This window comes from Lissotriton vulgaris, chromosome 3_1 (assembly GCF_964263255.1).
Source record: "Lissotriton vulgaris chromosome 3_1, aLisVul1.2, whole genome shotgun sequence".
NCBI classification, from domain to species: Eukaryota; Metazoa; Chordata; class Amphibia; order Caudata; family Salamandridae; genus Lissotriton; species Lissotriton vulgaris.
The window spans coordinates 1,094,967,708-1,095,256,065 of record NC_141689.1 but is presented as its reverse complement, the minus strand read 5'-3'; the positions used below and the strand labels follow the sequence as shown (position 1 = coordinate 1,095,256,065).

General features: G+C 43.9%; 1 protein-coding gene across 1 annotated transcript; it reads right to left on the bottom strand.

Annotated features, from left to right (window-relative positions):
• Nucleotides 1-87,290: 87,290 nt before the first annotated feature.
• On the bottom strand, nucleotides 87,291-233,308 carry NPFFR2 (neuropeptide FF receptor 2). Its single transcript, XM_086963635.1, has 3 exons — nucleotides 232,984-233,308; nucleotides 156,229-156,328; nucleotides 87,291-88,146 (listed from the first exon to the last, which is right to left on the bottom strand). Exons 1-3 carry the CDS (start codon nucleotides 233,306-233,308, stop codon nucleotides 87,291-87,293), a joined length of 1,281 nt encoding a protein of 426 aa, XP_086819761.1.
• Nucleotides 233,309-288,358: the final 55,050 nt, after the last annotated feature.

Genomic DNA, 288,358 nt, shown 5'->3' with positions numbered 1-288,358 from the left:
GTAGTACCCAATCATTTCAGGAAACAGAGCAAAGTGGACAGCAGGCACACCCAACAATAGTATATCTCACTGATGTTGGAGCAGAACAGGAGGTCGAGCTTCCTGACGAGCAAGAACCTCCTCTTTTAGAATCATTGCTTCTCAAAACTCCAGAAAGGAAAAGGAAGGGTGCTACTACACCATTTTCTTCAACCACCACTTTTAATGATGATAGGGACATGGCGTGGACACCACCAGGGTCCATGAGATGCCAGGAGAGGCAAGGGAAAAGAAAAGTTCTCGAAAGCCTTAGAATTATGGAAGGAGATGGTGAGTAAGATGATGACGAGGTAGTCATTGTGGACGGTGACACAGAGGAGTCCAGCATTGGTATTCGACCTGCTCCAATGGATGTTGCACAGGTAGCACTGCCATCTCTCACATTTGCAAATCCCCTGCTGAGAACCCTACCTTAATAGAAGTATGCACTGCAGAGAGGCAATCAAGGACATCCCCACCTACTTCCAGTTCTTCTTCAGGCTTGGCAGTAGCCTAGTAAAAAAGTACTTTTCCCTAGTTTGGGATTTTTTTTAAGGTTAGCACACAGGAGGAGCACATTGCAGTATGCAGTATTTGCAACATGAATGTTCTTTGAGGTAAGCCTGGTTCACATTATGGTACTGGAGGCCAAACGACCCATATGAAGACACCATGCAATCCGATGGGAGGAGCACCTTAAAAAAATTGTTTAATGTGGTCATGGTGGTGAAGGTGATGACAGCCAGGAAACATCAGCTACAAGTCCAATTGCAGTGGGAGGTGATGATGAGGAAGAAGAAGATGACATCCTCACCAGTGTAGCCTTGTTCCAAGCAGAGAATCAGCAGAATCACCCGCCTCAGCGACTTCACAATGGCACAAGGCTCTGAATCAGATGGAGCCACCATGGCAAATAGTGTGGATGGAGCACCATGCATACAGTGACTGCTCCACTATGACTCGCTCTGAGTCTACCACCACCTACTTCTCAAAAGTCACCTGCTTCAGTGGCCCCCGAAAAGAAGAATAACATTCAGGCCACTATTACGGGCATAGTTAGGCAGAAGGGGCCCTACGACCACAACCACCCAACATCTCGTTTGTACAATGGGAAGATGGCAAACATGTTCCTCCCTTTTTCATTTGTGGAACAAGTAGAATTCTTGGAATTCATGGCGGCCATCTGCCCAAATTAGGTTCCAAGTCAGACCTATTTTGCCAGATTTGCTTTTCTAGTGCTGCATCACAATGTGCTACAATTGGTTCAACAAACTTTGCAGCAAAGGGTTGTTCACACTATTGACCTAATAACACACATGTGGACCAGTTGTCAGGCGACTGATTGCATGTATTGTATTGTATTGTAATTGCAGTTATATAGCACTTACTACACATCATTGCACACTGGATCTCTTTTGCTGGGGTAAAGTAAAAGTTATCTAGAGGTTTTGACCCTGAAAAAAGTTTTAAGAGCACTTGGTGGCATGCAACAGTGGCCATGTTCGCAATGAAGAAATTACATAAAGCTCCAAGCATCTTGGACAAATGTAAAAGCAAGATGTCTGAATGTCAATGACCCAGAGGTTTCAGAATTAGATTTGTTGCCACAGACAATGGCAGGTACATAGTCCAGAAACTAGTTGGTGCATTGTCATGAACCAAACTCAAGCCGCGACAGCCGTAGAAGCAAGAATTACAATCTCCCAAACAATTTACTCCAGTTCATCCGTTATAGTCCATTGGAAGAGGTAACTACAACTATTACAACAATAAATAAGTGGTTCTGGGTGATGTTGGAACCCCCCCTGTGTTGGAAGATTGACAGAGGGAGCAGCCGCCAGCCCTCACTTCATCTATTCAGGTAAGAGAATTATGAGGTCAAATGAACTACATCACTCTGTATGTGACTAACCTGCACTCCGAATTTGAGATAACTTAATTGTTTATCTTTGTTTCTGTAGGCAATATAGGGAATGGCAACATACCCTCCTAACTGGCATACATTTTAAGAAGTAGTAAAGACAGGCTGCGCGAAAAGTTATCAGTGCAAAGGTAAAGTAAAACACACAAACAAATTTCAGACATGAAGTAGATTATAAAAGATCTCCCTTAAACTAACATATATAAAATAAAACCCACCCACAACAGGCCCATCCTCTCCCACATTCATTCCCTATCCCTACTGAATGTCCAAAATAAAAATAAACTATGTCTGAATTGTCCAAAAATGCCTTCCTCAAATTCCCACCCTCTCTACTCACAACAACTCCCTCAACCCAAAACAAATAAAAAAAAAGAAGGGATTGTCCAAGAGGATCTCTACATGTTGTATTCAGGTGTAGAGTCATAGCAATCGACTGCCCAAGTGTACCAGCTCGCAGTTGAGGAGCAATTCTGAAAGGATTTAAATGAAATACATGTGCTTGGCAGTAAGGGAAGGAAAATTGACTTAGGGCCTGATTTAGACTAAATTTTGGTGAAGGGGTCACTCCGTCACAAACATTACAGATATCCCATCTGCCGTATTATGATTCATAATACGGCGGACAGGATATACGTTACAATTGTAAATGGAGTAACTCCCTTTGCCAAACTCTACAAATCAGCCCTTAGTCTGCTGCAGCAGGCTAAGGTACAATGAAAAGGCCGGGTATGTATGGTAAAGGTTTTGCTATAGAATAGTGGTGGGGGGTTCACTGATGTAGCTTAGACTTAGCCACTAAAGTTGAAACTAAAAGTTGAAAGACATATGAACTACTTGTACCATATTATGTGGTGCAAGCCATAAAAAAAAATCCAATTTTTCTGGTAGGCTGGGACAGAAGAACTTAGGAACAAATAAGGGAGTGCCGTACTAGGAGGTGAGTGACCGAGTAGGCACTGGAAGGGAAGAGAACGACACCTTGTTTTCGTTCTGGCTTCAAATCCATTGAAAGCTTTGTAAATGCTACATTAACAGAAGCAGACAAACATTGCACAGCCAACACTGCAGTGCCGGATTGAACCATACTGCAGTTGGGTGCAAAGTTGCATGGGCAGGGAGGTCATGGATGGTTGAATGAAGATGGATGGGATCTGCCTCACTTAACATATACAGTGGGTGTACTAGCAATTGTCAATAACCAAGCAATGTGACTTACCATTGCCTGTCCCTGCAACGGCAAAGACTCCCCCTTCAGCTGCTGCTGGCGCTGGCACTGGTGCTGACCCTGTCACCGGTGGCCTGTGTGGCTAGAAAAAACATTATGCATTTTAGATGCCAGAGACACCTTTTAGTTTTTGTTTTTTTAAACAAAATACAACAGCAACTCATGATTACATTTCAGTTTGCAATATCTCCCCCCCCATCAAAAATATAAATGTGGGCATGTTGCTGGTTGGCAATGCTAGAAAGGCCAACAGTGAAGCCAACCGTAATGGAGGGGCAGAGATATGACGACTGTGATCCATTTAAAGTGCAATGAAGGGGTAGAATTAATTGGTCATAAAAAAGCATATGTTTTTGGTTGACAAATGCAATGGGACCGTCCTCATACTACTCTCCTGCCATGCTGCACTGTCATTGAAACTGCTGGGATTCTGAATAATACATACAACACAGCATTGGGGACTCACTAATAACCATGGCCATTCTCTCATCATTTGAGCATGAACAAGAAATAGAAATCCATCCCAACAAACAAGCATAGAAGAACTTGCAAGTGTCTGCCAAGTCTTCAAACTTCACAGTAGACTACCTAATCCAGTGTCAAAGGGCCACATGTGTCAACATTAGGAATAGGGATAACCTAATTGTGATTTTCTGTGAAACACAATTAGGTAATCACTATTCCTAATGAAACTCCATGAGTGTCATTTAGCGATTCCTAGAGGGTTGCAAATCGACCTACCTCATGAATATTAATGAGGTAAAATCACGGGGATGATGTCCTGCTGGGCTCAGCAGACCACTACGTCTGTGTTTGCTTTTAATAGGGCAATATGGGCCAGATGTAGGTAAATTAGATTTACTGATTTTTAATTACCGAATTTTACCGAATCGGTAATTAAAAATCGGTAAATCTAAAGTGTGGATATGTAGGTATATCCAGATGTTGAAATACCGAATCTTTAATAATCGGTATTTACAGATTCTGTAAATACAGAATCGGTAATGCCCATTCATTCGTATGGGCTTCAAAGCCCATAGGAATGAATGGGCATTACCGATTCGGTATTTACCGAAACGGTAAATACCGATTCACACAAGGGTGCAGGGGGTGTCACTTTGACACCCTCTGGCACCCCCAAAACAGGCACGGGTGCCATGTGGCAGGCATACCTGCCCTAAGGGCAGGTCTGCCTGTCACATGGCATAGGTGTGCATGCACACATGTGCATGCACACCTGAATCGGTAGTTTACCATCAAATTGGATTTGATGGTAAAATACCGATTCGTTAAGGCTCCTGGGACTCTGAAGAGTCCCACCTACATCGGAGAATTACCGAATCGGTAAAAATACCGATTCGGTATTTTACAGAATCTGTAAATTTACCGATTTTGTAAAATTGAGCCCCTACATACCATTTCAGGTATACCGGTCGGTAACAGCCGAAAATACCGATTTTCGGCCGTTACCGACCGACCTACATCGGGCCCAAGATCCCTAGAGATAGTTAATGGAAGGTTCCTACCTCAAGTATTTCCTCCGGAAAGTATAACACACAAAAAGATACCTGAGGGTATTAGAGAAAGTCTTACAATCAATTGACTTATTCTAGGATTGGGGCATCGAATTGTTTTTGAGAAGTCGTCTCACCCTCAACTTATCGAAGCATGCTTCATCATTTGTCGAGCCCTCACACCCAGGTAAGGATGATCTTGCCCGGGCGGACTCTACAGAGGGAAGCTAGTCTATCCCTGGCAGTTCTTATGAATCTGTATTCAGGACAAATAGACTTTGTCCTGTTTTATTGGGGGGACAGAATAAAAAATTAAATATACCTAGTGGTATACTCAAAAACAATGCTTTATTCAACAAGTACCACTGGTATGTATAAAAACACTTAAAAAGTTTGGTCTCATAGTGAGTCACAATGGATCACTAGACCTAAAAGTCCGAATTATCAGGATCTTAATTACCAACATGTTTCTTCGACCAGTCTATGAGCCTAAAGAAGTCTGAGGTCTTCGTCAGGGTAATGTAATAAACAGCACAAATATGTTGAAAACATGTAAACGAGTAAATATAGTTACTGTACTGATCCCTCTTGTAGATCTGTCAAAGCTAAAGAGATAAGCAAAACAGACAAAAGAGAGGAGTAGCTTTCAATCAATGTGTCCCACTGGTATCTTAGGCTAGCATGGTGGTCGAGATGGATTTCAAGAACATTTTTAAAGTGCTATATAGACATCTTGGGGCACTCACCAGACCTCAACGTGTCATTGTAGTTACTGGAATATTGTGTGACAAGCATCCTTAGACTTGTATTCTTTTGATAATTATTCATGGTGTAACCACCTGATCTTGTACCATCACTACTGGTAGCTTTATTTTGTATATCCATGTAAGTGTATATGTACCATACCACAGTAGCATTTTTTCTACAAAGTAATAGAAAAGGTGGACGGCCTCAATTCAAATATGCATATGGATACATACACAGGCGCATGCAACAGTTCTTTATACAAAGGCACGGGAAATATAGAGGAAATCCTTGTTGTTTATTCTCACGGTAGTTCACTATTCGTGGTTAATTTTTCATTGTGCATGCATCACAGTTATTGACTACAGGCTCCATGGCAATGTGTGGGGGACTCCTCCTCCATTGTCACACACTGGTGATATAACATCTATTTCAAATTCAAGGCAACAAACATAAAACAACCCAAACAATGAACTGTTCATTTTACAAGAGGGAAATGTAGGAGTATTTTTAAGTTTCCTGCTTTCATCTATACCAGATTTCCCTACTCGTTGGAATGGTATGTAGCATGCCTCCAATTGTTAATTTAACTGTTAAATCGATAATGTATTAAGGATATTTCTGTTTTTTCCCTGCTGAGCTACAGATCTCCCCCGTGTGTACCTGACTATTGTCTACTCTAAGTGCAAGCGGTCGGTCATGGCCTACATCGTGGGCAGGAAAGCAGGTTTCTTATGTTAATGCCTCGTGAGGAAATAATCTAGTAATATTCCTCAACATTGAGTCTAATTTCATATTTTTGTCACTACGAAATATTTCAAATGCAATGTTTGTGTTAAACATCATAGGCTCACCCTACAAGTGTTCTAATTCAGGCCCTACAAGTAAGGATATAGAGCGCCTCTTTTGAGTATGGGGGTTTGATCTTATAACATCTCTCCTCTTGCTGATTATTTGAATGTGTACGACTATCAGAGTTGACTTCCTTTTCTGCCAAAAATCAATACTCCCAATGCATTTATTTGCATTGTAGAGGACATATTCGTACTCATGCATTTGTTAACATTATACCGGTGCATATTCCTAATTTTAACTGCACCCAGCGTTTCCAGAGGCCACTTTGGGTCCTGAAAAAATGCTTATGTATTTTGTATCTTACTAAATGGTTATCGAGCTGCTCTATATGGCCCCTCTGGTATGTCAAATATCTACAAATCCACTCATTTTTATATGTTTGTGCTAGACCACTAGATCTCAACTATGAACGGTTCATGGCAGTGATGTTTAGGAAGAGTCAACTTACTTTGTCAGGAGGTCGGCGTAGCATTCGCACCTGCTGAGGCCCCCTCCACTACCGTGATGAAGGAAGGGGGCTCCTTAATTTGGCTTCCATTTCAAGTTGTTTGGCCCATTTTGATGGCTTCATATACTCGACGACGTAATTGGTCAGCCCATAGCTAGATGAACTACAGACCTGCGGGGTAATGTAGTTCAGCCGGCTCTGCCTCACCCATAGCCTTATTTTAACTGCTATCCTTTTGGGAAATGTAGTTGAATTAACGTCGGCTCTGCTACAAGCTGATGTTGTTTCTAATTCCGGGATTACTGGCACTCGCACTTCTGGTCATATTCAGTTTAATTAAAAATGAGGTGCGGGGATGAGGTAGTTTTATGTTTTTTTAAAAAACATAATGGAGATCGCCTAATTTATATGAGTGCAATTAAACCGAGAGCTCTGTTTTTTTGAAAACATTAAAAAGCTTACAGCAAGATTTTAAGCATAAGCTGTTTTCTATATTGTCAAGGTCGCCCCTATCAATGGTATATAAGACTGGGTGTTTCTGCATAGAAATTGGTAATTAGTTAAACATCAAGACATCTATTGGATTGTTGTTAGGGCTTCTGTATACATAGACAATACTCTATACTTTATCGTCCCACTAGACAGATGCCTGATGTTGGGGGATGCAAATAGTGGTTATATTCTACAGTTGTGACTACTATACTAAATCATTCAAACTAATTAGTATATCCATCTTTGTTCCGGTGTGAGTAGTTGCAGAGTATTATTGTTACTAGATGGAAGTTTTTGAATTATAATCCATTTGAAGTCATTTTCTGAGTGATTTTTTTAAATAAAATGTCCTATCAACCCCGTTGTGGTCTTTTTGCACCTAAAGGTGCTCCTGTGTCTGTTCATACATATTTTTGCTTTCCTTGTGGTCATACCAATGTATCTTTTAACACAAGTGCATTGGAGAAGATATATCACGTTTGTAAATGATCGTTGTATCCAGAGATTTCTCAGCCCCAGGTCTAGTTGTTTAGACCTTCTTGTCAAGGAACAAAGGGGCATATTATCAAGGGATTTATCTCCGCTTTTTTGGCTTTAAAAGCCAAGAAAGCGGAGATAAAATTATCTCCCTATTACCTAGCTGTCGCTAACACCAGTTAGCGACAGCTAGTAGGAGATAGCGGCCATCTTGGGCCCCGCTTTGCATGTCAGAGAAATTTATCACTAATGACATGCAAAGTGGGCGTGCCAAGATGTTAGCTACTGGAAACAGTCGCTAACATCGCTATCTCCTATTACCAACTTTTGGAGATATTCGCGCTAAGCGCGAATATCTCCAGAAGCTAACACCTGCCCTGAGCAGTTCTTAGCCATGTTATCCAATGGGAGGTGGATAACATGGCTAAGAGCATTCGCTCGGTAATGCATGAATATCGCTGACTTTACAGCAATATTCATGCATTTCGGCCGATTTTTATCGTGTTAGAGATAAACCTTGCTAATAGCAAGGTTTGCGGTGAGTAGGCGGCTGCCGACCCCACCAACATTCTTTTGAGACAATTAGCTCCTGGTGTCCCACTGTTTAAATCGAGCAGCACAATTTATTAATTCATCAACTGAGCAATGTTTTCTGAATGAAATGCTATTTTGAAAACATGTAACATTGCCGATTTTGCACACTTCGATTCCTTTTTGCTGATATTAATCTTTTAATTGAGTAATGTTTTTAGAATGAAATGCGATTATAAATACAGATCATATTGCCGACTTTGCACATTTATACTTTGTTACCTTGCTCCCGCCTCGGTCCCCGCAGCTGTGTGCTGTTTGAGTGGAGGGCGTGGAGACCGGGCACTAGAACGCGCAGGGCGTCCCCGGCAGCACATGGTGTGGAGTTGATCAGGAGCTTCGCTCATTATTTAAACTGAGTACTTTCACAGCACACTGAGGATTGCGGTGAGTAGGCGGCTGCCGACCCCACAACATTCTTTTGAGACAGTTAGCTTCTGGTGTCCCACTGTTTAAATCGAGCAGCACAATTTATAATTTCATCAACTGAGCAATGTTTTCTGAATGAAATGCTATTTTGAAAACATGTAACATTGCCGATTTTGCACACTTCGATTCCTTTTTGCTGATATTAATCTTTTAATTGAGTAATGTTTTTAGAATGAAATGCGATTTTAAAAACAGATAATATTGCCGACTTTGCACATTTATATACTTTGTTACCTTGCTCCCGCCTCGGTCCCCGCAGCTGTGTGCTGTTTGAGTGGAGGGCGTGGAGACCGGGCACTAGAACACGCAGGGCGTCCCCGACAGCACATGGGGGGAGCTGATCACGAGCTCCGAGTCCGCTCATTATTTAAACTGAGTACTTTCACAGCACACTGAGGATTGCGGGGAGTAGGCGGCTGCCGACCCCACCAACATTCTTTTGAGACAATTAGCTCCTGGTGCCCCACAGTTTAAATCGAGCAGCACAATTTAATAATTCATCAACTGAGCAATGTTAAACAGATAATATTGCCGACTGTGCACATTTATACTTTGTTACCTTGCTCCCGCTTCGGTCCCCGCAGCTGTGTGCTGTTTGAGTGGAGGGCGTGGAGACCGGGCACTAGAACGCGCAGGGCGTCCCCGGCAGCACATGGGGTGGAGCTGATCACGTATCAGCGCTCGCGCAGTGGGCGCGGAGATGGCGCGCCGAAGGCGCCCCTAAGGCAAGCCTGTCTGCGCCCGTCCGCGCCTGTTCCGCACCTGGTGCCGGTCAATCTGCCCCAACTGACTTGATAACCTGTCGCAGTTGGTCTAGAGACAGTCTCCTAGACCTAAGGCCCTCTACAGTTGATAAGCACCCTAGATTTAACCCTGCGCTACCCCTGACAGCTTCACTTGCTCTAACTGTCACTTCTCTCTCCACCTCCATGCGCCCCGCTCCCTTAAGCATACAAGAGAGAGACACCCCCCCGCCCCATTACGTGAACTAAAAGCCTGCTTAGTTAATTGTCGTTCTTTGCCCAAACATCCTAGTGACATCTGGCTCAATATTACTTCAAACGCCTGGGATCTAATGTTCCTGACGGAAACTTGGATGAAAGAAGCCTCCAATCCAGATATCATGATGGCAGTCCCCCCTGACTATGAATTTGTCGGGCTAAATAGACTCGGTAGAAAGACAGGGGGAGGAATAGCTATTATCCTGAGATCCCATAGGAAAGTCTCATACAGAAAACTAGCTAACCTGGGACCGAGTGAGGCTATGTATTTTAGCATCTTTGAGGCCTCTTTCCTAATTTGTGCCGGGGTGCTAATCTATAATCCCCCCAACACCTCTCCCATCCATATTACAGATTTAGTTACAATCTTGGCTGACCTTTCCCTAAAACATCCCCATTTTACGGTCCTCGGAGATTTTAATCTTCATATAGATGACAGCAACTGCGCAAAGGCATGCTCCCTGGTAGAGACTCTGGCGGGCATTAATCTTTTTCAGAAAGTGGTGGGCCACACACACACTGCTGGCCACACTTTGGACCTTATCTTCACGAACCTACCTGCCCTATCTACTCTCGCCCCTCTCCCGGTGACATGGTCGGACCACTTTATGATTCCTTTCAAAATCATCTCTCCTCCTATCGTGACTCCCACCTGTAGGTCAGAGAAGGTTGGAAGAAAATGGTTTAAAGTAACAATGGAAGCCATGGAGCCGGCACTTGCCGAGCTCAATTGGCAACCCTCTGCAAATATAAATGAGGACGTAGTAAACCTGGATCACTGCTTTACCACGGCTATTGACAGTATTGTTCCCCTCACTGTTCTTTCCTCAGCCAGAACCAAACCTTCTGCACCTTGGTTCTCTCAACTGCTAAGGGAAGAAAAAAGCAAATGTAAAAGGCTAGAACGCCTGTGGCGCCGCACCTACGATTTAGCGGCTAAAACAAATTACAGAATGCCGCTAAAAAAATTCAATAGAATCAAACAAAATGTCATGAAAGAATATTTTGCTAGTAAAATCAAATTAGCAGACAATTCAGCTTGGGTGCTCTTTCAAATTGTGAAAGATTTTACTAAACCTGCGGCCCTCTCCCACAAGACGGAGCCCTGTCAAGAACTCTGCGACGGACTGTCGGATTTTTTCCATGAGAAAATTAATCTTATCTATGATTCATTCAATGCAGCTAAAAGACTTAACACGGAGGTCAGACCTGGGCATACTTCCGGCAAAGGCATTAGGTTAAGTGCATTTAAAACTATCACCTTAGACGCAGCACTGAAGAAACTTCAGCTTTGTAAATCAGGTTCACTTTTAGACTCTATGCCAGCCCAAGTCTTTTCTGCAATGGCCCCGGCGGTGGTACAACCCCTTGCAACAATATGGAACTCCTCTCTGCTATCTGGTCAGTTCCCGGAGACTTGGAAACAGGCTATTCTTATTCCCCTCTTGAAAAAAACAGAAGCGGACCCCACAGTACTCGGTAACTATTGCCCGATTTCATTGCTTCCTAAACCAGCAAAAATCTTAGAAAAAATAGTCCAAGAGCAACTTTCTGACTATCTAGAAAGCAATGATCTCCTCCATGTTTCACAATCCAGATTCAGGAAAGGGTATAGTACCGAGACAGCACTTTTAGAGGTCTCAGAGACCGTGCGGGAGAGTGTGGACAGGGGCGAGGTAGCCATGTTGGTGCTCCTCGACCTGTCCGCAGCTTTCGACACGGTCTCCCATGACATCCTTCTTAACCACTTCCCTGCTAATGACAAGGTCAACTCGTCATGGGTTTTACCTGCCCTGTGCTTATGACGAGTTGACCTTGTCATGAACAATGATAAATCTGGGACTGCAGCACCCAGCGGGAAAACCCCTTAGCAGCCAAGGTGTTAATAGACTCCGCGAGCTGGGGATTTGTGACACCCCTCCAGCCTGGATCACATCCTTTTTATCGGGCCGTACACAACAAGTATGGTGCCGGTCTTTCTGGTCCAAAGACAAAAAACCACTAGACTGCGGGGTACCACAAGGTTCTGCTCTCAGTCCCCTCTTTTTTAACGTGTATATCGCACCCCTAGCAAAGGTGATTGAGACAACTGGGGTTAGAGTGATCTCCTATGCTGATGATACTCAGCTCATCTTTTCCATCAGAGATCATTCACCCCTTGGTTTTATAAATCTTAAAACCTGTCTCTCGAACATTGTAGCGTGGATGACTTTGAAAACTCTAAAACTTAACACAGATAAAACAGAGGTACTGTTTTTTAATCAAGCAAACACCTTGCCACCCACCACCTGGTGGCCAGCAGAACTTAATCCACCTCCCTCCCCGGTAAAGACAGCTCGCAACCTTGGAGTTCAATTCGATAATGAACTATCCTTCAAAACTCACATCCAGAAAGTCACCTCTTCCTGCTTTGGTAAATTACACATGCTAAAAAAGATCTCCCCCTTTCTCTCTGCTGAGGCTATGAAGACAGTGACCCACGCCTTGATCACTTCACACCTGGACTACGCGAACAGTCTTTATCTAGGACTCCCTGCCTACCTACTACACAGACTGCAGATGGTGCAGAACGCTGCAGCGAGGTTGATCTGTAGAGTCCCCTACCGCCATTCCATTTCACCTCATCTTAGGAAGTTGCATTGGCTCCCAATCTCTGCTCGCGTTAGATTCAAGGCCCTCACATTAGTCTTTAGAGCCCTGAATGGCAAAGGCCCCCTATATCTGAGACAGCGACTGAAACTGGTCCATTCGTCCCTCAACCTCAGATCGAACCATCTCCGGCTCCTACTCCCCCCCAGATTCCGCCTTGTAAGGAAGGGTGGCAGAGCATTTGCAGTAGTCGTATCAAAAATATGGAACGCCCTACCCATCAGTCTCCGTTTCGCTGACACTGAATCTCAATTCAGGGGCAAACTAAAAACCTTTTTATTCTCTGGTTGCTAACTCCTCCTCCTGTTCACTTGCAATCCTTATCGCCGGGACACCCCCGTCGGGGGTAGCCGTGCGCTCAACAAATGTCAATAATAATAATAAAATATCTGCAATAAAAATCGTTGCAGCTCAGCAATACATTTTTATCTCTAACCAGCAATAGCGATAATTATCGCTATTGCTTGGTAATATGCCCCTCAATGTGCAATGGCCACATGGAGCATGGCCCAATACCACTGGTAAATTCCACAGTGTTAGTTCAGTATTCTTTTCTCTCAGTGGTTTAGAACATGTATGGACTAATTCATCCTTCAGTAATCTTGCTCTTTGAAATGAAAACATTGGTTTCACAAAATTCAAGGCTCCTGATGTCAGTATATTCCAATGTTCTTTTACAATTTTCTGGACTTCCATAGAGTGGTGGCACAATGTTGTAATGCAGATCAACCTGTCTGGTCTATTTCTTTCAGAATTTTCAAGTAGTACTTTTCTCAGGGTATTTAATGCTCTTTTTCGGGCTTGATCACTTGTTTTTGGATATTTTTCTTGCTTTTTGTGACCCATAAGGAATTACTAAAATCATGGTGATGGGGGCCAGCTGGGGACAGCAGACCACCATATCCGTAATTGCTTCAAAATAAAGCAATCATTTTAAAATATGGCCCGTTTTACTTGAAGGAAAATTGGTTGAAAAAAAAAAGTTTTCTTTTAATTTTTTAGGAACAGGCAGTAAAAATATGTTACCATCCGCATAGTGTAAGCGACCCCTTGGTGACCCCATCCCATTTGCGAAGTGTTCCCATCAACTTGAAGTTGGTGGTAAAATGCAAATGTTTGCGCCGCATTTAGGTCGCAAAACATTCTTACATACTGCTGGGATTCGGTATTAGGAAGGGACGCCCTAAACACGCTCCTTCCTAATACCGAATCACAAATCCTATTTGCAATTCAGAAATAGGTTTCCGAATCGCAAATAGGGTTGAGGACATAGGAATGCCTTTTTCCGGACGCATACGGACCAATTCTGCAAATCGGGCCATTTGGGACCTCAAACATGTATGTGGTCAAAGTCTTACAGTAGCAGTCTACAGGGTATAAAGTTAGAGGAGAGGGACAGCATAATCAAACAGAAAGAAGCTTAAGCTACAGATTAGCACAGAAACATGAGGAAGTCAGCTACATAAATAAGAAATATAGAAAAAAAGATAATGCAGTGAGGGATAAGTAACAAGAATAAACATTAAAGAGAATGATGAGCATTTAAAAAAAACCCACAGTATAACAAAAAGGAGGGGAAATGCGTCTAATGGGGAGAGGTAAAAGTTAGAGAGATGAATAATAATAACGAGACCTTACTGGGGCCAGCAGACCATCTGCTGTGGTGCTGGTGGTGGAAATTATACCCGCTGCGGCATTGGTGGTGGTACCCTCCTTGGCTGGATCCTCTAATGCCCTCTTATTGCCCTTGGCTGCTGAAGAAATAAAGAAGATAACAAAAACAAATTAGTGGTACAGTTACTCTCCTAAAAGATATTTTGACAAGCAAAGGCAAACGTAGTAACATATTGGCAATAAACCTTTCTAAAACAGAATCCCTATATTATACAGTTGACCTAATATTAATTTCCCAAACCTTACCTAAGCCCTATTTTGAATTTCCTAAACTACATTTGGAAATACTTGAAAATTGTTTCACAATTCTAGCCCTCTTGATGGGCCAGCTCAGTTAAGTTTCCATTTTCAATGCATAGATGCATATTTTGTATCCTACGTCATTGGAAGATTGCTTGGGACTGCACAAGCTACATAAAAAGAAACACACAGAGTAGGCAACTCGCTGATAATATATTACTACTACTACTACCACAGTACCACTATTTTAGTGACAGGAGAGCAGAGCATTCAGTATAATTTCTTGTATAATCACCTCAAGCTAGTGCCTACAGCAACTAGCACTACTAGGTAGCACCAAGCACCTGGATCACTCAAATTGTAACACCAAGTATTCGTAACATTATGTTTTGTGAACTTAACTTACTTACATCTGAGTGTGAGCAGCATGCTAGGTCGAAAACAAAGTAGCATTATAGGATAGGACACAACAAGTTAGCAATAATTAATTACTAGTACTAACCAAGCCCCACAACCTGGATGCCCAGCACGGCAAGCGGGTCCCTTTCTCAGTCCAAGATGTCAGCCCAAGGGTACATCAGCTGTTGCTGCGTGTTCCAAACCCCAGTGCATTGGCTAACGCAACAATGCACACTCGTCCACAGCAGCTAACGCTCCTGCAGGCTGTACTCACTCCAGGGCCTGCTGCTAGCATGGAGGAAAGGTGGCGCTGCACAAAAAAATTATTGCATCCACCTCCTCCTTGATGAAAATGGCTTGAGGCTGCATCCCCTGGAGGCTTTGGCTCCTACAGGGTGTGCAGTTTGCTGCACTGGCGCCCCCTCTCTCACTCTCTGGCATGGATCTGGGCTAATTAGAAAAAAGGAAAGACAGGAAGAAGAGAAGGAATAGACTAGAGAAGGAGAAATTAGAAAGTTGGAGAAATTAGGGGACAAGCAATAAAACTCACAGAAAAAAGAAGCAAAAATGTACATTACAATCAACACAAATACACAAACTAAGGAAATACATTTAAAACAGGGTAAGATAATTCAAATAAAGTTAGGATGGCATCAGTATAATTAGGATTCAGAAGTAGGCCCAGCACCATTCACAGAATAGGAAAAATAAAACAGGCGCACGCATGGGCGATCGAGTGGTGCATTTCGTGAGCATGTTGCTAGGTGAAGCACGCTAATCGCCCCAATGAGGGCAAATGGGTGACCAAGCACAACTCTGCCTGCTCGCACGGAGTTAGATGGAGTTAGATACGTTTTTATTTCACTCCACTGAATTCCCTGGATTGGAACTCCGCCCACACCTAGTCAGGAGGAATTCTCTGTACTTCTGGGGGACCACCAACGTCTTGGTGGTCCCTTCCTCGAGGTTTCTGACCTCAGTGTAGAGGACTTCATCTTTCCAGTAGAATCTGTGGAATCCACTGTCATCCCCCTCCTCTTGCTTTGAGGCGGTCTGCCTAAAGCTTTGAAGGGTGGGACACTCTCACTGTCTCTGACAAAACTCCTTTCCAGTAGGTCCACCGGCTCCTGCCAATTCTACCTCGTCAGGCAAATCTTGCAGAGGTGGATCCTCCCCCTCAGGGAGAGATTCCTACTGCATCTCTGGAATTCCTGGGACTGGCTCACCAGACCCTTTGCCCATGTCCTTGTAAGATTGGCCTGTTGGTCCAGGGTCCAAACATCCAGCATTTTCCTTCTGGGCAGCCTGTGACCTGTACCATTTTCTCCACCCCTGACCAGTCAAACGCTTCAAGATCATTTTACACTAGACACTCTACTGGAAGTGCAAGAGACACAACTACCTTCTTAGGGCCTATCACACCTCGCCGTTGCCATTGGATGGAGTTAGGCTCTGCTGTCTGCATAGGGTAACTGGTCATACAGACCAGGTATGATCTGCTCTGGAGAAACCTATTTGTCTGCTACCATAGTCAAACTGGCTCCTGTATCTCCCAGAGCCTCAACCTCAGTTCCATTGATTTTAGGCCTCTGCTTCTACCGCTCCATGTTGGGAGGCAAGGTACTAAGGGTTGCAATATCCACCACACCCAAGTATACTAAGGTTACCTCTGTCAAACTCTTCCCCATCCCTGGGACAATCTCTTCCCCCACACCTACATTAGCTATCCCCTTGGACTGCCCACCAGTGGAGGGCTTCTTTGTGCAGACAATAAACAACTGGAACCGCCAATGCTGCCACTTTCTTTAATGTTTTAGGATAGGAAAAAAATTAAACAAGTCCTTCTTAACCACTCTATCAGTTTGAATAAATCTACTTTTTTATCAATTTTAAAGATTTTTCAAAAAATGCAACTCTTTATAAAATCACAATAATCATCACAAACAATGTACTACTCCCCCGCAAAGAACTCTCACCCTTTTCGGAACCTAATTAGTGTTCCATTTTCAACAGACATTCATCAACAATCTCCCTATCATACTCACATACAGTGCCACATTCATACTTGTGTTTAACTCAATAGCACATCCATACACACATCCTTTCTTCATTCACACCAAACCATCCTGGGGCACCTAAACAAAAGCTTTTCAAATACTGATATAAAAATTTCCAAAAGCGAGCACAAAATGTTAAATTTCAAAATAGGACATCCAGAATTCAGAAAACAATAGAAATCTTGAAAAGATGATTTAGCTTGATTGGCCTAAAGTATCATTGTCGACGCATTTCGAATCCCTTTGTTAGAAGGATTCTTCTCAGGACCAAGTGTCTCTGAAAAACATGATAAACAGATTCTTATTAAAAGTCTTTTCAACTTATCGCTCTAAATTCTGTCAAGGACTGCAGCTAGAGACCGTCACCGTCTTATGTCCATCATATCGTACAATACTAATCTCTATATTAATTGTTGCTTACTTGAAGATGCCCCTGAACATGGGCCCCCTTCTCAGTTTTATGTGTTTTGGCCAGTACGATGGTGTTCTGGAAAGCAAAGTGTATCTCTATCAATATCCCGGTTGTCAATTGATGGCAGTGGTACAGAAAAATTATGGCTTGGTCTTAGCACCTGTTTCTATGTAGAAGATTCTCTGTGGGGACTTCTCTCCATATAAAGTAAGGCGGGTCTCTGAAAATGAAAGGACAAATGTTTAGGGAATGCTTATAGTCTTGTGGTTCTATCTTCATAAAATACAAAAGCCTCTCTCATGCCTCTGCGACAGTTGGATTTTTAACTCCAGCACACTGGGGCACTTTTTATGTAGATATGGTGTTCCTCATTTTAAGACAAGCACCTTTATTGACAAAGTTACCGTGCTTTGTTTGAACAACGATTTTTAAAAAAAAAGAAAAAGAGGGTTGGGAGTTTGGGCTTTGTTTATCATTATAGTTCTACCTCCTGTTTGCCCGAGAAGACTAATGTAGGGAAAATATAATACTTTTGCATCTCGTATTGTTGGTCCGAATGTTTTTTAAGTTACAAGGGACCCCATGTTGAATTATGACAACGGGCGTCACTCTTTGAAGCCTAAGTTTGATTGAGCATGAAACTAAACTTTTGTGCAGACAGCATCTCCTCTCTTGTGCCCTGGCTGATTACAGTCAAAATACTTCCACACCTTTGAGGGATCAAAAACCTACTAATTGCAGTTGGTTTGACTCGGGCACCCATGCCTTGCATGGGCATTTGTGGGTCTTGTGAGGACTCTTTCTGTTTTTAAGCTTTTTTTCCCCTGGGCTTTCCCCTTAGGGGGATCCCCCCTTCTTCTGATCACCCCCTGGTGCTGATTAAAAACCCAGGGTATCAAACACTCAGCAGCTAACTCCCCCAGCTTTTGGGGCTAGTCAGCTTACTACTCACTCCGAACTGCCATAACTTCTCTTGTACACAGTGAGTCAGGATGTTCTCTTTAATAATTAAACTATACAACCCCACATAAGTGCCCACGTAGTTATCTTCCATCCAGCACTCTAGTGCATTCACTGTGATGTCCACAAAGTACACCCATGACTGTGTGTTTACCTTCTGGGTGTCCCTGAACTTCACCCTGTACTGTCAGACCAAATTTCTCAACTAGACATTTCCTCGCTTGTGGGTAGGATTCTGCCTCATCCCCCTAAAGGGTCAGCAGTCTATGCCTCCCAGCTACTGGAATCAAATCCCACTGAGTGAACCCCAGTATTTAAAGTGGACCCTTCTTATCCTAAATGTCCTTTCAAATGCTGCCAGCCATCCGTCTATGGCATCCCCCTCCTGGTACTTGGGAACTATTCCCATAGGGAGTCTAGGGTCAAACCCGCCACCCCAGGACATCTACTCATCTTCATCATTCTCACTGCCACCATTCCTTCTTGCTTTCTTGTCCTCCCAGTGCTCTATAATAGCTAGGTCCAACTTTCCCTGTTCTAGAGCTAGCTGTCTCTCTGCAAGGCGCAGCTGTGATTACGTTGTGTACGGACCTCTCCTCCCTCCTCTAACTGGAATACTGACCCTAGTACTGGAAGTAACAGACAAGCTATCATCAGCCTCCTCCTCTTGGAGGTCGTTGGAGGGGTTACTGTCACTTCATTCTTTGGAGCTGTCTGTGCCCAGGTCTTAAGCGATGTAATCATCTCTGCAGTCCTAATCTTATCGGGAGCAGGTATCCACCTAGACCTTCACTGAATCCTAAGCTCTGCCACTGTGTGCTTGATCAGGTTAGCCAGATCCAGCTCCATGGTATCCGTATTTTTAGTGTCACAAAAACTTTACCAATCAGAAAAAGAACAAATTTAGAAAAATCTAAAATATGGATTAAAGTTTAGTTTATTCCAAAATTCAAAAGTTTAAACATAAAAAAGTTTTGCTCTAAATTAACTTAGAGGACTTTAAAGATCTTAATTGAATTTACTGCATAATGTATTTTAAACAAAAGTATGTATCCTCAAATATTGGACAGTTGTTTTTTTAGTGGTCATAACTAGTGGCTTACCACAAGTAATAAGACCACAAACACAATAAAAGGTTCAGTTAGGGTAACAATAAATTAATCCCTTGCTCAACTCTTGGTAGCTGGAAATGAGCAGGCAGGCTTAACTTATGTTAAAAGTGAGTAAAGCATTAAAAAACACTAATACGTTAGATAAGTAAAAATCCAAAAACTATTTATAACAATAGGATGTATTTTTTTGAACAGAAAGACACCAACATGACAAAAATCCAATGTAGGGTACCAGAGAAAATAATTTGTCAAGAATTAACACCTTAGCTGCGTGTAAACATTTCTCCCCAGTGCTGCGCTGTCCATTAGAACTAGTGCTGAATGGACGTTCAATGGTCATGCGCAGCACTGGGGAGGTAGCGCTGCTGACGACCATTGGCCGTCAGCAGCACTTAAGGGGTTAAAGTAAAACTAGAGTTTAGAAGCAAATAGCACTCAAAGGGTTAGAAAAGGTTGTGCTGGACCAGGAGACAGTCAAGGAATCTTTACACTTACTTCCAGAAGTGTTTCTTGACACAGGAAAGTGTTCTACACCATCAGCCAAGGATTCAGATGCTCTGCTTTGCCTCTTGGGGTCTTAGACTCCCACAATGCACATGGTCACCTTATGGAGTTTTTTTTTTACAAAAGGTACTCCAAACTCTTCCAAACATCTGAAGCTTCTTCCTGAAGTTCCTCTGCGGGCTAATAGTGTCCAAGACACGAGTCTTGAAGCTCTGAAAGGGTCATTGGGATGTTGTGACTACAATTTTCGCAATGCACCTGACCAAGGGCCAGGTGCAGGTAAATCCAAAATTTTACCGATTCGCTATTAAGAACTCGGTATTTCACATGTAGATAAAAATTCAGTAAAAATTACCGAATCGGTAAAAATTGGTAATATTTAGTGATTTGGTAAAAATCGGTAAAAAAATTACTGATTCCCCATTACCGAATCGGTATCACCGATTCCTTAATACAGATTCGGTAATTAGCGAATCGGTATTTAAAAAAATCGCAAATTGTTGAATCAGCCAATCCTGTGCTTCATCATGACCTCACAACCAGGAAGCGGCCACACCCATGCAGCTGCACTGATCCTGAAGCTGTTGGAGAGGCAGGGAGCACAGCAAACAACTCAGGAGCAACTTTACCAAGTTTTTGCTGACATATCAGACCAGATATGGACAACTAGGAGAAGGAAAAGGAGGCCGGAGAGCGCAAAAGGAAACAAATTTAGTGAGAGGGAGCTGGAGGTCCTTATTGAGGAGGTTACAAAGGACCACGACAAACTGTTTGAAGAAATTCCCTGCACGTGCCTGAGTCACAGAAGTGGCAGATATGGCTGGTTATCCAGGAAAGGATTAATGCCATTGGAGTAACCCAGCGCTCCATTGAAGAACTTAAAAAACGCTGGTATGACCCCAGGAAGTGTGCAAAGGAGAGGTTGGCAGAGAGAATGAAGCAAGCCAAGCAGACAGATGGAGGGAGAAACACAGCACCTGCACCAACTGCCCTGGATCTCCTGGTGGAGTCCACCCTCCAGCCGGCGAGTGTGAGTGGGATTGGGGATGCAGACAGCTCAGCCAGAGCTGGCAATAGGCAAGGTGAGATGCATGCACAGCATGCTGTGACCCTCACTCCCTAACCCCAATCCCCAATCCTCAATGAGGTAGTATGAATTCCACTCCAGTACATGTTTTACTAGAAACCAGCAATGCATTATGGGAGATGTAGTCAAAAGTAACACATATCATAACAGTTAGTTCACTGAACCCAAAGGCATGTGACTCACATGAGTAATTAGCAAGCAGAGGCAGTCAGTTTGATTGGCAGTCATGAATTTTACCGTATTTTCTGGCGTATAAGACAACTTTTTAACCCATGAAAATCTTCTCAAAAGTCGGGGGTCGTCTTATACGCCGGTGGTCATCTTATAAGCTGGAATACGGCGTGCTGAAACTTCAGGGACAGGCACCCTCTAGCTGGTTTGGTTGACAGATTAGAAAACAAACAGCATGGCAGCTCCCATGTGTTTATTGTCTCATCCTTCCTTTCAGCTTTAGAGTGAATTCGGAAAAGTTTAATCCACTTGCACTGCTTTATGTTTCCATGTTTGATGACAAACAGCCTTATGTTTTTAAGTGACAGTTTTCCTACTAAGTACCTGCATGTCATAAGCATTTGAATTAAAATTACCATATTAAAATCAAATCTAATGTTTTTTATTTTTATTTGGTGTGCGTTGGAAGAGAGGTAGTCTTATACGCCGAGTATAGCCCAAACCCTATATTTTAACAGGAAAAGTAGGGGGTCGTCTTATATGCCCAGTCGTCTTATTTGCCGGACAATACGGTAATTATTACGCAAATGCTGCCAGACAAGTGAGCAAATGTACATTCTGTGTCCACAGGTGAGCCATCACGCAGGGATTCAGAAGGGGACACAGGAAAGGCACCTAGGAGAGAGAGAACATAAGAGGAGGAGGTCTTGTCGCCTGCAGAGCACACCACACCACCACCACCACCACCACCACCACCACCACCATCATCACCACCACCACCACCATCACCATCACCAACACCAGCATCACCACCCCTACCATCACCACCACCACCACCAAGAACCAGGAGGCATACAGTGGCTAGCCTCCAGCAGATGGAGGGGTCCGAGGATGACAGCATGGGAGGCCAACAGTCCACAGTGGCAGAGGATGACAACAGTGCAGGCACACAGTCCCCCACCGAGAACGCCCACACAGGTGTCAGACACCGCAAAACAGAGGCAGCCAGTCCAGTTGCACAGGGCGAAGATCCAAGTGTATTTTCCGGTCTTGAGGGGAATATGCTCAAGGTGCAGCGCCTGCAATGCAAAGCAGTCAGATTAGTGCAACGGCAGATGGTCCACATGAATAGACACATGTTGCAAATCAAGGAGGGCATTAAAAGCATGAAAAATACTGTTGCTGAGGGCTTGAGGGACATGTCCGAGGCAGTGAGGCTGCTGTACAGCAAAATGAATGAGGATCGTTTGCTGAGGCGCAGGGACAGGCAGAAATTGGTCATGCAGGAGGAAATGGCCCACTGCAGCCGTGACGTGGCAAGGGGGCTGGTCACAGTGACCAGTGCACTGGAAGTGCTACAAACAAACCAGATAGCCACTACAGGTGCAGATGATGGGGGATAGTGAAGAAGCAACTAGCCGCAGTAGCACCACGCCCCTGACAACCGTGTCCAGGAGGCGCAGTGAACGGCACAGCGCTGCCACAGGACAGACTGCCAGTGAGGACAGTGTGTCCAGGAAATGCAGCAGTGCTATGAGTGGGCGCAGGAAGTAATGCCAGCAATTACCTGGTATTGCGAAATGGGTGATGTAACCCATTGCGCCTTTGGGATGTCCATTGCATATTGGCCTGGCATGTTGAGACATTCATGTGGTGGCAGTGTGCTATGCTAATAATACACCGTCACTCAATTACAGTAACTGGCTGTGTTTCCTTACTCAGAAATAGTTGTGTGTGATCTCAGCTCATCTGTGTTTCACATCTGGTGCTGCTGCCACACCTGCTGCGCTGTCGTCTGGTTGTGGACAATCCTCACCCTCGTCCTTGGAGTCAGTCAGTTCCACTGCTGTTCCTTGCTTTGTGTCAAGGTTATGCAGCATGGCACATGTTGCTATTATTTTACAGCAGAAGTGTGGTATTCTGCATTTGCTCTGTTTTACTCTCTGCACTTTTTAAAGGTAGGCTACCTTGTACCTTTTTAGAGCCAACTTGGGTTAGAGACTTAGGCAAGAGCTTTGTAGATTCTGAGGTTGATGCTGGTTCTCCTCGTAAGCTAGACTTGAGATGGTAAGAACGGGGGGAGAAAAAATGTTTGGAGAGGAAGGTACAGACCTCCTTCTGAGCTGCGTGGGAATATCATTGATCTTGCTTGTAAGATAATTTCAGGAAACTGTAGTAGATTATGAAGGGTTTTAATGCAGCACGAAATTCCAGTACAGGCAGAGCAGTGGCCAGAAATCAACTGACATAAAAGTACAGTACATAGTCTAGCTAACTCCACTGGAATGTGGAACCTGTTTTGAGTGGAAACATGTCTCATGCCATGGCTCACGCAGGAGCTCATGCAAGAGCATGTGACAGGTTTGACCCTTAAAGAGAAACACACAATAAGATAAACACGAATGTAACACATCTCCCTTTTTTACAAAATGGGAAAGCATGAGATAAAAGTAAAACATGATAAACAGTATATACAAACAACGTAAATGCAAAAAATATCTAGATTAAGTAATCAAAGGTTAAATACTATCTGTGAACCTAGATTAAGCAATCAAAGGTTAAATACTATCTGTGAACCTTGAAGGAACTTTAATGACTCTTTTAGCAATGTTGACTCTATGCGCAACGGAATCATTTGGCACATTTCGTACACATTCTCCTTCTATTTCTTTGTCAACAAAATGAGGTTGATGGCACTTTGCCAATCTACAAAAATTCCATATTCTACCATCTTGCGTCATGGCACTGTTATCAAACACTTTTTGTAATTGTATAGGCTCACTATACTTATCAGAACCTTTTCTCAACAACCCAGGTTTTAAAACCCTAACCCAATCTCCTATGTGGAAAATCTGAGTCTTGACCTTCCATTTATTGTCATACCACATCTTGCTTTTCAGTTGTTTATTTTCAACACACTTGGTCACATCATCCAAACATACTCTATCACCTGTAAAGTGAGATGACTTAACTTTTAACCACCATGGTAAAACCTTAGACGCAGGATTTCTTCCCTTGAACAACTTGAAAGGACTTACTTGGGTAGTTGAATGTGGCGTAATACGATAATTCCATAATCGTTCCCTCAGCGCACTTACCCAATTTCCACCGTATTTAACTGAGTCCACAATGAAATTTTTCAGCACTCGATTGAATCTCGCCACCTGTCCATTCTCGTGAGGTTCATACACAGAGGTAAGCCTGTGAACAATATTCCATTCCTTAAGAAAATCTTTCATCTCTGACGAAGTCAACTGCACACCATTATCAGTTACTAAACACAATGGACAGCCTTCCCTTGAAAAAATGTCCTTGAAAAAATTTACTACAGCCTCAGTAGTAGCTTTAGAAACAAACTTGACTTCAGGCCACTTGGAGTGGTAATCGATGATGACTAAAGCATAGCGTGAAGTTTCAGGCAACATGTGAAAGGGACCTGATATGTCAAATGCTATCTTCTCCCAAGGTTGAGATGCCCATTTCACTACTTTTGAAGGTGGAGTATAAACCTTAAGCATTCTTTCACTCGAACAGCACTCTGTACATTCTCTAACAGTTTTACGATGAACCTGTCAACACCTGGCCACCAAAAATAGTCTCTAACCAATCTTTTCATTGAAGAAATGCCAAGATGAGTTCTGTGGGCAATGTTCAAAATAACTTCATACATGCGCTCAGGAGGAATACATTTTCTAGACTTGAAGATGAAACCACTATCTAACTCCAGTTCTTCTTGAATATTGTAAAATGGTAGCATTTCAGGATTTAATCTATCCTTCCTGGGCCAACCTTTATCAATAAATTATCTCACCATTTTCCAACAATCATCTTTCTGTACACATTCCTCCCAAAACGATTCAGAAATCTCCTGAAATTTTTCACAAACAACATCTCCAATAGTTAAAACAAAATCCAAATCACATACTGTACTGACTTCATTCTGTTTACAAGGTAACCTTGATAAACAATCTGCCGTGACATTTTTCTTACCAGGCACGTACGTTGTAACAAAATTGTACTCTTGTAGTTTAGATGTTAATCGCGCAATCCTGTCTTATGAAAATCATTCATCCCATCCTCGTCTCCAATTTGTAAGATAATTTCAGGAAACTGTAGTAGATTATGAAGGGTTTTAATGCAGCACGAAATTCCAGTACAGGCAGAGCAGTGGCCAGAGATCAACTGACATAAAAGTACAGTACATAGTCTAGCTAACTCCACTGGAATGTGGAACCTGTTTTGAGTGGAAACATGTCTCATGCCATGGCTCACGCAGGAGCTCATGCAAGAGCATGTGACAGGTTTGACCCTTAAAGAGAAACACACAATAAGATAAACAAGAATGTAACATTGCTCATGAATCCCACTCCGGTATGTCAAAAACCAAGGAACGCATTCGTTCCTCATACTGGTGGCCTGGGTTGGACTTGCATGTAGAGAGAATAATCAGGGAATATGGCATTTGAAGTCTGAGTGATAAGTCAAAGATGGTAAGAGTTCAACCTATGTGCATTAGGGATATGGGGTTAGGGGAACTAGGATCCAACATGATGTTGAGATCCCCCTGATGGTTTTTGGTTGAAGGAATACGCAGGACTCAGATTTAGATAGTAAAGGTCTGAGGTTTAATCCAAGACATAAAGAAGCACATCCAGACCTCAGCCTGAACAGGATAAACAGTCACAGTCACAGGTTTCAAAAGATACACTCTAACCCACAAGCTGTGATGTCACACATTGATGTCACAGAATGAGACATAACCAGCAATAGAATGAGGAAGGAAAGTGCACAGAGTAAAACAGAGCAAATGCAGAATACCACAAGACGATGGGGCGGTACTGACGTGCATCTCCACTTTTGTGGAGGCAGTGGAACCTGCTTTTTAAGAGTCCAAATGTGCACTCCACAACATTGTGCGTAGATCTATGTGCCACATTGTATCTTCTCTCACTTGAGGTGGATGGGTTGAGATATGGAATCAGGATAAATGTCCGCACGGCATATGCGCTATCACCTGAGTGGGAAAGGAAGTGCCATTAATAACAGTCTCCAACACATTCATCCAAGGGATACATCAGGGTGTGTCACATTGATTACCTAGCCGGTCTCCTTCTCCAAATTCGCCCCCAGCCAGAAGTGTGTAGATCCCACTGTTCCTGAATATGTACAAGTCATGGGTACTCCCTGGAAATTTGTCTATAATGTCAGTGATGATGTGTTTCGCACCGCATATTACCTGCACGTTCATAGAATGTGTAGATTTGTGTTTCCGATACTTGTACTCTGTAGCTGCAGGTGGGCAGATTGGTATGTGTGTCCCATCAAAGCACCCTTTGAGATGTGGGAACTGTGCCTTTTGATAGAAATCCATCTTGGTTTTCTGCAGTTCCGCCTGTGTGCTGGAGAAGCGTATGTAGTGATGCATTCTTTGCATCATGGCATCCAGGAAAGTGTTGAAAAAACGGGACAGGCAACTCTGTGACACACCACCTGCCACAGCTATCACCCCCTGGTAACTACCTGATGCAAGTAGGTGCAGGCTACAGAGTACCTGAACATGTGATGGTATAGTGTGCGCCCTTGGTGTCTGATGCTCCAGGAGTGGGTGCAGGTTGAGAAGGTACACTCTGCTTTGATAGTCATGGGAAGTCATTTTCCAGCTAGTGAAAGTCTATGAGTCTTTATTATGGGACACAATAAAGCATCAGCTATAGCCACATGTTCAACTGCAGTGTTAGACCTGGCACCTTTGGCATGGGTCTCCTTCCCATTTTTGCTGTTGCCTCATGTGTTTTTGCTGGTGTTCACCAGGAAGCGTCATCTTTATTTCTTTGCACTGGATCTTTGCCGCATTTCCATTGTTGCAACACTTTTGTTACCCTGCATGTCGCATCTTAAGGTAAATTGATGTCAGAAAGTCTTACTTGAAGTATCCAGAAAACTCCACAGGAACAGAATGACAAACTTTCCCCAATGCCCTCTAGAGTTTCCCTCCATGCTCCAAATGTTAACCTAGCAGATTGAAAGAATTCCTGCGGGAGAAAGGGGATGGGGCAGAAAAGAGACTGCTGGTCTTCAATCAGATGTCTTCACAGCTACTCTCTATATTTTCTTGAGCGCTATTCACACTGAAAAGTCACAAGCAGAATGAACTAACACCACTCTAATAATATTGCTCTTCAAACAACTCTCTTTCACTCTCCCTAGGAAGTTATTACCTACCCAATGCTAGACCAGTTTTAGCCACTCCTCTATATATGGATATAGTAGTTAGATGTTGACTTTTTTTTCTAGTTGAACATGATTTATTTTCTATATCCTGTAATTTAATGCAATTGCCATTAGGACTTATCACTGTTCTATTTTTTCTAAACTGCTTCTTTTATTAATACTGATTTTTTTTTACTTATTAACCTTGTTTTTTTCTTCTTGTTTTTTCTACAGGAAATGAATTTTGAACAGACTCACACTATGAGGTAAGTATAAGTCTTAACTAAATCACTTTTCACCAACAAGAATCTTTCAGAGTTGGTAATTAGAACTAATTGCCTTTTTCTTTTTTACAGATTGGAACAGATACGAGTCTTTTCAGCAAGGCTGCAAGGTAATTATTCATTTGCATTCTTCGACATTTTAGAATCACTTAGAGATGAAACAAATATACAGATTTAACCAAACGTCTTTTAAATGACTTCTTTTTCGCTCTCGGTACTTGCGTGACCAGAAAAGGCTGAGAGGATGGAGCGTGGAAGCAGAGGTCAAAAGTGACCTTGAAAATTCTTCAAACAGGAGTCTTTCTTTGAAGTAACCAACGCATAGAGAAAAACTCACTACCGACGGTAAGGAATTCCACGTAGTTTGCCAAACCCTACATGAACGCAGGATGAAATCTTCCGACTTCCATAACGGTCTTGGTGAAGTGCGCAGGACTCAGAGCCAGCGCGAGCCTCAGCTGTGCTCTTGAGTCACGCGCAAGTCACCAGAAGACTGCAGCGCTGACCTAGCGCTCCGCCGCCACCTTGGACAGGTACTTTTTGACCAAGGCGCACCAGCTCTCATGCCCCGGGGACAGGGGGGAAACAGTAGCCCAACGGAATATCTTCGGGGAGAATTAGGTTTCCTGACAAGTGACTCAAAGTGTTGCATTTTAAGAACTAAAGAGAACTAAGCTAATTTTACAATTCTTAAGTGCAGTATTGTGGATTTTTGTTGTTTGTAGTCTTGTGATAAGTCTATATAAAGAATACTTATTTTTGGAATAAAACCTGTGTGGTGTCCATCTGTAGTGTTGTCACTTGATTACTGTATGTGTTCACAATTGCTTTACACACTGCCTCTGAGATAAGCCTGTCTGCTCGTGCTAAGCTAACAAGGGGGTGAGCATGGGTTATTTGAGGAGTGTACCCCCTTACCCTGACTAGAGGAAAGGGTCCCTATTTGTCACAAGTACCTACCTTGCCAACTAGAGACCTCCATATCTAACATGCAGCATCACAGCAAATCCTTCAGTCTTACATTCAGTGCATTGAAAGTCAACCAATCTGCTCCCACAATGGCAGCACTGCTAGCATGACCTGGGCTTTCTTCAGGTCCTGGGCTTATCCTTCTACACGGTCAGCCCTGTGCTGAAAGAATTTGATTGTCTACAATGAGGGCTGGGTGCGTAGTCCGGCCACAGGACACATGCTGCTTATAATAAGCCACTCACTTGAATCCCAGGTGGTTCCAATGAGGTGGAGCTGATTCCCTGGATTCCTCCTAGAGACTGTGCAAGAGGATATGACACAGTTTAGACCACATGACCCTCCGGTAAAGGTGGTTGGGGTTCGAGAGACAAGATGCAGTGGTTCTCCTCCTTGGCAACCGAAGTGAACCTTGCAAGGGCCCACCTCAGATCTTGTGGCACACCGGTTAAGGAGTATCTGTAAGGCACAAGGGAATAGGTGAGCGGCTGAGTGCACAATCTTTAGGTCTTTTATCCCTATTGTACTATGTAGCCCATTATTTGTGACCATACCTTAAACAGCATACTTTCCATGAACGTGTCTTGAATGACTCTTCTGAACACACGTAACTGGATGTTGAAATCTTGCCAAGGTCTGAGCAGGCTGTTAAAACTCCTAAAAAATGAGTTCTGATTCTGCGCTGTATAACCGATCTACGACTCAGTGTTGTAAGGAGCCGATTTCATTAGGCAATATTTAGGGCTGGGCGTAGTTCGCAAAGTAGCGATACGCGTAGCTACGCGAAGTGCACTTCGCACTACGCGAGCTATGCACAACGCGAACTGCGTAGTACCCTGTTCGCACTCTGTGAGATGCTGTTTTCAATGATGCACAGTGCGGACAAGCATCCGTCACTTTGCGAATCATTGAAAACGGCATCTTGCACAGTACGAGCTGTAGTTTTCAGCCGCTCGAGTAGATTTTTACTCGAGCTGCAGCTTTCTCAATGCGGACTGGTAGTTTCTCATCGTGAGCATACTCGACAACTCGCAATCAGAAACCTGACCTCCTCACATTGAGAATCTCAGCAGGAGGTTTGTTTTCCACGCTCGCGATCGGCAACTTGATGTTGCTGATCGCGAACGAGGAAAAAGTCTCGCTGGGATGTCATTTTGCTTGCTCGCGGTCGCCAACTTGACGTTAGGACCACAAGCAAGCAAAAAATGACCGCTGCACTGCGCTACCCGGTTTGCACTGTGCTACGTACAGTTTGCGTAGTGCGAAGCAGCGCAAACTTCGCAAACCACGCAAGCGTAGCGTAGTGCTTTGCCCAGGGTTAATTAAAATCCTTACGGACAGCCCACTATTTATAGTGCAGAAACTTGAGGGTTGTTCAGAAAATAGCTGGGGTCTTACAGAACCCTCAGAGAGGAGATTAAATGTTGAGCTTAAAATATTTCCTTGCAGTGAAATTGTGTAGGAAGGCTACATAGCTCAGAGCATTTAAATATATGCAAATACCGATTGTGAACAAGAATATGTTGAAGCTGGAGTTGTTCTTGTTTTCTCTTTAATCTTTTTCTTCTTCTTCTTCTTCAGAGACCATGGTTCAGCCAGTAGCTGGAGACGGCAGATGATCACTGGGGAAGCTGGAATGAGGTCAGATGAGGATGGAACCGATCACAGGAAAGAGGTGAGTGGTCAGCCGGGAGACCAAGCAATGCTAGTGGGCTAAGGCGGTCTATTTATAGAACTGCCACCCACCTAGAGGGTACGTGTAGGGGGAAATACACTGGGAGTTGTTAGAATCTGAGTCACATGTTTTAACTGGCAGAAAGGCATCTTCCAAGGTCACAGAACCTTCAACACTGCTCCAGGCTAATTTCAGTGATTGAGGCTAATGACAGGAAGGCACCTGTCGGGGTAATGGAACGTTCAACACAGCCTTAGGCAATGTTATGTTGATTGAAGCTAATTAGCAGGAACTTACAGCAGGTGGCTACTGGCAAAAGTAATTTGTTTTGATTGTTAACAGGTGCACCTGCAGGCTTCACAGGAGGTTGGAGCATTCTGGAGGATTCCGATGCTCACTAGTTTTTTCACACAGTTAAGTGTACATTTTTGAAAGGGACACTGGTTGCTACTGCATCACTCAGGTGAACAGAACACACATCATTTTAATGACTATCCAGAGGGTGGGAGAAGAATGGGAACATAGTTGATGTCAAATTGAGGGTTTTGCTGTTGCTGAGACTGTGACTGCTGCCACAAAGCCAAGTCGTGCAGGACACAACATCCATGTGCAGTAGGGGTTGGCACAGTGCTTAGTTTCCAGCTAGGCCCCATGCTTATCATTCCTCACACCCAAACCCAGCTGTACGTAGCTGAAGGCAATGTGCAGTTGGTATTGGCCATGGGCTGCCTGCCCAACACCCATCTGCCTTTTTCTCAGCCTTTCTTAAACAATTGTGCACTGAACCAACTGTTTATGCCTTTGTGCAATCGTGTTGTAGACTCTAAGTGCAGAGATTGGCCAACCTCGAGCAAGTGAATCAGCTTTGCTGCACTTTTGGTCTTGCACAGCCCTCCATTGCTTGTCTGTGAGCCCCTACCAACCCCTGACTGCTCTCTGTGGCAAGCTTACTGCCCCTGCTCATGTTGTTCTCCCCTCAATGGTCAGTTTGCTTCCCTCTCCCTCTCCATCTGCCCTCCGTTTTCTGTGTAAATGTAAATGTAAATGTATAGGCATTTATATAGCGCACTACTTACCCGGAGGGTCCCAAGGCGCTTCGACCGCTGCGAAACCCTTCCTGGCTTCCCTGAGAGATGGTCCCTTAATGGGTATCTCCAGGGTGAGACCAGGCATCCCCGGCGGTCTGGTGGGGCCGTTAGTGAAGATGAGGCAAGCTAATGCCCAGAGTTGCCGAGTGTGATCGCTGATCACAGTGGGCACCGTGGCGAGAGAATTATCGAGTCCGCTGACCCTGGTCCAGAAACCTGCCGCGCCGGGAATTGAACCCTGGTCCCGGGCCGTCCTCTGCTCTCGGGTCTGCCGCCTCTAACCAGTGAGCCACACCCTCACTCCATGGTCCATTGTGCTGCCCCTGCTCATGGCAGCCTGCTCTGAATGGTCAGTCTGCTGCCCCTCCCACCTCCCTACTGCACTCTGTGGTCAACTTGGTGCCCATGCCCATTTTAGCGTGCCCTCTGTGGTCAGCTGTGCATCCCTGCCACCGCCCTGGCCCTCTTTTCTCCATCTGCATGTAAATGCCACCCCACCTTCTCTCAGTGGTCATCTTCCTGCCCATGCCTATGCCAGCCTCCCCTCTGTGGTGAGCATGTTGCCCCTTCCAACCCCCCTTCTGCCTGCTCTGTGTTCTCCATCTGCATGCACCTGCCCACTCCCGTCTGCTTTCCAAAGTCAGCTTGCTGCCTCTGTCATTGCTGGATGGCCAATCGCTGGTAAGTTTGCTGCCCCTGTCCTTAGCTCTTCCTCTCAGTTCTCCATTGGCATGCCTCTACCCCCCTCACATGCCCTCTTTGATATATTCTGCTAACAGTGCACATGCCCGTCTGCCCTCATTGGTCAGCATGCTGCTCATAACCGCCCTCTTTTCATCTACTGTGTATCCCAGTGGTCAACTTGCTGCCTCTGCCAGCCTGCCCTCGATGATCAGCTTGCTGCACAGGTCAGCTCTCTGTGTTTTGTGTATCCCAGCCGTCAGCTTGCTGCCTCTGCCAGCCTGCCCTTCATGATCAGCTCACTGTACAGGACCCTTCCCATTAATCACAGCTCTCTGTGTGCATGCCCCTGCCTCCTATCTTCTGGCCTCCGTGGTGCAGTGTACTGCATCAGCCCATACAGGCTAGCCCACTGCTGCCAGCTTGCTAACCCTGCACCTAACCCCATCCCTGGCCCTCAATTCTGCAAGTGTGTGCTACAGCCCCCTCCTTCCTGCCCTAGGTGATCCACTGTGCTTCTCCTCCCTAAGTCGGCCTGCCCTGCATATTCAGCTTGCTGCCCACTCCTGCCACACCCAGCCCCCCGTTCTCTATATGCATGCCCCTGCGTAAGCGAGCCTGCTCTCTGTGGTCAGCTTGCTTTCCCTGCCGGCCTCCCCTCTATGGTCAGTTTACTGCCTCTGATTCTCTTCCTCAGCAATCCATTCTATCTGTGAGTGCCCCCTTTGGTCAACTTGCAGCCTCAGCCATTATCCCTCCACTGACTGCTGTCTGTTCATCTGCTTGTAACTACTCATTTCTGCCTGCTCTCTGTAGTCAGCTTGCTGCCTCTGTTTCATCCTCCATACCCTCTGTTCTCTGTGTGTCCTAGCGCCTGCCCCTCTCTCCTCTCCTTCTTTGTCCAATGTGCAGCCCCCGCCAGCTGGCCCTCCATGGTTCACTTGCTGCCCCTGCCTCTGTCCCACCCCTGCTGCTCACTGGTCTCTATTCATGTGCCTCTTCCCTCTCCCTCCTGCCTCTGTGGTCCATAGTGCGAACCCTGCTCATGCCGACCTGCCTCTATGGTCAGTATGCTGCTCCAGTCGACGCCCCCTCTTGCCCTCTGTTCACTCTCTGTGTGCCCCTGCCTCCTTCCACCTTCCCTTCATGGTGAGCACTGCTCCTGCCCATGATGGCCTGTCCTCCATGGTCAGCTTGCTGTCCCTGTCGCCCTCACTCCTCTCTCCATTTTCCATATGTCTGCCCTGCCCCCTCCCTTCTGCCCTCCATGGTCCATTGTGCTGCTTTTACCCATCCAGCCTACTGTCCACGGTCAGCTTGCTACCTCTGCCACCTCCCCCTTTCCTCTATTGTCCATTTGTGTGCCCCTACACCAGTGGCGGCTGCCTCGGAGCGGGGTGGTGCAGCAGGGGGGGGATACATTTCTTTTTTTAAACACTTGCCTGATTACGGCAATAGCTTCTCCCCCGTATTCTTCTCTTCCAGGCTCCCAGCAGCACAAGGGTTCCCCTGAGCCAATCACGACGCTACCTGTCACCAGCATTACAACAGCATTGTCCATTGTGGTGCCATTGTGTCACCGGGTAAGTTAACAATGTGGGTTATCAAGCAACACAAAAACTATCTAACTGACTGAGAAAGATGGTAATCAATGACACCCTGGCAGATGGCCAAAGATACCCATCAGTCACCACTCGGAACCGCCCTTCATCATTTGGGATTCCTTTGGACCATCTACCCAGATGTATTATTCTCAGAGAAAAGATGACCAATGTGGTAAATGGTCCCTTTGACTGGGATAAAAGGTAGTATGGTCTTACCACTCCTTTAGACTGGTGAGTGGCCGAGCGTAAGGCAACCAATGACGTGCAGTGCAAAAAATTAAATAAATTACAAAAAAGAATAGAAAAGTGTGTTCAAAATTGGATGAGGGAGTAATGAACAATATTTATTCGGATGATACTCGCTTCTACCAATATTAAAAATGTGTCAAGACAGGTTACAAATTAACTGTCTAGATGTAGTACCAGGTCGACATGTTTCAGCAAATAATGGACAGGATTGTCCTTGCTTTCTTCAGGACCTAACGACAAATATTGCTAGTGTCTTGACAAATTTTTAATATTGGTAGAAGCAAGTATCATCCAAATAAATATTGTTCATTATTCCCTCATCCAATTGCACGTCATTGGTTGCCTTACACTCTGCCACTCACCAGTCTAAAGGAGTGGTAAGACCATACTACCTTTTATCCCAGTCAAAGGGACCATTTACCACCTTGGTCATCTTTTCTCTGAGAATACTACATCTGGGTAGATGGTCCAAAAGGAATCCTAAATGATGAAGGGCGGTTCCGAGTGGTGACTGATGAGTATCTTTGACCATCTGCCAGGGTGTCATTGATTACCATCTTTCTCAGTCAGTTAGATAGTTTTTGTGTTGCTTGATAACCCACATTGTTAACTTACCTTCTGTATAGACCCTCTGGCACTCTTTTGTTGTTGTATACTGTTTGGGAATGTCCCCAGAGCTTGGTCTTTAAATATTCCCTTGGGTCCTCTACCTGATCGGTGTGTTGTTGTTGCCATTGTGTCACCTGCTTGTCCTCATTTTAGCTTCCTAGAACACTGGCCATAATTTCTATCTCAAAAAGGACCCCTTCATTGTGTTCATTTCTATCAGAAATTCTGTATGATTTACAGCTTTGATTCCCACAAGATGGCATCAGGAGTGGCACACTTTTGCTATAAATACAACGGTTAGTGCTCTAGTTGTTTATTTGACCACTGTGGGAAACTGCAGTGTCATACTGGGGAGTTAACAGGCAGTCAACTGGTGGTGTTGAAAATACCATGATTGAGTGTGCATGTCAGAATGTTTTAGTGACATGGATGAAAAATAGATTTGAGAGTTCATAGAAAATGTGCCCTCATTATAATTTGCGATGGCGCTCACCATAATTCCTTTGAGAAAACAAACCCCCTCATTTTGTTTATTTCTTAAGGAAGTGCTTTATATTTTTCAGCTTTGCATCTATCATGATGGTGTCAGATGTGCCACATTTCTGTCATGAATTCTGAATGTTTAAACTCTAGTTTTTCATTAGGACACTAAATTAGACAGCAGTTGAACTCTGAGGAACCTACTGACAGGCTGAAGCTTTCCTTGGAAAAGCATGTTATACACATAATATCAGACATTATTCTGACATGACTGAGGAGGATAGTATGAATGTATAGATAATATGCTTTCATTTTAGCTTGGAGCACTTTTCATAACCTCTAGGAGAAAATCCTTAGAGAGAATAATTTTCTCTCAAACGTGGTTTATCAAATCCCAGCACAGGATCAACATTGAGTACATCATTTTAGTTCTTAAAATTAGTAAGGTATCACCAACAAATGATTCATATTGTGACTAACATCTTTTATCATCCTTCCCTATGTGTGCAGTAAAAGTGGATCAATTGTCCTATGACGCCACCCACACCTTCAGCGGAGTCCCACAGGGCTCCTCATTGAGTCCAACCTTGTTCAACATCTATGTCACCCCTTTAGCCAAGGTTATTCGATTTTTTAGGTTGGAGGCTCTGTCCTATACAGATGACACACAAATTATTGTGCCAATCACCATTAACATTGAGGCGTCTGTAGCAAATTGAAAAGGCTGCATGCAGGCTGTGGCCTCTTGGAAGGTAGACAACTTCCTCTGACTCAATGGTGATAAGACAGAAGACTTGAATTTTCGTAGTCAGCAATCTATATGGTCCCATTCTTGGTGGCCTGAAATGCTCAGCTCATGTCCCTCTCCAGCTCCAATAGCAAAGAATGTTGGTGTCATAGTTGACAGCTCTCTTTCTTTTAGCCCCCAGATCAACAAAATGGTTTCCACTTGTTTTGGCATCATTAGGATCCATAGGAAGATTTTTACATGTCTTTCCTTTTCCTCTTGCAAGCAGGTAGCTGTTGCCCTGATCCTGTCCAGATTGGATAATTGTAATGCCCTCTATCTGGACATCAATAAGGGATCCATCCATTTATTGCAGTTTGCACAGAATGCTGCGGCTAGACTTGTGATAGATCTTCCTAAATTCTACCCTGTTTTGGCATCTATTCGTAAGCTGCATTGGCTTCCTTTAGAAAAGAGAATTTTGTTTAAGGCCCTCCTCCTTGTTCATAAGGCACTTCACAAAGTGGGCTCCGAAGACATTAAAAGGCTCTTTCAACAGAATGTCCCTTCCAAACAACTGGGGTCTGCCAGCAAAAACTGGCTGGTAGTTCCGAGGTTTATGAGAGCCAGGTGGTAGGGGAGATCATTTTCTGTTGCTGCCTCCAAGCTCTGGAATTCTCTCCCGCTATCTGTCTCTGAATAAGACTCACTTTCTGTTCCATAAGGCCCTAAAAACATGGCTCTTCACTCTCTAAATGTTAGGCTACTTTTTGTGCTTCCTATGACTGTCAAATCCATCCGCAGGCCTTTATGCCTTTGGGCAAAGTCTGTGCTTTAAAAGACTAAAATTCATTCATTCTTTCTCAAAACCTGCCATTAACTGTAATGCAATTCGATGCAGACCATAACCTTGAATCCTGCAATAGCTGCAACAACATGTTGTCTATGTTGTGATTTTGACAAGTCAGTCGTGTTGTGGTCCCTTTAAGATCCCCAAACGTCTCTTGGGGTAAGGGTGTACTCATTCTGTCCATTGATATGCATTTTTCCAATGGATTTTAAGGACAAAGCAACGTATTGTTCAGATTGTGGCACTCTACAAAGGATTGACTAGTCCCCTTTAAAGTGGTCAATCAGAGCACAACCAGACACCAAAAGTCCAGATATATCTATTTGTAACTATAACTACCATATATATATATATATACATCAACACATTTTAAAGTTAGGCAGGTATGGTTGTGTTGCAGAATTGCTTTGGAGCACAATGACATCAACATCTTCCAATAGTGAACCTTTCATAGGTGCAGTGAATAATGCCATTGGTGTTTGCTGGTCTCTAAGCCTTCTGAGTATATGAGACTGTTAAACACCAAACAAGTAGTGGTGATTAGCAAAACAATTTGAGATTGTTTCTAAAGGGTGTGGGACAATGTTCTCTCTAATTGAACCAAATTAATGTTGCGAAGAACTTGGCCAAAGAGCTCTTCAAAACAGTAACTAACCTGGCACACCTTCGCCCAGCAAATATCTTAATGAGCCAGGGATTATGCTACAAAATTGCCAAGTTTTTCTTGGAAAAAGTTGAGGCTATCTTTTCAACATTCAAAGGCCCAACATTGGTAAGGTCAGTGGACTCAACAGAGGGTCATAAGTCTAGTTTTGATAAGTTTGCACCACTATCCATTATGGACACTCATAATCTATTAATGTCGACAAAATCAGGATCCCCCTATGATCTGTGTCCTGTCACGGTGCTAAAACTGGCCCCTAAACCGATAGTGAGGTCACTTACCTCACTAATTAACGCAATGTTTCTAGATGGGTATTTTCCTAAATCCTGGAAAATTGAGTCAATATTATCACTGCTTAAAAATCCTAAAATGGACCCTAAGGAGCCAAACAGTTTCCGACCCATCTCACGCCTCCCACTCCTGGCTAAACTGGTCGAGAAAGAATTGAGTACTTATATGAAAGAAGCTCAAGTCCTGGATACTACCCAATATGGTTTTAGGGAGGGGCACAGAATGGAGTCTGCACTCCTAAAATCTACAGAAAAGATCAGGGCAGCTCTGTATCAGAGAGGCAAGGCCACTATGATTATGTTGGACCTTTCCGCAGTCTTTGATGCGGTCCATCATGATCTATTGATGGACCGGTTGCAGAATTGCAGAGTCCTTCCTCTCATACAGATTGCAAACTGTCTCTTTAGGCAAATTTTGCTCCATGCCTTTTTCTCTGCCTTGTAGAGCCCCACAGGGGTCGTCCATGAGCCCCACACTCTTCATTGTGTATGTGTCCTCCTTGGTCCCCCTCATCGACTCCTTTGGCTTTTGCCTAACCTCCTACACTGACGACACACAAATGATGGTGTTGCTGCTTCCAGGGCAGGAAAATGGAATAGGTAAATGATTCCATGACTTTATGGCGGTAGTGGGGAGGTAGATGTTTCAAAATTGTCTGAAACTCAACAGAGTAAAACAGTGGTGATCTTGTTTGGGAATGATCCCAGCTTTTGGAGCCCAAGCTGGTGGTCGGTTTCTATGGGTTCCCTCCCCACACCCACTAGGAAAGAAAAAAACTTGGGAGTCTTTATAGATGACAGACTCAATTTTGGTGACCACGTCAATGCAGTAGCCTCGGCCATGTCAAATGCCCTTAGAACATGCAAAAAAAATCTGCCTTTTTTGCCCAAGGAGAGTCAGCAGACAGTGATTACATCACTAACCATGGCTAGGCTACACTATTGTAATAGCCTTTACCTGAGCACTCAGGAACGGTTTCTGCACAAACTCTAATTACTGCAGAATGCAGCCACAAGGCAATTTTCATTGGTCTCTTGTGAAATCCAGAGACTCTACTGGTTACCCGTCAAGAAACGAGTACAGTTTAAATCCCTCTGTATGGTACACAAAGCACTACAGGGTGTAGGACCAGATAATTTAACCCTTTCCATGCGGCCGCGATTCCCCTGGTGTGCTGTAAACAGCACGAACAGGGGCGGGCCGTGACAAACCCCAGCCATCATCAGCACACGAGCACCGGAGTGCATGACGGCTGGGGTTCGTCATCAGCATGGAAGGGGTTAAAGAGGCAATTCCAGTGGTATGTGCCAAAAAGACCAACTTGCTCCATTGGAGCAAAACTGGTGACTGTACCATGCACAAAAAAACTATTGGGGTGGTAGAAGTTTTTTGCCTGTGCGGTGAAGGCTTTGAATTACCTCCGCTTCCACCTGAGGAGCATCTCTGACTTGCCCGTATTCAGCAAGACCCTCAAAACTTGTCTTTTTTGATTGATTGATAACCCAGTCTGTCAGGATCCTCCGCCAGAACAGGTTGTAGCAATAAATGGTCAACCTCCTGATCTCACAAACACTCTGATATAGTAACACACAGAGTGTGATTAGGAGAGGGACAAAGGGGAGGAAGGGGACAGCCGGGACAAAGGACCTGAAACGACAAAACACAGATTAACACATACACTGAAGGGTAGCCTACTCTCATTTCATTCTCGCTAAGACTGAGATGTACCTTCAGAGATGCCAAGGGATCTTATAACATGAACTCCTTACTTCTTCCTGAAGTCAAGAACCTACACAAGATTAAACAACAGGTCAGAGCGTCGTTCACAGCTACATTTGAGAGAACAGGCAAGGTGATTCTATGACCTGATATACCATTGAGAAGCTTAAACTCAGCCTCGCTGTTAATCACCAACACAGCAATACCTTCCTGTCCTTCCCTTAGTGATAGTTCTTTATATAGTTAAATGTTAATCTAGGCTGTAGTTAGGTTGCTTCACCTTAACCTGTAAACACGGCAACCTACTATTTCATAGGGTTCCTTTAGAAATCAGTACTCCCCTTTTTTAGTCCTCCAAATACGGTAGAACATGGCGTCGCCACTGATCTCCGCTTTGGCATTTATAATCCAATCGAGCACAGAGAACAGTTAGTAAACAAAAATGCACATCTTCAAAGAAACGGCAATGTGTAGCAGCCACTACTGCATTCCGCTACTTCCAACCTCTTTATAATGTATCCTTATAATAGAGTCCTGGAAAGTAAACTCCAATCAAGTACAAAACGGGCCAGAGAAAGGTCCCCTGTTGCTTCCACTCTAATACTCCTCCGTAAAAGAGCCGCAACCACCCGGGAATTAAGTCTGTAAGGAAGTATCACACACAAGCACAGGGCTGCTTACTGACTGGATGCAGGACCCCAGTAACCAGCGTAAGTCTCCCGCCACACAAACTGGTCTTTTCCTCAGATGCTGCTGATCCCAACGGCCAAGACGCTCAGTGCTGCAAACCTGGAAAACACCCACAGGAACACACAGAATTACACACTACGTGACGTGCGTCGCGCACCTACTTAAAGCCCCGCAACGCGCGTAGGGCGTTCTGGGAACTGTAGTTCGTTTCAGCAATGTAGGCGCAACATGTCAATTCCTGACACTGTCATAAATCATGTTCCCTTCTGAGGAATGTAGCTAGCGCCAGGACACCCTAGGGTAACAGTTGTGTTTTACAAGTTTCTCTAACATAACATTGTTTTCCTCTGTGTGCGCAAGAGTAAGCTCTCTGTGCACTGCAGCCAAGGCTATATTTGCCAAGAACCCGACCGTGTGCGTAGACCAGGGCTTTAAGTTGAATAAAAAAACTAGAGGCCTCTCAAAGGGACATGACTGATGCAATTAAGGGCGTGGCTTAAAAGCAATTAACCTAAAAATGTGTTTGTCTCATTATGTGCCACCCGGCTGATATTTTGCTGCTTCTGTCATTGCATCCAGAGATATAATACAAGTAACATACCTACAAGTACCCAGGACTATTGGCTGTTGTCAATGGTTGTTTTTTGCATAAATTTGTACATAGCATTTAAAATGCTGCTGCTCTTGTTGTATAGATTGTGGCTAATGCTCGAGCTGCTGACTTAGGAGATAGGTTTTGAGTCTCGGGTCAGCTTAACATCCCGTGATTCTGTGCAAATCAAATAATCCCCCCATGCATACCCAAAAAAATATTAATAAATAATTAATCATGTAAAGAGCTCCAATACTTTTGGGTTGAGTTCGCACTATATAATACTGCAAAAGAATAAAAGTTACATCAAAAGCAGTGAGGGCTAAAATTAAGAGCCCGATAGGGACCTGACTCTGCACCTACTTGAGCAGGACCCTGCCCACTTAAAGCCCCATCATAGACTCTGCTTCTTGTAACTTAACTCCTGATCACTCTGCCTTTCCTAACTTCACCCCCTCTATTATGGTCTCCTCTGACCCTGATCTAATAGAGGCCGTCCCGGAAGGTTACTGCCTGGCCAGACTCGATAGGCAGAGACGAGTGGGAGGGGGGATAGCGATCCTTTACAAAGATCACCTTCAATGTCACACTGTACCCCTGACTGATTTCCCTGACAGTTTTCAAGCTTTTTACTTTTCAATAAAGGAAGAACAACGCCCCTTCTTCAACAGTATCTTAATTTATCGTCCCCCCGGCTCGAGAACACACTTCACGCACCACCTTCTCCAATCTCTTGAACCCTATTTTGGCCAAGACAATTTTTCCATCATGGGTGATTTCAATTACCACCTAGAACGGCACGACCTCTCTGACACCTCCTGTCTCACCGAGGCCCTAGAATCCTGCGGGCTTACGCAACGTGTCACGGGAGCTACCCACAGTGCAGGACACACCCTGGATGGCATCTTTTCCAATGATCCTCGCTTGACTACCAAGGATCCGATTCATCTTTCCTGGTCTGACCATCTGGCGGTCCCTTTTCTCTTGAAACACCACAGGGTGAATTCCCGTAAACTAGGAAACCATACAATAGAGACTACTAGAAATTTCAGGAATATTAATAGCAATTCCTTCGTGCCCTGGGCTGCAAACCTTGCTATCACTGGCCCACATAGCGTACAGACTGCAGTCGCTCACTTTGAACAGGTCACGACCGAGGCCTTGAATCAATTGGCCCCAGAACAATCCCGACGCCGCGCTAGAAAGAGACCTTCTGCCCCCTGGTTCTCCGACTCCCTTAGGCTTCTTAGGCAAGAAGTGAGGAGAATGGAGAGGCTATGGCACGCTAGTTGGGACTTCAAAAATAAGGAAGCTCATCGACTTCTGGTTAAAAAATACAAGGCGGAAATCTTGCAGGCTAAACAAAAATATTTTGTGACCACGACCTCCTCGCTTTCTTCCCCGAAGGAACTCTTTAAAACCGTTGACTCTCTGGTCAGACTGCAAGTCCCTGACCCTGTCATCCCTTCGCAGGACCTCTGTGATAAGATCGCCTCCTTCTTTCACTCTAAAATCCAGGATATTCACCTAGCCCTTGAGGAACAAAGAGCTGTTCTCAGTGCATCCATACCTAGTGTAAAGATGAGTTCGACCATCACTGAAATCTCCCCTCCTTGCACTCTGGACACCTTTCCCTCGCTGGCCTTACAAGATCTTGAGCTTCTGTTAGCCAAGACTAAGTCCGGATCACCTTTGGATACCTGCCCACTGAAGGTCATCAAACAGTGTAGGGAGACCCTCTTACCACCCCTGGTGGAGATAATGAATCTTGCCATTAGAGATGGTACTTTCCCTGCAGAGTGGAAGAAGGCGGTAGTGAAACCCCTGTTGAATAAGGCCTCTTTGGATCCGGGGGTCCTAAAAAACTTCCGGCCTATCTCCCTGCTCCCCGCTCCTGCTAAGATGCTTGAGACACATCTTAACAAACATCTTGCTGCCTTTGTCGAAAGCTCTGGATGCTTAGACTCCTCCCAGCATGGATTCAGGAAAGAATTTAGTACCGAGTCAGCCCTCACCATCGTACTTGACAAGATCCGTACATCAGTAGATGAGGGCCAGACATCTCTCCTGGTCCTGCTAGATCTAACTGCGGCTTTCGACACCCTCTCCCCCTCGGTACTTACATCACGGCTGAGGGAGGTGGGGGTGAAGAACGCAGCTCTGGATCTCCTGACCTCCTTCCTCACGGGGAGGGAACAAAGAGTCAAGCTTGGGGAGTTTCTATCTCCATCCCGTCCTGTGCTATGTGGGGTTCCTCAAGGGTCAGCTCTTAGTCCGACCCTCTTTAATATCTATGTTACCCCACTAGCCAAATTAATAAGATCATTCGGGATGGAGGTAGTCTCGTACGCAGACGACACTCAAATCCTCGTCTCTCTACCCCATTCAGATGAACTAATCGCCTCCAAATTCAGATCTTGCATGGAGGCGGTCGGTAAGTGGATGATCCAGAACTCTCTGAAACTGAATGGGGAGAAAACGGAGGTGATGGTGTTTGGGGGAAAGGAAAACATCTGGTCAGCCAATTGGTGGCCTGACTCCCTTGGTACTTGCCCTTCCCCCACATCCTCTGCTAAAAATCTCGGGGTGATAATAGATCCTGCCCTTGACCTAGGCAGCCAGGTGAGCAGAACTGTTTCCACCTGTTGGGGCCTGATTCACACTCTCCGTAGGGTCAGGAAATATCTTTCCCTCCAGGCAAGAAAACAAATAGCTGTTGCTCTTATCGGCTCGCGTTTGGACTATTGTAACGCGCTGTATGCTGGACTTAATAAAGGACAGCTGCAGCGCCTACAGGTAGTCTAAAACGCCATAGCCAGATTTGTCCTGGACACCCCCAGACGCTCTTCAGCCACTGCAGCCAGGAAAACACTGCACTGGCTCCCGGTAGAACAGCGTATCAGGTTTAAGGTCCTGTGTATGACCTACAGAGCCATTGCCAAAAAGAGCGACATTGGAATTGGATCCATTATCTCCCACTATGTCCCCCGAAGAAACCTGCGTTCCTCAGGGAAACTGCTTCTAGCAGTCCCCCGTGTACGAAGAGCCAAGTGGGGCGGCAGAGCCTTCTCCACCCTTGCTCCTAAGTGGTGGAACGAACTTCCTTTGGATCTGAGATCCCTCCCGTCCCTACAGAATTTTCGCACTGCCTTAAAAACCCTTCTCTTCAAGCAAGCATATGTCTAAGGTCTTAATGTTTCTTTTTCCTGGTCTTTCCTGACCTTTTGCTAGACGCCTTGATACCTGCGGGTTATTGTTCTGCGCAATACAAATTATTTTTCAATTCAATTCAATTCCAAAAGAAACTTCCTTCTATTTCCAGGACTGGTGACAAACACAAGGTGTGCTTTCAGAATGATCTGAAAATGCATTTTTGTGCTTTTAGACTTGTTGCATTTCTTTTCTAAATAGAGCGCAGATGCTGGGCTAATGGTTTACCTTTTGAAAGTATTTATGTTAAATACAGCCCTTGACTGGCGCTGTCAATAGGAATATGAAAAAAAAATTAAAAAGATCAAAAAATGTTTTTTAAATTAAAGGTTCCTTTTGGATCTACATATTCTGGTTTTATTAAGTATAGGCTTATAGTCTGCCATTGCAAGTGAAAGATAATAATAAAAGGCTAGTCTACTGTTATAGGTCAACCTAAAAGCGAACATATATATAACAACAGACTCCAGTTCGAATGACAGCAGTAGTCTGCTACAGGCCGAGATTTTCTGAGAAGTTGTGAAACACAGGGCAGCAAGTAAAGTTGCTGTCCTACATCGCGTGACCTTGGAGAGAGCAAAACAGTGCTATATCTACTAGGAAGTAGCACTGTCCTTCTCTCTCCCAGTGCTATCAGACTTTAGGCATGTACCAATGCAGACACCCTTTTGTCATAGTGCAAAAGTGTATGTGTTGTGTAAAGCATAATTTTTTACTGAAAGATGTGCCTTCCAGTACAAAAACTGTGCTTAAAGGCTTTTCCCACTTTGTGTGTGTGCTGTACTATACAGCACAGATGCAAAATGGAAAAATGAAAAGAAATTAAAACTTTTCTCCTTGCTAACCTGGTTTGGTCACCTAAAGGGGACTTGGTGTCTGAAGGGTGTAGGCAGTCATTGAGGAGTTGTGCACTGATCAGTTATTCTGCACAGCAGGGTCCTGACCATCTGTGTCATGCGACCCTTGACCTTGCTGGTAGGACACTCCCCCACCACACAGCTCCGCCTGTGTGTCTTGACCCTGCCCCAGCTTACGCTGCTGTAGAAGTTGAGGCCCTCCTCCACCTGCAGGCTACCACCTGCGCCTCATCCCTGGTGGCCAGTGGTAGGCCTTAGCTTTGTATCACTGTCGCTGTCTGTCGGTCTTCCCTGTACTGCCCATACTGTTTTCTGGTGCCTTTGACCGCTGTTGCCTGTCTACCCTCTGTGACTGCATTCTTATCTGTGCCCGATCTCTTGCCTTCTGTTCCCTGATTGCACTCGTTTTTCTTGCCTTCTGCTCCACTGATTGTGCTTGTGTTCTTGTCTTCTGCTCCCAAGATTGTACTCGTTTTTCTTGTCTTCTGCTCCCCTGATTGTGCTCGTTTTCTTGCCTTCTGCTCCCCTGATTGCACTCGTTTTTCTTGCCTTCTGCTCCCATGTTTGCACTCATTTTTCTTAACTTCTGCTCCCCTGATTGTGCTTGTTTTCTTGCCTTCTGTATCCCCTGATTGTGCTCATTTTCTTGCCTTCTGCTCCCCTAATTGCACTTGTTTTTCTTGCCTTCAGCTGATTGCACTTGTTTTTCTTGCCTTCTGCTCCCCTGATTGCACTTGTTTTTCTTGCCTTCTGCTCCCCTGATTACACTCGTTTTTCTTGCATCTGCTCCCCTGATTGTGCTTGTTTTTCTTGCCTCTTCCCCCTGATTGTACTCGTTTTTCTTGCCTTCTGCTCCCCTGATTGTGCTCGTTTTCTTGCCTTCTGTTCCCCCTGATTGTGCTTGTTTTCTTGCCTTCTGCTTCCCTGATTGCACTCGTTTTTCTTACCTTCTGCTCACCTGATTGCACTCATTCATTCAAAATCTTTATTTCGGCTTGATGCCATAAAAGAACAATACATGCATTACAGTTCAGTGAATAAAAAATGAACATTCCACTTAAAATATTAAAATAATTAGTTAGAACAGTGCAATTCATGTTGGAAGACAATTGGAGCGCAACAATACAGTCATAAAATCACAGGATGGGCCACCACACTAGTTCCAAAAAACAAATCAGTTCAGGCCCATAAAAGAAAGAAAACTCAATTACAGTTGATGCCCCCTTTTTTTCCTCGGGAAGAAAATAGAAAGTAAAAATCTACTGACACTAAATGTTATCTGTTGCGATGTATTTGTTGTTATGATTCTGAGAGCCTGTGAACATGACCTCAGGCCTAACAATAGACATATTGGTTTAATCCATCTTTTTCTGGCCTGGGCGTACAAGGGGCAGAAAAGGAGGATATGTTGCTCATTTTCTATCTGGTTATGTTCACACATGGAGCAAATTTCGTCCAATACTAAGGACGATGGATCGCAATTCCTAGCCCAGCGTGCCAAGGTTGATTTTATTAAAAGGTTTCCATATCTAAGTTTTAAAAATAATGTTTTGGCAAGTGGGGGCTCTATTTCATCCATAAAGGTCTCATAAAGTGGTTCATCCTTGAAATTTAAGAATTTTGAAACTAAGGTCCCACTGGTTGTGATGCTTGCAGTCGTATTTACTATAAAGGTCCAAAAGGCCCTTTTAAAAATTAATTTGGGGTTGGGGGGTAACAGCTCGGGGTTCTCCCAGAAATGTTTCAGACCTATATTGCTGAACCAAGCCTTAACGTGCCTAAGCATGGGATAGCTTTCTGGCTGTCAAGTGCCATGATTTCTTTTAACCCGTCTCTATAGTCTTGGAGTTCGGGAACATGCCATAATCTAACCCACCTGATTGCACTCGTTTTTCTTGCCTCTCGCTCCCCTGATTGTACTTGTTTTTCTTGCCTTCTGCTCCCCTGATTGTACTCGTTTATCTTGCCTCTGCTCCCCTGATTGTACCCGTTTTTTGTGCCTTCTACTCCCCTGATTGCAATCGTTTTTCTTGCGTTCTGCTCCCCTGATTGTACTCATTTTTCTTGCCTCTACTCCCCTTTGTGCCTCTATGTCACTCATTTCCCCCCATTTTTTGTGACCTTTCTGCCCTTTCTTGGGACTTTTGTGCTTCTGTGCCACTCGTTTCCCCCTGTTTTGTGTGACCTTTCTGCCCTTTCTTGCGACCTTTCTGCCTCTGTGCCACTCGGTTCCCCCCGTTTTCTGTGACCTTTTCTGCCCTTTCTTGTAACCTTTCTGCCTCTGTGCCACTCGTTTCCCCCCATTATTTTGTGAACTTTCTGCCCATTCTTGTGACTTTTGTGCCTCTGTGCCACTCATTTCCCCCCCATTTTTTGTGACCTTTATGCACTTTTTTGTGACTTTTGACCCTGCTTGCAGGCAGGTTGCCCCCACACCGCTGCTCGTCACCTGACTGCCTGGTTCCTGCCTCATTGCTGCCTCCTTTTTTCCTGGGTTTTTCCTCCCCTCTGCCCTGTGCACCAGTTCCCACCTCTGCCCGCCGCTCCCATTCCGACCCTTTCCCGCCGCTGCATCCCTGTGGCCCCACCACCCCTGCACACCCATTTGCCTCCCCACTCCCTCCTCCCAGCTGCTTCTCCCTCCCAAGCCATCTCATATGCAGGCCGAGAAGCAGCCGCGCAGAGGACGCGTGCAGCGGGCGCCGCGCTCATCTGCGCCTGGACTACGCCCAGCGCCAGAACCCCTGGACTCCGCGAACGCCATGACACCAGAATCCACTACGACATCAGCACCCTCCACGCACTCAATGCCGGCCAAAACCACAGCTGCTTGCAGGCCGCCCCGAAATAGACCCACAAACCCTTCTCCTGCCACACCTGCAGCTTCACCTGCAACAGAACCACCAAACCTCCAAGGACTGGGCCCAACCACCTCTGCTGCATACTCCTCAACACCCGCTCTGCACGCAAACACGCCTTCGAGCTCTTGGATATGCTCAACACCTCCGCCCCAGACGTGGCCTTCCCGACTGAGACCTGGTGGAACGACTCCTCGGCGCCCAACATCGCCATAGCCATCCTTGATGGCTACAAGATCCCCCGCAGGGATCCCGTCAACGGAATCAGAGGCGGAATAGCCATTGTCAACAAGTCCACCCACAAGGTCGCCACACATGCAGACAACACCCGCAACACCGCCGAACACCTGCACTTCCGGATCCACACCGACCCCAACACCACCCTCAGAGGAACACTTATCCACAGACCCCCCGGACCCTGGGCTCAGTACAGCGACTCCATCGCTGACTCGCCAGCACCCACGCACTCACCTCCATGGACTACATCCTCCTCAGGGACCTGAACTTTCACCTCGAGAACAACTCCGCCACCCTGATCGACAACCTTGCCAACCTGGGCCTCAGACAACTTGTCACCGCACCCACCAACGCCGCCGGCCACACGCTGGATCCAGCCTTCTCCACAGTCTCCCATGTCGCCTTTGACCACACCACCGAACTCCACTGGATGGACCACCGCTGCTGGAGCAAAGTCACCGAAGACCAGCTGATCACCTTCCTCGCCAAGAACCCTCCCACCGACCCCACCAACCCAGACGCCGAAGCCCAAAACCTCAGACAGTGGATCGACGACTGTGCCAACACCCTCGCCCCGCTCAAGAAACCCTCCAACAGCCATGCCAACAAGAGAGCCACCTGGTTCACCAACGAGCTCCAGACCTCTAAACGTGCGTGCTGGAAACTGGAGAAGACATGGCTCCACGAACGCACAGCGGACAACCACGCAGCCCACAAGAACGCCACCCACAGAAACCACCACCTTATCAAATTAGCCAAGAGATCCTCCTTCAAAGATCGCTTGGATAACAATGCACACAACAGCAAAGAGCTCTTCAGCATCGTAAAGGAACTCTCCAACCCCAGCGCCAATGCCAACGACATCCCGCCCTCACAAGATCTGTGCGACTCACTAGCCATCTTCTTCCACCGCAAGATCGCTGACATCCATGACAGCTTCAACACCATGACCGCCCCCACTACGCCAGACTCCACCTCCCCTGTGAACACCACCAGCACCAACCACGTGACCTCCTGGTCCAACGTCAATGACGATGAGCCATGCAAGGCCATGAACTCCATTCACTCAGGATCTCCATCTGATCCGTGCCCACACAAAGTATTCAACAAAGCAGACACAACCATCGCACCCCAACTTCGGAAGGTCATAAACATCTCCTTCGAAACAACGACATTCCCAGAAAGCTGGAAGCAAGCCGAAATCAACGCCCTCCTCAAGAAGGCCAAAACGGACCCCAAGGACCTCAAGAACTTCTGGCCCATCGCCCTGCTCCCGTTCCCGGCAAAGGTCATCAAGAAAATTGTCAACATCCAACTGGCCCGCCACCTCGAAGACAACAACATCTCGGACCCGTCCCAGTCCGGATTCAGACGAAACCACAGCACCGAGACAGCCCTCATCTCCGCCACAGACGACATCAGGCGCCAACTAGACAACGGCGAAACATCAGCCCTCATTCTCCTGGACCTGTCAGCCACCTTCGACACGGTCTGCCATCTCACTCTAAAGACATGCCTCCTAGAAGCCGGAATCCAAGAGAAGAATCTTGACTGGAGCACCTCCTTCCTCTCCGGCAGAACCCAGAGCGTTCGCCTCCCACCCTTCCGATCCGAAGCCACCGACATCATCTGTGGCATCCTGCAGGGCTCATCCCTCAGCCCAACGCTGTTCAACATCTACATGGCCCCCCTCGCACAAGTGGCCCACCATCACGACCTCACCATCATCTCCTACGCTGACGACACCCAGCTCATCCTCTCCCTCACCAAGGACCTGCACACTGCCAAAACCAACCTCCACAAGGGAATGGAGGCCGTCGCCGATTGGATGAGGAGTAGCCGTCTGAAGCTGAACTCGGACAAGACAGAAGTCCTCATCCTCGGACCCACCCCCTCAGCCTGGGACTACTCCTGGTGGCCGACCACACTGGGAACAGCACCAACACCCACCGGCCATGCACGCAATCTAGGATTCATCCCCAACTCCTCCCTCTCCATGTCTAAGCAGGTCAACACCGTCTCCTCCTCCTGCTACAACACCCTCCACATGCTCTGCAGGATCTACAAGTGGATCCCGACCGAAACGAGAAGAACGGTGACACATGCTCTCGTCAGCAGCAGACTGGACTAAGGCAACACACTCTACGCAGGAATCCCGGCCAAACACCTACGACGACTACAGCGCATCCAAAACGCCTCCACCCGACTGATCGTCAACGTTCCCTGCCGCAGCCACATCACCCCCACCTGAGTGACCTACACTGGCTCCCCATTGACAAGAGGATCACCTTCAAGCTCCTCATCCACGCACACAAAGCACTCCACAACGCCGGACCAGCCTACCTGAATAGCAGACTCAGCTTCCACACCCCCACCAGCCAGATCCGCTCCGTCAGCCTCGCCCTCGCCGCTGTCCCCCGCATCCTTCGAATGACCTCCGGCGGCAGATCCTTCTCATACCTCGCCGCCAAGACCTGGAACACCCTCCCTACCCACATACGGCAGACCCAAGACCTACTCGCCTTCAGACGACTCCTCAAGACCTGGCTCTTCAAACAGTAGCAGCACCCCCCCTCCCCTCAGCGCCTTGGGACCCTCACGGGTAAGTAGCACAATTTACAAGTACTCTGACTGATTTTGCATGGATGGTTCCCTGCTATAGGTTGGCTGTCTGAAAATGCTTTGGCCCAAAGCAAAGACCATATGCATTTGGGGTTTCGCCACCTATGAGCCTCTTGATTTTTGGAGGGAGTGGGCAGTCCATGAAAGTTTGTGCACATGGCAAAGACTGGGGCCAACAGTGGCTTGCCTACCTGTGTGGTTTGTTGCCCAAACGGGGTGGACTGTATGCAAAGGGTTTGGTCCCCTCATGTGACTTTGCGTATCTGGAGGTAGAGTACTATTCATGAGTGATTGTGCAGAGGGGGAAGGCTGTATGCAACAATGCCTTGCCTGCCTGTGTGTAGTTGTCAACTGGGGAGGGGTTTATTGTCCGTGTAGGGGATGGCCCAGGGTGAAGATCATGTGCACTTCGGGTTTGCCCACCTAAGGGATGACAGAATGCCCTTATATGCCATTTTAGCCCACTGCAGCAGGATATACCAGCCATAAAGGGTCCTGAGCCAAACCCCCAATGACAGTATACCCCTGCCGTATACGTTCTTTGGTCTTCAGCCCGCGTGGGGTTGCCTGCGGACATTCTCTGCCCCCAACCCATTGTGGATGGCTAACCCCCAGCTGCACACTGCTTTTGGTAGTGTGTGGCACAGTGTGAATGAAGGGTCTGGCCTGTGGCCGGTCCCTGACCTCAAACCGCTATCGGCACCCAATCCCTATGCTCTCCCTTCCCACATCAGTCATATTCTTTTTGTTCCACATTACTCCTGCAGTACCACCAACAAATTTCAACCAACCCTGTTCTTTGAAACCATGAAAGCATCTTTTTTTGAAGCTTGCATTATGTGTCTCCCATTGTGGTTCTGCAGCATCACTCTGGGGACCGTGCTGAGTTTTGCTGAAGTACAGTAGTACCCATGGAAAAATAGTTTTTTCATTTGGCCTTTTAGGGTCCTTCACGCTCCCTTCCAGATGTTTCTAATCCACAAAAAACCACACTGACAATTGCGAGAGGAGAAAGAGAAAATATTCCATTATGGGGACCATAGAATACTGTCTCCCTACCTATAACCAAACTTACAAGAGGTATCATACAACCATGAACTTAATTATAGAATGATGACCTTTGTCTATCGCTCCTATAGGAATCCTAATTTGGTTTCTTTTGGACCCTCACACGCCTTACTAGTGTCATGCTTCATCGTTTGGTCATATCCAGGTCCCTGCAATCCAGGGTGGGCTCAGCCATCTTCCATGGATCACTTTGGATAATGTTTCTAATCCTGACAGGGAGAGTAAATATTAAAATACATAGTGATCACCCCGGTTTCCATTTTTTAGGGCACCATTGGTATGGTTACAAAAGTAAACTTTGGGTTGGTTAAGGGGAGGGTAACTACTATATACCCTAATGATAAGTGAACATGTTTCAGCCCTCCATCACAGCCCATCTAGGGTCCCAGGCTTTCATTAGGATTAATGGTGAATTTCCTTTTCTGATCTAATATCAAAAATGTATTCTGTGATGTTTGGTCTGTCACTCATCAGTTGTCACAACAAGAAATGAGGCTTCCTGAGCTCCTGGTGCAGAAGCATACTCTGTGCCTTTTTGCAGAATCATAAATTAGCAAAACAACAAGAGAGCATACATATATGAAAAGATAACAGCAAGACAAAAGCAGACTCATTATTTTCAAATAATTCTAAGTGAGTGTGCAATGATTGTTTCAATATGACACATGCTCATAATGCATGCAACGCCATGCATGTTCTTTGTGAACCCAATCGTATTTCAATAGGTTGGAGACATTATCTACAAATCATGTGCACCCATTCTTCTCACATGCATGTTGATGAAATAGGGTGAATATGTTATCCTCTTGCATATTAGATATCTTCATCCACTAATTAAAAACAAAAACAAACATAAATCACAGGAAAGAATAATGTGGCATTCCCCTAGTTACATTAAAAACATAGTACTTGTGGTGTCATTGGAAAATAGTCTTAGACGGTAATCCTGGTTAGATTTTTACTCTCCTAGGGGTGTATGATCACCATATATGATTTATGGGGACACGTCCTTGTAATCGCACTCTGATAGAGTTCAAATGAAGATAGTTAGTGTATCCTTAATCCATCTCCTGTCCTGGAATTGGGGTTAAGGTCCATCTTACCACTCCAAGGGTTGCGTGTCATGAGAAACCTGTAACGTCACTGAAATGCCCATGTCCTCACTATACCTGTGTTTTTATTGCAAGTTTCTGAACCCGGAGGGATGGGGCTACATGATCATGGAGCATTGTGGTGAAAGTGCGCCATGGTGTTAACCGGGGTGTCTAGGAAATGCAGTTTTTAGTAACCCTGGGCAAAGCACAGTGCAAACATGTGTAGCGTAGCATAGCGTAGTGCAGCGGTCAGTTTTTGCTTACTCGCGGTCCTCAACGTCCAGTTGGCAACTGCGAGCAAGCAAAATTACATCCTCGCAAGACTTTTTCCTTGTTCGCGATCAGCAACATCAAGTTGCCGATAGCGAGCATGGAAAATAAACCTCGCGGTGAGATTCTCAACGCAGGGAGGTCAGGTTTCTCATTGCGTGTGATCGCGCATGCTCCCGACCGCTCGCGATGAGAAACTACCAGTCCGCGTTGAGAAAGCTGCAGCTTGAGTAAAAATCTATTTGAGCAGCAGAAAAGTACAACTTGCACTGTGCAAGATGCCGTTTTAAATGATTGCACAGTGCAGATGCTTGTCCGCACTGTGCAATAATTGAAAACGACATCTTGCACAGTGCGAACATGCTACTACGCAGTTCGCGTAGTGCTACATGTAGCTCGCGTAGTGCGAAGTGCACTTTGCGTAGCTACGCGTAGCGCTACTTCGCGAACTATGCATACTCTTAGTTTTTAGTCATTTTCCAGTAGTCTGCGACTGGGGTCAACCGGCCATATAAAAAAACAGCATCAGTGGCAATACACCTAATATCTGGATTTTTATCTGGTGCGCCAGTATGGTGTATTGTTACATTTCCCAAGGTACTAGATGAAACTGCAGTGCTGTGTGCCCTCCAGGGAATCTGTTTGCAGGTCCTGGGGGATGGGATCCTGGGGTCCAAAACTGGCTTGGGGAGAGGTTCCCGACGCATGCCCTCCTCCCCAAAAAGTTATATTTATTGACCCCTGGACCCAGGCCCACCCCAGGGGGGGGTGTTTTAATTTTCTTTTAAATACCATCTGCCATTTTTTATTCCCATGATCCTGCGGAAGTTGGGGCAAAAGAAAATCGGCCCTAATGGGGTCTCAATGGGTTCCCAACAAGGACCATGGGGGAAGGATATCCCTACCCTTCTCCCTTATATCTTTATTTTCATATGTTTTCAGTGCACAGTACTAAGTCCACAGAGTTCTGTAATAGTTGTGGCAACATTTTCTTTCATGTTGCGGCCAGCCAATCAGAACACTCTCACCTGTTGGACTCTCACTCCCATTGGACTGAGATTGCCCATGGGAAGAAAAGCCACCTCTGCCAATCAGAACACTCTTATGTTTAAGTACAGCTCGCAGCACTCCTGTGAGTGTTCCTCAAACCCAACCAATCAGATATTCAGTTATGTTTGTACCATAATTTCTCAAAAACTATTGAACGAATTTACACCAAATCACTAAAAGCGTACTTCCTGGATCAAGATGTAGCTTCTTGACAAATTTGGAGTAATTCCGTTCAGCAGTTTTGGCAGTATTGCGATCCAAGAAAGTCTATTGACAATACATAGATTATTTTGTGTGTTTTTGGATCCCCTTTTTCTGGGCCCCCTTGAATGTTCACCCTGAAACTTTACAAGAAGGAATTACCCAAAAAAGAGCCTGGAATGTTTTGTGAAGATTCATGAAAAATCACCAAATTAATAAGTAAACCAAAAAAGGCGTTTCCGACGGAACATAGATCTAACTATAACTGCCCAGTAGCTTTATGGGTCTACAGCGTGTTTACAGTTAGTGATTTACCATATATATTTGTAGAAAATAGGAATATGGGTTACTCATAGAATAAACAAACAGTAGTGTAGTGTAGTTCCAATATTCCCAATAGGCTCTGCGTTTTAGAATAATATATACTATAGAATTGACGTAGGACTTAGGTCGACTGGATCTCTATCTAATATATTAAACTTAATTGTGAGTGCCAACTAGCTCAGAGGTCACTGGAAACTTTCTCGAATGAACAAGAAGGGATTAGTTTCTGACAACCGCATAAACATGACAACTTTGTTTCCCCAAGATGAAATGTATCTTCAGAGCCGTGGAAACAATAGATAGATATTTTACCCAGTCAATCGTGCATGCTTTGCTTCATCAGAGGTGTAGAGAAATAGAGAGACGCGCATTTTCAATAAAAGGTATTTATTGAACAGTCTTCTTTCTCATGCAGAAGAAATGAACTGCTACAATCGTAATACTGGCTGTAAAGTATAATGCATACAGCAAGAAGAGTATTATAAAATAATACTGTAAAAGCATGGTATGGTTTCTAAGCCTTAAAATACATACATAAATAAATAAAGACTAAAAGTACTCAACTGGTGCTTCTAAAATACGCCTACCCCGATGTTCCTAACGTAAGTCTAGTACGAGGGAAGAAGTAAGTGTGGTGTAGCATAGGTTTAGTTTTCTTTTTGCCAAGAATCTATCCAAGATTTCTCTTAGGGTCTAATCAGCTCCGTACCTTGGTTTTAGAATGAAGGAGGTCTGGTATCTCTCTGTCTCAGGACTCGATTTCCCAACACCCCACAAGGGGAGCTTGGAAACACTGGTGCTGGATTTCTCGGCAAGAGAAAAGACAGCGTGTCTCTCAGTGCGCCCGCTGGGGGGTCGGCTTCCTTCGGCACCTGCTGTAGCGAGCTGCGTCGGGCAAGTAGTCGAACTGCTCCAAACCACTGTGTGTTTGCTATGGCAAGTGTGGGCATAGTTATACCTTGAAGGTGCAGAGTTTGACATAAAGTTGGACATAATAAGGTCATCAAAGAGTCTCAGTTCTTTGAAAACTATGAGTTCTTGGACAAATCAATATTCAAGCCAGGGAAAGTCCCTAACTGCTGAAGCCGAGTTTTCCAAGAAATCGTGGTGGCTTTTCGGATCTAGTGGAAGTGGCCATGCCATATTTGGACAGCATGGGCCATGTCTAAATATGGTTATGATTTCTATGCCTATATAAGGTCAAGGTGATTTATACCTACATAAGGGCATGAATCGGGAAAATTACACTAGGGTACTAAAACACTATACAACAGTAGTTGCATAGGATTCAATTATTAAATAGTTCTAAAATAATTCAGAACTCCAACTTTAAATTGTAAAAAATAATTATTGCTTCTGATGCCAACATAATGGTGGGAATAACTTGAAACAGTAAAATTACTTCAGAGGATTGAATTGACTGGTGTTTGTTATATAATTCATGATGCAGCTCAGAACCTAGTAATTCAATCTGCCGGATTTCTAAATCTATTTGCATATCACAGTGCACTATGGCCATCTGCACTCCGAAAGTTTTTATATTTAGATTATAAGAGATTGTGTAGCTATCTTTTTTTCAGTGTTTCACACACAAGAAATTGCATCCCCTTTGTGACTTTATTGAAATATTATCATTTTCACCTTTACCTTGGCTTGTCTTTGTGTTTAGTCTAAGGACCTCATTTAGAAAAAGTGGAAAATATGTGAGCATCCCACCTCTTAATTCTTCTGCCTCCCTTACATTTCAGTTGAGGGGGATTTTCTGATGGCAGAGCCCCAGACACCTTGGCCACTGTGGCATTTCTTCTTGTCGATTCTGGTGCTGCTGGCATGAATGCCATGCATCAAAGGGCTCTCAAATAAGAGCTGTCTATTCAGTGTATTTCTAATCAACAAAACTTGTGCTAGGAGCTCATGGCCAGACAAACATTTCATCATAATCATCATCAATCAACTTTATTTAGGTTTTATGAACCATAAAAGTGCATAAGACAAGACAGTCAGTATATATGAACACATAATAATACAAATCTCAGCTCATTACAATATAAATATGTGAAACAATCATAGCACATCAACTGTCAGAAATCTACCACAATACTCAGATCTTCATGCAACAAAATCCTCCCAAAAAACTGGCTGAGCTCAGCTGCCTTCACTATTGTGCGCTGGCGTGGAGGGGTGGACTGGTGCACCGCCCAGGAGAGACCTCTGTATCAGACCGAAGAAATTCCATAATCTGTGGGACATATGGGTTGGGGTGCTGGAGGACTAATTCCTTCAATGTATACTCAAAGTTTGGAGTGGGTGCACCACTGTCTTTATTTTTGCTTTGCCTATCAGTTCCTTTATGTAGGTGTAATGTCCTCTTGTATTGGCCTGCATGGCCAAATGTACAAACAGCTGGTATTGTTTTCTTGTTGGCGCTTATAAAATCAATACATTTGGTTATCAAAAAGAAAAACTCCAAAAAATACCTTAGAAGTGGGCTCATTGGGGATCGGCTCTGTCACCTGAATTGTCTGAGTTATTGTGTGGGGAGCTCAAATGCACTCACTGAAATAAATAGGAAAAAATTGTGCACCACGATGATAGATAAAAAATAATTGATGAAACATGAAACCTATCAATTCTTGCCCTATTGTTCATTACTATGCTTTGTTCGCTTATTCATTTGATGCTTAGTTCACTTTTTCAAAATGATAACAATTCATCAGAACATTTAAAGGCATAAGCCAATCATGTACAGATTAAAATCCATATGAAATTTGAAAACATTTGGTGATTAAACTATGGGATCATAAAACGTAAATAATTGTTTTCTTTACCCCCAGAACCTAATGTCAAAATCGAGAGCCATAGCTATATAAAACCTAGCTTTCCATTCCTATTTCCAAAACTCATATAAAATCTCTGTCCCTTATCCTAGGAACCTTTTCCTAACACACCATGTAGAGAAAATAAATCAGGATACTGTGAATACTATTGCACTATTCTAAGGGCCTCGAGATGGTTGGGGGTCCCTGTGTTCCTACAAACCTGTACTATTCATGTTTGTCTTTCTCTTTTATTAGCTGGACAAAAGAAAAAAAATGTGTGCCTCTGTATCTTCTGCTACACCACAGAAGGGACATTTCTGGTCAGTTTCCTTCGACCAGGCTCTAGTAAAGGTGCACAATGGAAGCAAACCATGCCTGAACTGCAAATACAGCTTCCTGGCTAGTACTGACTGAACCTCATCCAGAAAGTTCTCGTATTTATAAATATCTTTGATCTGTGTAAAATGTATAGTTAGGATACATACAGTTGAACTCATTGTAAGGGAGGAAAGTCTAGAGGCCCTGTAGCAATCCACCAGTTTCTCCTTGAGGACACAGAGGAGGCTGCTAAAGGGTCTAAATATTTAGATGTCAACCCTATACTAGTGAGAGTAACCCTGAGGTGAGATAGCTATGGTAAACATTTATCCCCTGGTATCTACAGAAGTTCTTCTGATGCTTGCCTATGTGGGTTCAGCTCAGGGGTCAACCAGATTCTCCTTTAAAAGTGGAGAGGTCTTAGAGCGATAGGCTCCGTAATGGGGCTCAGCCCTAGATCTAATCGGAGTCAGGAGAGTACTAGAGGGCAGATTCACTAAGTCCCTAATAAATGTGTTTGCTACCAATACAATGTCTTTCAAAATCATATGCCCATATAGCTCTGCCCCATAAGTAAAAGCTCCCAGTATTTGCATTTTGTATATTTCCATCAAGGGAATAAAAAGCTTTGAAGAAGATGACCTGTAACTCTTGGCCAGGCCACCTCTATTCTGTGCTAACTTTAACCTCTGTTTCCCTATATGGAAGTCCCAATCTATGTGCTCATTGAGAGTGATCCCCAAGTACTCAAAAATGGCGAACCTCTCCAGTGGAGTTCCATTCAGCAAAGGGTTGGTCTTGGTGGTGTGCAGAGTTAAAAATTATGCATTTTGTCTTAGCAACGTTGACCTTGAGGCCCCGCTCAATGCAAAAAGTATTGGAGCCATTGAGTGTCCTTTGGATCCCCATGGGAGATTTTAAGAGAAGGAGGGTATCTTCAGTGCTGGGATTTTAGTAGAACAAATCTTGGGAGCATTGTTGTCACTAACCCCATTCAAGGTATCAACCAGTCCATTAATGTTTAAACAAAAAAGGGTGGGAGCCAATACACAGCCCTGTCAGACGCCCCTGGTTACTGGAAATGGCTCAGAGAGCTCTCCAAGTTTCCTATATTGAACCTGTCTAAAGTTTTTCTTATGCAAACTCCTAATAATCTTACAGAGATAAGTGGGGACCCCCATATTAGACATAACAGACCAGAGTTTAGACCTAGGAACTAGGTAAAAAGCATATTTTAGATCTACAAACATCAGATACTAACTATCACCCTTGAGCTCCACCATTTTCCAGTAGACAATTTGAAGTCAGGTTACCTGCTCAATGGTAGAAGTTCGGTTTCTGAAGCATGCTGCTAGGGTACTGAGGGCATTCTGGACATCCGATCTAGTATACCCCTTGCGAAGACCTTCTGCATCATGTTTATAAGGCTAATGGGCCTATATTCCCCAGTAAAAGTGTTGACCCTTATTTTGTACACAGGATTATTTCAGCACCGAGCCATGTCTCAGGAATGGACATACCACTCAGTATGACATTAAAGATAACTAGCAAGTCCCAAAATACAAGTCCCTAAAGATATAAATCTCCAGGGACCTTGGGGCACATCCATCATTGTAGGAATTTGCATTTCCTAAATAGCGAAAATTAAGGAATCGCAATTTAGCAATTGCAAAATCCTATGCATCAAGAAATCCTAAATTTTTTTAGGATTTCTTAATTTTCGGAATTTGCGATTCCTTAATTGCGAATCGCAATTAAGGAATGGCATTACATTGATTCCTATGGGCCTAGGCCCATAGGAATCAATGCCGTTTTGCATTTCTATTTTTTGGAAATCGCAATTTGTTGATGCATTGCAAGGCTGCACCCCTGAAATGTATTTTAAAGTGCATGTTTCACACACACATGTCCTAAGGACATGTGTGTCTGTAACATGACACTTTCCAAAATGCATTTTTTTGCTTTTTTAAAGAATTTCGCAAATTAACACGAGGGTCAACCTCGTGTTAATTTGCACTTCCTATTTCAAAATTTTCATTTTTAAAAAAATTGATGCAGTGCATTTAAGGAATTGCACAAATGCGATTCCTTAAATGCATTCGCATTTTTAGGAAATGCAAAAAAAAGCGAATTTTGAAAAATTGTTTCATGCATCCCAAAAACGTATTTAGGAAGCGCAAACGGCCGAATTTACCGATTCGCACTGTTTGCACTTCCTCAATAGGTTGATGCATGTGCCCCCTTATCAATACAGGGCGCCTTGCGGGGGGCTATCTTTGAAATGGCTTTACATACTTCCTTAAGGGAAACAATGGGGTAGTTGTCATTGGCCATTGTACCGTCTACATCCCAGTCAGATGTTTGCAGATATGCATTTTTATTTGCCTCTACCTCTGGGTGATCCTGGACATCATAAAATAAGCGAAAGTGGCCATTCCAAACTTCGGTGACGATATTTGGCTCTAGATTGTTTCTCACTTCCTGGTTACCAAAAGTGACTATATTCCACAATACCCTTAGGGGCATATTTACAAGGAGCTATTGCCGAATTAACTGCACTTTATCGCAGCCAAAGTTGTGATAAATTTACCCCCCATTCACAAGCTGGTGCTAACAGCCCACAGCACCCGTTTTCCCACGATAGCAGACGCAAAAAACATTACCACAGAGGTACCCCGCAACTATCGCTAATGTGATGCAGAGTAGACGTTCCCGTGCAAATAGCCATGACAACACAACACCTCAACATTCACAACGACCAGCCAGATTGGCGATAAGAACACAAAACATACGATACGGTGCGTTAGCAGCAGGAAATTAACACCAGCTCTGACCTGGTGTAAAGTCGGAACACAGCCTGAACCACAAAAGGGTGCCCAGCCCACAGCCACACCTGAAGACAAACAGATGCCATGGAGCAACTGAACATGCAGCACGGACACCCAAGAGGGCCACAACACCCACCAACACCACACCCAGGACCACCCTTCCCTGGCACCCCCAACCAAAGACATGCCACATCAGCTACACCTAAACATGTACGAAATAATCGCCTGATGTCACATAATCCCAACTGGTGACATGCATGTGTCGTCACAGAAATGAGCATCACACATTCACTTTCGAAGCAACCAATGAAACTTTATTGAAATTAACACTGAAATGTAATGAAGACACATGGCGGCTCCCCTGGGGACAATCCGTAGGTCAAAGCCTGCAAGACAAAAAACATGATGAGAAGGTCTGCCCTGCGCACATCAAAGGACAGAGAGAGAGCATAGGAGAGAGAGAGAAGAAGGGCGGGGGAGAGAGAGAGAAGAAGAGAGGGGGAGAGAGAGAGAAGACAGGTGGTGAGAGAGAGCGAGAGAAAAAGAGAGGGGTAGAGATAGCGAGAGAAGAAGAGAGGGGGAGAGAGAGAAAAAGAGAGGGGGAGAGAGGGAGAGAAGAAGAGAGGGGGAGAGAGAGAGGGAAAAAGGGAGGGGAAGAGAGAGAGAGAGAAGAAGAGAGGGGGAGAGAGAGAGAGAGAAGAAGAGAGGGGGAGAGAGAGAGAGAGAGAGAGAGCGAGAGAGAGAGAAAGAAGAAGAGAGGGGGAGAGAGAGAGTGCACCCCTGCGCACCCAGGCCACACTGCTCACCTGCTGCCACCGGTGTGTCTCCAACCACTTGCCGGTATGTATAGCAGTACACCAGGTCACACATCAGAGTCAGAGCCGTCATCTGAAACAGAGTCCAGATACATGACTGGCACAGTACACACACTTGCACAAGACAACATCGCCGGCCCGCCCATGAACACCCAGGTTGAGGCAACCCAGCCCCTCCAGCCGCCCATCGGAGCATGCTCACTCATGCACACCCAGCCCTCACTGCTCACCTTCCACCTCTGGTGTGTAGACAGCAGGTCCCACCACGTGCCGCTGCAAGCCACAAACCCGGGCCTCGTGGACTTGGCACCCTCCACACCATGCAGCCACGCAGCACAGGCCCCAGGTCTTTCGCCTGGTGCTGGGTCTTGATTACACCATGGCATAGAACAGACCAGGGCACCCTGCAACATCGCAGCCTGCATAGCTGCTCAGCCCAATAGGTGCCACTAACTCTGTGATCCCGGAAGTGAGGCCATGTGGCGGTAGGCCTGCGCAGCCCGCTGGCTCGGCCTACACTGCGGTCCAGCAAGGCACACAAATCATGAGCAATTCGGACTGCCTGGACGGGGCATCATCGCACGCTGCACAACTGCTCAGCAGCTTAAGGTGCCAATGACTCAGTGCACCCAAAGTCACTGTCCCATGGTAAGGTGCCTCTGCTGGCCACAATGCAGCATGTGCCGCAAACCGTGATCAACGCCAGTCAGCACCACGTGGTGGTAGACCCGTGCCAGCCTAAAGGCCTCGGGTCCGTCTTCCAGTCACCAACAGCAGAGGGGTATGTGCTGTCGTGGGCACCGAAAATTTGCAGGGTCACATGGCCTTTGAAGCTTGGACCAGATGGGTGTGGTGTGCTTGCAAACCTGCCCCGAGGAAGTGGCTGTGACATGCTGACAACTAGATCAGTGGCCTGCACACCACCAGCGAGTATGCCTGCGACTGGCAGCAATGAGCCCCCCCCTCGGAGCGTAAGTGGAGTGGTCTGGCCTGGCATACGCTGTACCAGCACAGGGCCTGCAACAATGACACAGGGGCTCTGGGCGTGGTTCAGTCAATGTCTGGACAAGAAAATGGACCCGTAACACAAATTGCTATGTAGCACCCTCTGATTGACTCCCACAGGATGAGCATCATTGACGCAAGGAAAATCTCTGTCCCTACATTCATCCACACAAACATACATGAAAGATGAAAGAAATGACAATTGCACATCCAGTGCAGTTCTGCAGCTGGAGCGGTACAGGGCAATGCGGAACATACTACACAATATGGGCCCATGGAGGGCCAGCCAGAGTCCATCCGGGTATGACAAGTACTGAGGAATAGGAGGGGTGCATTCTGCAGTCTGGTCGCTGTGTCACTGGTCATCAAACAGGATGTGGCAGTACAAGTCGTAGTCCATCTGTGTGAATCGGGGGTCAGTGGAAGGTCATGAGGCCATGTGCGGGGCCAAGCAGACACAGGCAAGGTGGCGGAAATGAATGCTACTGAGTCCTTCTGATCACAGGCACATCCACGTCCTCATCCCCGGATGTGTGCTCTGCCTAGCCTGGGGGTGTTGCTGTACCGGTTGCAGCACTGAGTGCCACTGACACATCAGGGGCCAGAGGTGGATTGTCGTCCGCACTGTGTTCCACTAACACATCAGGTTCTGGAGTGGTTAAGCCTGCCGCACTGGGAGGCAGAGACACACCAGGGGGAGGAGATGTGGATGGTGTGGGGGCAGCAGCATTCATCATCGCCACGCCTCGTGGCAGCAATGCCATGATGAGGATTTTAAGGGCATGGTAGATCCCAGCTACATTCCGCTGATGTGCTGCGGTGGCTGCCATCCTTTCCTCCTCCATCCGCACCATGTCCACCATGAGTCTCCGCATGTGTGCCACCTCATGGCTGGTTTCACTGGAGCCACTCTCAGCAGACAGGTGTTCTTCTCTCCGCATTCTGACTCCAGCAATGTCAGTCAGGGCTCGTTGGAGACCATGGAGCCGGCCTACACACCCAAGTATGGCGTCAAGTTTGGTTGCTATGATGCCGAAGCCCAACCGCACCTGCTCTGCGGTCTCCCACTGGCACTCCAGCACATGTCGTTGGAAGGCCATGTGTTGTTCCTGGGGATCTTGGGGAAGCTCTGGGGATGTGGATACCTCCTGCTGGGTGCTTTGGGTAGTGGGTGGAGTCTCCTTGATGCAGCTGGGCTTCCCTGATCTTGGAGGTGAGTGGTGGATGAGGCCAATAATGTCTTGGATGGTTTGGGTGTTGATGTTGGTGTTGTCCACCTCGTCATCAGTGAAGAGTGGCTGGCACTGCTCTGCAGGAGGTGTTGACTGTGCCCCTACGATGTGAAGGGGAGATGGTGTATTACAATGTGTCCACATGTATTTAGCTGCATGATACATGCTGACATTCAGACCGCATGGCATTGTACATTGGACAGTCTGTAGATCTGGGCGAGGACCCAGAGTCATTGTAGGTGTGCACTGTGCTCTGCTTGATTGTGCGTGTGTGCCATTGTGCCCATCTACACCCGTTCCCCCAGTACCTGGTGGTCACTCGCCCAGTTGCAGTTGTGTTGTGTCCTGTCGAACAGTGTCCGATCCCCCTACTCCGGCCACAGTCTCCACACTGATGACTGTCGACACCAGCTCCTCCATGTCATCTAGCTTGAGCTGTTGCGCTGGGCCCCCACCTCCAGTCTGCGTTGCTGCCTTCTGGTTGGCTGAGAGTTTCTCCTTGGTCCTCCACTTGATGTCATTCAATCGCCTCTTGACCTCGTCCATTGTCCTCTTGTGCTCACTGGCGGCATTCACCTTGTCCACAATATCCCACCAGATTCCATTTTTGGTGCCCAATGACCCGTTGGAGGTGACGAACAGTTGTTGATGGTGTTCCATCACCCTGTGACTATGATCCTGTTAGCCTGCGGACTTCGTCATCCTCTTCTTCTTGTCCTTGCCCTTCCCTGTCCCCGAGGTCCCGGGCTGGTCGTCCGGGGTACTTGTGGGGTTGCGCTCGTCCACTGTGCCTGCTCCGGCTGCCTCCATGGTGCTTGGGTGTTGGTCAGTTTGTGTTTGGGTGTTTTTCTACTTTTATGGGGGGTTTTCCCACCTGCCAGGTGTGTGTTGCAGGCCTTGCGCTGCTTATCGCTGATTTCCTCATTTCACTTTGGCCCATCTCAGGTTTTTTGGTGTTGTGGTTTGTGTTTTTGTCTCCATCGAGGTGGTTGTATTGCATACATTTTCCGCGGTTTCGGCAGACTTTTGCATGCTACCGCCAAGTTGTGAATTCCATGTTTCCACAGGGTTATTTTCCCCCGATAGGCTGCAAGGGTGAAAGTTGTGTTACGCTACTCTTGCAGTAGTTATCACACGTTCTTGTAAGTATACCCCTCGGATCTTTGGATTTAAGTGCCTTTAAGAGAGACTTCCATTTGATCATATCCCAGTCTATTTTGGCCTGTATGATAGCATCCTTATACTTAGTTCTAGCACTTGAAATCTGGGCTTTATCCTGACATTTTATTGCTGTATAAAGGTATATTTAGCTTTCTTACAGTTCCCATTATACCACGTTGGGGTGATTTGTTTTTCTCTCAAAACCGTACTTCAAGATAAAAGCGATCCTTCAGTGCAGCTACACAATGTGAATGAATCCCAGCCATTTTCTTATTCCTGGTTTCTAGATTTAATGCCTCCATACAGGCGCTCAAGTTTTACATAGTGGTCCGCATAATTTTATAAATTGTGAAGATAGAATTCAGTGACCCTTTATTTTAGCCCAATGGATATGTCCTCATAATGTTGACAGGCATTATCCAGGGTCAAGAGGATCCCTAAGTCTTCCATGTATATCCTGTACTTGGAATATCAGATATAATGCCAAGAGATTATGATTGCTATCATGGCTTGTTAGAATGACAACATCTAAAACCGAGGCCCACATTTTTGTATCATCGAGAACAGTTTCAAATTGCAGACCCGGACCAAGCACGATTAAACATGAGATGGTCGTGTTTGTCTGATGTTGTACGCCCATTACAGGCTCACATTCATTGGTTTAGTGAGAGAGCATCGATTTGTTGTGCTATAGGCAACCACTTTTTTAGGGGGGTATAGTGATAGCTAGTATAACCCACTGCCTATCTTCTTCTCCCAAGGCATCACTCAAAGTAATTCCCAATGGCTCAACTTGTCAGTTAAAATCGACTCTTATTAACTTAAAGTCGTGCCTAGGAAGGGAGAATACCAGGATTGATAATTGCTCCACTACCGGGGATTTAAGGCTCCTACTGACAGTTCTTATGTATACATTAACCAAAACTAGAGTTCTTAGAGAGATGAATTCCAGAATAACACACAATAAGTCAGGGGACCCAGTCTCGATCTCCCTTGCCAAGCATCCTAGGTAGGTGGCAATCCATATTGTGAACCCCCTGAAGGTTTACCTCTCCCTCCAGTCACAGCAAGTTTGAAGAAGGCTGTGTAACCAGAGTGCCGTAATTCCTCTGTAGACCAGGTTTCCTGGAATGACACTATGTTATAATTGTCTATAAATACCCCCAATCACTGTAGTCTAGCTTGTTCCTAAAGCCTGTCACGTTCCAAGAAGCAACTTTAGTGGTATTTGTCAGGAATTTGACAACTGGCAAAGCCCCATCCACTTTTGGCTTTTGCTTACCCACCCTGGTGAGCAGCCCATATTATTAAGGTTAGAGTTGCAGCTCATGTCTATAGCCCCCTAGTTCACTTCGCACCAGCCCTTGCTGCCACCCTCTGCCCCTTTTCTCTCTCCTCCATACTAAAAAGACCCTCGTTTACAAGACAAGGTAATAAAGGAGTTAGGTTAAGACTTATTTCAAGCCCTTCTCTATCCACGATACAACCCAGCCTTATAGTAGACAAATGTACTAGTGATTCAACCCCACTTTGATGACTCACCCAACCTGTGGCATCAGGATCTACCAACAACCAATTCTGATACAGGTCTTCTTGTGGGTTCATGAGAGTCATAGGCTCCACAGTATCAGGGATTCAATCAACCACATCCAAAACCTCAAATTTATTGTATACAGGTACAGCATAACTACGTGGGTAATATGTATGGGATGGATACAGAGCAGGATTAGGAATAAAGATCAAGGGGCGGGCATTAGAATGATGGAGTCTACCTAAAGTAGTTTTTGTAAAAATAGCCTAGTGGAAGGCTAGACATAACTGAGTTCTGTTGCTGCATGACTAGATCACAAGTAAACAAATCCAATACAGTTCTGAATCCCTAAAATTGTTAACAATGGAGTCCCCAGATTTGTCTTTGTGGCCTTTCCCTATCCAGCAAACCCTGCGAGTTAAAATAATGTCCCCCGCTCTGGAGAGTGGTAAGCATCTATGTCTCATGAGCCAGTATAAATATTTGTTATTAAGTTCTTCATGTGATTCTCTCTGCTTGCTATTTAATTGCAGGACTCCGGTTAATACTACAACATAGGGACATCATGCAGGGGAAAGTTTTTTGACGGTAGCTCCGCTGCCACAGCCCTGGAGACCTCTTTGGGCACCCCATGTACTTTACTGATAGAATTATCTGCAGGCGACCTCAATTCCATGCTCTTTGGTCTCAACTCACTTTGCAGATTTAGTATTCCCCTGTGCTGGAACGACACTGACTCCAGGCTCGGTGGTCGGAATTTGAACAGTCTGCAATCCTACATCCAAATGGTCAATTTTACCCCCGCAGCATGAAGGATCAGCACCCCATGAGCCTGTTTCAATAAATCCAATTGCATCAAAAGAGGACGCACAAATAATGATTTTGAGCTTCCCCAGAATGGCCCTTGTAAAATTATCCAGCCAATGGGATTGCTCAGCTTCTGGTATGTTATTTGGGGCTCTAGGGGATAATTCAGCCTCCCTAGATCCAAGAGCACATGTGGTAGATTTCAGCACACAACGTTGGGCAGGCTTCTTTTTAACTGCACCCCTGGTAGTCCTTCTCTCAATATGGGGACTGATGTAATCCCCCTGAGCACTTGTAGTATGGGTGTGAGTCATTGGATCCTCCTCTAAGAGCCTGTTGGGGCTGGCTGGCAAAATGTGCAAATCAGGGATATCACCAAGAGTCTGATGTCAAAGACAGTCGTCTCTCGGTGAGTTCCATCTCCGCGGCCACAACCCCTATCATTCTATGTAGCATCTTATCGATAGAGGTTATTTTGGGAGGCATGGGTGATGCATACGACTCCCTTGGCAGGTCTTCTTCCCCATTGTTGTACTAAACCAGAGGTTATTATGAAGTCACTAAAGACCACCTCTGTCCACCAGACCTGAAAGCTTACCACAGCTTTAGATTCAAAGCACCCTGCAGATACGACACTTTATGCTGGGGCAGGCCAGATATAGTATATTAAAAAATATATCACAGACCCTTTGTTGTTACTCTCAAACCATGGGTGAAAGAGGGGTGGCCAAGCCCAGCCCAAGCCAGATACGGACAGGTGCAGACACGCCCACTCTTGGCCCAGTCTTTGCCCGGGGACATCCCTCTAGCATCCTGTGCCATGGGGAGAGAAGGAGTGCTTTCTAGCGTGATGTTTTCGGCCCCTTCCAAGATCTCCCAAGCAAATCACATTGAGGGTCACCTTCTGGACCCAATTTTCTCTATCCTGAATGACCTCAAAGCCTAGGCTCCCACACCCTTACCATGCTCTGACCATTTCCTTATTTCCACAAGATGGACCCCATCAACCCACACTCAAATCGTACACTGGTACGACCTTGGTCTAAACTCCAGTAGGAAGACCGCTGTAATGAACTAGCAGAATTCTTTGCCACTAAGGTTCACAACATTCTTAAAAATCTCCCATAAAAAGTCAATGACTCCCCTGAGTCGATGGCCATGGGCCAGCTTGGAAATAAATACAAGTTGGAGAGCTTCACTCCTCTGACTCAGGAGTCACTCTTAGTTGCCTTAACCAAGGTAATATCACGGTCACCATTGGACCCTGCACCTTTTAATGTCTTAAAGTTGGCAGCACCTACGATGGCCCCCAGAATGACCAGTCTGGTCAACTTGTCCCTCACACTAGGGATTGTCCTCCCCATACGGAAGAAAGCTATGGTAAAAGCTCTGCTCAAAAAGCCAAACCTAGGCCCAGCAGATTTGGGCAACTATTGTCCCATTTCACTGCTTCCGGCAATAGGAAAAATTGCAGAAAAAATTGTCAACCACACTCTCTCAACGTTCTTAGAATCTAATCACCTGCTTCACCCCTCACAAATGGGCTTTCGCCCACGCCAAGGCACTAAGACCGCCTTACTGGCGGTTGTGGAGGAAGCAAGGAAGATTCTTGGTTTGGGAGGCACAGCTGCCAAATTAGTCCTTGACCTAAGTGTGGCCTTCGACTAGGTGAACCACCAAACCCTGGCTCACAGTCTCAGGAATTTAGAAGTTTCCGGCAATGGTGCTATCATGGCTCCAATCCTTCCTAGAGGATAGGTGTTTGTCCCACTCAAGTGTGGAGTTCCACAGAGCTCATCACTAAGCCCAAACCTTTTTAATGTCTATATGCAACCACTGGGGGAGACTGTTGCCCCCTTTGGGATCCATGTAATCACTTACGCTGATGACACACAGCTGATGGTGGCCCGGACCCAGACCAATCATACACCCCCGGACCTCCATCACTGCCTTGAGGAAGTCACCAAGTGGATGAGTCTGTCCCACTTAAAACTCAACTGTGACAAAACCGAGCTGATGATACTCGGAAACCAGCTAAACCTTAAAGCCAACACTATGTGGCCAGCCTGGGTATCTGGTTGGACCTAGATCTTTCATTTAAAGTTCAAGCCAGAAAAACTACTGCGCTCTGCTTTGGCCTGCTAAGAATGACTCGTAAAGTCCTGCCGTTACTACCAGATCAGGCAAAAAAAACCTTGGTCCAAGCACTTATCCTATCGAGAATAGATAATGGTAATGCCCTTTATCTGGGTGCTCCCAACCATGTCATCTCAAAACTGCAGACCCTGCAGAAAGCGGTGGCAAGACTGCTCATGGGACCCCAGACACTATGTTCTACTAAACCGGCACTACGCATGCTCCATTGGTTACCTGTGCAGGAAATGATCAACTTTAAGGCCCTGTGCATCACCCACAAGTCACTAGGTGGACATGGCCCTCCTATCATCAAGTCTGTGATCCACCCCTACAAGGCTAACAGAAGCCTTCGCTCAGACGAAATGTATCTTGCAGTGGTTCCAAGGATCAGGAAGGCCAGAAGTGGAGGCCGTTGCTTCACGTATAATGCCTCCAAGCTGTGGAACAGCCTGCCGCTGCAACTGCACAGACAACCAAATCACTTATCTTTTCGTAAACAACCTAAAACCTGGCTCTTTCCATAGAAGGTAGGCCCACTCTAGTGACTGCGCAGCTCTGGGATGCTTCCGGGTAGCCATGCGCTTTACAAAAACCCTTATATTCTATTCTATTCCCTCCCCCAACCAGTAAATAAACAGAAATGCAGAGAGCCCTGGGAAAGGTAGTCCCACCAGTGCATAACAGGCAAGGCGTTCTGCACCATGGGGAGCGGTGGAGTGCATTTTAGCCCACTGTTTTTGGGCACCTCCCTCAGCCAGCAGGTGAGCAGGAATGCAGAGAGCATGTGACAAGCAGTCTCCCCAGGGCTAAACTGGTAAGGCATCCCATTTTGTATAAAGTTGGCCTAATTGCCATTTGGCGGCGGAGGCACGCTTACCTTAACTCACCACCTTAACTGACTCCAATATTGCCAGCTGCTCATCGCCTACTACCAGGAACCACTGAGTCTCTACTGGCCTCAGCTTAAGCCTGCACCGCGTGGATGTATTTATCCGACAGCGGTAATGATGGTGATGGCGTGCTTTTGCCCTGACCGTGAGGGTGGCAGCTGGCACGGTCTTTGGCAGCTACCCGCCAGCTGGGGTCATCAGCAAACCCTCCGATCCTCTTGTCTTTCTGAGCGCCCACTGCCCTGGGCTGCGGTCCAAACACTGTCCAGGGGGCTCCGGGGGACTCCAGACTCACTGCGGACTTGCTGCTCCCAGGATGTCATGCTCGCTTGCATGCCGTGCCACTCCCTCTCACACTTACACACCATGCCACACTCTCAATAGATTCAAACAAGGTATTACAAACATTTCAAATATCTCCCATGTGGTGGAAGGAAACTCCATGGGGGAGGAGGGGATGTGTTGGGCCTAGGGTGATCAACTGTCTGTAAATTTTATGGAACATCCGTTAATTGGAAGTCACGTCCGTTGTCCATGACAATCCCTCTTCGGATGCCTTTTGTCCATAATTTGGGGGGTGACAGCGACCTGCACTGCTCACCTCTGAGAAGCCTCAGTGTTCTGAGAGCTCCCTGCTGGGTTCCCTCACACTCCTCTGTGCTCAAGAGCAGCCCCTCCCCAGCCTCTCACAGACTCTGATGGGCCGATTGTTCTTCTGTCTGACGGCTGATTGTGGCATATAGAATGACAATGGACCAGTTTGGGCAAATAAGGCATGTGGTGGGCCTGAAGGCAAGGAAAAAAATGTAACACATAAGATGGAAATAAAATTGTCCAGTTACTTTTAAAAAACAAGCATATACAATTGGTCACGCATTTGTACAAGTTAGAGCTTTTGGAATTGAAAATAACAATTTTTCCTAATATCTATTATAAATTTATTTTGACTTGCACTTATGTTGGTTTTCTATTGACTTATATATTATTGCGTGATGTCATCGAATATGTCTGTAAAACTTACATTTTGTCGCAAAGATTTGTCCTGAATTTTGACCTTGTGTCCTGAATTTTTACACTCACAGTCCTGAATATGCACAATTGCCAGTTGGTCACCCTAGGTGGGCCATACCTGTCATGAGCAGCGCCAAGACGCCTCCGACCTCCGGGCAAACGTTGCGCCTTAATTTCATAAATAATAAAATAAAATCAATAGGGATTTTAATTATGTGAGATCTGGAGATGTACCTCCAATATGATGGATCTACCTGTTTAATCAGGATAAGACAAGTGACTGAACTTTGGCGAAGGCCCATGGCATAGCTTGTTGCTAGCAGATTTGGTTTCTCCAAAAAGAGAGAAAAGTGTCCTTTGTTTCAGTCATCTCCAGTGTGTGAGAGGGAGCAATTTGGCAACCAAGAAGACAGATTTTACAGCATGCCTTAACGCAAGAGAGTGTATGTTTTAAGGTTTCTATGGGACTATCAGCCACATGCATCATCGGGACATTTTGCGATTCCTTATTTGCGAAAAATAGGGAATCGCAAATAAGGAATCGCAAAATGGGATGCATTAATTTATTCGCATAATTTTTGCGATTCGGTGAAAATCGCAATTTTTACCCAATCGCAAGAATTATGCGAATTCTAAATTGCGATTTCGCAATTCCCATTGATTCCTATGGGCCAAAAGGCCCATAGGAATCAATGGGAAGGCATTGACATTTTGTGAATTTCTATTTGCGATTCGCAAAATGTTAATGCATTACATGGGTGCAGGGGGGGGTCCAAATGACCCCCCCTGCACCCCTGAAATGCATTTTTAAGTGCATGTTTCACACACACATGTCCTAAGGACATGTGTGTCTGTAACATTACAGTGTTTAAAATGCATTTTTGAGCATTTTTAAACTTTTTCGCATATTACCACAAGGTTCAACCTCGTGGTAATTTGCACCCCCTAATTGCGAATTCGCAATTTAAAATGCAATCATGCATTGCTTTTAAGGAATCGCAAATTTGTGATTCCTTAAAAGCAATCGCATTTTTGGAATACGCTAAAAAAAGCGATTTTCCCAAAAATGTTTGATGCATCCAAAAAAGATATTTAGTAATCGCAAACGGCCGAATTTACCGATTCGCACAGTTTACGACTCCTAAATACCTTGATGCATGTGGGCCTTAATGCTTACATTCTTGCTTATGGTGTGTGGCAATAGGGCTTTGGATTGCTTTTACATCTTTAGACTTGGTTTTTTGAGGTCAATACTTAAGTTTGTAGAAATAAGCGGTTTAGTTTAAAACGTAAATGTTATTCAGATAACTTTTATTTAACCTTGAGGGTTGACCGTTTTGCTAAGGGAGTGAGGTTGATTTTATTCATATGAGCATTACGGGGCCATAGGCTTTCATTTCGATTTGCTGCTGGATTTAGGCTTATGTTTAGGAATTTGGTTTAGTCCTTCAAGTTAGAATTAGGCACACATTTAGGACTAGGGGTATAGTTACGATATAGACTTTGTCACTGGAGACAGATTTAGGTTTAGTCTAAGCTTGTAGTTGGGTATGGGTAAAATGGTAAAGTAACCTAAAACAAAAAAAAGAATATGAATCCAAATATATCAGCTCAAATGAATTAGATCAAAATGAAGTTAATGAAAATAAACCAATCTGTTCCAAAATCAGTCAGCGCTTACAAATATATAGCTCCTCATAAAGACGATCATGCCTAATTGTGTAACTAATTTTCATTTTCAAGTGAAAGACAAATGTTTGTCACGATTGCTTAAATGAAGCCAATGTCTGTAATGTATGTGTTTACCAAGAAGAGGATTGTGCAAAACAAGGACCCCCCGCAAAATAGAGTAAACTATACTCCTAGAACAAGGATAAAATGTGTGTAAAAAGTTTCCTAGGCAGTAGCACACTGGAAAACATAAGGCATGAAATGACAGAAAAATAGACTAAAATGAAATGTAAATTTAATAAACACATTTACAAATCATACAGTTTATAGTACAATATAAGCTCTATGATAAGGGAAAATTAAAATCAGAATTCATACATAGAAATAAAAACAATATCATCAACATATACACATTTTAAAAGTTCTTCGTAAAGGTGCTTTTTTTTTTGCTTAAAATAATACTGATATATTTGTAAAACTACGATGGTACGACAAATGTTTCATTCGTTTGTGTATCCAGGCCGAAGACAACCCCGGTGGCCTCTAGGACGTAGTGATTTATTACGCCTTCATTACACACGACTCCTGAATATCAACAGGAAGTTCTATATAACCATCGTAGTTTTACAAATATATCAGTATTGGTTGGATCACGTTTCATTTGAAGCAAGACAGCCCAACCGCTCTAAGCGCTTTTTACCCGAAATGGACCGTTAAAAGATTTTATTATCTTGACACACCAGGCACCAAGCACCTTTACGAATAACTTTTTAAGAATCAGGAGCTTACCGTTTCCTGTTTCCACCCAATCAACAGATTTAGATTGAGGTTATCGTTATATGCAGTGTGTTTGTAACTAAAAATTATTATATTTACAAATTTTGTGGCTCCTGAAGAAGGAGTGTCCCACGCCGAAACGCGCTTTGACTCCATTCGCCACTTACTGTCTGGTTTCTATGGATAGAAACAGTTAAAATGTGTATATGTTGATGATATTGTTTTTATTTCTATGTATGAATTCTGATTTTAATTTTCCCTTATCATAGAGCTTATATTGTACTATAAACTGTATGATTTTTAAATGCGTTTATTAAATTTACATTTCATTTTAGTCTGCTTTTTCTGTCTTTTCATGCCTTATGTTTTCCAGTGTGTTACTGCCTAGGAATCTTTTACACATACTTTACCAAGAAGAGGCCTTCTCCATACCTATGTAAAAATTGATATGATCTAGACTGCGCACAAGTGGAATTCTTCGACGCCGTCCTCAGCGCTTCCTCACCATGTAGGCTAAATGCCTGAAGTCAGAAGGGCCATAGTTGTTGAGTAATATATTAATGTGGAAAGCACAGCAACTTACAAAGTCGGCGATCTGATCATAAGTGCGATAAATTTGGTTCGCAAAGCAGCATTTACAAAACGAGTTAGAAGTGCATTAATCACGAACACATTTGAAGTTGACACTTATGTACGTTACAGGTAAAACTCACAAAATAATTAGGAGACGTTGAATTCATACAAATTTTATTTCCGAAGACCATTAAACATGATGGGGCGCAATGACAACATGCGGAATTAATTGTTAGATACTGTAAACATGACTTCTGTTTATCGTTGTGCCTCAGTAGGCAACCTTGGTGACTCAAACACTTTTAATCAATTCTCTTTTTAGCCTTCAACATGCTTCAGAGTTTTTGTCGTTTGTGCTCACTGACATGTTTTAAATTGCAGTTCTCATTTGAGCTCTAATTTCCATATTGGATTTAGGTACAGTAATATACGTTAAGCAAACCTGATAGCCGTAAAGTGCTTATATATATTTCTAATATGTGATTGCCTTACTTATCTATCCTTAGCAAACCCGTTCAAGATGTCAGCCACCTTTTTCAAATGTATGCCTTTCCACTCAATGCTGTCATGTTGCCTTTTCTACAGCACATATTGCCACTTATGTAGCGGTATTAGCACTGTGATCTCATCTCTCCCTCTCCATCCTAAACCTGCCTGCGACCACTTCCATGTCTCCTCCCTCTCTGTGACCTTCTAATAGAAATGTGCTTCAGAGGGATATAATACACTTAAATGGAACTTGGGTTTATTGTAAGCAACGTATTAGTTAATACATCTCAATGGTTTATGCACAGGTAAAATTACACCATGCGATGCAATCTTATGTATAAGCAAATCTGTTTACAGGGCTTGGGGGAAGTGGGTGTTCTAGGGTACGTTGTTGGTGTCGCCACTTGTGGGTTTAAAAGAAATTCACATAGGTATGTGCATGCACTTTCCTTCCTTGGATCGAGTTGGCGATTTACTGATGACGGGGACAAGTGCAAATCCATAACATCTTCACAATTGGTGGAGTTTGCACGGTTGGAATTTTCCGGAGGGGGAGAGGGAATTTTATCAAGCATAAATTAATATATGTGTTATAGTTACTTATGCGGCATTGTAAACCTTCGTACATTTCTGTAGACTTATATATTTACACCAATAAGCTCTCCGAGAAAGATGCCGCAGCTTCAACGAACTCCTCGTAAAAGTCAGAGGTATGCAAAAATATAGGTGTAGAGTATGTGGGTACGGAGTACACTTCCAACTTGTTAGTAAATCAGGCAAAAAAATCTAAAAAATGATGTCACTCTCCAGTTTCACAGTTCACTTTCTTTCCACCTTGATGAATGTTGGAAATGTTTTTCCCTTAGCAGCTTTAAACCGAGTTCGAACGAAACGACCTGTGTTCCCATTATGAAGATGTTATGCCAAATGTTGCACGGTCGTGTGCTTTGAGTGTCATATACTAAAATAAATGTAAATATTACAGAGGGGTCAAAACGCATGCCCCCCCCATGAAGCGAGCTCACACTTGTCCTGGGAGTTTTTGAAATGATCACCTTGTGACATCAGACAAATGAAGGTTCAAATGTACTAAGGGCTGCCAGGCACTTGCGGGGAGCTGCACAATTTTGCACTGAGCCCGCAAGACTTTTTAATGATAAATACATTGATGCAATTATGTTCATTGCTTTCCACCAAATGAGCACCTGTGCAAAACGTTACAAGCAGATAACTACCCACTATACGTCACTTCAGCCGGGTTTGGTGGCTCAGTGTACTAATGGAAACACTTCAGATACCTGATTTATGCTGCCTGGTGACAGCTTTTCATCCTTCTGAGTACGATAAAATAATTGGCAGTGAGCTGAGAAATAATAACATCCGTTAACAGTCAGTAGCGCCATGAAACCTCCACGGGGATGTGACGCCACAAGGACAGCTGCTATGCTTCCTGCCTTCTAAGCGCTTTAGGTATAAACATCTTTCTAGTGTTGCAGATTGACCCTGGTTACTTTTCCCTTTATCAAAATGCCTCCAAGCCCGTGTGTGTGTTTAGTTCAATCAAAAAGCTCCACAATTTCTCATGGCCAATGCTCTATCAAAAGATGCACGGGTTTATTTATTGTACTCATTTGAAGGGGCGTTGCTATGCAGAGTTTTCTAAAACTTGTAACATTTTTTAACACCTTCGAGAGAAATTTTTACAGAAACCACTATGTTGATATAAATGTGGCCTCTCCCACCTTTCTCGGTGCCTGACACGCGATAACAGCGGCCTAAAGCATACGGTTAAACATATTGTAAATATCACAAACACAAACATACCCTTCCTCAAACGTGTCTATTAGTTTTTTTTATATTAAGAGGGAAATTCCACCAACTGGTAGATACTGTGACAAAAACATAAATAAGAACCGTTCAAATAATATTTGGAAATATTTGTCATTGATACATTCATTTCTGCATTTTGAGGATTTTTTTTAGATTTCCTGTAGGTTGAGGGCGATGTAATGAATCTTACATATTCAAAAACATTCCATGTGATGCAAACATTAAAACTACACAGTCCTTTACAAGGATGTCGTGTGAAACAGTGGAGCTGTGCTGCAGCTGACTCACAATGCACAGGATATCTTCAAGTAACATAAAGACCCTTATTATGAGTGCTCTAATAATTTGGCGGAGCCAGCAGCTACCGGCCCCCCTTGGAATTACGCGTTTTCTCATTTCACCCACAGAGAAAGAAGGAAGAGAAAGGAAGGCAAACAGGCAGCTTTGACATTCGATTACTTCTTATTCAGCAGCACCAGCAGCAGGCTCCAAATAAAGACTAATTAAGCAGATATTGGTCTAGAATTCTGTATCTGTTGCAATGGTGGCTATGTATTATTATCCTCTCTCTTTACCCACACTTCCTCTCCTTCCCTTGTGTTGGTTTGCCTGTGTTTCCCCAGCATGTGCACCTGTTGGACAATTGATCCAGTCAGGGCTTGATGATAGCCATACTATGATTTAATTGAGTGTTGCCATGTTGAGTTTGATGGTACTGATGGGTGTGTTTATTTCATGGAAAAGTCTCCCCTTTATGTGCATGCGCTAAAACAGTGATATTTTACAAAAGTTAGTATGATACAAGTATAAACAACTGAAACGCCATACGTACAATGTAAATCTACCTCCTCCTTGTGTTTCAAAAGTCAATCCAGAATTACCTCAAACCAGCATTGCCAAGCCGTAAGAGAAACAGGATACACCACCAGCGATCAGAACACCCCTTTTCTGGTCTTATTTGTTTGAGAGCTTTTGGGGGTACTCTGACATTGTCAGAGCAAAATGCAACAAAGGGGGTGAGGGAATTGAGGCAGTTTCATTGGAGGAACCCCTTGTGAATACATCTACTTAAAGAAGACATGTCTAACCCGTGATCAAGAAGACAGTGGAGGAAGCGAACAGGCTGTTCAGAAATTATATTCATTGCTTAAAGTGGTATTCAGACAAAGTATCGAAAAATAATATCCCCATAGCAAAATATTGAGTCTAAAATATTGTGATATGGAAATATCGTCAGCAAGAATATCAATGTCAAGAGTACCGATTTTAAGGTAAGTGATATCAATTTTTTAAATATTGAAGTTATTAATAGCGTTAGCAAAAACATAGTTGTTTAAAATATCGTTTTTCAATTATTGTTATGTATTTTTATATATATTTAGATGTATACGATGTACTTTTTTGTATACTTATTGTTTTTTAATATATGTATTACATATTTATTAATTATTACATTTAATTTAATATACATTTTATAGTTCTGTTAGTGGGTTGTGGGTTTATAGGGGTATAGGGAGGTAAGTAATTTAATATTTAATACATTAATGATTAATTTTTATTTAATAACATTTATTCAATATTTATTTTACTGTGTTCTTTGTTCTTAACATTTTTGGGTACATTTTATGAGCTGTTTGGGGTTTATGGGGTAGAGGGTGAGAAGTAATTTATTTTTAATTAATTAATATTTATTTGTTAAGTAATATTAATTAATTGATAATTCATTGTGTTTTTTGTGTAATTATTTTATTTTTCAGGTGCCGTTTGTGGGGTTTATGGGGGTGAAGGGTGGTAAGTAATTTATTTTAATTAATAATTCATTGCTAACTAATATAAATTAATTGACAATTATGTTAATCATGTTAATTGTGTAAAAAGAAATGAGGTGCTGGTTGTGGGGATTATTGGGGTAAAGGGTGGGGAGTAAATTGATTTTAAATACTTTATAATTAGTTGTTAAATACTATTAGTCATTTAATTGAAAAATAATTACTTTAATTGTATAATTATTTTTTGAAGCTTTTTAGGTGTGGGTTGAGTGGTTTATAAGGGTAACGTGTGGGAAGTTCATTAATTTTAATGAATTAATATTTAGTTTTTAATTAATATTTGTTTAATTGATAATTATGTTAATTTTGCAATGTCTTATTTTTTTAGATTTCAGATGTGGAATGTGGGTTTTGTAGGGTATGAGGTGGAAGTACATTAATTGTATGCAAATAATGATATCTTTGTATCAATATTAATTCATAATTTAATAATTAATTATGTCAATTGTGTAAATAATGTTTTGTAAAATTGAAACATTTTATGAGTGTGTTGTGTGTTTTGTGGAGGTGTATTGTGGGAAGTACATTAATAATAACGAATTAATAAGTAAAATTCAATTCATGATAATTAGTTTGTTAATAAATATTTATAGTAATAGTGAAAATATTATTTTTTACAAATTACGGGGCTGATTAGGATGGCATTTTGACTTTCGTCCAACCGAAACCCTTTGGTACATAGGAACGCTTGACAGGCTGTCGGCGGTCATGCTTTAGGAATTAGGTTGCGACCGCCACCACGGAGGTCACAATGTCTATATTTTTATTGCGGCAGATGCTGCTGACTGAAGCTCATGCCGCAGTACAAAATGGGGGCACTACACATATCCCTGCACTATGTGGGAAAGATATGTAGGGGGCACCATAGGTGCCCCCCAAAACATACAGCTGAGGGCCAGGGAGGAAGGGGGCTCACTCCGGACCCCAAATCCCTTTCCATCTGCCTTTTCATTGCTGGTTAACCGCCATGAAACAGCAGGCGGAAAGGGATACTGTAATCCCTCAGGCAGTGCTTGGCAGGCACTGCCACCAGTGTGGGGAATACAACTCCCTCGGACATACCAGCCGGCTCAAGAAGCCCGTTGGATGCACAGTGGCCGGTCTTTATGACCACCAACCATCTGTCAGCCATTGTAATATGGCAGGCAGAAAACATGGGTACAATGGCGGTGGGACCGCCACCGACAGGCTGTCGGTGGCGGTCCCACCATCATCCTAATCAGGTCCTAAGATTTGGGTGCAGGTTGTGAGTTTTGTGGTGTTATAGGGTGTTAAGTAACTACATAAAAGTTATGTTAATAATAATGTTTTTGTTAAATAATTTCTAAATAAAAATATTTATATGTATGAAAATTATTTTTGTATTTTATTGATAATATTTGTAGGTATTTGCGATATGTAGTTAACGTTGTAATTTGGTTTTATTTTTTACATTTTTAATATTAAATATAGTTGTATTTCATTTTCAACATATTTCTATATTTTTTTATTTACTTTGTTTTTTAAATAATTTTATTTTGTTTGTTTTTAATGTTGAACTGACTGGGGAGGGAACAGTAAATTTGACCCATCCGCTATTCAACACTTTCACTACTGTTGCTCTTATTGGAGTGGGAATAGTACATTTTACCCCTCCACTATCTAATCTTTCACTACTGTTGCACAGATTGGAAACGGAATAGTACATTTTACACCTCCACTAGCCAACACTTTCCCTACTTTTGTACTGACTGGAGTGGGATTAGTAAATGTTACCCCTCCGCAATCCAACAGTTTTACCAATGTTACACTCATTGGGGTGGAAATACCCCTCCAGAATCCAACACTTTGCCGACTGTTGTAGTGATAGGAGTGGGAATAGTATATTTTACTCCTCTACACTTGTACTGGGCGGAATGGGTATAATAAATATTATCTATCCAAAATCCAACGATTTTACTACTGTTGCATTTATTGGAGGGAGATTTGTAAATTTCACTCAGTTTTATTATTTTTGCAATGCGTGACGTGGTAGTGCATTTGTATATATTTATTTTAACAGTTTGTGTAGTTTTGAAAAACCTGTAGTGGAAATAATATATGTATTACATTTTATATTTCATACTTTATTTTATATTGTAGTAATATATCTTATTATGTTTTTGTTTTGTAAAATTATAATACTTTTAGGTATTAATATTTTTTAAATTGTAAAATAATGTTTACCAAATTTAAAGAATTATAAGTTATTTCATTTAATTTGAACAGCTTGTTTTTTAAAGATTTTCTGTCATAGCATCTACATATATTTGTTTTTTTATATTATTTTTCAATTATAATATAAATTAAAATTATTAGTTGAATAACTATTTTTTACGTAGATATATGTCAATATATATGGTCATTAATATATACGTGTTTACATTTTTTAAACTAAGTTTATTCGTTATATTTGTTGATATATATTAAAACGTTTTACATTTTCTAAATTAATGTTACTATTTGATATATTTAAAGTGTCTTCGTTTATTTTATATATATATTTAAAAACGATATTTAATACAACTATATTAATGACATCAATATTTCCCCCCAATATTTTTGTACTTACCATTATAGGTATAGGATGATGATATTTTTGACACTGATATTTTGTCACAATGTTTTGGTATGGGGATATTTTGGGAGATCAATATTTTGTCAGTGAGCTGTCTAAAGTATTAGGGGCGTCCACATTCACCTGAACCATTATGGTGCTTATTACGATGTCGGGCGGACATGCGGATTGGGAACTGCCTGACCTTAAGTTGGTGCTCTAGACCTCAGTATTTGAATGAGACCACCCATAGGGCAGTCGGAAACATACATTTTTCAATGGAAGCCTGTGCAGTGGGCTGAAAATGGCCCGCATCACAAGCTTACATTGAAAGATTTATGTTTTCAAGCATCCCTGCACGATGTGGCAGGCACATATGGTGCCTGCCACACAGTGCAGGGATGTTTAGGGTGGCACCACAGGAGCCCCTCCGACCCAAAAGCGCCGGGCCAGGAGACAAGGAGGCCCAGCTAGGGCACCCCAAGTTCACTTTCTGACAGCCTTTCCATGTCGGAAAGGCCGACATGGAATGGCTAATTGGTGCAGCAGGGACTGGATCCTACTTATAATAGAGACAGCACAAGAAATGGTCATTATAGAGAAAGAAGAAATAGAGAAGTTAGGAAAGGCTCTAATGGAAATTTCAGCAGTAGAGGATGCTAAAAAACAATTAGAAGAACTAAATCAGGAAGTGGATGGGTACAAAGATTATCTTATCAATAAAAAACCCATCAAGTTGAAAAAGGATATCAACAAGTTTAGCTTAGAATTGGTATATCCTTATACCAATAAAGATTACTTTCAACAACCAAGATATGAAAGACATTTTGAACAGAGACCTATATATCGGAGAGGGGGAAAGAAAGGGGTGACCTTTTCAGACACCTCTGGGTCTAGTACTGAAGAGGAAGGCCTCTCTAATAATGATATGTGTGGATCCACTAACACTGCAAAATACTATGGGGGACCATCATCTTTTTTAGAACATCGCCCGAGAAGGGGCGCAAGAATGGATCGGATGCCCAACCAAAGCAGGGGTCAATATCAGAGGGACCAAGGACAGGACTATCAGCCAATACAGAGAGAGGAATACCAATGCAATCAACCTCAGGAATACCTCAAGACGAGGAACCAGAGGTATTGGAGATAGTGAGACCCGAGACTAACAAATTTCCTATTATCAATCTCTCATCATATTCTTTGGATAAATTAGAATTAGAAGTATTAGAGAAAGGTTTCACATTTGCTCCCACCGCAAATGTGAACAAATTTAATTTAGAAAAGGACCTTAAAGCCTTTTTTCGTAAAATTAGATTAAATACATATTTTGAAGATAAAGAATATACCCCAGTAGAGAATATCTCAGGCCTTCGGGAAAAGTCCACATTCACATCGGCTATTCCACAGGTGTGTAAGAATGTAGAAATTTTTGAGAAGGTAGTGGAAACCAAAGTAAGACAAATCATGTGTGAAGCACGCCCAGAAGAGAAAAATATGTCTAGAGATCACAGAAATGCCATGATGAAACTTAAGAATAATTTGCAGCTCACAATTAAGCCTGCAGACAAGGGGGGAGGGGTTGCTATTTTTAATACTAAAGACTATGATACAAAAATGTTACTCGAGAGTACAAGCCTCTAAATTGCAGAAACTTAATAACCAGGTAGCCAATATTGTAGATACCACCCTAGAAAATGGATGGATTTGTCAAGCGGAACATACATTTTTAATGAATAAAAATGCCAGGATTCCTGCAATCTATGGTCTTCCAAAAATACACAAAAATATTCATGACCCTCCAATGCGACCAATAGTGAGCTGCATTGGCTCACTACTTGAATCTTTGAGCCAATACATAAACACTTTACTTAAGCCATTGGCCGTCCAACAGAGGTCTTATGTTCGTGACTCAGCCCATATCATCTCTATGATCGAGGGTATTCCTTTCAACTTGAATATTCAGATATTGGTAACCCTCGACATAGAGGCGTTATACACGAACATACCCCAAGATAATACAATTGAGGTAATACGTGAAATTTTGGAGACAGAAGACTTGAGAGGTGCGAGTAAAGAGTTTATCGTGCAATGCATCACTTTAGTATTGAAGAACAATATGTTTTTGTTCAAAGATGAATTGTTTCTACAAGGCAAAGGCACAAGCATGGGAGCCACCTGTGCTCCAAGCTTGGCATGCCTATACGTGGCTAAATTTGAAGAGAGACATGTCTTCAATGAGGCGGCGCTCTTCTTTGAGAATGTCAGGATGTGGCGCCGCTTCATTGACGACATTTTCTTCATTTGGGAAGGTGATGTCCAAACCTTGGATGAGTTTTTGGAATGCCTCAATCTTGGTGATGTGAATTTAGCTTTTACAGCATCCTATGACAATCATGCGGTTAATTTTCTGGATGCATGTGACGATCAAAGAGGTGGAGAGATTCTTGGAGGTGGAGTTCTATACTAAGCCCACTGACAAGAATACTCTGTTACACTACAAGAGTTATCACCCACGTTCCCAGCGTGATAATATACCGTTTGGACAGTTCCTCCGGCTCCGGAGGAATTGTTCGAACACTCAAGACTATTTTAAACATGCTGACTGTTTAAGCAATAAGCTAAGAGATAGGGGTTACCCCAGAAAATTTGTGAAACACTCACTCAAACAAGCACGGTTTTATGACCGGGTTAGCATGTTGAGTCCAGAACCTAAGGATAAGAAAAAGGATAAAATGAGTGACTCGAAATTAGTTTTCGTGAGCCAGTTCTTTAACATTAGCAATAGATTAAAGAATGTTATTAACTCCAACTGGAACATTCTGAATCAAGGAAATGAGACTCAAATTCCCAAACCGATTTTTGCATTTAGACACAATAACAACATTCGGAAAAATTTAGTTCATACCTATAGGGAGGAAACTCAGGAGAATCAAAGTACTATAATTGGCAACAGAGCAATAGGAAACCATAAATGTGGCAACTGCTCTACATGTGACAACTGTATAGTCACAAAATCATTGACCTAGAACAATTATACGATGACAGCCAGAAGCTTAAACAACTGTAGGAGCAGCAATCTCATATATCTATTGCTCTGCCCTTGCGGACTTGGATATGTTGGAGAAACTGGAAGAGAAATAAGACTGAGACTTCTTGAACATAGATCTGCACTGAAGACCAGAAAAGCCAATGCTCCTCTGGTTGATCATTTTGTTAGATCCAACCATGCACATACCGAATTTTCTTGGTATGTGATTGAAAAAAATCCTATGTCCCAAAAGAGGCGGGAATGCTGAAATAAAAAGAAAGAACAGAGAGCAGTGATACATTTCCACTCTAGATACTGTGAATAAGGGGTTAAACACTAAGGAGGACTGGATGAGAATTGTGCCCCAATAATGGGTAAAGTAATCTCCCTGCTAGTGTTGCCTAAACTAAATGAGCCCGTGAGAAATGACCTTTGCTAGTTTTTTATAGTGTGTATGAGGACAAGAGTTATAATTTTTATAATTTTAATCTTTAGGTATAGGTGATATACTATTCCTTTTTATCACATTTATTTACATGAACACCCTGCGTATGGTAGTCAGTACTTTTTCAACATCGAATCATGGATAGGATTTATAAATAAGTCTCTACATTAATACACTGACTGCAGTTGAGGTAGTTTTAAACATCAGGTTTGCTAGTGGCAATAATTGTGGAAAAAAATCTGTTCCCGAGAAAATTAGTTATCTTTTTTCAAAAAGTGATTGTTTGCCTCATTTATAATATTCTTAGAATGTGAACCAGCAACTTTATAAATCTAAATATCATATAATGTGTGTTGTGAAATACTCTTGCAGATTTTACACACACAAACGATCTAGATCGCTTGAAATGTGTTTGTTCGCGTGTTCTGGCGGAACAATAAAGGTATTTTAACATTCTCGTGCAAGTAAAGCCACGTAATTGACGTTGCACATGACATGCTTTTAAAAGGAGACTCCGCGGGCTGGCGCGTTCTCTTTGATTGTGTCGCCTTCATTGTTATGGGGAAGTCGGCATCTGAGGAAGCACGTTGTAGGAATTAAAAGGTGAGCATTAAACTAAAAGTTTAGGTGTTGTTGTGTGAGCAGTATACTTGATATGCCCGTAACCCGACAGCTGACTAGAAGCCACGGAATCTTTCTGTGCGGGTGGGATATGTTGCGAGTTACGTATTAGGTATTTAGTAGAGTGAAACTAAGGCATCTCCATGTGCTGGTGGGGTTTGTTACTTATTAAGTATGCTGCCCGTCAGCAGAGTGATAGCATGCCATTAGACATTCCCCCCTAGAACTAATAGTATAGTTTGAAGTAGATATGCCTCAAAATTAGGCTCAGAACGAGGGGCCCAATACTACTCGGAACCTGGTACTACTATACAGCAAATGCGAACAAGGTTAACTTAAGGTTAAAAAAATTACAACTCTCTAATATAAATAAACAACGAAGAGGGAGGTTTAATAAAAGGCATAGTTTGCCCAGTAACAGCCGAATACAGGAACTCATTATTGTTTCTTGTTTCTTGGTCTTTTTCATTATACTCGTCTTGATGAGCACAGCCACAACTACATCGTACTCCGGGCCCATATTTATACAGATCACTATTTGGCTCGTGTGATTTCAACAAAGTGAGATAGTGCCTATGCCCTTCGATAATAATTGAATTTCAGTAATGATTGTAATAGAACTTAGAAGGATGACACTAATATGAACACAGGTTCCTATATGTTTATCAACACAGGTGAAATCCACGATAAAATTGGAAATATATTCATACCCCGACCGGTGATTAACAATATATTGACACCGTGGATCAAATATGAAGGTAATGAGTAAATTAAGTTACTTTTAGTCACAGTATTAAACTGGCCAAACTTCAGAAAGCAATTGGTGAACCATGATATTACAATCCTGTGTTATTGTGCTTCCATTGACAGAGCTAGCCTTCAGGTGGCACGATTGACTGCAAAAGGGAATCGTTTTAAAGAATAGATATTTATTGAATAAAGGTAATTCAGTAGTGAAAACCTGTTTTAGTGGATTTACTCACTAGATGACCACTGAATATTATTGTTAGAGCAGGAGTACTGACATCGACTTTGCTATACCCCGCAGATTTCATTCTCAACATTGCAGCATCTTTCTTCTTAAAGTAACTCAAGGAGGATTTTGTCATTCAAGTGTGTTTGCACTGGTGAGTGTTTATGGCTTATGAAATATTGATGATTGACTGGCCTGGATAAATGGTTTGAATGTGTGTTTTAAAAAAAAATGAAGCACTTGCATAAACTGATGGATAACTAGGACCAGTAATTATCTTTTGCGTTGTAGCATAAAATATGGTTGTTTTAGGAAACTCTTTCCAACTATGTATTTATCAAGTTTTTGGCAGCAATATATCAGCCTTGTTGTATATGTAGTGACTGTACATGTAATTATTGATGAAACCACACTATATGGCTTGATACATTTTAAATTTGATGCACTTACAGCTATAGTATTGTGTACTTGTGTTAATTTTGTATCAATTTAAGATAAATGAATGCTTTGTTTTGTTTTAAATTAGGTGACACCATGCAAAAGGAGATAATTATTTCATATGTCCTGAAGAAGGTGGTTTTATAGATCTAACACCACCGAAACGCATCGACGCCTTAGTTTATGTTATATTCGGAAAGGCCAACAGTGTCATAGTGATAGGGAATCAAATCTATAGCTTTCTGTTGTCCTAATTACATCTGAAATAACACCTTCAAGACAAAGTTTATTGTCTGTATGTCTCTTGTAGTGCTATGATAATGTTCTCTTTTTAATTTGATGTTGTATAAAATTGTTTCTTTGGAATAGTCTTTTTAATGAATTTTTGTATTAGGGATTGTCGTTGGTTTTTAATGAGCAATAAATATTGTGATACATCTTTTACATAACTGTTACTTTCTTTGCAAGTGCTTTATTGGTCCTGTGTCTTGAACGGTGATTAACGGGGCATGTGAGTTTATTTATGTGGCGTGACTGATTCCTGAGCTAAGCCATCCCAAAGGGAAACCTTTCTTTTTTACTACATGGTATTTGGGCACTCCATTCCCTTTGGTTTGAAAAGAGCCCCTCTCCTTGTTTTTGATTGTTGGAAACCAACACCCTAATCTGATGGTATAGCCGGTGTCAATAAGGGATTATGAAGTGTTTCCGATGCACCAACAGGATCCTTGAGCCCAATCGAAGCACCGCGGACAGTCCCTTCACCTGCTGCCTCTGACCGCACACACTGTAATTTATCAGTCGGCCCACAGCAGCAGATGGCGGTCGAACCGCAACCGACGAGCCGTTGGTTGCGGTCCGACTGCCATCTTAATCGGTCCCTATCTTGCCAGTATGTATCAACTTCTTTAATGGGAACAAGGCAGAATAATACCTGTTCCCAAACCTCTCCTTTTTCTATACTTTATTTCGCCTGTGGGATTTTTTACCACAGTTTTTACATAAGGAATCTGGTGTAGCACTTTCCTCTCTTTGCATTCCTTATTATTTAAGTTTTGGGGAAATTCCTTGTTGGAAACTTTCACCACATAGTACATGTTAACATCTTCTCAATACATGAGACACAGTGAGTAACTGATGTTCACCAATAAAAAAAATTTCAATTTACATAAGCATATATATATATATTTGGATTACAAAACAAATGACTGACTGGTTCATAATGTTTGTTTCTGAATTATTTGTCTTTGTTATGATAGTTTGAAAGTGGAAACTTATCCATGAAAAAAGGTTCATTTTGTGAAATAGTTTGTACATTTCTGTAGAAATTCTTCAAGGCAGATCCTTCTGGGTCCCATTATTAGTGGAAAGCTTTTCTAGATCTTCCATCTTTAAGCTTTGCTCCACCATTCCAGTACTTTTTTGAAGCAGATTCTCTTCATGATTGGAGTTTTGAGGAACTCGATCTGGTGCTACTTGACTATGGTTTCTGGTTGGTAAAATGGCATTACCAGTGGCTCTGTGTGAGTAGGTCTGCCTGTGCCCTAATTCCCCAAAGCAGAGATGAAGCTTGAAAGCTGCTTGAAAGCCACGACGGAAATTCTCATTAAAGAAGCCGTAGATAATTGGGTTGACGCTACTGTTAAAAAAAGCCAACCAGTGCGCGAATGGATAGATGTAAATATTGATGATCTGAGACTGGTCCACTGTTAGATTAGCATAGTCGGACAGCATCATCAAAGTCCACAGTGGAAGCCATGACAGAATGAAGAGCAGAGCGATGATGATCAGCATCTTGATTACTTTCTGCTTCTTTTTGGGCACACCTTGGCGATGATCTTGGCCTCGCATGCTTCCAGATGGCCCAGCACTCTTGAATAGAGCAAATCCAATACGAGCATACATGATAACGATGAGGGAGAGTGGAGCAAGGTAGATGTTGGCAAAAAGCACAGTTGTATAGATTCTTCGCATTTCTGGATTTGGCCAATCTTCCCGGCACCAATATATTGGTCCAGTTTGGTTGTGGTATCCCAGGATTACCCGAAAGTTATTGTCCTCTATCACATGGGACATGACTGCAGAAGGGCACATAATGGCAATCGCAAGAACCCAGATCACTGCAATGATCACGATTGCTGTGGTTATGGTAAGTTTCTGCTTAAATGGGTACACAATACATCGAAACCTGCAATGAGAAACATAATGTTAATATATTGCTTATTTACCTACAACAAAGAACCTGCATTTAACACCAATTGTTAGGTAACATTTTTAGCCAGGTATGAAATATTGCACATAATACATAAAGAGAATTGGGTTATCTTAGGATGAGCTGCAATCATCATCGTGCTGCAGCTTGCTAACTGAGATGTGCTCAACATCCAGATGACACAATCAACATTTTTGTGAAACAGGTCCTTGTGTACCATTGACGAATATGAAAGTTTTAAGCCTTTCTTGTTTGCTCACCAGACTCTATTTTTAAGGGTATTCTGATAAAGCCTCTTTTTATATGAAGGTAGAGAACATGTTTGTTTTTGGGCCTGATGGAAGGTTTGTCAATGACTGTGAGCATGTAATGTCAGCACCTAAAAACACTAAGGGAAAGATTTATAAATATTTCACACAACGTAATACAGCAAGACACCTTGCTGCTCTGCATTGTGCTGCATGAAAGGAAAAGGACAGGAATTACCCATATTTAACATTATATGGCGCGCTCAGGCCCTCTCTTTGCACTGGCACACTTTTGGCTGCCTAGCAAATTGCAGGCACCCTTGTGTCATGGTGCAAGAGGGCTTGTGTTGCAGGCAGGATTGTTTGTTTGCAGGAAGAGGCACCTTCCTGCACTAAAACAATCCTCTTAGGCATTCTCCTCTTTCTATGAATGCTGCAGAATACAGCATAAGTAGAAAGTGGAAAAATTAGGAGAAATAATGATGTCTCTGCGTTACTCTTTCCTTTGAAAGGTGTACCATTTTGATGCATTCCCAGGTCTACCACTCATGCTAAATCTAGGAATGCACCAGAATCCATGAGAGGATACATGGGAGGACCCATGCGCCACCCATGGAACTCCTCCCTTGGGCGGCAGAGTAAAGCAAGGCAGTGACTTGTGCTGCCTTGTGTTACTCCAGTTTTACCAAGCAATCTAATGCCACACCAGGTTGTGGCTTGGTAAATCTGACTTTACAGTTGCTTTGGTCTTGTGGTACCTTGTGTGATGCAAGGGCAATGGATCACTTTGATAAGCCTGGCCCTAATTTTTAAAGTAACTTTACTATTCTATCACTTCAAAAGGTAAAGAACATAGGGGCATATTATCAAGGGGGTTTACCTCCGCTTTTTTGGCTTTAAAAGCCAAGAAAGCGGAGATAAAATTATCTCCCTATTACCTAGCTGTCGCTAACACCAGTTAGCAACAGCTAGTAGGAGATAGCGACCATCTTGGGCCCCACTTTGCATGTCAGTGATATTTATCACGAATGACATGCAAAGTGGGCGTGCCAAGATGTTAGCGACTGGAAACAGTCGCTAACATCGCTATCTCCTATTACCAACCTTTGGAGATATTCGCGCTAAGGAAAATATCTCCAAAAGCTAACAACTGCCCTGAGCAGTTCTTAGCCATGTTATCCAATGGGAGGTGGATAACATGGCTAAGAACATTAGCTCGGTAATGCATGAATATCGCCGACTTTTCAGCGATATTCATGCATTGCGGCCGATTTTTATCGCATTTGCGATAAACCTTGGTAATACCAAGGTTTATCTGCGATAAAAATCGCCGCAGCTCAGCGGTAAATTTTTGTCTCTAGCAAAGCAATAGCGATAATTATCGCTATTGCTTGGTAATATGCCCCATAGACATTTAATATGTACTCTAGCAGAAAATCGTTTTCTAAATACGGTCCTGCAAAAACATAGGAGACAAAATATTGACTACCACAATATTGTAAAGCTATGTCTATAAGTAAGTATAACTTTGAAGTTGTTAAATTCTTAACTCCATATCTATGCACCTTGAAAAAAAAGTGTTGTTATAGTTAAGTCAGAGTTTAAACAGGCAGAGCATTTTTTGTTTTGGTAATAACTTTGAGGCTATTTTACAAATCTGGAAGAAACCTTCCCAAAAACGGTCATCCACTTTGGCTCCCATGTGGAAAGCTTTGCGTTGATCCAACAAGCATGGAGGGGGTCATAAGAAGAAGGGGTGGACCCAAAAATGTTGATTTCCAATTTAAATTCCCTTTGTAAGGTTGATTAACAGGTAAATGGAATAAAACAATATTAGGCAAAACATTGGAGCTTTAGTCAGGTAGGGTGCGTTTTGTGATTTGGTGTAAATGTGTTCAGCCATTTTTGAGAATTTAGCAGTAAAAGAGGTGCTCAGGTTGGGCTTGAAGGTTAGGTATCTTCAGTCAGTTGGTCCCGTGGTAGTCCAGAGGTACTGAAAATTAAAACAATAAAGCATTGTCATTGGTCAAACAACATTTTTCTTCTGTCAGTCATTTCGTTACTGTGGAACAGGTGGCAGTTCATGCTGTACCTAGCAATCTTATGTCTGGACATTACTGATAAAAAAATGTTGTGGCCACAATTACTGGACTCCGTGACTCGGTCCCTATGTCCTTAAAGTGTTTTTGAAAAGCAGCATAATGGTGCAGTGGGACTCCAGGCACCTGTGAGGGATGACCCAGAGGGTCCCTACGACAGAGGCCAACATTAAAAACATAAGGTTTTTGTTGTGGGTACTGAATGACTGCGGTGGGACCCAGCATAGAATTCCTGGGAGGTACCACAGTTTTCCTACAGTACCCACTGCTTAAGTTTCAGCCCCATGTGCAAGCTTCCCCTGGGAAGCTTGGACGGTACCGCTTAATCAAGAGGGTGATTCTTGAGTGGTGAGTACTGCAGAACCCAAGCAAAAAAATGATAATATTAAAACTAAATAAAATGTGAGGGGGGCAACAGTGAAGGGTTGGTCATCTGCAGGGGTATATGTATCTGTGTAAGGTTGCCCACTTGCAGGGGGATGAGTGCAGGGCTGGCCAGAAGCCAGTCCCTGCACCAACCCCTTGCAGCAAATGGCCAAACAAGGTGCACAACAGGGGTTGGCGGCCCACCGTGGAGTGGCCCTTGGCTGCACACGGCCAAAGGTCATGCACATGGCTGCCTGTAGGTGGATGAATTATATTTAGATTTTGAAATTAGATCAAAACTAACACTTTGGAAATGAAAGCCTCAGACCACTTTGAAATATGCCTCTGCAATCCACATCAAATACACTCAGCCTTTACCTTGGTTAACATGGAGTACTGCTTACATCCTAATTGTTAATGATTTAACGATTTATGGAGTAATGAGAATAGCAATATCATGGATGATGGCATTTGAGGTGCCATCACTGATGTCATCAATGATGTGATTTAACAGGTCATGAGTGATGTAATATTTCAGATCATAAGCAGTGAATGACAGGGGCGCAAGGTAAAGTTAGTTCGTGAAAATATAACTGGAGCATTTTAGTGTTTTTTTTTTATTTCTAAAATTTAGCTCTTATCTTATTTAAACGCTTAAATGAAATCTCACTTTAACTCATCACTAAAACCACATTTGAATAGGGAATTGAATTTTTGGCTTGCTAATATCTTTAGTGCCATTTGACAAATCTTCACTAAAAGATTTATTAAAAAAACGCCTCATCCAGCTCAACTCCTTTCTGGAAGTTTTTGGTGTGATTCGTCAAGCGGGGGTCGAGAAAAAAGTGGGGGAGGGGCAAAAAGTGTTTTGATCATGTAATTTTCCATAGGAAAATTGAACAGCAATACAGAAAAAAGGCTAAATGGAATCACCCCAAATTAGGCATGAAGTGGGATCCTTACTCAAAAATCATGCTTTTTGTGATTTATGCCTAGATGCATCAAACTGAATTGCATTCGTAAACGGTGCGAATCGCATTTTTCGGCCGTTTGCGAATGCAATTCACTAATTTGGAATGCATAATGCATTTCGCAATTTTAGGAATCGCAACCATGTTGCGATTTCTAAAATTGCGATTGCATTTAAGAAATCGCAATTTGAGATTTCTTAAATGCTATGCATGATTATTTTAAAATTGCGAATTCGCAATTTGGAATGGGTAAAATAGCATGAAGTTGAACTTCATGCTAAATTACTGAAAACTTTCAAATATGCACAAATTGCATTTTTGAAAGTTTAAATTTACACACACACATGCCCCAAGGGCATGTGTGTGTATCAATGGATCTTAAAGTTAAGTTTGAGGGGTGTAGGGAGGGATTCTTTGAACACCCCCCTGCACACTTGAAATTGCATTCACATTTTGCGATTCGCAAAATGGAATTCGCAAAATGCGATTGCCTTCCCATTCATTCCTATGGGCCTTTTGGCCCATAGGAATCAATGGGAACGGTTTCCTTAATTGCAATTCGTAAATGGTGAATCGCAATTAAGGAAAAGTACCGAATCGCAAAAAAAATTGCGAAATTTTCATGCATTGCCATTTGCGATTTCTAAATTGCGATTCCTTAATTTTCGCAATTTAGAAATCGCAAATGGAAACAATGATGCATCTACCCAATAGAGTGGATCAATTCAGTGGATTTTTAGAAATTAGTGCTCTAAATTGTAGGAAATTGGGTTATTAGTTGTCAGGCTAGCACAAGTAATAGGTCCACAATCACCTTGTTAGGAACAAAACACCCCATTATAACACTTGACTCTTTCAGGGTAGTGAGGCAGAGCAGTCCAAGGCCTACTCAGGGGAGATGGTATAGGCAAGTAATCCCCATTCACTGGCGTGCAATAATAACACTCCATATATGATTGTCCAGTCAGTTCCTTTTCTTTACAGAAAATTACATACACACTACTAAATACAACATACTAATTTCCAAATATGTGTATTGGCAGATGGAAAATACCATATATGACATTGTACAATCAATCAATTTCTTTATTCAACAATTCTGCCCTAAAAGCAAGTAGAAAGTAAAACATAAGTACAATAAAACCATTTAAAATCACCTCAGAGAACCATTTTAAAACAAATCCATGTAATAGCATCATGACTTTTAACATGCAAACATTATCCATGGTGTTAACTAGCTTCTTGAAACACGCAAAATACAGACACTCCTACTAAACATCCAAGCTCAATGTGAATGATAGACATAAAATTCATGCAGTATCAGTCTTAGTTAACAAAGATACCAGGGTTGGCTGCATTATAATCCCCAAATCTAACCTAATGATGATGTTTGGCAGTACTACCCTTGCATACAACCACACAATGTCAACATTCTGAACAGCCACCTCGGCATTCCGGAAACTATTCTTTTCTGCCTGTGTCTGCACATAAACAACAGGAAACTAGAAACAGCAGATGCAATTAGAATGCTGTCTTGTATCTAAGAATCCTAGAAGCTGTCCTAAATTCCATGGACTCCATGTTAGGGCGCAGCAGCAATATCCAGTTCCTCCTACAGGTGTGATAGTGGGGGAAGAAAAACACAAAATGGATGATACATTCTTTTACCTCTGGGCAGAAGGGACAAGTCATGGTGGAGGGACGTTGCAATTTGGCGGCGACTGAACAAAGCAGCAAGTCCAAATCTGAAATTTGATATACAGGACTTTGGTGAGTGAGGGCTCAATCACATCCATGTGCTCTTCCAAGGAGTAGACATCGTTGAACTCAAGGAAGGTCAAAGAGCCCACCACCCACATGCCTCTAGTAGGAATCGCTACCTGGAATCGACCGCACTTTCTCATGAATAATAGTGATTTAGACTGATTTCTTTTATGCAACATACAATACGGCATTTCACGACTTTCAAGCCCTGATGAAGTTCTCGTATGGAGAACGAAATGCAATGGTTGGACTGTAAAAAACTCTCATTATTGAAAATGAAATAAAGGAAACTTTATCAAAATCTATCTAGTGATTTTTGGACTTCTTTCCCTTGCGCACGCCCGAATATTTATAGTTTTGAATTCAGGTTGAAATTGAGAAGTAACAGCCCAGGTCTCCTGGAGCACACAAATATCGAGTTGATCCACAAAACTACACCAAACAGGACAAGCATGTTCATTCATAATGGCCGCAAAAGTCCAGGAGAGAAACTTCGTATGGATTGTGGCATTAGCCAAGGGGTTACCACTAGCAGACATACTAGGGATGGCAATCGCAGGAAATTGAGGGCCATCAACTGGAGCGTGATGTACCATATTACCAATGACAGAAACTTTATGAGCATACAGCATGAGTTTCTACATCCATAGCCCTTACCAAGTCAGTCATCCTGCCCTGGACCAGGGGGAGAGAGACTTAATCGCTGGCACCCAGATCTGATAGTACTGAATATCTATTATTAGCGGAAACAAAACAGTCTCTGGGAGCACTCTATCGATATCATGGAATCCTTCATCCACTCAACTGACTAGGGTGATTGGGTCTATGGAAATAGGCAAGGGGGACAATACTAGCAGCTGCTCCTAGGTTGCCAGGCTATCACCAGATTTAATCAGGGGAAAAGAAATGCCCTGCAATTTATTACCCCACAATCCCCTTCTATAGAATTAGCAGATTGGCCTATCAACCTGATCCTCCTCATCAGTAATATATAATCATACTCGGAAATGGGAAAGTCAATGTTCCGTGCGAGCCAATGGCAAACTTTAATCTTCACTTCCTGGTCTGATTCTCCCTTATCAACGGTTAGTGGCGATATTCCAACAAAGACCACCAAATAGAGACAGCAGTCACGAGGCAGGGTCAAGTACAGCTGGAAGTGATTGGAATGATGCTGTGAGGTTTGCTGTGACCTTTGCTCTGTGGAGGGGTCTATTTTTGCAACTGACCTCAGCTTGCCTTTTTTCTCCTAATCCAACTGAACCATAGTTTATTATGGGCAATGACCCTGCTCCCAGGACTGGAGTGGATGGATTTGCGGTAGGAGTGGGTGTCTCAGTGGGCAACAAGGAGATCTGCTCTGCAGGACAGTTGGTGTTAATGTATCTGACCCCTGTGTTGAAGGATACCTAACCAAGGGGGTACCAGAAGGACATTTAACTTAGAAGATAATCCCTGAGGACCTCTTCCTGGGCACATAACCTGTCCACTAGGGGGGCAATTAAAGAAGTCACCATGGATTTGACTTAAACCATAGCGTTTTCCCAAACCAAATTAAGCGCCCCATCTCTTTCGCTAGATATGGCCTTTGGTGACATCTCAGCTTGCAGTTGAGGATCAGCATCCACAAAAACCAAGGGAGGTAGCCCAGTGCATCCTCTTCCGGATGATGATGGGCAAAGAGGTGCCCAGTCTTGGTCCGGTCTTCGCCCGGGCGAAAACCTGGGCGCGTCCCGTGCTGTGGGAAGTGGTCCATGCTAATGAGACTGTCAGGAAGTCTTCTGCCCAATCTAAGAATTAACGGCAATGAAGTCCCACCCCAGCGCCACCAAATGCCGAAGGGAAGTGTAAGCAGGGAATCACCAACTGAGGAAACTGCGCTGTGGGAAGCAGGCCGCACTAATAAGTGTGTGAGGTAGTCTTCTGCCCTGCCTGGAAATGAGATGCACTCTGAGGAATGAAGCCCCATACCAGGGCAAAGGGTTACACAAACATATCAAGTGAGTCAATTTTTTGGTCAAGATTCAAGATCAACAAACCACATGTTAAGATCATCATCTTGTACTTGAATGCAATTATCAAAAATATTATTCCTGCATGAATGCACTTATTAATACTAATACAACATATATAATTGGAGCAATAATTATTATACAAACCAATACAGCATTTTTAAGAAGTGAAATCTGATTGTGCATTTTTTTATACATTGTTATCCATTAATATTTAATTAGAAAAGCAGCCCCTAGAGAAAATTACATTTTAATGACACTGCATTGCAACCATACACTGAGCCCGTGAGGAACACTTCACAAAATTTATTTCTCGTAACTACCTTCAGGCTTCCAGGCCCTAAGGACTGTAACCATATACATTGCCCCTAAGAAACACTCACACCTTTAGAGCAAAAGCTCTAGACTTGGGAGTGTTTACAAACAGGATGCAAATCCTGGGAAGGTGAATATTTTGGGCTCCTCCCCAACTTAGGGTGGGGACTACTCAAACCTATCCTGGGGAAAGTTGCATCTTTCCTGATATTGTTGGTTGTGACCCCATCGTCTGGGGGCCACCACAAGGGAAGAGACACCCATAATAAAGCAAAAACAACCAGACCTGCAGTGCATTATGAGGTGCTGCCTCAGGAGCAGTGAATATCTTATTATTGGCTCTTCCTCTTAACCTAGGTTGTGGTTTTCTTTGCTCTTGTTTTAAGGGGTGCCCGGTCAAACCTGGGTACCCCGCACATGGTTCATGTTGGGGGTGGCCTAGAGAGTCCAACCCTGGCTGCCCCACCTGCTCCATGATCGGGCTGTACTCTCCGGAAAGGTCTATCTGCCTGCCGCTGGAGTCTGTGGCAGCCTCCTGTTCCCACCTAGACATGGGCACAGGGAGTGGGGTGGGCTGTCCACAGCTGGGGAGAGCAATGATGCTCCCTCCATCATTTTAGCATCCCGGGGTCAGAAATGGAGCCCCAGCACCCTTAACAGAAGTGCACCAGAGGAATGGGCTTCCTGGGCACATGAAAGGGTAAAGGGAGGGGGCACCATGCACAACCCCTCCCTCGGGCATTAAAGTGAAATATTTTTGAACCAACCCATGGGCCCTGGCCCACACAGGAATAAATGAAGAAATGGCAGTGGAGCACCAAGCGCTTTGTTGCCAGGGAAAGCTCGTCAAACTTTAAAATGCCATTGCTTGGACCCGTTGGGCCGATTTGAATGATCTTGGGCTTATTTTACTCCTTGTGGTGAACTCTGTCCACCAGGGGCAGCTGCAGCAACTCTCTACCTCCAAAGTGGTGCAGTCCTCAAGGATCTGGTTTTCAAAGCTCTGTGTGCCAGCTCTGTTCCTGATCTTGGTTTCTGGGTGGAAGAAGTCCAGGACTTTCCATCAACTGGCCTACAGGGGATGTAAGGAGGCCAGCGTCACTGGCCCTTAGGAAGACTTAGTGGTCCTGGGGTCAACTGGGCAGAGTCTTTAGTCCTAGATGGGGGTCATGGGGTTCCTCCTTCCAGTACTCCATGGTGGTCCAAGAATCCAGCAGGGATGTGTAGAAAAATTCACAGGCAAAATACAGTCTCCCCCTTGTGCACACCTTTTTATGGGGGAGAGGAACGTTCCAGAAGTCAGAAAGCCCTGGCTAATCCTAGGGGGCCATGTCACCTCTCTACCCCTGTCCCAACCCTCCTTTACAGCATACTGGGACAATTCATAAGAATGTCATCTAGGAGTCACTGGTCATATCTGCCTGTGGGGTCTCAGCCCTGCCCCTCACTTGACTTTACTGCCAGAGCCGTGCAAACCAATAGTTCAAAGTGAGCCCCCTCCTCCCCAGGTATGCTCCAGTCATCTGGGCACTCTCCTGTTCTCAGTGGACTTTGGCAGGTCCATCCCTGGTACAGTGTGACAGCTGAGAGACTGATCCAGACCCCATTGCGCCCAACTACCTATGTGCAGTTACAGGGCTGTGCACAACAGTAGTCTCCCATGCGCAGCCCGCATACATGTACACAGGCAAGGGCCCCTTACACTTGCTGCGTCACAATGGCCATATCTTAAAAGGCACTGGTGGTAAACAGGCGCAGTCCGTTTGCTATGCCATTTCTATGGGTGAGACACATGTAGTGAGACTCACCCACAGTGAAAAAAAAAAAACTGGGTGATCAAAAAAGCAAAAAATCCTGGTGTACTTAATGGGCTGAACCTAAGTGCAACAAAAATATATGTACTTTTCAGGGCGCAGAGGATCTGCAGACACAACAGATCAAAAGATTAGATCCGATTGGCTACGATTAACATCAACAAAGATGTAGCAGCAGCCATTTTACGACACAGCAACTTAGTCCCTTGTCTTTAAAAAAACCATTAAAAGACATATAGGGCAGCCAGGTAGGGCTTCCTGGACTCTCTAGGTCTGGTCGGGGTGTCCCAGAGAGACAACCATTTAGCCAAATTTAATTTATTTTATAACATGTGGTACCAAGGTTTTGTGGTAAAAATAAAAATAAGGGTAGACTCACGCCCTTTTTAATGAGCATCTCCTTGGGAAGGGCAAGTACCATGGTGGGTTTGGTGCATTGTTAATCTATACTAATATAATAAAGAGAGAGCCCAAACCTTTGAGGCGGGTAATCTCAGGAACCACCGCACCAATCACAACACCCAATACAGCGTTGGAAAGGGCAGTTGCAGCAGAAGGACATAGGCTATGCAGACGCCCACCATATACATTTAAAAGGTAAAAGACCCGTGCCAGCAAAGTAGTCCCTTGTGGGCGGGTCTGCGTTGTGCTGTGGGCGTGTGCTGGGGGCGTGATAAATGCTGGGGGCGTGTGGTACGTTCCGCCCTTCATGCCATGTCACATATTGTGTGATAATCCCACCCTGCTCTCTTTAAATACCCCTGCACCCCATAATCATAACCCACCTTTACTCCTTAAAATACCCCAACACCCTTAAACACTAACTCAACTTAACCCTATAAATATACCCTCTAGCCCAAAACCCAAACCTGTCCCTAAACCCTAAAAATACCACTGTACCCCAAAACTCAAACCTAGCCCTGAACCCTAAAAATACCCCTGTACCCCAAAACCCAAACCTAGCCCTGAACCCTAAAAATACCCCTGTACCCCAAAACCCAAACCTAGCCCTGAACCCTTAAAATACCCCTGTACCACAAAACCCAAACCTAGCCCTGAACCCTAAAAATACCTCTGTTCCCCAAAACCCATACCTATCCCTAAACCCTAAAATTACCTCTGTACCCCATAACCCAAAACTATATCTGAACCCTTAAAATACCCAAACACCCCAAAACATATACCTCAGTACCCAACAACATATACCCCTATACCCATAATTACCTTATCCAAACATTTTAAAAAAACATGCTTTTACCATTCGTGCATTTGCAACGAATTTCGTTGTAAATGTATGCGTGGTAAAAGCATATAAAATGTAATGCCATGCGTTATAATAGCATTGCAGAGTCATGGTACTTTCGTAATGAAAGCGTGCGGAGTGATGGTTTGCGTTAAGAAAGTTGCGGAATAATGGGTGTTTACCCTCCCCTGGTAAGTACATTGGTGGCACGGCAGCCCACATCTCCAGCAACATACTCATATTTTTTCACCACAGATTTGAAAAATGCACAGATCTCTCTCATTGATGGCCAGCACCGACATACACTTTTAGACACACCTCCCGCCACAAGTTCTAGAATTGCGAACTTTAGAGCTGGGGAGCTTCGTTCGAATCTTGGCATCAGCTCAACATCCTGTGATTCCAGGCAAATCGCTTTGTCTCCCCATGCCTACCACAAATGAATGTGTTCTTCTGTATGGTAAATTGTGCTCATGCCATGCTGTCGAGTTTGCGCTATATAATATTGCAAGGAAAAATAAAGTAGGGAAACTCGAGTTCACACACTACTGAACGCGCACTCTTAAGTGCATCAGCAGTGCACTGTGAATCAGAGCGTCACAGATAAGAAATGCTACGAAAACGAAATCCTACAAAACAATATACTACTGGCCGGCAGCAATTCATACCTGGACAACGTCGGGACGGGCTGCAAGTTCATTTTATAAAGGGCCAGGGGCGTGGGTGTGCCCCTCTCCCCAAGTCACCCAATAGTTCTGGGGATCGTCCTGCTGGGGCTCATTGTATTGTTTACTGGGTTTTTGAATTGGAGCATGGGGCCTAGGGCCTGATGGATACAAGTGGCATGCCGACCTCATCCCATAGGACACTATGTTGCTTCTTTACAGGCACCTTGCACCACCAATACGTCGCATTTTGCCATGTTAAAAGTGATGCACCAGCGGTGCAAGGAGCTTCTAAATAGCTTCTATAGTTCCCTGTCTACCAGAGTGCGGGCAGGGAAAATGTCATTGCTCCCATAGGGTGGGAGCAGAAAGGCTCCTGCTGGGTGGAAGCCTAAATATACCTACCTGCCCGCAGTCTGGCAGGAGGGAATAGAAAAATACTACAACTCAGCGGGAGCACTAAGAAAAGCAGCTCCCACTGGGTGGGAGCAAATCAGGGTCATTGCCCCACATGGGAGTTGCCAAAGCCACAGGAGCTATGGGCCTCCACCAGCAACCCCCAGCAAAAACAATTGTAAGAAAACAAAAGTGCAGCAGGCTCACGAGCCGGCGCATCATTAAGGTGCTGGTCATGGGATCCAGGTGTGTATTGGGAGGCTCCTTGTAGCCCCCAAAATTAAAAGAAACAGAGGGGGCTCTGGGGAAGAGAGTGCACCCAATAAATTAAAAGTGTAGAAAAAAATTATTGAGCGGCATGAGATGGACGTTTATTAGTCACTCTTCCCAGCAAGAAGCACCTCATAAATCCATTCAGGGGCTAATTTGCATAATTTTTCTGCTTTGTGGGGCCACAAAATTGTGAGGGGACACCACCAACATGCTAGAAAAGTGTCGTTGTGGGATGCAGATAGTGCAGGAGCCCCCAAGAAATATTTTATTAACAGTAACCATGTGTTTCCTGAACCCTACAGAACATGACCCCAGGAATAGTTATTCATGTTTTTAATCTTTTCTTGAGTTGTAGCTTTTGCTCTTCAGCTGAGGATGGCAGAGATCCCTAGAGGCTGATCTTATGTATGAATGATGTGATCTGAGTAGTGCAAAAGAAACATTCTGACACTGTTTACTGTTGATATGTTGACCTTCCTTTATTAATGTCATGACTCCTTGATAAAGCCAGGAGACTTGCCATGCATATGTATGTGTTCACCCTTTAACAAAACCAATATACTTGTTTGGTAAGATAGTGTGATGATCCCTTGACAAAGCCAATACGTTTGTCTTCATTTAATGAAAGGGTGACCTCTTGTCAAATCCAGTAGACCTTTTTTGGGTACTGTTACCCTTTGACAAAGCTAATAATCTTGTTTTATAGATTGATGTGATGACTACTTGACAAAGACAGTAGGCTTGTCTTTATATAAGGATTTGATGACACCTGTATAAAGCCAATAAGCTTGTCTTCACATAATGATGTGGTGACTCCTGGAGAAAGCGATCAGGCTTGACTTGTGTATTGATGTGGTCACCTCTTGACAAAGTCAATAAACTTGCCATTTATATGCTGGTTTTGTGAATGCTTGAGAAAGCCAGTAGACTTGCATTATTTGAAATGACACTTCTTTATATTGTGACGAGTGCTTTCATTGGCTGGTTGTGCAGAGGGGTTGGACTCTTGTCCAATGGGTGGACACAGGGGTTGACTACTTGTGGTGGGGTGGATGCCTGCCTAGCTGAAGATTAGGCCTTGTGGCTAACCCCCAACTGCGCACAACTAAAGACCATGTATGGCGGTGGTTGGCGGGAGAGGTGAATACAGGGTCGGCCAGTGGCCAACCACCTGACGCGCACAGCCAAAGGATGTGTACAGCGGGAGATCAGCATATTTCAGTGTGGTAATAAAATCTACTTTACGTTAAAAATAATTAGAAATTCACTGAAAAAACAAGGGATAAAGTGACGTTAAAGTTAATTATGGTAATATTATCATACTTTATATATTTTTTTAAACCTCAGAAACTCACTAAGAAAACCAAAGGTTAAAGTGACGTTATAGATAGGTGAAAATATCCGTTAAAAAATAACATGTTAAACATAAAAAAGACTGAAATTCAACGGTTATAATTAACTCAAGCAATTATAACTTGCACCATCGCCATGCACTGCTTATGACGGCACATAGTACATCACTCATGATATATTCTATGACATCATTGATAACACTACTGATGATATCTGAAATTACATTATTGATGACAACACTGTGCATGGTGGGGTGAAGCTAATGTGCGAGGGCTGTACCACTATGACAGGCTCCGCACACACTTTACTCAAGATATGGTGCTGTGTGCAGGTCGGAAAAGGCAGCAAAGGTAAGTGCGAATATGCACAGCCAGTATTCCGAGAACTTCAGGCAGCCATGCTTAGACATCACTGTGTGGTCAGTAAGCAATTTGCTGAGTCTCTTCCATTAGACATGTCATTTTGCTGCAAAAATTATGTTTTGCTATAATTGTTTTCCTTACTTAGCTAGACTGAAAATGTTCATTGATTTTGAGATTTTGAGAAATTGGGCCTTTTCAACAATTGAGCCAATTGCATTATAACTGAAATCGATTTTATTTGTAATCAGTAATGTGCATTATCCTTTAGGTGCAGTGCTTCTAATGGTACACTTTATTATGGATAGAAACATTAGACATTTCTAAGTTGGCAGGAGACCTAAACTTTGACCCTGAAGTGATTTGCACAATTATTGATTTGGGAAATTCATCGAGGGAGAGTGGAGTATATTTTATTCCTTGAGTCATGTCTGACATTTGGAGTGCTACAGGGTTCCTCACTGCATTACTGATAATTATAATCTACTGATTCCTTTTCTTCCAGGTTGTACATTCATTTGGGGTAGTGCGCCACTCTCTTTGTGTAAAACATCCAGGAATGTTTTATGTGTTGCCTGGGCCTGGCTGCTAAGTTGACTTGGAATCTCAATAGTTTAGGTGAAAATCTAGATGATAGAAAGCCTGTTGTACTCAGTGCTGCATATATGTACGTGAATATTTTGGAGAAAACTTTAACCCACTAAAATCCATCAAGGCTCCCAATTAAGAATGGGAGGAAATTGCGTAGGTAGACAAGTGGTTGGGAATTCACGGTTCTGAGAGGTACATCTGCACCAGTTTCTGGGTAATGGACTGGGTAATGTAGACACGTGTACAAATACGTGTGCACCCGTGTAAGGGCTGCGCAGGGAGATTCCTGTTGTGCGCAGCCAAGGAGAAGGTACAGATAGAATGGTGGGCAGGAATTATGCAGAGTTGGGTGGTGAAATAGAATAGGCTTTATAAAGTGGGGAGACACATGTAAGGGAAAATCAGTGTGTTTTACTGATTTCACTGTAGGAACACTTCATTACAGTCCTATGAAGAGAGAGACCACATGGGGTAGTTTCACTTCCGTAAGGCCTACAAATTCCAGACATGCACCAAAGTACACTGTAAGTTATGTAAAAAGAAGTATTCTGCTGAGTCCATAGCCATTTCTGTACTTCTCATGGGTCATCCAGAAATGTTATATTCCTCTGACTCAGCTCATGACCAGAGTTTGCCAGGATGGATTAATTATGTCCCTCCCCAACCTGAAGCATCAGAGGCCTAGCCCTTCACTGCAAGCATTCCAAGGGCGAAGGTCTCCTCTCCAGGAGGGAGAGATGGGGGTGAAGCTGCAGGTTATCCATCAGCAGCTGTCACCCAGTGCCAGGGACCAGGCCGGCTCTGGGCCCGGGCCATTAAGTCAGCAAGGGCGAAGGGGCTTTTAAAAGAACATGTGGCATGAGACCCATGGACAATACCATTTTGAAGTATCCCAGAGGCCTGTGTAGGAAGGAGGGAGCAGGGATAGAGATGTGATGTGTTGCTGCAGGATAGGGCAGAAGTACCTTTCTGCCAGCCCTCCAAATTCTATTAAAAGGTCTTGCACAGGAAGAGGAGCTCTCTCTGAGTTGTGCACTTGCTGAGGAAGACTAGTGCTAGAGCCTGGCACCAAGGGCAGTTGGAAGGAAGAACCCACTGACTGTCCCAGGACTCTGGACTGTACCTTTGAGGGAGTCAAGGGACAGTGAGGAGAAGCCTGGGCCGCTGCGCAATGAGAAGAGAGGCCCAGAAGCAGAGCCAGGTGAAAGGCTGGTGCAGGGAGCCTGTGAAGACAGCTCCTTGCTGAGTCTGCCTCCTTCAGGCCAAAAGGGTGGTGAAGAGTGATCCAGGTGGCTAGGGCTGGCCACCAGGAGCAAGAAGAGGCCAAAATTGTCAAAATCGGCCGCACAGGCCGAGAAATGCCTCCCAGTAGGTAGGCAACCTTTGACCATTTGCTGAGACCGACGACGTAGCTTTCAGAACCTGGCTGTATGCAAATTAGTCTGTTCCTGTCCCAGTGCATGATGGGAACAGGGCAAACCAAACTACAAAAGCCAATTCTTACACTGGGAAGGAAACAAGCTCCCGGGGACCGGTTTCTGGCATTACAGCCGTCTTCGGCCCGGTTTGCTTGAATCCTGATGGATGAAGCAAGCCGGGCCGAAGACGGCTGAAATGCCAGAAACCGGTCCCCGGTAGCTTGTCTCCTTTCTGGTGAAGAATTGGCTTGGTAGTTTAGTCTGCCCTGTTCCCATGATGCACTGGGCCAGGGACAGACTGATTTGCATATAGCCAGGTTCTGAGCTGGGATGGGGCAGTGAGATAAATAACGGTGATGGATCAAGCCCTGATCTTTGGACTCGGTAAGAGTGGTCTGCTCAATTCAGACACTCTGTTCATCACCACTCCCTTTTCTGAATCGTTTTTGGCCACTATAGGTGTGGCAGGGTATACTCAGACATGAGTCCCTTTCTCACTGCTCCATCAGGATTCAAGCAAGCCGGGCCGAAGACGGCTGAAATGCCAGAAACCGGTCCCCGGTAGCTTGTCTCCTTTCTGGTGAAGAATTGGCTTGGTAGTTTAGTCTGCCCTGTTCCCAAGATGCACTGGGCCAGGGACAGACTGATTTGCATATAGCCAGGTTCTGAGCTGGGATGGGGCAGTGAGATAAATAACGGTGATGGATCAAGCCCTGATCTTTGGACTGGGTAAGAGTGGTCTGCTCAATTCAGACACTCTGTTCATCACCACCCCCTTTTCTGAATCGTTTTTGGCCACTATAGGTGTGGCAGGGTATACTCAGACATGAGTCCCTTTCTCACTGCTCCATCAGGATTCAAGCAAGCCAGGCCGAAGACGGCTGAAATGCCAGAAACCGGTCCCCGGTAGCTTGTCTCCTTTCTGGTGAAGAATTGGCTTGGTAGTTTAGTCTGCCCTGTTCCCATGATGCACTGGGCCAGGGACAGACTGATTTGCATATAGCCAGGTTCTGAGCTGGGATGGGGCAGTGAGATAAATAACGGTGATGGATCAAGCCCTGATCTTTGGACTGGGTAAGAGTGGTCTGCTCAATTCAGACACTCTGTTCATCACCACCCCCTTTTCTGAATCGTTTTTGGCCACTATAGGTGTGGCAGGGTATACTCAGACATGAGTCCCTTTCTCACTGCTCCATCAGGATTCAAGCAAGCCGGGCCGAAGACGGCTGAAATGCCAGAAACCGGTCCCCGGTAGCTTGTCTCCTTTCTGGTGAAGAATTGGCTTGGTAGTTTAGTCTGCCCTGTTCCCATGATGCACTGGGCCAGGGACAGACTGATTTGCATATAGCCAGGTTCTGAGCTGGGATGGGGCAGTGAGATAAATAACAGTGATGGATCAAGCCCTGATCTTTGGACTGGGTAAGAGTGGTCTGCTCAATTCAGACACTCTGTTCATCACCACCCCCTTTTCTGAACCCAGAAAATGGAGAGGCAGGGGAGCACCTTCGTGCCCCCGGAAAGGTGCCTACGGGGCCCAGACTTCCCCTGGGCCCCCACGAAGTAAAGTCAGGGAGCGCTGTTGCACTGCCCATGAATCTGCCTCCAGGGGGTGCCAGGAGCCTACCCTGTCACCAATGAACAGGAAGCCGGGGAGCGCCATGGCTCCCCAGAAAAAAACTCGAGGGGCCCTGACGAAAACGAAGTTAGGGAGCGCCGTTGTGCTCCTGTGAAATATTCTGGGACCCAGGACCCCTAAATCCGGACTCCTGTGTCAGCAGGAAGGAGGAGGGAGTGCCATTGCACTCCCCCACAGTCATAGGAAGGATGGGGGACCAGCGGCAGCTTCTGTGCAGTCAGACCAGAATGGTCACTCCAACACTTGTGCCAACAAGGGAGCCGGCAGGAGCAGCCAGGGCTGGGCTCCCCGAGCTGCTTTTCACCTCACCTGTACAAAAGGGTTCCGGTGGGACCGGGCCCCCAACGAAGTGCAGATGTGGCGAGAGGCCACCAGCAAGGGCAGAGCAGCTCTCCCCTGAGCAGTGGGAGAGCAGCTGCTCTATTATTCAAGCGCTGAGCACAAATCACCCCATAATCCCTTGCAAGGCATGGGGAAGGCTATTTGTTTTGGCACATGGTGCCCCCCCCGGAATAGTGGGTCACCCCCATGTGTTGGAAAAGGTGCAGGGGAAGCTGGAGGAGCAATGCAGAATTGACCAGCACGAACATGGAAAGTCCCCACCCTCAGTCTCTTTGGGGCTTGAAGGAAAGAACACCTCAAAAGTTATTCATGTTTTGTAAGCCTACCTAGTGTTTGTAGTTTTGTTCTTTAGCTATAAGCTGATGGTTAGGACTGCACTGATGTATGAAAGGCAGAGCATGGATTTACTTTATCGAGATATTCCCTTGAGCTGGAAAGGTGTAATTACACTAGTGGTGCATGTATATGAAGTTGTTCCTTTTGGTGACTGGAAGTCACATGTGATATGTGAAATAATAAGCAAATTGGGGTTATGCTGATAGGCATTCCTGCTAGAGTGCCGGATTGTAAAGGCTTAATCCTGTTTTTATAACTGTGATGCCTTTTAGGGGCTTTATTTGCATTGCATTATAACTGTAACCAGTGTGAAAAGTACCTGTCATTCTAAGGGATGCTTAGACAGTATTCTTGCTACTGCATTAGTTGAACAACAACCCGGACTGTCCGCCACTGTGATTCAAGGGTGTATACTGTATGGTCAGAATGAGATGCTCAGTCAGGGTTATGTTTCACTATGGCAGGTGTTCCCATTATAAATGCTTGGTGAGATAATGGGATGGGATGCCACTTGGGATGGCGAGAGTGGAAAGGGTCCTCACTCCAGGTTATGGTCAACCAACTGCATTTGGGGGCAAGATGTTGTGCATACATGGGAGTGGTGGTACTAGACCTCCCCGTGGGAGGGGTGGGAATATTATGCAAAGCCACAAAGTAATTCCAACAGCTTATGTATATTTACAAATTGATGTATAGTATTGAGTGGTGTAATAAATATACTCTTTCTTTTTATAAAAAAAATTGTAGCCGGGACAATCAGGTATTGACTGTTATTTCTGCGTACTTTTAAATGACGATTACTAGCCCACACCACATGTCTGCAAACTGTCTGCAAAAATCTCAGTGGTTTGGCCTGGTGCATTTTAGCACCTGGAAATCCAGGCCTGGAGTTTCCAATTGGCAATCCTGGCTGCTGGAAAACTATGGTACTAAGAAACACCCTGCGCCTATTTATGAACTTGTCATGCAGTGCAGATCAGCAAGCCACCTTTAAGCGCTGTACTGCATGACAACTAGAGGGCAGGAATGTCGCCCTAAGTGGGAAGGGTATGCCCAGACGTGGGTCCCGCGTTTACCGCACTTGATGCAAGGTATCATGGCTGATGAAGGGTGATGCTCTAAAACCTGTCCCTGGATGCTTGTTGCCAGTCCCGGGAGGACCTGGCTTGGCAGTTCGGGCTAGACTATTCCCACAAGGAACAGGTTCAAGACTGATTTGCATATGTCTGGGTCCAAACTGAGGTGTTGTGGTGAGCAAAAGCGTGATGGATTTTACCCAGATCCTTGTGCCTGGGAGTGAATGTTTGCATTGTCCAACGTTCCGTCCATAAATAATTTCTTTTGCATTACTGGTGATGATAACATTAAATACTAGTTCTTTTTAATATCATCAACAGATTTTGCATTTGTTTTTTTGTATTCAAGGTATTTTTCTATTTACTCTTTTCAGTAGCTTTCTTGCTCATGCTGTTCTTTCTTTCTCCTCCTTTCCACATTAACTCTTTGTCAAATACAGGGATGGACTGGCCTTGTATTCCACTGGGCATGTCCCCAGTGGGCTGGAGCTCTAGGAGGATGGTTTTGAAAGCCAGGGAAGCTCCTTGAGCCTCTGTCTCTTTCTTCAGCTGCCAAAGGTTAATTACAGCAGGCATGGAAAGGCTTCAAGATAGAGAGAGGGCTGGAGGGGTACGGTAGAGAGAAAGCGTTCAGAGAGGGAAAAAAGGAGAGAGGGGAAGAAGGGAGTGAGAAAATGGATGTAGAAAGAGAGAGATTATATGAGGAGATGATGGGAGTGGGGCTAGTTTCGGTCTTTTTGCCATGGTTGCTTTCAGTTCCCCATTCTGGCAATTATCAAATAAATCATATTTGAGACTTCTAACCCGAGGAGAGAGGTGTATGTAAACACTCTAAGACTCCCATGAGTGAGCATTGGGATTGTAATATGTCTGATTTAAAGTAATGTTTTTATGGTCTACTTTGGAGCCAATCCTTAACTAATGCCTTTTTTTATTTTTACTTATTGATATATCAGCGCCCCTATGATCCATCTACTCCCAGCATGCCTTCCTACAACCTCAGATTTCAGTATCTCAAATAACTGTGTACACCCCAGTCTCCTGACCTGACCTTGGGGTTTCAAGAGAAATGCAGCTCCAGCAAGAGTAACTTTACCAACCTCCATGTGAAAGCCACAGTTTGAGAGAGTTTAAGTGACTTATGAGGTTCATTTAATTAGGTCATCATAGCCCAACTCTATACAAAGATGAAAATGATGTTGGTTGTGACTTAAGGCTTCCTTCAGAATTCTTACTAAGGCCTTATCACTTGCTTCCAGTTTAGGGTTAGAACAAACACATGGGAACAATACTATAAAACATGAGGGCAGAAAATCCTAACTTAAAAAACTTGCTATGGGACACACATAATTTAAATTCTCCAACGGCTCCACTGCATTTTATGACAGCTTGAGCTGTCCAAATATGTGAGCAACTGCTACGGCCATGCCAGCCAGCATGCACAACCTCAGAAATTGCTGACATGAGTGAATGATAACAGTATCTGTGGAAGGAGAATGGGGAAGCATCTGCAGCCAAGGTCTTTCACCCTGCCTTTTGTTTGGTAAGGCGGAGAGAGAGGCCCAGTGGAGGTTCCCCCTTTCTCTAAGTATGTGCTTATATAGGCTTCGGATGAAGGACACCACCATTTTACATGTTCTCATTTAACGTTGACATCTTTCTTAAAAGGGGACTCTTGACACACATTTGCATACATTCGCAATTAGGATAATATTATCTGAAATATCTTGAGGCACAAATATCACAAAATAAATATTGTGAAAATCAAATATCATGAGGCACAGACATTGTTTACAAGAATATTGTTTTTTTCGAGAATCAATTTCATTTTTATTAATATAGATGTTTTTTTATATCATTTTCAATAGTCTTGTGGGTAAAAATATTGTTTCTTAATTATTTGAATGTTTTGTAGTTGACATATTAATTCTATGTGCTACTATTGTTTACCTAAAGGTTACTTTTTTCAGTGTAGCTTGTAAGTTTGTCCTTTAGAATTTTTTATTTAATGTTTTATAGTAATTTATAGTGTTGTAGTGGATTGTTGGGTTTATGGGGGATAGGGTGGGAAGTTAATTAATTTATTATTTAATAACAATAATTTATTAGTTGATAATTGGGCATTTTATATATATATATATATATATATATATATAGTTGACATATTAATTCTATGCGCTACTATTGTTTACCTAAAGGTTACTTTTTTCAGTGTAGCTTGTAAGTTTGTCCTTTAGAATTTTTTATTTAATGTTTTATAGTAATTTATAGTGTTGTAGTGGATTGTTGGGTTTATGGGGGATAGGGTGGGAAGTTAATTAATTTATTATTTAATAACAATAATTTATTAGTTGATAATTGGGCATTTTATATATATATATATATATATATATATATATATATATATATATATATATATATATATATATATATATATATATATATATATGCACTTCACAGTCCTGTTCCGCTGCCTCAAACCAGGACCGAGATCCAATCTGCCACACCGGATACCACAGGTACAGACCACTCCACAGCGCAAGGGTGAAATTAAACAAGGCTTATTCACACGAATTCGCCAGCATGACGCGTTTCGGTCACTCCACGGTGACCTTGATCACATGACGAACAAAACCAATGAAAATGCATATATAGGGTTACCAATCAACAAGTAGGGCGGGAAAAATTATAGAAACTGAAAAATCACTTAATGCATATCATCCAGGAGTTGAAAACAGACCAAAGAAAGGATATAAACATGCTTAGTTATTTACAATCTATACATTGATCACAATATTTATATGTACAATCTATGTACAATGGGTCAATTTACAATGCTAATGTGTATTTATTACTATACATTATATACACGTAAATCCTTCAAAATTGCTGTTTCCTGATATTTACAAATCCCAAACAGATTCTATGTTCCGTTTAATTGCAAAATCAGATGATGATGTGCAATCATATTCATTATTCAATATAAACTCAACCCGCTCATAAACCCAAGTCGATTGGCGTGTAAGACCCCTAACGTGACCACCTAGTGTGCAAAAAAAGGGGGGAAGGGAAAAATCAAGGTGTAATCTGAACCAACCTAAGATTCAGATAATTAATCAAAAAATCGTGATTATTATGTGACTTGATTTATAATATAAATAACACACTGGTCAAAATATAAAAATGGGGAGATACTCCTGCTTCACCATGTTATGCCCTATTAGGAGGTTTACATGTGCAAGAGTTCATATAGCTATTCACCCTAATCCACAACACTAAACGTGACTCAAGTGCTTTGCAAATAGGTACCCCACAAAAATAAATACCATGATATATGAACAATCTCTATCATTAGAGATGACATTAGGACATAGTGCCTTAAGGGTATCAAAACATTTTAGTCTGGAAATTTCCTTTTCAACTGGGACACACAAAGTTATCGATGGAATCTATCAAAAAGTGTCTAAATTGTAATTAATGATGTGTGTGATGGAAGGTATATATACACATAAGAGGAGAGATGATATACCGGTAGGGCATGAGACACTCAGACAGCGATAAAGTGCAAAGATAATAATATTGACCCGTGTACAATGAAAAGAGTGCACAGTGGACTGACCCCGTTATTTACATACACAGTATAACTGAGCTTTTCTTCCCAGAGATAGAAGAAGCTAATAAATGGACATATGAAGGGACCAAATATTACAAAAAATCTAATCAGCGAATTTTTTATTTAATGTTTTATAGTAATTTATAGTGTTGTAGTGGATTGTTGGGTTTATGGGGGATAGGGTGGGAAGTTAATTAATTTATTATTTAATAACAATTATTTATTAGTTGATAATTGGGCATTATATATATATATATATATATATATATATATATATATATATATATATATATATATATATATATATATATATATATATATATATATATATCCCACGATGTCTCCTCCAACAGAAAGAAACAGGCAGCACACGAGGCTTGTGGAGCATCCACCTTTAATCTTTCATCAGACCATGGGCATGACGCGTTTCGGGGGTTTTTCCTTTCTCAAATGCCCCCCTGGTCGAGTTGTGTCTCTTGCTTACAGTCCCAGAGTAAAGTTCAATTGTCCGTCCCACCTTCTAAAGTAGTGTGGTGTGGGTTGCCTGACAAACACGGCATGGAGTCGCCTCTGCCTTGGGTAGTAAACTGCATTTCCCAGCATGCAGTGTTCCATGCATGCCGGCGGCGATACAAATTACCGGCTCAGTTTCTTTGTTGGGTCAACAGCCGGTGTGCCATGTCGTCTAGAAGGAACTGTGGCTGTTGTGGGTTCAGGTGATGACCTCCACACTCCTCTCCCCCTTCCTCGCACTTCAGACTGTCCTGGACAAGGAAACGTCAATGAAGTAGGGGCGTGGCTCCATGCAGGTATGGACTGTTTTCACAGCATTATCCGGTGCAGGCTTGATGCGGGGTAGTCCGAGGGTCTACCTTTTTGCGACCCCCTTTGGACACTTGCGGGGGGTGCACGCCTTGCGTGTGGTTCAGCACGAATGCCAAACGCTTGCGACACGCTAAATGTTACCCACGATGTCTCCTCCAACAGAAAGAAACAGGCAGCACACGAGGCTTGTGGAGCATCCACCTTTAATCTTTCATCAGACCATGGGCATGACGCGTTTCGGGGGGTTTTCCTTTCTCAAATGCTCAATATATATCTATGATCCTCCAATGAGCCCTGGCGCTCTAAAAAGTTTCACAGCGCTTTCCCCACTTCCCGTGTTGCTTGCCTCACTGTCACTCGCAATTTCACATTCCAATCATTGTTTGCCAATAGTCGACGCGTTTCGAGGCTGTTACGCCTCTTCTTCCTGGACTTGGCAGAGGGGTAAGGAAAACACTCACTGCTTGCTTCATTCTTCCTTTATTTCATTGAAGAAGAAGAGGCGTACCATCCTCGAAACGCGTCAACTATTGGGAAACAATGCTTGGAATGTGAAATTGCGAGTGACAGTGAGGCGAGCAACCTTTAATCCATTGTCCATAGATATCTTCATGTAACTGTGGTAAAAAATACAGAAATACATGCATTGTTGCAAATAATTGATTTTCCTTGGTTGTGTTTTCTTTCTTCTTGCATGCTGTTGTTGATCAGATCTATCTTTGACCATGATTTTTTCTCGGTTATTTATGCAACTGATTACCTATAGGAATTTTGTTTCTACCAATCATTCATCAGTAGGCAGTATAAATAATCTCTTTTGGAGGTGGAGAGAGATTGTGCTGCAGGAGGGTGAGTATTGCTCATTGAAGTTGTGGGAGGTGTGATATTGTTGGTGGTGTTAACTGTAGGGAGAGAGAAGGAGAGTTGGTAATGGTTTTCATTGTTTTCTTCCAAAAGGCTGAGGAGACATTTTTTCGGGTCTGGTTGTGTGGGTGGTGGTGAGTGTGTTTAAAATGTGTATTTGAAATGATGCAGAAGTATATTTCGACGGAAATAGAGGGAAAATAACATGAAGTGAATTAAAGTTTAGTGTGGGGAGAATACTGCTTGTTCTATTTAATATTAGTCAATGCGAAAAAGTATGCAAGACGATGGGTCATGCATCCTTGCACCAGAGCCAAGTGCCTGGAAAATAGCCTCTAAATGTAAACTGAAAGGCGGTGAAGAGAAGGGAAGCAGCGCAAAAAATAAAAGATGTGTTGGGCGCACTTAAATAATATAATATAATATAATATAAACAGGCAACTAGTTTGTGGATATGGATATTGCTTTAATGATATGCGGTCTCAGGATAAGGTACATTATCCAATTACACTAGTGATTAATAGGGACTGGGACACTTAAATGAAATAGAGTTATTTCAATTTCAGGGATCCTTAGCAGTTAAGACTCTGTTTTCAAATTGGTTTGAGGGTGTCATCTAAATCAATAAGGACAGCAAATGAGAACGTGCTTTTATATTATGTGGATGCTGAACTGTTTCTATTTAAATATTTGCGAGTAAAGTAGGCTAGAAACTATGGAGCCATATTTAGATGGAAAAAATATTCGATATAGAAAGTGAACACGAAACTAAGCCACAATAATTCATAACAAATCGCAAATTACAGGAGGCATAAAGTAATCAAGTTATTCTCTGTATCCATAAAAATTTTATTGGCCATAAAATTGCTTTTAGTTAGAAAGCAGGAGGAAGATATGTCTGGAATGCTGTTCAATACTAACAGAACTAAAACTGAAAAAAGAGCTGACACGAAAATTAACTTCATGATGGATCTTGCAGAATTAGACAGCTGTCTCAGAAATGAAGCACATTCCCTCTTAGATGATTCAGAAAAAAAACTAAACGTCTGTAGCGTGCATAAGCATTGGAAGCACGAACAAGACTAGCCCAGATTATTCGCATCAGGGAACAATCGGCCTGTTTTAATTTAGAATTATGGCCATTTAATTGCATGAGGATTTGGCTGCAACAGCATTGCCTGACCTGTACCGCCTTCCCCGATTCAGTAGTATGACACAGGAAAGCGTGTCAGATCCTACCAGATCACTTCCTTCACTTTCCCATGCCTCCTTTCCCACCATCCCGATCCTCTCCCTGTAACGATGTGAATAGAAGTGATAATCCATATGGAATAATGGGTGTTATTTGATCCAAAAAACTGGGATGCGCGCATACTGTATCAGTATTTATGGGTGATTATGGTATTTAACCCCACAGTAATGCACACCTCATCATCTCACCAAAAGTAGTTTGAGAGAATCACCATAAGCACTTTGTGTTTGATGATGGCAACTGTTGAAATAATATCCTTGTTATAGTAATGCTTGAAAATGTTGACAAGATAAAATTGCATTGTTTGTGTTATGTATGGAGCAGATCAGTTGGGGTCGTGGCCACTCAAGATGGCGGAGAAGATGTGCTAAAGGACTACTCCTTCACATCACTCTGCCATCCTGTCCCATTCAGGTTCCTTCACAGTCACAACTGTTACTGATCCCGTGGCAGCGATGCGATGCCGGAACTGCACTCGCCCCGCTGCTCTGGGCCTAGCGGCTCGGACCCCACCACTGCTGACAGCTGGCCTGAATGCGAGCTGAGAGGTGAGAGTATCTGGGAACTGCAGGGACACCTGAGACTGAAGGAGTGGTGTCCCTCCCTATGAGGGTGGACCACTTTGTGGCCGAGGCCTGGACCTACCCTCAGTGACCTGCTTTTCCAGACACTGGGGCACTAGGGAAACAGAAGCATCAGGGCCGGCCTTAGGCATGTGCAAGCTGTGCACCTGCACAGGGCCACCAAATCCCAGGGGCCACCACATCAATATATATCCTTAATATAATAATCCTCCGAGGATGGATACATATTTGTGTGGGGGCCCCTGGCAGGGATTTGGTGGCCTCTGGCTCTATACAACTTCCAAACACCATGACCCCCCCTCTTCACTGGCCTCCGCGCTCCACCCCACCCGGACCGCCTCTTCCGGGGCCCCCTACCTACGCTCCCTGCCCAAGGCCACCATGAACCTAGAGCCGCCCTGGAAGCATGTTTGATCCTCCTGGGGATGGATGCAGTCCTGAATTCTTGGCCCATCTAATTGGCAGAGGTCGGCACAGGTGCATATAATGCGCGAGGCACTGTCTGTCTGGGACTTGGGGCACTGGAGTGGGATGTACTAGATCTCGCGAGGGACGATCAACGACAATGCAGGCACATCAATCTCTGGAATTGTTCCTGATTGAGAACCACTGTGGCCCCTACCAGTCGGGAGAGAGGCTGTAAAACAAATGTGCAGGTGATGGCCCTGATGCACAGAGGAGGATGGAGGGCAGGTCAGAGTGCATGCCCAAAGGACACCCTGTAAGTAAAGGGAAGTTGCTGAGGCCCCTTCACATGTACACTGAACCTCCCCTGGGGCTTGTGAACTCTTGGCCGGACCTGGGAGCCCCTATCCTCTCATTTCATTGCTACACAAATACACCTTTATTGATTCCTCCTGTGGGAGCAGGGCCCATGTGGGGGTCTCCTATGAATTGACTGAGCCTTTGTGATGTTGAGAAATCTTTGCTTGCTGTCCCTGCTTGCTGCTGCTGTGTGGGGGTGACTGACTCCCCAGCCATTTAGACATGCTATCATCGGACTTGTACCTCTTGCCTCGTCCCCATGCTCCTGCTGTTTTCTTCATAATGAGTGGCTGCATCTGCCTGCCTGGGCCTTCAGTATATTCTTGGCCCCTTTATACTGCTCTGAAGGTCGTGTCACTGTGGCAGAGAGGGGTGCATTGTTTCCTTTTATTTTCGTTATATTTTAATTTGTGGTCCTAGCGTTGTATATTACCTAATTTGCGCCGTGTATTTGGGGACATTTTAATTACTTGCGCTGCTTAGTTAAGCTCGCAAAACTTTCGAGGGCGAGTGAACGAATATCGCAGCCTCGCGGCGTTTTAGGTCGCCATCTTGGGAGAGAGCATCTGGGTCTGCCGAATCACGGGCGCCATCTTTTGCTGGGGGTCTAGTGCTTCCCTTCCACTTCTCCCACGTCTGGATGTGCTTGCTGGAGTCTATTTAATCTCCAGGACTGCGCCGCTGTCAGGTAGACTTGCTCTGCGCAGCGTGCTGACTTGCTTGATTTTTTAAATCGTTATATTTTAATTTGTGGTCCTAGCGTTGTATATTACCTAATTTGCGCTGTGTATTTGGGGACATTTTAATTACTCGCGCTGCTTAGTTAAGCTCGCAAAACTTTCGGGGGCAACATCAGTGCTTTAGTTTCTTACCTGCACCATAATCATTGGGCTCACCCTGCAGTTTGCAGGACTCAGGGCAACGAGGGAACGAATATCGCAGCCTCGCGGCGTTTTAGGTTGCCATCTTGGGAGAGGGCATCTGGGTCTGCCGAATCATGGGCGCCATCTTTTGCTGGGGGTCTAGTGCTTCCCTTCCACTCCTCCCATGTTTTCGGGTATATAAGATGGATAGGCAGTCAGAGCGCAGCGGGTGCGCGCCAGAGGTGCGCCAGAGGTAAGCCCGTTTGCGCCCATTCGCGCACAGGTTGCGCCGGACGCCGGCGGTTCCTCTTTACAGTGTAGTTCTGTTCCTATCTATTCTCGCGCTGACCTCCTAAAACTTAATACAGATACTGCCCCCTGTCACAAGTCTTCTACCATCAGCCGATTGCCTGACTCCCTGTCATGCGGATTACTCAATGTTAGATCTCTTAGTAAACACGCTGAAGAAATTTCGCTGCTCATTGATTCTCATGAGCTGGATATTCTCTTTATGACTGAGACCTGGACTAATACGACCTGCCTGGTGGAGTTGGGGCTACCTTGCCCTCCTGGTTATAAAATCCGACACATCCCTAGGGTAGGGTCCAGAGGAGGAGGAGTGGGGATGATCTTTAGAGAGACCATATATCTTTCCCAGCTAGATACTAAAACAATCTTAGGCTGTGAACTTATGGGCTTTCCTATTAAGGGTCAAGGAGGGGCACTTTACTCTAGTCTATTGTGCTATAGACCTCTGTCTAGCGCCTTACCTGTTGTAACGGAGCTTATTGATATCATCTATGAGCTCTCCAACACGCACACAAGGCTAATAGTGCTGGGTGATTTCAATTTATGGCCAGATGGCCCGACTGATTCGGCCTTAAAAGAGCTGGTCCAGGCTAACGGCAACATCCAATTACAGCAGTTAGTACTCTCCCAGACACATATAAAGGGTCATGCGCTTGATCTTATTTTTGCTGACGCTGACCAAGTGTCCATACAAAGTATCCTTCCCCAGTGCTGGACGGACCATGCACTCGTCCACTTTCTTCTTTTATCCCCCACTCCACTTATGAAGAAGCGCAATCTAGGAGCCACTAAGGTGGGTAGACAATGGTCAAAGTTCTTGAAGCAATTCTCTAATCCCACTCTGCTATCAGATGGTTTTATGTTGGGGGATAGTGTGGCCGCCAGTTATGAGTCTCTTAGTCAACGAATACTAACGTCTTTGGACTCAGTGGCTCCCTTGCGAAAAATTAGAAGTAGGACAAAACAGGCAATGCCATGGTTCTCAGATGAACTCCACCAGCTCAAGCACTACTGTAAACGGGCTGAGCGGAATTGGAGGAAGTTATATCTTGAGTCGGACAGAGTGCTTTTTAAACAGGCTCTGGCGACCTACAAAGCCAAGATTAAACAGGCCAAGGCAAGTTTCCTAGAGGAATCTCTTCTGGCAGCAGAGAATAAGTCCCAAACTTTATTTAGAATTGTGAAAGATCTGGCATCTCCTGCTAGTACGGGTAAGAATACTCTTGCCAATCAAGCCTTATGTGACACACTGGCTTCGGCCTTCGAGGACAAGATTACTATGATACTGAATAATCTAGCCTCGTCGCCAGGTGCCACTGTACATACTTTGGACCTCTCTACCCTTATACCTGCTCCTATGGCAGAGGTTAGCTCCGCGCAATTGAATAGCTTCCCCTTACCATCATTTGAAGATTTCTGTGCATTGGCAGAGGGGGTATCCTCTGGTTCGCCTCTAGATCCCCTTCCACCTAAATTTTGGAAATTCTTTAGGGCAGAGCTCTTCCCGCCGCTTTTCTCCATCTGCTGTCAGTCCCTTGGGTTGGCACGGGTTCCGGACTGTTGGAAGCTGACAGTGGTATCCCCTCTCCTGAAAAAGGACACTCTGGATCCCACTTGTCCAGCAAACTATAGACCCATCTCGTTGCTCCCATTCCCAATCAAAATCTTGGAGAAACTGGTAACTAAACATCTTTCCAGATTTATGGAGAGCAACGCATGTCTGGACGCGGCCCAGTTTGGTTTTAGACCTGCTCATGGGACGGAGTCTGCATTGGTGACTGTGCTAGATGACCTACGAACGCGTGCCGACCAAGGTCGAGCTGCCTTTCTAGTATTACTCTACATGTCGGCCGCGTTCGATACGGTCAGCCATACGATCCTGATCAGGAGACTGGAGGAAATAGGTGTTTCGAGACTGGCTCGGGTTAGGCTGGTGTCCTATCTTGACAACCGACACCAAATGGTCGCACTGCCGCCCTTCAAATCTAACATCAGAAAGGTGGGGCAGGGTGTACCTCAGGGTTCGGCCATTAGCCCGATCCTGTTCAATCTCTACCTCCGCCCCCTGATTCAGTTGATTAAATCTTTTGGCATAGCAGTCACCAACTATGCTGATGACACCCAACTTGTCTTCGCTTTTGAGGGCAAGGAGGCAGTGTCGCAGGAGACTTTTCATCAGTGCATGTCCATGACGGCGGAATGGCTGAGACAGAATTCTTTGCAATTCAATGGCTCTAAAACGGAGGTGTTGCATTGCTCTATGGACCGTCTCCCTAGGTCTCTGCCATCGAACTTTTGGCCTCCAACCTTCCAGGACACTAGTATGCCGGCCCAATTAGTCCGAAATTTGGGAGTGTTGTTTGACTCCAGCCTGCAGCTAGATGTGTCGGTAAATAAAACAGTGGCCACTTGTATGGCACTCCTGCGAATGTTGAGGAAGATACTACTGATGCTTCCGATACAATCTAGGCCAGAAGTAGTGAGAAGTATCATCTTAAGTAGACTTGACTACTGTAACTCACTACTTCTAGGGACACCAAAGACCCTGGTGGCAAAATGGCAACGTGTGCAAAATCTTGCCACCAAGCTGGCTCTCTCCCGCAGTCGTTTCGACTCTTCGACAAAAGCACTTAGGGAGCTCCATTGGCTTCCAATCCCTCAGAGGATTGAGTTTAAAGCCCTTTGCTTGGTACAGGGCCCTTCTTCCTTGCAAAATCTGTTCACCTGGTATGTATCCTCTAGACCCCTTCATTCGGCCTCAGCATGTACGGTGACAGTTCCCAAGATTCAGAGGATTTGGCTGGGAGGCATATCCTTTAGATTCACAGCGGCAAAACTGTGGAACTCTATACCTCTTGGTTTACGTCGCACCGATGATTTTATGTCTTTTAAGAAGACCTTGAAAACATACTTGTTTCCTAAATCTTGTTAAAACTCTTTCTGCAAGCCGTGTAACTGTCTAAATACTGTGTATGTATCATCTAAGTCTAAGCGCCAGGATACCCGATGGGTGACAGTCATTGCGCTATATAAAAGCATCTATACATACATACATACATTTTCACTGGTGGGCAATCCTAGGGCCAAAAAAGGCTGACCAGCTACGAGGCCTCCTGCTGGGGCTAGCTGCAGACTACAGACATATACTAGAACCCCTGGGCAAAAAGTGTTATGAGTGGAAAATCCAGGAGCAATGAGGTGGGCGCTTACCTCAATCCACAGGGGACATCCATGCCGTACTGTGCACCTTTAGGAAATTATCCTAACACCGCACCCCAATCTCTTCAACAGATGCTAAGTAAAATCCTGCCGGCGATTGGGGATTTGAAGGCCTCTCTAGTGTTACAGATTGTTTCTGTTGTGGAGAAAGTGAGCCTTTTTAGACCTGACCATCACAATCTCACAGACAGAGTTAAGGAAATGGAAGTAGCAGTTGTAGAACTTGAACCATTTCAATGATTCTTGCAGACTCATCTGACAGACCTCACTGCTCACTGGAAGATACCAAAACATAGAGCGGAAGATGCTGAAGACTCCAACAGAAGGAATAATGTATGCATTGTGGGACTACCCTAAGGCCCTGAGGGTGCCAATATGGTCGCTAATGGTCGCTTTTTTGGAAGAATGGTTGTAAGTTCAAGTGGCTCCTACAGAACTCTCTCCCTTCCTTGCACTAGATCATGCATACCAGGTCCCAGCATGGCCTCCTGTCCCTGGACGCCTCCCTCGGCCGATGGTGGCACGGTTGTTGCATTATGAGACAGTGACATCCTGTTGCAGATGGCCCACACAGCTGGCCCCTTACACATAGACAATACGGCAGTGATGTTGTTTCCGGACTTCGCTGCGGCTGTCCAGGTCAAATGAATGTCCTTCCTTGAAATTGAACGCAGCCAAAATGTGGATAATGTTGGACGCGGTGACTCTTATCTTTCTGACCCCTACTGAGGCATGGGAATTATTCAACAAGTACAAAATGGGGGGGTTCTGGCTTACATGGTTTATCTGCGTGCTTATGGTGGTGCTTGCTTTTGCTCTCACCCCACACGGGCCCATGGCCATTGATTGGTGTGTGATGCACTTCTGGTATTTGTTTCTCCACTTTGTTATGTCCAAATTTGGACAACTGACCATTATCAGTCTGCCCTAGGGTCAGGGAGCTTTGGGTTTTCCTTATTGTTCTGTGGGTCCTGAGGTTGGGTTTGATATCTACCTTGAAAGGGGAGGGACTAGATCTTGGGAGGGCTGTTTTCAGATTGCCCACACTACATGCCAGACCCATGATTCATACAGAGCTAAAATAACTCACCTGGAGCACATGAGGCATGGGTACAGCTGCATAGCGGCACAAAATATACATGTTTGTTAAACTTCGGTCTGTGCACATAGCTTTCTTACATGAGGCACATCACTATTGAAGAAGCGCATCGCCTACGGCAGTGCAAGAGGTGTCAGGTGTTTGTCACTGGTTATTCAGCCTATTCCAGGTGTGCATTGATTTGGTTTAGTGCCGGTGTACCCTTTGAGGCTCTGCAGTCAGATGTTGATAGAGATGATAGATATGTTCTGGTGGAGAAATGGATGGATGGGAGACTGCTGACTCTGGGTGGCATCTCTACCCCAAATCAGGACGAATTTGCATTTTTCATCTGCTTACCTGGTCAGCTGGGCTCTCTGTCCAATCAAGAACTGATTATTGTGGGGTATAGCAACTGTGTCGCTGAAACTTGTTTGGATCATTCAGCCCCTCCTTTACTGGGGGTTTTAGATCATAGTGTGGTGGGGAATTCTGGGCTTGGATTATGGCTTAGGATCAAAAAGATGTATGGAGGTTACAGCATTTTGGAGACATGGATTACTCCTTCAGCTTGAGTCTCTATGCTCTGACTACCACACCAAGTACTTGGGTCACACCATTTCGGTCCATAATCTGCTTCTCTCATGCATCCATTTGGGCACCCTCGGCCAGTGATTCCCATGTGGAGGCTTTTCCCTGTTGCTCCAGAAGGTAACACATATCAGGATGGCATTCAGTAGACCATCTCAGACTATTTTGAGTGTAATGTGGGTAGTGCCTTGTTGAGTGGGAATCATTTAAAGTGGCTGTCCTGGGGCACTGAGTGGGGTCATTTGTGGGGATTTGAATGGAGCTGGATCACGAGCTGGAGTTGTTAGATGGGACTATACATGACCTAGGTAATAAAATTGACACTGGCCCAGATGTGAGAGCACAGTTGGCTGATGCCTGAGAACTTTACAAAGTCCTTTTTTTTTTTAAACAATCTTTATTGCCATTTACGGAATATTCCAAAATTATGTCACACATAGGGGTGAAAATTGCAAAAAACACAGTTGATGGACAGAATGTAGAACAATGTCATACATTCACCCCCGTACAAGGATCTGGGCCTAAATCCATCGTTTTTTTGCACTCCACACCACCCTGGGTTAGACACTGGCTATATGCAAATCAGCTCTGACCCTGTGCCTCATGGGAACAGTCCAGTCCGAACTACCAAGCCATGTCTTTCCCAGACCGGAATCAAGCATCCAAGGACCGGTTTCTGGCTATCAGCCTTCATCAGCCTGGATAGCTTGACTTCAGTGGTGTGGAGAGCCTGGGACTCACGTCTGAGTATACCCAGCACACTCGGGGTGAAAATTGCAAAAAACACAGTTGATGGACAGAATGTAGAACAATGTCATACATTCACCCCAGTACAAGGATCTGGGCCTAAATCCATAGTTTGTTTGCACTCCACACCACCCTGGGTTAGACACTGGCTATATGCAAATCAGCTCTGACCCTGTGCCTCATGGGAACAGTTCAGTCCGAACTACCAAGCCATGTCTTTCCCAGACCGGAATCAAGCATCCAAGGACCGGTTTCTGGCTATCAGCCTTCATCAGCCTGGATAGCTTGACTCCAGTGGTGTGGAGAGCCTGGGACTCACGTCTGAGTATACCCAGCACACTCGGGGTGAAAATTGCAAAAAACACAGTTGATGGACAGAATGTAGAACAATGTCATACATTCACCCCAGTACAAGGATCTGGGCCTAAATCCATCATTTTTTTGCACTCCACACCACCCTGGGTTAGACACTGGCTATATGCAAATCAGCTCTGACTCTATGCCTCATGGGAACAGTCCAGTCCGAACTACCCAGCCATGTCTTTCCCAGACCAGAATCAAGCATCCAAGGACTGGTTTCTGGCTATCCGCCTTCATCAGACTGGATAGCTTGACTCCAGTGGTGTGGAGAGCCTGGGACTCACGTCTGAGTATACCCAGCACACTCGGGGTGAAAATTGCAAAAAAAACAGTTCATGGACAGAATGTAGAACAATGTCATACATTCACCCCAGTACAAGGATCTGGGCCTAAATCCATCGTTTTTTTGCACTCCACACCACCCTGGGTTAGACACTGGCTATATGCAAATCAGCTCTGACCCTGTGCCTCATGGGAACAGTCCAGTCCGAACTACCAAGCCATGTCTTTCCCAGACCGGAATCAAGCATCCAAGGACCGGTTTCTGGCTATCGGCCTTCATCAGCCTGGATAGCTTGACTCCAGTGGTGTGGAGAGCCTAGGACTCACGTGTGAGTATACCCAGCACACTCGGGGTGAAAATTGCAAAAAACACAGTTGATGGACAGAATGTAGAACAATGTCATACATTCACCCCAGTACAAGGATCTGGGCCTAAATCCATAGTTTGTTTGCACTCCACACCACCCTGGGTTAGACACTGGCTATATGCAAATCAGCTCTGACCCTGTGCCTCATGGGAACAGTTCAGTCCGAACTACCAAGCCATGTCTTTCCCAGACCGGAATCAAGCATCCAAGGACCGGTTTCTGGCTATCAGCCTTCATCAGCCTGGATAGCTTGACTCCAGTGGTGTGGAGAGCCTGGGACTCACGTCTGAGTATACCCAGCACACTCGGGGTGAAAATTGCAAAAAACACAGTTGATGGACAGAATGTAGAACAATGTCATACATTCACCCCAGTACAAGGATCTGGGCCTAAATCCATCATTTTTTTGCACTCCACACCACCCTGGGTTAGACACTGGCTATATGCAAATCAGCTCTGACTCTATGCCTCATGGGAACAGTCCAGTCCGAACTACCCAGCCATGTCTTTCCCAGACCAGAATCAAGCATCCAAGGACTGGTTTCTGGCTATCCGCCTTCATCAGACTGGATAGCTTGACTCCAGTGGTGTGGAGAGCCTGGGACTCACGTCTGAGTATACCCAGCACACTCGGGGTGAAAATTGCAAAAAAAACAGTTCATGGACAGAATGTAGAACAATGTCATACATTCACCCCAGTACAAGGATCTGGGCCTAAATCCATCGTTTTTTTGCACTCCACACCACCCTGGGTTAGACACTGGCTATATGCAAATCAGCTCTGACCCTGTGCCTCATGGGAACAGTCCAGTCCGAACTACCAAGCCATGTCTTTCCCAGACCGGAATCAAGCATCCAAGGACCGGTTTCTGGCTATCGGCCTTCATCAGCCTGGATAGCTTGACTCCAGTGGTGTGGAGAGCCTAGGACTCACGTGTGAGTATACCCAGCACACTCGGGGTGAAAATTGCAAAAAACACAGTTGATGGACAGAATGTAGAACAATCTCATACATTCACCCCAGTACAAGGATCTGGGCCTAATAGGGATCAATGAAAGAATATCGATGACACAAATATAGACTTACCAAAATATCGAGTAAAAAATATAGAATGCAAAAATATCAAATCCCTATCGCCAAACAGGTAAGTACAAAAATATTGATTCAAAAATATTGTTGTAAAAAATATAGTTAGTCAAAATATCAATTTTTTTTAAATGTCTTAAAAGTAATTGAAAATTAATGAAATAATAAATATAATTAACTTACACATACTTAAAATATTTAAATAACCTTAAAATTGATAAATAATGAATATAACTTAAAAAAAAAAGAAATTAATACATATATATATATAAACATAATATTAATAACAAATAAACAATATTTTTACCGTAGGATAGCGGGAGGGTTACATTTACTATTACCACTCCAGTGAGTGCAACAGTAGAGAAAACATTGGATAGCGTAGCAGTAAAAATTACTATTCCCACTCCAGTGAGTGCAACAGTAGGGAAAGCGTTGGTTAGCGGGAGGGTAAAAATTACTATTCCCACTCCAGAGAGTGCAAAAGTAGGGAAAGCGTTGGACAGTGTAGGGGTAAAAATTACTATTCCCACTCCAGTGAGTGCAACAGTAGGGAAAGCGTTGGATAGCCTAGGGGTAAAAATTACTATTCCCACTCCAGAGAGTGCAACAGTAGGGAAAGCGTTGGATAGCGGGAGGGTAAAAATTACTATTCCCACTCCAGAGAGTGCAACAGTAGGAAAAGCATTCAGTGCAACAGTAGGGAAAGTGTTGGATAGTGTAGGAGTAAAAATTACTATTCCCTCTCCAGAGAATGCAAGAGTTGGGAAAGTGTTGGATAGCGTAGGAGTAAAAATTACTATTCCCACTCCAGTGAGTGCAACAGTAGGGAAAGCGCTGGATAGCATAGGGGTAAAAATTACTATTCCCACTCCGGAGAGTGCAACAGTAGGGAAAGTAAACTACTTCATATATGAATAAAAATAATTTAAATATTAATACCAATTACAAATTATTAAAAGTAATTAACAATTGTATATAATATAATAATTAATCAATTAAAAAAACAAATACAAATTAATTATTAAAAATAATTACCTATTAATACAAATTAACAATTAAATAATTAACAATTAAATAATAATTAAAAATTAAAAGAAAAAAACCCAATAAATACATTAAAAAACGCAACAGAAAATAAATTAATAAAATTAACATAATTATCAATTAATCAATTAATAAAAATTAATTACCAACGATATTTTAATTATTTACCAATTAAAAATGTAATTAACAAATAATTCAATTTAAATACCAATAAATAAATTAACATATTTAATTGCTTATAATTAAATTACATCCCACCCTATTCCCCTATAAACCCACAACCTGCTACAGAAAATAAATTAATACAATTAACATAATTATCAATTAATCAATTAATGAAAATGTATTACCAATTACATTTTAATTATTTATCAATTAAAAATTAATTCACAATTAATTCAAAATAAATACCAATAAATAAATTAACATATTTAATTAATTATAATTAAATTACTTCCCACCCTATTCCCCTATAAACCCACAACCCACTACAAAATAAATAATTAAAATAAATTATAAAATAAATATACACTATTCACACATATACTAACATAAAAAACACTGGATATTATTGAAAAATTGATAATAACCTACTTACCTCAAATTTGATATTTTTGTTGTCTATATTCTGTCCATTCAATGTTTTTGTTGTCTATATTCTGTCCATTCAATATTTTTGTTGTCTATATTCTGTTCATTCGATATTTTGTCCATTCTATATTTTTAATTCGATATTAATGCAAATCGATATTTTAAACTCGATATTATGACTGTATACCCACACATAGGATACATATTATTAGCAGTACTTCTTTTGATACAGGATCAGATTTCAACTTAAAACAGGTACTGTAATATCTATACCATTTTCCCAAACACATAACACCCCCTTTCCACCCACCCTTTACGTGACTTAATGTCCTTTGTCTATATTCTCGTCTGGAATTCAATGACCATCATCTGAAATGCAGTTCCATTTATCTGTTTTTAGACCCCCTTCCCATTTCTTTTCACGGGTTTATTATGTATTATTCCCCTCTTCTGCCTCCACACCCTGGGAGTCTCTCAGGTCTGCAATCATCGTGGACCACGCCCATACATCCTCCTCAAGTCGATCATCCTTTCTTATATGTCTCATCCGAGTCACTTCAGCCATCGTCCAATCTTTCAGATCCCTCAACCAGTAACTATAAGCAGTGAAGTCGTACTAAGCCATGAGATTCCTATCCTTATTTTTCTGATCTCCAACCCCATGAGTACAAATTCCTACTTAGCTTTTTCTCTTTTGGGCTGGGTAGTAAATCCAATAAGACTGAACATATAGGGGCCTATTAGGATGACGGGCGGACTTTGTCCACCCGTCATCCTAGCGGGGATTGGGACCGCCCGCCATAAGGGCGGGGGTCCCGTGGGAGGTATTAGGATGTGCCCGCCACAGTGACGGCCACATCCTGCATTTTTAGCATTGTGGTGGGCGGTGCTCTCTGCACCCCCCGCCACAATGCTAAAAATGCATTTGCATAGATAAAGCGGCAGGGACCACGCGGTGCCTGCCGCTTTGTCTATGCAAATGCAGGGGGGGGTACCACAGGTACCCCCCGTGTGCACCCCCCACCTTTCCTTCACTCTGGGGGCCCGCAGGGGGCCCCCAGAGTGAAGACTGCATGCCTTTCCATAGCGGCATCGCCGCCGCGGAAAGGCATCTAAAGCAGCCCATCATAATATGGCTGGCGGTGTCTATTAGACAGCGCAACCATATTAAACCTTTTCCGCCCCGGTCGGAAAAGCGGAGGACGGTCTTTCCGTCCGCCTAGGTCCCCCCCGCCATACTAATATGGCGGGGGGAAACCGAGTGTGGATGTCGGGCGGATTGCCCCCGCCAGGCTGGCGGTGGCAATCTGCCCGACATTGTAATGGGCCCCATAGTCTTGGAAATCGACCATCCAGTAGCGTTGTATATTAGCTCCAAAACTCCCTCCCAAAACTCCCTCCCATATCATGTCCACAAAGCAAGCCTCTGCATCCCCGCACCTAGGACAGACATCCAACCATTCTGGATACATTTTACTTAATCTGTAAGATGTTAAATATACTTGGTGTACTATGTTATATTGAATTAACTGAAAATGTGTGTTAGAACTCACTTCACCAACCTCTTCATGTACTCTTGGCCATTCTCATTCGGATAAGCACTGTAGGGCAGTGACTGTATTATCGTCTCGAAGGGCCCTATAAATATGCGAAATTAAGCGGGTCCTCCTGCCATTGATAATAATGTTGTTAGGACAGTACAAGGAGGTTCCTCCAGGCAGGAATTCCATATCTCTATAGCCACTGCTGAGATCTTCCTGTATTGTAGGAATTGTCCAGCTCCCAATTCAAAAGTAGTCGCATTCTCCTCCCGAATCATAAAGCTTCAATTGGTGCACAAATACTTCGTTGTGAGGCATCCCCCGTCCTTCCACCAGTCTTACAACCCATAGTGGCTTGTCAGGGGAATAGGGTGCCTTCCGAATAACTTTTTTAATCATGTCTTCCCACAGTCTCGCCATGTATCTAATTAGATATGGGTATTCGTTTTTGGACCGCAGCTCCTATCATGAGGTAAGGGGGCTTCCACCATAGGTGCCTCCCAGTAGCAAGTTCTCCCAGTTGCTACCTTCCTCCAGCCAATGATTTGCATGTTGCAATTGTGCCGCTACATAATATAAATACATATGAGGGATCTCCACTCCACCGTCCTCCCATTTTCATTGGAGGGTGTCTAGGTTAGCATGTTTATGTTAACTCCCCCACAGCAATTCCACCATTAAGCTATCTAACAACGAAAAATATGACTTAGGAACTTCATGAAAGGAAAGTTTCAAAGTGTAAAGGCATCGGGGTAGGATTATCATTATTTATAATTGCCACCCTTTCTATTAGGGAGAGAGGCAGGGGCTTCCAGAATCCCACTGAGGCGCGCACACCTTCTATTATTATCCCTATGTTATTCTCCAGGAATAGTGAGGATGAGTGCCATATTTGAAATCCGAAGTACCTAATACCCTATATTCTCCATGGCAGACCTACTTCAGGGTGTCTATCTATCGCCTCCCATGCCAGTTTTCCAATTGGGATTAGATTCGATTTACCGGGGTAAAAACAAAGTCCAGAGTACACTCCGAATCTCCTCAGTACATTTAAAAGGGTTAAAACTGCTCAGGATTGGATGGGCGTCTTAGATACACCAACATGTCATCTGCATACAGGGATACATGTATGCTATCCGCAAGGGGATTTCATATCCCTCCATACCGTTCCTGAGTGTTGTCGCTAGGGGCTCCATCGCCACCACAAGCACCAGTGGCGACAGGGGGCATCCCTGTCTTGTACTTCTGGTCAAGGTAAATTTGTCAGATTCTACCCCCCTGAGTCGCACTCGGGCTGTCGGATTCATATATACCAATTGTACCCACTGGAGAAACCCCTGTTGCAGCCCCATCTTTCAAAGGACTGCCAATATGTAAGTCCACTCTACTGAGTCGAAGGCTTGCTCAATATCCAGCATAGCCAAGGAATAGTCTTCAGCCTGATGGAGGAACTTATCTGGGATGAAGGTTGACACAGACTTTCCTTGGACACCCTTCAATGACCTATTTTGGAGGCAGCCTAATAGCCCTTGACTTTGTGCTTCATTATCTGCCTGCCCAACTTCAATGGATTGATTACTGGTTGGCAATTGCAGCGCCTGCAGGTAAGCGTGGTGGGGTGGCGCGAAGGGGAGTTGACAGGCAATGGACTAGTATTTATTTGCCTATTCCGTCTTCTGTGGGCTAGACCCTATGCGCCCACCCTGTCCCACTGCGCTTACTTGCAGGAGCCGTGACTGCTGGTTGGCTGCTGTGTACCTGGCTGAACTGGGCTTCAATAGCAGCTCACCTGATGGGATTGCATTATTGTCCTGATTGCATCGATGCATGACTGGGAGGAGGTTTGATGGAACATTGTGAGACACAGTGCTTTGATGGTGGTGGTATTGTATGACCCGTATTCTAGACTGTCTGCTCTCTGTCTCCACTTTAATCCTGGTGGGACTACCCCATGGTAACACCCTCATGCTTTTCTCTGCTGCTCTCATCTGTTCTCAGAAGTTCAGCAGCGTTGAGCCTGGTTCATTCCTGGTTGGGAACCTGCCAGGGATTGCCAGGTGCTGTAGGCTTAGCTGCCTCCTCTGCTCTCCTGGCCTGTGGTCTGTGTTGTGCAGCTTTCTGTGGTCCGGTTTGGGCTTTGCCCTCTCTGGTTCCATGGTGGGGCAGTGTTCTTTGGCTCCTGCTTCTGCCGTATCTGGGTTGTTGGGGGTTGCCCTGTGGCCCTGTGTTTTCTATTTGGTTCCTCCTTGGCCCCTATAGTTGCCACAGCTTCTTTAGAGCTGTGGGGCACTGCTGGTGGCCTCCTCTTCTGTCCTGGCCTGCTGGCTCCTTTTGTTTCTGGTGGGCAGGTGTGGCTGTCCCATGTTCCTTTTCTTTCCTCGTCCTTGGGGGTGCCTGGATGTTTAGTGGCCGGTTATTTGGTTTCCCTGGTGGTCTGGCTTGGTTGCCTACCTGGTCCTGTTGGTCTTCTCCCGGCAGCTTTTTTCGATTGCCTGCCTCGGTCCCCTGGGTTTTTCCAGCGTGCAATTCCCCATTCTCTTGTTGTATAAGCTTTAGTTCACCAGCTCATGTCATTAAAGCTAGAAAATCACACAGCTTTAAATACAATTAAAAGTATGGAGATATACGGTTCTTACAACACATGTCATTGTAAGCGTGCAGGTACTTCTGTTCACTATCGCTTGGCTTTTGCAACATACTGACTAGAAAGTTACAGCATCCCTGGTCCAATGTACAACAACTGTTTGTGGCGCTCGGTACTGCTACCGACGCCAGATAGAATTGAATGCGATCCTGTTTGTGAACCATAAGAAAATGCCTTGCCCGTCCAACATAGTCCAATTGAAGACAAATCGTCGTACTGCCTCGATCATACGATAAAAATTAAATTCATTTAGTTTAAAATTACACCAATAAAAAGGAGTAATAACGGACAAATAACAGAATGTTTCTATGCATACAATATACTAAAACAATCTCAATAATAGGGGAGAGCTATTGAAGTATTTCAACAGTTTAGAGTATACTACAACAATCTAAGTGCCAGCATTCTGGTTGTTTGCCTTTTATTTATTTATTTTTATTTATTTATTTACAGACTTGTACCGCGCTGGGAATCGACTCCCTGAGGAGTATCTCCGCGCCTTTGGCAGCATCTGAGAACAAAAAGGCCCTGTCTGATGTTAACAATTGCCCAACCAAAACTAGTAATTAAACAGGAAAGTTTTTAGTTTTTTCCTAAAAGGAAAGTGTTCCTTACAGACTCTGATATCATAAGGGAGATCGTTCCAGAGCTTCGGGCCTGCTACAGACAGAGCCCTTCCCCCTTGTCTGGTCTTCCAGAACCTAGGGACACATAACAATGCTTGATCTCCAGATCTCAGAGCTCTCGAGGGGATGTAGGGAATACATTTTTTAGTTAAATATTCAGGACCTTTACCAATGAGGCATTTATGAATAATGCAGCACGTTTTAAACAACACCCTCTGTTTCACTGTGAGCCAATGAAGTTGATTTAGTAACGGTTTTGAGGGTGTGCGGGCCGGGGCATTGAGAACAAGACGTGCCGCCGTGTTCTGCATGACTTGAAGTCTGGCAATGATCCCCTCATTGGCGGCTAACAGCAAACCATTACAATAATCCAGTCTGCTCAGCACGAGCGACTGAACTAGTGTTTTCCTGGTGGTATCAGGTAGCAGGGGGAATACCCTTCGGATAAGACCAATAACGTGGAAACAGGAGCTTACCACTTGATTAGAGTGATGTTTAAGGGCGAGCTCCTGATCCAGTTTAACTCCTAGGTCTTTCACTACCACTTTGGGCACAGGGACTGGGCCTAGGTCTTGAGGCCACCAGTCAGGAGTCCACAGTCGTTTGGCTTCCCCAAAGAGCATCACCTCAGTCTTAGAGACGTTACACTGAAGGAAGTTTGCTGCCATCCAATGTGCCACCTCTTTCATCCCCTGGGCAAAGGAGTTACGTACTTCAGGAGTCATGATTTTAAAAGGGAAGAGGAGTTGAGTATCGTCTGCATACGATACAGGGATAAACCCGTGGGATCTCATGATGTTAGCTAGGGGCGCCACATAGATGTTAAAAAGCGTTGGGCTCAAGCAGGAGCCCTGTGGCACCCCCTTTGAGATCTCCACCTCCTCTGACTGGTAAGGACCCAGTATGACTCTCTGAGTGCGATTGGTGAAAAAACTCCTTAACCAGGCCAGCGCCTTGCCTACCGGTCCGATGTCAATTAGTCTGGAGGTCATGATATCATGTGACACAGTGTCAAACGCCGCTGACAGATCTAAAAGCACCAGGATAACGGAATAACCCTTATCCTGTAGCATATGAAGATCGTCAGCTACGGACAGCAAGGCGGTCTCAGTGCTGTGCCTGGGCCTGAACCCTGATTGGGAAGGATCGAGTCCCCCCGCACTTTCGATGTATTTAGATAAGTGCCGGTTTACAAACTTCTCAGTGAGCTTCCCTAAAAAAGGGAGGAGGGAGATGGGTCTCAAGTTTGTCAGATCGGTCCAGGGAATGGAGTTATTCTTCCCTAGAGGTCTGACCAAAGCATGCTTCCAGCCTAGGGGAACTTCCCCTGTGCTCAGGGAGAGATTGACTATCTGCCGAATCCCAGCACCCAGCTCGTCACTAAGAAGTGACATGACCCGTGCTGGGATAATATCTGAGGGGCACCCACTCTTTGTTTGGGTGATAAGAGTGGTTATCTCCTCCATAGATATTGGCGGGAATGCTTCAAGCTTACTGGTCTTGTTTTCTGCTGAGCTGAGGTGTGGCTGAAGCATGCTATCAACAGTTCCCATGTTATTGGAGGTGGATTTAGAGGCTAAGATCTTAGTGTAGATGCCTTCTATTTTTCTGACAAAGAACTGTGAAACGTTATTGCAAAGTTCCTGGGACTCAATCCCCTCCGTTTCGCAGGCAGAGGGCTTGGTAAAAGTTTGTAGAATTTGATAGAGTACTTTGGAGTTTTTACCGGCTCCTGATAATTGGGCTGCGATATGATGTTTCCACGCAGCCCGAATAGCTTTATGGTAAATTTTTAAAGAGGTCCTATGATTTTCTTTGTCCTCTGCCATACGTGTAGCTCTCCATCGTTTTTCTAACTTCCTCGCAGTTAGCTTTAATTGTTTAAGATCGTCTGTAAACCAAATTTCTTGTTTTGGGGCAGGCCGTGGTTTATATGTCCTCAAAGGAACAACATGGTTAATAGTTAAGGTTAAAGCTTCATTGAATTTGGCTCTATTTACAAAACTAATGGAGTAGTTGTTTTACAGTAAAGTGCTTGTGCACTACGTCTGAGTAAAATAAAAAATAAAAATGTTGTGTATAATAATGCTAGAAAACCCTTATGCAGCCAGATCTAAAGGCCAGCTACTACCTGCTGTACTTCACTCACTGAGGCCCTCCTCCTGCTACCTCACATGCAGCTTAAAAACGTGGCCAATGCACAGGCAAAGGGGGGTCTGGTATCCAATTTTAGGATGCGCAGGGCTTCGCGGTGGTTCCGTGTGCCCAGTTGCTGGCAAATTGGTTTTAGCCACTTGGACCTTAGCTGCACATAGGCAGGACATGCAAACAGCGCATGGGCAACGGACTCTACTGGTGCTTTGCATCCTGGGCAGTTACTTGGGCTTGAGTCATTAGCTAGCCACTTAGCTCGTACCTCGCTAATGGGAAGGGTTACAAGCCTAAATTGTATATATAACAACATATCCTGGGAAACCTGGATTAGATCTAATTAGGGTTCCAATAATCTGACCAGCTTTTGCAAGAGAAATTCGATGGTAAGTTTCCCCTGGTTAGATCGTGTGCAATGTTGTGTGTCAATCCATTCCCAATAAAAGTGCTGACTCTTTTCAAGGGGATCCCTCCTAACATTTGGTTACCTTTGTAAGAATTGTGGGGGTTAAAGGTCAAACACTTGGTTTTTGTGGTGTAAATAAACAATCCCCTAGTGTCGCAAAAGAGATGGAATCTGTTGAGAAAAAACTGGAGCCCCACCATGGTCTTTGACACCAGCAGGGTGTCATCTGCAAACAAAAGGGTTGCTACCTTCCCCCCACCCAAGGTTGGTGCATCGGCAGGTTCTTGTAGCAGGAAACTAACCACTCCATTCATATACAGGGAGAATAGGGTAGGTGCCAAAACCCAATCTTGGCGGACTTCCCTACTAACTGGTATGCGCTCAGTGAGTTGCACCCACGACCCCGTCTAATCTGGGCATAATTGCCTTTGTGTAGTCGAACTACCAAACCGAGGATAAGTGATGGAAAGCCCATACCTTTAAGCACATGCCATAGTTTGTAGGTGGGGCCTAGATCAGAGGCAGTCTTTAAATCAATAAAAGCTAAATAAAGGCTGCCCTGACCAATCACCACCACTTTCTAATAGAGGAGCAAGAGGTGAAATACCTGGTCGATTGTACCAGTCTTTCCCCTAAAGCTGGCTTGAAAATTAGATAAAATTGCATTCTCCTCCGTCCATGTCTGGATCTTCGACAAGAGAGCCCTACAGAAAACCTTTTGAAGGGTGTCAATCAGGCTGATGGGACTGTCGTTGGAATGTTCTTCTCAGTTCCCTTTTTTATAAATTAGGACCACCTCTGCGACCTTCCACGACCCTGGGACTGGTGCAACGCTAGCAATAACATTTGACAAGAATAACATGTAGTGAGCCCAACGTGAGACATCAGATAGAAATAAGTCCCCCGGGATGCCATCGGGCCCTGCGGCTTTGGACTGCACTATTCGGCGAGAGAAACCTTAATCTCACCCCAAGTAAAAAAATCATCATTTGAAGGCTGGCTGGAGAGGATAACTTCTTCCACTGGGAACGTGCCCTAACAAATCTAAATAAAGATTCTTAAAGTGCTCGTGCCCTATCTGCCCTGTGATTTAGTTAGGGGTGATTGAGCCCTTAATTTATTGCCCAAGGTTCGGAGTCTTTCTCAGCACAAGCTTTCTTTAACTGCTGCCATCGAGATTCATCCCATACACTTTTTGTTTGGTACAAAGTTGCCTTATAGTGCTTCCTAGAGGCCTTGATTCAGCAGTTTTCTTTTGCTTTAATGGCTGAGGCTTAGATTAGGCACTCGGATATACAATCCCTTGTGTACCATGTGCGTGGTCTCCCTTTTGGGTTGCTGGTCCTTTGGTCTGTCCTCAAAGCTATGGAATTAAAACTTAATCTGTCAAAAATGCGGGAGTGGGCGGTAACTACTTCAATCGCTCCACCACTACTTCTAACCAAAGACTGGATCTCAAGAGCGCCTACAACCAAATCATGTTGCATGCCCCTGATCTTGTCTTTGTGCAGAACTTTCTTCCACCATTTAACCATTAGCCTATCATTAGATAGGTAGACCTCCATGGTATTACTCAGGGGTAAGCGTCTCATAGAATTAGAAGGAGCATCCCACAAGGGCTTCATACTTAGACAGAGAGGATTATGGTCACTGTCAGTCATAACTCCCACATGCATGTTGACCACTCCTCTCCAGAGCCTCAAGTCAAGAAGGATATAGTCAATGCTGGATGGGCCACTAATTCTGTAAAACGTGTTCGCACCCAATCTGTCGCAGATAGTTCCTCCGTTCAAAGCCCTTAGCCCAAATTGTGTTCCCAGTTGTTTCTTTCATCTTTGGGGGTTGTGGCTTGTATTATGGCCTGCCCACAATGCATCTTTTTGTAATCTCCTGCCAGACACTGACTGGTTAGGAGCGTTCAACTCCAGTGTGATCCAACTGCAGTTTAAAGATTGAAAGGGTGATTGTTACCCCTACTGAAGAACTTCTTAGTGCTTCTTCAATAACTACACCATACATCCACAACACGGATCTGTTCAATTTGGATTGGATTTGGGTTTTGGATAACCCCTCGAGCATTTCATTAGATTGGATGCCTTGTCGATTGTTACACTCCGCATTGTCATGCGAACTACCCATCCCTGGGAGCTGTGATCTGGTTTACCAATAACAGGCACCTGAAATAAGTTGCCTCTTATACTTTCCCCTGTCCTGAAGAAGACCCACAAGTGGAGGTTTAAAGTTGCCCTCTATGCAATAAGTCAGGTCGAAATGTTGACACATACCCCGAACCCTGTGCCTGTACCACACTATACTACCCCGTCCAACCACTAGATGATGCTTCTCTGTGCTTACTAGTAAATGTATAAATAATGATGACAATAAGATACATTGTGGACAGGCCATAATACACATGTGTATGTTTCACTAATAACCAGTGTTGATTGTAAAACTGTTGAAATTGCTTCTGTTTAATTACCTTGACTTTGAAGTCTCTTTTTTTTCTCATCTTCTTCACACACGAGCGTAATTCCTATGGGCCCCTTTCTTTGAGCAACCTTCCGTTTGGTATATATTCGGCAATGCATTTGCCTCCTTTGTCTATTTAAGAAATTATTATGTGCTGATCATTCAAGCAACAAAATGTATTTGAATTCTGAAAGCCCCTGACTTGGTGCTCTGGGACCATTTGTTATTTATATTGTACTATACTCAGGTCCTTATACAGTAGTTGGGTTTATGAATGAAATCTGCTTTCGGGAACGTGAGAATCATAGAATTCTCTTTGCTGGACACTAGCAGGAATCCCAGTAATTGCTGAAGCTGCACTACCGAGGACGTCAACCAGAGCATCCAAACCAGCAGAGACTGCATGCTGAGCCAAGATAACATTAAAGCCGAATGTTCAACGGCAAACCACCAGCTCAGCTTTTGCAAAGATTAAAACATTACACAGCAACGAGACCTTTTCTTCAACCCGACTACAAAGGCCTTTGTACAGGGAGCCAGTTCACCCCTCTCAGCACTTCCTTGTCACAGCAGAAATCAGACTGGACAGGCGTTCTGCTGCGGATGTATTCACATAATAAATAAAAGAGGGCGAGGCAGAGAAAGCAAAGAAAGACTGTTGGGTATTGATGGGTGTCATTTATGGATATCATGCACAAAATCGATGACCTGTAATGTAAGGCGAGTGACTGTTAGTGGGTGGGATTCATACAAGCATTCATTCTTTCCATCACCTTGTTTGTTGCAGACAATTAGGCCTAGCTAGGGGTAGCAATCTCCTCTGGTACCTCCCATGCTGCTGCTCGAGTAACAGTTTAACAAGCATTGGCATAGCCAATAGGTCGCGCCTTTGGGACCTTATAAGTGATTAGCCAAGCAGTACATTTCTTGCCAGCTTCCCCCGTGCTGGCTTTCAAATCCAATGTTGACCTGATAAAAAGGCAATTTATGGAAACTATGTACAAGAGCGGGCGGCAAATGAATGGAATAGTGAATGAATAAACCCAGTGGCGGCTTGCAGAGGGAGTATTGCAGGTCGGTGAGGCGGGGGAGGGGCAGGGTGGGGAGGTAGTAAAGTCGTACATACGAAATAAATAAATAAATAAAACTATTTACCTTGTGCTCACTGCACCGCCGAGATGGAGTAAGGTAAATAGTTGTATTTATTTATATACTTTGTTTACTCCATTCTGTCGTATATCCGAGTCCACTAAAGCCCACTCTTCCCCTCCCACGCCACGCCTCCCCGCAGCACTCCCTCTGCGAGCGCCACTGAATAAACCTGTATTACATAGCTTTGCAAACTGCATCACCCCTAAAGGCATACGTTCTTTGAAAGAGGGAAATTAATGAATTATGTATTGTGTAACTCCGCAAACTGACTCACCTACAGGCATGCACACTATGAAAGAGTGAAATGTTGGGTGAATGAACTTGTCTTGTGTAACGACAAACTGAAAAGTGTGGCGGTGTAATTCTTTGAAAGAGTAATGTGAACGAATAAACCTGTATTGTGTAAATTTGCCTACTGAATGAATCATGTAGAGGCATGCACAGAATGGGTGCACAGACTGCGCTGAAAAAAAATTCGTATTGAGGGGCATATTTACAAGCCCCTTGCGCCTCATTTACGCTGCAGTTGAATCACTTTTGTGATGCAGCGGCGGCGCAAATCCTACGCCATAGTGCGGGGTATTTACAACGTGACGCATCTGGGAGATGCGTCACTTTGTAAAGCCTTGCGCCACATGTAGGCGTGGAGGAGGGGGCTTTCCGGCGCAGGAACGCCTCCTAAAAGATTTCACTCAGTCACTTTTGGGCCCATGCTGCGTCAAAAACCTGTGCCTGCTTGAAGCAGGTGTAAGGATTGACGCAGCATTAACTAGATAGGGCCCCCAGAGCATTGCTGGAGCTGCGTCGCGCTTGCGAGCATCTGACCTCTGGCTCCGAAGCGGGGGCATCCAGTGCTGAGGACTGAACCTTGCACACCTCAGTAGAAGGATGCTGACTCCCGATTGCAGTGCTCTGGTTCCACAGCACACAAGCTGCACACAGGTAGACTCCCTGGGAAGTGAGAGGAAGACCGTTCATTCTGCAGCGGTGCATGAGTTGAACGGGATAGAGAGGATATGTCAAAGTACATTGCATCAGTGCAGCCCTGGCCAGTCAGAGGTGGACAGTTTCAGGGTACTCTGTTGCACTCCAGCAGTAGGCAATGAGAGAGTGTCATGGTGCATGCAGCTCTACAACCCTCAGCGTTCCTGGTGTTAACCCTACTGTGCCAAGTGCATCTGTGCGGCGGGAAATGATTAACTCCAGCTTTTGATGCTCACATCTATGGGAACTGGAAATTGCAAGAATGGAGGTTCAAGCTCATGAATGCCTGCCCTGAAGGAGCTTGAAAATACAGGCAAAGGCAGCACATCGCAACTGGAGCCTGAGCGTCACTGCGTGTCTGTTCTATGTAACTGTATCTTTGTGTAACCGTGTTGTTGTGTGAGTGTGTGGCAGGCTCTCACGCCGCAGTGCAGATCAAGTCTGTTGCTCCAATGCTCCAGTTTGCATGTGTCTTTGATACTGCCTAGAAACTGTTTAGATAAATGGCACATTCTTGGCCTTTGCTGCACAGCCAGGGCGCCAATGGACAACAAGAACGGGACAGTGCCTGTGCGTGTCAGCAGGGGTGGGGCAGCACTGCTCACACTGAGAGCTGACAGGGAGTTAGCGGCTGGCCCTACTGCAACAATGTGTGAGTAGTGTCCAGAACAAAATGCATCAATGGACCGTCGCGGCTGGTCCGTGCCGGAGTACGTTGCAGCAAGAGGCAGTTAAGAGAGTCAGTGTCATTATATATGGCTGTGGGGCATTCAGGGGGCTAGGGTGGTGCAGGATCATATGAAAATGCAAGCAGAAAGTATGGAAATTAAAGGTAGTTCAAGCATACTCTGAATTGGTTCATGCACTCAGCAGTGATACCAAGGCAGCAAAATAGTACACTGCAGCACTGCCTGCACTGGGTAGGGAGAGCATGGTAATGCATAGCACACTGCATATACAAGGCAATGTCAGTCTACACAAGCTCTGTATATACTGGGCAGCCAGCAATGCAGTGCTAGCACACTATGCAATGTAAGGCACAGAGAACCCGCTGTGCCTGTCTATGCTGCAAGAGTGTATTGTGCTGGGCATTCATACCACATAACTGCATATGGTAGGTTGTGAGAGTGAGGCAGTGCAAAGACACTGCAGCAGTAGGTGGTTAGAAAAGCAGTCAGTGCCAGGGCATGTGATAGCACTGGACAGTGACAGCGACGCAGTATCACAATATACTGCTGCCCTGGAGGCTCTTAACGGCAAGATTTGGGCTCCATTCATGCCCAGCGTAGCTTGGCCTTCCGAAGTCCTGCTTCTAAGTATCAGGTCTCTAGTAAAGTGATGGCGGCTGCCAGCATGCTCTTGGCTCAGGCAGTTCATTAGAAAGTGTGCCTTTGATGCTCCCCTCTTTCATTGGTTGAGGAAGAGCAGAGTCCGGTGCTGCTTGTAAAATCCTGCTGCATATGAAACACGTTCTTAAAGGTGCTTCTTGTTAAACTCACCCCTGCAGGTTTGTGCTTTTTTTAAAGGATCCCACCAGAAGCTAACCTTTAAGCGGGGTGTTAGAAATGGGATTTCTGGTTGGCTAGGGCTTGTGCCTAAGCCAGGCTAAAACCACCACTCTAGTCAGTGCAAGGGAGTTACATGCTTAAGATAACCCTGGCTCACCCTCTTGGTAGCTTGGAAGGAGCAGTCAGGCTTATCCCAGAGGCAATGTGTAAAGCGTTTGCGCAACACACACACACACACACACAGCAGCAACACTCTAGGCACACCACAAAAGGAACTCCACACAAGGTTATATAAAACAATAGCCTTTGTATTATCATAAAAATACATTAGAAACATAATCACACATTTACACTGTGCCAACTGGCACTAGGCGATATTCACCGGGGATTATATACAGGACAGGACCAATCAGACTACTGTCAGAACCATCAGAACAGGTAAGAAAATATCAAACATAACCATCAACTACAGGTACAATAATACCCTCAGCATTATCACATTAGCATTAGACGCCATCCTAAAATATCATAGCATGACATTAGGCATAAACACATTAGGCATCAGTCATGGTGCATAAACATATTAGACCCAAACCTCATGAGCATAAACACATTATGCAATTGGCCTCACTAGCATAATCTCATTATGTATAAATCATGGTGCATACTATTAGGCCTCAACACATGGTGCATAAATCATCAACATGAACACATTGTGTAAGGGGCATCACATTAGGGCCTTGTGCCCTACCAATTACAAAACTGACCCCAGGTCAAATGGCCTCTCTGGGGCTCACATGCCCTATGTCCAAAATGACAGGGCTTGGCTGCTAATGCAGCAAAGTCAAAGTGCGCGCAATGTGCTGGGGCAGGGCAGGAGTGTATCTCGCTCCTTTGTCATCAAAGGAAACCAAATGCCCCATAAAGGAAAAATGGCGCTGACACAACTGTGCCTCCGGGTCCCCACTGGGACTCTTCCATGCAATTGGCCCCCACGTTGCAGCTGCCAACTACGTCGGCACAACTGGAAAAAAAACAGGCACTGGCGCTCCTGTACCCTAAGTCCCCCCACTAGGACTCTTTAAAACGAATGTGCCCCCAAACATTGCAGCTGCCCGTAGTCAGGGCGGTGCAGCTGTAGAAAGTGGCAAACAAGTACTGGCACTACAGTGCCTCCTGAGTCCCCACTGGGACTTTCTAACAAATGTGTCCCACAACGTTGCAGCTGCCACTAACTGGCGGTGCAGCTGGAAAAATAAAACAAGCATGGGCACTCACTGTGCCTTGGGAGCAGCACTGAGCTCAACTCAGCTCCACTCACCGGGCTCTCTTGGAACTCCTCACAGAAGGGAATAAGCACCAACAATGCCTCCTTCACGCCCCACTCACCGGTGCTGCTCGGGGAGTCCTCTCCTCTGCTCAAGGACCTGGGGAGGCTCTTTCTCCTTCCTTACCGATAACGGAGAGACGGCTGCACAGGACTCCGGCATTAAGCCCATGAGGCTTCGTTCCCTCTCTGCGGCCTTCTTCCGGTGCTGGGTAGCATGCAGGGCTCTCTCCGGTAATGGGAGTAGAGTTCTGCCCACGATCGGGCTTCACTTGCCTGACTTCTCTCATAGCCGCGCTCTCATTGGCGGCCTCTGCAAATTCCTCTTCCCGGACCGCTTTTACTGGTGTGCTGGGAATTAGCCCTGCCCATAACCAGGCACAGGCCGCCTGGCTTCCGGGTCACATTGGCAGCCGCCCGTCAATGCCTTTAGGTGGGTTCTTTCTTGGTGGCACAATGCTGGGTGGCTACCCATTTTTTAACGCGCATCACATGTGGGGTGGGCCCCCGCTCCTCAAGAACCAAATGCGGGGAGGCTCCCGCCAAGCACGCACACATGCAGGGTGGGCTCCCGCTGGATTAGCTCAAATGCGGGATAGGCTCCCACTACTCAGGGGAAATAATGCGGGGATGGTACACGCTTTCTAACAAACCTTAGATGCGGGGTGGGCACCTGCTTTTAAGATAAACACCAGTGTGGTGTGGGCACCTGTTCCTTTGGCAAAACGCGGGGTGGGCTCCCCCCTATCGCGGGATTCCCTCAGCGCACATGTTGCAGCCCAGCGCAGCAGAGCATGCACGCTCCTCCTCTTGAGCAATCTTGGAGTCCCCTCTTCTGGGGCTCCAATAAACAAAATGCAGCGCTCTCAAGGAGCTAAGCCCCTCAAAGTTCCTGTGGTAAAGCTGGGCAAGGAATCCAGCAGGCAGGAATTAAAAGCCCTTAGGGCTGGGGACACCCCAGCAGGGATCAGCCAGGCAGTCCAGCATGCAGGGACCCCAAGAAGCTGCAGGTGGGTCCCAAGGAGGTTCCTCTTGGCAGAGTGTCCTCCCCCGCCCAAGTATGCACAAGCACAGCTCATGGGGTCACAGCCCCTACATTTATACTACATTTCTCCTTTGTCTGTGCTGGCCCAGGGCTTGGGGGGACCAGTTGCAACTGGTTCTGGGGGATGTGGAGCACTTTGTGTACAGTGCTCACACACTCCTTTGTGAGATGGGGCTCTGCCATCAGACACACCAGAAGGGGCGGGTCCAGCATTGTACAGGCTAGGCACAGACCTATTCAGGTACCAGGGACTTCTCCTCCCACTACTCCAAATGCAGATGTCCCATTCAGCCTAGTGCTGACTCACCCTGCCCCTCCATGACATGAGGGCCTGGACCTCGAGGAAAACAACTGGCAAGCCACCATGGCAGTCCCAAACACCGGATGGAGAACCTACCTCCACCTCAGCTCATACAGCTTACACCAGTCCTGTTCCACCCCAAAGCAGCAAAAAAGTGATGAGTATAATCTGAGAAACATCATCAACTGCAGAGTTTAAGATACAGTTGAAGTCGTCCTGGTATTAATGTGGGTCCAGAGGTCAACTCCAGGTCTAGTCACCCAGCTTAAAGGCCACAAACACACGGCTCTGAAGGAAACAAACAAAGAAAATGAAAGTAAATAATGAATCAAGCAAGGGCATCAGAGGGAATACGTCAACATCTATTTCTACACATTCAAGTCTGGAAGAAGCTGCTGGCTGCCACAGGGCTGTCTTGCTTTCTCATGTTTGAGGAAGACGGCATGACCATGCGGCAAACAAAGTCCAAAAGAGTATATAAAATGTCTGTCAATGGAAAATATAGAATTGAGGGATAAGACTCAAATCCCCTTACCGGCCCTGCTGCTGCTCCCCACTTGGTCCCATAACTGACATTCAGCACCCTCTAACAAGGGAGGTGTCAGGGTGAATGTACCAAGTGCTCTATTGCAGCTGTTTCACAGCCTAACAGATGTAGGTGTGCACAAGGAACTAGGAAGGGATCCCAAAGGGCCGAGATGCTTGTATCTTTTCAGCGCTATATGCAGTCAATTAATTACAAGCGGCTAAGACTGATTTAAGCATCCAACGTTTCACTTTTTTGTCTTCGTTAAGCCCAAAGTGACCTGAGTCCATTGATCACTGTGGCATTGGACTCAAGCTGCATTTCACTGATGTGGCTCAAAAGGCAAACATTGGTGTAGGGTTGCGTGTGTTCCCATCTTGCCTGGCAGTTCTGGCTGGACCTTTTTTCTTGGAGCAAGAAGAAGACTGATTACCATATGACTCTTCTAGGTATAGAGCTTCATATTTGGACAAAATAAAGCACTAGAATGTTTCTCCAAGTAATTGCAGAGATGAAGTCAACCATTCTACCCACCACTGTTTGTTGTTCTAAGTAAGATGAAATAAGTGAGATTTGCATGTCCAGGTAGGGTCCATTGCGCAGTGTCACGGGACTGAAGCTGTACCTCAGTGATCAGGCCCCAAATCCTAAACATGTATAGGGTTGCTTGTGTTGTCATCCGAAGAGATCATGGCTTTGCGTTCTGGCTATATTCTTCCTACAAGGGCAGGAACAATGCTGATTTTTCTTGCGGATGGTCTCAGTAAAAAATGGCACGGTGGACAAAAAAGGTGGACTGGAATGTGGACATCATCGGTATCTCAGAATAATTTGAGCATTCCATTCTTCACTCATCTGTTTCTAACTGCCAGTAGTGCCACAGGGAATTCATACTGTGGTATACATTTGACACAGACAGACAGAGAAGGTAAACACAACCCAAATTGGAACTTGGAGTCAGAGATCAGGCCATATGAATAGTTAATAAAGTAGATGTTCTGGCTTCAAGACTTTCTTGAGGTAAGGCCTCCACATAAAGTAGCTGGCGCTATTCAAGAAACTGGACAGATCTATGGATGATATAACTCAGCTGGTGAGAGGTATTTGGTATAGGAGGCAGTATCAGAGTTCTGCCCACTCTTCTTGCCAATGCAGGTGTACAAAGCTGTAATGTGAGAAAACCATGTAAACAACACCGAAGACACAAGAAAGCTGCTACTGACACGCCGGCTGCCTTTTTAGGTTTTGCCTGGCGAAGGATGCGCTCTGCGCATCTTTTTCGCGCAGGCGAAAACCTAATGATTATAGTAGGGGAGACAGGAACGGCCCCGTCTTCCATTGGCTAGCTCCATAAATGGAGGCTAGCCATTGGAAGACGGGCCTGTCTGTCAATGCCGGACCAGATTCGGGGGCGTTCCCGAGAATTTTTGGCTTTTGGCTACGTCACGCTACGTCAGCCGAAAGCCGATTCTCGGGAACGCCCCCGAATCTGGTCCGGCATTGACGGCACCCGGAAGAAGTCAAGGTGAGTGCTTGCTTTTTTTTTTTTTGCTTGCTTTTTTTTTTTGCCCGTTCCCATCCCCTCTCCCGCTCTCCGTGTCTCCGGACCCATGACGGAATTTGACAGCTAATGTGGCGAGCGCCTGGCCCTCGATCGCCTTCCCTCCCACCAGGACGAGACCCGCACCAGCTCTGGTGCAATATAAATACATCCCCAAGATGCGGAGGAGCTCCTCTGCCTGACAGCCTCCACGTACAATCCCATCAGGTCCGGCACAGCAGTGCACCTCTGCAGCATTCTTCGCACCCTGTCGCGGCCCCTGGCTACTTGCATGAATTATTTGTCTTCCAAAATGGTTTGCGAGACTAAAATAGTGGCTGAAGATCACAATTCCATACCAGGGAGCACACAGAAAGATGCCCAGATCGTGTCCTCCTCCCAGATGTGGCCCTTGATGCCAGCAGCTGCCCCGGTCTCCTCGTCCTTTGTCGCCGCTGAAGAGGAGGATGCCAGGACCAAGAACCGGGTTTACATTCGGGAATTTCAGCCCTCGGACCAGGAGGTGGCACGGCGCATCTTCTACGAGGGGATTCTGGAGCGGATCCCCAGCACTGCCTTTAGGGGGCTGAAACACGAGCCCCTCATTCAGATCCTATATGCCCTGCTCCAGAGGCGCAACTAGAGCCACATTTCGGGGGGGCTAAGAAAAAATTTCAGGGGGGGGCTGAACTTTAATCAGTAGGCAGAGTGGAGCGCAGAGTCGAGCTGCAGGGGCTCTTACAAGGGCTGAAACAATAACAATGCCTAATTAACATTCAAATGGTCTTTAAACGACCTGTGAAACGTTCGGGTGTGGCTGTGTGTGTGCCCGGGATCTGTCTCATCCCGGGCTGCCACACACGACGGAGGGGGGCTGAAGCCCGGTGAGTTCAATGGGTGTTGCGCGCCTGCCCTGCTCATAGGTAAGCGCATACCCATCCGAGAATGTCAGTACTTTCGTTGCATGGACGAGACACAAGAACAAGAACCGGTGATACCCAATATATCAGATGCCAGGCTGTCTCCCTCGGCCTTAGTATGCATGGTTGTGTCTACGTTTTATGTGTCCATGTTTTCAAATGAAGGTCCGTAAAATGCATAATGTGCTCCTGTAAATGTGATCATACCTCATATATGTTAAATTGGAGTGCGTTGAATACAATTAATTAAGCACATTACTTCAGCCCTTGTGTGTGTTTCCAGTATCGGTTTCTCCGATACTTTAGGTGCAAATGTCCCTTTTTGACCCGCTAGTTTATTAGCAAGGAGCATAGCTTGACAACCATCGCCTTCTGTTAAAAAGAGGCCAGTGAAGGGGTGTGAAGTGTCACAAAGGTGTGAAGCGCCTGCCCCGGAGGAGGGATGGATGTGGACAGCGCATCGTGCTGATGCGATGATAACGCATGCTGCCGGGTCCTGTGCTCGCTGCATCCAGCCCTCCTAGCAGAAGCACTAGAATGAATGGGAGGCGTGGCGGGTGTCACTGGCACGCAGGCGCTCACCGGGCTCCTGTCCCTCCCCCTGCGCACCAACCTCAATGAATGATTTCTCTACTCGCCCCCCATCCCCCAGATCAGCTTCCTCGCATCTCCTTGCTTCCTTTATCTTTAATCTTCTCCGGTCGTGGATTCCCATCAACTTGTCTTTCTAGCCTTCAGACACCCTCCATCCGATTTACCTGTGTACCCCTCCACACATACCAACATTTGGGGACAGAGAAGATGATTTAGGGAAAAAACAAAGAAATCGGAGGTTTTCATTTCTCAACTTCCATTGAAGTGGAGTTCTTTGTAAACGAGAGTAAGCTGAACTAAAGCCTTTACAAATTTTTGGGTTTCAAATCTCGAATCTTCCACTTAAGGCATAGATGCCATGTATCCTCCCACTCCCCCACTTTCTCTCGAGGTTCCGATCCACTCCCCCACTTTCTCTCGAGGTTTCCATCAGTGATTTCTTCTCTATTGTTTCCTCAACCCCTTATTCCTCCTCACTAGCATTTAATCATGTCTCAGATCCTGGCTCTCATGTTTGTCCATCTCTCACACATCCCAGTCCTACTCGCGGGCATTTACCCCCTCACACACCTCTTCTTCGCACCATCATTCGTTAACCCGTCAATTTTCACTTGTCTCCATTACGAGCTGGAGACAATGAGGACCGAATTGGCTCTCTGAGCCAAAACAGCAGAGCCGGAAAACATCGGGATGCGAATGAGCTAAATTCACTCTCATTCTAGCTACCCACCGCCTGTTTCTCCGTCTTTCGGTGGCTGGCTTTCCTCTTCTGTTCCCTTTCTCTTCGTCTCCACTTTCACTCTCTTCGCTCCCCCCCACCCTTTTTAGGTTTTGCCTAGCAAATGCGTACGAAGTACGAAGTACGCATGCGCTAGGAAAACCTTTAGGTTTTGCCTAGCAAATGCGTACGAAGTACGAAGTACGCATGCGCTAGGAAAACTGTAGTATTCTGTGTTTGTGCGCTTATGGCACTGATAGTTGGAACCCTGAGTGTTGGGAGTTCCGAGGTTTCGAGTGGAATGTTGACTGCTCTGGCAGTTGGATGCTGTGCTTTGAGGCTGTCGCTGTGCTGCTCTTGAGCTGATTAAACTTACTCACAGCAACCTTCGCCTGCGACTCGTCATTTATACTACAGAAATGTGGCGACGATGCTCAAGAGCATGAAACGGACCTACTGCCTTACCTCGTCAATCAAGGAGAATCCTGAGTGAAGGTCGGTGTGCCCTAGCGCCGGCAAAGAAGAGGAGTTGCGTTGAGGGAGAAGAGCGGAACCCACAGAAGGAGCCTGTCCTGAGCGGAGCGCACGACGAGGGACACTTCCAGATAAGTGCTCCGACTTGTTTTCTTTGCGCGTCCATCTGGGGGCGGAGAGCTGCAGTGCAACGGTCGTGGTTGGCGCTGTGGAGCGTGTGGTTGGCAGCGCAAGGCACGCTGTACACGACCCGGCGGCCATTTTGACGGCGACGCTTGTGGTTGGCAACGCTAGTCCACGCACGCAGCGGCCATTTTATCTCCTGAAATCTACGTGGTTGGCAAACCACGAACAATCCCTAATACTGTTGCGCTACACGTTGTGGGACAGCTGTAATCTGAAAACGCAAAAAGGAATCAACAGAGATTACTGTTGTATGTTACACGCTGTCAAAGTACTTTTAAAACTTTAACAACCCTCTTCTCCATAACGCGCTACTTCTACATTCACAGTCAATTGTTAATAAAATTAATTCAAGGAAAGCCAGCAAAGCGGAATCATTTAATGCGAAACAAGTCTCCTCCTCTGCATCGTGTTTCGTTGCCTTACAAGCCTGCATTCTGAACGTTCTAAGGGAAAATTGTTCTTCAGTTGGCACAGCGACATCAAAAGACTTGTTTTCCTTCTTTTTCTTTTCCATTCCAATTTACTTTGTCAAGCGATGCAATCTGTTTCGCCTCCACCGCCTTTCCTGGAAACACCAGGGAATCCGCCAATTATTTGGAAGAAGTGGTTTGACGCCTTCGAAACATACCTTGGTGCAATAGGCGCGTCTAGATACCGCGCAGAAAGGAAGAAGTGTCTTCTCTTGCACTCTTTGGGTTTCGAGGGTAGGGAAATCTTCAAACACTTACCTCCTATTGCAAGAAACAATGAAGATGACATCGATGACTTTGTTGAGACAAGGATGAAATTGGAGCTGAGGTTTGACGTGAAACCTAGCCTCGTTGTGATCAGGCATAAGTTTTTCAAAAGAGATCAACTCCCAGGCGAAGATGTGGAAACCTATGTATCCACTCTGAGACAATTGAGTGCTGAGTGTGAGTTCGAAGGTTTCAGAGAACAATTGATCAGGGATCAATACATCTGCAAGTGCACAGACAAGTCGATACAACAGAAATTGCTCACGTTAGGGAATCCTACTCTGGAAGAAGTAATCCGCACTGCAAAAAGCATTGAGTTATCGAAGAAAGAAGTTAAAGAACTTGAAAAGAAGAATGAAGAGACAGTCTCCATTGTGAGGTCAAAGGAGAACAGAGAATCCAGAACTGGCCCTGGTCAACAACCTGTTGAGAGGAACTCTTCTTCTTATCCACAACGCTACGATAGGAATCTGTTTTCTAGACGTGACATTTGTTATAGATGTGGGAATCCCTCTCACAATAAGGATAATAAGTTCTGTCCGGCTAGGAGTGCTACTTGCCGCACCTGTGGAAAATTTGGTCATTTTGCCAAAATTTGTCAAAACCCTAGGCAGGGAAATATGAGTTTTGGCAACAAGCCACAGAGTCTGGTCAACACCTCTGGAGTAGGTTGTGTTACAGAATGCAATGATAACTCCAGCAGGGGGGAAGATCACATTAGTACCATCCAAGATGACCTTAGAGATATGGTTGTTGTGGTCCATGAGGGCGAAGTTTCCGTTGATGTGTCTACCAAAGTCGACAAAGACATGGTCATAGCTGTGCGTGATGATGGGGTCATTGTTGGTGACCCTGCGGATTGTGTTGATCCATATGAAAATTTCGGTGTGGGTGACAAAGTAATTTCTTTATTAGTAGACTCAGGAGCAAAGGTCACTATGATCACCCAAGAACTTTTTAATGAGACTTGGCCAGGAAGAAAACTTGAACCTCCCGACAGAGCTCCTTTGTCCTTTGAGGGGCGCAGAATAGCTTTGGATGGGTATTTTGAGGATATCATTCAGTTCAGGGGGAGGAAAATCTTTGGGAAAGTTTATGTGGCTTGCAAGGGTCTTAACATTTTGGGGTGGTTCCATGGTGGTATGTTTCGGTTAATATTAAGACCTGGTGCAAGAGAACAGGTGGGAATGGAAGAGGATGTTTTAATTCCTGAGAGTTTGGCAGTTGTAGAAACTGATGACTATGTAGTGGGTTTGGCAATTAAGTTTCCCTCAGTCTTTAGTAAAGGCATTGGAACCATTAGAGGTTTCGAACACGAAATCAGAGTTAAGGAAGGGGCCATTCCGGTCAAGCATAAGGTAAGGGGTGTCCCTTTTAGTGTCAGGGACAGTCTTGAAAAGGAACTCATGGATTTGTGCAAAAAGGGTATTATTGAACCCATCGAGTCATCGTTGTGGTTGTCTCCCCTTGTTGTTGCAAGGAAAAGGAATGGAGATTTACGCGTCTGTGTCGACTTACGCAGCCTTAACAGAAACATCTGGGTTGACTCGCACCCTTTGCCTAAGATCACGGATTTATTGTCTCTAACTAGGGGCGCTAGGTGGTTCACTAAGTTGGATTTAGCATCTGCTTACCACCAGGTGGTGTTGAGTGAGTCTTCTAGGCACCTAACTGCTTTCGTTTCGCCTTTTGGCAGCTTCCAATACTGTAGAATGCCCTTTGGTCTTGCCTCTGCGGCAGCAGTTTTCCAGAGGTTGATGAGTCAGATGTTCAAGGACACTCCCGGAGTGATCGTTTTCCAAGACGATGTCTTAATTTTTGGGCAAAGCAAAGGGGAACATGACGTTTCTTTGGGTCAGGTGTTAGGCATTATGCAAAGTAAAGGCGTTGTTCTCAAAAGGGAGAAATGTGTTTTCCTTAAAGAGAAAATGGAATTCCTTGGGCATGTAGTCTCTCACAAGGGGGTTGAACCACGTCCAGGGTTAGTTAAAGCCATTGTCGATGCCTCTCCTCCTTTGGATAAACCTGGTTTGAAATCTTTTATAGGGTTGAGTGAATTCTACTCTAGATTCATCAAGGGTTACGCGTCAAAAATTCAACCTTTAACCAACATGCTCAAGAAAAATGTACCCTTTGTGTGGGATGTGAATTGTGATGAAATTTTTCGTTGGATCAAGTCTCAGCTAGTGAGTGACAGTGTTCTCAGAGCTTTTGACCCCAATAAGGAATGTGTGGTGACTGTTGATGCCAGCGGGTTTGGTCTTGGGGCTGTGCTCACCCAGAAGAATGGTCAGGTCGACAACACCATAGCTTATGCGTCAAGAGTTTTGCGTGGTGCAGAAATGAATTTCTCGGTCATCGAGAAAGAGTTATTAGCCTGCTGGTGGGCGGTCAGAAAATTCAATTCCTTTCTCTGGGGCAGTCATTTCACTATACGCACTGATCATAGTCCCTTGGTCTCAATTTTGTCTGGTGAAAAGATTAAAGAGCACACCCCTAGAATTGCAAGGTTGTCAACCAAGCTCCTACAGTACGATTTTGACATTACTTATCTGCCTGGAGCAAAAAATGTCAGGGCAGACTATTTCTCACGTTTTCCTATCTCTGGGACTGACTCCGAGGTTGAGAGAGAAGATGATCAAGAGGATTGTTTTGTAGCGGCATTGGACTTAGAAGGCATGTGTGCTGTGAATGAATCTGAGTGGAAAGGAGAATTGGCAAAGGATGTTATCCTTGCTCGTGTCATTGAATTTTTGAAGTCTGGTTGGCCGAGGGAAAAGTATGTCTCTGGACCATTTCAGACGTATGTTAAGATTGCTGAAGAACTCACCGTAGAGGATGGTATTCTTTTGCGATGTGGTAGGCTGATTCCTCCGGAGAGTTTGAGGGCACGTCTTATGGATGGTGCACATGAGGGTCACTTAGGGAAAACTTTCACTAAACGCAGGTTGCGAGATGTCTTTTGGTGGCCACAAATGGATGCTTGTGTTGATTCGATGATTGATGGTTGTGTCATATGCAACAGTTCCGACAAAAGTCTAAAAGTGTGGACGCCCCCCCTGGAACCAGTTCAACTTCCACAGAGAGCTTGGGAAAAGATTGGAGTTGACTTGGTCGGGCCCTTTAACCTTTTACCTTCCACCTCACGATTTGCCATCGTGGCCATTGATTACTATTCAAAGTGGCCAGAGGTTCGGTTCATCAATGAGCCCTCCTCCGCTAATGTCATTTTGTTCCTGAAGGATATTTTCCTTAGAGAGGGTTTTCCTTCATGTATCATGACCGATAATGGGGTACAGTTTGTTAGTTCTGATTTCGAGTCTTTCCTTACCCAAAGTGGAGTCTCTCACAAGAAGAGTTCTTTGTACCATCCCCAGTCCAATGGCCTTGTCGAGAGAATGAACCGTGTGTTGAATAACTGTGTCCAATGGGCCATTGCCAGTAAGTGTGTGTTGGAGAACGCTGTTCGCTCCATGCTATGGTTTTACTGCACCACCGCACATTCTTCCACTGGTTTTTCCCCTTTTGAGCTTCTAAGAGGGAGGAAACCGTCGACTAAGATTTGTCCAGGTTGGATGTCCAAGTGGGTCAAGATGGATGTCATAGATGGCATTGATGGTCTTGTGAGAGAGAACGTTAACAAAGCCCAGGCTAGACAGAAAAGCCATTTTGATGAGAGAAAAAGGGTGGTGTCTCATGGCTTCTGTGTTGGTGACGTTGTTCGCATTAAGAATCCTGCTCATGTCACCAAAGGCAGGAGTAAATTCTCTGAACCGTTTGTTGTCAACAAGGTTTGTGGGAATGCTGTGCAGGTTAACAACAACCATTGGTGGAATGTCTGTAAGGTTGTCAAAGTTAAAGTTGCCTCCTCTGAATCCGCCATTTCTGGCAGCAAACCTGCTAATGAAGATCTGTCGCCCACACTTCGCAGGAGTGTGAGGGTACCCAGGATTCCTGTCAGGTTCAGATAGTTCTTTTCTTTCCCTGTCCTGCTATGTGGGGTTCTTGGCCTGTCTTGTGCTTGTCAGGGTTTCTTTCTTTTTCTCCTACTTTCCTTTTCTTTCCTTCCTGCCTTTTTTTTCCTTTAGTTTTCCGTTTCTTCTGTCAATTCCTACACTCTTTTCTTTTCTTCCTTTTGTTTGCAGAAATGAGGATAATGTAGTATTCTGTGTTTGTGCCCTTATGGCACTGATAGTTGGAACCCTGAGTGTTGGGAGTTCCGAGGTTTCGAGTGGAATGTTGACTGCTCTGGCAGTTGGATGCTGTGCTTTGAGGCTGTCGCTGTGCTGCTCTTGAGCTGATTAAACTTACTCACAGCAACCTTCGCCTGCGACTCGTCATTTATACTACAAAAACCTTATTTTTTTCTCTGTGGGGTCGGGTATCCGCCCCCTCCTCCCATTGGCTAGCTCCATAAATGGAGGCTAGCCATTGGGAGAGGGCTCTGTCCGTCAATGCCGGACCAGCTTCGGGGGCGTTCCCGAGAATTTTTCTCTTTTGGCGACGTCACACTACGTCAGCCAAAAGCCCTCGGGAACGCCCCCGAATCTGGTCCGGCATTGACGGCACCCGGAAAAAGTCCAGGTGAGTGCTTGCTTTTTTTTTTGCTTACTTTTTTTTTTTGCCCGTTCCCACCCCCTCTCCCGCTCTCCGTGTCTCCGGACCCCGTTCCCGCCCCCCTACCGCTGCCTCGCTCTACGTGTCTCTGGCCCCGTTCCCGCCCCCCTACCACTGCCTCGGTGGTGGAGAGTGCAGGCGGGGCTCCGGAGTTGCAGGAGAGCCCCATGCTGCTTGGAGAGACACACTGGCCGTGTGTCCCGCACCCGCCACCAAAGAAAGAGAGGAGCATCCGCCTGAGAGCCCGGTGAGTGTAAGTGCTAATGTTTTGCTTGCACTAGGGACACGGCCCGTGGTATGCCACTGGATCTTAAGCGGGTGCGGATCTTAAAGTAAACCTGACTTTGCTCCCTCCCCAACCTATCATTTCAAGCCCTTTCATCCATTCATTATAGCGATCCTGGGATTTGCCCCTTCCTCAGCCAATCACAGAATAACTGGCTCTTTCCCAGGACATGTGGGAGCTGCCTGGCAGGTTGTTTAAAATGCATGCGCCGTATGTTCAAAAAGGCTACTGTACATTTAATGTGTAAGTGCAAGTACGAGATAACGGTCACTGCTGCGAGGTCAAAAACTGAATGGGCATAGTCTGTCGTATTTAATATGAAAGGTGGGTTCAAACAATAACTTTCAGTGTCAAAGGATTGCACTACTGTGCAGGACATCAAATTGTGTTGCTTTCAAGGAAGCCCGCTGCATGTCTTTTCCCATGCCTGATACATACGAGTCTGACACTACCCCCTCCCGCTGTCCGTTCCCGCCCCCCCTCCCGCTGCAGCATTTTGTTACCCACTTGTAAATTCTTGTTTGTTTTTCCAGTGGTTATTTGGGTTAGTCTTGTGCTCTTAAAGAAACCACTTGATGCATCTACTTATGTTCCTGTCTGGCAGATTACATTTGTAGACGTTAGGTGTGATCTTTAGTGGGGCTGGTTATGCGGAATCATGTACATGTTTGCAGTTATAATAGATGAGTTACAGGGTATTAGGTACTGTCGAATCGCAGGGATGAGATGTTTAAAGGAGAGATTGTGATTTTCATCCTCCATTAAGTTCCAGCCCAGATTCCACGAGCGACGAGTGAAAACAAATGCAGGCATCGGCTAAAATACGTATGACGCAACGATTTTTTTTTTCAAATGAACAACTTCTATGTGTAATTGTCCTATTTCAGCTATATATTTTTTTCTCTGGGGGTAAATATGTATCCCTGTTGGGCAACCTTTTACTGTACACTGCTATAATTTTGTTGTCGTTCGTATTACTTGTTAGATGTCTCAGTGAGAGAGGCCAAGGAGTGTATGATCATGACATCTCCAATCCATGCTTTATGTTTCTGAGTAAGTATGATGTACCCTGGTAGTTAGTGGAGGAAGATAAGAGAAGTGTTGCCAATTCTAATTTGGGTTGAAATAATTATAACACCAGTGCGTTTAGGTCTAATAGCAATGGTTTTAATGCACATAATCATTACTTTCAGTAAGGGCATACTACCATTTCGCACTGGTCTCTTTATTTTCTCTCTATTTCCGGACTGCAGTGCCCATTATTAGCAATGTTCAAAAAGGCTACTGTACATTTATTGTGAAAGTGCAAGTACGAGAGAACGGTCACTGCTGCGAGGTCAAAAACTGAATGGGCATAGTCTGTCGTATTTAATATGAAAGGTGGGTTCAAACAATAACTTTCCGTGTCAAAGGATTGCACTACTGTGCAGGACATCACATTGTGTTGCTTTCAAGGAAGACCGCTGCATGTCTTTTCCCATGCCTGATACATACGAGTCTGACACTACTTAACCACCAGCTTAGAAGTAATGTCTAATCAGGGAATCTCGAGTTTACTGTATGGTACAGGCCTTTGTTTCTCCGGGAAGTACGTGCTATATTTGTACAGTTACATCCTACAGACCGTCCAATCAATGTTTTTTCTGCAAGAGCCCCTTATCTGGAAGGTCGTAGGCAGCGTCCTCTGTATTCCCACCCTCAGGTCATGCATCTGTGTTCTTCGGTTCATGGTTCAAGGTGTAGCGCTAACATGACCATCACAGATCTGTAATGGGGCTTTCAGCCTGCTAGGAAGGTCTGTCTAATAACACTGGTAAAAACTGTCTGACTACTTGTGTTGCCCTACACCTCAAACCAGAAGGCCACTTAAAGTCATGGCAAGAAGCACGCAGATGTCTAGAAGTTCTGGGACCTCTGTAAATGAGTTACAAACGCGAGAATCTGAAATTGTGTACTTCCTGGCCATTTCTTTAGCACAAGAGGCTGACCTTGTTTGTTCTGGGTGTGTGGGTGTGTGTGGCTCTGGGTGTGTGTGGCTCTGGGTGTGTGGCTCTGGGTGTGTGGGTGTGTGTGGCTCTGGGTGTGTGTGTGTGGCTCTGGGTGTGTGGGTGTGTGTGTGTATCTGGGTGTGTGTGTGTGTATCTGGGTGTGTGTGTGGCTCTGGGTGTGTGTGTGTGGCTCTGGGTGGGTGTGTGTGGGGGGGGGCTCTGTGTGGCTGTGTGTATGGGGGGCTCTGTGTGAGTGTGTGTGTGGGGGGCTCTGTGTGGGTGTGTGTGTGGGGGGCTCTGTGTGTGGGGGGGGGCTCTCTGTGGGTGTTTGTGGGTGTCATTTGCGAGAGAATAAGCTATTGGCATTGTAAATGACAATGCCATTTATTTATGTTTAAAAAAAACATAAATAAAAATAATATCAAGAGCAATGCCAATAGCTCTAACTTTAACAAAGGCAAAACCATTGCATTGTAAATGCTTGTTTTTCCTTTTGGGCAATTACATTGGGACTAGAATTCTGCTCATTTACATCCAGGTCGCTGTTCAGGCAGATTCCTCCTACTTGTATGAAAATGGACCCCCTTACCAAAATTGAATTAGTGCTGTGCCTTTTCTTTCATAGGGACGTATGACCTTTAAGGTTAGCAAGTTCCTCTCTATTTATGAATACTTTGTGTAGCTGGCTATGATATCGAAGACACGCATCTAACCAACAGTCAGGAAGATCAATTGTGAAACATAACCGCACTATGTGAAGCGCAGGCGGTCAGCAGGTGAATGTGAATAGCTGTCAGTTAAAAACTACTGCTAATTGTTAGGCTGGCAATAAAAAAAACACATTTTAAGAAATGAGCAAATAGTTTTTATGCATAGAAGTGAATACGATGCTAATAATCGTTTTTACATGTACGCTACAGACTTGATTTACTCTGCTTACATTGTGGTTGTTGTTTGTGATTCTGTTTGTTTTAGTTTGTCCAGAGATTATATAAAGAATACTTTACACCCTTTGATTGAAATCGCAATTTCTCCGCCCTGTGGAAGGCAGCCCAGTCTATCTGTGCAAGCAGAAACCTGGATCAATGTAACCACTGAACCTATGTAGTAAAGGTAACAGTACTGGCAAACAATAGACCACTTTCTTGCTTTGTTCCCTACTTGTGCATGGTTTTCAGAACTCTTTAAATATCATTATGACAAGCAATAACACAGGACACATGGAACTGTATGTTCCTTATATGCTGCTGTTAGGAAACAATATTTTAATCTAGCTGTTAGGCATTTAAAAATAAAACAAGAGATGGTTTGCCTTGATTGCTTTATCTAAGTTTGCATTCGAAATAACTTGTTTGGGTATAATTAATTGTATCTGAAGAGCACTAAAAATTTGAAAATATTACTATTGAGACTGAGCTAGATATGCTGGGCTGATTTAAATTACTGTCTGAATATTTGATGACATATTTGTGAATTTTGGGCATGATTCATACTTTGCATTGTGGAAATATTTTATTTGTGAAGTTTTAATGGTCATGAACATTCATGGCTATATTTAGCCGAATAAGATTCCTGTTGATTATTTGATTGCCTTACCTATCAACTGCAATGGCCACCAATGTGAAAACTGACGCAGAGACTGATATTCCTTGGACCATCCCACTCAGCGTGCAGACTGTGCTTCCAAAGGGCCATCCTATGACATAAGAACATACATGTTTAAAACATTACGAGTACTTATAAAAGTAAACCTGCTTTTTCTCAACTGACATACTACTATAGGTATGTGCGTGTGTGAAAAAGAAATAGAAAGGGGGAGAAAGAGAGACAGTGTTGCAAGTGTAACAAGCCTAATAGCTGAGGTAAATGACAGCTAGACAGAAATAACAACAAATGGATAGAGACAGATGGATGGATACATTTGCAAACAGGTGGATGGACAGAAGGATGAACCAATAACCAGGCCACTAGAGGGCCAGAGGGGCAGGCTTGGTTTGACAGAGGGGTACAAAAGGGGGTGGTGATGGACGGAGCATCTGAACCAATCAAACACTCACTCCCAGTCAAAAGATCTGGGTTTAATCCATCACTGTTCTTTAGCCCACTCTGCCACCCCAGTTCAGACATGGCCATATGCAAATCAGTCTGACCCTGTGCCTCATGGGAACAGTCCAGCCCGAACTGCCAAGCCATGCCTTCCCTGGACTGGAAACATGCTTCCTGGGACCGGTTTCTGGCATTTCAGCCGTCTTCAGCCAGGCTTGCTTGAATCCAGTGGCAAAGTGAGCAAGGGACTCATAATCATTAATTAATTAATTAAGATAGGGTTGTTCCTCCCTTCAGGTTGTGTCAGCCAGGCAGAAGTCGCTCTGCCCTGACCCTCTGTGTGTGAGTAGAGTTTAAATGTTCAAAGCACATAGCTTTTCCAATACTGCTGCATATGTTTCCCTCTCCTGCAACAATCTGGGGCCATTAACGGATCCTCTGGGAGCTCCTGCTCCAGCTCCTAAATATGGACTTCCAAATTGGACAGCTCCCCTTCCAATGTTATCGTAACTCTCGCTGCCTGACTGATACAGTAGCCCTATACCAGTAGGTTAAAGGCACCCACTTGGTACTGAAATGGATATCCTGTATCTCTGTGCTGAAAGGGTTATCTGCCTACTTGAACCACTGCCTGAACTGCAATCAGCCCACCAAACATCTCTAGTCTGTGTCCCATTCTCTAACGCTCACCCCCCACAACAGACCTAGCAGATGCGGAGGTCATTTCTTCTTCTACATATCAGCAAAGACGTGGATCGACCTACCCTTTCATCTAAGAACCTCCCCAACTATTTCAAAGTTCCAAAAGTCCCTGATAACCTGGCAATTCGGATAACCAACTGAACCCCCAGCACCTCGATCCCGTCATGGGTGAAAAGAACCACTCTCCAAAGTTACTGATTGATTGATTGATATCCAATATGGTACTGGAGAACACCATGAAAATTATGTTTCAGACAGAAAAAGCCATAACAACGTATTTTTCTTTGGGAATTTTTTTATTATGCGTCACTATGAAAATATGATGTTATTTATTTCCAAATGCTCCAACCAAGGTATTTCTTTCGAAATGCTACCGCCAGCACGTGCTTTGTCCCAATGGGCTTTTTCAAGGCTTAGTATACGTTTTGGAGACATATCATAAAGTAGTGGGAATTAGTTACTTAGTTTGATACCTAAATATTGGATTTCCAAAGTATGAAGAATCATTACAAAATGAGTGGCACTCTCTAGTCAACAGTCTCATGATAGTGGTCGGTGTACATTGGCACCCCGGATGGATGTTAGTATTCCTAGTCTTAAAATGTTATATTGAAGGCTTAAATTAGGTAACAGGGAAAGTAAAACTGATATTCCAAAGTAACGGTAGAAGGTGTAGCCCTGCATGTCTAATCCGTCCAAGTCATTCTCATGAGATGGTCAGTTGTTTGATGATTAGTTCAGAAATATTCCCCAATCGTGTCTCCTAGAAGTTCTCAAAATGTTGGTTCCTTTAATTGAGGAATTGAGGGTATCCAGGTTGGTGTAACATTTTCTGATAGGGTGCGGCCTAGTTACACTATATACAAAATATGTTCATTCATGCCAAGAGTGCACATCATGTTGTCCAGGCAGATGTGTAGATCATTTGCTTGGGAGTACAAAAAAATCTTCTCTCTGTTCCCTATTCATCTCCCAACTCCCAATTTCTTATCCAGTCTCTGAATTCATATGCCAGTTTAATTGTTGGGGAACCGGCAAGTGGAGGCACCAACCAATCTAAATTACATTCTCTACACAATTGTAGTTCCCTTTCTGCACCTGCTGAGCCTGCACAGCCTGTGACAGCAGCAAGGCTAAGGACTCAAACTGTGTTTGACCCATATTCAGGGCATAATTGCCTCCCAATGTGATTGAGATGCCTGCATTAATACATATCTGCCTTCTTCGTCAATGTAAATGACTGTGGGCTCTTTCTGGACTCCTAGTTTATTTCAGATAAATGCACCTCTAGAGTATGAGGAGAAGCCAGTAGCATAAATCTAGCCTCTCCAAGTCCTCTTCTGAATAGTCGCCTCTCCCTCTGTCAAGCGCGCTTCTTGCAGGAATGCCACTTCCACAACCTTACATATCAGATGAGCTAACATTTTGTACCTTTTTTTTAGGAACATATGTTTAAACATCATCCTCAGTGATATTGAGCCTGGCTAGAAATTGCAGCATATATCGAAGGCCAGACTCACTCAGAGCTTTTCCAACCTCCAGAAATGATGCACTCAATCGTTGAATTCCTTTTGTGAAGTCAGGAAAAATTACCACAGAGGTGTTCTCATTCGCAATCAGCCCACAGTTTGGGAGCATCTCAATATTAAATCTCAGTCCTGATATTGGAGTAGGCGTGCCACATACTGGTGTGGCTGTGCCCCAGGGGGTATAGGCTTCATGGGGCAGCTATGCATTCTTTCCAATGCATAGAAATGTGGAGCCACCTCCCTGTCAGTCACTGAACCAAGAAATCTAACATGTCTATCCCTTTTCCAGCAAGACCACTGTATGAATATTATTTTTGCAGCTGCATCCATCTGTATCTTCTCTCTCTGATCTAGTTCCACTTTTTTTTTAAATGTTGGTTAATCTGACCATGTAATATCTCCACTGTTGGGTTGACATTGGTGATAAGATTTCGGTGATCAGCACACAGAATGTTTAATCTATAGCTACTTTGTCTATATTATTTTTAAGGACCTCTTAGAACTTGCATTTTTTATTTGTTTGCATTATTTATAGAGTGCACTGTGACCACACTGGTATCCTGGTGCTAATTTTGCTAAAGTCATAGTAACAGGCAGGATGGAAGAGGAAGTAGAGACACCAAAGAGAATACAGCTGTCCGCCTAGTCAATGTTATTTTGGGAATAGCCAAGTTGTAAGGGCTTTCCTAAACTTAAACAAAGCAGCCTGAGAATATAATTGAGGTGGTAACTTATTCCAGATTGGTGCAGCTTTAATAGAAAAGGCACACCCTCCTTGATGCACCCTACTGAATCTATGTTCTTGAACAAGATTAGTTGTAGCTGAGCGTAGCAGCCCTCCTATAGTGCATTTCCTCAGTCTAGTCTGTAGTAGCTTTGAGTCCTTATTCTGAAGTGCTTTGAATACAATACATAGCGATTTAAAGAGGACCCTCTGTTTAATGGGCAACCAGTGAAGATTACTAGGAGCACCAAAGGCAGAGGATTTCCGTGGTCTACTTAATGCCAGCTTGGCTGTACCTACCCGAACTATATCCAGTTTCTTAATCAGTTAATTAGTGGCTCCCAAAAAAAGGGCTTTACAGTAATCCAAACTACTAAGCACTACACACCTGGAAATTAGATTTTTGGTTTGAGCAGATAACTATGGAAAATGTTTTCTGAGGCCCTGAAGAAGAGGATGTATGATGTTACAACGCGTACTTTTAGCACGCATACCATTACCACAGATTTTTTACAACGCAAGTCATGTTACAACGGATACCTTTACAACGCAAAACACTACAACGCAGATACTTTTACAACGCATACCATTACAACGTAAGTATAGGTAAGTATATAATAATAATAATTAATTTTAAAATATAATGTAAATATTTTTTAATATATTATTTTATTTCATTATTTTTAATATATATTTTAAATAAAATTATTTTTTAAATTAATTTTAATTTTAATATTTGTAAAAATAGGTTAAAAATACCCCTCTACCCCAAAACCCAAACCCAACCCTAAAACATAAAAATACCCCTGTACCCCAAAACCCAAACCCAGCCCTAAAACCTAAAAATACCCCTGTACCCCAAAACCCAAACCCAACCCTAAAACCTAAAAATACCCCTCTACCCCAAAACCCAAACCCAACCCTAAAACCTAAAAATAACCCTGTACCCCAAAACCCAAACCCAGCCCTAAAACCTAAAAATACCCCTGTACCCCAAAACCCAAACCCAACCCTAAAACCTAAAAATACCCCTGTACCCCAAAACCCAAACCCAACCCTAAAACCTAAAAATACCCCTGTACCCCAAAACCCAAACCCAGCCCTAAAACCTAAAAATACCCCTGTACCCCAAAACCCAAACCCAACCCTAAAACCTAAAAATACCCCTGTGCCCCAAAACCCAAACCCAACCCTAAAACCTAAAAATACACCTGTACCCCAAAACCCAAACCCAGCCCTAAAACCTAAAAATACCCCTGTACCCCAAAACCCAAACCCAGCCCTAAAACCTAAAAATACCTCTGTACCCCAAAACCCAAACCCAACCCTAAAACCTAACAATACCCCTGTACCCCAAAACCCAAACCCAGCCCTAAAACCTAAAAATACCCCTGTACCTCAAAACCCAATCCCAACCCTAAAACCTAAAAATACCCCTGTACCCCAAAACCCAAACCCAGCCCTAAAACCTAAAAATACCCCTGTACCCCAAAACCCAAACCCAGCCCTAAAACCTAAAAATACCCCTGTGCCCCAAAACCCAAACCCAGCCCTAAAACGTAAAAATACCCCTGTACCCCAAAACCCAAACCCAACCCTAAAACCTAAAAATACCCATGTACCTCAAAACCCAAACCCAGCCCCAAAACCTAAAAATACCCCTGTACCCCAAAACCCAATGTTTATAAAAAAAGATAAACTTACCTATAATTATACTTACGATGTAATGGTATGCGTTGTAATAGTATGTGTGTTGTAGTGTAATGCGATGTAAAGGTATCCGTTGTAAAATGACCTGCGTTGTAATAGTATCCATTGTAATGGTATGCGTTGTAAAAAATCCGTGGTAACAGTTACATACCGAAGAAGAGCAAAGCAGACCCCTACTACTCTCTTAGCATGCTTTTCGAGTGAAAGATGTTCGTCCAGAATTACTCCAAAGTTCTGGACCATCTCCGAGGCGCCAAGAGGAGTCACTGTAGTCTGAGGCCAAAAATTGGAGGGCACAGTTACTGAAACTTTACTGGAGGAACAACAAAGGACCTCTGTTTTACCCCTGTTTAGTTTCAGTGAGTTTACACTCATCCAACTTGAGATTTCCATTATGCAGGCCTGAAAATTACTGATCAAATCAAACTGATTGTTGTTCAGTGATAAAATCAGTTGAGTATCATTTGCATAATTGATAACCTTGATCTTATAGGTTTTAATAAGCAAGATCAATGGCTTAATTTAGATGTTAAACAGAATTCGACTGAGTGAAGAGCCCTGGGGGACTCCATTTTGAGCAGTTCTGAAACTAGAAAAGAAGTGGGGCAGAGCCACCACCTGGCAGTGGTCGTGTAAGTATGATTTGAGCCATTTTGACATGAGACCACCAACATCTACGGATGCTAATATAGAGACTAAGGTGTGGTAATTCAGTATGTCAAAGGCTACTAACAGGTCAAGGAGGACAAGCACCACTAACTGACCACTATAAACCATCCTGCACATTTTATCAGTGGTGCAGAGTAAAGTGGTCTCAGTGCAGTGGATGGGTTTGAAGCAAAATTGCTCACCCTCTAACAGTGAATGGTCCTCCAGATGGTGGGACAAAATTTTGCTGACATGCCGTTCTAGTACATTTATTGATAATGGGAGGAGGGAGATTGATCTGTAATTGTCCAACATTGTAGGGTCCGCTGAGGTTTTTTTTTTAACAATGTTTTGACTATAGCCCTTTTCCAGTGCACTGGCACCACACCAGATTCGAGGGACTGGTTACAGAGTTGTAACAGTAAGAGCGATAATATGTCCTCCCTTTATTTCCATTGAGTAGGAGAGAGACGGTATAGAGGGGTCCCCGACCTAATAGATCTAAACAACATTTTAAAGCATCTGTAGACATTGGGTCAAAGCTATCCAATCTCACTTTTAAGAAGTCAAGGGACATGTCATTCTGAAGACTGAGAAGCTCAGTGGCAAAACTGTTAAAAAGAATAGTAGAAAAGGTAGAATTAATTTTATTAAAAGGGGAAATCTCTAATTCCTGAGAGCACTCAATACCTTTTAAAATCAACCTGATTTAATTTTAAATAAAGGTGAAACATATTCACATAGCTTCTGTGATGCTGTTATATCTTGCTTAAGCCAGGGTGGATTTGTGAGGTCATGAAGTATGTCAAAAATCTTTTTCACTTTATTAGAGGCAGCCTAGACTAGACTGCAATAATAATGGGCTTTCCTTACTTTATTTTTATAATTATTTTAAGCAGTCTTCAGGCAGAGCTTATCTTCATCTAGTTAGTGTCTCCAGCATTTCATTTCAATTTGCCTACAGGCTAATTTAGTCTCCTTTAAAACTGCATTGTACCAGGAGGCAGAAAAGCCTGAATACAGTTTTTGAGTCAAGAGGGGAATCTGCTTATCAAGTAGCCTTAAAATGTCACTCTCAAAGCTTTGACAATTAGTTTCTAAGAGGTTTAAAGGGCTAAGAGCCTTTGAGAAATCAAAGACAGCCTTGAACAGGACCCAAGAAGTTTATGCCAAGCTCTGTTTTTAGTTCTAGACATAGCAACATTATTATGGAGAGTCTCCCTACATACCTATCGGTAAAAGGTGATAAGTTAGTGATCTGTCCAGCACTGAGGAGTAATTTCCTCTACTGATATTAATCCTTCTGGAGAAAATATAAGGTCAAAAGTACGACCACCCAAATGGGCTGACTGCGCCTATTGCTTGGTCCAGTTTAGAGGAGGGGCATAGAGTCAGTGCCTGCAAAGTTTATAATACATAAGGAAGTGTTCTATTTGTTCAGATGGCCCACCTCCATTCACCTCCATTGTAACCCTGGGGTGGCCCATGGTTCTTACTGTCGCCTCCCCTCGGTGCAACAACGAGTCATGTTGGTTCCTACCTCATCCACACCCCCTAACGTTCTCATCCAATAGCTTCTCTTTGGTTTTTCAGCCTCTTACTGGTTGTGCTGCAGTTAGAAAGGAGCATGGGAAATCCCCACTGTTCAATTTAGTGTGGTTACCAGTGTGTGTCCCCATAGTAGCGAATTTTCAAGACTCTTGATAGGGGAACATGAGGGCTCTCTGCCTCTCCCCGCAACACCATCAACATCCCCTTCAAGCTCCCTCTACTCCTCATATTGCCTCCTGGGAATCAGTCTGCATGCTCCTTTTATTGCTCCCCCTTTCACAGTGAATAGTCCTCCAGATGGTGGGACAGAATTTTGCGTTCCTGTGGACCCGTGCCTGAGCCATATTAGTGCCAGGACCCCATCCCCCAGGGTAGAGGATTTAATAAAGGGAGGTGGAGCAAGTCCCCACCTCACTGTGCCTAATATTAGATCCCAGTGACACCATTCATGGGAACAAAATGTAAATAAAGGGAGAGAGGAGTGTGTGGCACCCCTCCCCAAGATTTGTCCGACCTCAGAGTCCCCATCACTTGAGGCCAAATGTAATTAAAAAAGGAAGGGGCATGCTAATCACCACCCTGAACCTTATTAGGGCCCAGGGACTCCATTCCCCGGGCCATAGCTTATTGAAATAATTATTATGATTTATTATGAAATAAAGGTGGGCGCCTCAGTGCCCACCTGGGGCACCCACAACCTACACATAGGGGGCTGTGAGGGGAGCCCCAGGACCTTTAGGGCTCCCACGGCCCTAGCCAGCTACACGCATGGTGAGCGAGCCGGCATTGATCCTGCCCAAAAAGAGCAGTTATTTTTGCTGCTCGCTCCCTGCGGGACCAATCTGTTATTCTATCTCCCCAACTGCATCAGTGCAGGCAGGGAAACAAATCACAAGTCTGCTACCAGTCTGTGGGAGCATTTTTGAAGCTCCCGCGGGCTAGGACCAGACTTAGGGGCCCATTATGATCGCGGACAGACTTGAGTCCGTCCGCGACCATAGAGGATGAGGGAACCTCCGCATGGCCTGCGGAGTTCCCTCCTGTCCAATTAGGATGTGACCGCCACCCTGGCGGTCACATCCTCTATTTTTACCATTGCGGCGGGTGCGGCTTTAAGCTGCACCCGCCGCAATGATAAAAATACATACATTGCATTTGTATGCAGAAAGCGGCAGGCACCGTGCGGTGCCTGCCGATTTCTGCATACAAATGCAGGGGGGTACCATAGGTACCCCCCATGTGCACCCCCCACCCCCCTTCACCCAGGGGGCCCGCAACGGGCCCCGCAGTGAAGTTCCACATGCTTTTCCACAGCGGAAAACCTGCCGGGGAAAAGCATTTTTTAAAGCCCATCCTAATACGGCTGGCGGTGTCTGAGAGACACCACCACCATATTAGAGCTTTTACGCCGCGGTTGTAAGCCAACCGCGGCGGAAAAGCTGCGGACGGAAACCAGGACCCACTAGCCATCCTAATGTGGCGGTGGGTCTTTGGTGGGTCCGCTGCGGTTTTTCCGCATCCTCCGGGCCGGCGGTGGCTTCTGCCGGCCCGGAGGATGCGAAAAAACCGCAATCGTAATAGGCTCCAGTTTGGTGGGAGATTTGAAAATGCTTCCGCAAGATGCGAGAAAACACATATTTCCCTGCCTGCTAAAGTGTGGGCAGGGAAACTACTGTGTCCCGGGGATGGGCTTCCCAGGAAACAGCAGGTAAGCCAGCCCTTGGGGATGGTGTCCCTGGGGCCTTTTTAAGGCTCAAGGAGTGGGGCTGCGTGACCACCCTCCACTTTTTAAATACATTGGGCCTTGGGGATGGGGTCCTCATGGCCGAATAGAGCTTAGGGAGGGGGGTCATGCACCCCCTCCCTTTATTTTAAGGCTCAGTGAAGGGAGACACATGGCCTCACTCGCCATTCTAAATACATTGGGCCTCAGGGGATGGGGTCACCGGGGCCCAATTACAGTTTGGAGAGGAGGGCCACATGCCCTCTCCCCTAAATATTTAAATTGGGCCCCATAGACTGTGTCCCTGAGGCCAAAATGGCACAAAGAGGGGTACCATGTACCCCTCCCATTAAATATACCCAGCCCGGGGGAATAGGGACCCTGGGGTGCTAAGTGGGATGAGGAGGGGGGCCCTCCTGATGTCCTCTACTCATATATATGTTAAATAATGGCAGCTGCCATTTTGTTGTCAACATCCACAGGATTCCTGCAAGAATGCTTCAACATTTGCAATTTTCTTTTTTTTACCCCATTTTTAAATGCCTTACTTTCAAAATGAACAAAGAAGATAACCCACATACCAATAACCCAAGTGGTAAACGCAACATAAAACATTCAACACAGATGAAAAGTTGGTACATGTTTTTATTGTATTAAGTGTATTTATTTTTAGTAAGCAAAAATGGTGTAAGTGAAAGTTTCAACAAACAGAGTGAACTGGTATTACTTGGGTTTTCTCCTACTAATGCGCCTAGGCAATGCTGGTGATAAGAATTTTTGGAACTGTGCTCGTATTCTGGGTGAATGTACAGGTGGTAGAGGTAGTGTAGGTGGTGTAGGAGGTGTAGGTAGTGTAGGTAGGCCAGGTGTCTCTGTGTAATCTCATGCAGGCACTGGCAAGCACAAGAAATACCTGGTTACTTTTGATATGACCCTCCCCCCTGGCTGTCCCTCCTCCTGTTCTCAATCTATAAACTGGCAGGAGCAAAAGTCTGTAGCCTATGAATTTCACCTTGATCAAGCTACATACTGTCATATTGAAGCATTATGGTAGAGTGCATTGTACATAGCACATGGTACATAGTAATTGTTTTATTTTATTTTGCTCCTTTCTTGTTAACAACTTCGGCCCATTCTATACTTCATAACTGTTCCTTGATCTACTGAGTAAGTGTCATCACATCTAAAAAGAATAACTATCCATTGAGCTCCCCTATCAAACATTCCAATTTATATATTTTAAGGAACCAGACATAAAACAGTCCAAGGAGTCTGAGCAACTATCCAGAACCCTGTACGCAGAGAGTTTTAGGTTGAATTTACTGTGAAACAAAGGCATAGCAAACTGAGAAATAAAACCCTTTTAACATTATTGTTTGCCTTCGTAATTTAAATTCTAATCTGACCTGACTTTGAATAGAGGCGTAGCTACCAGTGCTACAGCAGGTGCAAAGCACAATGACCCAGAAGTGAGAGGAGGGTTCATATACAACGCGTATTAAAGATCACTTTCCATTTTGCAGCATATTTATAAAGTGGTTTTGCGTCACCCTTGTATCATGCAAGGGGATCTTGGGCGACTCAAAACCTACAATGAGATTTACCAAGCCACTCAAGGCCACCTTGGATGGCGCTGCGTGGTTTTCTTAATATGGAGTACAGTTGCATGGCATCGCAAGTCGCCGCCTTGCGTTACTCTGCCCCAAAGAGGCGTTCCATGGGTGAAGAAGGAGTTTCCTACGCACCCACCCATGAATTCTGAAACATTCCCATATTTACCAATACTGATAGACCTGGGAATGCATCAGGGAGGTGTAATGAGGAGAAATATCTTTTTTTCTCCTTGTTCTTTCCTCTTTCTACATGCGCTGCTTTCTGCAACACACATAGAAAGAGGGGACGAAGCCGTAGAGGATTGTTTTAGTGCAGGAAGGTTTGTCTTCCTGCACGAAAACAATCCCTATAACACAGGCGCCTTTGCTCCATTAGTACTAGGCAGTAGTTTGTGTACCAGCGCATTCAGAGAGCAGGAATGTACCATGCTCAATATGCTGCATTCCTGCACCTTCTCTTTTGCGCAGGGAAGCAAGGTTTCTTGCTTTGTTATGTCAAATAATGATAAATATGTTCCTTTGTTTTTATCTTGTAACTTTAGCTGTGCATTCAAAGACAAAGGTCAAATAACATTCTAGTAGCTCATTCTTTTAACATGGAGACTGGTGTTTACTTTTCTTTCACTTATTGCAATGGTGAACATTTTGTAAAGTGAACATCTTGCTGGTGTGAAAAAGAAGCAAAAGACACATCATTGATGGATGGAATGCAGAACAAATCAAAACATTCACCCCCAGTCAAGAGATCTGCATTAAATCCATAATTCTTTTGCTCACCATGTCACCCCAGTTTAGACCTGGCCATATGCAAATCAGTCATGACCCTTGCTCACTTTGCCACTGGATTCAAGCTAGCCTGGCTGATGACGGCTGATTAGCCGGAAAACGGTCCCAGGATGCTTGTTTCCAGTCCAGGGAAGGCATGGCTTGGCAGTTCGGGCTCGACTGTTCCCATGAGGCACAGGGTCAGACTGATTTGCCTATGGCCATGTCTGAACTGGGGTGGCGGAGTGAGCTAAAGAATGATGATTGATTAAGCCCAGATCAGTTGACTGAGGGTGAGTGCTTGCAATGTTCAACACTCCGTCCATCATCCCCTTTGGTTTTGCGGTGTGAAAGGAAAGGCTGTTGGATGTTTTTTTCGTCTAACACACAACACCACAAAAATAGCTATAAATGAACAAAAGCAAAATACAGTTAGGAAAGCAAATATTAAGTGATTTTTGTCTCATTCTAAAGTGTGCTGGAAACTAAGGTTTTAATAGGAGCAAAACAAATCAAGCCACTTTACTTGGTGATGCGCAAAAAACAAATAAACACTGAAAACCAATTTCCATACATTATCGTTTGTCCTCTATATAATTTTACCAGTGAAATGGTATGTATGGGCAAACTTAGTGGTAATTTCAATGAAAATGTACTGTCCGTAAATATCAGTGGCTACCACGCTATGGTTTAATAATATATTTGTGACAGTGTACTCTTAAATGTTACATCTGCCACTTACTACACCCTTACCACTCTCTTGCTGAATGGGCGTGGCTCATTTGTGACACTTTGTGTGATGCTTGGATTTTTCAGAATACCTTTGAGTTCACTGATGTTTCATTGGTGGCAGCACCATCAGTCTGAAAATGTTTCCAGCACCACTACCTACTATGGCCACATGAGCTCTAACAGCACTAGGAGCTTGCAGTTAGCTCTGGTCAATTCACACAGCTGCAGAAGTCAGACTCCGTGCAGTAGAATCTAAAGAAGCACATGTGGGGCACCGCAAAGGACTCATCGCCCATAGACTGCATGGCCGAGCAGTATGCATGTTCAATCAATCAATCAATCAATCAATCAATCATCGAATTTATATAGCGCACTACTTACCCAGAGGGTCTCAAGGCCCGGGGGGGGGGGGGGGGGGTCTGTTACTGCTCGAACAGCCAGGTCTTGAGTTGTTTCCTGAAGGCGAGGTGGTCCTGGGTCAGGCGAAGGTGGGTGGGGAGGGAGTTCCAAGTCTTGGCGGCGAGGTAGGAGAAGGACCGTCCCCCTGTGGTGGTTCTACGGATGCGGGGGACGGCGGCGAGGGCGTGGCTGGTCGAGCGAAGCTGGCGTTTGGGAGCGTAGAAGTTGAGGCGGCTGTTGAGGTATCCTGGGCCTTGGCTGTGTAGGGCTTTGTGTGCGTGGGTGAGGAGACGGAAGGTGATTTTCACTTTTGTTCACTTTTGTAAATGTAGAGTGCCTCATTCTGCAAGGGCTGTCGGACGTCAGCAGGGGTCAAAGAAGAAGTGATGTTCATGCTACTGGGTGGCTTTTGAAGACAAGACTGCCACAGTAATCACTAAGTTCAGCCATTACAGGTGGAGGGCAAATGATGGCAGTTAGTAAAAGAACATTCACATACTTAGGGCAGAGTGCTTGCATTGGGAAAATACATATTTTTGCATGTTGTTTGTTTCATGTTATGTCAAAAAATACGCAGGTAACTTTGCAACAACTTCTTGGGGTCAGTAATGCTCAATTCTTCCTTATTAAGACCAGATATAGGAATAGGTATCTTTATGAGACCCATAAGAAACTGGCCAGAATCTCAAAAATCAAGATATTGCTCCGCAGAGTGAGATACTGAGAGAGGGGATACTCGAGTAACTGCTATACACAGCTCTGTTGTATGGGTAGGCGAGCCAAAACACTGACAGAGAGCCAAGTTAATGTTCTGTCTTCACTCTAAAATGCTGCCTTAGCTGGCAGAGCAGAAGGCACAAGATGAGTCCACAAAAACATTTGGAAGGCAAATTGTGCAACAAATATTATGTAAAAATATGATAAAGTGTATTCAAAATTCAACAAAATATATTTCTTTGACAAGCATTTCACCTTAGTATATCAGGCTTTATCACTGCATCGAGAGATGTTTATTAGACGTGATAGTTTTTAAACATGATCTTAAAAACATTCATGCCCCCACATCCCACTCACGCAACCATACCATTAGTGAACCAGGGCCAGATGGACAAAGCCTTTTTGTAGTCACAAATGGCCCTATTTGCAGAATTGGGCTGTTTGCAACTGCAAAAAAGCATTTTACACAATGTACAAAAGGCAAATTGGGATCCAAATGGCAATTTGCGTTTGGTACCAAATACCGATTTGGTATAGGGAAGGAGCTTCCCTTTCAAACACTAAATTAGAATGGTATGCATTTATGTTTTGTGACCAAATTCTGGTCGCAAAACAGAAATACTTTACCACCAGTTTAAAACTCGTGGTATCCCATTTGCAAAGGGGAATGGGTCCCCTGGGGACCCCTTCCCCTTTGAGAATGTTGAAAAAGATTTTTTAACAGCAGGCTGTAGTCTGTGGGGGCACTGCCTACTGTTGAAAAATGAAACTGCAAAGTTTAATGTTATTCTTTTAAAATGCACCTCGTTTTCCTTTGAGGAAACTGGACAGCATTAATAAAGCTTGCTTTATAAAAAGCTATCACAGACCTGGTGGTCTGCTGACCTCAGCAGGCCACCATTCCTGTGATGGCTGCATTTCCAAATGGGTCACAAACTGCGACCTAACCCATTAATATGCATGATGTAGGTCAATTTGCAACCCACTAGGAATCACTAATGAAACTCATAAGAGTTTCCTACATTTGGAATACAGATTTCCTAATTGTTATTCAGAGAGAATCGCAATTAGGACATAGGTATTCCTAATGTTTGTACTTCTGGCCCTAAGAGGCAAGTCAGTTGTCACGTGCACCCTATATGTGCATTATATTCTTATTTTGCATAAAACAACAAAATAGTCCACTAAGTAAAATACAAGAACATTTTTGTACCACACACATCCTTACATATTTCAAGGTTTTCTCCTATATAATAATGTAAAAATAGGAGGCCTGAATAAATACATTTTTTGCCTAGGATCACACAATTTGACCAAGTAATTGACTGTAGGTTTACTGGTTTCACATGTATAATTCAGCCACTAGACTGGTATCCTTTTCTTATTCTTGTTGGGCATCAAAGTGCAATGCTCTGTCTATCATTCTTGTTACATGAGGTTAGAGTGTGGGTAGTAGGGAGAAGCCACAAAAAAGCTCAGCTCATTTTGGTCTCAAGAGATCATTGAGCTGGACCAGAACTTAGAATCTAGCTCGAGCCTTCAGTGGCCCATTCACCTCTATATTTTATTCTGAGAATTCTGTGTCTGAAATAGGTTTAGATGCTGCTGCCAGTGTGATACACATTTTTTATGTGAGGATATTTTAGCTTGCTCTGCTGATGACCATCTGGTACCTCTACTGCATGCGAGGGGTACTTACACTGGTGCCAAATGTTTCTCATTGTGTGTGTATTTACACACAGACTTGGACTGTGGCAGCAGATGCTGTCCATCGTCTGTGCATGTGAAGGATCCTTACATTGTTTTCATGGGTGTGAGGGAAGCATGTACTCCTGGCTGGTGCTATACCTGTTTTGGTGTGGAAATCTTGCTACATCTGTGAGTCAAGTTTGCACTCATACACTTTAGTGCTGTTTTTTAAACTTATACAAAATCTGAAATGCTGCTTATCTGTTGTTTCTAAGGAAGGCGTCAAATGGCACTGTCCAGTGCAACTCATTTCATGTCTTTGAATAAAGCTTGCAGGGGCCCTGCAATGGCATTTTTTTTCATGTCTTTGAAGGATGTTTGAACTGGCTGGCCCTGCAGTACCCCACTTGTTTCATGCCTTTGATGCACGTTTGTGCTGGCCCCAAGTACTTCCCTTGTTTCATGTCTTTGAATGACGATTGCACTGGCCCAGAGATACCTCATCTGTTCCATGTTTTTGAAGGAAGCTCATACTGACTACCACTGCAGATGTGTGGATGGGCTGGGTCTGCAGTATCACACTTGTTCAATGTCTTTTAGGGAACATACAATGGTCCTACACTACCTCACTTGTTTCGTGTCTTTCAGGGAAGATTGTGAGGCTCTTCACCAGTGATGTATGTCCCATGCATGTGAGTCAAGGACCCCTGTGCTGCTGCTTCCTATGCTTTATCTATTTTTGTGTGTTTTTTTACAGTAGCAGCTGCTACCAGACAAGGCTAGTGGGCCGCGGGGGAAGGGAAGAATTGAAATAAAAAGAGAAAAAACATACCTGGAACGACCAGCCGCCACCTCTCCTCTGTCCCCGTCCTTCTCCTCTTCCTGTCTCCAGTGCCGGCTGGCAGGCAGCAGGAAGCACCAGGGCCATCAGGCTCCCCAGAGTGATTCACAACACTGCAATGAAACGTTGTGATTGGTCTGAGCACTGCAGTTCAGTGATCAGATGGGAACAGGGAGCCTGTGCATGTTTCTCACCAGGCTGTGCAATGGAGTCTGGTGGGAAACATGTAAAGTGGCCCAAGATCATGAGCACTTACGGAGTGCAAACCACTCCTTCCCCTAATCTGGCCAGCCACCCCACCCCTGCCACTGACTGCAATAGGATAAATATTATGATAATAGTGTTACATTATTATTATTTTATTTTTCCTTATGAGCAGTGGGGCAACACTCCTCTGCCTTAGTGGAGGAGCCACCACTACTGGGTTTATGTTTGGCCAAAAGACTGTTTTGGCTGTTTTGCCAGCATCTTATTTTCTTGCTAAGATGATATGGACTTTAGGTAAGCCCACTTAATTTATTCGCCAGACAGAGTGTCATTTGCATATTAGTTCAGCCCTTAAGAACAGAATACCTGCAAATGGGCAGTGGATCAGACCTTTTCAACCCGTGGCTTTGTTGCCAATGTTTGGCTCTGCAAGTTGACAACCGCGGAACTTTAGGATGTCAGGTAGTATGAGTAACCGTATTTTGCCTGCTTACTCTGTGTGACTCTGCATCCAGATGAGTAGACCCTGATGAGATATTTCCTTTAGATCATTCCCCTGCAGCTCACCAGCAAATGCAGACAAGTGCTAACTGAATGATTAAAGAAGCACCTCTGCTGTCATTGTTGCTGAACCACAACTTTCTTATACAGAGGGCCAGGCATCATAGCTGCAAGCTTCAAAACCATACCAAAATCTTGAAATGGTATTGTACATGCTCATTTTTTACTATTCCAAGATAGCAGACCAGTGCAAAGCTTAACTTCTTAATTTTTTTATTAAAGCACATGCCCTCCACAATTATACAGATTTTTTTTCTTTTGTTTTTGTTTATGAATCCCTCTATTTAGTTTAGCATAGGCTTGCACTACAAAAAAAGCTGCTGCATTTATCTAGACGGCAAGTGGGACTTTTTGATGTCAAGACTCTTCCCCACAAAAGTATTCAAAAATTAGACTCACATAGTCTGCAATGCTGGTCCACGTGGGGCTGATGAGAGATTAGATAACCTTAGTAGACTTTCAGGCTTCAGTGCAGCTTACTTCAAGAGCTTTGAATTGCACTTCATGACCGAGACACCTAATACTTAACCTGTGCCTCCTATGCCACCATCTGTTCAAACTCTGTTCCCTCCAAGTTCCCTTTTTCCCTTTTTCCCTTTTCTCACTCTGTATTGCACTCCGAATCTGATCCCGAAGGCAGATGTTTATTTGTTAAACTTTCCTCTAAAGGTGTCCCTTTTTCCCTTTTTCCCTTGTGTGAGCAGTGTGCTTGTTTGAGTGCAGCATAGCATTGTGCATTGAGAGGAATGTGCCTGCGTGAAAGCCAGATTTACATTTTTAATTTCTAAGTGCAGGGTAAATGGTCTACAGGTTGAAGGTTGTGCCTGTTTGAGTGCAGACCAGGACATATGCTTGTGTTTGTGCAGCATGAGCAATGTGCCTATGGGAGGGCAGCAGCGTGAGTGTGGGGTCTCTGCATGTTAAGAAGTTTCTTTCACCAGAGCTAGGTAAACCTAGGATATAACGTAATATCACAGAACATCTCCAGAAAAGAAACATACTGTTAAGATTTTACTCCCCACGTAAGCCTATTATATCGAGATGTACCTATTTGTGAGCCAGTTGCATGCAAGGGTTCCTACTGACTGGAAACGCCATGAATTAACTTGAAACTGTTCCAATTATCAACCGTTCGTCATTTGTCGCCCTTCCAGACCCACAGATTCAGTAAATGCAATCACAGTAGGATTTCCATCAGCATTCCAATAGTGGTTCACAGGCATAGGTGACTCACATCTCACGTCTTCATACAAAACTCAATGGGCCCGATTCACAGAATTAACTTACTACTTTTGGCATTCACAGAATGCACTTAATACTTTTGGTATTCACAGAATGAATTTACTCATTTCATTATTCACAGAAGTTAGGACTACTAACTTTAGGACTCCTAAATGCCGGGGGCGTGGCTTAGCGCCCGATACGGATGGAGGTCCCGGGGTAGAGCTCCGTCTAAGCCGGAGTTTCGTGGCGGTTCTACCTTTCGGAGACGACAATGCCCTGCACCGAAGGACGTCGGAACACTCCGTGCTCCTCCTAAGCTGTTTACCGCTTCCAGACTCCCTCAGCCTCGCCCAGCAGCTCCCGTTTTCTTTCGGTCGCGGCTTTGCTTCAGCCGCGACCGCCATTTTGTCCTTTCAGACGGCGCTCGTCTGAGGAGCGAGTCTGCGACGGTTGCAGCCTCCTGACACCGGCGCCTCACCGAAAATGTCGCAATTCACCAGGAAATGAGGACAAATCACCAGAACCCTCACAGGTGACTTTATTCTTTTTTTTTTTTTGGAACCGTTTTTTTTTCTATTTTTACTTGGATTGCTGCCTTCTCATCAGTATCGGCTTGGCAGCCATTTTAGGTTCCCTGATACCTCAGCTGTAAACTGCTTCTACTACAACTTGACTTTCCTCAGTTTTATTGCCAAAATTCACCGATTCCTTCAAGCTTTCGTTGCATTTGGTGTTGGCTCCTCCTCCTATTGACTCTGCTGCGTCTTCCTAACAACTGCAGTGCTCACTGGCTCGTACTTTATTGCTGACTCTTTCTCTCAGTGTTCTCATGGAGGAGGGCCCTGGTAAAACCCCCAAACGGAATTTCATCAAAAATTCAAAGCTTTTTACTGCGTTGGCTAATTTAGACGCTTCTGCAGAGTCCTCCATTGGTGAACCATCTCTTACCATGGAAGTCCCTCCTCAACCAGGGTCGAAAAACACTACCAAGAGGCTGAAACAAAATCCACCGTCTCCCCCAAAGTCAACACCAGCCATTTCTATAGAATTACTCCTCGAGGAAATAAGAGCACTGCGCCCATTCATGGAGGAGACAAATTCCAAGCTGCAAACTTTGACTGACAATTGGTCCTTAATGGACACTAGGGTCTCCAAGGTGGAAAAATCTGTCTCATCCTTCCAGGAAGCTACCACCAAGGTTGTCCACATGGAAACGCAAATCTCGTCACTCCAGAAGCAGGTGGAGGACCTTGAAAATAGAAATAGGCGCAATAACCTACGCCTCTACGGCCTGAAGGAAGGTTGCGAGGGGAATGATGCCATTGCCTTCTTTACATCCTTCCTGCCCAAGCTTTTACACCTTCCTGAAGGCACCTCTCTCAATATTCAACGAGCACATAGGCTAGGTCGAGCTCCTTCTACCATCTCCCCTGCGACAAAGCCTAGAGGTGTACTTATGTATTTTCTTGAATACACAGATTTGCTGAAGGTTCTACTAGCGGCTAAAGCTATACCTCATCTTAAATGGTCGGATTCCACCTTATTCTTCGCCCAAGATTATGCCAAGGCTACTGCTTCGCGTCGCAAAGCATTTCTTGATATGAGAGCGGAACTGCGTTCCATTGGAGCCAGATATGGACTTTTCCATCCATGCTTATTCAAAGTCACCCATAACAACAAGACTATGACTTTTGAGGATCCTCTCCGACTCCGAAGTTTTTTGAATTCCTGTGGTACAGCTGACATGGAGTTTTCTGGCCCTTCCTCTTCATTTCCACCCTGACTCTTGTCACTGATATTTTTGGATTACCTTGATACTCATGGTTCCTAGTTTTTCATATATTGTTATGTTCTTTTTTCCACAGGTTCCTCCGCTATTGCATAACTTTCATGTTCATTGCCTGTGATGGTCGGTTCCTGTTACTCAACTGTTTAATCTGGTTTTTTTCGTTCCCTTTTCCTTATGTACCTGGAAATACGTCGTTCACCTGGTTCTAATAATATTGTTTTCCTTATCTTTCACAGAATACTTCCCTGTGTTCCGTCACGTCTCTCCGGTTGGACGTCTTGTGGCCCCGTTTACCTACCCACCGTTGGTTGGTCTTCCCCCCCTCCTCTCATCTCCATTTTTCCCCTTGTGTCCTGCCCTCTGAACGTATCCACTTCCCATCATCCCTTGTAAGTATTGCCCTGTTTTTTCCTCTTCCATTGTTGACATGCTCCCTATTGTTCTCGTCTTGATTTTTACTTGGTTATTGTTAGATCCTTTGACATCACTCTCTTACAAACTACTCTTCTTCTTCTTTTTGATCTTACTATTTCATTCTCTTACTGCTATTCTGCTCCTTCTCCCTTTTTCTAGTTGTACTCTGCAATTTTCTGCTACATCCTCTTTACTCTTATGTAATATTCTACGGCTCTCTCCAATTTCTCTTGTTTTTCCAAATCTTATGGCTTACTTCTCTTCTTGCCTTATGTTCTCTTTTGCTCAGTTGACTATTATCCTCTTATCACGACTTCCTTCTTATCTCACAACGCTCTTCTTTTTCAACGTCTTCTCTCATTCTCTTCTATCTGTTCTTCTCTTCTTCAAGCATTCTTATTCTTTTTTCTCTTGTCCCTCCTTTCTCGATTTCTATGAGGCTTTCTTCCATTTCTTATTTACATTCTCCCTCTCTAATTGTTCTTGATGTCAGTGCGCATTGTTTCTTGGAACGTTAAAGGTTTAAATTCACCTATCAAGAGGCAAAAGATCCTTTCCCATTTAGCTAAACTGAATGTAGATGTTGCCTTTCTTCAAGAAACCCATTTATCTGATACTGAGGCTGCTAAGCTCCAAAGAGGTTGGGTGGGAAGGGTTTTTTCAGCTCCTGGTGATGGCAAAAGAAATGGTGTTGTTTTGTTAGTTCGAAAGTCCTTTTCTCACTCTGTATTGCACTCCGAATCTGATCCCGAAGGCAGATGTTTATTTGTTAAACTTTCCTCTAAAGGTGTCCCTTTTTCCTTGCTTAATGTCTATGCCCCCTCAGGTGGGAATCCTACTTTCTGGAGTGCGTTTGCCTCTCGTATTACCCAATGCATTGAAGACAACTTTATTCTAGCAGGCGATTGCAACCTGCCACTGGATCCCTTTTTGGACAGGAATTCCAAATCTTTTTTTGTCCCTAATAAATCCCATAAGCTCTTCACGCACGCCATTTCTCAGCATAAACTGATAGACGCCTGGCGATTATGCAACCCAACCAGCAAAGAATTTACATTCTATTCCCCTGTTCACCACTCCCAGTCACGTATTGACTATATTTTTCTTTCTCACCACTTATCCCAATCCCTCACCCAAGCTGAAATAGGCCCCATTGTATTTTCTGATCATGCCCCAGTTCTAATCAACATTGACATCTTACCCAAATCCACTGGTCCCAAACGATGGCGTTTCAATAATGCCCTCCTTCTTGATCCCAAATTTACGGCCTCCTTTATTGAGTTTACTACCGAATTTTTCGTTATAAATGATACCCCCTCCTCAGCTACTCACACTATATGGGACGCTTATAAAGCTGCAGCCAGAGACTTTGGGCCAGATGCATCAAGCATCCATTTTGCGATTCCTTATTAGCGAAAAATAAGGAATCGCTAATAAGGAATAGCAAAATGGAATGCATCAAGCAATCACTATAAAAATAGCGATTCCTTAGAATTCCTTAATTGCGACTCGCAAATTGCGAGTCGCAATTAATGAATACCTCCCCATTAATTCCTATGGGCCTAGAGGCCCATAGGAATGAATGGGAAGACAATCTCAATTTGCGAATCGCAATTAGCGATTCGCAAATTGAGATTGCGAGTTCAAGGGTGCAGGGGTGTCCAAAGGACACCCTGTTACACCCCTGAATGTGATCTGTGCACATATGTTGCGCACACACATGCCCTTAGGGCATGTGTGTGCGCAACATGAAACTTTGAAAAATGCACAAAAGTGCATTTTTCAAAGTTATTGTAAATTACCATGAAGTTGTACTTCGTGGTAATTTGCGTGCCCTATTAGCGAATTCGCTATTTTTGATACTTTCATGCATTGCATTTAAGGAATCTCAATTTGAGATTCCTTAAATGCAAACAATCGCAATTTAGCGAATTCTCTATTTGCGATTTTTGCATTTGGGATGATGCATCCCAAATGCAAAAATTGCACTCGCAAAGGGCCAGATTCTGAGAATCTGGCCCTTTTGCGAGCGCATTTCGCTTGATGCATCTGGCCCTATATCCTCAGACATGTTGCTACAAAGCGTAGCATTGCCCGTAAATGCACCAGTGATCTTTTATCTCAGATCAAAGCTTTGGAACATGCCTTTTATGCCTCTCGCACACAGGAAAGTTTAAAAGCTCTTGTTAATGCGAAAATGAACTATAACAAACAGTCTACTGATGATGCATCATTGTACTTATTGAAATCCAGCTCGAAATTTTATGGTGGGAAGAATAAGGCGGGGAAAGTTCTCGCTAACTATTTGAAGGTTAAACAAAACAAGCTGAATATTGAATCTGTTTTTGATGCTAATTTAGTTCTGCAACATAAAGATGCGGATATTTTGGAGGAATTCTCCCGCTTTTACTCTACACTTTACTCTTCTGGCACTCAACCTTCTGATCACTCCCTTTCCACTTTCTTTACAAGCATTCAACCTCCCTCCAACTTTCCCGTTGACCTAACCTCCCTTGAAACTCCCCTCACCGTTCGGGAATTACACACGGCACTTCAATCCCTTAAGAAAGACAAAGCCCCAGGTCCAGATGGCTTCACTGTCGAATTTTATCAACATTTTGCCACTCTTTTGTTGCCCAAACTATTTCACCTTTTGGAGTCTTTTAAAACTAGTGGGGCCTCTTCAGGCACTTTTTCTGATGCTTATATTTGTATTATACCAAAAGAGGGGAAAGACACTCAACACTGTAAGAATTACAGACCGATATCACTGGTCAACATCGATTACAAGATATATGCCAAATCTTTAGCCATTAGATTGGACTCCTTTCTCCCAGAACTCCTTGGCCCTGAACAATCTGGATTTGTTAAAGGGCGCTTCATTTCAGACACCACTAGACTCCTCTTCAATGTCTTGTCTAAGTCATCACGCTTCAGTAATTCCCTAGCCGCAATTGCTCTTGACGCCGAAAAGGCATTCGATAGAGTAGAATGGTCATTCCTATTCTCCGCATTAAAATGGTTTGGGTTTGGCCCTAATTTTATTTCCCTCATCTCCTTTCTTTACGCAAACCCTAGAGCAGCGGTCTGTGCTAATGGTTTAATTTCCTCCTTTTTCAACCTTGGCAGAGGCGTAAGACAGGGTTGCCCCCTCTCCCCCTTTCTTTTCAACCTTGCTCTAGAACCTTTCCTATCTAAATTACGTCAAAACCCGAACATTCACGGATTCCCTCTATCCCATTCGCAAATCAAATTAGCTGCCTATGCTGACGACATTCTACTTTTCATTTCGAACCCGTCGGTATCCATACCAGCTTTTCTTGCCGAAGTCAATGTATATTCTCATCTTTCCGGTTATAAATTGAACAACGACAAGTGCGAAATTTTACCCCTCACCAAATTCACCTTTAAGCCTGACTTTGCGGCTTCTAACTTCAAATGGAGCCCATCCCATATAAAATACCTTGGTTTGCATATTACCCCTTCTGTCTCGGATACTATCTCCTTATGCCTTACTAAATGTACTCAGAAGTTATCTGACCTCACCTCCAGGTGGCATACCTTATATCTTTCCTGGTGGGGCCGCCTTGATACCATTAAGATGATGCTCTCCCCAATTGTCCTCTACACCATTTCTAATATCCCCGTCTCCATCCCTGCCAAATTTTTTGCCAAAATGAATACCACCTTATCCTCCTTTTTATGGTCTGGAAAGAAACCGCGCATGTCTTTATCAAGATTGCGTCTCCCCAAAGCGGAAGGTGGGGTTAATTTTCCAAACTTTCCCGCTTATCATAAAGCCTTCCTTCTAAAACAGGCCGCTATCTGGCTTAAAGATCCTACTGAACCTCTTCCCCTTTGGGCTAAACTTGAACACCTTTCTCTCTCTCCCTTCTCCTTTGCCGAGTATCTCTCCTTTTCCCGCAAACCCCAATTCGTATCCACTCCAATTCACAAATACACTGCGAAACTACTCTTAGCCCTTGCCCCACCTCCTCCCTCTTCTATCGCTGAATTTCTCACCACCACGATTTGGTATAACAGCAGTATTCTTATCAAACTAAAACCCTTCTACTGGAAATCTTGGAGGGAACGTGGTTTAATCTGGGTCTCCCAACTTTTTACTGGTTCTGTCTTCACACCTTTCCTTGTTCTAAGTCGGAACTTCTCTCTCCCCTCCTCTTTTGCCCATAAATATATCTTACTCAAGACTGCAGTCATGTTCGCATATGACTCCCTTTCTCGTTCTCCTCCACCTACGATTTCTACTTCTCCGATTTCCTCTTTACATTCCCAATTGCGCTCCAACTCTTCAGCGTCTTCCATTTATCATTCCTTTCACAATCCTCCATTACCTCGGCCTAAAACTACGGTGGAGGCGCAGTGGGAATCTGAACTCGCCGTCTCTTGGTCCACCTCTTTATGGGATAAAATTTGGATTAAGCTTCGCAAGTCTTCCAGAGCTGCTTCTCTTACACAAACACTTTTCTTTCTTTACAATCGACTCCTTTACACGCCATCTCTCCTTCACAAAAGATTCCCTACAACTCCGGACCTTTGCTGGTCTTGTTCCGCCCCCAATGCCACGCTTTTTCATATGCTTTTCCTTTGTCCTCTCACGCAAGCATTCTGGATCAAAGTATGGGATCAAATCAATTCTATCTTCCACACTTCTATCCCTTTCTCTATCACTGACATTTTCCTTGGCTCACTATCCTCTTCTTGGACTGAAGTTGAAATGAATATTCATATTATTGATTTGCTATTAGCTGTTGCGTTTCAACAGATTACTGTTAACTGGAAGAATTCTGAAGGTATTACTTTTAAAGCCTGGTGGTTCAATGTATGCTATAATCATAGATTAGATACTGCATTTGTTTATCCCATTACCCTGGCCCCGAAAAGACATGCGTTGTGGCTCCCTGTTACCCTTTACTTGGATGTTTGCGCCAAACGCTCATCTCACCTTCCCCCATTGCAGCAAGAGGTTTCGAAACCCCCATAAATTACCTTTTGTTCCTTCTTTTTCTTTAATATTTAACTTCCCGCATATATTTGCATTGTCTCCCGTAGTACAAAGCCTCATCGAGTGTACACTTTACATTTCAAGCCTCATTTATTTTTCATTTCCCTTTTTCCTCTTTCTCCCCCTACATTCTTTAATTTAATGTAATTTATTATTGGTACCCTAGTTTATTATTCTTATTGCTACTGTTGTTTTCCATGTCACTTTTTGTAATGACAATTTTGTTTACCCTAATAAAATTTTACTTGAACTTAAAAAAAGGACTCCTGAATGCCTTCTGTGAATACCGAAAGTCTTAAAATTACGATTGTTCTCAATTTAGTAGTAGTAAAGTTAGGAGTCCTAACTTTACTACTACTAAATTGAGAAAAATCCTAATTTTAAGACTTTCGGTATTCACAGAAGGCATTTAGGCGTCCTAAAGTTAGTAGTCCTAACTTTACTACTACTAAATTTAGAAAAATCCTAATTTTAAGACTTTCGGTATTCACAGAAGGCATTTAGGCATCCTAAAGTTTGTAGTCCTAACTTTACTACTACTACATTGAGAAAAATCCTAATTTTAAGACTTTCGGTATTCACAGAAGGCATTTAGGAGTCCTAAAGTTAGTAGTCCTAACTTCTGTGAATACCGAAATGAGTAAGTTCATTCTGTGAATACCAAAAGTAGTAAGTGCATTCTGTGAATGCCAAAAGTAGTAAGTTCATTCTGTGAATAGGGCCCAATGAATCGAATGACTATCTTTTTGTCCTCATCATTTGCTACCTAGGTCCCTGTACTGACGATACCTTAAGCTATCACAGGGTTAAAGTGTGTCAACATTTAATGTGAGGAATTAGAGCCTTCATTAGATATGCCTTTGGGACATGATTCACAAACTCTCTACTGACCCCCAAGGGCACCTCTTGGCAAAACCATCATACTATACACTTCAGATCATATGTCCAAGATACATAAAAAATACTCACTTATGGAACTCTCCCCACATGATGCACGACAACTCATGAAACTTTATTATGTGTATCTAGAATCATGTATATTTGGATGAATCATTTTCTGTGCGCTTCTCACTACTGTACACTAAGGGGCTGATCACAATGTCTGGCGGAGTTGTCTCCGCCCCCATCGTCTCGGTTATGGGACCAACCAGTCTGTCTGTCGGTGGTCCCGACCAGCCCATTAGGATACGACCAAACACTGTTTGGTTGCATTCCTATATTTTACAATGGGAGCATGTATTCCAGCCATAAACCGACCGAAATACATGCACCCAATGTAAAATAGGAGGTGAAGTTGCCTGCACCCCGGGCCAGGCACCAAAAAAGCACCTGCCATGGGGTGCAGTGATCACCGGGAGGGGCACTAGCCTCCAAACGGAGGCTGTGCATCCAAGGGGCCTCTGCTGCGGGCCCCCAAAGTCGAGTTACGACAGCCTTTCTGTGTCAGAAAGGCCAGCATGGAAAGGCTGCCAACACCCAACATCGTAATCTCAAGGGCAGAAAGAGCCGCCCTTGGGTTTACTGGCCACATTCAGACTGCCAGACTAGCTCTAAGCGCCCGTCGGAAGCCAGCCAGGATGACCATTTGGATTCCTTTCTGACCGCCTCCATTATAAAAATATTGAACAAAAAGATGCCAGTGCTGTCTCGATTTTTTAATAATAAATCCTGAGGACCATACTGATTATACACTATGGTACCGGGAAATGGTTATGTCTGAGTGAATCTTTTTATTTTATTTTTAGATTGTTCACAAAAAAGACATTTGGGTATTAATTCACCAATTCATTGTACATTACAAGACCTCCTATACACAATATATCATTTTACACAATATTTACAAACAACACCTTTATACAATTACAAAAATATAGATATATATGTTCAACAACCCCATCATGCTCTCATACACGCACAGCCATTCATCATCATCCTGATGAGAACTCCCCCACTCGTGTGAGTTCGAAACGCGTAGACAATTTATGCCATCTAAATAAAAGGAGTAAAACTATAAACTTTTTTCAACTAAACTTTATTGATAGGAATGTATTTTGTATGGCTTACTGTGAATATTTCAATTCCAGTGTGTATGTGTAATGAGTGATGAATGGCTGTGCGTGTATGAGAGCATGATTGGGTTGTTGAATATATATCTATCTATATTTTGTAATTGTATAAAGGTGTTGTTTGTAAATAGTGTGTAAAATGATATATTGTGTATAGGAGGTCTTGTAATGTACAATGAATTGGTGAATTAATAACCAAATGTCTTTTTTGTGAACAATCTAAAAATAAAATAAAAAGATTCACTCAGACATAACCATGTCACGGTACCATAGTGTATAATCCGTATGGTCCTCAGGATTTATTATTAAAAAATCGAGACAGTACTGGCATCTTTTTGTTCAATATTGATTTGTGGCTCAGCCTTGCTGTTGGAAGCCCAGACCCAGTGGTGGTTTTTTGTCCATTATAATAAGGCGGTTGGAAAGGAATCCGACAGGCATACTACATACAGTCAGAAAGGCTCCGGCCATCAGACAGCATCGTAAACGGCCCCTATGTATCATTTTACACTGGTGGATTATTATTTCTTTTTTAATCACAGAATCTATGCACTTATACTTTGCTTCCCATTGTGATTCATGAAATTGATCTAATTTTGATCTGTTCCATGAGAAGATTTTGTTTCTACATAAAAAAAATGTTTATTAAAATTTCTAAATAAACATTAAACATTTTGCGATTGTGTGCATTAGAGAAGAACAAATGCTTTATGTATTTTGTTCTCATGTACAAGATTTTCTTGATGCCGATACTACGGAGGTAATTTATTGTTGACTTACCGTTTACCAATGCTGCAGCTCTGTGAGCTTTAGTTATTATTATTTTTTTGGGGAGAGATAAACCTGAAAAGTTTGAATCTGAGTGAGTTAATGGTCCATGAAATGAAAGATACAGGTCAGTAGTCTCCTGGTTTGAAATAAACACCACAGCACCCACCTGAGTATGCCATAGTAACAGTGGACTGATGTATGCTGTTTTTTTATCATTTTGTGATTTGAAGAAAAAATGGCTTCACTGGTTTCAACTGTGATACATCAAATGCATGGGCCGCGGCTGGCTCTCAACATTATCTGCCAATGTGCCTCTCTATTTTTTAAATAATCAACCACTGGTAGTTGCAATGTGGTCAGGGACGCACATTTATATGCTATTTAGGGCACAGTGAAATGCCTGAATCTTCAGTTTTAACTATTGGAAAACAGAGCAAGGTAAAACTGCTCAGTTTAGTATCAAAATGGCATCAATTTTGTATTTAGGAAACAAACATAGGAGAAACTGCAGTACATATCCTTGAACATTCAACTTATTCAGTTGCCAATTCAAATCTGATATGTTTTGAGTTAGCGAATTTAATAAAGTGTTGGGTTTCAACTATATCAGCAGATAAATTCTTGCTAACACACGCACTATTGGGTCTCCAACCTTCTCTGCAATAAGAGCTACTTATGGTTAGGGCCTGACTGGCTACCGGGCATTTTGGCATTCTGCAGAGCTGGGGGCTGATTTCATTGATGGGGACCTGCGTGTGCAAAACGAATTCGTCTCCATCTGCGAAATTAGCCCCCACCGCAGTGACATCAGCCCCCAGCTCTGCAGAATGCCAAAATGCCCGGTAGCCAGTCCGGCCCTGCTTATGGTAGATGAAAATAATTGCAGAGTATTAATATTATTAGTGTGGTAACAGTGGCCACGTCAAACAAGATTACATTAGCGCCACCCAAGAAAAAATTACCAGCAGTGATCACTTCATTGCATCAGGTATAGTTGCTAGCAGTAATATGAAAAAAGCTTTGTGGACTTGCAATGCTTATCTATTGTTAATACAGGACAGCCATAGCTGCAGCTCCCTGGCATCAATGCAATAATATTAGTAATAAGTTTCCCCTACAATGCATGATTGAGCAATTGAATATCACATTTGCAATTCCGAGATACCTACATTAATTGAGCCAAAAGCTTCTAATTTAGTAGGCCAGGCTGCACACTGAGGATCTACTTAGAAGTAGTTGGAGAGCTTCCCGGTAGCTCGCAAGCTACTTGTTGAAGAAGCCGGCATCAGATAATTTAATCGAAAGCAAATCAAAAGGGGACTGGCAATTTAGAGCTTTTGTGCTCCTGGTTAAATAATTATTTGCACATGAGAGCTTTCAATTTTTCCAAAAAGTGTCCGATGCAGTTTAAAAAAAGTATTTTTGATTGAGGGGGAAGCAACACCTTCACAAGCACAAACCACAATCCTTGTCAGGATAAACCACAAGTGTCACTAAATTAACCTGTGCTTAACCCCTCTGGTGGCTTGGCACAAAAGCAGTCAGGCTTAAATTGCAGGCTTTCTGTTAAGTATTTATGCAGCACACAAACAGTAGTAAAGCAATAAAGTGAAAACACAGTACAAGAGATTACCCACACCAATTCAAAAAAATTAAGTAAAATGTAAATGTTATACCTGTCAGCCTTAGGGTGGTCTTCAACCAAACATGTTGCCTTACTCCTCCATTTTGTTTGCTGATCTTGTTTTTGCTGGTGTTAGGACTCTGCACATTACCACTGCTAACGAGTGCTAAAGTGTATGTGCTTACTGCCAAAAAACATGGTAGCATTGTCTTACACTGAATTGGCACATTTATTCTACTTATAAGTCCACAGTAAAGTTGTAGCACGTGTATCCAGGGCCTGTAAATTAAATGTTACTAGTGGGGCTACAGCACTAATTGTGTCACCCACTTAAGTAGCCTGTTAAAACATTTCAAGCTTGCCTTTACAGTCTGTGGCTGTAGTTTTAAAAAACAATTTCGACTTGGGAAAGAAACCTTTAGCCAGGCCAAAACCTTCATTTTTAATATATATAAATCTACTCTAGAGTAGGGCCTACGAAGCACAGTGGCGAGGGTGCAGTGTAGGCATGTACTTTTGGGTTTTACATGTCCTGCTATTGAAAAACTTCTAATTTCATTTTTTCCTACTTTGAGGCCTATCTCTGCCATAGGATAATATAGTGCTATTATATTACATTTAATAAATGCTAGCTTTTAATTGGGAGCAGGTAGGAATATCGAGTTTGATGGCTAAACAATTGTAATTTAAAACTCTATTTAATGGTAAAGTCTGATTTGAAATCACAAATCTGAGAATGCCATTTTAAGGAAGTTGGCGTTTACTTGCCTTACCCATTATGCACCTGCAGCTTGTTTCCTGGGTCACATGAGTAGGTGTAGCTGACAGTTGGCCTTGAGTATTACTCCTAGACAGTGAGACAAAGAGCAGGGTGGCCATCTCTGACTTGATGAGGGTGAGGAGATGTCACCTACCACACGTGCACATCACAAAGACTCTGCCTCAGCACACTCACAAAGGGTTTCACATGAATATATTGTGCAAAGAAACAAGCTGGGACCAGGACAGGGAGGCAGGAAATTCCGAACACTTCTTGGAGGGCAAACCTCCAGAACCTTTTCCTACTTCAAAGTAGGCAACAGGTATAAATATCTACGGTCAGACCTAACTATTCAATATATCTATGGACCTGTGACAGATTAAGAAGGACTGCTGTTCTGCTCTGCTGTAAGAAGTACTACTACTCAGCTGCCTGAGTAAAAAGGATTGGACCTACATATTGAACCCAGGACCACCAGAGTGACCCCAAGGCCTAGTTGGCCGGGCTCCTGATCAGAGCCTCAGAGACAGAAAATGCACCAACCAACTTGAACCCTAGAAGTTTGCCCGTAGGTGCTCTGTCAGCCCAGCTGTAGTCTCTTGGGCAGAACTGACACAGTGCAAGGCATCTTCCCACAGCTTTGTATCGGAACCGCGGCTGTGCGATGTATCCCTCCCTGATGCAGGACCACTCATTGCATGCTGCAGCCCAGCGGAACTGCAGCTGCATGATGCATTCCTGAAACAGGACTTCACATTGAAAGTCTCCATTGATGGCATCCTAGAAGACCATGCAGGGACTCGCATTGCAAGCCTCGCCAATGGCTCCAGGTGAACCACTGTTATGTGATACAGCCTTGATGCAGGAAGAACTCGCTTCCCCACCGCAGCTCATTGACACCCCTGCTGCACAACACATCCTCAATGAGGCATCTCCCAACACTCTGCAACTAGGATTTTAGGTAGTCCATCAGCAGTACTAACAGTTCCATTGTATTCAGACCATGCTCCATTGTGGTCAGCCTGAGCTTGTGACTTTGTCCCAATTCGGCACAACCAGATAACCGTTGGTACTTTGTGTTTATGACACTATTCTCACTTAAATGTTTAAAATTGCATATCTCTGGTTCTACTGATGAATATTTAAGTTAAGTCTCAAAATAATGTATTGCATTTTACTCTGTTTTTTAAATCTGGTATGATTTTTCTTGTGTTGCATTTTACCTTTTTTAATGTTTGAAGTGCTGCATAAATACTACACACATTGCCTTTAAGTTATGCCTAACTGCTTTTGTGCAAAGTTAACAGAGGGTTGATCACAGGTTAAATTAGGGGTTGCTTGTGACATCACCCTGACAGGAACTGAGTTTTAACTTGAGTAGGGTTAAACCCCCCTTAACTAATAACCAAATTTCAAGAAGAGTAATATAAAAATAAAATAAAAAAGCTAAAATTCCAATCAGGAGAACCAGGAAATGCAATTTTAAAAGCTTATGCAAAAATAGTGCCAAAAATCAGAAAGCGCTAACAGTAGGTATCTGGTAATGCTAGACCAGGATAAAGTCATACATTCAGGCTGACCACGATGGAGTGCAAAAAGATACAAGAACCAGGTTAGTCCAACAGGAAAAGTTACCTTCTCAACATCGGTGTGTAGAGTTAAAATCTTCAGGATTTCACAGGAGGAGCTCAACTGAAGCCAGGCAAAGGTACAGGATCTGGTAAGACACCTCTTTGTGTTCAGGAACAGATTCCAGTTGAGGGAGCAGGGCTCCGGCAGGTACATTTGCAGGTCTAGCAGAGCCACTTGCAGCAGGTCAGCTGGGCGGTTGCAGGGAGGCCTCTGGAGCTTGTTGTGTCCTTCCAACTCGGCAGAGGAAGTCAGCCAACTGACCCTTGGAGTTACTCTTGGCTTGGGATGAAGACAGCAGGTTCAGTCTTCATTCTCAGAGAGCAGGGCAGGCCCCAAGCAGCAAGGGAGTCTTCTGAAGAACAAGGCAGACTTCAAGCAGCAGGGCAGTCCTCTAGAGAAAAAGGTAGGTCTCAAGCTGCAGGGAAATCCTCTGGTAGCAGCAGGGCAGGGCAGTCCTCTGAATAACAAGGCAGGCCCCAAGCAGCTGAGCAGTCCTATCGGGAACAATACAGGCCTCAACCAGCAGGGCTGTATTCCGGAGAGCAAGGCGGAACTTCTTCTGCAATGTTCACAGGTCCAGAAGTGTACTGATTAGTGGTTCAGGAAGTCATAAAGTGTAGAGAGTTCTAAAAGCCAACAAAAATGGGTTGGGAAAAAAGAAGCGGTGAAAGGCAAAATGCTTAGGTGTGACCCTACAGAGAGGACCAAGTCCAACACGCACCATACAAACAAATAGACAAGTGAATAACTTAGACCTAGAAACTGGATGGGCATATGCTGTCAATGTGATTGAACAGGCCAAGGATTTTGAAGCAGTGTCAGTAGCACCTTGGAATTTTTCAGATTAAAAGAATTATGTTATTGGAATTTGATGGCAACTCTGTATAGGCACCAATTGAGTTGCCCTCACCGGGGAAACATCCCCTTTATGCACAGCTTGTTAGTATCCAAAAAGCTGGATTTCTCACATTGATTGAACATCCAAACAACAAGTGATGCAGTTAAGGTTTCATCATTGTAGGATTTATTTTCTTATCCATATATGATTCAGTTGGTTTCTGAAAACAGTTCTATGTATACAATCAATCTAATACATCAATCCGAGTATTGCAATACATCAATCTCATCAATCCCAATGCATTTCGGGCTGAGCATAGGCCTTCATCAGGGGTACTGCTGATCTCTGAAAAATGAAGCGCAAAAATAAACTGTGTTACCTACCCTGGCTTTCGTTAAAAAGACCAGGGTAGATAACCCAGTTTGTTTTTGCACTTCAATCAATGTGAGAAATCCAGCATTTTGGATACTAACAAGCTGTGCATCAAGGGGACGTTTCCCTGGTGAGGGGAACGCATTTGGTACTTAGTTTCATACTCCCGCGGACCAGAGGGCGATACCCTTCATAGCACGCTCAACCTGATTACTATACATAAGAATTTTAGTTTACTCGGTGTGCAAGTACCACTTTCCATACTCTGTATAGGCATCATAGGAGAGGATGGCCAGGGTCGACCTGACATACATTTTCACAACTCTCACACAGACATGAAATGTCTCATTTTATGAAGACCGTAAAAAGAGAAGTATTCTCAATGTTCCAGTTGTGGTCTTCTGTACTCAAGACAGAGATTCCTGCCTTCTATCCTGGATAGTGACTCACTCTACTTACTTCATGCACAAAGCACACACCACCATTATGCCACTCTAGGGCTGCATTCATTTTGATGGTCCGATATTAAATCAGTTTGCAGCATCACAATAAGCTCCACCCCATATGGTCTTTGCCACCATGCTCTATATGTCTCTTAAAGACTGGCTTCTAGTGGGTGTAACACATGCTTGCAGATAGCAGCAATAGCAAGTACATCCTAAACTAAAAGTGTACAGGAAATTTATGAAAAACAAATGATAATTTTGCATATACACAAACACACACACACACATATATATATATATATATATATATATATGAGTGTGGGTGTTTAAAGTTATGTTCAATTAGGTTCAATTCTTTTAATTAGTATTTTCAAAAGTGCCAATTTAAGCAATACCGGCCCCTTGCAAGGTCGCTCATCAAAGCAAACATTTCTATGCAATCAGTATCTTTCTTGGCAAACAAATCCCATCCCCAACCCACCCACTTTGTATCTTCAAACAAGCATAAAATTATCACAACTTTTCATTGCTAATTCAGTCAGGGCTGCGTGTCTATTTCCGGTAGTCGTAGGATGCGGAGGTATTTAGGGAAGGTCAGTTCCTGATAGTCTTGTGAGAGCAAAGACAGATAAGGGCTTCATAAATCCCTAAAGGAAGCGCCCTGGTTGGCAAGTGTAAGCGAGATCTTTTCCATACCTATGATGCACCATAGCCTCTGGAGTCATCCAGTGTGGCAGGTAACCTGCTAAGTACCCGAATGCAAGAGAATATTTTGTATGTCTGGCCCCAGCACTAAGCCGATCGAATTCCCCCCCAGACTTTAGGGGGTAAGTTAAGGGATTAGGCAGGACCAAGATTGTATAAGCTGGAAATCTTGGCAATTGTGTATTAAGATGTAGATCTATATCCTCAAGCACTTGTAACCAGTATGGTAATAGCCGTGGACAATCCCACAGCATATAGGCCAGGGTCCACTGTGCCCCAAAACACCGCCAGCAATCCGCACCCCGAGTCGGGATGATTCTTTGCAGATGTACAGGAGTGTAGTACCAGTACGTGAAATACAGTTATGTCCAATGAAAAATTATTTCTAATTAAATAAATACATATTTACTTTTTTGTTTAATAATATTTACATATAACTTTTAATACAAAATAAAATTAATTAAAGTTAATTGGACAAATATGTTTTACCACTTATTAAATAATACAAAACTGATAGGTTGGGTTTTAAAAAAAATGCTTTTAAGTATTTATTTTGTACATTTAAATTATGAATTTTATGTATTTCATTATTTTTTAAACATTTAATTTTCAGAGTTAATCTACTGTAACTTTTTTGTTTTAGATTATAAATAGGTATTTTAAGTTAACATTTTTATTTGACATAAAACTTTATAATTTTTCTCTGTACTTTATCATATGGAAATCTCTTATCAAGTTACATGTATCTATGCTTAAGCATGGAGTATAGAAAAGAGGAGTGACAAAGAATTATGTATGCTTATATAGCATCTGTATGTAAAAATGTTAGAATGTGGTCTCAAAAGATTATTTGTGTGGCAGTTTGTTTATTGTCATGCATGAACAGTTCTTTTCATGTTGCTATGATCATGTGGCCACACTTAGACATGGAGTGAAGCAAAGAGAAATGACAGGTAACTTTGCATATGCTGAAGCACTACCATGTTTTGTCGGAGCTTGGTTCTGCTTCTTTGTTTATTACAGTCCGAAGTCATATGTTGGTTTAAAAAAAGGTCTTTACTGCTTTTCTTCAGTCCATGTAGTGTTGGGTGTTTCTAGTCTTTGCTGGGAGGGCTTCAAGAGTTGTGATTCTTGGTTGGAAAGAGGTTCCACCAATGCCTGCCTTCTTAGTTGCAGTCTAGGTTTAAGCTAAAGCAATGTTCCCCATGCTTTTAACTCATGCCACCAGCAAAGTGTCATCAGCCTTTGTTCTATATAGGTTTGAAGTTTCATTTGAATGAAATATGTTTAGGGTCATAGATTGCCTTGTGAGCAATGTTGAGTACCTATGAGGATTGCATGGCCCTGGAAAGCCAGTGGAGTGCTTGGAGATCTAAAGAATTGGTGTAAAAAAGGCGGATATATATTAAAAATCTACAGACTAGAGTGGATGTAGTCTAATTGTGGGATGATGTATCTGAGGGTTGTCATGCTATAAAAGGTGCTTGTGGGCATTTCCAAGGTGAAAGGGACTCTAGGACAGCTTTTACTTGGAAGAATATCTTTGAAACCTGAGCTGGGTTACGTTACCAAAGATCGTATGTGGATTATTTTCTTGCTTTTCTTCAATGTCCTGAAACATAATATTGATCTAGTTCAATATTTATAATCTAACTGATAAAAGTCTCTGCCCGTGTCTTAAAAGAAAACCTGCCCTGGAGGTAGGAAATATAGCTGCCCCTGTGGACAGTGGGCCTGGACATTGTCAGTTGATATTGTAAATTGTCTATTGTGAGGATGGAAAAGGCATTCCTTACAAAAGATAGTGGAAAGCCAGTGGATCAGTTGTAACTGGACATTTTTCAGTCTGCATTTGGGAATCTTCTCCTATGCATCTGGGAAATGGAAAAATGGCCTGTGGACAAAGCTATTTCTGCTGCAGCTGAATCTCAAGAAACAGTTGTAACTGGACACTTTGCTGGTGGCATGAGTTAAAAGCATGGGGAACATTGCTTTAGCTTAAACCTATTTAATTCTGTTCCTGGAACTTCTCTGGAATGTTTGGAGACCTTTGGACAACCAGAAACAATGTTTCTGTTCTTCTTCTCAAAGGGGGGCAAATCTATCTGCGGAAGACCCAAACAAGTTGGCATGTTTCTATGAGCTAATGAAACATCAGCAGCCATGTTTGGCCAGTTTGTTGTACACAGAGCGTTTGTCCATGATGTTGGAAGCCACAATACTGTCACAAAAGACCAACTCTAAGCTTTTTATATGGATAAACAACTAACTTTTACTCAACTGCCGTCAGTCTACAAAGGTTGTCTATGTCCTAGACTACCATACCTCCTAGAATAACTTTAATGTTGATTGTTAATGTGGAAGAACCAATCTCCCTCAATAAAATGGTAGTGCTTCAGCATATGCAAAGTTACCTGTCATTCCTCTTTGCTTCATTGCATATCTAAGTAAGGCCACATCATCACAGCAACATGAAAAGAACACCATTCTTGTGCTCATGCATGACAATAAAAAAACTGCCACACAAACAACATTTTAGACCCCATTCTAACAGTTGTGCAGAATAACGCTATATAAACATAAATAATTATTTCTTTCTGTCAGTACTCTCTTTCATTGTGTCTTACGGAGGGTTGCTTTCACGATAACTCCTGATCCCTACAATTGTTTTCCTTAATTCAGTGTAAATGTTTAGTTCTTTGTTACTTAACTATTTTGAAGTGTTGGTGTTCTTGCACAAGTAAAACATGGATTTTCTAAAGAAGGCCTTTCTGCTTGAGCCAAGTTACCAAGAGCCAGATAGGTATCTCTTAAAGAAATCTTTTACCCTTTAAGAGCCAATTATAAGAGCTCAGTCTCAGTCAATACCCAGATTATAGACAAGATGTTTTTTTTTTAAGTTTGTAATTAAAGAGGCCACAAGAAATAAGTTGCTGGGAAAGTCCAAAATATGAGACTGGGTTGCCAAAATTGTGCTGCAAGAAAAGGCAAAATTATGTGGCATAATGGGGCACATTTTCTGAGAATATTGCTTTATTTTAATTTAATTGTGACAATACTACATTATTTTGACATTTCACATATGTTAACACTACCTGGGCAAAGGGTTCACCTCATTAGTACTAGTTTAATAACAACCAAATACAGCAATTATCAACAAAAATGTGACCACCCAACCTTTGTAAAGGGCCTACCACACCATGGCAATACGTTTTGCCACGCTTTGAATGGTCTTTGATCCGTCTGAACTAGAAACATGTTTTTGTTAAATTCTACAGATTATGCAACAGATGATGGACTATATGGTAAAAGCAGCAAATCCATAATTATGCAAAGAATGCTGCGGACAGAAAAATGCATATTTGCATTGGCACTATTAATTATATAGTTTAATTATACTTAACTCCTTCACATTATAGTTTATACATACCCATCTAAGAATATTGCTTTTCATTACCACAAATGGTCCAGACTCCATGTGAATAACTAGTTGTATAGCCAATATGATAAGGGACTTGAGCTTCTGTTTCACAAATTTGTATTGGGTGTTGCTAATAGTCTGACATCGGCAAAATTAAATTATGTATGGAAAAACCTGAGCTTCCTTTCACAAGTCTGTAAAGTGTTAAAAATGAAATATATGTAAAAATGTCAACGAAAAACAAGCTATCATATATCTTACAGAGACAATTCTGTTTGAGACTTGATTCATAAATACATTACGAGTTGTGGACTTAATCATAGGATGTTTGCAAAAAAATTCCTCACCACTCAGACCAATTTCCTGGCCCACACATATATCCTAAAAATCTGAGATTTCCATTTCAGTGCCTAGCAATAAACCAACAGAATGTCCAACAACGCAGAAATCTAATGGTGTACGGTTATGTTTAAAATGTAAATACACCATAACCTGTTTTTCAATATCTCGAAAATAGTTTATATAATTCAAAAACCCATCACCATACACCACCATAAGCTGCATGATGTTTGGATGTTCTTCTAACCAAAGTGCATACTAACCACATTCGTTTTTTAGCACTAAGTACAGTGGTACATATTGGGTCTTAAAAGCTTCAGAAGAATTGGTGAATACACAAAGTTCAATCATTCTTTAACCTCTCTAATATCGCTCCCCTGGAAACACCCTTGTGATGTTGTCACCTACAAATCAAAACAAATTACTGTGAAATATATACCCACTAGCAGCCTTTCCATTGTTGTAAATCCCATGTCTATGCAGAAATATTGGCCTATCCCTGTCCTGAGAAACACCACTTTCAATTTCTGCCACAGACAGCAATTTCTGTGCACTACACTTGAACTAAGAAGAAGCTGAAGCCATTGTGTGCATATGGATGTGGGGCATCATCACCTCAGAGCTGCTTCTCTCCCTTTGCAAAACTGCACCGAGGGCCCCCTTAATACAACTATGTACTTTGTAGTTTGAAGGGTCTCCGGACCGCAAGTCTTTGATGAATATATTCATGTACTTAGGGTTAAATAACCTACTATTTTGAAAACTCTGCAATGTTGTGTTAAATTATTGTCACTTTGCTGCTAGAATACTGAGTATCTGTGTGCATGATTTAGTACTAAAACATATAAAGCACAGTATGAAGTTAATGATGTAAGTCTTGATCATATAACAGTAGTACACACTATTATTTTTATGATTGGTTTATAAACTGTCTAATGAGCTCTCACCATTAGAATGCTTGGCCACAAAGGAAAATAATTTGTGCCTAGCACAACAGGGGAGCATGCACCTCATTAGAGATCTTGCCCTTTGTTTATTTCAGTTCAGTGCAAAAGCCTTTATTCAATTTTAAATAAATTCATAAACGTACATTAATAAAATACATCATTCATTAGTGCAGAAAATAGAATTTCGGGAATCACTATAAAATGCATAAGTAGTGTACAAAAGAACAAACTACAAAGCAGGTCAAAAGTGCAAACATACATCAAAAGTAGTGGCAACAGCACATAAAATGCGATATATCTCGCCCAGCAGCAACAATTATGATAAAACCACAGTGAACAAACTATACAAATAAACATTTACAAATAATTATTAAAGGGTACAGATATAAACCCGTAAGCTGCAAAATAGCTAAGTTAAAGAAATGGAGAAAAATTCTAATAACCAATTAGCCTTCCATGGATTTATGAGCTTATACTGCTGCATTAAGGAAGTAAACACACCTCAGCGTTATCCAGCGGCGGCCAGCACAGGTAAGGGCAGTTGGGCGGGGCAGGGCAAGGCAGGGGGAAGTCAACAGACAATGGAATAGGTATTATTTATTTATTTAATTATACCTATTCCATTGTCTGTCGACTTCCCCCCTCCCACCCAGCGCCGCCCTACCACGTTTACCTATTCCGGCAGCCGCTGGCGTTATCTAAATGTTTCAAATAAAGTAGCAATAGTCTGCACTGCTTGAAAGCTAAATGCTTACAAAAGGTGGTAAATGTCAATAAAAAAATATCCTAAAAAATGTCTGGAAAAACATAAATTGCAATATAGTCTGGGAGAAGGCATTGTCACACAGACTCGCTGGCAGGCTACTGTAGGCACTCAACCCTGAGAGGAAACATAATAATCACCAAACTGACCCCAGCCGTAAAACAGACTAGGAGTGACCTTTCCCACCTAGTTAAAAAGAGATCTAAATAAAGGACTATGGGCCATATGTGTCAAGCAAATTCGCATTCGCAAACGCCGAAATTCGCAGAATTTAGGCATTTGCGAATGCGAATTTGCTAAATGGAATGTATCAAAGAAAAGCTGGTGCAAAACAAGGAATCGCAAAATTTGCGATTCCTTATTTTGCAATTGCATTTAAGGAATCGCAAATTTTGTGATTCCTTAAATGCAATGTATGAAGCCAAAAAAAAAATGAAAATTGTCCTTAAGGAATCGCAAATTACCACCAACTTCAAGTTGGTGATAATTTGTGAATTCCTTGAAAAATGCAAATGTTTGCATTTTTCAAAGTGCCATGTGACGCACATACATGCCCTTAGGGCATGTATGTGCACCACATGTGCACCCATGCTTATCTCAGTGGTGCAACAGGGTGTCCTTTGAACACCCCTGCACCCTCGAAATTATTCTCAATTTGCAATTCTCAAATTGCGAATCGCAAATTGACAATAACTTCACAATTATTCCTATGGGCCTCCTGGCCCATAGAAATGAATGGGAAATGATTCCTTAATTGTGATTCACAATTTGCTAATCGCAATTAAGGAATACTAAGGATTCGCAAAAAAAATTCGATTTTCTACATACATCCCAATTTGCGATTCTGAAATAGTGATTTCTAAAAAATCGCTGTTTCAGAATCGTAAATCTGGATGATGATACATATGGCCCTTTGAGTTAAATATATAACTTAACGGAACTCTTGGCTATCTCATCCCTTAGCCTCTCTGACTGAGTGAATTCCAAAAACTAAGCTTGACCCATCGTTTATCTTTTGGAGAGAGAAACTAAGGTTTGTCAAAGAATTTAGAGAAGCCTATCTTGCTTAAAGAATCTTTCACATAAGCAAGCCATGGCAACCTCAGTCCGTACTCACAGTATAAACAGTCCCTTGTAATATCCCTAATCCAAATGGATACTCAGAGCATCAAAGGAGCAAGGCACACTAAATCCAATACATGCTGCAACGACAGCTCTGTGTGCAAAATATAGTGTGAAGTAGCTGGTGGTATAGAAAGGACTCGTCTGCAGACAGGATTTTTCTCACATTAAGGTGATTTTGAGTTAAAATAACCATAAACACCTGCCCTATATTGAGACACTGGGACACATTGAGATTTATAAATTGTAAAAAGAGGCAGTGTAGTCATGCGGCCTTGAAGCTGTGGCAAGTTAAATAAAGCTCCTGTGGTTTTAGACATTTTAAGAGAAGCGTATCTAATCTGAGGGTGCCCAGTACCCGAGCAGTCAAAAAAGGCTCATACATACGGAAAACAATTGACCCTGGTCAAGTTATTACTGCAAATGGAGAAATGTGAAATATTTGTTTCATCCGGGCCAGAGGCCATGATATGAGGTTTCCTGAAATTCATAAATAAATCCAGTTCACCCATAAAAGATATAAGAGCTCCCACCAGCTAACAGGGGCATTTGGTAAACGGGCGATAAGTACCATGTAATCCGCATATAACAAGGCTGAGATGCGCATCACCCCGATCACCGGAATATCATCATAGACACTACCTAAATGGAGAGTATGTTTATTAATACAAAGAGTAAACAATACCAGCCCAAGGATACCACCTTAGTGACCCCCCCCCAAGAAAGACCAAAAGAACATGTCAATTCCCCCGAAGTGCAGTAATGTACTTTGACAACCAAATTAGCGTGAAGAATATGGAAGAAACTAACTATTGAAACCTCTACAACAAAATCTAAAAAAAGTAACCACAACTTGGTAGGATTATCACAAACAAAAGCGGTGGACCCGTCCATAAAGGCTAGGTACAGTGGGGAGCACCTTGCGATGTTGTACTTGCCCAAGATGAGATGTAAATTCAAACACTGCTCCACTTTACCCAACCCCGACCTGAAATTGTACCTACAGAGGGTTTAAGATGCTATTTTCTATGTCCAAATTTTATGGCACGAAATTATGGCACAATTTAACTTGCAAAATGAGAGATGAAGAAAGATCTTTTCTCAAGTTGGTTGAGGAGAGAAGGGCGATTTATAAGAGAAATGAGATGCTGAAACAGACTAAATCCAGATTTTGGTAGCTTGAGGATGAGAAGCTCAATGGTGGAAATAGTTATGCTGCTATTCACATAGATGATCCTGTTAGTGGGAAATTCTGTATTAGGAGAGATACCACTTTATACGACAATTATTTTGTCGGTGCTAGTCAGTGTGAGGATACTTATCGCATCATAGGGGGATGGGGATTTAAAGGTGGCAAAGATCCAATTTTTCCTGGTATTTATTTTATTTGTGGGAACAAAGCTTACTTTAGTCTCCCGAACCATTTGTATGGGACATGTTACCTTGGTTTAGTTTTTCCAACAATTTTTCATGTGGACAGAAATGGAGAAGGTTCATTCGAAATTGGCAAACACCTGAAAAGATACAGGAGAGAAAGTTTCTCTGAGATCATGGGTGACATATTTGGTGCAATAATTCCTATGGTGGGATTTACTCTGAATGCAATCAAAATCAGAAAGGTCTCCACAATTGTTGACTGATTGTCCACAGATACTGCAAGTGGTTTCCAATTAGTTAACACAGAACTTGTCGCCACCAGAAGTATGGTTATGCAGAACCGTCTTGCATTAGACATTCTGCTAGCAAAAGAAGGTGGAGTCTATGGGATTTTACATGTCCAGCATTGCTGTACTTATATCCCAGACAAGAGCCAGAATATAGAGATGCTTATCAAAAATATCACTGAATTTCACTCAGAAATAGAACCCATGGAAAGCGACAATTTTTCTGAACGTTGAGCAAAAGGATTGAGGCAATTGGGAAATGGTTTGGAGAAATTGGCAGTTCAATCATTGGCAAAGTACTTTATCCTGTAATAATCATTGTTATAGTGACACTTTTGTTAAAAATTAGTTGCATGATTCACAAGAGAAAGAAGCATGTGAGGGAAAAGAGGAGAATCTATAAACTCAGGAGAAGGAGTTTCGTAGAGCTCAATATGAGAGCTCCAGACAAACTGCTGAGACAGGGGTTTAGAATTACTAACACAGAGAGTGTTCAAAATGTGTCGTCTACAAAAAGTTAAAATTTAGTAAATTTTGTTTTTTTTTTGGTGATTTTGAAATCACCAGATGAGGGAGTTGATGAAGTGAGTTTTTAAAATTAATTTTGTTTTCACTCGCTGAGTTTAACTTCCATAATTAAATAATAATATTAATGAGTTTTGCATGTTTTGTATTAATTCAACCTAGAATAATGTGCACTTACATAAACACGAGGGAATTAACATTATGAGTTCTTGTTGCGTTTGCCAGTTCGGTCAAAAATAATAAATTAACTTTGTCTTTCCGTTTTGTCAACATTAATTGCGGCTGCCTAAATAATGGCATGTGCTTATTTTTAAATGTGCTTTCGTCTATGTCGTGTCTTTCATGTGGCAAAAGCTAGTGGAGAATCCTGAGGCTCGTCTGAAAAGTCTCTATGTTCATTGTTTTCTTTGTGCTTAAAGCTAGGTAACATAAACTAATGGGTTAACATTAGTGAAGGGGGTGGGTAACAGAATGACTTTCATTACTCGAATTAATTAATGTTTTGTGTTTCCTTGCATACTAGTGCTTCGAAAAAGAGGCCTGAGGCCTAGTTTTAAGATGGATGTTTTGGAGTCCTGTCATGATGAGCCGAGCACAGCAAAGAATAAAAAAGTTTGTCGTTCATAATCATCAGTGAACAAATACGAGGAACTGTGCAGGATGTGGTCCGTGTTGTATAACTTTTCCAAGGACAAGATATGGCAGAAAAGCCAAAGCTGAGGAAGCAACGAACTGTTATTCAATAAAATGTTGCAAGGTCCTCGGAAGCTAATGTCACTTGTAGACAATGAACATTGTCCTTATAGAAGAGCATGATTTTGGAATGTAGAGGCAATGACTTCATGTGGACTGACGGCTGTCAGCCAATGGAATCGCGGGATGGCTTTCTAAAAGTATTCCTTTAGCTAGTTTTAGATAGAGAAAAGGTATAAAACTTGGCACCTTGGGAGGAGCTCTGCGGGCTCTATCCTGAATCCTGAGAGCGTGAGATGCTGACGGACTTTTGACTCACGTAAGAGAGAATGAACTTATGCTTTTCCTTTTAGGTTCCTATTTAGTTTGGACTGGGAAATAGGGTTTTAGGGAATGAGATTTCATTTGCTTTAATACTTTTCATGCTGATTTGATTTAAACTGACAGTCAAATGTTTATTTACTTAATAAAAATGATTGCCTAATAAATGCTAATAAAAGATTTAAATGCTCCTTACTTGAAAATAAAGTTAATAAAATAGATTTTGGAATGACAAGCTGGTCTTGAATATTTTAAAAGTCTAGTTACCATTAGTAAATCCATTGCCTAGGTGACTTAATTAAATGTACATCTCTCTTTAAATGACAATGATTAACTGCAGTTGTATATAAATATAAATAGTCTTGTGAATAGTTCAGATTAATTAAGTCACATGATTCAGTTGGTCAATTCTTGTCTCAGTCATTTATGGGCCTTGTAATGAATTTATGAATTATGGTGAGTATTGTGGTGTAGTGAAGTGCTCATGAGACAGAATTTCTTTAGGCCCGCTGGATCACTATCAATTAGAGAAATGAGTCTTTAGCATCTGAGAGCCTTTTGGTTACCCTTCTTGAAAATCGTGACAATCAGTGAAACCTCCCAAGAACTGGGTAACCTGTTGCTCAAAAAGATATTGAGCACATTAGTAAGCAAAGGGACCAAGATCTCCTGTTTAAATGTAGTCAAATCGATAGGCATGTCGTCATGCCCCCATGCTTTGCTTAATAGCCAAAATAGCTTCAGTTACATTGGGTAACGAACATGCAACACCCTCCAGGCTGCTCATTAATAGCTGGGTTTAATTCCCAGCCCCCTCTGCATGATAAAGAGACTGAAGATTGGAAGCCCATTCACTGCATGTGATGCTTTAACACAGCATGCTTCTCTAGGCGGCCCTCTGTCGAAATCTGTTAATCACAAAAAAATTATTACAGCAATCATCCACAAGAGGCTTAGTCATAATCTGAATAGCACTAAGTAGCCACAACTCACCCCCCTTGGCTTCACTCTTTGAAATTAGAAACCTTAATCCACCACTTCTTGCTCTACGTAGTCTGAGATCCAGGGCTAGTGGGGTTAGTGGCTGGCAGCAGCAAAAAGCTTGGATCTGGCAGGATGTTAGAAATAATGGGTGTTAAGGCAGAAGAGCTAGTAGTCTGGTCAGTGGTGGAAACAGAACCACAGCCCATAGACAACCTTCTTTCAGTGAGAGCAATTTCATTACTGATAACTCCCGCTGTCCTCTCCAACATTCGATCAATAGATATATTTTTAGCAGGTACTCTTACCACTTGATCAGTAGCTTTTCATTTGACCATGATGGAAAATATCACAAAATCTTGTACCCACACCACAAATAGCTGGCAAGACCCCACATATTTTCTAATGCAGAGAAAAGACAAGGTGGAAACCTCTCTCCTCCTGGGCTGCGTGAGATCATCAGCAACATCATTACTCTAAAAGTCATGAGTAGGAGTAACACAAGCCCCACAGTAACCTAGAGATAAACATCCAAGGGGGTGATCAAGCTCAGCCTCTTCCAGGCTCTGACTGATGCAAACAGGCCTGCTCTTTGCCCGGTCTTTACCCAGGCATGTGCCTAAGCACGTCCCATGCACATCTTGTAGATGGGGCTGCTTTATGCACCTAATGGCTTCGGGGCTCCATACCGTCACAGCAGAGGATCCTGCGGCTTGTGGTACAGCCTCTAACAAACAGCAACTAGCATGTCTCCTTGTTCATTGGACAGGCATCAGCTCTCAGTTAATGTGCTTGTCCTCTGTCTTTGTGGTTACAAGCCTATCTGAGATGTCCACTATAATTTTATGAGCTTATTGTAGAGATTTTAAGCTGTGAAATCTGTGGATTAATAAATGACACTGCCACAATTGTATTAAGTAATGTTTGAGGTATCATGTCTAAAGGTGTGCTTTATTACAAGCAGTATATGGAAGAATTGATAGATTTTCCTGACTACTTCCTAAATACTCAGGGGCATATTATCAAGGGGGTTTATCTCCGCTTTTTTGGCTTTAAAAGCCAAGAAAGCGGAGATAAAATTATCTCCCTATTACCTAGCTGTCGCTAACACCAGTTAGCGACAGCTGGTAGGAGATAGCGGCCATCTTGGGCCCCGCTTTGCATGTCAGTGATATTTATCACTAATAACATGCAAAGTGGGCGTGCCAAGATGTTAGCGACTGGAAACAGTCGCTAACATCGCTATCTCCTATTACCAACTTTTGGAGATATTTGCGCTAAGCGCAAATATCTCCAAAAGCTAACACCTGCCCCTGAGCAGTTCTTAGCCATGTTATCCAATGGTAGGTGGATAACATGGCTAAGAGCATTAGCTCGGTAATGCATGAATATCGCTGACTTTTCAGCGATATTCATGCATTTCGGACGATTTTTATCGCTTAGGAGATAAACCTTGATAATAGCAAGGTTCCTAAGGGATAAAAATCGCCACAGCTCCTCCGATAAAAATATCGCCTCTAAACCAACATAGCGATAATTATCGCTAGTTGTTGGTAATATTCCCCACTATCCCACTCATGTCTGAGATTAGATTGGAAAATTGCATGATTTCTAGGATTTAGTGGCCGGTTGGAACCCTGAATTTCATTAACAATACATCTTGCAGTGTCTGGGACCACCAGGCATGCCAAATTGTCTCCCATATGTAAGTTGAAGAGAGTGGCAGAACTGCTGATTACATTTTAATTGGAGTCTTCTGCTGAAATCTGCTGACAGACACTGTAAAATGGTGATTGCCACCCTGTGGACTATTCTGCAAGGTTCTTCAGGTTTCAGAGCATGTGCTTGCTTCTTTGGATTGATCCACTTGTGTGTTCAAAAAGCAAGAGGTAGCATTATCAGATGCACCTGATGCTTTCTCTTCTGAAGCAGACCCAACATCGCTAGCCTGGATGCCAAAGGAGTTCTTGGCCAGTGCCCACCCTATGAAGATATGTTTTTAGCACATATATCTTTGGTAATAATCACAAATCAATATGTATGGAACAGTAAGCACATCAAGGCTGATTGCAAAACAAAAATGTAAATTACTCATGTATGTCTATGACTATATTTGCAGTGAATGTCAGCCATTTTAGGGATTCGTTGCAGTAGTAGTCCTACAAAGTTGTGATAGTCATAGTTTCTCAGGAGTAGGTCTGGAATTATTTAATGAGCTCCAGATTCATCCCTTGCAAATGTATTTGTGCATGTGTAAATGCAAGAGGTGTACAAATACACTTAAATAAATAACTTGTACTTTAAAATGATTGGTTAATTGTTCCCTTAAGTGTAAATATTTCGGCACATGGAGAATCCTCTTTCACATTTGAGGGTGTTTACTCTCTATTTCCAGTCTGCATACAGACTTAATTTTGCTCTTGAAATGAAGAAAACAACCTTATATAGGATCTGAATGTGTCTAACAAATATTTGGTAATACTCAAAAACTCAGAGGGTATAAGTAATCACCAATTTTCCAAGGCAATTCCAGGGAAAGCCACTCGCTGACTCAGTAGGTAGATTTATTCACACCTAATATTACACAATACTGGTGCAATGTATGCATGGTGTAATATTTCACAATGCTCATTTAATATTTCTCAATACCAGTATGAAATTATGAGAGTAAATCTCTTTAATTTTATTAATTTATTTTGACAGATTTGTATAGCGCGAACAAGACCCTTGCGAGTATCAGAGCGCTTTACAGGGAAAATATAGGTGAATGACATATACATATAAATACAATAAAATATGTAAATACAGTACTGGTAACTATTAGAGATTAGCACATATCTACAAGAGTGTATAAGAAAAAGTTCAAGCGAATTTGGACATGAGAATCGATTTCACTTTTTTTTTTTTTTTTTAAAAGCAGCGGACGGATGAAGTCTTGTTTCTGGGGGTAAGGCATTCCAAATCCTGGGAGCCATTCCTGAGAAGGTATGATTGTATGCTTTCTTCTTGGAGAAATGTTGTGGTTTAAGTAGAAGATTATCAGCACTCTTGGAAGATCTGTTACCACCCGATAGTACTAGTTTCTCCGCGAGGTACCTCAGGGTTTCGTGATGCAATACCTTATGTGTCATACAGGGGATTTTTAAATGGATTCTGGCCTCAAAAGGTAACCAGTTGAGGGCATGAAGGTCAGGGGAAATGTGGCAGTTTCTTTTGGTGCCTGTGATGAGTCTAGCGGCTGTATTGATTGTAACTCCTAGCGGAGCGGTCACTTAGTTGGGAAGGCCACAGAGAGAGACACGCCCATAGTCAACCCTGGGAATTACTAGAGTTCGAACTGCCTGTTTAAAGTCATTTGCGGGTATGAAGGGTTTCAATTTTCTTAGGGTGTTTATCTGAAAGTTTTCTCCTTTAGTTGCAGCGCTGATGTGCTTCTGCATATTTAGCTTATTATCCAGGGTTATTCCTAGAGATTTAGCGGCATCGATGAGGAGGGGTTGACCGTCGAGTGCAGTTAGGTGCTTCATCCACTCGCATATGATGGTTGTTTGGATGGGGGAATGATAAAGAGGAATTATGTCTTTAGTGTGTTTAGTTTTAAATGGTTCTTAGCTAGCCAAGTCTGTGTTTTTTTTTGCTTTGAGTTAAGGGACATGATGTCTTCAAGAGAGCAGACCGTAATGTAGAGTTGTGTGTCGTCGGCGTACAGGTGATATTGGATATTATCGGAGTTGAGAAGCTCAGTGAGTGGTTCCATAAACAGATTGAAGAGTTTTGGGGAGAGGGAAGATTCCTGGTGTACTCCCAAAGTGACTGGGGGGGTGGGGTTAGATAAAGATTGGTTGATCTTGAACGTTTGTGTTTTATTTTGGAGGAAGGAAGTGAACCAGTTTAGCACTGTTCCAGATAGCCACATTCTATGCTTCAAGAGGTCAAGTAGGTTGTCGTGTTTGACTGTATCAAAGGCTGAAGATAAGTCAAGTAGGATTAGCAAACAAGCTTTGTTTTGATCCAGTATTTGTAATGCGCCATCTACTATACGGGTCATGACTGATTTGGTACTGTGCCCTGATTGAAAGCCTGATTGGAATTGTTTGAGCAGATTGCAGTGGTCTATGCGGTTATTAAGCTGCATGTGGACACATTTTTCGAGTAGTTTGGCCAGGGTCGAGATGTTGGATATTGGGCGATAGTTATTCGGGTCTTATGGGTCCGCTAATACTTTCTTTAGGATGGGGGATACCTGACCAGCTTTGAGGATGTCTGGGATGGTTCCTTGCATAAGAGAGGTATTTATAATCTAGTCCATATGGGCACTAGCAGTGGAATGAAAGTCTTTAAGTGGAATGCTGGGAGAGGGTCTGTGAATGATTGGAGGGATTCAAAGTAGTGCGCGTGTTTATGATAGTTTCTTCTCTGTAGAGGTTGAAGGCGGTCCAGGAGGCGTTGTTCATGAGGTCGAGCTTTGCAGAACAGTTAAGCGGGATCCCTGGTGTGGTCAGTGAGGAGATTGTGTGTGGGTTGGTAAAGGATAATAGATCGTTAAGGAGGTCTGTCTTTAGGTTTTTAGTATTTGTTGTGAAAAAGTAGGCAAGATCTTCGCAATTGGGGAGAGTATCAGGATTGGCTTCAGGGGAGTGGGAGACACCCTTAGATTGAGCTTTGATTTTTTCAAACAGTTTCTTGGAACAATTCTTACCTTGTTCAAATTGTTTGCATATGAAATCAGCTTTTGAGTGTCTAATCCTTCTTTAATAGGCATTTCTGGTGCTTCTTAGGAATTTGAGGTGGGCAGCAGATAGGGTGGCTCTCCATTGTCTTTAAACTGCTCTCAATGATCTTCTGTCTTCATTTAGTCTACCATCATACCAGGGGTTTGAGTTTTTTGTGGTGACTCTTTAACCCCTTCGATGCGGATGACAAAGCCAGCTCGTCATGGGCGTTACCTGCGCTGCGCGCATGACGAGCTGGCTTTGTCACAAAAGCTGCGATTTTCAAATTTCAGCGCACAGCGGAAAAAACCCGCTAGCGCGCATGCGGTTAATTGTATGGGAACCTAGGTGTTAGGTATCCTGTTCATAGAGTGGAAGTAGTGATTGGTCATATCCTGTACATCCTTTAATCCATCCAGTGGGGGCGGGAGGATGTGACTAGCGGATGTGAGATCGGTAGGATTGATGTTTTTTAGGTTCCTCTTCCAGATTTGTGTTCTCGTGGGTGGACAGAGAGTAGTTTAACTGCTTTTTTGATATGGAAAGTAATTATGTAATGGTCGGACCAATCGCAAGGGAGAATCGATTCCAGCTGGGTAGAGTCTGCTTTGGAAATCATTAGATCAAGGTTTGAGCCTTTTTCATTGGTGGGGCTGTCACAGAGTTGGGAAAAGTTAGGGTCGGATAGGAAAGCTTTGAGGCTATTGACCTCTGGGTCGTCAGGATCATTCCAGTGGAGGTTGAAGTCCCCCAGGAAGATCTGGGTATTCTGTTGTCCGACATTTGTGCTGGAATATCCCTCATGTGTTTGATGAAGGTAAGCTTGTTAGCAGAAGGATGGTAGAAAGAGTGTAGTGAGCATATTGGCTTGTTATTGCTAGTGATGTGCAGGCAGTGGTATTCACAGGAGGAGAACACCGGGGAGTTGGAGCGGTAGACAGAGAGGTTGTTCCCACGGATGCAGGCAATACCACGACCTAGCCTATTGGGTCTATCTAGTCTTGTGATGTGATAGTTTGGGGGTGCCAGTATTTCTAAGTTGGGCGTGGATGATTCGTTTAACCAAGTTTCTGTTAAAATTATATGGTTGGGTTCATTGGTTATAATGAGGTCAGCTATATCAGCGACATGACGTGCTGCAGATCTACAGTTTAGTAGGATATATTTTATCTGGGCGTTGCTCGGGTGGTGTTCTGGTCGTGGGAGATGGGTACTCTTTTGAGGTTGTTTTCAACAATACCTCTGGGAGTGTGTCTTGTAACTCTGGAGGCATTGGAATGGATGGGTTGGATTAAGGAGTTTCTGTGTATTCTCCGTGTGTGCAGGTCTAAAGGGTAGGGAAGGGGGGTTTGTAGGTATGAAGTAGGGAAGTAAGATCATTTGGTGATAGGGTTTTCTTTACCCTGATCGGACTGGATGAGGCATTGGGGTAGGGTACTGTTTTCCATCTGGGGAGCAACTCAGGCGAGGAGCTAGTGCATGGCCGCTGAATGCTGAATGGGTGTCGCTTGTGGCACGGTTTGTTGCCAGATTTTTTTAAATGTATTTTTTATTTATTTGCAAAGCTTTATATAGCGCTGGCTAGATCCGGAGGTGTCAGAGCGCTTTCCAAGAGGATCAGTGAGTTACAGGTTCCATAATTACATAGACTAGCATAAACATAGGAGAAAAGAAAAAACATGAGATTACACAATAATGTGAGATTATTAGCGCATACACACACGTTTTATGGGGAGTGAAGAGGTAGAGGGAGAATAGCAAATGGGGGTTGGCAATGCAGGTAGGAAAACACAACGGGGAGGCGAGGAAAACGATGTACGATGACCTGCTTGGTTGATGCCGGCCAATGGGTGAACCAGAGCCAAACTCCTCTATAGCTGCATGTGACAGCTCCACTGGCATCAGCCAAAGTTGCTTGGGCACCTCAGTAAGTACAGACAGTTTTGGTTTCCGCCCAGGGGGCATCGTTAAAGCTCCATCAAGAGCACCAGTCACGCTGCTGTTGGTAAACGTTGTCCGCCTCAGCCTCCAGCTAGCCCCCAGGTCAAGAGTGAAGAGAGGAGAGGTGGAAGGGACCGTTCAAGTCATGAATAGTTTGGATATCCTCTTTTATTTGTCTTAAGGATAGTAGTAGCTCATCTAGTCTGGGGTCAGATGTAGGAGTTGCCATATTGACAGCCTGGACTGTGGTTAAGTGGGGAGGGGTTGTAGCTTGTGTGACGTGAGCTGGTTCAAAGAATGGCGATTTTTCAGTGTGGTAGTGTGTGGGGAAGGGAGGGGTGGAGAGGGGACGTGAAGGGGTATTAATGTCTGCTTTAGGAGTGTCTGATTCATTGTGTGTAATTGTTGCAGAGTGGAAGTCACTGGAAAGGAGCAAGTAGAGAGGGGACGTGAGAGGGTATTGGTGTGGGCTATAGGTGGAGGGACGGTGAGATTCGTAGTGCAGGGAGGGGGAGAGGGTGGGACTGGGGACTGAATGGGAGTAGTTGTGTAAGGAGAGATTGGAGTAGAATCTGGAATGGAGTTAATGGGGGAGGTGGGGAGGGGTGAGCTATCTAAAGAGGTGGCGAGGATGTGGTTGTGGAGCTGTGGAGTGGTAGTGGAGGGTGAGGGGGCGTGTGGGAAGGCTGGGGGTGAGGTGATGCGAGTGTGAGGTGAGGTGGGTGTAGTAGAAATTGTGATGGAGCTGGGGGGTGTAGGGATAATGGAAATGTATGTCATTTAGTGGGGTGTTGGTTAGGCCTCGGGTGAGTGTATTTGTGTTATGGGATAATGAGGGAGAATGTCTAGATGGGGAATCAGGTAGGGAGTCAGTCAGAAGGTTAGGAGAGTGGTTTGTTGAGGAGGTGGGAAAGGGTATTGCAACCTTCGCTTTGATGATCGGGAAGATGTAGTCTAGTATATTAAAATTATGGTCTGATGCCTGCATGAGGATGATCCAGTTATTATAAATGGTAATTGTAGAAGTCGCTTTGTAGAACGAAGAGGCAATGATAGATAATGTAAGACCGTGTGCAGTTTTCTTAGTAGATGCAATTGAGAATAGGGTGAGAAAGGCTTTCCGCCATTGTGCTCTCCTTTTGGTGTAGAAGATAATGTCATTAGTTATGTGTCCTGTGTTATTTAAGAAGTAGGGGTCAGAGATTGAGGTTTCTGGGTGCGATTTTAGTAGACTATGTTTGAAACCTTTGGCTGCCTTTTTTTTGAGAGGCTAGTGGGGGTATGTGATGGAGTAGGTGTGTAGGCCCATGAGCTCCATAGTGTGTGTTTGGATTGTTAGGGAGGTGGGTGATCGGGTTAGATAGTGAGAGAGGTAGAATGGGAGGAGATCTATTTGGAGAGTATGAGAAGTAGTAGGCCTCTCTGTTTGTTAGGGATGATGGTACCTTGGGATAAGTCCTCTTACCATCACTCTTAGGGAATTCCCTAGCGGTAGGAAGTCCTTGATATTTATAATGGAGGGATTAGCATGGCTTCTTATGTCGCATTCTAGATAATGATCTGGGATCCTTTAGTCATAGATCACAGCGGTTGCTTTTATTTATAAGAAATAATATCCAAGCATTTACGGGATAGGGGTTCTGGGGAATGAGGTCAATGAGTATGATCTGGAGTGATTGCCTAACGTATCAGACGTTCCAAGATGGCTGCTTGCTTATCTAGTGATGGAGTAGATCTGGGGACTAGTCCTATCACTCTTTCCATGCATCCAAACTACCTAGGTATAGTTCTCTTTCCATGCAACATAACTACCTTGGTATGGTTCTCTGTTTCTGTGGGGGTTAGAAAGAGCTTGATCCTTTGTTTCTGTTTAGTAGCGTGCTGTATCTATTAGTCCTGTCTTTCTCCATGTGGTGGTGTCAGGTGAGTGGTCCTTACTTTAATTAACCCATAAAGTTTTCCATTTTGAAGTTAATCTGTTCAGGCACAACATAATGGGGCTTGTACTGTTCAATCGAGGTGTGTCTACCCAAATCACTGCTGAATTAGGCAACTACACATGAGGGTTTGGTTCCCATGGGTCAGCAGCAGTGAAATCAAAATGTTTGTTTGCATGAGAGCGGAGCTTGCTTGTTTAAAAGAGGCAGCTCATTATCATTGGTCTTTCCGCGTGTTATCCTCATTGCCCCTCAGCGTGAGAGCGCAATCGTGAGGAGACATCCAGCGCATGAGCCTGCACCCCTGTTGCAGGGGGAGTGAGTGCAGCACTGATCACAGGCTTGGCCTTCCGTGGAACTTTATGTTAGGCGTGCTGCTGGGGATTGGGAGGGAGGGAGGTTGGGTCGGTACCTGATTAAAATCCTATGGCGTTGATCAAATGAAAGTCCAAAAAGACTGCCTAATAAGGTGCAGGGGTTGTCGGGCTTGTGGATCAAACCTCTGCCATGCCACATTTCCGCACTGCGTCCGCTGCAGCGGGCTTCTCTCTATGGTCAATAACCCACCTCCTGCGAAGTGGGAGCGCTTGGGCGTAGAGCGGGTTCTCAGGGGAGTTTCAGCTCAATCGGCTGCAGCAAGGCTCACCTCGAGACCCATAACCATCTCCGGATATGTGGCTCGGCCCGGGACCCCGCAGGGCGGGACAGCTCCATCGTCTATGTCACTGAGGCGATGCCAGAGGGGAGGGAGGCATCCATCTCTACTCTCTTTAAGAGGGTACATTCATGCCTCAAGGCTTATTTCCCAGGGAAAGAAAAATCTGTTTCTCAGTGTACGTTCAAATGTACAGCTCTTTCCTGACCCTGTCATTAAACCACTTAAAAAAAGTCAAATCATCATTGGAAGCCCTATTCAACTTCTTTTGTTGAGTGAACATCCTACTTTTCAACTGACTGGCTCAAAACCATCAGTTGTTCCATCTATTGGTTTTGCACCTTTACAGCTCACCTCATTATCCACGTCCTCCCAAAATTTACCATGAAATTACCAAGACTGATTCTCAAATAATCTTTTGTAAATAGTTAGTTCTTTATCTAGAATGAGTTGTGACTTATTCATGAATTTCCAGGAGCTCACTTTTTGTACATTAGTGGTTTGAACCACAAACCTTTCTTCCTGTCTGGTATAGCTAAACATGTGTTATCATTTATAAAGTCTACAAAGCATGGACAAAGAATATTAGCAAATTAGAAATTGTAGGTTTTAAAAGTGCTCTACAATGTGCACCTTAAGAGAGCATTGCCTGTAAACCCAGCCTGATTTACTCGATGTCACTCATTCTGTTAGTTTTTACTATTGTGATTCTCACACCACAATAGCTTACCACTACATATAGCCTTACCGTATTTTCGTTGTAAATGGCTGCCATCTTGAGAGACATTATGCCTGAGAATTCTTCTATATGTTAGCCTTTTAACCCCCCTATCGGCTAAAATATCTAATTTGTCAATTTTAATTGAATATTGTCCTACTAATTTGTACATTCTTTCTTGCCCAGTGATTCAGGTTCAAATAGAGTGTAACATGCAGATAGGTGCAACGACAAAGAGCTTACTCATCATTCCACGAGCTTTGGGAATCTTTAAACAGTCAGATTCAGAAACAACTTTATTCGGTCTAGCAAGACCATATCAGTATAAAAGCAATACATCTATACAGAATAATAAAAACCGCAATAAGATAGCACTGCAAGCGGATTGCAATGAAACAACAATAAAAAGTCATTAAATACAAATTATCATAAAAATGTGAGAGATCTATACGGATACAAACAGGTAATAAAAGTGCATCAATTACTACATAATCAGCGTCGCCCTCAGCTTTATAGCACATTGAATGAAAGTGTCAGTTTAAAAACTAATTTTCACAGAGGGAAGAGTCTGTAAATAATTAAAATCTGCTTTGCAATATCAAATGTTCACTCGTTTAAAAAATGTAACAAGTAGTGTTTTCTCAGTACAGAAGAACATAAAGTGAATCGTGCTTTGTGGTGACGGGCCGTCCCAGGAACAGGCAAGTGGGCTATGCAAATATGAGCCCTGACGAGGAACGACAGCTTCAAAGTGCACAGTGCATATGCTGAGTCTGACTAGCAAAGACCTGTGGCGCTGATTACACACCCATGTTAGGTAAGGCCCAATGCCACTGTTTGCACAAATCGGCATATACGCCTGGAGAGTAGCAATTTCGACCACCCTCCAAATTCTCTCTTCCATTCATTAGCTAAAAAAGTCTTCTTTGGAAGTGTGGGAGGCAACTGCCTCACTACTAGAATTAACCAGGTCTTTACAACCCAGACTTAGGCAAGTATCGCACATATACCTTATCCAGGGAATTGTCAGGGCCCGGTCAAGTTTCAGACAGTCAGCCAGCATGGCCCTGTTGGATGTAGTCTGGCTCCTAGACCATATTCTAAGCCACATTTACGTACCCAATCTTTACCTTAGAGTGACATATGAAAGTGCTGGTCCTTCTGGGGACAGATAGTAACCTTTTATTATATCCATTCTCAATTTATTCCCTATTCCGCTGATCAATAATGCCCAATAACCCGTCCCCATGGACGGCAACAGCAAAGCATTTGGCTTTATAGATGGCCACAAGTTCCTTGATTGGCTTATAGCCCAATCTGCCGGCAAAGTTGAGGGGAGACTCAATGGCTTTGGAGAAAGAAGCAGCTCTACTAGTCTTTAGGGGTCCCCATGCTAAGTAGGTGCCAAAGGGAATACCTAAATAGGAGACTAAAGGCACAGTGCTAACCTTAGAGCTGTTAACTACAAAAGCAGTGCTGTCCTTTTTCTTTGCACCAAAGAACATTACATCTTTGCCTGATTGACCCTTAGTTCTAAGCTGGTCACAAACTAACAAAAGTGATCCAGCAGGCATTGTAGGCCACTAGGACAGTATCCTTGGCATAGATTAACGTGGGAACACTGTTGTCTCCTATACGGAGACAGTCGGCTCTGAGTTCAAGCAGATTCTCCATCCGGCCAGTTATAGACAATGAAAATAAAAACAGGGCAAAAACACAGCCCTGATATATGCCTCTCACCAGGTTAAAGTTTCAAGTTGTCTCGCCACCCAGGCCATATCTCACGCTGGCAGTGACCTTATTATGAAGCTCTCTAAGGAAAATGACAATGTACTGTTTGACCCACTTATCAGTCAACATGCTCCAGAGCTTGGACCTGTTAACAGAATCAAAAGCCGTACTCGGGTCCATAGAGGCCAGGTACAGCTTACCCTTCCTAGCGACAGTGTATTTACTTATAAGCAGGTATAACTTGAAGGACTGCTTCACAGTGCCTAGACTCGGACGGAAGCCACATTGGACCTCAACAAGCACGTCATTTAGTCGGCCCATGTCTGGAGGTGTTCCAGCAAAATACATCCCATAATTTTGGCAGTTGGACTAATCATTTATATGGGGCAGTAGCATTGCGGGTCGCCTTTCAAGCCCTTTTTGAATGTTGGAATGATAATGGCAAGGGACCAACCAATAGGCAGTCCAGTCACTAATGCTACAATAAGGACATTGTTTAAGAGGTAGGCCCTAAAGAAGTATTAGCTTTAAACATATCTGAAGGTTTCTCATATGGGCCTGGGCTATTGCCAGCAGGACCTCACTCAATTCTTTCTCAGGGGCAGCCACGGATGTCACCAGAGACTGAGTGTGCAGGGGCATCTAAGGACAGCTCAGCTAGGCCGTTAATAAAACAATCTGAAGTCTCTGTGACAGGGCCCTCATACAGCTTTGTAAATTGGGAGACCCAAAGGTCAAGGTGGATCACTGTGTCAGTATCAGGGCTATTGTATTTTTTCTAAATAGTTGTGATTACCTACTGCCCAAAATGCCTTCATATCCATTAGCTCGCTTGGATGTAATGGTGAAGAAAAATATTTTCTCTAATGGCAATCTTCCTTACTCAGAGTGTACTCTTGTATATGGATCTACAACTTCTAACCACTTCCTGATCTCTGGGGTTCTTCTTTAGGGCAGCAAGCTGCTGGTCACATGTCCTGGTGCATTCAAGATTGAAACATTTGGTGGACGGTCTGGTACCTTACTTAACCAGGACCAAAAATAGTTCATAGGCAGTGCTGCAAATTCTATTGAAACTCTCCAGAAGCTCCTACCCACAACCCTGCTTGTAGTCATCAACTAGACATTTTTAAAAATCCAGAACCAAAGAAACCGCAAACTGAGTTAAAAAGGTGTTTCATCGATCTTTGCCCAACTCTTGATCAGCCCACGATTCCTAGAAAATGTTAAAGGGAGGGGACAATTCACTACAGCCTTGATGGCAAGGAGAGAGGCATGCAGTGAAAGGGCAAACAGTCACTTGAATCATGGAGTTCACAGAGTGATTTTAATATTAAGAATGAATCTGCTGCCTTTGAGGATTGTAACAGGTGCCTGGGAAGGTATCCCCAAAAATGAAAGACACTGTGATTTATGCAATGGCGGCATACAAGACCTTAACCATGTGTTGATTGTGTGTCCAGCACTTCTTTCAATACGCCACAAATACTTAAGGCATGGTTTTTTACAGTATAATATCTCAACAGCAGAACAGGCCAGTAACTTTCTTTTGCTCCCACCTTCAGAACTGATTTGTTTTAAAAAAAAATTGTATTTTTAAAGAATTATTGAAAGTATATTAGAAAAATTTAGCAGACGAGTGCGACCCTTATGCTTTTAAAGTACTGCGTGATAGGTTCTGATGTCATTAGCACTTTGTTATGCACTTTAAGCATTTTAATTAGTTACTAAATATGAAAATCAATGCTTAATTTTATTGTGTATAGCATTCTTGTAAGATAGTTAATTAACAAAGTGCATTTCCTTAGAAACATAGTTCCTGGGTAATTATTTGTGAGAAATGTCCTAGAATAGGATATTAATGCACTAGCACTTTTGTAATGCATTAGCACTTTATTTAGCACTTTATAAAAACACTTGCTCCTATTTCTATCCTATGATCACCTCCCTAAAAAAGTTTTAACTATTTATGTAAATTGTTACGTGTATATTGGATGGTAATGGTATTTTTATCTTAACTAAGTGCCACCCAAACGTATATGAAGATGTATCTTTTCATGTTTTAAATATTGTGATTTGTATGAAATGTTGTTTTATCTGTATTTTATGTGGAATTCCTCAGAATTCCAAATCATAATAAATTGACTTGGCAAACAGTCACTCAATGGAGATTCAGCAAGGCTATAATCCAGCACCAATTCCATCAGTGTCTCTGAAAAAAGAATAAAATCAATGTGAGTCGGAATACCCTTCCCAACATAAGTGGGTGTGGTAACTGGTTCTGTACTGAAGGAGTCATAAGAGAAAATTAAATTGTTTGGCCAACAATATGCTAAGCGCGCCCCCTGAGGGCAGTGAACACAGTGGGTAAGAGGGTCTGCAGATTCGTCCACCATGCCACAGAGGCTGGCAGCAGAGGACTAAAAAGGTCTCATATTAAAGTCTTCCAGTAGTATCACTACATAATCCCCTTGAATGTTTATTATACATGTTTCTATATTCTCTGACAGCAAACCTACAAAATCATTGCTAGAGGTGTAAAAAAACAATAACAGGCCAGTTGATTGATACTGAAGTAAGATCATCAGATAATACACAGAGTCACATTTCGACCACAACACCAGGTCAAATTAACCAATCAGGTAATGACCCTGAGTGTCTTGTCCTTTCTCACTCTCAGCTCCAACCCCTGTAAAAAGGATAGAATAGGGAAAGCAGACATCATCAAATAGATGTAGGAAGGGAATGAAACAGCACACAACAGGTATTTGGTAGCATATAAAGGCTCAAAAGCTAAAGGGCGCCATGTGGATTGTAGTAAAGTCATTCATTGTGCCCTGATCACCTCCATTTATTTGACTGATGCCGGTGGTGATAGACTCTGAATGTGCTGTGGGCTCTGCTAACCAGGCCCATGGCCAGTGCTGTGTCCTTTAAAGGTATATGGTAATTGGTATAATTCTGATCGGCAAAACATCCTACCTGTAAGTCCCTAGTAAATGGTAAGGCATGTAGGTTTAGAGACCCTAGTGGACTTAATGCACTTAGGTGTGCACTGCTGTTGTGTCTGGTGTCATTTTAAGGGCAGACCTGTCTTGTAGGCTGGTTTTGAATTAAAACCATGTCTAAATTCAACTTTGGAACTTAAAACACTTCTAATGTTCAAAATGACCTTTTATTGACTTATAAGTCACCCGAAAGGTCTGCCTTAGTGGCCCCAAGGGTAGGGTGTATTGCTAAAAAAAGCAGGGACAGTATAAAAGATGTTTTGTATGCCATAGGAAAGAAAAACTGCCAAAGTCATTTTTCCTATTCTAGCGCGGCTTGCCCCATAGGCTAACATAGGGAAGACTGTTAATTTTAATAATGTCGATCTTTGCATTGGAGCTAGCTAGTCCATCTTTCACGCTTGAGGATATTCCATGGATGGGCTGTCACAGGACTGTGTATGGTATGCGCTAGGGGTGGGTGGAACTTTTGGAGTTTCACTTCATGGAATTCAGCAGAATTACCTAAAAACTCAGCAAGATTGTGTAGAGTTCTGGGAGCAACAGAATTTAGCCACGTCGCACTGCTCATGTTGATTTTTAGTTCTGGGAGCTTGTCCCACGCTGTATAATCAATGTTAACAACACCACATGGTGCGTGCACCAGAGTGTGCTGCTTCTTCTTCTGCTCAAGTAGATTTCATTTTGAGCAGCAGGATTCTCAACGATGGTGGCAGCTTTCTCAAAGTAAGCAGTAGCGACCAGCCACGACCACCTGCAATGAGAAATCATGCTGGGACTCGTCCTAGCTCTTGATTTTCTCACTCGTGCTTGCCAACCTAATGTTGGTGAGCCACTTGTAAGAAAAACTCCACCACGTGGCATATTTTTTCCAGAGCTCCACATGCGTGGAAAAAACTCTGGAACCTCCATCAGTGGTGCAGAGTTTACCACCTACCACTAGTCTGCATTAGGGTTGTATTTGTGCTGTGTCTGGCTGCTGCAAGACTGCAGAGGAGCCACTGCCTAGTCACTCGTGCAACAGCAGACACAACTGGGTCATGGTCAAGACATGCTCCGACCATCAGGATGGAGGTGGGGTGAGCAGAACGTTCCTGGTCAATTGATTCTTCAGAGTGTGATTGGCATTTCTTCCTTGTTGGTATAATGGAGATGTTGGGCACCACTCATTTTGTTCGAAGCTCCATGGGTGCTAGTGGTTACTCACTAGACAGGGACAGGTGTGATGGAGTTGCCAGCCATTTGGTAAACTTGTAATACAAGTGACAATGACTTGCCTTGATGGTCGTAGGCGTTTTTCTTGGATTATCATGAACTTAGAGTGATAATGGCCAGGTGATTATAGTCTTTCTTCATAGAGGCATCTGCATCCTTAAGCCTAGATGCTCTGGGTTGCTGAGATACCGGTTACTGTGTTTGGAAGGTGGTGCTGGGCAGCATGGGACAGAGCCTTGGTTCATGCATGCTTGCAGCTTTTACAATCGGTTTTCCTGTTGTGATGTTGTCATCCTCATGTCACCTCAGAGGCGTGTTTGTGTGGATATATGCGAGCCATCAGCAGCTTGAGTCCTCATAAGCATGCCTTCCAGACCTGGCCACTCTTGATCTTCCCTCACTCTGGGCTTGGTCAGTCATCAGGTCTCCCAGTGTGAACCGACAGGTCACACTTCCTTCTCCTCTTTGTTCTTTGTGCTTTGTGCTTTGGCATGCACCTTCTTTCCAATTATGTTATTGTTGCTTAAGCCTCTACTCCTTTTGGAGTGCACTATCTCCCCGACTGACCAACAAGGCCTCTCAGAGGTCGACTGACTATGGACTCTGGGCACCAGCCTCGGGTGTTTCACTCTGGTTTGGTGATGATCAGGATAATTAGCTGATCCAATTCCCCTTCTCTTCTTCTCCAGTGCTCTTCAGCGTCTGGGCACGTGTCACGTGTTCCCTCTTCTCCATACAGCTCCTACGCAATAGGAAGTAGGGAGCTGTGGTTCTGCTTCCTTTCTCTGAATGGTTCTGGACTTGAGCCTTGAGGCAATGCTGACATCAGCCATGGTTTGTGAGGTGTAACACAATGTGCCTTGAGGGTGAGGGGCAATGTGGTATTAGTGTCAGAGCCACAGTAGTGGCCTTGTGTGCTTAAGACCATCTTCTGGTCTGGCTTTGGTTTTCTTTCACTTCCCCCAGCCTGGGGTCATTTACATTTGGCAGGCATGGGCAGGCACATTGGTGGCTCCGAGGTATGTAAAATCAATTTCTTTAGTAGGTGGCACTTGGTATGTTGCAACTTGTGATACGGGTGCCTTCTAAGATGCCTCCACTTCTCAGTTGTGTGAAAGTAGAGCCAGAGCCCTTTTCTCCCTCATGCTGCTCAACTTCTCTGATCCTCTTTTCATCTGTAGGGGCACAGGGCTTTCGGCAGTTTCATAGTAAGGCTGAAAGAGCTTTTAAAGGCTGATGGGGACCGTCCAGCACAATGGCGCTTTGAGGTCACGGATACCATGCTATGCCATTAATCAGTGTCTGACCATCCTCTCTGACTGCCCTATTGTGGCAATCTGGCTGCACCGCATGCTAAGGTGTTTCTGTTGAAGCTGTGGCCTAGCTGGACCGTGCTTCACTATCGTATCCTTTTAGGGTCACAGCTGGCCCCCTGTGAGGCCATAACTGTGGTGGTCTGGTTTCCACTTGCTGCTCTTTTACCGCTGTATTTGTGGGCTAAGGATAGAATGACTTAGTCCTTGCTTCTATAGCCTCCGGCTACTGGTAGGTGGTAGTCGGGCAGTTGGACCGTGATGCTTTCCATTGTTGCTGCCCCGTGAAGTCTGTGACCACAGTCATTATTTTGTTTCTCTTTGTTCCCCTCAACTACTTGCTCTATGGTGGCTTTCCCTCTGCTTATCCCCATGGTATGGCCAATTTTGTGGCGGGGCTGCCAGGAAGCGCATCCATGCCATGCAGCCAAACACTGTTTTTGAACTCGCTGGTAGTGCACTGGCTACAGCGTTGTACAGGGCCTCTCCTTCCTGGGCATCAGACTGTGTCTGGGGTATTCTGTCGCCAGCCTCTACTGCCTAGTCTGGGCTGGATGGCATTGTAGGCCTTCAATCTATCAGGTTTCTTGGAAAGCATGATTACTCACCCGTTATGGTCTCAAGGCACTATGTGGGGGGAATCTGTGGTTCAGTCAAAGAGCCAGGTCTCAATGTCCTTCCTAAATTGAGGCAGTGATAGTGATTGCCTGAGATGTAGAAGCAAAGAGTTCAAAGTCTTTTCAGCGAAGTAGGAGAAGCATCTTCGGCCCTCTGAGGTCTTGCATATTTGTGGGATGATAGCCAGAGCCAGTTGGGAGGAGCGGAGATGTCTGGTGGGTGTGTGAGAGGAGAGGAGGTGGTTGAGGTATGCAGTTCCGACAGGGTGGAGGGTTTTGTAAGTGTGCATGAGGAGCTTGAAGGTAATGATTTTGATGACCGAAAGCCAGTAGAGGTCTCTCAAGTGACCAATGATGTGGCTATGGTGGGAGATGATCAAGATGATTCTGGATGTTCTGCAGTTCCTTTAGGAGTTTCTGGGTTGTGACAGCGTTGAGAGCATTGCCATAGTCAAGTCTGATGCTGATGAGTGCATGGGTGACTACTTTCCTGGTCTCAGTGGCGATCCACTTGAAAATCTTCCAAAGCAGGCAGAGCATGTGGAAGCGGGGGGATGAGATGACGTTGATTTGGAAGTTCATTGAGAACTAGGAGTCCAGGATGATGCTGAGGTGTCGTGCGTGGTCTGTGGGTGTGGGGGTTCCGAGCACTGCGGGCCACCATGAGTCACCCTAGGTGGAGGCGGTGGGGCCAAGAATGAGGACTTGAGTCTTGTCTGAGTAGAGCTTGAGACAGCTGTCCTTCATCCAGTTGGCAACTGCCTTCCTCCCGCTGTGAGAGTTGCTCTTGGCAGCTGTGGGTTCGTCAGTGAGGGAGGGAATCAGCGGTGTGTAGTTGGCGTAGGGGAAAATGTTGAGTTTATGGCTTCTGGTAATGGCTGCAAGTGAGGTCATGTAAATTTAGAATAGGGTGGGGCTCAGGGAGGAGCCCTGAGGCACATCGCAGCTGATCTCTATGGGTTCTGAGGAAAAAAGTGGACAACTGACTCTGTGTTCGGACAGTGAGGAAAGAGCGGATCCATATCAGGGCTTTGTTGCAGATGCCGGCATGTGGAGTCTTGATCAGAAGTGTAGTGGGAGACAGTGTCAAAGGCAGCCATGTGGTCCAGGAGGATGAGGGCTGCAGTTTCACCTCGGTCGAGGAGGGTGCTGATGTTGTCTGTGGCGGTGAGGAGTGAGCTACAGAAGCCTGATTGGGAGTGGCCAGGATGTGGGTCATTTCAATGAACTTGGAGAGTTGGGCAGTGATGGAGTCTGCTGGGGTCTGGAGCCATTGGGTGCGAAGGTTGTGGGAGGAGTGGGAGGGTCTTGGGATGAGAAGCTGTTTTAGATCTCCTTTATCTTGCAGTGGAAGAATGTGCTCTTCACTAACCTGAGGTGAGGGTTTGGTAAAGTAGACGTGGATGCAGTGGTGGTCGGTCCAGTGTAGCTTGGTGGTGTGGCTGACAGAGATGTTGTTGCTAGTGGAGAAGACAGGGTCAAGCGTGTGCCCTGCTGAGTGGGTTGGAGAGGTAACCGTTTGTTTGAGTCTAATGGTGGTGAGGTTCTCCAGTAGGGATGAGGTGTTGTGGTCGTCAGGATTGTCCCAGTGGAAATTCAGGTCACCGAGGAGGATGTATTCCATTGAGGCGAGAGCGTGGTGAGCGATGAAGTCAGCTATGGCTTTTCTGAAGTGGTGGCCAGGTCTGGGAGGTCTGTAGACGAGGGTGCTGTGGAGGGTGGTGTTACGGTTGTTATGGATCTGGAAGTGGAGGTGTTCCATGTTGGAACCGTGGACTTGCTCCTGTGATTCACCTAGATGGCCTAGTTGACTGTCATCAGTGTGTGAATGTCCATCTTTGGCAATGTCTCTGGTTTGCTTTGATGTGTGCTCATTCTGGTCTCCCCTATTCTTCTTATTTGCTAGCAATGCCTTTGGGGACAGAAATATTTGGTTATGTGCTATTTCTTATTATTTTATTATTATTGTGTTTTTTATAATGCGCGCAGCTACCCCAACGGGGTGTCCCAACGCTAAATGATTAGCAGCAGATCCCTTCAGACAGAAAGTTACAGGCAAAAAAGGTAGGTTTTCAGAGCACGATGGAATTCAGGTTCAGTTTTAATCATACGCAGATCCAGAGGCAGCTTATTCCATCGTTGAGAAGCTCCTAGCTCAAAGGTTTTGCCTCCAGAGCGGGATTTTTTAAATCTGGGAATGGCCAATAGAAGTTTAGAGTTTGAGCGAAGCGCTCTCGAGTTACAGTAGGGACGGAGGATGGTTCTAAGATGGTCAGACCCCTTGCCCTGAGTGGAGCGGTAGGCTTGTGTCATGGCTTTAAACTCAATTCGTTTTCTCATGGGCAGCCAATGCAATTCGCGAAGGTAAGGTGAAATGTGCTGCCTACGAGATAGGCCCCCAATCAGGCGGGCCGCAGCATTTTGGACCGTTTGAAGTTTGTTGCAAAGGCCAGTGAATAGGCCCAAATAGAGTCCATTCGCATAATCCAGATGCAAGATTATTAATGCGTGAAGGATCTTTTACTTTCCTTCCTGTGAGATGGTAGCCCAGGAACTTTGTGCCTGTCCCTCTGTCAGGTAAATCAAGGGAAAGGCCATTCCAGCTCACAGATGCAGATATTGCACAAGTCTGTAACTCTCCTCTCATTTATGGTCTCTTTATATGTGTGGCGAGTTGGGTCCTGTAATGCTGTGGCTGATCTATCTCAAGCTGTACTAGCGATGGAGGGTGGGTGGATGTTTTGATCCGCAGCATGCACATCCACTCTTCTTTCTACTGCTGCATGTGACACATGGGTGCAGTACCACCACTCACCTGTGGGGCAGGAGACATTTTGAGGCCACAATAGAGTCACTGCAGCTGAGGAAACTGCTGTGATGCATACTCTGGTAGGTTCTGGGGAGGAATTGGCCTTCAAGTGCTGGTTCCTCTTCTGAATCCGGAGGAATTTGCATGTGACCTGATGCAGACCTGTCAGTATCAGCTTGTAGAGTGCATTCTTGCCCAGTGCTGGGAGTGGTGAAGAGGGACCATCATGGCTGACTGTATCATGTGTAACTTCTGTCCCTCTTTCTCTTCTGCTGAGTCTAAGAGGGCCCTTTGTGAGTGGGCAAATATTCCTGTGCTGGTGGGCTGCAGCGCCACAGTGCAGATACGATATGACTAAAAGGAGGTCCTCAGCCACATCAAAGAAGTAGTGGGGTTCCCGGTTCCTTCTGCCCAGTCACTAGCGATTTTTGAAATTAAACTTGACACACTGAGGCTTATGACCTCCGTGGAATGGCATCTGATCCTTCCCTTACTGGGGGCGGCGAGACAGTCCATTGCGGCCTACTGTAAGCGGCCCCACACCCCCATTGCTGATTGGTTCCTACGGTTATGGGACATCCTGGCCTTAGAATTATTCACTGCGCGCCTTAATCACACAGACACCAGATTTGAGCATTTCTGGCAGCCCCTTATATAACACTTTACTAAAACTGAGCACTCTCTCCTGATGCCCCCCAGGCTACGAGACCTGCAACTGTGTGAGGACTCCCTGAAGCACTTTTCCCAGGATCGGGGGGCGGGGTCCCCGGGTTGAAATACTTGAACTAGCGGGAGGGTTCCCCTGCCCCTGGGTCCACTGGCCCCACTGTAAACACTGGCTCCCATGGCTCATCTGGCTTCGACCCCCCCTCCTCCCTCCCCCTGAAAGGGGGTCCCTTTTTTGCTGACTTACTCTCCTTCTTTCTGTACTTTTCTCATTTCTGACTTCTGTCTCTCTTTCTCTTTTGCTGTACATTCTTGTTTATTTTACATAAGGCAAAGACTACTCAATAATGTCATGATGTGAGGTAGTTACCCTCAGAGTGGTGAGGGCTTCATTGATATGGGAGTTACGTCTACTTAGACTCTGTTAGATTCTCAGCTACTTTGCTATGTCAGCTTTCTAATGGAAGTTAAGACTCTGGACTGGCAGCTATACCCTGGTTCCCCATATGCTCCTTTTGGACTTGGGCCCTTCAGCTTTGCTGTTTGAGAATTGGAAGGGCTCTGCGTAATGCCTTATACTTACTTACCATGTTTTGTGGGGAGGAGGCTGCCCGGAGGGATTGAATTATGCTCTCCTAACTCATTGTCCAGCTTAACCAGTGATGCTACCTTACCGTTATCTCTTAAGCGACATTTATGTATTATTTGCTCAGTCTCAATAAACAGACTTAAAACCAAAGAAAATACTAGCAGTGTCTTCTCAGTTTTCTGAGTTTGAGTTGCTGAGGCTACACTTTATTATATGCACCGGGAAGAAGATGTTGCGGTGGTCTCCTTCCAAAGACGGCGAAGGCAATCGGGCGACAGGCCACTGATGTGGGCATTGGTCACTGGTGCAGGGGGGTGTCCCATGCGGCACTGAGCGCTGCAGGTGAGCCAAGGGTAATTATTTCCACCCAGCACCTCACTCTCCCAATTTCACAGCAGATTGCAAGGCAGGCAAAACAGTACCAGGTGTTTTCTTCCCCTCTGTGGACCAGAACAGCGATGTGGTCAAGCCAGGTATAAACCTTCATCAGGGCCAGGATGGGACACATGTCAGTATGTTAGCTCCTCCTTTACTACAAGAGAGACAGCCACAGTCTCTCCCATAGATGGGAATATCAGTATCATTATGGCCGGTGCTGAGGTAACTTGTGCAGTCTGGTTCATCTCTTCACCAATATAAAGTCGTTGGCCCCAGGTCCACGTGCTAAATAAAAAGATGACACAAAGACACATGGTTCTGGAGGGTGTAAGTGGCCATGAGCCCCTGCCCTGGTAACTTTCATTGGCACTGTCATCTGAGTGGTAAAATAAGTGATGAATCAGTGTTGGGTGGGTGTTAGTGCAGCTTCAAGAGAGGGGCTGCTTCATTATGAGTCCGCAGGGCACTACAAGGCGGACGGAAGGTGCAGTGGCAGCACAACAGACCACAGAGAGCAGGAGAGAGGGGCAGGAGCATGAGCAAAGACAATGGAAGATATGGGAACTGGGCAGGGGAAGCAAGTAGACCATGCACCCTGGTGGCAGGCACAGGAGCAGAACAATGGACCACAGAGGGCAGGAGGGAGGAGGAAGGTGCATGCACACAGACAACAGGCGGCACGGCTGGGGTGAGATATGTAGCAAGTTGACCATGCAAGGCAGGCAGTTGGGGCAGTAGCAGCACAATGGAGGAAAGCAGGGACAAGGCAGGAGAAAACACTTGGGCAACAGAAGAGGGGGTGAAAGGCACAGGGGCAGCAAGCAGAAAAGAAGGGGCAGGAGCCGTGGCAGTGGCAGTACAATGGACCACAGAGTGCAGGAATGATTGGGTAGGGACATGCACATGAACAATGAGGGGCAGGGGAAGGGGGCATGGGCAGAAAGATGAACAGGAAAGGCAGCGGGCAGGGGCAGAGGCTCTACAGTGGAACAAGGAGGATAGGAGGGCAAGGGCAGGGCATGCATACAGACAATGAGGGGCAAGTGGAGAGTGCTGGAGCAGCAGTCTGACCAGGCATGCAAGGCATCAAAGGAAGTGTACAGACCACACGGCAGAACGGAGGGTACAGGAAGAAACACACAGCACAGAGACAAGACGAAAGGGAGTAGGGCCTGCAAGCTGGGAATCAAACTGACCACACAGGCAATGAACGGAGAGCAGGTGGGAGGGTTTCAGGGGCAGCAAACATACCACGGAGTGCAGGAGGGAGGCAGCAGGTGCATGCAGATTGTTAAAGAGTGCAGGCAGGAAGGGGGCAGAGGAAGTGGAAGCACACTGACCACGGAGGGTAGGCTGCTGTGGGTTGGTTATCCATGGGGCATGGGCCTGAGCCAACCCCATTGTTGTGCATGGCTGAATGTCATGCACAGTTAGAGTGTTGCCTGAAAATGTTTTTTATTTTAACTGAAATTCACTGAAAAAAGAAAATTAAAATGACGTGTATAATTATGTATGGTAATCGATTTTCCCTTCCATTAAAAACACCCCAGAAATTCATTGAAAAAAAACAAAGGTTCAAATGACGTTACAGTTAAGTGTTGAAATAGATTAATGCTAACATTTATAAACCAAAAAAAATCACTGAATTCACCAGCTAGAGATCAGTGAACTAACTGTAACTTCCGCCCAACCACACACTGCTTATGACCTCACATATTACATCACTCATCACTTAAGACATGTTAAATGACATCATTGATGACATAATTTATGACATCCCCAATGCTGTCATTGATTACATCACTATGGCATTACTTATGACATCATTCTTTAAATGTGATTGTTTCCTATACACTTTTCATATTCAAAGGTATTCAGAGAGGTACATCTAGAGCCAATTTTCTGTAAACCCTGTTGTGCTAATCGGTATAATCTTTTGCAACATGCAGAACATGAAGCATATCTGTGAAATCATCAACAGTTAGGAGATATTATGGGGCAGATTTACAATAAGTGGCGCATACCTGCATATCAGCAGGGATGTGCCACTTATTGTGCGCCATGCCTCCCCCACCATTGATGCGCCACATTTACAATGGGGCGCACCAATGGGCAAAAACGGCACAGATGCGTGACGCATCTGTGCAAAAAAGCGGCGCATTGCTGGAGTTGCGTCGCAAGCGCGATGCAGCTCCAGCAAGGCTCTGGGGGGGGCCCTATCCTGTTAATGCTGCGTCAATCCTTACGCCTGCTTCAAGCAGGCGCAGGGTATTGACGCAGCATGAGCTCTAAAGTGACTAAGTGAAATCTTGTAGATTTCGCTCAGTCACTTTTAGGAGGCGTTCCTGTGCCGGAACGCCCCCCCTGCGCAGGAACGCCTCCTTCTGGCGCAGGGCTTTACAACGTGGCGCGTCTCCCAGATGCGTCACGTTGTAAGTACCCCTCACCATGGCGCTTCTTTTGTGCCGCCGCTGTGTCACAAAAGTGACTTAGCGGCAGCATAAAAGGGGCGCAAGGGGCTTGTAAATCTGTCCCAATGTTTTTTACTGGTATTCAGGTGACTAAAAAACATTATAAATCTGTAGACATTAATGTGACCAGATATGTTTGTAAGAGTAAACTTACATGTGTAAATTACTCGCAAGTGTTCTTTACCTTTGTGAATTGCCTTGGTGATGTCTCTGTAAAAATTAATGCAATCTGTAGTTTATTAAACCTTGAATACCGTTCAAACGAGTGTTTGATTATTCTTTACCTTATCAAATTGTTCTAGCTAAATACCTCATTTGACACAGAATTTTAGGTCAACTGCCTCACATTAGCCAGTGATAAGGCAAACCCAACCAGGACTTCTGCTTAAACCTCTGTACTTTGGCAAAATTCTTCACACATATTCCTGAAGTGAGCAGAATGGCATATACCATTAGGACAATGCTTACAATCATACTGTAAATTGAACTGTTTGTGAATCACCATATATTATACATTCTTCAGCTATGTATAATGTTTCAGAATTTTTTTCCAAACATCTGGAAATAAATATATGCCCTTATCTCTAGTTTATATATATATAGTGTTTGTAGCATTAAATGCCAACCCTTTAACGTCTGTTGTCGTTTTTATCACATATTTTGGCCACAGGATTTGATTTAAGCTACAACTTATTTCTTAATTCACACTAATTCGACTCCATCTCTACCATCTATCCAACAGCACGTGGTTTTAGTTGCTGGTTTACTTCTATATAAAATATGGTTAATAATTTGAAATCAGGTACCATAAAAGAGATTCCAAATTATCTAAATTTGTTCAAATACAGGCCAGTCTCAGCAAACAAATTAAAAAATGGGAATGCTGTGTAAACTTGATTAGTCTGTTTCTACTAACCATTTTTTCCACTTGTGAGTGCAGATCGATTCCCATTTTTTCAGGATCTCATACCAAGGGGAGTCTTTGTACATTGGGAAGGTGTCTGCGACTTGCTTATTAAACACTGGGGCAGATTTACAAGCCTCATACGCCGCTGGTGCATCAAGTTGCGTGACGCACCGGTGGCGCAGCCTGCAAAAGGATATTTACAAGCACAGGTAAAGTCACCCTGCTTGACTTAACCCGTGCTTGTAAATATCGCCCCTGTTCACGCAACAATTTGCACGTTAAGGGCGGGACATGGGTGTTGCTGTGGGTGATCCCACGCAACACCCATGTCCACTGATGCATTTCCTGATTTACGAGAAATCATGAACCTGGAAATGCGTCAGTTTGCCACGCCACCCCAAGAGTGGCGTAGCCAAGTGAAACGAGGAGAAATATTTTTTATTTCTCCTCATTTTTTCCTCTTTCAATGCGTGCTGCATTCTACAGCACGCATTGAAAGAGGAAAATGCCTGTAGTGATTGTTTTTGTGCTCGAAGGTGCCCCTTCCTGCACAAAAACAATCTCCCCATGGCGCAGGCATCCTTGCACCATGGTGCATTACTGGAGTTGCGTCGTGCTTGAGACACAACTCCAGCAATGCGTGACCTTTGCCCCAACAGATGCGTCAGAATTTCTGACGCATCTGTCAATCCTTCTTCCATGGTGCGCCGTATTGTAAATATTTCAAAAAAGGGGGTGGTGATGAACAGAGTGTCTGAATTAAGCAGACCACTCTTACCCAGTCCATCACCACCCCCTTTTCTGAATCGTTTTGTCCACCATAAGCGTGGAAGGGTATACTCAGATGTGAGTACCTTGCTCACTGCACCATCAGGATTCAAGCAAGCCGGGCCGAAGACGGCTGAAATGCCAGAAACCGGCCCCCGGATGCTTGTTTCCTTTCCAGTATAAGAATTGGCTTGGTAGTTTGGTCTGCCCTGTTCCCATGATGCACTGGGCCACGGACAGACTAATTTGCATGTAGCCAGGTTCTGAGCTGGGATAGTGCAGTGAGCTAAAAAACGGTGATGGATCAAGCCTTGATCTTTGGACTGGGTAGGAGTGTTCTGCTTAATTCAGATACTCTGTCCATCACCACCCCCTTTTCTGAATCGTATTGTAAATATGGCGCATCCATGGTGGCGCAAACATTTGTTTAGGGTGGCGCAAGGAAAGTGACGCATCTCTATAGATGCATCCCTTTCTTGTAAATCTGCCCCCTAGTGCCTTAGTTGGATTACCAAACTGGGGAGTTACAATTGGAAAACCCTGTGATGAATCAACAACACAAGTCTCCCTAAATATAATTTTACAATGTGATTTTTCATAAATACATCTTATTTCTGAATAATGATTCTTAATGGTAATATTTTTATCGCACACATTATTGCTTTTTTCAGCATTAATAGTAGGAACAACTGGCACGGCTGCTGAGGCAGTTTTTGACTTAAGAGACACTAACTAAAACTCCCTGTGAGAGGCACAGAGCCACTGAATGATTCTGTTGGGATGCATTACTTAATGTACAGATCAAATAGTTTGATATTAATCTACAATTATTTGAATTATTTTTGTTAATTATGTCTACCCACCTCAGGTGGACCTTTACTCGCATTTCAGTGGGAGGGTAACTAGTTTTTTACTGAACAAAAATGTATTACTGCTTCTTGGAGCAGTTGACACTGCAAGAGCTGATAGCATTCTGTAGTAATGACATCAGACAAGGTAAGTATAGGAGCACATACTTTATTGACTGTTCATCTCCACAGCTTCCAGGAACTGACAACATCCTGGATTCAAACAGTAACATTCCATTGCCATGACAGTGACATCATAGGACTGGGAGTATGTGAGAGCAACATGTTTATGATTAACTACTATACATTCCTCTAAGTATGGGCAGTAATCGTGCATGTAAGAATTGAAGTGTTATTTTGCAAGCGAACAAATGCCTCCAACACAGCAGTAAAAATTACAGAAACAGGCCCATTTACAGGTTTCTCTATTAGTTTAGGTATTTGATAAAGTTATGTACAGCTACCAACGTTTCTAAAGCTTGAACATAACCTCCTGCTAAATATATGGATCACACCAGGAGGCAGAAATGGTACTTTGATGCAGAGAATCTTGAAAAGCATTTGCAGCATCAATACTAACTAGAGTGCTCATCCCATCTTGAACACTCCCGAAGATCTGATTCTGAGGACCTGATTCAAAGTTTGGGGACAGGCACTCCATCAGAAAGTGACTGATATCTTGTCCACCATATTGCAACTGCATTCTGATATAATGCACTTATAATAAGGTGGACAGATATCTTTCACATTCGTGCTGGAGTAGCCATCACTAACCTCTAAATCAGGCCTTAGTCTTTCTAAAAGATTTTTTTTAAATCTGTAATTTTCACTAGATGAAATGAAGATCACCTCTGCTGCCTGCTTCTGGATAGAGATTGGAATCACAATTGTACTTGCAAACTCAAATTCAAATTAAAGATTGATTTCAGAATCTGAAGTAATGAGGTCTGAATCCTCTTTTCGGGCCAGATGTACGAAGCTGGCATTTTGCGACTCGCAGATTGCAATGTGCTACAGTGTCAGAGACTCTGTTAGCGATTCCCAATGGGGTAGCAAATTGCATGCTCATCATGAGGCAAGCACAACTTCCAACCCGATTGGGAATGGCTAGCAATCCCAGGGATGGTGGCCTGCTGGGGTCACAGACCACCATGTCTGGGACTGCTTTTTCAATAAAACAGTTTTTTTTAAAAAATCCAGCCCGTTTTCCTTAAAGGAAAACGGGATGCATGTAAAAAAGAAAAATTAAACATTTCAATTTCATTTTTTAAGGACCCTTGCCTGCTCTTAAAAAATATTTTCTCACACCCCTTCCAATTGTACATGGCAGGGAGTCTCGCTATTAGGAAGGGACGCCCCTTCCTAAAGGCGAGCATTGCAAACGCTATTTTCCGAGTCAGTGACTCGTAAAATTGCGTTTGTACATGCCATTAGCCTTATTTGCGATCGCAAACGGGGCAATCTCCCATTTGCAAGTGCAAAAAAGGTTCGTACATCTGGCCCCTCATCTCTCAAAGATCTTCTACGTGTCTTATGTCATTCATTGACAACCAGTATCCATAATTCCATTTTGCGTGATTTATTTTTGGATGCAGTCAGACACCAGCAGCATTTAGTCCCTTACCTATACACTGTTGATTTCTGCCTCATGTATTCTTAATCAAGGAGCAGGTGCGCATAGTACCTTTTAACAAAGTAGAAGTAAACTCGAATTGAGAATTTGAAAATAAAAAGTACTGCAGACCTTAAAACTTCAGTTGTCTTTTTCCGTCTACATTATGAATTTAGAGACCAGGCAAGGTGGACTGTACGTTTTCATTAGTATGTGGTAAGTGGGAGTATCCCTGAATAAGACTACTTTGGGTTAGCCGTGAACACATTTCAAGTTGTTCCCGTAGGAATTCTGTGCCGTTCTTAGTGAGCACAGTTTGCCTCGGTCCAGGCCTCCACAGTCTCTATTAATGGAACGCATGCACAGCATCAGTGTTGACCTCGGGACATGGTTGGATTGGCATCACAATGAGGCCCGGGCACCTCCCGAAAAAGAGGCCCACACTTCAAAAAAAGTGGACCCACATTCCCGGATCATGCAGTTTCATGATGCACTATTTGGATTCTTTGGACTCATTTTTGTAGAGAAATGTTTTGTATCTTAAGCATGTCAAAGCCTACAGAACCAGTGACATTGATGAAAACTAGAAGCACTGCATTTTGGCCAGGCAGGTGAGGTGAAATAAAATGGTCCAAGGGACACAGCACATGTTCTGTTTAGGTTTGCCAGTTGCCCATTTCTCTAAAATCACCCAAAGCCGGTATTTTATCCTCTGATCAGTACACATTTTAAACAGTAAACATAAGGTGAAAGTAGTTTACAATATGTTCTAAAGCCGCCTTAATAATGTATGACTAATAGTTAAATAAAGTCAGAAAAGCCATGTTAAACAAGAATATGGGTGTTTCTATACAGAGGCCTCTTTAATTATCACGTGGGCCTTTGCAGAATCTTGAAACATGAACAAATATCCTTTTTTTACAGTATTATATAGAGTGAACTCGGCCTAAGGGTATTAGAGAGATTTATATGAGCACCAGTTACAATACACAAGACCAAATTATGCTTTACCAGAGGCCTTGGGAAATTAAAGAATCACTGGATGTTCAGCTGAGGGCGGGGCCCAAACCTAGTACCCCAGTTCCAAAGTCGGCAGCATTGGCCCTAAAGCCACATCCTCCCTACTGTTTACTGTGGACAAGGTGGCTTCCAAGCTAGGCCTATGCAAATACACCCCCTTTCGGTTAGTTCTAAAGATATTGGGGCCAGGGTGGCAACACCTGCACCCCAGCAAGGTCGAGGCTGCTTCTCTACAGCCCTTTTCCGGTCCACCAAAACTCAGGGTGCTAGCCTCTCAGGGGAGGTGTCAGGGAAAAGCACCCAGCTGGTGCTGGTCCAGGGAGGGTAGATGTGTAGATGGGCAATGGCGACAAAATCACCTGGCCCTCTAACAAGGCCCAGGCACACTACCGCCCTCCCCACCACTCACCATGGCCTGATTGAGATGACCCAGAGGAGAAGGAGGTGTCAGGGGATAGGCACTGCTTCTGGGTCGGGCCAGTCCCAGGGGCAGGTAAGATGAAAATGGTGCAACGGCCAGAGCAACAATTGGTCCAAGTTAGGTTGATTTTCAGACTCACTTCCTCCCTCGCCCACCATAGGTTGAGTGTGATGGCCTGGTACCGGAGAAATGAAGCAGAGGCCCTAAAAAACACTGCCCACATTAAAAAAATCTAGGGGGCATATTTACGAGTTCTGGCGCATCTCTGCATATCAACAGAGATGCGCCAGAACAAATGCGTCACGCAAAACTACCCTTGCGTCATGGCAGATGCGCCGCATTTACAATGCGGCGCGCCGTGGCGCAAGGGTAGGCAGATGCGTGACGCATCTCGTGACGTAAGGGCGGCGCATCGCTGGAGTCGCGTCGCAAGCGTGACGCAACTCTCAGGGCCGCCCAATTCTTAACATGCTGCGTCAGTCCTTACGCCTGCTTCAAGCAGGCGTAAGGAATTGACGTAGCATCGTTGCGGAAGTGCCTGCGTGAAATCTTGTAGATTTCACGCAGGCACTTTTGTGAGGCGCACAGGCGCCAAAACACCCACCCTGCGTGGGAACGCCCCCATTGTGGCGCTGGGCTTTATAACGTGATGCATCTCCCTAGATGCGTCACGTTGTAAATACCTCACAGGGATGCACCACGTTTACTCCGCTGTTGCATCACGCAAGGCGGCTTAAACGTGGCGCAAGGGGCTTGTAAATCTGCCCCTAGATTTGTAAAGCGCAAACTACTCACCCTTATGGGTCTCAAGGTGCTGGGGGCCGTCTGGAAATTAAGTGAGCTATTGCCCAGAGTCACATGGTACTGAGCTGAACTGCCTCCGGTGCCGGGGATCAAACCGTGAACCCTGTGCTCTGAAGTCAGCTGTCCTGGCCGCTGCACTACACTTCTCCACTTAGGGACCTGCCCATCGCCCAATGCCCAGCTGCCCACCTTCCCAATCTGACCATGCCTCTGAATGGCATCCACACTCCTATGCAATTCCGAGGCATCCTCCCTAAAATATAGTAAAGGTGGGTCAATGTAGCAGAAAACCAACCTCACCAGGAGAGACAATGGCATGGATAAGCAGTGCAGATGACAGGAGCCATCCAAGAATGGTGCTGGAGGTCACTGCACAACTGAATATTAAATGCAATGGGTATACCAATGTTCTTGACCTATGCTTTCCAATTACATGAGCAAAGTTCATTACCCCCCTAGATGTGTTTTTGTTAGCTATTAGCAAAATTGCCTTCTAAGTCACAGCAAATAATACCAACTAAATGTAGCATACTTACAAAAATTGCAGTTTTTTTTGCGTTACACATTTTTCAGTAAGTATTAATATAATGGAATAACTGGTTTCAACATACCTGCAATTATATTGTCCAACAGTGTTGTTGGCACACAAAAAATTCCAACCAGCAAGTCGCTAATTGCAAGGTTCAAGATGAAGAGGTTGGTAACTGTGCGCATGTGCTTGCTGGTCAGAACAATGAAGCACACCAATCCATTTCCAAGCATACAGAGCACAAATATGAAGAGATAGGATATAATGAAGGCAGCCACCACAGAAGGTTGATGCAGGTAGAAATCGATATAGGATATCCCATCCTCATTTTTTGCATTATGACTTCTATTAAACGTTAAACTGGGGGGCCATGGCACTGATGAACTGGAATTCCAATACGCTTCCATTTCGTACCCTAAAGATAAAACATAGATAAGAACCAGGATGTTAGAAAATACCCAAGTGAATAATGCAGAATCAACATTCTATATTACAACTCATTTACTTTTTCTCTTTCTAATGTCTTGTTTTGGGACAACAACATCCAAACGAGCTTCTGCTAGACACAACAATAAAAGGTTCACACACATTTATTCAATTGAGGACCATGGGGCATATTACCAAGCAATAGCGATAATTATTGCTATTGCTTGGTTAGAGACAAAAATTTACCGCTGAGCTGCGGCGATTTTTATCGCAGATGAACCTTGGTATTACCAAGGTTTATTGCAAATGCGATAAAAATCGTCCGCAATGCATGAATATCGCTGAAAAGTCAGCGATATTCATGCATTACCGAGCTAATGCTCTAAGCCATGTTATCCACCTCCCATTGGATAACATGGCTAAGAACTGCTCAGGGCAGGTTTTAGCTTTTGGAGATATTCGCGATTAGCGCGAATATCTCCAAAAGTTGGTAATAGGAGATAGCGATGTTAGCGACTGTTTCCAGTCGCTAACATCTTTGCACGCCCACTTTGCATGTCATTAGTGATAAATATCACTGACATGCAAAGTGGGGCCCAAGATGGTCGCTATCTCCTACTAGCTGTCGCTAACTGGTGTTAGCGACAGCTAGGTAATAGGGAGATAATTTTATCTCCGCTTTCTTGGCTTTTAAAGCCAAAAAAGCGGAGATAAACCCCCTTGATAATATGCCCCCATGTTCGTACTAGTCTGGATATTCCAATAATGGTGGATCAGTGGTCTACTCCTGCCTGGCCAGATATTGGACCAAGTTTGAGTCAGTGATGTTTCCTTGCCTGAGCAAATATTGGCTCAATGCTGGATCCGTGGAAAAGCCCTGCTGGATCAGATATCTGATCAGCTACAGATGAGTGATATTTCTCTACCTGGCTAGATCTTGGATCAATGGTGGATCCGTGGTATCCCTCTTCCTGACCATAATGGATACGTTTTGAATCAATGGTTTCCCCCTTGCCTAGAGAGAAGAGGACCATTTACATCTTTGCAAATTGTTGCTTTGTTTTATTTGTACGACAATGGTAATCAGTGGTTTCCTGGCCATTTCTAGTGGCACCTTTGATGTAACATCAGGACCTTTGTTCCAATGTATAATATCCAACATGAATAAAGGTCCTAATAAAGGTCCTAAACCTGTAATGCTGGCACTTTGCCTTTGGAGTAGATTTAGTCCTCATCCACTCAATGCAAACAGTGCGGCCCCTCGTGAGGTCCAACAGAAATACCACCGGGACCATGCAAGCAGAAAAAAGTGAAGCTTGCAGTTTGCCACTTGTAGAACGGTACTGTGGAGTACCACTGTACCATAAAAAAAATAGAAAAGAAAATGGAAAATTCGTGGTGGGTTTTTGAGTGGGGGGGGTTGCGCGACTGTAGGTGTGGGCCATCAACATTGGGTTTGGACATCTGCAGGCAACCCCAAGCTGTGTATGGCTGAAGGCTGTGCATGGTGGGGGGATTTACGCCCGTGGGGGGTGGGGGTTTGGGTGCAGGGCCAGGCCTTTGACCAATCCCTCGGCACACTTAGTCAAAAGCCAAGGGCAAGGCGTGGAAGAAGTTGGCAACCCACAGGTGATGGATGCAGGGCAAGAGCACAGGCCAGGCTCTAGGGTTAACCCCAGGCACAGCGAAAGGCCATTTGGGGTGGACGCACATGGTTTGTTGAGAGCAGGGCCTCTCCTACTCACCTGTCTCTAAGCACCTCCAATTTAGAAGTAAGTATTTAGCATTCTCCAGTCACTCCCATAGGTTTGTTCCACAGTTACTTCTAAAACGTATACCTCAGTGTGTGAAGACCTCCACAACCGGGTGGAGAAAGCATATGATTGCTGGAGGCGGAACTCGCCACATGTAGGTTTATGAATAGCATTTTATAGTATCTGAATAGCACTATTGTACTACTACTCACTGTAAGATAAAGTGCAGTTCATGAATAGGCCCCAACAAGTTGTTTGTTCATTTTCACAGTGATGGTCACAGACTCATGAAATGTATATAAAGTATGTAGTATATCATTACTGCCTGTAAAATAAGAGTCTCCCCTTTCTTTGTCAGGGAGTGCATCGCTAGAGAACTGACCTGCTGTGCCGGGAGATGAGGAGAGTTTCCGACTGCGGCGGCTGGAGCCAGACGCCCATCTTGTGGACCCCGGCGCCTAAGTTAAGGATCCATTGCGGGAACCAGCATAACTAAATCGTCTGTCTGACCCGCTGTAGAGCACCTTGAAGTGGATCGCCAGCCGCTACTGTTGACCCGGGAAGACTCCTGCTGGCGGGCGGCGCCGAAGGAGACATAAGCTGTCCGGGCTGCTACACCTGCTGGGAGGATTGCCCCCCCTGGCCGCTGCGTTGCAGACTGGTGAACGCCCGACTGACACGTCCGGGGAGCAAGTGCTGCTTTTGCCTGGCAGCCTGATTGCTGAGTGGCACTTTTCCTGTGGACTCAGACGCAGTTGGAGGGGGACTGTGCTGCAGAGACCCGGCCTGGCCGCGAGGGACCTTGAGCGGAGACCTGTGCTAGGACGCACACTCTACGCGGCCTGAGACCCCGGATACACTCCAGGTGAGCCAGTAAGCAGGGATATCTCAGCTACAGTTTGCCACCAGAGACGCATTCTGCTAAGCACTTTGCTGCAGTGACCCTGCTGGGACAGTGGGCCTAGCTGCTGCTGAAAATACTGACACTGCACTGGGGCACATGAAAGTACTGGGACCGCTGATGGCTCTGCTACGAGAGGGGGGAGTACTGTGGTCGGCCATACACGGCATGAGCTTATAGCGTAAGGCCTCAGAGTGTGCGGGGCATATGTTATGGATACCTCCTCTCCACCAGCGGTGAACAGCGACGGAAACAATACCCAAGCCTCAGGAAACAACCTGAACTGCAAATTAGTTGTAATACAAACGGCCCGGCTTAATACAAGTAAGGTACGTCATCGCCAACTGACGCCATCATAAGTTAAACGCTGTTCGGGTCCTTGCCCGCTGCTGTCACACAGCTACCCATCAACAAAGATAAAGGAAACTAAACAGCCCAGACCAACAAAATCTCCAACTATGCCCATCCTTTACCATTGGAACAAGGGGCCCCAATGTCAATGCTACCTACAGACCCTGAACCACCAGCGCAAAACACTGATTGGCCTCCCTACATAGCGGAAGTGCTATCAGCTATCCCCACCACAAAGGATGAACTGGTACCAAGATTGACTCAGTGGCCATTGATTTGAATCTGCTTCTTTGCGACCTGTGGAAAGTCACAGAACGAGTAACGACCACCGAGCAGAATGTGGATACGCTACAAACGGAGAGGCCCACACTCAAGGAAACAGTGATCAGTTTGCAGCAGAAACTGGTACCACTGGATGCACAGGCCAAAGATGCCCAAGGACAGTCGTGACAAAACAATCTCTACTTTATTGGATTCCCTGAGAAAGCAGAAGGCCCATCAACAGAGCTAGTCCTGGATGAATGGCTGATCGGAATATTAGCTCCCAAGAAACCTTCACACTTCTTTACAGTGGAGAGAGCGCACCGTGCGCTGATCCCCCCCCCCCCCCCCCCCCCAAAAAAAAAAGCCGGGGGTGCCTCCCAGAGCTATTATAGCTCGCTTTCTTAATTTTCGGGATAAAGACTTACTGCTGCAGCTGTCATGCAACACAGGCCAGCTGCAGTATGAGGGGCATCTAATTTTAATTTACCCGGACTATAGAGAGAGATCAGGAGCAAATGCATTCCTTTTTAGCCGTGAAGCGCCATCTGAGAGATCTAAACCTTGGATACAGTCTCTCCTTTCTGGCGAAACTACGTATGGAGAGTGGCGGCAAAACCTTATTCTTTTTCTCAGCAGGTGAAGCGACGGACTGGCTGGACGCATGGGGTTCACCAGGGGCCTGTCTGGTTCCCTCCACAACAACGCAAAAGAAGCCTTGAATCCGAAATAGGTCAAGGGGACGCTGGCGCAGAGGGCAGTCACAGAACGCCACTAAGAGCTACAGCCCTACCAGAATCCCGGTCTGCTCTGATGGTATGCTACAGGCATCTGACGTAGTGCCAGATTCACGACCATCGTCACCGGGTCATCCATCAAGAAATAATGTGAGTGGAGACACAGATGCTTGAGGGGGACTGTGTTGAAGTATGTGAACTGCTCGGACTCCCACGACATATGTACGCTGCATAATTGGTAAGACTGAACTATTAAGGACAGGGGAGGAGGCATTAGTATATTACAGAGTTTACCACAGGTTTGAAACGGATGGCGGGGGCTCGAGCCCCCCCTAGAGGCTGGTGCATGCTGCTGGAGTTGGAGGCATGCCCGTACACATCGACAGCCAGCCAACCACTTACTTCAAATGGGATGGGTGGGAGGGGAAGGATAACAAAGACTTTTTATTTTATATCACTTTAAGTTTATAAGTTCTGGAGTTGCAGCGGGGGAATGGGGCGACACCTACATATCTACACCAGGCTAAACATGGCAAGGGTGGGGAATGTGATATTGCCCAGGGGTAGGGGGTAGTTGGGGTGGTTCTGTTTGAACATAACCAGACCGTCCTTTGTAGAGTTCAAATTAGTGCAAATATTGTGCTGTATCACTTGTTGGTAATGATCACAATTTTATGTGCAAAGTTAAATTATGTACGATGGAGCAACAAACGAAGTGTGTTGGGGCAACCAGCATGAGTAAATTCATTACATGGAACGTGCAAGGTATTGCCATTCTTGAGAAACGTAGGCAAATATTTGTCTATTTTTGAAAAGATATAAGGTGGCGGTGGCATGTCTCCAGGAAACACATGCCTGGGGAGATTCTATAAAATGTTTGAGGATAGCACCAGGGGTTCCATTTCAGCACCTACACCATGTTATTGATCCGAAGGGAGATATGTTATTTTATACGGGAGACTAGACGGGTCAGACATATGTATAATTAATGTGTATGCTCCAAACGATGATAACACCTCCTTTTTCAGTGATCTCCTTCAGATGGCCTCCCCCTATCTGGAAGCTCCAATACTAATGGCTGGGGACATGAACTGTGTACTAAACAGCACCCTAGATAGGGACCCTCCAAAGTTACATACTCAGGAAAAAATGACCACAGCGTTAAAAGGGATGATACAGGGGCGACAATTGCGAGATATATGGAGGGAGTGCCAACCCGCAGTGAGACACTTTTCATGCTATACACCGGCCACATGGAATTCCAGTAGGTTGAATCACTGGTTCTTGTCCTCAGACTTGGGTTGGAGTGTGGGAGGGATAACATACCTCTCGGACCATGCCTTGTTTCTATTGGAATTAGGGACCAGAAGAGTAAGATCCGACATACCACTCTGGAGGCTTGCCAACGATGCACTCACGGATCTACCCTTTGTTGCCACTATATCCACGCAGCTAGGTAACTACTTCCAGAAAAATTGGGGTTCAGCCTTGAGCCGCACTATTGAGTGGGAGGCCATGAAAGTAGTGATCCAAGGCATGTGTATAAAGACCACATTGTGAGTGCGAACAGAGTTGGAAAGGGACATCGCTCAACTTGAGTCTGTAACTGGGACAAATGGAAGCCGAGATTAGCACAGCCCCACAAAAATTGAAAGAGTGGACCGAGGCCAAGGAAGCACTTATGGCGGACCTCCACAGGTTAGAATTTTTTTTTCACACAACTTGTAGGCAATTACTTTATAGGGATGGTGATAGGACTGGGACGCTCTTGGCATGGTTGGATAAACAAGAAACATCTGTTACTTAAATATTACAGATGAGGGACGAAACCGGGGCCCTAGTATAGAAACAACATGCTATCACAGGGGCTTTGGCGACCCACTTGGGACAAGTGTACACTAACTGCCCTGAACCATAACTGAGGTTAATGGTAAGCTACTTGGATGTGCTGGGGCTCCCCCAGCTTACCAGGAAAGAGCAGGATGCTCTGGGCACCCCGATTACTAAAGAGAAATTAAACTGTCCTATAGGCCGCCTCAAGGCAGCCAAAAGTCTGGGCTCCGATGGCCTGCCCGCAGTTTCTACAAGTGCTTTGGAACCCTCTTGGTGCACAGACTGCTGTAGGTCTACAATGAGGCATTGTCAGGGGTAAGCCCCCACCTACCATGAGTGAAGCACTTGTTGTCATGATCCTTAAAAAGGATAAAGACCCTGATTTACCAACTTACTATAGACCTATATCGTTACTGAACATTGACGTGAAAATATTGAGTGGTATTCTGGCTGAGCGTCTTCTTCCATTGATGAAGCGCTTGGTTCACCCCGATCAGTCGGGGTTCATACCTGGGCAAAACACGACCTATAAAAAGACAGCTAGCGCATGTGTGGCATGCTACTGGCTTGCTGGAAACTGACTCTGCGATTGCGTCCCTATATATCACACATGTATTCGATTCAGTGGAATGGCCATATATGTGGCACGTTTTGAGACGGATGGGAGTGGGTGCGCAATACCTGCAGAGGGGTCAATTACTTTATGCGGCCCCCATGGCCAGAGAATTGGTGGTTGGAACAGGGTTGAGATCTATAGCATTGAAGAGAGGCACCCGGCAGGGATGCCGACCATCACCATTGTTGTTTGCCATTTCTATGGAACCCATGGCTATACGGCTGAGAACAGTTATGGATCCCTGGGGTATACTGTTGGGAAACACTAATCATGTGATATTGCTATATGCTGATGACACATTGGTTTAACTGAGACGGCCAGAGCATTCGTTCCTGTTAATTGTAGACGAAATGCATAAGTTTGGCAATATCTCAGGATTGCATGTCAACCCCGCAAAATCTAGACTGTTACCAATGGGCAGGATGGCGAAGGTCACCCCGAAATTGAGACCGCTCTTGGCTATACCGTGGACGGAATAGGGGACGAGATGCTTGGGGATCTATCTAGCGGGCTCCGCCGATAACTACCATAAACGTAATATCAATTGGGTAGTAGAGGGTCTGAAGAACTCCATTCGCATTTGAGTGGACTTGCTTCTTTCGCTAATGGGGCGAATAGCGATCATTAACCCCTTCGCTGTGGGGTGTTTTCCCCCCCTGTGTGGGGGGGGGGGGCACGCGCGGTGCTGCTGTGCTTGTGACGAGCTCAGCTTGTCATGAGGCACAGTGCAATTGCACTCATGACGAGCTGAGCTCGTCACAACCACAACCACAGCCGTTTTTCGAATGTTCAGCACAGCGTGGTAATTATACCCGCGTGCAAACGTTCCAACGGCTGTGAAGAGCTCAGCTCGTCATGAGTGCAGCTGCACTGTGCCTCATGACGAGCTGAGCTCGTCATGAGCATAGAAGAGGTTAAAATGATTATACTATTGCACAGCTTATATACGCTGCAGCATTCCTTTTACATGATTCCACGATCCTATTTTATTATGTTAGATGTTCTGCTTGGAGACCTTCTATGGGGCAGGAAACATTGGCGAGTGAGTTAGCAGACAGTGCAGAGAACTTGGGGGACAGTGGAGCTTGAGGTTCTGAGGTTAGAGCTTCATTACATGGCCTCCCAACTCCAGTTTGCGGTTCACTGGCTCGATGGCAAAAAAAATTGGCTGGCTGGGACATACCGAAGGAATACACTTGCAGGGCTACTGATGATGGGAGGAGCGGTCCCTGAAGGCTACCTTTAAATAATACGCCACGTAGCAAAAATGTGGGAGAGTGCGGTTAGACGGGTGGTCAGGCATGCTCCATACGCGCCGGACACGCCTTTGTGGGAGAATCGACCCTGCGCTGCGATTGCTGATTCCATGTCGATTCGACGTTGAAAGGAGGTGGGGTTGTCTACTTCTGGGAGACCTTTAAAGGGAGGGGCACTTCATAACGCAAGAAGATGCACAAACTGAGTTCAAGCTGAAGGCAAGGCAGTTCCTTCAATATACAAAAATCTCAACTGTGGCCCGGGAACTGTGGCCGAATTTCCCCTCTGAGCCCCCTTCACTAATATGCTAGCGACAATGTTATATATGGCACAGGGGAGCCGTCTCATCTCTCACCTCTACCGAGCACTATGGGAGGACATTTCACAGGAGCCGTTAGGACTGCAACACAAATGGGACACGATCATGAATACTCCTCTGACGGAGGCTGAATGGAGAAAGGTACATGAAGGGGTTCATAAGGTCAATGCTAATGCAAGATTTAAACTACTTCACTACAATGTCATTCACCAGGTGTATTTAACTCCGTGCACCCTTCACGCAATCTACCCACACTGTACTGACAACTGTCCTAGCTGCACTGCTGGGGGTGCAGACTTTATACATATGATCTGGCAGTGGCCCAGGATCCAGCCCTACTAGGACAGTGTTTTGATACATTTGGGGGAGGCTGCAGGATGGACTATACCATGGGAGGTCAGACAGGTTCCACTAAGCCTACTACCCAAACCCGAAAATAAGGCATTAAGTGGAAAATGTGTAAATCTCGGATTGATATTAGCTAAAAGACGCATAGTTATAAGATGGATGCAACACCAACCACTGATGCACACACATTGGCTAAGAGACATGAAGGAGTGGGCAACGGCAGAGTTAGTTACGATGAAATGTGTGAGAAGATGAAAAAGCAGATGACGACAGAATGGCGTGGACCTCTTTCATAATAGATCTCCAGGGGGACCAAGACCAGAGTTCCCATCAGGCTGAGCAGGGAAACACTACCCGGAGAGACGAGAGAAACACTAGGCCAGAACGGGGGATTCCAATGCTCTAGCAGCTGTTACAAAATGCACTGCGGGTGATCACACGGTCATGAAACATGTTGCTCCAAGGGACGGGACGGGAAAGGGGGTGGGGGGTAATGTTCATGCTTTTTTTATATTTACGAATTATTGGCAGTGAAGATGGAACACACCATAATGTTTTGAAGTGTTCCCACATTGCTTATGTAATGTGTGGAAGTGCTTTCCCATGGATGTATACTGCCTAATGTGACTGAGATGTAACTGAAACTAAGAAGAGTATTGTAAATTGATTTGTGGTGCAATAATGTATACTGTGAATAAGATTAAATGCCACTAAAAAAAGTATGTTTTCAATAATGTCACTGATAGTTGTCCTGGGTACCACACAATATATTTTTTGTGATACTAAAACCCTAGGGACAAAATGCAGAGTGAGAAATACCCTAGAAGATCATGCTGAAGCCACGTGTTGTATGTACCAAAATAACAGCCTACCACCAACACATTGCTCTAATGGCATTACTTGGCAAAACCATTATGATCCTATTTCTGTCCACACTTCTCCTGAAACTTTGGTGTCTGAGTATCAATGAGTCACACTTTCAGCCTTCAATAAAACATCTGCATGTACATTCACTGTATATTGCCAATCCTTGAAGTAAACACCATTCACAGCTCTGTTCCCCACCATCCAATGTAACCAATATCTGTACAATATGACATTTTATCTGTAGGAATATCCTAATTACTGTTAGAATGGGAAAGCGTTGCTATTTCTCAGTTTTAACACAGGGTCAATATGATATTCATGAAATATGCAGCATCACTTTAATGAAGATAAAGCCTCATATTTACAAATGTATCATGCAAAGGGATGTATGTTAGTACAACGTGATCATTTTCATCGCAGTACTTTACAATGCGGTTTTCACAACGCAAGTCGTTACAACGACTTGCGTTGGAGGGCGCTGGATAGTGGATTATTTTAATTTTCTATTCCTACTCCAGCCCGCGTAACAGTAGGGAAGGTGTTGGAATAGAAAATTAAACTATTCCTTAAACAAGAGGGCCATCCAGCGCAAGTCGTAGTAATGACTTGCGTTATGATGGCTGCGCCGTAAAGGCCCAGCGGTATAAACACCGCGTTGTAAAGGATGTTTCCCACAGGCGTTTGTACTGATCCTCTCTAATAACACTTGGAAATGCAAAGTGGCACAAAGTGTTAGACCCTTACAAGCTCAAAATTTAACTCCCTGATATCCTAGTGGTCCACCGGTTGTTTATATATTGTTCTGACTCTGTATTACATGAGGCTTTGCTTATGCTTGTATTTCACCCTGACGTTTCAGACCGTATACATTTTGAAGAACTTGTCATTCATGCAGAGATTGTTCTAATGAATAGGATTGCCAAGAGGAGGTTTTTCTTTTTAGTCTAGTGGATCACCTGTGGATCACCTGCCACAGCCTCGCCTTACAGTAAACTGCATTGCTGCAACAAGCACATTTCAATATTCATAATGGACCTTGAAGTTTCAGGCCTTCTTCTGAGTTGATGGAAGTGCTAGGCCGAGGATAGAGGCTCAGTTCGTTTAATCAACAGAAACCTATGTCTCAATAACACAATCCATCAATGGGTAACTGGGTTAATAGAGCAGAAGTCCCACCCTAAGTAATTCAGGCCTTCCAGAAGATATATGTTTTTTTCCCTGACAATGGTGGGACATGATGGACACAGGAAAGAAAATACAAACTGTCCACAAGGAGTTGGTGAAACTTCCTGCATGTCAAAGTTTTTGATTTGTTTTCTCTATCAGAAAAACAATTAAAAATATGGATAAGCTCAATCTCAATTATACCTAAACATATTTATAAAAACGATTCTTTAACCAGTCAAATCACTTGCCATCTAAATTAGGACTCGCGTATTTCACTATTCAAATGCTGTTCTAACATGTATTGGGACAAATGTTTGATAGTGAGATAAGCTGCAGGTAGATATTTGTATTGGGCAATATTGATGCAAGGTTAAGGTGTTGCTAGTGTATGTTTTTGGAAAACATATTTTTTTCAGCCTGTGTTTCTACTTGTTACCACCTCAGTTCCTTACCATTGTGGAGTCATCATATGGCATTCTGCCTCTATTTCTGACAAAAGCAAATTGCTGTTGCCTCAGAGTGATCTATTAACCCGTTCCGTGCTCCCGTCGGCGAGCACTACCTCGCGGGTGCTGCCGTCGGCCAACGGCCGATGGAGCCCCGCCCACTCAATAGAATGCCCGCACTGCGGCGGAAAAACCGCCACGGTTAAGACGTTAAGGATGGCCACAGTCTGATGTGCACATATATTCACACTAAGTGAGGTACACTGACAGATGCAAGCTTTTCTAGATGCTATGACAAATGGGGCTGGCTTTCTGCCTTTAAGGTCCAGAACAGAATTGCTTGAATTGTTCACTTTTGCAATGCTGTTGATGGCTCAACATACATTCACGTCTGCAATCAATAGGAAAACCTGTGCATTCTCCAGCAAGTCGCTATCTGAGAGAGAGAAAAATGTGCTTATTCTGTGAAATCTGGGTCTGGACCCCCTGTGTGGGGCATCGCTGATTTTACAGTCCCCCTTTGACACCCAGGCCCACTTTTCCTGTTTGTTCCATGGTGCACCTCTAAGCAGGGAAAGTGTGCCCTATTATGAAGAATGTGCCTCCAGGGCTGCACATTCAAGATAAAAATGGAGCAGCTATTTAAAAGCTCCCTCTTTCACTGTGTAGGTGCAACCTGCCTGTACTTTCAAAAGGGATTAGAGATCCCCTTGCAGGTTGGGTGCAATGAGTGACTGCAGATGCCGGTTGGGGGTTGACTTGCGGGCTAAGGGGCCCCCTTCCATTTTTGGAGAGGGCTGCACTCAGGGGGCGCTCTGATCGTGCACCACCTCTTGTGGTGCACTTTCAGTGCACCTACTAAGGGCATTCTTGCGTCTGTGCCCACGTCGATTATACGGTGCAGTGATAATATCGCACAGACTGAAAGTTATTCCCTCATTTTCATGGGTTCATGCCCCCATTCATAATAAGGAATGCCCTCTCTCAATATCTATCTGTATTACAGAGGAGTCCTCACAAGAGTCTGCATCCCCTTCTGTAATACCGAAGTGCCACGGGGCACACAAAGTGGGTGCAAAAGCCCATTGCACCCTTCGGGCACTTTGTGTAATATGTCCCATGATAGTATGATGTTGGCTATTGTTAATCCATATTCAAAACTGTAAATTGCCTAATTGATGGAAGACAATGCTCAAAACTGTGAATTGTGTGATAAAAATCAGTATAGCATTGCAAGCGTGTGTAACAGACTGGATCGTTCCATTAGAAAACAAATACTTCAGACCATCAGGCGCCAGATATTGGTCAACATAAGTCTTCTTTTTTTCCTCTTTCAATCGACAAGCTTTTGAGAAAATGTTTTAAAAAATTGAAAAAGTACATCTATATGAATAGTGGGTGGGTTTTAGAGTGCCAGAAAACAGATTATCAACAATATGATCATGGTTATTTCCTTTCAATGAAAGAGAAGACTAAGCCTAGAAACTGTTTGTTATATCTCTCTAATTTCACAGTCAATGAGGTAGTAATATCAAAGTTCTTGAAATATAATGATTTTTAATCAAATAGAATGCCCATTTCCTTTTTCATGAGAGTCAAATCTAATGTGACTCCTGGTTGTTTTGTGTATTTTGTGTAACCATTTCCTCTTACTTATTGCCTTTAGCATTTAATTTATCCGCCTGAGACTGGCTGGAGCAGGAAATATTTTGTCCGACTCTGCACCTGATGTGGGCAGTAGATGAAATAGATTTTCTACTCAAATCAATGTACTGCTAATATCTTGTTGGCTTTTGTAAACAAGGTCTGCCCTAATGTTCAGGCTTCATGCAGATTTTTGCTTGGAACATGTTCATCAACTCCTAGTGAGTGGCCTTACTTTCTTGAATACATCTGATAACTGTCAGGCCACAAATGATAGGAGTTTAATACTGTCAAAACTTCATCAACCTTTCAGGTCGTATGGTGAAGCAGCTTCCATGCTAAACTCATAGTTATATGTAATAACAATATGGCTTCATTACTTTCTGCATTAGTGGAAGACTATTTCTCAAGTGCATGGCACTGACACTTCTTCTGTAGTTTTATTCTCCAAAGTGCTTAATTTGAGACAGTGATTTCAGGTGCTCGTCACCAGCACTTAATTGTCAACGATAGCACCTATGACAGTCAGCCACATGGTGGGGCTGTTTGTCTAATTTAGAAATGAGCATGTATTAAAAATTACTACTAGCTGCCGCCCAAATCATTCTGATAGCTTTTATGAGCCTAAAACCATCTGAATCGTCAATATTGTAGTGGTGTGATGGTTGATAGTTGTATTGGAGCTGTCTTTTGGCAGTGCTGGGTGGTGCAAGCCTCAATGATCTCCTGACAAAGTCCCTGGCACTTATATTTTTACGAATTAAGCACTGCAATTTCTCACCTGTTTTAGCTTTGCTCCTCACTTTCTAAAGATTCAAGTCTTCATTAACATCTCTTAGGTAAGGGATGATGTGAAGGTCTCACACGCACTTAAGGTTGCAATTCTAAGGCATGGCACCCTATGAAGAAATGGGCCAGTCTCAGAGTGGGTCTGAGGGAGGGTCTGAAACATCTTTTGTCCATTCTATACCGAGATAATAGCCACAGCAAGATTTCCGATGGAGCAAAAGGGAAGATCTTTAATCTGAAGATTTTTTTCTGGAATGCAAATATTTTGTTGAATCTGAGTAAGAGGAACTGCGTTGTCCAATAGCTTGATTTACTGAATAGTTTTTCAAGAAATGCGCATGGCCCCTGCTTAGTATGAAGTACAGTTTTTTCCATGAATTAGAAATGTCTATGCTTCTACTTTTGTAGGTACTATCAAGAGAATAGCTTACATTCTGGTATTTGCATATCAAACTCAGACAATTAAGACAAATTGGTTATTGTGGAATTGCAAATGAGGCGTTTTTATGTCCCACGTGATTGGTCACATGATGGTTCAATTTACTTTTCCGATAGCTTGATTCTCATATTAACCATATTCCCTAACCCTTATGATTTTGCAAGCAATTGTAGTCGTCTTTACTTTGTGTGTTGCAATAACTATGCTTGATTTACTGCTAGTAGAACATTGGAATGTTGAGCGCTCCATTGAAAACAGTGGAGTGCTCCAGGCTTCTAATGGCTGTAGAAGACAGGAGCATCAACATTCCCATGTTTAACAAAGGCCTCACAGAGCCCCAGGGGATTTCAACCCCCTGGGCCCAGTGAGGCCTTTGTTTTACAAATCAGAGCATTCTGCCCTGTAGGGGCAAATGTTCTAATAGCCCTACAGCCCACCATAGCAAGCTCTACCAGCCATTAAAGGTACACTCCCTTGTAAAAGGCCCTTGTCTTTCGCCTTTAATACCTGCTATGTCGGGCTCTAAGGTGCTAATCGAATCTCCAATGTGAGAACAGCAATAAAGATAATGATGTGCACTTTGCAGCTGGCAGAGGAATTGATCGATCAATACTGAGGCCCACCTCAATGTACCTATCACACATATGTCCTCACAGCTTTATGCAGGATTGTTTATTTCTTCTTGCATTCCATATTATATTGATGTGTTTATTGAATCGAGCATTATTCTTGATGATTATCCCATCATGGCCCAACTGAGTTAGTTGTTGAGTTAACATATGGAAAACGTCCACCACGAGTGAAGTGGACCTGGAATTCGAAACTGCAATGTAATAAGCATTGGCAAAGCCAAAAAGGGTTTGCAATGAAACCTGTTGGCTTTGTCAATGCTATTTTGTGTAAGGGCGCTGCCTTGGCTGTGCACGCATCGACAGTGGCCATGTTTGCGTCAGTTTGTAAAAACATTACAAATGCATTTGAAAATACCATGAATGTACAGGAACCCACATCAGACATCTTTCACCCATTTTGATTGCATTTGGAGCCCATTTATAGAGGGCATTGTAGATGCATGTGCATCTTCAGCAACATCTTTAAATGGGTTTGAGAAAAATAAAAATTTGGTAAGCAACGCAAACCATTGAAGATGGGATCCAACAGCAAAGCGGCAGTGGGGAATTGATGTATGTTTTTTCTCTGTCTGTAAACTCAGATAGTTCATTATGGGATTACATGTTTTCTTCTTAGCTTACTTGAACCTACCCACCGTTCTGTGTTTCTGACACATTGGAGGCACATTCAGTCTTGTCTAGTGCTATTCTGGCAGACAAATCTCTCACAATGACTCTGTTTCTTTTACCAGCATTATGGTAAATTGTTTATTTGTCATTTGATTTATCTTCATTAAATTGTTCTTGGCTTGGAGATGTGGTGCTATAGAGCGATGTTAGCATAGTCATTGAATTGATGTGCACAGATATCTGAGGGTCAGACATATTGTTGATGTGAAGATTTGTATTTTCACTATTCATGGAAAGAGGTAAAAAACATGACTAAGAATGCTACTTTTTGCTTTAAATCACTAACATCTGTTTTCCTATTGGGCAGTCATATACTGGTGCTGATATTGAGATTCCTGATTCTGGGGTCTGTTCCAAAAGAGGTGCTTCATAAAGATTATATGGCAAAAGACGTCAGAAGGATTCTACAATCCCATTTAAGAACCCCTCCCACAAATGACTTTAGAAGATTTATTGGAGGAAATTAAAACACTCAAGCCCTCTGCATTTGAAATAAATAATACAGTATGAAAGACTGAGGAAATGTAGTCCAGCTAGGACAGAAGGATTTTTGAAAGTGAACCGAGACTCGGTGATGATCAAATATGAACATAAATATGGAAGCCTTGAGTAAATAGATAGGTTTTCTCAAAAGTCAAACTGAGCTTTCAGAAAACAGAAACAGAAAGAACAAGCTTTGACTTTTTGGTTTCGAAGAAGGGGCTGACCGTTCTGACTACATCTCAAACTAGAAGACAAAAATACCAGGAATCATTTACCTGCTAGACTCTTCTAACCTCAGTGTAAACAAGGCTCATTGTGTTGGTCATAGACATTTCCTTGCTGGTGAAAAAAGACATTATGATTATTTTTCTTCAACTTACAGACTTGACTAAGGAGTTTTCAGCAGGCATGGAGAGAAAACTAATGTTATTGTCTTGTCACCAGGTGTTTTTTTGTAATATGTCTCAAAGGCTACAGTCAAACAATTCCTAGCTCTTTGTCTTATGTCTCAGAGGCACTGACATAATAAACCCAAATACAGAAGCAGATCTGTTGTAAAAAATCAGACTTATCTCTTTTATAAATCTAGAATGTAAAATATATGTAGAATTACTTGCACTGAATTTTATTGAGTTTTATAACAGATCTGTTCAGTCAAGAGCAGTCAGGTTCTGCAAAAGTATGCAACATCTCAGATAATTAAATGGTGCTTCTAAATGTTATATCTGGTGCTTCGAATCTTACTTCTTCCTCGGCCACTACTATTACGTTAAATGCAGACAAGGCCTTTGACTGGGGTGGGTGTGATTTTATATTAAAAGACCTTCAGTGATATGGATAAAGTCAAGAAAAATTCTTAAAACGTATTGATTTGATATATAATTCTCAACTAGCATCACCTTTTGCAAATCTCTCTTCTTCATAAGGTAATTGAACAGGGGAACAGGAGAGGGATGACCTCCTTACTTGTTGCTGCCTATTCCAGTCTGGGTGACAATACTAGAACGATTACAGATATCCACCTTTATATCTGGTTATAAATGTGCATATAGTAAGGTAAGTAAGGTAATCTATTTATCTTTTCTCGTGTGACATTTTGTTATGTGTTTTCAGTCCTGAGAATATGCTTCCTGTATTTGTTAAGAAATTGGAAGCCATTTCCACTCTCTTGGGATATAATTTGAATGTTGAAAAATCTCAATTTGTGCCAGTAAGTAAATATTCGATTAAAGAGGAACTTATACTGCATGGTTTGAAATGGAATAGCTCCAAGATCTAGGAGTTTGTTTTTCCAGTTCTACTGCCAGGACAATGAACTCCAATTTAAATGAAATCTAATATCACAGAATTAGCCAAAAAGTGAGTTTCTCTATTTTTATTCGGGTGGTGAAGACTAGTTACTATCAAGATGATATTACTCTCAGCTGTCAGTTTTCAACTTTTTAGAGTGCCTAATATATCTCCTGTGAGATGTTTTGTAATAGATATAATGTTTTCACAATGTCTATAAAATTATTTTTTTTAAACAAGGATGTCTTCAGCAATACTTAAGAGGCTGAAGTTTCCCAGATTTTACTAAGCATCGCTATTCGTTTGGTTAAAGCAAACTTGGGAGATTGTTTTCTGCAAAGGAGTTAGCAGGTAAGTATAACATAAGGAACATTATATATGTAAAATCTTTTAACTTTCCTTTTTTTCTTCAAAATAAATGAAACATATAACACAAAAATCCAGGTGTTTACTTCCTCCTAATTCTCAACACACTCAGTTCTCAGTCCAACCTTTAGTGACAGGCAACTTATCAAACAGAAAGTATGTATACACCCCTACCTGGTACAATAGCATGATCAAAATTCAGAATTAAGTTCTTTACTAAAAATAGGTAAGTGCTGCAGAAATATGGTGGGTATTGCAGTTAGTTCACAAGAACACAACAGAACACCAAAAGTCAAAGTTAAAATATGATCTCCCAGATACATTTGATGAGCCATATAAGAAACTTAGGACAATATGTACAAGGAGCTACCGCCCCGTAGCGTCAGTTTTCTGATGTTGCGGCAGCTTTTATTTTATGGCTGTATTTACAAGTTGTCGCTAACCCCAGTTAGCATCAGTTTACTGGCTATTTTGTCTGTTTTTCCGTTCGCTACTTCTGTTAGCAATAGGTAACGAAAATGAGATGCATGGTAGGCGTTCCCTTGTAAAAACCGCCGCTAACCCCACTTCGCAATATTTACAATGATCGCCGGGGCCGGCAATACATTAAAAAACAGCTGATAAGGCCCGTTAGCGGCTGCTTTTGAAAAGCAGAAAACAGTGGCCTTAAAACTTGAGAAAATAAAACAGGATATAAGGAAGAGCAGCCCAGAACCACATTTGACAACCTACTGATGCTATGGAGGTACTACTCGTGCAGCTTGGAGCACCAGGAAGACCACAACAACCACCACCACAGCCCCCACCCACAGGACCACCACGGAGCCAGCTCCAAAGAAGACAGCGGGTCTATTGTCAACACATCACCCTGATAGACCTAACGCCAGAGGATGTGATAGCCCACTACAGGCTGAAAAGGTCCTCCATCCTCCGCACATTGACCCAGATGGTCCCCAGGCTGCAGGTACCAAGACAGTGCTGCACAAACCTCCCTCTGCAGACAAAGCTTCTAGCAGTGCTGCACATGTTGGCCTCAGGAAGCTTCCAAACAACCACTGCCAGAGTTCAGGGAGTCTCCCAGTCATCCTTTTCAAGGTTCCTCCCAAATGTCTTGGATGCCATAATCAGGCTGATTCCACAGCACCTACGCTTCCCCAACACTACGCAAGAGCAGCTTGACACCAAACAAGGCTTCTATTCCATTACTGGCTTTCACCATGTGCTAGGGGCAATTGGCTGTAACCATGTCCTACATGCGCCTCCTGCGAACATTGCACACATTTACTGGAACAGGAAGCACACACATTCCATGAGCGTGCAGGCAATTAGGGGTAGGTGGAATTTGCATAGTCACGCTATGCACAGGTCCATGAAACGGTAAAAAATCTCTGCGAGCATGCAAGAGTTCTGTGAACACTCTGAAACCACCCGTTTGCGATGCTTTTTTCCGTGTTCACGAACGCTGTTTGCGTGCTCGGGTAGAAATATCTCACGAACACAGGAAATCATGAACGACCGTGGCTTGTTCACCAATGTCATAGCCAAGTTTCCAGAGAGTGTGTATTAATTAATTAATTAATTGTGGGTTTTGTAATGCGCTAGAATCGACTCCCGAAGGAGTATCTCTGCGCAGTAGACCGCTGGGGAACCCGTCCTGGCTTTCCCTGTGAGATGGTCCCTACTGGGTATCTCCAAGGTGAAACCAGGCATCCCCGGCGTATGTGGGGGGCCGGTGTGGAGATGAGGCAAGCTAATGCCCAGAGTTGCCGAGTGTGATCCCTGGTTAGAGTAGGCACCGAGGTGAGAATTATTGAGTCCGCTGACCCTGGTCCACGACCCTGCCGCGCCAGGAAATGAACCCTGGTCCCGGGCCGTCCTCTGCTCCCGGGTCTGCCGCCTCTAACCAGTGAGCCACACCACTTCACATGACTCATACATCTTCCAGCAGTCCATCATAAACCAGCGGTTTGAGAATGGCACATATGGAAAGGGACTACTTGTTGGAAAGTACCAACTGAACACGCCACACACATCAAGTCCACAATCATGTAGCACACAAATATGAGAATGCACATGTAGCAAATGTCATACAACATGCCTTGAAATGTGTCCACCCACCATACACAAGAACCCAAGGGACTGCGGTCACTAGGGGTAGCCTTGTAGACAAACTTCCATCCAAGGTTCTGCCCCTCTGTCACACAGCTGCAAATGCTGGGAGAGGTGGGAACCAAGTAGGTGTCACTGAAGGTCAGGACCTTTGAGGAAAGTGTGACCACAAGCTCAAGTGTGGTGGCGTTGTTTTGCATAGTCAAGTGCTTGCAAAGCAGAGACTGTCCCCTGCCGGCGCAGAGGGCATGTTTGTATCCGAGTTTGATGTAAATTGGATTGGTGACTGTATTCTTGGATTTGGTGTGATCTATTTCAAGCTATTACAGAGGATGCGGAGGGTGTTGAAGTAGCTGGATGTGACGGCTGTGACCTGTTGGTACATGGAGAGGGAGGATTTGAGTAAGATGCCCAGGTCTCTGGCATGGTCAGTGTGGGTTGTGGGTCTGCAGAGGGCGGTGTGCCATCAGGTGCTGTTACATGCCACTGGGGTGTTTCCAAGGATGACAACGTATGTCCTCTCTTTGTAGTCTCATACAGATGTTGCTCATCCAGTTTGCAACTTAATGCATTCCTTTATGGAAGTTGAGTCTGGTGGTGGTGGTTCCCTTGCGAGGGAGAGGATGAGCCGGGTGCCCTTGGTGTAGGATACTATGCTGAGGCTGTGCTGTTAGATGATGGCAGCAAGGGGGGCCATACTGATGTTGAAGAGTGTTGGGCTGAGCAATGATCCCTGGGGCACTCTGCATGTGAATATTTGTGAGTTCAGAGAGGAAGGGTGGCAGTCTGGTCCATTGGCTTCTGCCGGTGATGAATGATCGCATACAGTCAAGGGTGGTTCCTTGTATGCCTGTGTCATGAAGTCGGCCTGCTAGTGTGGGTGGGAGACAGTGTGGAATGCTGCTGACAGGTCAATTAGAACCAGGGCTGCCTTGTGGCCTTAGTCCAAGAGGGTGTGGATGTTGTCTGTGGTAGAGAATAGGGCAGTCTCGGTGCTGTGGTTGCATAGAAATCCAGATAGAGACGTGTCCAGGATGGTGTTGTCCGTGGCTTATCTGGTGAAGGTCAGCATACTGAACAATAAACCCTATGATGATGCTGTCACATTACAAAAGGCGGAAAAGTAAGATATACCGCCCCACCACCTATGTACGTGTATGACGTTTTTTTCTAAAAGGCACCACTTACGACCCTGGTTATGTAGGTATAAGTGATCCATTCCCCCCCTTCCTTCTTGATCTTTGTACTTTACTTGGAAGCTGAATGGATCATTGCTTCTCTCTCCCTCCCCCCTTATGATTTAAGACGTGCTGTACAAAGCACCACACATGTTAAAAACTAAAAATAGGAATAATGCTATTCTCTGAGTTTTGCTAAGATAGGATCAGCTTTTCACCAACATTCCATATTGGTGCAACCTACTATGTACGCTGCCCTTGTACTTCTGTCTGAAGTAATGTTGTATGAGATACGAAACATAAAAAAGTTATCATATGAGATCTCAAGAGTGACATATACCATCAATAGTTTTGACACACTCTTCGATGCTATTGTCAAAAGAGCATGGAGAACCTGATGTTGTTTGGGGAAACAGAGTCTTGAGAATGTGTCACAAAAGTAGTCTGTGCAAAATGTGTGACTGTGCAAGCATGATTGTCTTGTTTGGCATAACTCTGCATTATCATGTCTTGTGGGAATAACAGTCAAACTCAACACAATCATGTATGCAACATGAACCGCAAAAGTACAGTTACAGAGCATTTACATTGATGGTGATAAATTGGATGATGAATAAAACACGTATGAATTTATTTTTTGGCTACCAACACACGTTTTGTTTTATGTCTCACTGCTGGAAGACCACTCATCACAAAGGGGGATATCGACGTCTTCTGGGACCCACACGCCACTGGTGGGTACACCCATTAAATGTTGTCAATTTGAGATGTGATGAATATCTGAATCAAATCATGTACTTAGTACTATGCAGTATGTGTGTGCATCACATGTACTTTGACTCCAGTGTGATGGGGTTTTGTGGATTTGTGAAGGGTGTACAAATTAGTAAGTGAAGATGGAGGAATGCATATGTCTTCCTGATGTATGTTTGCACATCCTCAGTCTGTGGTACCCATGCAATAAATATCAATGGGTTCTGTCAATACAACATGTGCATGGTGATTCCAGGGAGTACAGACAAGAGAGGAGACATGTGAGTGGTGTTGGTGATGAGTATGACCAGACATGGAATGCGTGTACATCCTTGACTGAGATGACTGTACAAGTGTACCAGATAATGCACAAGTAGGGAGTGTTTTTCTGGCCGTGCGGTGTCAGACACTGGTCTGCACAGTACTATCGTATGTATGCTACATAACAGCCTTAAAATTTTACCAGGGCGTAGCTTTAAGCCAAGGCTTTCAATGGCACATTTACCCACCAACTAGTAAAGATGGGCCTATGTATGTAATTGGCATGGGCTTGTACATATGCCCCTTACAGTCTCATTGGGTTGTGACACTACCAGTCACATGCCATGCACTGTCAAGTCAGTGTTGCCAGCATGTTGTAACTGATCATTGATTCTACATTGCATTGTACACGTTATTTCCAAACTTCACAATCTTTTGTTAAAGTGTAGGCTCCCGTGTTTCACTGACCTAGTGTTTCTGTGTTAAATGGAGAGATTTGACATAGTCTTCATGACTCACATTCGGTCATTGCTCCTATTTGACAGACAACATGCCGTCAGAGGAGTCCCATGCTTTCAAGGTCAGGAAGGACCGATATCTCCACATACACAAGGTGGCCAAGGGATACCGCAACATGTCAAGGAGGTATCAAGCTGACCGTGCAGCCGGTAGGTAGAAGCCGTTGCCCAATGTAGGCCAAGGACACAGCCAGAGTGAGGCACAGGCCAGACATGAAACTTCTGGTGACAGGCGTGGGTCCCAACATGGGCAGGGATCTGCACACCCCCCTGGAAGAACACTGAGACAAGCTGCAGCCTCAGGATCCAGAACACAATATGGTGCCCCCTCACAGACCCAAGGACAAGCTACAATGGCAGCTGCAGGATCTGATCAGGTGGTCCCGTTCACCATGCAGGATCTTCGTATAATCATGGACATGAATATCACATTGGCACATTTAGAATGTGAGATGTCAGAGCAGTCCACCCACCTGCAGGACATAAAGGCTCCCCTGGGTCTCCCATTTTGAACTGGCCAATGGAGAACATTCCCCCAATGGTATTTATACATATTTGTTAGTGATAGGTAAGTTTTTTAATTGTTAGGTAGTATAGTTGTAGTGTAGTAATAGGTAGTGTTAGATTTTAGCATTGTTCTTTATTTATTATCTTGTAGAATTTGTGGATACGTTTTCTTTTCCTTTGGGTGGGGGGTTTGATGTATTTGTTCCTATACAAAAACTAAAAAATATACAAAAATATATATATTTGTGTATGATATCTGTGTAGTTAGTTTATGTTTAGATAAGATGTATTTGTCCTGCCTTCTGATGTGCTTTAACGGTGGGAAGGGGTTGAAGTCTCAGTTATGTTGTTGCATGTTTAGTATTAGTAACGTTAGATAGTTTAGGTTATTATTCACTTAGTCATAGTTAGTTAAGATTTGGTTAGTTGTAGTAGTGCTTAGTGTCAGTTTATGGTAGTTAATTTTGTTACATTTTAATAAATGTATACTGTTTTGGAATTCTGTTTGCACTTATGTCTGAAGTGGTTTGGTGGAGTGTTGCTTTTTACGTTGTTTCCAACTTATTCAATCTCAGAGCAATCATTTGAAGGTGTATGTGTGGTCATGACATGTTACTTAGCTGGACGGATATTGTCAGGATCCTTTTGATTTGAGCACAGTAAACTTACATGCATTACAGTGTGGCAAGTTGGAGTTATGGCCTAGGCTAGGGACACTCTTTTGTGCAGTTGAACATCTTATGTGTGACTTACTGGGTAGGACTTCACATTGTTGCACATTTGCTCTCTGTAGTGCCGGTGTCATACCCACTTTTCCCAGCTGTCATTGCCTCATAGTGATGCCACACTTGAAATGGTGGTACGGCATCTGACTATATGCTAAGTGCAGTGCACTACACATCCCTGGACACGTTGCCATCTCCTTTCACAGTGAGCACAGCATGAGAGGGTTCCTTGTTTCCAAGGCATTGTTAAGCCACAGTAAGTGTCTGACTGTGGACTTGCACTTTAGGCTACGTCCCTATTGCCAACACAACTTCACTGAAACAGACATTGTTATTCCAATAGGAGGTGGGCGATATGTAGACGTATTTGTAAATGTAGACGTATTTTTAAAGCGCACTGTTACCCCGAAAGTCGGTGTGTCCTGGCGCTGTACTCATACCGCTAGGGAACCCATCCTGGCTTTTCCCTGTGAAATGTCCACTCCTGGGCATCCCCGGGGTGCAACCAGGCATCCCCAGCGCTGTTGGGGGCCGTTGTGGAGACTAAGCAAGCTATTGCCCAGAGTTGCAGCGTGGGACTCATGCTCAGAGTAGGCACCGAGGCGAGAAATCAGGTCCGAGGAATTATGAGCCCAAGACCCGCCGAGATCAGCCGAGGCGGGAATTGAACCCTGCTCCCGGGCCAGACCTCTGCACCAGGGACTGCCGCTCTAAGCAGTGAGCCACACTTCTCCACTGATATGTGCCATAACGAATCGCCATTTATGTGCATATGGTGTGCTCAATCTTGGAATGTGGTACAAAAGGGGGTGGTAATGGACGGAGCATCTGAACCAATCAAACACTCACACCCAGTCAAAAGATCTGGGTTTAATCCATCACCGTTCTTTAGCTCACTCTGCCACCCCAGTTCAGACATGGCTTTATGCAAATCAGTCTGACCCTGTGCCTCATGGGAACAGTCCAGCCCGAACTGCCAAGCCATGCCTTCCCTGGACCGGAAACAAGCTTCCGAGGACCGGTTTCTGGCATTCCAGCCGTCTTCAGCCCGGCTAGCTTGAATCCAGTGGCAAAGTGAGCAAGGGACTCGCGTCTGAGCATACCCTGCCACACTTATGGCGGCCAAAAGCAGTACAAAAGGGGGTGGTAATGGACGGAGCATCTGAACCAATCAAACACTCACACCCAGTCAAAAGATCTGGGTTTAATCAAGCTGTCAAACCCCACCTGCCCCTGACCAGCCATCTCCTGCTGAACCTCTACTGCATGGCATTGAAATGCCAGAAGTGGGTCCTCAAGATCCAGGTAGACAGCTGTCGTGGTCAGTGCTTGCTGCTGGGTTGTTTGTGCAGGGGCTGTAGTTTCCTCAACGCTGCTGGGTAGCGCTGCTTCCGGAGATGGGGTGCTAATTCAGTCGAGCAGATGTAGGTGTGTCCTGGTCGATGGTTGCTAGGTCTTCCTCTTCATCATTGAAGAGTGGGACAGGCTGCTGTACAAGAGGTGAGGTTTCTCCCTCTGCAATGTAAAGGGGAGATGCATTTGTATGTGTGTTTATAGTATGATTGTACATTGGATTAGTGAACAAGCAGCTAGCATGGCAATTTACATTCATAGGGGATATGTACAAGCCCCTATCGCCACTACAACGTCACCTATATTGACGTTGTGGTGGCGATTGGGGCTGCGCCTTATGTACAAGGCAGCGTTAAGCCAATCAACGTGTCTGAACTTTGCTTCGTACATAAGGCTCCCTTTCACATGTACATACAAATAGCTTTGGCTCTTGTGATTTCTCTTGTGTGCATGGCGTCATGCATGTTTTTCCATCCATGCATTGTTTGCTGCCCTCCTGTTCACTTGGCCTTTATGAGACTGGTGCAGCGTGACTTTCTATTGTTGTTGCAGGCTGAACATCGAGGAGCGGAGGCATGCAGTCCTAGGCTTAGAGGCGGAGATCACATCATTTGACATTCCAGGACCTTAAGGGTCCACCTGCCCTCCCTCCTATGGAGCTTACTTGACCTCATCACAGGATTTACAAGACCTAATCATTGCAAAAAGTGGAGTGTGATTATTATTTTTTCACCCCACCAAGTGGAACTCTCTCACCGAAGTGTGGTAAGAGTGGAGCTCGTTATATTATGGTCCTGATGAATGCCGCGGACCCAGTTGGGCCTATTGGCAGAAACATGTTGACCTCACATACAGCAGTGGGGGGACACTAATATCCCCATGACACCGATAACCTTATTTTAAATACCATATGGATACCGGCCCCATTAAAACTAAGCTGACACCCATAATGGCCTTTTAACTCACTATATATTTTCTTTGGGCCCCCACTTAGTTTAGAAGTGCATCCCTGTCGTTAGGTGTATGCCCGCCCTCTATCAAACCAAGTTTTTAGAGGGCGAGGACTGGTCAATGATGAAGCATGACACCTGGTGGTGTGTGAGACCAGTCCTTCACTTTTTCTGAGATGCCTGCACCACACTATAACACTTCACTTACACTAGCAATACTAAGAATGGTAGCGGTTCATTGTGGTACACAGTTCATGTTGGAGGCTGCCGCCTACCAGTACCCCGTGCCTCTGGTTCCCTCAGCCCAGATTTGTCTGGCTATTGTGGTTACACACTAGTCTGAAAGTGTGCCTAAATTTCAGGGCTGTGCATTCCAAAAGACTTATTAGTGCTGCTCAGGCCCTATCATCCCACATCACATCATGTGAGAGTGGCAGGGTGATGTGTGTTAGTGAATATTGCACGCAGATGCAAACATGGATTATACATGGTGTACTATTTCAGAATTTTGCTGCTAGTGTTTGTGTGCAGATGATAACAGTCATTACTGCATATTTGTTCACAGACACTGTTGACTTTCCCAAAATACTTGTCTACAAGCACATCACAGTGTAATGGGCAAGTCGCATGGGAAATAATGTATAGTACAGCTTTAGGTATGGCACATGTGTGCACTTGAGAATATAGGAGTGCTTTTTTGAGCTAAGGGGTGATGGGGCCATTTTTCTATTAGACATTCTTTGTTGCTAAATTGTTATTTTTGCTTGGTGTCATACTTGACTTGTCATACTTCCTTACAGGGACTTTTTACTTCTGTGAGTATGGTACACAGACAAGACACGTAGTAAAACATTATGGTGACACATTCCTGATATGTGTAGTCAATGCACTGTACTGTTGAAGGCATGTCCACCCTGCTTATGGTATGACATAACATTTTGACTCAACTGTGTTCAATGTCTGCATTGTGGGATATGCACCTTTTAGACAGAAGGCTGCATGATCACTATGTTGTGACAATGCATGTGTTAATGGTATGCAGACTCACTCCATGCTTTCTCATTTGGTGTACACAGGGCTGCATCTAATGAACAAGGAAAGGGGCACATTGCCTGGAGATGCCGCAGGCTGGCAAAATGCCCCCCTTGCCTCAACACCACGCACACACAGTTTGTCTGCACAGGGCTGCATCTCTTTGATGACGATATAAGGATGCACTGTGAATGAGACAGATTATGTGCACAAGTGAGCAGGCCACCACTGATGTAAGCACACATGCACCATTGTGCAAGGGTGTCTAACTTAATTTGTAGATTGTATATGTGCATGAAGGGGGACCTTACTGCACATACACATTATTGCACACTCCTCAGACAGACATGCTCAATGCTGCATGTTTTCTGACATTGGTGGTGGCATGCTCACTTACAAGGGCAACATTTTTCCAGCCTGCCGCATCTCCAGGCAATGTGCCCCTTTGCTCTTTCATGTTGTCCTTATATTGTCGTCTGATTTGACTCCTTGGTCATGTTTAGAATTACTGTTCTATGCAGATTTCCAAGTCTATGCCCCCACCAATATGTGTCTTGCAATATATTTGTTGACTAGGGTGACATGTGTCTATACCCCCAGGGACAAGAGTATCTGTGACAAGATCTGCAGTCATTGTGGATGTGCACTGGTAGATATTTACTTTGTGCTTGAGTGACATTGGGCCCATCCACCTCCATCCGCCCAGTCCCCGGTTGTTACTCACTGTGTTGCTGATGTTGCTGGTCATGTTCAGCAGTATCCTGTCCCTAGACTCCAACCACCAACTCCTCACAGATGACTGCAGACACCTTTTCCTCCAACACATCCAGCTCCTTCTGTGCCACTGGACTCCCTCCTCCAGTCTGCAGTGCTGCATTATGATTGCCCAACAGTTTCTCCTTGGTCTTGCGCTTAGAATCATGCCAGGGCTTCTTGCAGTTGGTCACTGTCCTCCTCACCTCTCCGACAGCATTCACCTTGGCTGCAATGAACTGCCATATTGCATTCTTGGTCCACAATGACACAGTGGAGCTGACAAACAGCTGGTGTTGTTTTTCTGTCATCACCGCAATCAGGACCTATTTTTCCTGCTGGCTGAACCTGGTTTTCCTCTTCCCATTGCCCTTTGCCCTTCTCCTGGATCGCTGGCTGGTCCTCCTGGCTGTTTGTGGGGTTGTTTTTTCCTGCAGTACTGAGTCCAGCTTCATCCATGGTTCTTCACTTTTATTTATTTATTTTTCTCAATTTGTGAAATGCAGACCTTTTGTAGTCGCTTTTCCGGCCTAACATGAAACAAAGTGGCATCACTTTAATTTGCATGCAATTTCTGGCCGTTGCCTTTTTTCACGTTAGTGGCAAGAGTTTTGTTGCTGAGACGCTGGTCTTTAACTTTAACAATTACCGCTGAGATGAGAAACTATCTCCACGTAGCGTCGGCTCGTACATACTTTGCTAATGTGGCGATAGTTTGCTGCAATAAAGAATTTGCCGCTAACTAGATAGTTTTTGCCAATCCTTGTACATATCCCCCTTAGTGTTCCTATGCAATGATTCTTAGAAATAAATTAAGCTCAAAACATTGACACAGAGTCTGCAACAAATGTATTGGCACAGTACATATTTTTGAAGAAAAGTCATCTTTCATATACAAACTGCTTAAAGCTTCTAAAGATTTCTAAGATTAACCCCTTCGCTGCTGATGACGAGCTCAGCTCGTCATCAGCCACGGGTGGCGTGTGCTGATGACGAGCTGAGCTCGTCATGTAACGCGGTAAAATGAAAAAAGCTGCACAGCGCAAAACTCGCCGCAGCAGCGATGCGGTTAAAGCAAAAGTTTGACTACAATGGAAGAATGATTTGAAGTGTACATTGTCAACTCAGGATAAACTTTTGATCAAAATTCAATCTGTCTCCTGAGTTGCAAATACAACTCAGCTGTTAGTTTTCATTTGTAATAGATTGTTCTTGACTCTGGTCATTTTATGTAGGATGAAAGTTTCACAGCATGAAAAAAGTTGGTCATAAACTTTTACTAAAGGAGACCAGATGCATGAGTTCTTTACATATCCTCATCTTATATTTATTTGGTCAAGTATTTGGGATCAAGATAATGAAGTCTGTGAATAATCTTTGGCATTTTCCATTCTACATATTTTCTAGGATGACACTTGTGATGCATGGTCTATTAGCTTATTTAAAGGCAAATTAGTTAGCCTTTGTGCTAATGCCATTACATCTAATTGGAAACATAGAGAAGGTTTCTTTAAAGCACAGTGGAAATGATTTGTCAGAATAATAGAATAGAAAGAAAGAAAATTACTTTAGTTCTATTATGTACCTCAATGTACCCCAATCTAGGCCTAGGTAGCTACACAACCTTTTACCTACCTTTGTCCTAGCTTGTTCTACATAACGGTTCTAGCACTGACCTTTGACCCAGATATGGACTGAATAAATGTAGATCAGTTTCTTGGAAACAAGCCTAATTTATTATGCATGTGGATTCTTAGAAAAGTCCCTGCACCTGACATACATAACAGAATGAACTCACTCTGTGTAAAACGTCATGGTCATCTTCATCCTAGGGTGAAAAAACTGCTTTGCATAATAGCAGGTATTGTTCTAGGCTCATTTGCATAATCATACACACAATCTATCTATCTAAGGAACCCCAAGCAATCTTTATGGTATAGAAGGCTCATGCCAACAATAGATAGGTGAAGGACAAGCTTCAATGCTGACACTAGATGCTGAGGTCCCAGCCTGCTGATGCTACAACATGCAGCGGTCTGACATCACTTGCGGGTTGTCCAACTCAAGACCAAGATGGGGTCCTCGTTCTCCACCATGAAGTAATAGGTTTGGCTCTTTCCGAGGGGATTGGACTTTTACCCATTTACATGCTGGGTACAATTAGGTACACTTAGGTAGGGTGGCATCTTAGAAGTATGCTTGATTACTTTCATGTATCTTGATGCCTGTTTATAGTCACTGTTTTAGCACAATGGTAGAATTCTACCTTTTATTTAATCTGTCGGTGCTTGTAATCTTATACATCCATTTCTGTATAAAGTCGCAGCACACATGTTTTATACTAGTATGACGCTGGTTCAATAAATGCTCATTGAAAACCTCCCCATTGTTCATTCTAAGTATTTCTTCGAGACCAAGTGAGCACGATTCAATAAGTGAAAAGAACAGTACTGTTTCCACAATCCCTGAAGGATCAAGGGTTTCATGTTCAATAGTTGCCAGAAACAATTCGCTCCTTGGAAAGGTTAGGGTGCTTATGGTGGCACTGTGAGCTAGCCGGTCTAAAGCCTGACATATCCTTTGGGGTGCCTCAAATCAGTCTGGACACCAATCAGTTAGTTTGAGGTGTCTAAATGTGCAGATCCTATGTATTTGTAGGAAGTTCATGGTTACCCTTGGCGCAGTTTTTATCAAAGTTTCATATCAGTCTGTCTAATATTGCTAGGGTCCAAAAATCTCTTTGAAGGGTTGTACCTGCAAAGGTTATGTATTAAGAAGAATTACTTGCGCGTGAATGTGATGTTATGCTTGCAAGTCTACCTCTGGCTTTGGCAAACCTATGGCCATCCTTAACTTCTGTAGCCACCCATGGTAAAATTCTGTGGGAAACTTCCTGGAGGCAATTATTAGCATCACAGGCACCACTGACAAAATGGCACTAGGATACTAGAGATAATACTTGACATATGGGATATCCAATGCAAAATGCTGGTGCTGGCATGCTAGAGGTAATTCTTTGTCTATGAGGCACACATGGCAAAATGCTGGCACTAAAATAATGGAGCTGATTCTTAGCGTGAAGGAAACTAGCTGTGAGATATAGCAGGAGTGCAACCAAGACAAAAGGCTGGGCATATCAGAGCAAAATCTTGGCATAAGAGTCACTGATGTTATATAAATAACATTAATAGAAACATTCTGGGTCTGGCAAATTGAATGTTATTTTTTTGCACAGAGTGGCACTAATGTCATATGGGGTGCCCATGACAAAACGCTGACTTTCCCAAAATAGTGCTTACTTTTACAATAAAGGGGCATCAATAGCACATTTTCCAAAGAAAGGGAGCACCTTCTGGGGAGTGTCAGGTGTCATTTGCTTGGCATACCATTAAATTATTTGTATATTTAGCAAATGGCTTTACAGATGATATCGTTTTAGCAAATGTTTGAGAAACATTTGCTTTAAAAAGCAAAATGTAACCCCACCTTATTCATAATTTCCTTGCGGAGAGAACCTGTCCACAACCCTGTCTAGATGAATCTATCTCACTTGATTCGCTTGCTAGAATTTAGGGCAAGCATAGTATTGCACCCCAGCACCTTCACAGATCCTGTCAGAGTCCTAATACAGGTGTATTTAAAACAAATATTTGTGTTGTGTTATATTACTCAGACAGTTATTATGGAACTGCATAAATAGCAATTATGTGATGTCATCCACATTATGGTCAATTGCCATCTCTTTGTGGGAAGATCCAGAGCCAAAGGTCACACCTCATCACTCCCTTTGATGACATAGAGGTAAAAGGATGTGTGATGTCAAACCCACTGCCCCTGGCTTTTTGGTGATTTGTTGTTCATGCCATCAGATTCCGCATAATTCAGAAAAATGCAGAGCATTTTCCAAACACACAAATATTTTTTATGACAGCCAGTGGTACAGTTTGGAGCATATTTACTATTACACACAATGCATCTTAGCTTTCATGCAATGCAGGGCAGTAAGATAACTTACTGGGCTGCATAGCGTGAAAGGGAGAGAGCAGAGATGCTTCAGATTACGAAGATAAGGAGGATTTCTGTACTCTTTGCGCTGACGCACTCTGCCAAGCACCAACACAGACACCCTTACTCTATAGAGAAGGGGACCTCTGTTGCGTGCAGGAACAGATACTTTTCCGTACAAAAACAATCATTAGATGCATTTTCCTCTTTCTATTAGTGATTCAGAATGCATCACACACAGAGAAGGAAATAACGAGGAGACAAAAAGATTTTTCTCGTTGTGCCATCCTCTGAGAGGCATATATATGCCACAGTGTCAGGATTACAACCCTTTGTAGATCTGGAATTGTGTCAAATTCATGGGTGGATGCGCGGTATGTCCACGCTCCACCCATGGAATGCCGACCACAGCGAAATGTAACGTATCGCAGCTCATGCCGAGATGCATGACTTTGTAAATCTGACTGAAGCGTTTGTGTAGGATTTGTACACCTCACTGAAGCATTTTTTGCTAACCTTGCATTAGCAAATCTAAGCCTTCCTGTTTCTGTCACTGGCCTATTTCTGGATAGTGTACTGGAATCAGTTTTTCCAGTAATAGTTTTGCGGTCATTACCACAATGTATTATATCAACCATAACTTCCAACAGCATTATGCACTTTTTGGTTGATTTTTAATGCTGCTTTTTTCTTAGACATGCATAATACTAAAATGTAGAGTAATGCTACAGGGGCATATTATCAAGACAGGAGATAAAATTATCGCCTCTTTTGCGGCAGAAAACTGCCGCTAAAACTGCGATAATTGGCTTGATAATATGGTCTATGGAATTCCAATTGAAGCCCATGTTAAATGTGAAGGACATCTAACATGGGCTTCAATTGGAATTCCATAGAGCATATTATCAAACCCATTATCGCCGTTTTAGCGGCAGTTTTCTGCTGCTAAAGTAACAATAATTGTATCGCCTGTCTTGATAATATGCCCGGCTACAGTCACATAATATTACTTATATGTTTACACATGAAATGCTGGCTGTTATTCCTATTTGCCACAGTTACTGCATTACTATTCGTGTGCAGGCAGGCACAGGTTAAATCATTCAAAATTCAGATTCATGTTTTGTTGCAGCATTTCACAACGAGCGGCAAGAAAGACATTTTGTTATTAGGAGCGGCCTGCTGGTGTCCCCACACTGAGCTCCAGACAGGCCAGTATTAGTGTCTGAAATAAGGAAGCGGCGCCAACGTCGGTCGATGCTGTGAAAGCACGGGAGGAGGGCTAGTTATCAAAACGCGTTAAAGAACAAAGGGGCATATTATCAAGGGATTTATCTCTGCTTTTTTGGCTTTAAAAGTCAAGAAGCGGAGATAAAATTATCTCCCTATCAGCAACAGGGTGCTAAAACGCAAATTCGCATGTTAGCACCCTTTTTCTCTACGCTTCCCCTTGCATCTCTAATGAGATGCAAAGGGGGCGTTCCAGAGAAAAATAATAGGAGAAATGTTGTTAAGCGACGTTTCTCATATTATCAAGGATATCGCTAACCCTGTTAGTGATAAAAAAAGCAGCGCTAACCGCGGTTAGCGCTGCTTTTTTTTACACCTGGAGTTTTCCTGACTTGTGAGCCCCTATCATCAAGCTAACGCCAAACTTCGAGAGATTATAGTTGATTTTCCAGCGATAATCTCTCATTTGGCAGTTAGCGTGAGGATTTTTATCACTTCTGAGATAAACGTTGCTAATAGCAAGTTATCTCAGCAATAATTTCCGGCGATGCTTAGCAATAAAAAAATCGTTGCAAAGCCTAGTTAGCGATAAATATCGCTACTCGTTGGTAATATGCCCCAAAGACACTTCATAAGAGGACATATGGGTTCCTTCCATCAGGATTTCATGCAGTGTCATAAATTGTTTGTACCAGCCAGCAGAGTAAGCATATACTGTGGGCGCGTCTCTCAATGAACTTAAATCATCAACACATTGTTGCCTTCACCCTTTTTGTCCACGAGACTCCATTTGGCATCGTTTTCAGCATAAAGCATTTACTAAGGAGGAAGTTGTCGATTAGAAGCTACAAAAAAAAAATATTTCGCAAGAGAGAGAAAAACATGTATTTGTCATTCACTCTGCTCTTGGCCATGAACACATTTTCAGCTCAGGATTTGCGATGGGAAATGAGGGCAGCAGAGTGGCGTTTGTTTTTGTGAATCACAAACACTCTCAAGGGAGTATCATTTTAAGGATTTCTGGGCTCCAGGCAAGACATATTTTGGGCCCCTCTGAACAGAACAACTTAGAACATGTAAATCATTTTTAGCTGAAGCAAGCCCTGGTGGTTCCAAAAAATAGTGAATTCTACTTTAAACTTTAAGAAACAGGGCAGGTAAAATCACCTGAAAGCTCAAGGTGCCCACCCGTGGGCAGCCACACAGGGATAACAGAAAGCTTGAACAAACATTGATTAAGTAATTTATTTTTACACAGATCTACATTTTTTGTCTTGCAACAATATTTTCTCTGGAATTTAGAAACATACTGAGAGGTGCAAAGAGGAAGAGGTAAGAAGAGAGTGAGACATTGGTAAAAAAAAAAAGAAATGTGAGTTTTATATAGCACAAACTAGACCCAAGACATCAGGTATCAGAGCGCTTTATATGAGCACCAGTTTCGTTACAAGAGGACACATTCATTTTTGTTAGGCACGGGGAGATTAAGTGATTTGCCCAGACTCGAACCTGGTTCACCAACTTCGAGGTCAACCGCTCTAGCCGTAAGGCTACATCTTCTCCCCAGTGTAAGGATTTGAAGTGAGGTAGAGAGCTAAGGATAGGAAAATATAGAGAGATAGGGTAACATGTGTTAGGTAGAGAACGATGTAAGGTAAAAAAGAGATGAGTTAGAGCTAGAGGCGAATATAGATAGGTAAATAATAAGTGATGAGTTACAGAGATGAACAGAGGTGGAAAAAGAGATGGGGTAGGAAGGGTGAAATCAAACATAGGATGTACAGAGAACAATGAGGTAGACAGGAGATAATTATAGGCTGAAATGAACAGAAACAGGTAGAGTGAGTGGTAAAAATAAATGAGTAAGGTAGTAATAGAGGTAGGGTAAAGATATATAAAGAGTGGAGAGATTAGGTAGGAAATTAGTGATAATGTAAAGTGAAAGGGTAAGCAGTGAGAGAAAGAGATGTGAGTTAGAGAACAACATTGGACTGGGAAAGGGGTAAAGAAAGAGAATAGTAAAGTACAGAGAAGGGTCGGAGAAAGGTGGAGAGAAGACAGATAAGAAACAGTGAGAGACATGCGGTTGATGTAAAGAGATTAAGTTGAGAGAGGTGCAGGTAATGGAGGAGAGACAGGGGGTGCAGAGGGAAAGAGAGCTGTGATTTGTAGATAATGACTGATGTGAGATGGAGAGAGTTGAGGTCGAGAGTGGGGTAGAGAGGTAGAGATGGAGAATATTGTAAGGTGGTTTATTAGTAGATGACGGTAGGAACCTAAAGCTAGTAATAATACTACAATCGCAAATAAGGCCCAGTCAAGTATCAATAAATTGATCCTTGCTCAACCCTTAGTAGCTTGGCTCATGAGCAGTCAGACTTAAGATTGGAGACAGTTGTGTAAAGCATTTAAAAACACCAATACAGTAAATAAGTAAGACACACCACACAATAAAAATCCAAAACCAATTTATAAAAACAGGAAATATTTTTAGGATTAAATGACACCAAAACAACCAAAATCCAATGTAGGTACCTGGAAATAGGATTTTTTTTAGATTAAATGTAAAAATGTACTTCTGGTGCTAAAAATGATAAAGCGCTAACCCAGGACATCTAGTCGCACTTGACCGGGACCTAGTCAAAGTGTCAGGCCAACCACGATGAAACATGGGCCAGATACAATGGGCTGGTTGGCGGCTGGTCAACATTTTACCTTTGCACTAAGTCCCTTTTTTAGTTCTTTTTCTCTCGACGTTGAGTGAGTCCCCTCAGCAGGCAGGGTTGCGGTTCGATGATGGCGGTGATTTCTGGAAGTCTTGGTTCTCATCGTCAATGGAGAAGAGCTCCAGAGGTTTAAGCGGGGCAAACCTGAAGTTCAGGCCCAGTCCCAGTTAGACGTCGCTGGCTTGACCCTCGACAACAGGTCGGTCCACTTCTGGAGCTTTTTACCAACACTTCTTCAAATGATTCCAAACCTCTGGACCTTCTTCCAGAAGATCCTTTTGTGGTCTTGAAGTATCCACATCACCAGCCACGGTTCCAGAAGCTCTGAGTTGCTCCTTGGAGAGTGGGGACTACAAAGCCCCAAATGTACTTGATCATATCCTTAAACGTCCACTGGAAGCTGGACATGTGGGCTCTCCTTGGTGAAGTTGATGCAGGTGACTTCTTGAAGCTCCTATGTATCTGTTACCTTCAGGGAGTCTGCTCTGTAAACTTTTAAGGAAAACAAACTCCTCTTTTGTGAAGCCCAGAGTGTGCAGCAGATGCAGTCCTTGTGAGTGCAGTCCTTTTTGGTGTAGACCATGGGTTCAGCAGTTTTTCTCTTCTTGTTTCCAGGCAAGGGATCTGAGTTGCTGGGCAGCTCTTCCATATGTATCCAGGTTTCTGGGCGACAAAAAAGGGGGAACTCCTGACCAATGGGGTGAAGTGTGCCACTATTTGTGATGCCCACTTCCCTTGATGTGTGGCATTTTCTTGTCCGAAAAAGCACTATTCCCCAAAAATCTAAATGGAGACAATCTCTTCAGGAGGTTCAGCTCTGGCTAACCCAAACCCACAGGTGTGGCTAACTTTTCCCTACACTTCCCTTACAGCCCCTCTCCTAATTCAATTACAGGGGCTCCCACCTGGCGGGGGGTGCAGGAATTGGCGGTGGGTCTAGTTCCAGTGCTCACTGTCTTTCTCCCTTTGAAGACCAGTTTGGTTACCTAGTCCCTTTCCTGTCCTGGCATCTGCTGCTGAAGACCTCCTCCCACCAGATGTCTCCTTTGTCTCAGCCGAGGCCACTTCACACCTCATTCTGGTCAATAAGAAGAGGTTGCTACACGGCTGAATTGGGTAACTTTAGGAAGGTAGTTCTAGTACTGCTTTCCTATAACAGCTATAATACATCCAACCATGGCAAGTCGTTGGATTCAGTGCAACTATCAATTTGATACTTTGAATGAAATTTAGGTCACTCCTGTCAAAAGATACACTTTATTAATGTTAAATGAAGTCATCCCATGTTAGCTTATGGAGCTAATGTACTATAATGGGGGGAAACAAATTTGGCTATTTTTTTGCTCCCCAGGGCATATAAAACATATTTTATAATTTCGATGCTTATTTTAACATGGCACCTTATCCTTGGGGCACCTAGGACAGATCATAGGAGTAACATTTGTAAAAAGAAGGTACTTTAAGATTTCGGAAGTACCTTTAAACCAAGCACAAACACAGACACCCTTACCCTATAGTGAATGGGGCCTCTGTTGCGTGCAGTAACAGATAGTTTTCCGTACAAAAACAATAATTAGAGGCATTTTCCTCTTTCTATTAGTGATTCAGAATGCATCACACAGAGAAGGAAATAACAAGGAGACAAAAAGATTTTTCTCGTTGTGCCATCCTCTGAGAGGCGTATCTATCCCGCAGTGTCAGGATTACAACCCTTTGTAGATCTGGAATTTTGTCAAATTCATGGGTGGATGCGCGGTACGTCCACGCTCCACCCATGTAATGCCGACCACAGCGAAATGTAACGTATCGCAGCTCATGCCGAGATGCATGACTTTGTAAATCTGAATGAAGCGTTTATGTTGGATTTGTACACCCCACTGAAGCATTTTTTGCTAACCTCGCGTTAGCAATTCTAAGCCTTCCTGTTTCTGTCACGGGCCTATTTCTGGATAGTATACTGGAATCAGTTTTTCCTGGTAACATTTTTGCGGTCATTACCACAATGTATTATATCAACCATAACTTCCAACAGCATTATGCACTTTTTGGTTGATTTTTGATGCTGCTTTTTTCTTAGACATGCATAATTCTAAAATGTAGAGTAATGCTACAGGGGCATATTATCAAGACAGGAGATAAAATTATCACCTCTTTAGTGGCAAAAAAGTGCCGCTAAAACAGCGATAATGGGCTTGATAATATGGTCTATGGAATTCCAATGGAAGCCCATGTTAAATGTGAAGGACATCTAACATGGGCTTCAATTGGAATTCCATAGAGCATATTATCAAACCCATTATCGCCGTTTTAGCGGCAGTTTTCTGCTGCTAAAGTGACAATAATTGTATCGCCTGTCTTGATAATATGCCCGGCTACAGTCACATAATATTACTTATATGTTTACACATGAAATGCTGGCTGTTATTCCTATTTGCCACAGTTACTGCATTACTATTCGTGTGCAGGCAGGCACAGGTTAAATCATTCAAAATTCAGATTCATGTTTTGTTGCAGCATTTCACAACGAGCGGCAAGAAAGACATTTTGTTATTAGGGGCGGCCTGCTGGTGTTCCCACACTGAGCTCCAGACGCGCCAGTATTAGTGTCTGAAATAAGGAAGCGGTAAGCGCCAACGTCGGTCGATGCTGTGACAGCACGGGAGGAGGGCTAGTTGTCAAAACGCCTTAAAGAACAAAGACACTTCATAAGAGGACATATGGGTTCCTTCCATCAGGATTTCATGCAGTGTCATAAATTGTTTGTACCAGCCGGCAGAGTAAGCACATGCTGTGGGCACGTCTCTCAATGATATTAAATCATCAACACGTTGTTGCCTTCACCCTTTTCGTCCACCAGACTCCATTTGGCATCGTTTTCAGCATAAAGCATTTACTAAGGAGGAAGTTGTCGATTAGAAGCTAAAAAAAAAAAAAAAACTTTCGCAAGAGAGAGAATAACATGTATTTTTCGTTCACTCTGCACTTGGCCATGAATACCTTCTCCGCTCAGGATTTGCGATGGTACATAAGGGCAGCAAAGTGGCTTTTATTTTTGTGTATCACAAACACTCTCAAGGGAGTATCATCTTAAGGATTTCTGGGCTCCAGGCAAGACATATTTTAGGCTTTCTGTACAGAACAACTTTCAACATGTAAATCATTTTTACCTGAAGCAAGCCCTGGTGGTGCCAAAAAATACAGAATTTTACTTTAAACTTTAAGAAACAGGGGAGGTAAAATCACCTGAAAGCTCAAGGTGCCCACCCTTGGGCAGCCACACAGTGATAACAGAAAGCTTGAACAAACATTGATAAAGTAATTTTTTTCACACAGATCTACGGGGCATATTAAAAACAAGTAGCAATATTTATCGCTAAATAGGCTTAGCGCCGATTTTTTTATTGCTGCCTATCGCTGGATATGTTAGTGGAGAAAACATGCTATTAGCAACGTTTTTCTCCATTGTTCCTAAAATATCCAGCGATAGCGGCGAAATGCGTGAATATCGCTGCGAATACAGCGATATTCACGCATTAGCGACGAAATGCTCTTAGCCATGTTATCCACCTCCCATTGGATAACATGGCTAAGAACTGGTCTGAGCAGACGTTAGTTTTTGGCGTTAGCGGGAATATTTCCATCGCTACGCCTGCCTTGCTAATAGGCGATAGCGACGTTAGCGACTGCTTTCAGTCGCTAACAGGTTGGGTACGCCCACTTTGCATGTCATTAGCGATAAATATCGCTGACATGCAAAGCGGGCCCCAAACCGCTCGCTATCGCCTACAAGCTGTCGCTAACTGCTGTTAGAGACAGCTTGCTAATAGGGAGATAGAATTATCGCCGCTTAGCGGCCGAAAACGGCCGCTAAACCGTTGATAATTGCCTATCGCCCCCCTTGGTAATATGCTCCTACATTTTTTGTCTTGCAACAATATTTTCTGTGGAATTTAGAAACATACTGAGAGGTGCAAAGAGGAAGAGGTAAGAAGAGAGTGAGAAATTGGTAAAAAAAAGAAATGTGAGTTTTATATAGCGCAAACTAGACCCAAGACATCCGGTATCAGAGCGCTTTATATGAGCACCAGTTTTGTTACAAGAGGCCACATTCATTTTTGTTAGGCACGGGGAGATTTGGGGCCAGATGTAGGTGGCCGTTTCAGGCCATTTATCGACCGGTAACAGCCGTTACCGATCGGTAAATGGGTGACAGGTATGTAGGGGGCATTTTTTTACCGATTCGGTAAAATTACTGATTCTGTAATTTTACCGAATCTGTAAAATAAAATTCGGTAAATTTACCCGAATCTGAGGCACCCAGATGTAGGTGGGACTCTTCTGAGTCCCAGAGGCCTTACCGAATCGGTATTTTACCATCAAATCCAATTTGATGGTAAAATACCGATTCCGGTGTGCATGCACATGTGTGCATGCACACCTATGCCATGTGACAGGCAGACCTGCCCTTAGGGCATGTATGCCTGCCACATGGCACCCAAGCCTGTTTTGGGGGTGCCAGAGGGTGTCAAAGTGACACCCCCTGCACCCTTGTGAAAATCGGTATCTACCGATTCGGTAAATACCGAATCGGTAATGCCCCTTCATTCCTTTGGGCTTCAAAGCCCATAGGAATGAATGGGCATTACCGAATCGGTAAATACCGAAACTTTCTGATTCGTTATTCCAGCACATCTGGAATACCTACATATCCACCCCTCAGATTTACTGATTCTTAATTACCAAATCGGTAAAATTTGGTAATTTTCGGTAATTAAGAATCGGTAAATCTATTTTACCTACATCTGGCCCTAAGTGATTTGCCCAGACTCGAACCTGGTTCACCAGCTTCGAGGTCGACTGCTCTAGCCGTAAGGCTACATCTTCTCCCCAGTGTAAGGATTTAAAGTGAGGTAGAGAGCTAAAGATAGGAAAATATAGAGAGAGATAGGGTAACATGTGTGAGGTAGAGAGAGATGTAAGGTAAAAAAGAGATGAGTTATAGCTAGAGGCGAAGATAGATAGGTAAATAATAAGTGATGAGTTACAGAGATGAATAGAGGTGGAAAAAGAGATGGGGTAGGAAGGGTGAAATCAAACATAGGATGTACAGAGAACAATGAGGTAGACAGGAGATAATTATAGGCTGAAATAAACAAAAACAGGTAGAGTGAGTGGTAGAAATAAATGAGTAAGGTAGTAATAGAGGTGAGGTAAAGGGTAAAGATATATAAAGAGTGGAGAGACAAGGTAGGAAATTAGTGATAAGGTAAAGTGAAAGGGTAAGCAGTGAGATAAAGAGATGTGAGTTAGAGAGCAAAATTGGACTAGGAAAGGGGTAAATAAAGAGAATAGTAAAGTACAGAGAAGGGTCAGAGAAAGGTGGAGAGAAGACAGATAAGAAGAAACAGTGAGCGACATGAGGTTGATGTAAAGAGATGAAGTTGGGAGAGGTGCAGGTAATGGAGGAGAGACAGGGAGTGCAGAGGGAAAGAGAACTGTGATTTGTAGATAATGACTGATGTGAGTTGGAGAGAGTTGAGGTCGAGAGTGGGGTAGAGAGGTAGGGAAGGAGAATATTGTAAGGTGGTTTATTAGTAGATGACGGTAGGAACCTAAAGCTAGTAATAATACTACAATCGCAAATAAGGCCCAGTCAAGTATCAATAAATTGATCCCTGCTCAACCCTTAGTAGCTTGGCTAATGAGCAGTCAGACTTAACATAGGAGACAGTTGTGTAAAGCATTTAAAAACACCAATACAGTAAATAAGTAAGACACACCACACAATAAAAATCCAAAACCAACTTATAAAAATAGGAAATATTTTTAGGATTAAATGGCACCAAAACAACCAAAATCCAATGTAGGTACCTGGAAATAGGACCTTTTAGAGATTACATGTAAAAATGTACTTCTGGTGCTAAAAAGTATAAAGCGCCAACCCAGGACATCTGGTCGCACTTGACCTGGACCTAGTCAAAGTTTCAGGCCAACCACGATGAAGCATGGGCCAGATACAATGGGGTGGTTGGCGGCCGGTCAAAATTTTACCTTTGCACTAAGTCTCTTTTTTAGTTCTTTTTCTCTCGACGTCGAGTGAGTCTCCTCAGCAGGCAGGGTTGCGGTTCGATGATGGCGACTGGCTTCAGCGTGAGGCCTCTGTGATTCCTGGAAGTCTTGGTTCTCATCGTCGATGGCGAAGAGCTCCAGAGGTTTAAGCGGGGAAAACCTGAGGTTCAGGCCCAGTCCCAGTTAGACGTCGCTGGCTTGACCCTCGACAACAGGATGGTCAACTTATGGAGCTTTTTAACAACAATTCTCCAAATGATTCCAAACTTCTGGACCTTCTTCCAGAAGGTCCTTTTGTGGTCTTGAAGTATCCACATCATCAGCCATGGTTCCAGAAGCTCTGAGTTGCTCTTAGGAGACTGGGAACTACAAAGCCCCAAATGTACCTGATCATATCCTTAAACATCCACTGGAAGCTGGACATGTGGGCTCTCCTTGGTGAAGTTGATGCAGGTGACTTCTTGAAGCTCCTATGTATCTGTTACTTTCAAGGAGTCTGCTCCGTAAACTTTTAAGGAAAACAAAGTCCTCTTTTGTGAAGCCCAGAGTGTGCAGCAGATGCAGTCCTTATGAGTGCAGTCCTTCTTGGTGTAGACCATGGGTTCAGTAGTTTTTTTCTTCTTGTTTCCAGGCAAGGATCTGAGTTGCTGGGCAGCTCTTCCATATGTATCCAAGTTTCTGGACCGCCAAAAAGGGGGGACTCCTGACCAATGGGGTGCAGTGCGCCACCATTTGCGATGCCCACTTCCCTTGACGTGTGGCATTTTCTTGTCCCAAAAAGCACTATTCCCCAAAAATCTAAATGGAGACAATGTCTCCAGGAGGTTCAGGTCTGGCTAACCCAAACCCACAGGTGTGGCTAACTTTTCTCTACACTTCTCTTATAGCCCCTCTCCTAATTCAATTACAGGGGCTCCCACCTGGCTGGGGTGCAAACATTGGTGGTGGGCCTAGTTCCAGTCCTTACTGTCTTTCTCCCTTTGAAGACCAGTTTGGTTACCTAGTCCCTTTCCTATCCTGGCATCTGCTGCTGAAGAACTCCTCCCACCTGATGTCTCCTTTGTCTCAGCTGAGGCCACTTCACACCTCATTCTGGTCAATAAGAAGAGGCTGCTACACGGCTGAATTGGGTAACTTTAGGAAGGCAGTTTTAGTACTGATTTCCTATAACAGTCGTAATACATCCAACCATGGCAAGTTGTTGTATTCAGTGCAACTATCAATTTAATACTTTGAATGATATTTTAGCTCACTCCTGTCAAAAGATACACTTTATTAATGTTAAATGAAGTCATCCCATGTTAGCTTATGGAGCTAATGTACTATAATGGGGGGAAACGAATTTGGCAGTTTTGTTTCTGCTCCCCAGGGCATATACAACATATTTTATAATTTCCCTGCTTATTTTAACATGGCACCTTACCCTTGGGGCACCTAGGACAGATCATTGGAGTACCATATGTAAAAATAATGTACTTTAAGATTTCGGAAGTACCTTTAATCCAAAGTTGAATTTGGTCTTAGTTTTATTTCAAAACCAGACTGCAAGGCAGGAATTACCTTTAAAATGCCAGCAGGCACGACAGCAGTACACACTTAAGTGCTTTAAATCTACTGGACCTCTAAACCTACATGCCCTACCATAGGTTAGGGAGATAATGGTAGGCTGTCAGTAACAATAGTAAGTACACCTAATTACCATATACATTTTAAACAGAGAACTGGCCCTGGGCATGATTAGCGAAGCCCAGGGCACAATCAGAGTCAGTAACCACCGGGATCAGTCAACAAATGGGGGTGATCAAGTAAGAACAGAATGTATTAGAGAGATCATGAACGGTGGGGTAGAGACAGGTGCACTTAAGAGATCCAGGTAAGGCAGAAACATGCTAGATAGAGATAGTTGAAGTAGAAAGAGAAGTACTAGATACATAGGGATATAGAGATAGGGTAGTGGTGAGGTTGCAGGAGATGAAGTACAGATAAGTCTATTTGTGAGAAATAGTTGAGGTATACAAATGTTTAAAATGGAGTGTTGAAATAAACGGAGAAGTTAGGTATGGAGAAGTGTAGTGATAGGCAGAGAGAGGAAGAAAGAGAAGGCGAAGTAAAAGAAGCGAGGTGAAGTAGACAGGGGGAATACGATAAAGATATATGAGGATGAGAAAGAGAAAGAGAGGGGGAGAGTTGTGGAGAGAAATGACAGAAGTCGACATGAGGTAAACAGATAAAGAAGTAAGATATAGAGAAGTATGGAGATTTAATGATTGGTGAGGTAGAGATGAGGTATAACAAGACAGAGATAAAGTGAGAGAAGTATTGTAGAGACAGGAGAGGTTGAACGAGAGGAGAGATATAGAGAAGAGATCCTGGTTGATAGACCAAGATGTGGTAAATAGTGAGCTAGAGGGAGGCAGGATGAGCCCGTGAAAAAGAGGGAGATGGGAGAGCAAAAGATAGGTGAGGAGAAAAAGAAGTTAGATAAAAATATAGGAAATAGTGCACCAAAGATATAGCAAGAGAGACACAGAGTCAGAGATAGAGGAAGGCAGAAGGAAAAGGAGAGGTTGAGACAGAGAAAGACAGAAGTGAGAGACACAGAGCTGTCTTTACAATGGGGAACCATTGGAAGGGTGAGAGCCCATTTGCCCACGTTCTTTGCCCTTAAAACAGCTTTTTACAAACCGTGCTAAAGTGAGATGAAAAAGGTGAAGTGTCTGTAAAAACGTTTTGGCCAAATAAGCATTACAAGGAACTCTTTAAAAGAGGCATAGCCTATGTAATTATGGATGTGCCCTAAAATAAGTCAACCAGCATCTAATTACAATTGGTCTTTTTGTAACTATTTCTCTGTGTGTTTTCCCAAAAAGCAAAAGTTTGGATGAGCAAGAAATCTCAAGACTCGTACACAGGCTCTGTGAAAACTTGCATTGCTTTTAGCCTCAATGCAGGAGCTCTCAATTGAGCCCTGTTCCTGTCACCCATTCACCAGGGGCGGCTGGTGTTCATGGGCGAGATGGGCGCCGCCCTGCCACCATTGAGGGATTACAAAAATGTGAGCTGGAACACCGAGTAGCTAGCAATAAATTGTGCTGGCTGCTCGGTGAACAAATATGTGCAAATCCGGGTTTTTCTTTGATGGGGTGGGGGTCTGGGGATGATGGCTCTTGGCTGGCTCTGTTGCGCATGCTTTCTTCGACGTGGAGCCAGAAAGCAGAGCAGGGATGACACACAGGTGAACAGGAACTGGGTATCACTGCCAGAATACAGCTTTTAATTTGGGTGTTATTCGTAAAGCCCAGGGAGGAGTCAGAAGCTCCCTATTAATTCAAATGGCTGGGGGCAGACCAGTCCGGCTTCGGGAAAGTAGTGGGGTGTGGCAGTGGACTCTGCTTTCTCCTTGAGAGAGACCCAGTGACAGTTGTTGTTTATTGAGGTGATTGGTGTGCTGGGGTCTGGGTCAATTCAGCATTTTCCAGTTTGCTTGTGTCATTGCCAGTTACGCTGTCTTCAACACTCAATTGAGTCGGAGCCCAGCGCGAAAGAACATCGAGTGCGGGATTGTGGTAGCCAGCCTGGAGGTAGCTTGACTGTACAGTGAGTATTCTCGAACTGGATAATAAGTTAGTTCACTTTATTGCAGCTTCTAGAGGACATTCAGTATTGTATTCAATGATATAGCTCTTACTTTACTGACAAGGCGGCAGTGCTGCTATAGCAGTAAAATCAGCTATTGACATTACATGTGGAGCATTCAAGCCAGAAGGTCGGCGGGGGGCTCTGGGTGTGCGGCTCAAAACACATGAGGGGAAGGGGGGCTCTCACTCTGGAAATGCGCGCCAGGACTTAATAGCAAGCCCCAGGGGGCAACAGCAGTGTGTATGAATATGAGCAAGCTTCGATTAAAGACGCGCTGAGCAGAGGCTAATGGATCAGGCGGACTCCGGCCTTGGCAGTTAGCTGGCAGTGCCCTCTGCTCTTGGTCCTACCTTCAGCTCTCCCTGGCAGTGCCCCCTCTGCTGCTCCGTGCCCTGCTCCTCTGCACCAAGCTCACTGTTAGCCTCCTCTAAATGTGACGCTGTAATCTCTGAAGCGTTCCCAGGTCAAACAGGATTACTTTAGAAGCCATCCCAGAGTCATTGGGTGATCATCCAACTACCTTAGAAGTCATTTACACGTCATCAGACATCATCAAGCTCTTGAAGTCATCAGCAAAGCTGGAGAAGCTCAGCCTGATGATTTGAGGATGACTTGAAAATGAGTATCTGATGACTTTAGTAGGTGTCATTATTCGTGATGATTTAAGGATGACTTGAAAAGGAGTACCGGATGACTTTAGTAGGTGTCATTATTCGTGATGATTTAAGGATGACTTGAAAATGAGTATCTGCTGACTTCAGAAGGTGTCCTTATTCCCGATGATCTGAGGATGACTTGTATATGACTCTCCGATAACTTTACAAGATGACATTGTTCCGGATGACTTTGGGGTGATTTGAAAATAAGCATCTGAACACTTCAAAGCTACTATTGTGTTTTCAATAAGATGTTTTTGCGTCTGGTGATTTTAACAGGAATTGCTTGTCTATTTAAAGAGCACGTCCACCACTTTGGTTTCAGTTTTCCAGAAAAATGCAAACTGTTGGATGATTGCACAATGAATTGCAGATAAACGCAAAATGTCATATACGTTTTCTATTATACACAACAGAGCATACAATTTGCTATAGCAAACTGTGTATAAGTCAGCGGTTATTTTTTTAACACATTTATTTTTTGTCACTTTCTTTTTGTACAAACCAGGTAAGATAAGCATCCACTATAACTGTAATGGACTCCATGTACCTTAGGTACATCTCCAATTGGATACTGGGTCATGCTTATAAGCCCCTGTACTGTGTACAATAGGTACCCAGGGCATATGTGCACCCAAGGCCTACCAGGGGCTGCAGCTTGTATTATGCCACCCCTGGCTGGCCCTACTAAATTGACACAACTGGCTGATCACTCAGCTGGGGCAGAGTGGTGTAATCACCCTTTGCTTAGATATAGTATACCTATATCTAAACCTATATAGACACATATATACCTATAAGTCGCTCCTATGGCAGGCCTTAACAATCCCGAAGACAGAGAGTGCTTGATATTATGTGAGATGGTGCTCTAGCATGAGCTGATCCTGTCTGCAGCTTTCGGAACCATGTCCTTATAGCTGTTCTATGATATAGCCATACCATATACTTTTAAGTGCATTATAAACCTCGCGGTCATTGCTAACTTTGGTTTGACTTTATCAAAACATGTTGTGTAAGGTGTCATATGCTTTGTAATACTACCCCCTCACCAAACCCAAACACACCCTAAACCCTAAAATTAGCCCTGGCACCCCAAAACCCAAACACACCCTGAACCCCCAAATTAACCCTTGCACGCCAAACCCAAACACACCCTAAACCCTAATATTAACCCTTGTACCCTAAAACCCAAACTCACCCTAAACCCTAAAATTAACCCTGGCACCCCAAAACCCAAACACACCCTAAACCCTAAAATTAACCATGGCACCCCAAAACCCAAACACACCCTGAACCCCCAAATTAACCCTTGCACACCAAACACACCCTAAACCCTAATATTAACCCTTGTACCCTAAAACCAAAACGCACCCTAAACCCTAAAATTAACCATGGCACCCCAAAACCCAAACACACCCTGAACCCCAAATTAACCCTTGCACCCAAAACCCAAATACACCCTAAACCCTAAAATTAACCTTGGCACCCCAAAACCCAAACACACCCTGAACCCCCAAATTAACCCTTGCACCCCAAAACCCAAATACACCCGGAACCCCCAAATTAACCCTTGCACACCAAACACAAACACACCCTAAACCCCAATATTAACCATTGTACCCTAAAACCCAAACACACCCTAAACCCTAAAATTAACCCTGGGACCCCAAAACCCAAACACACCCTGAACCCCCAAATTAACCCTTGCAACGCCAAACCCAAACACACCCTAAACCCTAATATTAACCCTTGTACCCTAAAACCCAAACACACCCTAAACCCTAAAATTAACCCTGGCACCCCAAAACCCAAATACCCTAAACCCTAAAATTAACCATGGCACCCCAAAACCCAAACACACCCTGAATCCCCAAATTAACCCTTGCACCCCAAAACCCAAACACACCCTGAACCCCCAAAGTAACCCTTTCACACCAAACCCAAACACACCCTAAACCCTAATTTTAACCCTTGTACCCAAAAACCCAAACACACCCTAAACCCTAAAATTAACCCTGGCACCCCAAAACCCAAACACACCCTGAACCCCCAAATTAACCCTTGCACGCCAAACACACCCTAAACCCTAATATTAACCGTTGTACCCTAAAACCCAAACACACCCTAAACCCTAAAATTAACACTGGCACCCCAAAACCAAACATGCTCTAAACCCTTTAATTACACCTGGCCCCCCAAAACACAAACCCACCCTCAACCCTAAAATGACCCTGTACGCCCTAAAATCCAAAAGCCCTACAAACCCCCAAACTGTTTATGAATGCGGAATGCCGGGAGGCGCTGCTGTGATTGCAAATGATACTTTCTGTGCCCCCAGGATGCACTTCCTTCATACTTCCTTCATAGAGTATTTCCATGGAATCCGATTGTTAGACTTATTAAACAACTGCTGACAGACCTGCATGGCCCTAAAGAGGAATGGTCTTGCAAAGGAAAACAAGCTTTGTAGAAGTCCTTGGGACTGCCGAATTCACTCCATCACAATACTAAAATACATTTATAAAAAGCACAGCTGCCTCGAACACAATGCCAATGGAGAGCAGCTCTCTCTAATTTTTTTGCATATCCTGAAGCCGGTGGATTCCTATTGCAAAAGCCTACGCACATCCGGGAGCGCCGGAAGTGACGTCATTGGTCTGCGGCAAGAAGGAAAACCGTGAGTGCAATGGCCATATTGGACGATGGATCGGGATCGGTCTTTTTATTTTTCCAACTCCACTTCCAAAGCATCACAAGTTCATCGATTCCAGCGTGTATACTCCGGTAAGTGCTGCAGCTGCTAGGTAGATGTTAGTCTATCGGGGCAAGCTCCACGGATCTGCACGCGCCCATATCCTGGGTCAGCCCCCCGATTCTAGCACAGCTGCCTTCCTTAAACAAGCACTGGCGTTGCCAATAGGTCTCGCAGTAGGAAAGTTGGAGCTATTGGTTTTGTAAATGACATTTTATATTAATATATCGTTATTGGCATTGTCAATAACAATATATAAATATAAAATGTCTTTTACAAAACCAATAGCTCCAACTTTTCAAATGCGAAACCTATTGGCAACGCCAGTGCATGGCTAGTGCCAGTGCATCTGTAGATGTGTTGTGTATGTTGGCGTTTGCCTGGCAGTGCCTGCACGCCACTCTTTGTGCATGGCATTGGATTTGCTGGTCCTCAAAACTATGTTGTTTATTTGCATTTCACTTTGAAGCGTGTACATGTATCAGAAGTATGTGTTTGTGCACTCGTCTTAAATCACACAAAAAACGTGCAGTAATTTACCACCTATTCTCTACATACAATTGTATTTTCTCTGTTAGTGTGTGCGCCTTCGCTATTTACCATGTATGTGTGCATATGAATGCCCATCCACAAGCTTCACTTCCCAGAACACACAGGTGTAATAATAGGTCTGAGCTTAGTAGGAGCTGCAGTATGTATGCATGCGCATGTGCACTGCGAGAATAATGTGAACAGCTTGTTTAATTGGCACTACCTTGCTGGTGAATGAACCGCACTATCCAGTAATATGCACGTGCACATTACTGAAGTGTTGACAGCACGGAGGAGTGTGCCCTGTACTGTGGGTGTTTTGTGTACTGCACCTGATTTATGTGTGCACGTCTCTACTAAGTATATGCCTCATGCAGGACTGCACATGTTATTGGTCAGTTCACAATCGGAAGGACTGTGCACCAGGTTGTCGACAGCGAGTAGCTTCACAACCTTGTACATCACTGGCACTTACGTGCAAAATCAACACTTATGCACATTATCACTGGGTGTGCGTGGCACGAATGGCATCACTGCCCAGTGTGCATCGAGTGTCTGAATGCACACTGTTAGCGCAGTGAACAACGTGTTTAAGTGTGCACAGCACTGGAATGTATGCAGTGCATGTAGGAGTTTCAACATCACTGGTGCACGTGCAGAAGCATTCACACTCTTGGTGAGTTTTCAAATGTGTGCCTGATCCTTCGTGGGGCTGGGTTGAGTTAATTGTTGATTGTGCACATAAGTGTGTTCACTATTGGCGAGGGTGGAGGCATTTTCCATGATCAGCTATATCATTAACAGATTTGGACAGTACATTTAATAATGCACGTTAGTAATAAGTGTACACAGTAACAAGGATTGCAATGTCATCAAGTCATGCGGGCGCCTGTTGAATTATTAAGCATGGCGCCTGTGTTGCTGATAATGTTGAAAGTTGAGTGTGCGCCCAGGGGGCGGGATGGCAAAGAGGAGCAAGGTTCAATGATGGAAAAAAAAAAAAAGAAAAGAACAGAAGCTTTCCGGCTGCTAAAAATTAACGCGTGCTGAAAAAAAGAAAAGAACAGAAGGTTTGCGGCTGCTAAAAATTAACGCGTGCTGGTTAGTAAAATAAAACAAATACATAGAGATTGAAAGAAGCAACTATTAGTTGCTAAGGGGTAGGAGAAGGGCCAGCAGTGGAAACAAAGAAAGTAGCACTGCTCTTAGAGTCCTGTCTATTTTCTTCCTCTGCTCTTGTCTTGGTGAAGGCGAAACTGAAAGTATGCCGGCCACCGGCCAGCCATGAATAATTAGGGGAGGAGAAGCCGCACAGCACACGCTGGGAGAAGCCCTTTGATGTGGTGTGCGGCCGTGAAAAAATGCAATTAGGAGGGAGGGAGGGAGGCTGATGCGCTTGCTTGTTTGGTCATGTGATTCACGTGAACTCAAAGAAAACCGCACCAAAAAGCCCTTGGTTTGACGAGCATTTTGAGCACTTGAATTCTCGCTCCGCTCAATGAGCATGCGCGCATTGATAGGTCGCGAGACCTAAAAAGAGCCGCAGTCCTCCGCTATCGGTCCCAGCTTCTCAGTTTCCGTCCCAGACGAGCTTCCTCATTTTTCGGAAAGCATAAGTTTTCATTAAGTGGGCCAGACGCAGCTCCCTGCAGATAAAGAAAAAAAGACAATTTCTTTGGTTGATGTGGCACCCGATGCGTTGGCTGCACACTTTTTCAAGCCGAGCCGAGGGTGTACGCCTGATCGGTGACCGGGCGGGACACTAAGATAAAGGTGTGTGCCTCGTGTTAGTGTAATGAATGCCTGCGTTGCAATGTGTGCGTGAGTGATTGCGTGTGTGCTTGATGTTTGTCTGTATCAGCATGCCTGCTTGTTTATGCACCTTTTGTGTTTGAGCATGTGTATTTTGTGTATGTGTGGTAGTGCGTGCCTGTGTAAATTGTGGAAAATTGCAAAAAGCCTAAAAAATGTTTTACAGCAAGTTCTTCGCAGTAAGAAAAAATAAATTACTGCCCGTGTATTAGGTAGCTAAAGTTTTCGCTTAGTGTTCGGAAATTAACGCTGGGTACAATGTTGAGATGATTTCTTATAAAACATGTGACATTCTGCATTTCATCTGAAATGTATCAGTGTCACAAGCACATGAGATTCTTCAAGAGAGATAGGGTCACGAAGTACAGCATAAGTTTTTGTGATAATCTGGGACAGTTCCCTTTAAAACTGCAAACGACAGACTGTGGCCAAATCGGTATAAATAGAGATGTAGTAGAAACTCGACTTGTGGTATCAGAGTGTGTGATAATATTAATAATAATACAAGTTAAAACAAATGAGCACCTTTTAGCAGGTGAAGTCGCGGTTCAAAAGTGAATATTTGCAAGGGTACAGCCACTGCAGTTGACAAAAGACTTTCCTCCTGCCAAAGATGCTAGTCAGTTCTCGGCACTAAATTCAGGAACTGCTGGCACGTACTTCCGTTATCTGGCTTTCGCCAAGTCTCTAGAATAAGGCCTATGCAAATGTGAAAATGTATGCCTTCTTAAAATTAGTTAAAATTATATGAAATTTAATTAAATCCACTTATGTTGGTATCTTGCATGAAAATTGGGTGGGCATAGCTCACTTTCAAAAGTCACGAAATACTCGAGCTGCACACAAGAAAATGTCTCCTACGATGCGTTTTCTGCTTCAGTCAGTATAAACTGCGAGATTTTGTAGCCACACAAATTGATAGAATTTTGCAAATGTCATAACACAAAATTTGGAAATTTCACGAGCATCTCTGTCTTAGGTTGTAACTAGCTACATGATTTGGTGCAGTTTTCAGATTTCGAAAGACTCTACACCAGTGGCATAACAAAGGCCTCTGGAGTACAGGGTGTCCCGAACTCCAGGGAAGCGCTCGGCACAGTAACGTGGCCTCAGAGCTCCTGAGAAAGTCTGGTGGGCAGCCTCTCAATGTGATCTGCAGGGGTCTCACCTCAAGTTTCATTACGTTATTGCTATATATACACAAACATAATTCATTCATTTAAACTTCTTCGAGGCATGACAGGTAAGGGATGTCTCTTGTTATATTTTAAATGACTCGTGTATAGCACTGCAGATGTTTATATTAGGTGGAAGTCTGCGCTTGTAGGCAGAGAGCACAGTCATTATGTAACTTCACGTTAGTGTGTCATTTCAACTGTTAATTTTACACCCTCCTTGATCCAGGGCATTGCCATATCATGAATCCACATCCCATCAGAAGGAGAAAAGGACCCATTGTGTCTTACAAAGCCGCCGTGTCCATCAGAAGGAGAAAAGGACCCCTTGTGTCTTACAAAGCCGTGTCCATCAGAAGGAGAAAAGGACCCCTTGTGTCATTACAGCGCTGCTCAATTGAGGAGCATGGTGCCAAGGCACAAATAAGTCAGTTTTTCCCTTTTTCCGATGCAGGCTTTTTCTCACGAGTTGATTTTTCACCCTTACTTGCCACAGTCACTCATTTATGCTTGCTGAATGACTTTCAATTTGATAACAAAGTGCAAAATGCCCCCAAAGATGACCCCGTCTGCCCACTACCACACATAATTTACCCATCACATCAACATCTTTAATGCATCCTCTGTCACTTGAGGTTGTGCCTCGTTAATGTTCATCTCAATGGAAAAGGAAGTCCCATAGCCTCTTATGGATCCAGAAGTGCTGTGACTCTGGAAAATTGTGTGAATGGAAGCTTCCTCAAGCCCCAACACTCTTTAAAACGAACCTATGTGAAAAACACTTTTTGTGAAGAAGGGGTTTTAGGACATTACAAATTTTCTCCAGTTCACTTTTTTTCTTAGCTGAGCATCTTTCATGAAGTCAAAGAAGCCTACTGGGACAGAGAGAAAAGTTATTTTAGGTTAAGCAGGGTGGAAGGTCTGCACTCAGCCCCTATGTCTATGACCACCACAACTTGCGGGGCAACCGCCAGGCCCTATTCAAGTCAGCCGCTTCCCTGCGCTCTCTCTCCTTCCCTGCGCTCTCTCCTTCCCTGCGCTCTCTCTCCTTCCCTGCGCTCTCTCTCCTTCCCTGCGCTCTCTCTCCTTCCCTGCGCTCTCTGTCCTTCCCTGCGCTCTCTCCTTCCCTGAGCTCTCTGTCCTTCCCTGCGCTCTGTCCTTCCCTGCGCTCTCTCTCCTTCCCTGCGCTCTCTGTCCTTCCCTGCGCTCTCTGTCCTTCCCTGCACTCTCTGTCCTTCCCTGCGCGCTCTCTCTCTCTCTCTCCTTTGCTCGCTCCCTCTCTCTCCCTCTCTCTCTCTCTCCTTTGCTCGCTCCCTCTCTCACTCCTTTGCTTGCTCCCTCTCTCTCTCTCTCTCTCTCCTTTGCTCGCTCCCTGTCTCTCTCTCTCCTTTGCTCGCTCCCTCTCTCTCTCTCTCCTTTGCTCGCTCCCTCCCTCTCTCTCTCTCTATCCTTTGCTCGCTCCCTCTTTCTCTCTCTCTCTCCTTTGCTCGCTTCCTCTCTCTCTCCTTTGCTCGCTCCCTCTCTCTCTCCTTTGCTCGCTCCCTCTCTCTCTCCTTTGCTCGCTCCCTCTCTCTCTCTCTCTCCTTTGCTCGCTCCCTCTCTCTCTCTCTCTCCTTCGCTCACTCCCTCTCTCTCTCCTTTGCTCGCTCCCTCTCTCTCTCCTTCGCTCGCTCCCTCTCTCTCTCCTTCGCTCGCTCCCTCTCTCTCTCCTTTGCTCTCTCTCTCTCCTTAGCTCTCTCTCTCTCTCTCCTTTGCTCGCTCCCTCTCTCTCAACTTAGCTCGCTCCCTCTCTCCCTCCTTTGCTCGCTCCCTCTCTCTCTCCTTCGCTCGCTCCCTCTCTCTCTTCTTTGCTCGCTCCCTCTCTCTCTCCTTCACTCTCTCTCTCCTTAGCTTGCTCTCTCTCTCTCTCCTTCGCTCGCTGTCTCTCTCTCTCCTTCGCTCGCTGCCTCTCTCTCTCTCCTTCGCTCGCTGTCTCTCTCTCTCCTTCGCTCACTGTCTCTCGCTCTCCTTTGCTCGCTGTCTCTTTCTCTCCTTCGCTCGCTGTCTCTCTCTCTGCTTCGCTCGCTGTCTCTCTCTCTCCTTCCTTCACTCGCTCTCTCTCCTTCGCTCGCTGTCTCTCTCTCTCCTTCGCTGTCTCTCTCTCTCCTTCGCTCGCTCTCTCTCTCTCCTTCGCTCGCTGTCTCTCTCTCTCCGCTCGCTGTCTCTCTCTCTCTCCGCTCGCTGTCTCTCTCTCTTTCCGCTCGCTGTCTCTCTCTCTCCTTCGCTCGCTGTCTCTCTCTCTGCTTCGCTCGCTGTCTCTCTCTCTCTCTCCTTCCTTCGCTCGCTCTCTCTCTCTCTCTCCTTCGCTCTCTTTATTTAAAAAATGAGCATTTTATTTAGAGCTCAGGAAAAATCGCTTATTTTAGAAATCAGTTAAAGTTTAGCAAAGAAAAGATAATTCCAAATTCATTCTCTCCTAACATCCCTAACTAACACCCTCATCGTATCCTTCAATCCTGCAAAGCAAACAAATAAATCATAAGAGTCTTACATCCAGGAATCGGTCATCAGTCGGGCAGCACTTCCAGTAGAAATCGAAAAAGCTACCCCTTCTGGACAAAACCAGGGTTTTTTATACCTTAATTCCCTAACTTAATCTATCTAAAAAGTAACTATCACTACTTATTCAAACTCTGATTGGACAAATTCGGGGTGGGTGAGCATCATCTCACCATTACAACATAATTTTCTCGTTGGTTCAGCAGAAAAATAAAGGGTCTTTGTTTTAGGACAGTCCATAGCTTAGCTATTTCTTTAAGTTGAAACATCGCCTCCCATTCCCACGATCACAACATTCAAGCGTGCATGTATGGCACCCATCCTAGGTTCCGGGCCAAGGTAGCCTTGAACCTCCTCGAGCACAGGCAGTTCACTTTTGTAGGTTTTGGCACGCCTGCGCTGTCCAGCTCTTGCTCACTGTTTACCCGAGCGTCCATTTTTTTATCTAGGCCTCAGAAACCACTTTTGGAACGATCATAGAAACAAACACAAATTCATGTTAATTATTGAATTTAAACCCATTCTGTTTACCTCCCACCATACTAATGTTTCCCATTAGTTGTTACCTAGCAAATAAGCCACACAAATGC

Excerpts from the sequence above, each read along its gene's own strand:
- NPFFR2 (XM_086963635.1), bottom strand. The coding sequence starts at position 233,308 with ATGGAAGCGTATTGGAATTCCAGTTCATCAGTGCCATGGCCCCCCAGT. Across the intron at positions 156,329-232,983 it reads GTTGGACAATATAATTGCAG|GATGGCCCTTTGGAAGCACA; the intron begins GTATGTTGAAAC and ends CTTATGTCATAG. Across the intron at positions 88,147-156,228 it reads GTGGCCATTGCAGTTGATAG|GTTTCGATGTATTGTGTACC; the intron begins GTAAGGCAATCA and ends TTCTCATTGCAG.